The 288,358-nt window shown below is 37.2% G+C and overlaps 1 pseudogene; it reads right to left on the bottom strand.

Moving 5' to 3' along the window:
* Nucleotides 1–114,319: 114,319 nt before the first annotated feature.
* LOC125171650 (uncharacterized) lies at nt 114,320–287,274 on the bottom strand (annotated as a pseudogene).
* Between the last annotated feature and the right edge of the window lie 1,084 nt (nt 287,275–288,358).

The following is a 288,358-nucleotide window of genomic DNA, read 5'->3' as shown; positions in this document are numbered from 1 at the left end:
TCTGTTGATTAGCTGGCTCTGGAATGTTAAATAGCCTTTGGTCTGGTGACAGCTGTCTGCATAAGAGAATGGTTTGGAAAAACAAAAAACCAAAAACCAAAAAAATGTAAACAAACAAAAAAGTGCACTTTACTTGCTTTCAAATTAAGCTTATTGATAGTTTAGATGCTTCACCATGGCTCAAGCATTACCGTTAGGGACTGTTTGCTTCCCCCTTAGTGCCTTCGCAAGCTTCCGCTAAATGGCTTATAGTTCTGTTTCATGTTCTTAGGATGTTAATGTTTCTTTTATTTACATCTCTAATTTGACTTAGTCTTTTTGCAAATTCCTTGTGGGCTCTTCTGTCTCCGCTCTGTAGTGAAGTCTGGTGACTACTGCTGGGTCTTTATGGTGTTGTTTAAAGGCTAACGAATGCTCATATCCCATTTCAGAGCCCAAGTGTAAAAACAATCTTCTGACAGATTCTTGTTTGGTTTTGTTCTGATAAAACATGTCCCTCAAAATGAGAGACGAAAGCTGTCTAGTATTTGAGTAAAAAGGCTTTTGCTCATATTTTCCGAGTTTGCTTGTGTTTCTGCTTTGGGTGATTCTTTTTTGCATTGTCTATAGGCTGACCTAGCTGGCAATCTTTGCCTCCTTCACATTTGGGTCTTTCAAATTAGTTTCACAACATATTGCTTATTCCTAGAGCAGAGACAGGAAAAATGGTTTCACTGTAGATGTTTTCTCTGATCGCTTGATAATGACTGCTCTTTGTATTTTGTTGTAAAACTCCTGAGGCCACAACTGAGATCTCAGTAGAAATGCCCATGGTTCCTTTTTGATGTCTGCCACCAGCAGAGTTTTTGAAAGAGCAGAACTCTTTCCAGGTATTTTTCAGCCCTGTCCAATAAAATATTTAAATGTGTAAGTTCCAGTTATATTCGCTCTGTTTTCTAAAGTTAAAACTCATAGGACATAAGGAATATTTTTCTATTCCTTTGATGTCTTTCTCTTGCTCACAATGGCTCTGCCTGATGGAGAAATTTGAACACTGAATGAATGGAGACCCTCTTTTCTGGGGCGTTAAGTGTGCATCTTAAAAAGCAAGTATTAGGGGCACTTGGATGGCTCAGTCGGTTTAGTGTCCGACTCTTGATCTTGGTTCAGGTCAGCCACCTCAAACTCAGGTGTCTGAGTTTGAGCCCCATGTTGGGCTCTGCACCAGCAGTGCAAAACCTGCTTGGGATTCTGTTTCTCCCTCTCTTTCTACTCCTTCCCCACTCCCTCTCTCTCTCTCTTAAAATAAGTAATTTTTTTAATTTAAAAAAATAAAAAGGAAATATTAATACCGTTTATGCTCACAATTCCAATCAAGACTATTGCAGGCATTCATTCGTTACTTTTCATGTTTTCATAGGAAATGCATTACTCATGGTTCCATCAGGGAAATAGCAATAAGTATTTGAGATATAGCAACTAATCCTGTACATGAATCTGGACTGTGTGAGGTGAAAAGCACTGCTTCAAAGACATTGTTGGAACAACTGACAAATGAAATTTTAATATGAACTATAGATTAATGTTTCAATGCTAAACTTCCTGAATTTAATAACCATACAGTGATTATGTAAGAGGATATGTTTGCCACAAGAAAGACACACTGAAGTATTATGGAGAAATGGCTTATAAAAATTAATTTTATAAATATATATTCATACATATATTTATATGAAGGAGGAATATGATAAAGCAAATGTTATAAGATGATACAATTGGTAAATTTGGATAAAGGAACATAGGATTTTTCTGTATCCATTTTTAAAATTTTCTAAAGTTCTGAAATTCTTTCAAAATAAAGGGTTTAAGAAGAGGTGGGCGCAACCGAACAGAGTGTAAGGCATTGGCAATGCCAACATGTGGCTAACGAAGGTAGTGAAGCATCCCAGGGCCCACACCAGTGGGAAACCTGAACGATGTCCAGGCCTAAAGGCCCAGTAGGAAGGAGCTTTGCCAGAAGAATCCAGAGACACCGAGAGCTGTGGCACACAGGAAGGCTGCCCCACAGGAGTTGTGTGGCCCCATGCAGAGGAAATCTAAGCCAGCTAAGAAGTAGCCGAAGGAACAAATACCATGGTGTTTCTTTTCTTGACCTCCTTTCTCCCGCTGGCATCTCCTCTGGACCAATTCAATAGAAATCTAAACGGCAAAAGAGCCCAGTTGATATATTCCACAGAGGTCTGCCATTTGGAGCACAGAATGGGTTGAAATAAGGTGGAGAGTGGAGTGGAACTGCAGGGCATAAAGAGACTGGCCAGCACATGGAGTGGACTCTTGGCCTCTCCCATTCTTTATTGCTTCATGAGGCTGAAACAATTGAGTCTGTGTGGACCTGCCGACCTGCTGATGGTGTGGGTCCTCATCCACTGTCTTGGCCATGTTGTCACTTGTGTGGTAATCAAAGCGAACAGGCTGGCCCCTGAGGGTGGAGAAGACCTGTACTTCCAGGACGGCTCATGTCAAAGTGAGTAAATCTGCTTAATCTTGGAGTCAAAGATTAGTAAACTCATGTGCCACATTTTATATTTAGCGTCTGTCTGATCTCTACCTTCTGATCCTTTTTTTACCTCTTCCTCAGAATTCAGGTGTTAATTAAGAGATTTTCTTGGTTCTTATCAACTGAAGTGTCTTCCCTATAACTGTAATTGTCATCTGGGGCAATTTTGCTCCCCAAAGGATATTTGGCAAGGTCTGGTGACATTTTAGTTTGTCACCGCTAGACAGTGGATGCTACTGGCATCTCATGGATAGAGTCCAGGGATGAAACAAACCTTCACCACCAAGAAGTATCCAGCCCCAAATGTCAATAGCGCTGAGGTTGAGAAATCCTCCCTAGTGTTTAAGAAAGAAGAGTGTTTGAAATGGCATTGTCAGAAGTCAGTATCTCATATAATTGTGCTGGGAAAAATAAAAATGAGAATCATTAAAATCCAAATCTAGAAAAAGCCCCTGCCCATGGAACTTACAATCTAGTGGAAGGAACTAGAAAACCAAAAGTGAGCAATAAATATGTAATAAAAGTAAAAAGATCTATGGCCAAGAAAAACAAACAAACAAACAAACAAAACCAGTATGGGTTGTGCCCGATGAGGGAGTGGCAGGGATAGGTGGAGGTTTGATACTTTACACAGACAAGTCCCTGACTTATAATGGTTCGACTTAAACATTTTTTGACTTTATGGTGGTGCAAAATCAGTACACACTCAGTAGAAACTGTACTTGGAGTTTTGAATTTGGACTTTTTCCCAGGCCAGCAATATGCAGCAACGTCCTCTCTTGGGATGCTGGGTGGGGTAGCTCCCAATCAGCTAATGTGGTCATCAGGGCAAACAACTAATCAGTACACTTATAATCATTCTACTTTTCACTTTTAACTCAGTATTCAATAATAAATTGCATGAGACATTCAACACTTTAGTATAAAGTGGACTCTGTGTTAGGTAATTTTACTCAGCTGTAGGCTAACATAAAGGCTCTGAGGACATTTAAGGTAGGCTAAGCTATGATCTTAGATTAGATGTCTTAAATGTATTTTTTTTACTTATGAAATTTTCCACTTACGATGGGCTTATTGGGATGGAACTCCATTACAAGGAAATCTGTAGAGTGTAGTTAGGAAAACCTCACATGTTACTTTTCCACTTGTCATAGGTTGGATTGTTTTTGAGTTAGAAATTCCACATTCAACTACTTTCTGTCCCTCCACTGATAAAAATACAGACACCATAGATAATGCACAAAGGGACAATGATTCTGGCCCAGCCAACTTGACATTTCTTAAGCACTTGGTGTTTCATGGGGCATTGTTGGTTTTCCCATTCTCCTGGCCTTAAACTGTAGAGTCTCTGAAACCATATCCCCATCTGTTTTGACATCCTTCCCTATAGACTTCTAGAGATTACACCGGTCTCTAATATCAAACGAATTTAATGTCCCGACTGTACTTTTGTAACTCTAGTTGCAAGTATCCAGTTTTCTTAAGGTGAGATTGGGTGTAAGCTAGACTATTACCAAAAAGGGCATAGTCCTTACTTTCGACCATTTATGATGAAAGTTATTATTATTTCAAAGATGTTAGTATAGACGATTTTTTCCTGAAAGACTGAAAAATATTCTACAATATCATTTAATGCATTTTTACTCATGACACTATAAAATGGCATCGTTTTCATTATGCAGAATGAAAACAAAAAACACAAAGGCTGAGAAAATTCTAACAGAATATTTTTCAAAAACTGAATTGATAAAGCAGATTTGCTGGATTCCACTACAAATGTTCCTTTTATAAATATGGAATTTGTAACATCCACTGTTCAGGCTTTTAAAACTGTCAATAAACACATTATGGGTGGATAAGGAGGGCCCTGTCATCAGTTGAAATTTTATTATAAACAGAAAGGGGTTGAAGTTATATTTCAACTTCAAAATACTATTTAGCAACTCAAAGTGTTTCTTTTTTTAGATTGCATTTATCCTGCATTTCAGTGCTTAGAGTTCTTAGTTGTCAACTCCATTTAGGAAAACTATGTTCTGTGTTTCCGCAGTTGTGGAAGCTGTGGTATGCTGCTCAGATCCCTCTTCAGAATTGAAGAATGGACTTAACCTAGCTCCTGGTAGTACAGCCAGAGTCCTCGGCTAGTAAAATCGACCTTGATCCACCCCTACCTCATATCAGACAAAAATGTTCATTTTCAATCATGTTTATTATTATTCAAACTAGTAACATTTCAAACCACACACTAGCCACCAGGCTAATCAACATGGTAGTTAGCTGAAGAACTCATTCTCAGAAATAAGCAAGAGTTTTGCTTTTTGGTTTTTTTTTTGTGTGTGTGTGTGTGTGTGTGTTTAATTTTTTTTCAACGTTTATTTATTTTTGGGACAGAGAGAGACAGATCATGAACGGGGGAGGGGCAGAGAGAGAGGGAGACACAGAATCGGAAACAGGCTCCAGGCTCCGAGCCATCAGCCCAGAGCCTGACGCGGGGCTCGAACTCACGGACCGCGAGATCGTGACCTGGCTGAAGTCGGACGCTTAACCGACTGCGCCACCCAGGCGCCCCTGTGTGTGTGTGTTTTAACACGCATGGGTTTTTTTTTTAAATATTCTGGAATGCCACACCTATTGTATAGTAGATACACAATACATGGTAGTAGTTTTTCCTTCTCCTTAGAGCAGAAATTGGTAAACTATGGTCTATAGTCCTAATCCACCCCCTGCCTATTTTTTTTAATGAAAGTGTATTTGAACAAAATAATGTCCATTTATTCATGTATATTGTCTACAGCTGCTTTTGTGCTATGACGGCAGCACTAAGGAGTTGCTACAGAACTCTGCAAAGGCCTTTATCTGGCCCTTTACAGGAAGAGTTTGCAACTCCTACCTTAGAGCATTACATAGGGGTTTCCATTAATTAAAGAATAGCAGTCCCAGTCAAGTTTGAATCACCTAACCATACCAAATAAAAACGTTTTGTTTTAGGGACACCTGGGTGGCTCTGATTCTTGATTTCAGCTCAAGTCATGATCTCATGGCTGTGGAATCAAATCCCATATTGGGCTCCACACTGAATGAGGAGCCTGCTTGAGATTCCCTCTTTTTTCCCTCTGCCCCTCTCCTCTGCTCACACTCTCTCCCTAAAAAAACCACAAAAGAACTTTAGAACCTCTGTTTGTCTTTCATCAGACAAAAAAATATGGAAATGTGAAAAAGTGAAAAAAAATTACCAAAAACTGATCATACTTAAGGAAAATGCAGTGGAGAAGAGCAATGGGAATATCTAAACAAAATGTACACAGTCCCCAGTAAAGTTTCTGTGATCCTTCATTCATTACACTGGATCCTAGGCATAGGAAACCCTTTTCTCTGTTTTATATTTTTCAAAAATAAAATAAAGATATGAAAAATGTTATTTGAGATGGACCATACACCTGAACATGAGAGGTTAGAAAACAAAAACCTACAGAAGAGAGCATAGAAAAGTATCTTTAAGACTATAGAGGAGGCTGGGGTGCCTGGGTGGCTCAGTTGGTTGAGTGGCAGACTTGATTTTGGCCAAGGTCATGGTCTCATAGTTTGTGAATTCAAGTCCCACATCCAGCTCTGTTTTCTCAGTGTGGAACCTGCTTGGGATTCTCTGTCTCTCTCTGTCTCTGTCTCTCTCTCTCTCTCTCTCTGTCTCTCTCTCCCCCTCTTTCTCCCTGCCCCTCCAACACTTGTGCATTCTCTGCCTCTCTCTCAAAATAAATAAACTGTAAACAAAATTTTAAAAAGACTATAGAGGAAGCAAAGATTTCTTTAATATGGCAAAAAGCATAGGCATTAAAGAAATACAAATTACTTCTATTAATTTCATTTCATTAAAATTAAGAGTTTCTGCTCATAATAACATTCCATTAAAAGACTGTAGACACAAGTCACACACTAAGCATATCTTTATAACGTGTACATCTAACCATTCCCTCTTTTTCCAGAATATGTAAAGAATTACTGTAATTCAATTCACAACTCAACTCCAACACAGAAATGATAAATACATTTCTAACAATTACCTTCACAATGCTAGAACTGGAAGAAACTTCAGGGATTATATATTTTAGTGGCTTACAATTGTTCTGCTTCAGCCTGGGATGTGGGCCAAATGCCTCAGTGCCCAGGTCAGTTGTGGCAATGAACCTCAAGCATATGAACCTTTTCCTACCCATCATTCCTTCGTTCTTTCATTTTTATCTACTTTATGTATTTGCTTTCTTAATAATATTTTGTTTAACAAACTGTTAAAAGAAGACTGAAAGTTATAGATTCATTTCAATACCCTGGAGGTCTTTAGATGCAGATTTAGACATACTTAAACATACTTACCTTCAATATGGCAGTGTTTCTACAGCTGTTGCTTGGTGAACACTTTCCCCCAGCAAGAAATCCTTATGGAAGGGATCCAACTCAACCAAATAATGTGAGATTGGAATGGAAAGAGAAGCTTTAATATATTATGAATACATGTAGAAAAAGGATAATTATCAAAATTATATCTGAGAGAATGCTTTTTATTCATCCAGGGGATGGAATGAGAGGTAATAGCACAGGAAAAGAGACTTTATATGAATATAAGGATTTGAGATGTGGACCCACGGGGAATCAGGAAGCTTGAACAGTTAGGATAAAAACCAATGGATTAGTTTGGGAGGGTGTTTATGTGACTTTAATAGACCCTTTGTACTTACAGGATTTGTATTATCCCTCCATCTCTTTGTGAATGATTATAAAATTCCATTAGGTGGATAAATTATTTTGTTGAGGCATAGAATGAATTATGTAAAACTCACATATGAGAACAAGTTATTTAGTACTTGAATAAATCCATCTGACCATCAAACAGTACCAATTCTAAGTAAGATTTCTATTTCTCACTTAAGGTATGATCTCATTTGAGTTTAAAGAAAACTATTTTATTGGGAAGGATAAACAGAAAATTGTACATTATAATGCTTGATTTGCAGATTCTTGAAGGTCTTGAAGCATATTTACTGGAAATTCTAAAGATCCAGTAAGGGAACAAAGATTTTAGCTACTATGGTTTATTAAGAGTATGTTTTTGTGTGTATTTGTTGGTGGAGGGGGTTAAACCCACTCTAAGATGGACAGTTGATGATAATGCCTTATCATCTAGCTTTTTTATACTAGTAACAACCAGGAATAGATACAGTTACCATTAGCTGTAACCATCTAGAAATTATTTTCTTTATAACCATGAGTCTAGATTAATATAGGTTGGATCACCAGGTTTTAGAGTTCCAATAAATGGTTGTCTTACCAAGCAATAGCCAAGGCATTTCTGAAGTAGTCGTGACAAATCAAACTATGTATTTTAACAATATGGCAACATCACAGAGTTAAGTTGATTTAAATAAGACAGGACGTCATAGATCATCTTGTCAAATCCTATAATCACAGTAATGCATGAGATTTGGAAACATGAAAACAGCTTTGTGGTTTTATAGCCTGTCCTTTAGAGACAGAAACTAAAATATCTTTAATTAAGTAAAACACTGCAAGCACTTACATGTGTATGACTTGTGTTAGGTTAAAAAAATTCTTTCCACCTGTATGTTTTTGTCTACATGTTGAATACTCGTATCTACTGATAGACTCTGGCTCAGACACAACACTTAGAGGCGTCTCTTTGTGTTGCTTGTCCTTCAGCATGCTGATTCAGCATAGCTGGGAATATTGCTTCGGGAATGCATTATTTCTGGAAATATAGTCGGCATGGTCAGAATGCTGATTCAGCAAACTGATGATGAGCTGTGTGGGGAAATGCGAGGATTTATAGCTGCTTTTAAGATGAGGGCCAAATCTTTGGGATGAGGTAAGGTCGATAGTTTGCTTGCTATTAGTCCATTTGTGCAGCGTCCTGGAGATGTAAGGTATGATAGTTGAGATAAATGTGGTTATAAGCTCTAAAAGAAGCTACCTGGGAAGGAGCTTTCTTATTTTAACTATTAAATACATTTTATGGCTTAGCTCTTTGTTGTTTTCAATTCCATGTTTAAATAAATCAGAAATTATATTATACTTCTTGGAAATGTGCATATTTCATATTTGACAACCATTTACAGTACTAAGTAACCCAAACATACATTTTATGTTTCTGATAAAAGCTTAGGAGGTTATTTTTACCAATGCCATATTCCTGCAGCAGAGTTGTAGCTGTATTTTAACCATTAACAGAAAAAATATCTTAGAGAATATAATTTTGTGTGAATGAGATCTTGGGAATTAAGGAAAAGGCTAGTGTGTTCAGGAGAGATTGAGAAAAGCATAAATAGGATTTGGGTTGGACTTTACACTGTGTCTTCTGCACGGTACGCAATTAATAAGAATTTTAAAATTTAACTTTAAAAAAGAAAAAAAAATCCGGTGTTCCCAAAGTACAATTCACATTATCAAGCATTGCTTAAAAGCAAGTTAAATTAAACTGATATTAGCACTATGAAGAAATACAAACAATAAAAAGATAGATGATATAGCATAAGGCATGGTAACTCAGACTACTGCTAGATTTAGAACATGTTTAGGAGTCAAATTCAAGGACTAGTTTTCCTTGATCAAGAATGAAAATAATGAAGAGTTTGCTAAAAGACCAGATACACCAGAACACACTGGAGATTCCTGTTTGGAAATTAGACAACCTGCCCAAGACTTAGGTGGATGAAATGATGAACCATTAGTAGGAGAAAGGTGAGAAGCTAAATAAGATACATTTTCAAGGATTATTTTATACAGCATTGTAAATTACCCCTAATATGAAGAGCCTGGGGACCTATTTTATCTTTTTGAGTTGAGAAACTCAAATGGTAAGTGGAAAGTTACAAAGCTGATTTGAAGATAAGATAGGAAAATAAACGTTGGAGAAAAATTGAGAATTTTAAATGTCAGGCCAGAAGATTGTTTAGAATCCAGTTTAGAGATGGCCTTCAGTATTTTTGAGAAATAGCCAGAAAGTGAAGGGTAGCAGAATATGCCTTTTTTGCATGAGATTATTCTAAGAAACTGCAGACATAGAAGAAACTCTGAAAAACAGAAGTGACCCTTTTGTAAGGAAACTTTATATTTATAAAGGAAATCTCCATTTGTAAGCTTGTCTCTCTTTCTGTACCAGGAAAAGAAGGATGACTCTAAACCATAAGAAAAGATCATGAATGAGGAAGGCAGGACTTAAATCTGTGTAACAACTTTATCCTTATTTACCGTGCTTTGCCTGGTAACTGCCCATAACCGGCCCCCACCAACATCCTTCTCCTGTCTTTAGTTGGAGGTGGTATTTAAGTTGGTGGCTTGGACCATCCCAGGAAGATGCTCCATTCCCCTGAGTATTTTCCATGTGTACATGAGGTAAATATGTTCATAAATTTCTGTTTTTTTTTTCTCTTGTTAATCTTTTATTACAGGTGGTCAAAGCTAAGAACTCGGAAGGGCAGAGGGAAGATGATTTTCCTTCCCTAGAAAAATTTTTTTTAAAAAAGGGAAAATCCAGGGGTGCCTGGGTGGCTCAGTTGGTGGAGCGTCTGACTTTGACTCAGGTCATGATCTCACGGTTGATGAGTTCAAGCCCCATGTTGGGCTCTTGTGCTGACAGCTCAGGGCCTGGAGCCTGCTTTGGATTCTGTGTCTCCTTCTCTCTCTGCCCCTCCCTTGCTTGCTCTCCATGTCTCTCTCTCTCTCTCTCAAAAATAAATAAACATAAAAAAATTTTTTAAAGGGAAAATCCAATGTGAATAATTGAATAATGATTTAGGGAAAGAATTGCTATAGTAGCTATTTTTGTCCGAAACATATGATCAGTACCTCTATATATCTTCTGTTATATAACTAACAAAGGGAGGGGCATTCCCAATTGATTTCAAGGAGATACAGTTATAAAATGCCTTTTCTTCCTGTTGTCCAACTGTTCAGAGAATCATCTAAAACAAGTTTTTATTTTGTTTTGTTGTGATTATTATCCAACCTAGCACTGAATCTATATAATCAGGTGGATATGCTCATATTAGTCTCTGTAACGACAGGCCCTGATCCTGACTTTCTAGATGATTTTAGGACTTCCACAATCTTGAGATTTAGCTCTCACACTGATTTTTGTCTCTACCTTTCAACTTTCTGGGACTTGGTTCCCTTCTGAATCTTGCATCACATAACTCAATGGAAAGGGCCTCTAGGCCATGTCATCTATGTGTTCTTTCTGTGAGACTTTAGAAGGACCTAACTTCTCTGAATTTCATTTAGAGTTTCTACAAAATGTGGATAGTTAAAAACATCTCCCCCAAGTTGCCACTAAGCAGGCTAATGAGATAACCTCAATCTTATTCAGAGAAAGCACTACGCTTATGGTAATGATTATGTTTAATACTATGTTGATCTTGAATTTGCTAATGGTTTTTAATATTTCCCTCTTTCTGACATATGTGCTTCTTTCACAAGTATTTTCCATTTCAGTCTGCATATAAAACATTTAAGTTTTCCCAAGTCAGTGCCTAATGGGGCCAGTAAAATCAAGCCCTATATCATGAGGAAGATAATTCCTTAAAAATATTTCTCTTCTGTCATGTATCTTTGATCTATCTTATCTATCTATGTATCGACCTATCTCCTATCTATCTATCTTTTATCTATCATCCAATCTTATTTCTTCTTATCTAACTACCTATTAACTCTGACTACTGTACTTCTGAATTATATAACATACTTTATCAATTGTCAGGATCCAGACAAAAAGCGTAGTTGAGAAGGATTAGCTGATATTCAAAGTTTAAGAATGGATTTTTTTCTTTGAGGGTGTCATTTATCATCAAACCAAATGCTATTTTTCTCAAAGGACTGGATAGAATCTGTTTGACCTACCAGTCAGCTGAATAAGGTATATAACATTCATTATTTGTAAGACATGTGTATCAAATTCTATGCCATTTAAAGACAGTTACAATTTATGGTTGTCAAGTGAGGGGGAAATGATTTCAATTGGACATAAATAGTTGCCCTTATGTGTTTACTGAATAAGAAAACAAAATAGTAAAACATCTTCAATTTCGATGTGTTCAATTAACTTATATTTATAAAGAAATGCTTTCAAAATAGTAATCTTCTAATACTCTTTCAATGTCCTCTAAGCATATTAAATATCTATATTTCTTCTTAAGGCTTTGTTATTTGCTTCGTATGGTATAGTCAATAATAAAAGCACTTTATTTTGGTTAAAAGGGTAGAAATATTTTGACAAATGTTTAATTTTATTCAAAATAACAACCTTCTGTGCCCTAGGCCAATATAACCAACCTTAATCAGAGAACAAAAATAATCATAATTATGATCTGCTTAAGTCACAGAGGCCTGCTTATTCAAAAAAAAAAATTTTAGAGGGCACCTGGGTGGCTCAGTTGGTTAAGCATCTGACTTCAGCTCAGGTCATGATCTCATGGTTCATGAGTTTGAGCACCACGTCAGGCTCTGTGCTGACAGCTCAGAGCCTGGAGCCCTTTTCAGATTCTGTGTCTCCCTTTCTTTCTGCCACTCCCTGACTCGTGCTCTGTCTCACTCTCAAAAATAAAATAAACATTAAAAAAAATATTTTTTAAATTAAAAAAATGAATGTTTATTTTATTTTTGAGAGTGAGAGAGAGAGAGAGAGAGACAGAGTATGAGTGGGAGAGGGGCAGAGAGAGAGGGAGACACAGACCGAAGCAGATTCCAGGCTCCAAGTTATCAGCACAGAGCCTGACGCAGGGCTCGAACTCATGACTGTGAGATCATGACCTGAGCCAAAGCCAGTCACTTAACCAAATGAGCCACCTAGAAGCCCCGAGTTCTGTTTATTCAGTGTCTGGCTTGGAATTATTCTTCTAAAGTATTTACACTTTTTCAGCATAATTTTGAATATTGAATCCAGCTTTATTTTGGTAGCTTGAAATTGGAACAAATGCTAGCAGGGAAATGTGGAATTTTACTCTATGGGAAAACAGACTTAGAAGAGGCTCTAGCTCCCCTGGAATAAGAATTGTAGAGGTAGAGAATGGAGGACAAAACAGTGACGTAAGAGAACTCAGGCTCCCTATCCGTCCCTCACCCAACCAAAAAAAAAAAAAAAAAAAAAAGACCCATAATTGGACAACAATCCACAAGCAAAACCAGCCCTGGGAGACCTCTAGAATTTACTCGAGAAGTTTTAGCAACACAGTGGAACAACAACAGCAAGAAATATCTATGAATAATGACACAAGAAGAGTGGGAAGAAAGGTACGTTTCTGCCTGCATTGTCCCAGGCTCCAAGCTGGCATCATTCAGCACCAAGAATGAACTTCTCAGCTAGAGAGTTCTCCTTGCAGGAAAGGAAGAGCAAGGTGAATGGCCAGTTTCTCCAGCCTTTCCGGGCACCACATGAAGATCCCACTTCCATTTTACTTAACCCAGTCTAGTAAGGCTGAGGCAAAGAATGAAGAACAAAGAAGAAATCAAGAGCCATTATTATTTGCAGACGTGCTGTGGGAGTGATCATATTGCATGATCAAGTGAGATTTATACCTGGGATGCAAGGATATTTCAACATATACAAGTCAATAAACATGACACATCATATTAATACAATGAGAGATAAAAATCGTATGATCATCTCAATTGATGCAAAGAAAACATTTGACAAAATACAATATACTCTCCTAATAAAAATACTCAACAAATTGTGTGTAGAAGGACTATACCTCAACATGGTAAAAGCCATATAAGACAATCCCACAGCCAACCTCATACTCCACAATGAAAGATTGAAAAGTTTTCCCTGTCAGATCAGGAAAAAAGACAAGGGTGCCCATTTTCAAAACTCTTATTCAAAAAAAGTACCAGAAGACCTAGCCAGAGCAAGAAAAAGAAATGAAAATGTCCAAGTAGGAAACAAAGAAGTAGAATTGTCTTTGTTTGAAAATGATATAATTTTATATGTAGATAATCCTAAAGCTTATATATAGATAATACATCAAAAAATTGTTAAGACCAATCAGCAAATCCAGTCAAGTTACAGGATACAAAATCAGCATACATAAATCAATTGCATTTCTATACACTAACAATAAAACACATGAAAGAGAAATAAAAAATAATAACCCCATTAACAATAGTATTAAAAACAATGAAATACCTAGGAGTAAATTTTACCAAAGAGGTGATAGATTTTATACTGAAAATCATAAGACTTTGATGAAAGACATTCAAGATGACACAAACCAATGAAAAGATGTTCTATGTTCATGGATCAGAAGAAATACTATTACAATTTCCATAATACAAAAAGACATCTATAGATTCAGTACAATCCCTCCCAAAATTTCAATGACATTTTTCACGTAGAAAAGAAGATCTTAAAATTTTTATGGGTCCGCAAAAGATGCCAAATAAGTAAGCAATTCTAAGAAAGAACTAAGCTGGGGGCATCATACTTCTTAATTTCAAACTATCATATAAAGCTATAGCAATCAAAACAGTGTGATACTTGTCTAAAAGTACATATAGACCAATAGATCAGAGTTGAAAGCCCAGAAATAAACCCTCACCTATATATTCAACTAATATTTGACAAGGAGCCAAGAATACTCAATGGGAAAAGAATAGTCTCTTCAATAAATGCTGCTGGGAAAACTAGGTAGCCAAATGCACAAGAATAAAATTGAACCCCTATCTTACACTTACCACTTACAAAGATTAACCCAAAATAGATCAAGGACTTAAACATAAGACTAAAAGTATAAGCCTCCTAGAAGAAAACAGAGGAAAAGGTCCTTTACATTGGTCTCAACAACAATTTTCTGGATATGACATCAAAACCACAAGCAACAAAACCAAAAATGAATAAAGACAACTAAATCAAACTAAAAATCATCTTCACAGCAAAAGATATAGTCAACAAAATGAAAAGCCAACTTACGGAAAGGGAGAAAATATTTGCAAAGAACATATCTATCTTATAAGGGGTTAATATTCAGAATACATAAAGAATTCCTATAACTCAATAGCAAACAAATGAAGGAACAAACAAAAACTGGATTAAAAAATGGGAAGAGGAATTGAGTAGACATTTTTTACCAAGAAGACGTACAAATAACCAACAGGAGTATGAAAAGGTGCTAGATATCACTAGTCGTCAGGAAAATGCAAATCCAAACCACAAGGAGATATCACCTCACATCTTTTTGTTTATCATCACACAAACAAGAAATAGTAAGTATTGATGAGGATGTGGAAGAAAAGAGAACCCTTGGGCACTATTGATGGGAATGTAAATTGGTATAGCCACTATGGAAAACTGTACGGAGTTTTCTCAAAAATTAAAAATAGAATTGCCTGATCATCTAGCAATTCTACTTAAGGGTACATATCCAGGGGAAATGAAAACAGGATATTGAAGAGATATCCATATTATCATCTTCATTGCAGCTTTATTCACAATAGCCAAGATGTGGAAATAACCTTAGTGTCTGTGGATGAATAAATAAATAAGAGGTGATTATATATATTATTAATATATATAATATATTTATTAATAAATAAATAATATATTTATTTTTATATATTTATATTTATAAATATAGAAATAAATATATATATAATATATATAATATAAATATATAGTAATATATATAGTGAGAGAGAGAGAAATATTACTCAGCCATAAAAAGGAATGAGATCTTGCCATTTGTGACAACATGGATGGACCTAGAGTGTATTATGCTTAATGAAAGAGGTCAGAGAAAGAGAAATACTGTGTCCATATGTGAAATCTAAATAAGCCAACTTGTAGAAACAAAGGGTAAAGTGATTATCAGGTGCCAAAGGGAGGGTGAATGGGAAGATATTGGCCAAAGGGTATAGACTTCCACTTATAAGATCAGTAAGCTCTGGGGATGTAATGCACATGATGATGATTGTAATTAATGATATTGTACTATGTAGTTGAAAGTTACTAAGAGCATAAATCTTAAATGGCCCTCCCACAGAAAAAGAAATAATAGTTATGTGAGGTTGGTGTTAGCTAAAACTATGGCAGTGATTATTTTGCAATATATAAGTGTATCAAATCAACACATTGTTTACCTTAAACTTGCACAGAGTAATGTGTCAATTAGATTTCAATAAAGCTGGAAAAATTAAGACATGTTTTAAATTTTTTAAAAAGTGTTAAGCCTGAGCAAAAGACAGTCAGTTATGGAAGTATGCTGACCCCTTAGATCTCCACAGGAAAACTACTAGGTTAGTGAATTATTGTAAGTTTGAAGTCTTATTCTAAGCCTTTCTGATAATTGTGCCAGAGTTTATTTGATTCAGCAATCCTCCTGCACTAGGAAAGCTACCTACCTACCTGTGCAAAATATATCCATATGATAGAACCCATCATTATGAATTATGTGATGGTGAATTTCTTGTTTGTTTGCTGTTTTTTCCCTCCTCTTTTTCCCAGTCTGGCTTTAAAAGCAGAATAACTCCTGGCAATGTGACCACATATGGATGGGAAGATTTTGGAGACAAGCCCTAATTTTAAGTCCAACCAATGGGAGGGGGAATCCCTGTGGGGCAGAGAGAATGGGAGGAATCCCCACCCCCTTCCTTTCTCTTTCCTGGACCTTCTCCCAAGCAGTTGCCACTCCTGTCGCTGCTATTCTGGTGTGGCAGTGAAGGGAGACTGTGCAAGCACCGGGAATACTGACACAAGAATGCTTCCCTCAGACCAGAAGAACTGTGAGCTCAAAAGTTTGGGGGTGATCCTTGTTGTATTTTTCCTCTCTCCATCCTCCTGTCACCAGACACAGCGGAATCCAGTCTCAGGAACCCACATTGCAGAATGGCAAGAATAAAGCCCTGGCTTACTAGCCAGAAGACCAGGAATCTGAAGAATGTTCGGGAGATCAAAGAAAGGAAGGAGGTTGAAAAAGATCCACCTCGGGGCTCATGGGGAAATAACCAAAAGCAGAAATAAGGTCTATTAAAGAAAAAAAAATTCCTTTCTATGTAAGTCATCAGAGAAATGGGAAAACTGGCTTAAAGGGTCTTTTAAAAAGTTCTGGCTAAAAGATGGTTACTCAAATACAAACGCTCTCAAGAAGAAACTAAATTAATTTTTGTACCATACTTCCATTAAGTAGAAAAGTCTACCCTTTTATATATGAAGACTCAGTGATTTAGGGAAAACGTATTAAGGTGTCAAGTACAGAATCTGAATTCTACTCGCATTATTATTGATAACTAATTATGTGGCCTCTGGCAAGTCAGCTGTCCCCATTAAGTGTTGCTTTATTTACATTAAGAAATATAGGGTTCATATTAAATATAATTGTTAAAAAATATTGAGTCATATTAGGAGAATGCAAAACACAACAATCATCATCCCATATAAATATTCAAACACCTATATACCTCCCAGGAATGGTTACACTGATCCTTAATGATTCTTGATTTTTTATTGTAATTGGATAGCATTTTCATATGTATTAACCCATTTTATTCAAATGTAGCTCCAGGGAGATAGGCAAAAATAATGTCACATTTGCATATTATCTTTGAATTTATGTAGTGCCAATTCAGGATTTCATTATAGTCTCATTACTGCCCAGTAAAATAGACAGGGGAAATATTATTACCATATTTTACAACAGAGAATACTGAGGGTCAAATAGTTTAATTGAATATGTCCAAGGCTACACTTTCTAACATGAAGCAAAACTAAAGACAGAGAATCCTTTGTCAGTTGTCAAGTGCTCTTTCTTCATGCCATGCTACTATATATTGAAAGATAAAATAATCTACTTGAGGTTTTACTAATTCCCAGATATGAATGGGATCCCTGTGCCCTGCCTGCTAGCCAGGCACCCTTCTTGATTTCTAATACAATCGGATTTCTCTGTCATTATTTAATCACACGACTTTAAGCAAATTATAGTATCTTTTAAAGACTTATGTTTTAGTTCTATAGAATAGGAACATTAAGGGCAGTCTGGCAGGATTGTTATTAAAAAAGTATTAATACGAAGACTGTGCTTTGCCTGACACAAAGCACAGTCCTATAATAAATATTATCACTTGATTATTATAGTGGCTATTTCGTATTACTTTCATGGATATAGAGACAGCGTTGCTGACATTCTGCTTCTTGGGCATATTCTGTCAACACCACGCCCTGATCACCTGCCCAGATATACAGGGTCATTTGTGCACACGAATCTATAAACTGAGATCGAATCCTTTGCATCCTATGTTGGTGTGAAGTTCCCACAGATTTCATGTGAGAAATAGTCTTTGTTAGAGAATCAGAGATGTATCAGTGCTCTCAATTGCAATCTGCTCGCTGCCACCATCCAATATGCTGTGCTATTTGCCTTGAATATATAGTACTTGCAGCCTTCCTAATGCGAGCATGCCTGCTATTTCATTTTGGCCTGTGGGAAAAAAAGATTTCAAGTCAGACAGACACACGATCAAATGCTAGCTCTGCAACGCGATAAATATGTAATCTTGGGTATATTACTTAATTTATCTGTTTCCCAGACTCTTTCTCTTTAAAATAAGTTATGTAATAATTCCTTCTTTAAAAGGCATGTTAGGATTAAATTCAAAGAGATGAGACAAGGTGCATAGAACTTCTGTCACATCAGGAGCACTAAGGAAATGTTCATTTCATCACCTTTCTTCTCCCTTTTATGGTGGTTTCTTTTTTTTTTTTTTTTTTTGGTTTTGTTTTTCTGGGTTTCTGTGTGTTCTTCAATCTGATAACTTTGTTGTCCTTAGGTCACAAAGCCTCCCAGGATGCTTCTAATTTCTACTGTTGTGAACAATAACATTTTGTATTCATTGAGAGATTCTTACACATCAGACATGGTAATAATTTCATTACATGAATTAGGTTTTTAAATTCTCATTACAATCAGTTAACTTATAGACTGTCATTTTTTTTTATATCAGGAAATTAAAACTTAGAACGTTAAATAAAATGGTAACATTTACATAGTAAATAAATGGCAGAGCCTGGCTTCAAACCTATCTGTGTCTGAATAAAAACATCTGTGCATTTAAACCACCAAGTGAAATGATTTTCTCTAGTAAATAAGAACATTCCATTGCACTCATCAAATTCTGGAACCTGCACAGGGAACCCTATGACACTTAAGGTATATCCTCAGCACTTCACTTTAAGATACTAGCTAGATGGGGGCAACTGGGTGGCTCAGTAGGTTGAGTGTCCAACTTCAGCTGAGGTCATGATATGCAACTTGTGAGTTCAAACCCCACGTTGGGCTCGCTGCTGTCATTGCAGAGCCCACTTTGGATCCTCTGTCGCCCTCTCTCTCTGACCCTTCCACACACATGTTCTTCCTCAAAACTATAAATAAACATTAAAAAGAAAAAAAAAAGAATTGCCCTTGCCGCAAGGGACCAGCTCTTAAAAAAAAAAAAAGCTAGGCAACACAATGCTAAGGACACAGTCTGCAGACCTCCCTAAAATCTGAAAAGAAACACTCAGGGTGAGCTTGACATGTCCAATTACCATATGAAAATGATTAATGAAAATGAAAATGGAAGGAAGATGAAATAGAAGAAAGATACCTAGTAGTTCTTACCTGGAACTCATCACATCACATATTTTGAGAAGTCATTTCTTAGCTATTTAGAAACGTCAATAGAACAGCATTAGCCAGAAACACAAAGACAATCTCACAACAAATGTGTCATGATGATTTTGTTAGTAGAGACTCCTGAATTGCTTGATTTCATGCATTTGTCACAGGCACTGGGGATGTTTCCTCTTCTGATATGCAAACATCTAATTGTTCTCTAACATCCAATACAATGATAATTTGTTGTTTTTCTGTCATTGTGCCGTGTAATTCCAAAATAAGCCAACAATGAAGCATCATCCCAACTCCCTGCAATTTGAGGCAGCGAAACAGTTGTATTTTAGTATAAGGAAAGCAAGATCAAGCAGGAATTTTTGTATATTGAAAGTAATATAGAACAAAAAGTATGTGTAGGGGGTCTGTAGGGGGTGTTGGGTATTGTTAGAAATTACATAACTCATTTATTTTCCTTTGAAAACTCATCACATTTGATCTGTTCAGTATCCTACATATTATTTTGAAACTCTAGAGTTAATGTCAGGATTAAACTGTGTAGTAGTCAGTGATGTATTAATTAAGACGCTGAATAAAGCTACATAATGTGTATATTGCTTTAAATTTCACAAATTACTGCTTTATTTTATTCACCTGTATATCCTTGGTAACTGGTGCATAATAGTTTCAGAAAATGTTTCTTGATTTAATGTAAGAAACTTTTAACAAATCATTCTACTTATTTTTTATAATAACCCTGCGAAGTGGCCATTCTTACCATTCCCTGGTTGCTCAGAGGAGTTAAGTGGTCTGAGATAATGGAAGATGTTCAGGCTACCGGGCAGCAGATGAGAATTTGATATACTAAGTTCTCCCACGTCAAAAGCCAGATTTTGTCCACCACACTTCCTAGCTTCTTTCTGGAGAGAACATGACCTAATCTGTAATGTGTTAGACTTCATTACGAAAATTCATGTAAAATCAGCCTTCTTTTTCCATTCTAGAATTTCAAAACAAAATATAATTTACAGACATAATTATCTTATTTTATATCGACTATTTACAATATTTAATATGCTTCTTTTTGTTCTTTGACTTTGCTTTTTCCTACTGGCCTTCAGACAAAGACTTAGGAATACCCAAGGGAACAAATATGCTATACACAGGATGGAATATCTTTTGCAGTTATGATCTGGATAAGTAGACTTACCTCTGGGAACTCACTTAGGAGGAAAAGATTAAGTTAAATATTTACATCTAATCTTTCTTTGTGATGCTCAACCAAAAGAAAATGTGAACGTTTGTGCATGTTATTTTAATGTATGCAAAAATCTTTGAAATAACATTCAGTTGGCTCCCCATTATGATTCAGGTGCAGTAAATCCACTCTATTTCATGAAAGTCATATTTTCTGATCCAAGAAATTACTGCAAGTTCCAAACATCATACAGTAAGTTTTTAATAAATACAAGACATTTGTTCAAGGATGCAGGTACCATGAAAATAATCAAATTGTGTGGCTTAGGAAATCACCAACAAGAAAGGCAGGGTCTCTAGTTGCACTAATGCAAGATGCTTGAGGAAATTGAGTGGAAAAAATAATTTCTAGGAATATATCTGCAATTAGGATGGTGGAATTTTTGGTCAGAGTAAAGTGTAGTCAGTGAAAATAATCATTGTGCCTCCATACTACCCTTGAATTTCTACTTACTCAAAATTTCTCCCATCAGGGTTTTTTGTTTTTATGCAAATAAGGACAAGCCAAGTGCCCAGTTATTGCTCTTCTTTTCTTGTTTTAGGTTTTATTATTTTTAAAAAATTGTGCTAACATTTATTTTTTGAGAGACAGAGAAAGACAGAGCATGAGCAAGAAGGGGCAGAGAGGGAGGCAGACACAGATTCTGAAGCAGGCTCCAGGCTCTGAGCCATCAGCACAGAGCCCGATGTGGGGCTCAAATCCACAAACCATGAGATCATGACCTGAGTCGAAGTCGGACAGTTAACTGACTGAGCCACCCAGGGGCCCCTATTTTTCTTTTATTGAGAGAGAGAGAGAGAGAGAGAGAGAGAACACATGTGAGAGGGACTGAGAGAGAGAGGAAGAGGAAGAACCCAAGCAGGATCCACGCTGTCCAATGCAGAACCCAACATGGGTCTTGATCTCACAAACTGTGAGATCATGACCTGATCAAAATCAAGAGTCAGATGCTTAACCCACTGAGCCATCCAGATGCCTCCCTCTCTTCTTTTCTTTTGGTTTATCTTGCCCAAAGTATTTTGCCATGGACTTTAAGGAAAAAGATAGCACAGATATCATTTTTTTACTCTAATATATGCAGCAATTCATCCCATAGAACCCTTGGGGAGTGGTTACACAGCCTTTGCTTAAATATAACTTGGTAGAATATATTGTGAGGATAAAAAGTGGTTCATTGTAAGTTTATTTTCACTGAACATGCTGTCTCTCCAAAATTTTAGTCCATTTGTCTTAAAGAAGGTTAGGGCACAACACTGCAAAAGATTCAGGAAGAGGCTTTCTCTGAACCCTCTTATTCACCTAAAAACATTTCCTCCAAAATAAAGTCAATTGTCATCAATTCCCCTCCCAGGGAGTCTCATCAACTAGATAAGTTTGACTCTTACCACAGTTCAGGAGTTCTTACAGCAGAACAGGAGACCAGAAATCAACACCACACCCAGAAAACCTTTGTCACAAACTGTCACATGTCCCATTTGGTTTTCTAAGGGCACATTCATCTTTCCTAAAACTCATTTATTCTCCCCAAAATTGCTTACATTCCCACTGCCCTTCCTTTTTGAAGTCTACATATAAGCTTTCAAATCTCACTGCTTTTTTTTTTTGTGTAATCGCTTTTTTCCTATGGTGTCCCCATGCATGTAATATTGAAAAATAATGCATTTATAACTTTTCTCCTGTTTGTCTGTTTTTAGTTCATGTCATAGACTCAGCTATTGAACCGTGGAAGGCAAAGGAAAAGTTTTTCCTTCCCTGCTGTCTTAAATCCATTCTTTGAAGAACACAGAAACATTTTGTTTTTTTCTTTCATGGGATGACCAGACAAGGAAAAAATTCACACAAACGACTAATACTGAAAAAGCACTTGGAATATCACTTGGAACATAGGAAGCACCTCATAAAGGTTCACTATTATTATGGTTAGTTGCCTGTTGGGTCAAGATAGAAAATATTCTTAAACCCCAGGTTCTTCCATTGTAAAACAAAGATTCACTTACTATTAATTCCAGAAATAACTTGGAGCCTTATATGGATGAAGCCTTATGTGGGGAATTGGACAATATTAATAGCTACTTTACAATGATTTTAGAAGGATTGAGTGAGATAATGAATATTAGGTGCTTAATACCATGCCTACTTGTTGGCAGGTACACAGTGAATGTTAGCTGGTGATTAGGAAGGTAGTGGGTAGTGGTGGTCATGGAAAAAGTAAGTAATTGCTGGGATATGAATTCTAGAGAAAGAATTACCAAAAACCCCAAGGACAAAGTAGAGATTGGGGGGAATAAATCCAAGCAAGAGCAAAGGACAACTGTGGCACTGCAGAAGAACATGCAAGAAATGACTTTGTCCCGAAGTGGAGGAGGGACATGTTACACTGAAGTACTCAGCTTTTGGCAGCAATTTAGGGCAGAAATATGGGATAGAATGAAGGAGGAGATGGGGATGATAGGACATTCCCTAACATTCCTAAAGAGTAAGAGCAAAATTGGAGACAGGATGTAGTTGGAAACATCCAAGTACACAAGAAAAACAAACAAAACAAACCAACACAAAAACTCATGATGTAAAAAAATCTCACCAAAGTGTTCGTGGGGATTGAGTTACCAACATTGAAAGAATGAAAGGGCTGATGACAAATTTCAAACAGAGACTTTCCTGGGGGGTCAGGATTTATGGAATTAGAAGCAAGAATGAAGACCTATCTTGGACACACCAGGACTGAGGGCAAACACTAAATCAGCGACCGTGTTAGGCGATTACTTTTTAGTAGGAGGAATATAGATGTATCAGAATTTCTGGCAAACACTTGAGTAACAGCAAGGCTTGCATGTTGCAGGTGCAGAATACTATGGAAGTATGCCTTCTTATATTCCTGGTGACCAAAGCCAGAAACAAGGACCAAAACCTATACATAAGAGGTAATTGTTGCAACCTCTGGTGTTAGACAAACGGAAGGGAAGGAATTAGTGAAATAATACAGAGTCAAGGACCAAAACCAGGTTCAAAGTGAGGCAGAAGAAAGGAAATGTGAATTCAGCACCACCTGTGAAATGGACTCAGGCTTTATTCTTGCTGCCACCTCATCTTCGCATCACCTCTTGGTGTAGTCATTATCCGCATCAACCCTGGAACTCTCTTAAGGCATCCATGTCTTCCACAGTGCTTAGGACAAAGCACGCTTGGATGACAGAGAGAGGGATGCATGAGCGAGACATGGGATGGGAGGATATGGAGGGTCTCTCTAGCTTCCTGTACATTTGTTGAATGAATGAATGAATGAAAGAAGCAGGGATAGTGGGGAAGTGATCTCAGAGATAACCCCTTGTCTAATGGCAAGAGCCCAGGATTTGGAAACAAACCACCACGCTGTTTATCTGAGTTTTGGCACAATTATTTAAACTTTTTACCAATTAGAGAGTTGAATTAGATGTTACTTACTCTACAAACATATGCTGTCATATATATGTGAAGTCCTAAAATCTCTCATCTACACAAAAAGTCTCTTAATAGCTAATATTTCAGATGATTTTAATTATAAAACTTTTTTAAATGAAAAGGAAAAACAGAAGTGACTTTCCCATCACAGAAGCACCATTATAATCTCTTCATAATGCTAGTATCTAGGGACAGATGTAACATCTGTGATACAGATTAATTGTGCAATATTTATTAGCTTCCAAAAGGTGGTGATAGATAGTCACATACTCACTTAGAAAATGTCAAATCTTGTCTATCTCAGAAATTAGAAAAGTGTCTATTATTACATCTCAATAATAACCATTCAATATACCCATCAAAAGAAAGTTGGCCACACACACACACACACACACACACATACACCCCCCCCCCACACACACACACACATCTCAAAAAGCTAAAACTTTCTTTTCATTGAAACTCCATTTCCTTTTAACTTTTATACAATACAAACTTGGGGTATGAGACCCATAGACCTAGTTAATTATGTCCTTGAAGAATCTCTTTCTCTTCACTAACATGGAGTGGAAGCCTAAGGCTCCCCTAATCATGGCCTCTCTTATATGCCAAAATGTATACATGCACCTTTATGGACACCATTTTGCGGTACTTCTAGCAGACACATCAGCCACAGTGTTAGGAGATTACTTTTTAGTGGGAGGAATATAGATATATCAGAATTTCTGGAAAACACTTGCATTCTCCTTGATTTTTTAAATTTCTGTTCTCCCTCTGGCTTTGGGCATTTTGAGGCACCTAGTACTATGGTCGGCCTGTGGCTTATGCCCAGGGGAACACAGTGATGTGTACCATGCACACACTCAGCATCACATGAGGAAAAACAGAAGAGAATGCTCTTAACCTCTGTGGTCCAACGTGACACATCAGAATAGTAATGTTCTAGGTCTTCAGAGCTAAACACCAGATAAACTTCATTATGGTGTGCTATGAGAAATATTTATTCCTCTGAAACCTGCAGCAAAGTAATTGGGGATATAGGAGACAACTGAAATCATTGTTTTCATCAAAGGACATCCTTGGAAACACAACTAACTGGCAATATTTTGTTTTATTTTTAACTTTTTTCTCTGAGACTCAAATGGAAATCTTCCCCAGCTTACCCTGATCCTGAAATCATTGCTTGAGACTTTTTACAAAGGGTAACTACCATGACATTACTCAGTCTTCAAGTTTTAGCTCACAAAGTAATAGTCACTTGGTTCCAGAGGTCGAGATAAAACCAAAAAGACAAGGCAATTCCTTTAAAAATAGGATTTTAACTTCATTTGACCATAAAAAGGAAAACTGTTGCCATTGGAGTCAGGAAATAAGGCAGCGGTCTTGAAAACTTTTATTTTTGTTTATTTCAGGTAAAGGAATAAGGGCAGTGAAGTTCGCCCCTGACAATGGCACTGTGATTTGGCTTCATACAGACTCATTCCATGCTGGGTTTCTGACAGTTTGACAGATTCTGCATCTTGTTTGAAAATATGAGCCTGTAGAAAACCTTTTGATGGTATGGTTATATTCCTTCTCTGGGGAACATCATTCCTTTCAAGGCAGCTCCTGCTGGTGACTTAATACAGGTGTTTCTGTATCATAGCTGTTTCTGCAGGGTGACTGAGCTATAGTGGCATATGAGTGAATTCTACAGAGGGCTCCAGAGGGCAGTAGGACACCATGCATTGTGGAACCACGAGCAGAGCTGAGTGACACTCAAAATCAAGGGAATGAAATCCCCATGAAGGCAGATCATAGTTGAGGCCACTGCCTTCATAATTCTACCAGTAGTATCACACAAAACAAGCACAGTGTGCCCCAATGCCTGGTTGGCTAATACATACACATTTTCTGGAATGATCTAGACAATGAAATGTGTGAAAAATTGTTTTAACATGGGATCCCATATAGGACCAGCACGAAGGAGAGAGCACCCAGAGGTGATCCCTTTCACCAGTTCTGATCACATCTTACTGAAATAAACGATTGGCTTATTTCCAAAATACACTAATTCCTTTTGGACAGGATGTATGTTTCGTTACTCTACAGCAATTCTGGTACACAATAGACATCCACAAGATTGTTATTTTACTGATCAAGAAACAGAAAAGAGCAAGAAGATAATTCAAGATGAGAAATACATTATTTACAAGGTAAGTAAATAAATTATTGTTTGATAGATGATATGGAGATAAATAGTTCACCATGGGGAAAAATTGAATTGGATACTTTCCTTATATGAAACTGGATTTTAGCTAAATGAAAGGCTTAGATAAAATATGCTGGCATTAAAAAATAACCAGAAAGAAGGGTGAATATTTGATTTTGGGAACAGAAAAACTTTAAGGGTGTTCCATGCATTGAAAAATTTACAGAAACCATGATGGAAAAAATAATAAATTTGCACAAAAATAAAAATTGTAATAATTAGTAAGTAATAAAGGATAAACTAGAAAAATCATACAATATATACAGAAGATATATTTAAGGTTAACAGTCTTCATTTATAAGGAACTTTAAGGTAAATCAAATATCCCAGTAGAAAAATAGGCAAAGGCAATGTAATGTTTAAAAGAAATACAAATAGCTCATAATCATGTTTTTAAGAATGTAATCTCTGTACTAATCAAACAAATGCAATTGTAAATAAAAAGGTATCATTACCTCTTAAACAAGAAAAAAGTAGTTGAAACACAAAATATCCAGTGGTGCTAAGAGCACAGTGAAACAAGCTATTTAATATGTCTCTGGTGTGAATTGACCTTTCTCAGGGTCATTTTCCTATTTTATCAATTAAGAATTAGGTTGTCCATAACAAAAGCTGAAGTAGTAGTGACTTAAGCAATTTAGATGCCTTATTGTCTCATATAACGAGAAAACTAGAGACAGAAAACTTCGGGGATTGTATGGCAGTCTCATAAAAACACATCCTCAATCTCTCTGTCTTTCTCTCCCCCTGTCTCTGTCTCTCTCTGAATCTGTCTCTCTTTTTGCCCTCATACACATCCAGCCAATACACTTGCTAAAACTGCAGCCCTGTGACAACATTCTAGTGTCACATTCCAATGTCAAAGGGAACTACACCAACAAGGCCAGCCTTCTTTTAAAAGAACTTTTCCAGAAGTCCAAGTACAAATTAGATCTTCCTGCCAGAGCTATGTCACAGGACATTTTGCAGGCAAAATCATGTAGCTAGTCACATGCTAGTAAGAATGCTTTATAAGAAAGAACTTAGGTTGAAAATAAGCAGTCTCTGTTGCAATCTCAGAAGTTCATACATCCCCAACCCATCAATATTTCAATGCCATTTATCAGAATGAACTTTAAAGAACTCCCAGATATATATTTTTTAAAGTTTTTACTAATATGTTTTAAAAGTACTAGAAACAATGTAGTTATTCAATAATAGTGGAATGGTTAATTTAATCATGCTGTTTTCGTATTATTCACATACTAAAATAAGGCTTACAAATATTTCAGCAAATAAAGTTAACAAACTGCACAATGCTGTGGGGGAAAAAACCTTAAATCCCTCTATCTGTAGATATTTATACACACACTAAATGCCTCATATAAAGTGTTAATGGTGCCTATTGCTGATTTGTGAGATTGCTATTTACTTTTTTATTGTTATTTACAGTTTTTACACTAAATGCTTCATATAAAGTGTTAACAGTGCCTATTACTGATTTGTAAGATTATTTACTTTTTTTTGGTTATTTACAGTTTTTATTTGCTTTTTTTCATTATTATTTATGTTTTCTGAATTTTATACAATGGTCGTATTACCTTGGTGTTGAAAATAAATATATTTGATAAATGGTAAATATATGTGTAATAAAAAATAGTCAATGTTTGTAGCACGTAAAGTTCACCGGGGGAATTTTCACACAAGGGGGGGATGTAAATTGGCCGTTTTGTTGTGGAGGCATCTCTGAGAAACTTCTCTGTGTCTTTACATGTCCTCCCTCTTCCCTTCGTGAAGAACTATTATTCTGTTCCCTAGTTGCACAGCGTCCTCTAGTGGCAAGATCAGTTTTGCCCTCTCAGATGAACAGCAGTGGCTTTAGCCCTGCAGCTTCCAATGTCAAATATGCTATATATGGTTTGCTTTTCTATAGTAAAACAATTAAAACTAATGTGGCACAAAGTAGATGTATTTTAATTATTTGCGATAGACAAAATACAATTTGTTGCAAAACTTAAGAATTACAGAAACATATTTTATAGTGAAATTGTACTTTCTCAACTACAGAATCTATTTGAAAATGGTAAATGTGTAAGTCAAAATCGTTAGGTGGGAAGATTATATCGAAATGCTTAAGTTAATTTTTTTTAATAAAAATAACTGACATAGGAATGACAATGGTAATGATCAAGATAATTTTTCATTTTATTTAAGTATAAAGAAATAACCAGCCTAAATAATACATATGGAATATAAAACTTTTTCCAATTTCATTTAGAAATATTTTATATTTTTTGCAAAAATACAAATAAAAAGCATTAAACTTTAAAGAGTACGTCTGGCTTCGTAAGTGATATGTCTTGGTCTGGAAGACAATGTGAGACTCAATAATGATACTAACAAAGATGTTACATGATTTGAACATTTCCAGATTGTTTCTGAAAGAAATCTCTTCAAAGCACAATTACTGAAATTCTATAGGAAAAAATGTGAAGAGCATTAAAAACAAAATGGATCAAGTCTACTTGCTTACAAGAGTCATGGGCTTGATGTCTACCTATCTTTCCTCTTGTTGGCAGAGACTTAACCAGAGTACCTGAATGAAATGTTCGTTAATGCAAATTACCTGCCCTATTCTGCTTATTACCATCCTCAACTAAAAAAAAATAGGGCTCGAGAGTCAATACCCCATAAAACGTACTGGAATGTAGTAATATTTCAGCTGAAAGATAAAGCTGCCTAAACCCACGAAAATTAGATTGCTCTTACTAACTCCCCAGGGACTGGAGGTCTGTGGCACATAGTTGCAAAACAAGCCCAGGCCCTTCCTCCCTCCTTTGAATATTAAATTATCACTCTCAAGTACAACCTCAGGGCCTGTTATAATCCAACAAATTTAGTAACCCAACAAGTAGATTTGGGTTTAGGTGTTAATAGCAACAGGAACCTAAAGTTCTGGGTTCTAGTAGGACCTTGACAGCAGCCAGAGCACAGATCCTATTTCTCCTTCCAAAACTCTGACACAACCAGAGGAATATACGAGAGCCCCACAACTTATACCTTCATTGATACCAGAGGGGAGAGAAATTGAAAAAGTCACAGAAACCCAATAATGTATGAACTGGAGGAAATCCGCCCTCCCCCCCAAAACCAGTAGCACTGGAGCAGGAAACCATAACAATACAGTGGGCTAGTTATGGGGTGACAGATACAGTGGGGACAATCCAGATGTGATGAGGGGGCCTGGAGAAAGCTGGACTTAAGAACACAGCAAACACACACCTTGACCAGGAAGGGGCCTACCCTGGGTAGGCAACACTGTGGGCGTAGCTAAGAAGCAAAGGGATAGACCATAGGTGCTGGAAAAGGTGGAGAAAAAAGAGGAGAAAAAATTTATGAAACACAATGTTGATAGTGTCAGAGCTCAAAGAAACGTCCATTCCATGTAATAATAGAGAGGCAACCCTAGAGGAGAGAAACTAGATTTTAAAGGACATTTTGGGAACATTTTGAGAAATTTGCTCCATAGACCTGAGTGCTATATATGAAAAAATTGAGCTCATTAACTGAAAAACCACATAAAACAGCATGTATAGTGTAATTTCATTTTGGTAAAAATAAATATGTATGCACATATAAGCATAAAAAGTTATCTGAGAGGATATAACAAAAGCCAAGAAAAGTGAGTCTGTTGGCGGTGAAAATATGATGTTTTCTTTTTTTTTTCATGTATGTTTATTTTGAGAGAGAAGAAAAAGAGAGAGAGAGCACTGAGCAGGGAAGGGTCAGAGAGAAAGGGAAAGAGAGAATCCCAAGCAGGATCCACGCTGTCAGCGCAGAGCCTGACTTGGGACTTGATCCCACCAACAGTGAGATCGTGACCTGAGCCAAAATCTAGAGTCGGTCGCTCAACCAACGAGCCACCCAGGTACCCCTGGTATTTTCTTAATTTTTAATGATCTATGTCCTCAAAGTTTATGCAAAGCAGAACTTTTTTTTTCTTAAAAGACTTAATTAAATACAAAATATCCTCAATCCAATGTGATGCATTAGCCTATAAAGAGACCTTCAATTATACAAAGCAGTGACAAATGCCGTGGAAACTATATGAAGATGACTTTGAGATGATTTTGACAGCAGGCATTTAGGTATGTATGAAGTCACAGTTAACAGAGAGTAAAAAATGAAAACAAATTAAAAAACAATATACCTAGAACTGGTTCCAACTCTGGTTCTCCTTACGGATCTTGAAAGCATGAAAACTTTCTAGGACATTTTTGCCGAAGATGACATCAATACTAGAGCTGTGTCCGCACGCTGTGATTATGTCTCTGAACACCGAGCTGCAAGAAAGGTAAATCCTGACACCTTCAAAATGGTGACAAATCATGAAATATTCAGAATGGAGACATCTTACCAGTACCTCCTCAATCTCATTAACACTTTACGTTGGCTTTTATGACTTTGCATCTGGACAGCTTTCTGTTAATGGGAAGGAAATATCTGGACTTTCTGACTTCAGCCAAAGCAATAGAAATGCTTTCGTTGACTTTTCCTCGTTGGGCAGTTTCTGTCCATCTGCTTGTATGATTGTGTTCCTTTATCTATATTAATTTGTTTTTGAAAACTTTATAAACATGCATCTGGAATAAGAAAGTTGATTGCAAGACATAGGTTTATCTGCTCCTACAAATAAAGCACCTCAAAAATGTAATTTCATAAAGTAAGTCAGCACATCTGTTTGCCTATAGAAAAATTGTAAATGTGAATCCTGAAGTTTGTATTTTAAAAACAAATATATGAACCTCTCATAAATAATAAATTTATCTTAATGGTTCCCTCAGACCTCTCTCTTTGAAAAGGGAGATATTTTTCAACTTTCTACTATTTCAGAAACATATATCCTAAACTTCTCTTTTTGGAGAAAAATGCTCTCAAGAGCATTTTCATGGTTCAGTTACGATGCCTGAAAATCAGCAGATAGTACCTTCCAAGTAAAGTGCTTGCTACCAAGTTTGAGACATCCACAAGAATGGCAAAGGTTTCTATTTTTACTTAGGTTTTTAACGTAAAGAATTCCGATAATTTTAGGGATAATGTACTATGTATGTATTCATATGTATTTTTATATTCACATTTGTAACATCACTATAACTTTTACAGTTTAAATTTTAATTTGAAAATCTTAATTGTGCATGCTGTATTGTCTTATTTCCAGGATATGATATGAGACATAGCCAAATATTTGCATACAATAATGTTTACCACAATTTGCCTATAAATTTGAAACCAAGGTCTTCACTGAGCATTTTTATAATATTAAAAATAAGAAATAAATCAAATACCCACCACTCAGGGAGTAATTAAATAATCTTGGAACCTCTGTAGGAAGAAAATATAACCATTGAAGAAAACGAGAAATATACATCAGTGTATCTTAACAAGTGATGATATTTGCCCCTGGAGAACTTTGGTAATGTTTGGGGACATTGTTGGCTATTGTAGTTGGGGAATAGAGATCTTGCTACTGGTGTCTAGTGGGTAGAGCCCAGAGATGACATTAGACACCCTGTATGACACAGGACAGCCTCCAGCAACAAAGAATGATCCCACCTAAACTGCTAGTAACATCGGGGTTGAAAAAACTCTCTCTCTCCTGACAGAGAAAATGTACATCTTTATATATTCGGTTAAGTGAAAGCAAAGAGCAAACCAGCGTATTTAAGAAGATCCCATATCAGAAGTTATATAATCACAATAAACCTATGACCTTTGTGAGGATAAAACTGAAACATTCTGAACACAGTACAAAGCATTTTATAGGTACGATTTTATTAGATCTTCATAACAACCCCATGAGATAGGTGTCATTTCACAAGTTGACCTCTGCACTCAGAGGGCAAAGACAGATGAAAGGCAGAGGCAGACCACTCCAGATGGATAGGTGACCGGTTTAATACGCAAGGGAATTTGCACTATGTGGTTTGCTTTGGGTGGCTGCAAGATGAGTAGATCCCCACACCTGTCTGCCAAATCTTAAAAGTTTTAAGAGGCTTTCACAGGGTTCAGTCATGTATACCATCCAGATGGTCTTAGCCACACATTGCTGTCTCCAGGCGGTGTCCTTGAAATGGCTGCCAGCGTGGAACTAGTAGGTGGGGCATACAATCCAAGGACAGGAGGGGGGTGAGGGGCCTCCTATCACCCCAGGTCCAGCTGGCAGGTCAACCCGTGGTCATGTCCTCTCAATGACCTCCCCCAACAGTGTGTTTACTAGTTAACTTCACATAAGGAAACTGTTTTAAATTGGACTTAGATCTAAGCAGGGTGAAAAATTTACAGCAAATGGTTAAAAAGTGTTACCTCGGAGGGCAGTATTAGAGGAAGTGTTCAGTTTTTAGAAATTTAATTTTTAAGCTACTTTGTTATTTTTTATATCAAGTGAACATATTTTTAAAAGTAAGGTAATATCAAATAGCATCTAACGGAAAAAGGCGATCATTTTCCTCACTCCTCACTCCTCCCATCTCTATGCCCCACTCCTGTAAGCAATCATTTTTAACTTGTGTGGTTACTTCTGCTGTATTTACTTACAAATTCTCAAATAATAAGATCATAGCTTTCCACTGTATAATATTAGGATAGAGCTCCATGCATCCCTCCACAAATAATAAATACCCAACTCTTGGTCTTCTACTATTGCTATATTGCAGCTTTCATTAAATCCATATTACTGTCTTTATCATTGAACTATATTAATATTACAGCTGAAATTTACTTTGGTTGACTTTGTCTTTTTACTCAAGTTAATAATTAAGTAATTATATTGTTGGCTGCGTTTTCTTTTTAATTATCACTAATTTATCTCCAGGCTCTCCGCTAAAATGTTCATCCTAATAACATTAAGTCCATCAGGTAAATTATCTGCACCACTTCTCTGCTTTCCTTGAAATCTTCTGTCCTTAGCTTCTCTCTTCCCTTCTCCTCCTCCAGTGGGTACTGACTGTTTTCTATGCCAGATGAGATGCAGAGCATTTATCCCAGCATATCACCCTCCATCAACCTGGGCACCCACCCCTATTTCTTAGACCCCATGACTTCCTCTTCTTCTCTTTACTCCTTCATTCCATTGATCAGCGTCCCTTCCCCACCCCACCCTTTTTTTGTGTGTGGGGAGAGGGTCTCTGTTCTTTTTAAAGCATTGTTCAAAATATCTGACCAATTCTATCAATTCTAATATGAGAGTGACTAGACACTGTATGTATGGGCAGGGCTTGTCAACTATTGGCCCAGAGTGAGATGATCACATGGGACATGGTTTTGGTTCGAGGAAACTCCAAATATCAAGAAACAAAGGATCTTGTCTATCCTTCAGTCTCCAGCATAAACTCTAAATCTACACTTCTGGAGCTAAGAAGAAGAATCAAAGTACATAGTTGAGTGTAAGTTTTTACACAAACTTCCTGTTTTCAATATGGTGTCTCATTGCTCCTCAGTTGTCCCTGTTGTCCCAGAGTCCAGGACCTCTTGAACCTCCTGTCTCTACTTTCTTTTTGCATTCCAAGGGAGAGACAGTGCTTTTATATCAGCAAATATATGTATCCAGAAAGGAAACCTATAGCCTTTCTCTCCAGGTAGGAAAAGTAGGCTGCCTAACGTAAAGTAGTAAAATCATTAAGTATTGGGAAATATACTTATCTCAGACACACATATATATGTGTATATATGTATATATGTGTGTGTATATATACATATATATATATGTATATATATATATACCTCCCAATACTTAATGACTTTACTACTTTATATATATATATATACATATATATACACACACATATATACACACACACATATGTGTGTGTATATATATATATATATATATATATCTCCCAATACTTAATGGGATTAATACTTAATATGTGTGTGTGTATATATATATATATATATATATATATCTCCCAATACTTAATGACTTTACTACTATATATAAAGTACTATATATACTACTATATATAAAGTAGTAAAGTATATATATATATATACACACACACATATATACATATATATATACCCACACACATATATATGTGTATGTATGTATATATGTGTATATATATGTATATATGTATATGTATGTATATATGTGTGTGTATATATATATATATATATATACCTCCCAATACTTAATGACTTTACTACTTTACATTAGGCAGCCTACTTTTCTTACTTGGAGAGAAAGGCTATAGGTTTCCTTTCTGGATATATGCATTTGCCTATATATATATATATATATATATATATATATATATGCATATTACTCCCAAAGACAGTGTTTCCGATTCCTGGGACTTTCTGATGTTTTATGGCACAAATTTGCCTCTCTCTGCTCCCCTTTCCTTTTTTCAGCCTTTAACATTAATTCTGCTTGACTAGCCACAATGGTTTTAGGTTGCTTTAACAATAAATTTTAGAAGACACAATGGCATTCACCCAAGACCAAATTTGCTTTGTTTAAAAAGAGTACAGGACAAGCAGAAGATCATACATAGCAAGGGCTAGCAGATGTCTCGTGATTCCCAGGAGCAGATTGCAAGTCCTCCAGTCATTCTCCATTGGATCCCAGTAGTCATGTGAGATGAGGCTGGAGAGAGCCGTGCTCTGTGGTGTCTTCCTTTATACCTCATTAGTCAGGCAGCACTCTCTGGGGTACCTGACTGGCTCTCATTCCTCGGTGAAACTACATCTCATCAGCTGCATATTACCTTTTAATTACAGCTTATTTATCAACTTCAGGGTACTCATCAATAATAGGTTACATGATAAATATTGCCACAGGCAAGTACAGGAGCTTAGTAGTCTGGTATAAAGCAAACTCAACAGGGCTTCGGGGACAGAATACTCCTGTACTTTCTTACCTGGATTTATCTCAGGGCCAACTACCCAGGCATCCCTAAAGCTAGAGGAAAGATCACTGATTAGCTGTGAATCCTGACACAGCACTTACCTGAGTGAAAAAGCGAAAGCATACTTTTGATGCTACTTATGTGTCCAGTTTTCATCTCCTGGAACTTTTCTGACATTTTTCACTCTCTTCCTCAGTTCTCATGTCCTCGCTGATTTGATTCCTCCGCTGTCCTTCCATAGGAATGAATGGAGGCAGCATGTGCATATGAACCTTGACACATTGAAATATAAAAACTACATATAAATGCACAGAAAAACATGATAAGAAACTGTTTGTCAGGCATATATGTCAATTTTATAAGGAACTTTAAAACAATTTCATATTGTTTCATCCATCACCCAATGGTGACTTTAAGGTGGTTTTATGAAAAAGACATTTGGTTGGTGTGAAAACCATTTCTCTAAATTAAAATCAGATAGGAGACAGGTTTTGCATATGCATCAAATGTAGAAAATCTGAATATGCTGCAACGGTCTACAGATCCCTCCATAGAGTATGCAACCCTAAACTGAAAAAACTAGCGGCAGTTAATATTGAAACACATACTTTTGAGTAAATTACATACAATATGATACAAGTGGTACTGTATTTGTAAACAGCACTAGAAGCATCTCACTTGTCACAAACACCTATTTAATACTTGCCTGTAGAACACCTTATTGCTAAAATTGAAATGTTATAGAACTTACATACTTTATCCAAGAAAGAAGTGAATGCATGCCCATATTCTCAAAGTAACAATTTAAGAGAATAAAGAGCTTGGAAAAGATTTGAGTAACATTTCAAATACAACCAGGAGAAAGAACATCAGAAACACCTTTAAGGATCTTGAGTTGGATGTCAATAAAAGGACATTGTAGGGGTGTCTGGGTGGCTCAGTCGGTTGGGCATTCAACTCTGGTTCGGGTTGTGATCTCACAGTTCCTGGGTTCAAGCCCCACATCAGGCTCTTGCTGACAGCCCAGATCCTGAAGGCTGCTTTACATTCTGTGTTTCCCTCTTTCTCTGCCCCTCTCCCTCCTGCACTCTGTCTCTGTCTCTCTCCCTCAAAAATAAATAAATATTAAAACAAAATTTAAATATTTAAACAAATATTAAAAAAATGGGCATTGTATTTGGAGATTTATGGTATTAAGAGAGGGATGATAGCATCAGTTTTTATGAAAGGTACTCTGCCATGGTATTTGTCCTGATCTTCTCCTTTCCATGGTGTTTTTAAATTCGTACAGAGCCTTTGATAAGTGCCCAGTGTTCAAATGAATCCCTGAAATATATGTTAAAGTAAATTATAACGACAGAAGTAAAGTAAGCTTTTAAAAAATAAGATTACATACACATACACACATACACACATACACACACAAATATGTTTTCTGTGTTTTCGTACTATTTTAGAAATGTTTAGGAGTTGGGGAGGGTTAACTTTTAATGCACTGTAAGTTTCTCCATTTAAAATAATGGCAAATAGGCTTTTAGTTAGTATTTTCATCCAGAACAAATTGTTCATGTTAAATGGGAAATGTCTTTGTAAAATAAAGTTGAATTAATTCCCAAAGAGTACATGCATTCCAAACAAATAAAGAAAAATGGTACAAGAAAATTTCAATATGTTTGAAAGAACTCCTTTTCATTTAGCAAATACTTATTTCAGTGAAATCTTGTACAAAACATGGAGCAAAGTAATACAATTTGTCTTGTATGAAGTCTGTTCTATCTAGATTGTGCTAGTTTATTACTGTTTGACACTTTTTAATCCTCTTTCATTGCTTTATCTATACACCTTAATTGTAAAAATATATTAAAAATTATCTACTATAATTATGGGATTTTTAAATTTGCCTCAAAAGATTGTTACTGTATATAGTTCAGAACTATGTATTTATATCAGTATGAAGTTTTCATGTCCTTCCTGTAAATTGTTCCCTTAATTGTTTTATAGGGATTATCTTAATAATATATATAAGAATAATAGTAAATGATTCTTGAAAAACAGGCAGAAAGAAAACAAGATGTGGTGGATATAAAGCAAATCATTAGAAATATTGGGAATGAATAATATAAGCATTGAGATAAAAAGTAAAACAGAAGAAGGACACCTGGGTGGTTTAGTTGGTTAAATGTCCAACTCTTGATCTCAGTTCAGGTCATAATCTCACGGTTTTGTGAGATTGAGCCCTGCTTCTGGCTCTGTGCTGGCAAGGCAGAGCCTGCCTGGGATTCGCCCTCTCCCTCTCTCTCTGTCCCTCCCCTGCTCACACTCTTCGTACTCTCTCTCTTTCTCAAAATAAATAAATTATTAAAAAGTAAAAAAGAAAATAAAGATAAAAAACTAAAACAGAAGATATAATCCCTTTACTAAACAGAGTTGAAGTATTGTGCAGTTGTGAGCTCTCACCCAGAACATAGCATGGAGAGTCAATGATATAAAAATATGAAATTAAGGGACAAGAATAGATGGAGAGATACCAACATTTATTTTATAGGATTGTGAAAAGAAGAAAATGGAGGAAATACAGGAGAAAAAATATCTAAATGGCCTATTACTGAGAAATTTCCAGAAATGAAAAAAAGTGAAATCTGAGAAATATGCAGCATTTAAAAAAAAAAAAAAGACCCATCATTGTGAAACTACTGAAGATGATGAATAAAGACAAAGTCCTAATTCTTTCAAAGAAAAAACCAAGATTATTTATGCAGCAGTAACAGTAAGGCCAATAATACATTTTCATTGGCAGCAACAAAAGCCTGATAATATTAGAGCCATACTTGGAAAAGGCTAAAAAGCCACACAATCAACCATGTTATCATGTAAGAATTAATACAAATATGTATACATGTATACAAATACAAGAATATCATCATTGTACATGAAAAAGACAAATACTTCACTACCAATTTCACTTTAGCAAGAAGTAAAGTGATTCCAGACGGAAGAGATGGGTGCTGGAATCATAAGCAGAGAAACTGACAAAACATGATTCAGTTTTAAAAGCCATAAACAATTTTGCAAAATCATCAAAAGGGATAAAACCAAACCCACAAACCCCTCAGATGAAGAGCAGGGAGTGAAGCCTTTCTATGGATAAACTGATAAGATCATCATTATCAACAATGGATACAACAGTGGACTTGTTTGAACAACTTTATTGCTTATGTATCTTAAAAATAAGTGTAATCAAATCAAAACCACACTCAGATATCACCTCACGCCAGTCAGAGTGGCCAAAATGAACAAATCAGGAGACTGTAGATGCTGGAGAGGATGTGGAGAAATGGGAACCCTCTTGCACTGTTGGTGGGAATGCAAATTGGTGCAGCCACTCTGGAAAACAGTGTGGAGGTTCCTCAAAAAATTAAAAATAGACCTACCCTATGACCCAGCAATAGCACTGCTAGGAATTTACCCAAGGGACACAGGAGTACTGATGCATAGGGGCACTTGTACCCCAATGTTTATAGCAACACTCTCAACAATAGCCAAATTATGGAAAGAGCCTAAATGTCCATCAACTGATGAATGGATAAAAAAATTGTGGTTTATATACACAATGGAGTACTACAGGGCAATGAGAAAGAACGAAATATGGCCCTTTGTAGCAACGTGGATGGTACTGGAGAGTGTGATGCTAAGTGAAATAAGCCATACAGAGAAAGACACATACCATATGGTTTCACTCTTATGTGGATCCTAAGAAACTTAACAGAAACCCATGGGGGAGGGGAAGGAAAAAAAAAAGAGGTTAGAGTGGAAGAGAGCCAAAGCATAAGAGACTCTTAAAAACTGAGAACAAACTGAGGGTTGATGGGGTTGGGAGGGAGGGGAGGGTGGGTGATGGGTATTGAGGAGGGCACCTTTTGGGATGAGCACTGGGTGTTGTATGGAAACCAATTTGACAATAAACTTTATATATTGAAAAAAAATAAGTGTAATCACAGAAACTAAAGACATACAACTAATAAATTAGAAATCATAAGGAAAGGGAGGGAATAGAGGAAAAATGTCTCAATAAAAAAGAAGGCAGAGGAAGCACTAAAAAGGTAAACAGAGAATACAAAGTAAATGAGTAGAACATTTATTTCTTTATTATTAAACACATTAAATGCACATACATTATTGAGTTAGGAAAAAAAAGAGCATAAATAAAATAACATTATGTGCTTACCAAATACTCATCTAAAGGAAAACCACACAAAAACATACATCAATAAGAAGGGGGGGAGGAAGGTATATTAACTAAATACCAATTACAAAAACAAAAATTTCGGATTACAATATTAATATCAGAAAGAGTGTAAATTCAGGCAAAAAACGCTAATAAGAAATAAGATAATCCCTATAAAACAATTGAGAGATAGGAAGGACATGAAAACTTCATACCGATATAATATATATATATAGTCCTAAACTATATACAGTAACAATCTTTTGAGGAAAATTTAAAAATCCCATAATTATAGTAGAAAATTTTTATCTACTCATCCATTGATGGATATTTAGGTAGTTTCTATATCTTGGATACTGTACATAATGCTGCAATGAACATGGGAGAGCACTTATCTTTTTGCATTAGTGTTTTTGTTTTCTTCAGATAAATACCCAGAAGTAGAATTGCTGGATCATACAGTAGTTCTATTTTTAGTATTTAAGGACCCTCCATACTGTTTTCCACAGTGGCTAGGCCAATTTATATTCCCACCAATAGTGCACATGAATTTCCTTTTCTACACATCCTCACTAGCATTTGTTATCTTTTGTCTCTTTGATAGTAGCCATTCTAACAGATGAGAGAGAGGTGATATCTCATTGTGGTTTTGATTTGCATTTCCCTGAGGATTACCGATGTTGAGCATTTTCTCATGTGTCTGTTGGCCATATGTATGTCTTCTTTGGAAAAATGTCTATTATTCAGATCCTCTGCCCATTTTTCAAATGGATTGCTTGCTTTTTTGCTATTGAGTTGTCTTTATAGTTTTGAAATCAACCCTTATCAGATATATGATTTGCAAATATTTTTTTTCCCAGTCAGTAGTATGCCTTTTAATATTATTGATGGTTTCCTTTGCTGTGAAGAAGCTTTTTAATTAGATATAGTCCCACTTGTCTTACTTTTGCTTTTGTTGTCAAATCCAGAAAACCATTGCCAAGACCAATGTCAAGGAGCTAAGCACCTATGTTCTCTTTTAGGAATTTTATGGTTTCAGGTCTCACAATTAAGTAACTAGTTATTTTTTTAACCATTTGCAACATATTAAAGATCACTTCTCAGTCAAGATTTTGAACTTACTCTCATTCTCTGTAAGTTTGCAAACACAGCCTATTAAACCATTAAACCAGAGAATTTATTTCCTGGGCCTTAATTTTAGAAACCAGAGAATTAGGCTTTTGGCTGATGGTCTAATTCCATCTGGGATTGGGGTTTTCCTTGCCCTAATGAGACTTTACAAGCATCCCAAGGTGTATGGTGTCAGAATGGGGGAAGGACCTGATCCTTAGTCCACACTTTCAGCTAGACTCACCTCTGTGGCTCCTAAAGTTTTTGGATATCGCTCCCTCCCTCACCTTCACACCCTACAGGGCTCTGAGCATTCTAATACAAAAAAATCCCAAAAGGTTTAGTTCTTCTATAGTGTTAGCCACTGGCAATATTCCTGGCTACTGCCAAGGCATTATGTAATACTTTCAGTGAGTGCCTTGGCATTAAGACCCTCTTCTGAGATCCAACTACATGCTGCTCTCCAAAATTTGAATGGAAACCAAAAGCAGTTCCCACAATTTATCACCTTTTGTCTTCCCAATCTTAGGAAATCCTTCTCTCAGAGTCAACTAGAGTGTAATTCCTAATCCAGTGGTTTTCAAAGACTTTACACTTTAAATTCAGTATTAAAATTTACTGATGCCCATGTTTAATACCAGATTAGTTAAATAGATTTGGGTGTTTTGTTTTGTTTCATTTTGTTTTGTTTAGCAAACTTAGCAAGCCCCCATGCGATTATAATGTGCAGTCAGGATTGGGAAACAAATGTTCTAAACAAAAACCTTCGATGGTTCTCAAATATTAGCACACATCAGAATTACCTGTAGGGCTTGTTAATATGGTGAAAGGTGAAATAAAATGGAGTCACTTCTGTCAGGTGGCTTTAAATGGAGCCAGGAGGTCTCTAAGGAGATAGTCTTAAGCACATCTTCACTAGGTACAACCGTGAACTTTTGAACCGGGCCAAACCACAAATATTCCAAGGACTCTCCACAAACACCTGCAAATTGCAATAGTAATGGATTTTTGCTTAGTGATAGCCTTCGTAACCAATTATGTTTAGCCAAGATCAGTTTTCTTCCACCAACATCAATCAAAATTCTTTGTAAACAATATATATAAGCATTCCCTTCTAGCCCTTAAAAATCCATGGCTTTTGCTCTGTAGTGGGACAGAATTTGGGTTGCTACCCAAACCTGTGCTTTGTGAATTTCAGTCCCAAACCCCAAATAAATGTTTCCATTTTATTTCTGTTCTGCCTATTTTCTATCTTTACAGATAATTGAGCCCCACTCCGGAATGCAAGCCAAACAAAACAAAATAAACCAACAAAAACCACTAAAATGGCCAGCTGATGATAGTCATCCTTTAGATATGTAAATAGAATCCTGTCACCCAGCTGCACTCAAATAATTCAATAGATTCTTGTTGTTCCCCAAACCAATGTCTTTATCATCTACCCACATTCAAATAATTCAGTGAATTCCTTTTGTTCTAAAAACCAAGGTCTTTATCAACAGTGCTTATGAAACCCTTGTGTTTTCAGTCAGTGTGTATCCCTCTGCCTTCACCTCATTTCCAAACACTATGAACTTACTGTCCCTTAAACAAGATCTAGTCCAGTAGAGCCTGAGCTCCCCAGATTGCTCATAGCATCATGTTATATGCTCTCCTGAATCCTTTATGTTTCTTAAATTCATCACACAACACTTTATGTCTCTATCCATACCATTGTATTTATCCTTCTTTATTTGCATATTAAAGGCTCCATGGAAATTCCAACCACTACCACAGTGCCTGGCAAAAAACACATGTTCCTACTACAACTAAGATGGAATGGGCAATGAGAAATGCAAGCAGTTTAAATATGTTACCTTTTGGATCACAGTTAGAATACATTTGTCTAAAAATATTGATAGTTCTAGGCTCCAGCATCTACACGATCATGCCTGGATGTATAGACTTCATAAGTTTTTTAAGTTCTACAAGTCTTAATGTACTTAAATATAAAATAAGAATAATGCATTTTTTTGAATAATGCACATTTTAGAAGATTGTTTTCCAAATGATATCTGGGAACTATTGTACAGAAGAGCCACTAGCTTGTTTTTTTTTTGTTTGTTTGTTTGTTTGTTTGTTTTTTGTGATTCAAAGGGATAAAGGTCAGATGCATGTTTGAATCTGACGGGATGAAAAATTTTTGTTCGAAATTTTAAAGAACTTTCTCGTAATTAGATTTGGCCAACAAGAGAATGCGGTGTCTGAAGGGCTGATGTGACCTCACCGGTGGAACTATGTGAATATAAACTGGTTGACCACTAACAGGAGAGACGTGGCTTAGGTTTAGGTTAGTGCCTTGGGATACTTATGAGATTCTAATTTTTTGTAACCCTGTTAGTTAACTTCATTAAATAAACATAACTCTCATCATTTGTTTATAGTCACAGCACCAGTCCAAATGGCTTTCTTTTGTTAGTTCAACTGATTATTTTGTGTGCCTTAAAACCCTGCTTCTTTTCTTCAATAATCTAACACCTGCATGCTCAGTCTTATTGAAAAGGATGAAAAGAAGGGTCTGACAATTTACACTCTACATTTAAATATTGGTGTCAGGGAATTATTGGTTTTAACCTTAACTCTATTGTTTCAGGATCAAACATTATCTTTCAAGTATTGTTTCTAAGCTGCCCAGAGGGAGATCCTTCTTTTCAAAGAAGACAATGTTGTAGTCAAGCTATTATTATGTGAAACAAAGAAACTGACTAAACCGATTGAGCCCATCTTTGTAATCTGAATGGAGGCCAAGAATTATAGAGCCCTGGGAAAGGATCTCTCAAAATAGGAATCATGATCTCAAGTGCTATTTCTCCATCACTTATTTTGGAGATTTAATTCATTTGTGTAGCAATCTTGGAGGTCATTCATATTTCAGGCAGGACCTGCTGCCTGGCAGAGAGCAGAAAAAGAAGCAAGCTATCTCATGACTCTTGTGAGGGGACTAAACCCATTTTAAGCTTCACCCTCAGGACCTTATCTAATCCTGATTACCTCTCAAAGGTTCCTCCTTCAAATACCATCACTTGGGGGGAAGAGGGTAGGAATTGGGAGTGGTGTGTGATGAGGGAGCATACAGCAAACTGAAACCCTGGAAACCGCACCCTCCAGGTGGGATGTGTGTGATATTCCTCAGGCACTCCTGGCTGCCCAAGAACAAAAGAAAGGAAAAAACCAATGGTTAACTGTTAGAGATCACGGTTATGCAGGACATGAGTCTCCATCAGTTTACAAATGTCTTAGTAAATGACAAGAAAAAGGCAATCTTATCAATAGCCTAACCTCCATAAACCCATGTTACGGAATCAGGCTGGAATGCTGGCGGGAAAACCAACCGGCACTCGGAGACCTTGGTGGATTGGAGATTTATTTAACACCGGCAGGCTCAGAGGAGACCGTTTCTCCAAAGATCTGAGTCCCAAATGTGAGTGGGAAGGGTAATTTATAATTATCAGCCTCCATATTTGGGGCGTGTGTGTGGATTTCGTGCGCAGCAAACAAAGGAAGAAGAACCTGGAGGAGGTGTCTCTAAGCTAGAGACCACAGTTTGTTTTAGTCCAATCAGCCATCTTTGGTGTACTTTATCCACTTCTCCAACACCCATAGACCCAATTTCCTGGAATCCTAACATGACTTTCTCCTCCATTGTGGTGTGGGGAACAAAGGCAAGATGAAAATGTAAATGAACTTAAATTTCTTTATAACTTGCAGCCCATTGACAAATACTTGAGATAGGCAGAGTAAAACCTTCCTCCAATAAACTCCCAACTGTGTTATCTTAATGTTAATACCTTACTAGATGGAAAACAAAGTTAGGTTGACAATAACAAGCCTCCAGTATCTTTTGAGTCCTCTTTAGCATATGGAAAGTCCTTTTGGAAACATCCCTTTTGCCTTTATCTACTCCAACTGCCAGGTGTATAATCAGTCACTCTTCACAACCCCAGTGCATCAATTTCTGCCCAGGGGTCCTGTCCCATGCTTTAATAAAATCACCTTTTTGCACCAAAGACATCTCAAGAATTCTTTCTTGACTGTCAGCTCCAGACCCCCACCACTACTCCAAAACCACATCAGTATGGTTTCAAGGTATGAATTTTGAGGGGACATAAATATTCAGTCCATAGTACTTGGGACAGGATGTAAATGCCTGAGGGCAGCATGGGTAGGAACTAAGTCTACCATACCCTATACCATATGTTCTTTTTATCCGATTGCTATCACACACAGATTGGGGGAGAGAAGCATTCCAGCAAGGATGCTTATTAATTTATATGACAGAAATGATACAAACGAAACATGAACTAACATGACTTGATCAGGGTTCTGGCCTGTTTCTCAGCCATTGTCTCAGTTTTAATCTCCTTTCTGTTCCACTAATGTTGATAAAGGGCTTCCCATCTGATCACACACCAACTAGAAGGTCTTGTCCCTATATCCCCTGAAAGACAATGCTATCTTTCACACTGGCTGGCTGAACTTGATCCAATCACCATGGGCAGGGAATATCTGTCTTCTCAATTATTCAAGCCTGTCATTTTATTTAGCAAAATTTTGTAGTTTTAGTCTTAGGTCATAAACAGTTTTGATAATGTTTATGGTATTGCGTGAATACGTTATGATTTGTTTATATAACTAATATATTTGCTTATAAAATATTTTACGGAAATACAGCACACAAAGATACAAGTGATTTTATCATCATAAGACTGATAACGATCAATAAGTATTAATGAAGTATGCATACCTATGTAGCCAAGTATTGTTACAGCAAATACTCAGCACACAGGAAGAGACAGGCAACACACACTCAGAATCAGAAAAGGCTGATTATCTCACACTGGTGCTGGACCAGCAAAGTCACCTCCAAAAGCTGAGCCCCAAGCCCTGGTGCTGGCTTTCTTTTATGCCTGGCTAGCTTCTGGTACTTGGAAACTTTCTATTGGCTGCACAGGTGGGCGGGATTTCAGGGGCTCAAAGAAAAGTGGGGAGGCACTATCCTTTGTGCCACCTAGATAGTTGGCTGATGCAAGAGGCAAGCAAGATTACAGAAACCAAAATCATGCAAAGGATAGTATCCAGTTTCTGACATCTGGTGTGCTTCTTTATCTGCTCTTACTGGCTTTCCTTCTCAGTACCTAGACAAAACACTAGAATACTTCCTGGAGACAGAAGCACCTGGGTGGTCACTCTAGTGACTGCCCTCCAACATGTTACTGTCATTTTGACTTCTAACACCATCTAACACTATCATGACTGTTTTTGAGTTTTATTGTAAATGGAGCAGACAAAATGATTGTTTTTGTTTTCAGGCTTCTTTGACTCACCATGTTTGATATTTATCCATCATTGTTCCAGTTTTATTTTTGTTTTTTTATTAATTCTAAGAGAAAATGAAGTTTGAGTTTATTTGATGGGTTTCTCTTTGAATTTATTGTTTCATGCATTTTAGGTTTTAGCATTCCAGGCATTCATTTTTTAATGTTAATTAATTAATTAATTGATGTTAATGTTAATTCTTCCTAAAATTTTCAGTTTTTATTTTATTATTGTCTCTCATTTGTACTATTTTACATGGATTTTTTCTATAGTGTCTTGAAAAGTATGAATACTTTAAAAAATTTATTGGCTATTTAAATCTATTTTTTTAATTATCAATGCTGAAAACAGGAAGAGAGTTATGTTAAGACTTATTAAATAATATAAGCAAATGATAATAATGTACTAATTCTCATCAGTAATATGTGTTGGTTCACACTGCAGTTTTATGCCCAGCTTTTTACTTCAAATAAAATATATAGAAATTTTTATCTACATTATCAAGAAACCCATTTAATTACTTATTTTAAATAAAATTAGTCAAATCCACTAACAAATTAGTCAAATATACTAACAGAAATCCTAAACCAAAGACCATAATGGTAAGAATTATCCCAAATTTCTAAAGGATTAAAATTCTTCATTTTTCTTTATTCTCTTAGTGTTGAAACCCACAAAAGGCCAAGGGCTTCTGAGTGAGTAAAGGTCACTCATCAGTCACTTGCAATCAACCATTTGTGAGCCAGAAACAAATTTATATTGTATTAAGCCACTAAAATTTGGGCTCCCCACGGATACCCCACAGGTAGGCTGCTCTGATTAATTACAACAATTATTTAAAATTAAATATATCATTCAGAGGTTTAAGTGCTCATCAACCATTTTCTTACACAATAGTTCCTTTGATTTGGCAATTTTTAACTATGTTTTAATCTGCGTTGACTTGAAAACTTCTTTGAAGAGCATTATTTATTATTAATAAGTGAGCAATATGGTGTTTTTAGTTTTTTATATATCAGATACTTTTATTAGTATAAAATTTGATTGAGGATTTACCTGTTGAACAATAATTGTCATACATCTAAACTATCAAATTATCTTCAGTGTAAGTGCTTCTGCCTTTTTGGAAAATAATCCTTGGGGTTTACCCAGAATAAAATGTATTTAGGAATCGAGCATGAGGTGAGCAGAGACAGTGTAGGTTAGTGTGGGCAAACAGTTGGCACAATGATTATACTGACCAACTTTGAATGAAACTGTACCCCTTCTCACTCCAACCCTCCATCAGGCCTGCAGGGATTCTGCCAAGAATATGGTCCTTGTCAGGCTACTGCTTTAATTCCATGTCATTTACAAGGTTTTTGCTCTCTTCTTTTGTTCTGCTGTAAGTTTATTGAAAATCTTGTATACTCAGGATCCATCTCCTTTAAATATTTTCTTAAAAAAATACACTTAGTTCTTTAATATAATTTCAGTGGAATTTTACCAGAAAAATACTTTTCTGGGACTGGAAGTCTTCTTGCTATTCTTAGCGGGCAGAGGTAATCTGCTCCTCTGCCCCATGCCCACCCCACGCACATTAAACACATTTAAATATTTTTAGAAGCACATTGACTTTGACTTTTTCTTTTCCTTTCCCCCTCTCTTTTTTCTTTAAAAGTCTATCTTATTGAATAAGCCCTTTTAATAAGTGAATTTATAAGTTTTATTAAATTAAGTTAGGTCATAACAATTACTTTAAAATATTTTTTATATTTCTTTGCTTTTTGGCTATTTAAAAACTTTTCTAACTATTCCTATTGTTAACTAAGTGCACTCTGAATTATTATTCTCTTATTTAATACAAAAATTGTATTCAAGAATTGCATTTTGGTTTGTTTAGGTTTATAAAATTTTGTTCATCTTCCAGTAATAAAGTTTGAAGGAGTCCTAACTCAAAATATATCACATTTCCTTCAAATCTCTGCAGCTAATATTCCTTTGTAATGTATCATGGACACAGTTAAGATCATCTTCATTTTTCTCTTCTATAGGCTAGTGAGTCACTATATATAAAATATCTTACATTTTTACTTTAGTATCACTAGATAGCCATCCTTTTATTAGTTTTATCTAAGACTCTGTGAAAATTTATTATTTTGAAAATTCTTATAAGAAATACTTAGTATTAACTGCCCTGAACTCTAATACCTGTTCTCTGTATGTATTATATTCTTCCTCATATTTTGAACTTTTTGTCATTTCATTGGTTGCATAAAATTTTAAATTTGTCCTTTAGTTATTTGGATAGTGTATATAATTTAGCTTTTTCAATCTCTTTTAAAATTCAGTTTTGTTGCTTTTGTGTCTTGGAATTTGTTCCTTTCCAATGATTTCCCCTTCTTCATGTCTATTTAAACTAATTTCATGGAAGCCATATCTTCTTGATTCTATTTCAGGGTATAATATGATATTTTCTAATGTTTTCTCCTGAATCCTCCTGCAAATACCTTTTAAGGAGACAATGAAAACAATTCTTCATATTATCTTTCCTGTGTGAAGAAATTCTTTCCCTTTGTGGAGAAATTGTCCATAATCTTTTCATATTCATTGAAGGAAGTATCTATTTAGAATTTATTTGTAATGCTGTAGGAGGACTAGTGGCTTTAGTAAAATACTATTTTACATTCTTTCTGAAGTGCTTCACAGTGGGTCACAGATCTAGGTTCTGAATATCTGTTGTTTGTGGTCTACAGAAGAATAAGAAAAATCGGAAGTTACGCAAAAAGAGTTTACATTTTTGTCATTGTTTTTCTATCAATCTAATGTTATTGTCATGGCCATTACTGAATTCTTCCAGATTTTGCTATTTTCTTGATTTTTGTATAGATTTTTATGCCAGTTCAAGTTTTCAAATATCTATATATTTTTACATATAAATATATATTAGTATACACTTACATAGGCCAACTCAAGTTCAAAAATATGTATGGGGCACCTGGGTGGCTCAGTCTTTTGAGCATCCAACTTTGGCTCAGGTCATAATCTCATGGTTTGTGGGTTTGAGCCCCACATCTAGTTCACTGCTGTTAGTTCAGAACATGCTTCAGATCCTCTTTCCCCCTCAAAAACGAATAAACATTAAAAAAATTTTAAAAACCCAAAAGTATGTATATATTTTAGTTGTCTATATTAATATATATTTATTTAGTAAATGTGCTAGGACAAATGGAGAAAAACATTTAAATGTCTGTAAACATATCGTCTCACTTGAAAATCACATCTTAAAAATCTTTAATTAAAGGACCCCTCCCCCCCCGAAAACCCTAGAGTTTAAACAGCAAATTTTATACATTACAACAGATTTATCTAAGCAAATAAAGTACCAGTTAATATGAAAAATTTTCAAAAAGTTTTAATTAAAGACATTAGTTTTTTACAGAGAGATAATGAGTAATTACTAGAACATCCCTGAGAAAAGTGATGGAAGACATTTGCCCAAAAACAATACTCTGGGAAAGAAACTGAGTAATTTTTGGTTATATAAGGTGAATGAGAAATTATATTCATTTATGATGTAGCGTTCCACATATTTTTAAAAAATTGTTTTAATCTTTATTTTTGAGAGAGAGAGAGAGAGGTAGAGAGAGAGGGAGACACAGAATTCGAAACAGGCTCCAGGCTCTGAGCTGTCAGCACAGAGCCCAACATGGGGCTTGAACTCATGAACCATGAGATCATGACCTGAGCTGAAGTCGGATACTTACTTAACTGCTTGAGTGGCCAAGGCGCCCCAGGTTCCATATATTTTTGATGTTAAAAAAAGTATCCAAATTTGAAATGTGTTAGAATGATTGGATTGATGTTAATTTATATTGTAGGACACTATGTGAATTATTAGTTTCAGAATAATAGCTAATAAGGGGTATTAGTATTTGGAAATTTAAAAATAAACACATTTAAAATTTTTTAAACATATAGTGAGTATGTTGATTGCTAAGCTCATTGATGGTAGGCTCATTTAATTTGACAGTATAATTAAAGGCCCAATAATAATCTTAGATGCACATATTAATTGTTATTACACTGACTGAGATTGACAGTGAAAAATATGGCAGAAAAATCATGTGCTTTTGTGGCAAGTAGAATTTTGGGTTAGAATTTTGGTGTCATCACTTACCTGCCAGCCATGTGGCCACGGCCAGGAACTCATAGTACCTGTGAGAACAGGTTCCTCATCTGTAAAATATGGAATCAGACCCTACTTCATTCAACTTTCTGAGATTAGAGAAAATGGTACTCAAGTATGGTGGACCAGACCTGAAAATTTGAAGGAAGTCAATAATTGGTAGCCATGAATTTTAACTAATTTGTTTAACAACCTGTCTCTGAAAGCAGAAAAGAAAATGAGTCATTTTCTCTCTGCAATAACACCAATTACAAATTGGAACATAATTTTATTGCAGTTTGAGTTTAAACATGTCAAAACTGCAGAAAAGCAATCCCATGCAAAATATATTGAAAGAAATAGTAATAATAAAAGAAGAAGGCAAATTGGCAGTATCTCCTAGTGATTTGTCCTGACTTTAAAAGTTTCATGTTAGCCTAGGCTGTCACTTTGGAATATAGGATCCACTTTAATATCTGTCACTCTGTCAGTGTTTCGGAATGAATTTACACTCTGAAAATAGGTATCTCATTTCTATTCTACTGAAGTTAGAAATTATATTTTCAAAACCTGTGAACATAAGGTTCTCTCCCAGCATATGCATTACACAACATCTAACTAGTATGTGATATTTCAGTGACAACATACTGGGAAATATTTGCTAGCAATCATTCTGCAGTGTTCAGAATAATGTGATTTTTCAACTTCAGACAGTTCGTATTATTCATAGATCACATACCCATTTAAAAAATGTTGGAAGGATGATAACTATGTGGTGATAAGAGAAGAGCAAAAAAAATGAATAAATAAAACAAGAGTTTGGTTGCTTGGTAGGAGGGTAGGAGGGACACATTTTCTTAAAGGACTTTATTTTTCCCCCAGTATGTTTCTAAATGGAAGAAAAGAAATAAAATGTTAAATCTTAGGACCAATCAATTCTTCAATGTCTCTTTCTCTACACACACACACACACACACACACACACACACATACACACGTATACACACACATTGGTGAAATACGATAGCGTGAATATGATATGCAAATATAAAAAATGCAATTCAGTCTTTCCTATCTCTTTAGTCATGAAGTCAGTTTTGACAGATAATGAAGTTAGGAGGAAAGATGGAGAGACAGCTTTTGAGAAAGAGATGAAGAGAAACAGAAAAAAGAAAGATTGCTTTGGGCATCCTGCATAACTCTAAGACATGTTTAAGGGTCTAGATAGATTCTTGTCCAGAGTTGGACAATAATAAAGAATAATAATAATAAAGAATACATTCTTTATAACAAGGAATCTTCCATGGAATGTGTGTTGAGTCAACGTTTTTGTGTCTTGTCTAACATCATATTAAATCCTGGGGTATTTGGAATTACATTACTCATAGAGTATCCCAGCTCCTCTCTCCACTGACACCTAAAATATGTTATTTCCAAATACGTGGTCAAGTATAAAGCACAGGCCCAGAGAGTAGGAATATTGTTGGAAAGAATGATTTTTATGTTTCATTTACCTGTAACGATAATAAACTAATTGAGATGAACAAACCTTGAGGCTTAATTATTATTAAAATGCTTGCAGGCACTCTAGATGATTAAATAGCAAGATGGAATTGACCATTAAATAAAGTTGTTCTTAATCTGTTCCTTTTTAACTGCCATCCTTCAAGGAGTACGTAAGAGAAAAAGTATTCCTGACAGGTATGATTATAGTAATAAAAAGTAAACAAAAAGTAAACTTGTGAACTTTGTGACAAGGTATCCTTCAACTTGGTTTGTTTTAGTTTCTGGAATAACAACAGGCTAAGTAGCTATTGGACCTTGCCAATGATAGGATAATTACCAGCTGCCCATAATTTCATTCTCGATAATAACTTCATATTTTGCTTGGAGACAAAAAAATAGTTCTGCTACTTCTTTCATTTCCAAATTCTCTCTGTCTCTGTCTCCCTCTCTCTTTAATATACATACCCGAAGAAAGTACAAGCTTGCCAAATTCCATCAAGCTTTCAAAAGTCAGAATAGTGCCAGGTGGAACTTTGAGGAGGAATATATGAAGCAGCATTTGGAGGCTTGCTTGGTAGTTGTTTATTTTTCCTCTCCCGAATGTTTTGAGTCAGGTACTCCTGAACATGAAGCTGTACCATGAACTCAGTAGGTGATGAGCTTACCTGAGCTAACCTCATAGTGATCTCCATAAAAACCCTTCTGCCAAAGGCACAGCATGAAGGGTCCAGTATGGGGAAAACTCAGGATCTGCCCCCATAAAGATACAGAATTCCTCGGGACTGGGTCTTTTCTCATGCTACAAATTACAGAGCCTCAAAAATTTCCCAGACCATAAATCAAGAGAACATCTTTACAGATTTTATAACCCAAATGCTAAACTCTCACTGTTATTCATTCCTCACTTATAAGATTCCTTGAGGTTTACTTTTTCTTTCCCCATCGAATCTTATCCGAGAAGGGAAAGGGCATTAGGGTATGATGGGAATGGAAAACGGAGCCGAATTTCACTTCTTTTCCTTAGCCCCTAAAGGAGTTCTGTGTCTTTAGCTTGCTAGATTACATAATTCAATGTTATTTAGCTTGGTTTAAACCACTTCCTGGATGAAAATGATGGACGCTTGATGCTTCAAAATACAAGGCATCTATGCTGTATTTCCATGCATGTACAGCTCTCTTTTTCACCTTACTTTGTAGCCCTTTAGTGCGGACTTGACCTAGCTGGTAGGATTTATGTAGAACTAGAAAATGGAACTTTAACAATCTCTGAGTTGTGCACGGGAATATGTGTGTACTAGCTGAGAATCTAGTGGAAAAGGCAGTAAACCGGAAAAGGGTATCTTGAAGGGAGGCCCCAGAGTCATTTAAGTTCTGAGTGGGGATCTGAGATTTTGGATACCCGTGGGGGTAATTCAAGCAAAAAACAGAAACAGAAAACAACAACAACAACAACAACAACAACACAAAGAATACCAGTATTAGGGAATCAACTTGGTTAATGCTGGAAAGCTGTCTGGACAGTTGGACAAGACAGGAGATAGTTCTTACTCTTGACTGGTCTTTCATTTGCACTTTGAAGCAAATCTCAAGGCAGTCTAACTGCTTGTAAAGATCACTGTGCAGCAGATATCCCTACCATCCCCACATCCACGAACGCTGGGTTTGACCTTTGCCAAGGCACTGCCGTTCCTTAACAGGCCACGTTGCTCTTACCTCCATGCTTCCCACATCCTATTTCCTTTCCTTCAATGACCTGCCTCCCCTTATTCATATGACAAAGTGCTATATAGTGTTCACAAGACACAGCTCAAATCCTTTCAAGAGCCTCTGTGTTAGATACCTGTCGATTCTGTAATCAGTCATCACAAGCTGCCTGACCTAAAACACACATTCATTTCTCATAGTTTCAGACACTAGAAGTGTAAAATCAAGGTTTTGGCAGGGCCTTCCTTCCTCCGAAGTTCTAGGGGAGAATCCTTCCTCGTTTCTCCCAGGTTTTGGTGTCTTTTTGTGTTCCTTGGCTTGTAGCAGTATGGTGCCAATCTCTGCCTCTGTCTTCACACAGTCTCCTCTTCTCTGTGTGTGGCTCTGTGCTGCTGTGTTTCAGTTTCTTCTTCTTCTTTTTTAAGTTTATTTACTTTGTGAGAGAGAGAGAGAGACAGACAGAGACAGAGACCATGAGCAGGGGAGTTGCAGAGAGAGAAGAATTCCAAGCAGGCTCTGAGCTACATGCTGAGCCTGATCAGAGGCTCAATCTTGTGACCATGATTTCATGATCTAAGGCTGAAATCAAGAGTCAGATACTTAACTGACTGAGCCACCCCGGCACCCCTCAATTTCTTCTTATAAGGCCACCAGCAATTAGATTTAGGCTCACTCAAATACAATAAACCTTAACTTACATATGCAGTAAGGTTTGGGTAGACATGACTTTGGAGGGGAACTATTCAATCCAGTACATCCTCTTATCAGGGTTTACCTGCATCCATGGAAAGAATTATTTACTCTTTGCTTCACAGCAGTGCTTAGTATAAATCTCATGTTGCAATTATTACATTGTATTATAACTTTTTATGTCTTTCCTTTCCTACCAGTTTGACCATTCCTTAAATGCAGAACGTACATATTATCTTTGTACCCCTAACACCTCACACAGAGTCTAGTTCACAGTAGGTGCCAAACACATGTTTAATTGGTTGCCAATAAGTTCTTGAAGACATCAACAAGAGGCAGTTTGCACCTGTGCTCACTCTTACTGAGGATCATTGTTCCTCACAGCTATCTCAACATATCCGGTCAAAATATAAGCACATTGTTTCAGTGATTTTTGAGTGATAATATTTCTTCCTCTATGTCATATGTAACACTGCTAATTCTAACAACCTTAGGTAGTGAGTTATGCTTTCTATGTTTTCTGTTTGTGTTTTTTTGTAAAAGAAGTCAATAGATCTCATGAATGACAAAAGTGCTCTTAGTGCTTCTAGTTTGAGAAGCTATTTCTAAAATAGTTTCTAAAGTAATCACATCTGTCCTAGTATATTAAGCAAGGGGTACAAACCACTGTTCAATATGCTCTTTGTACCGAGGCCTTTATTATGAGCATAAACTATTTTATTGAGCTGAAATAAAATGATACACTCAGAACCTTTCAATGCACTTTCATGTTTAATAGCTTCACATGGGAAAATAAAAATGGGTAGCATTGGTATAGACCTGACTATATGCTGAAGTTTCAGGCATTTTTTTTTTTTATTATTTAGTCTTACAACACAGGAATAAACTTGGCCCCATTAATCCCATTTCACAGATTAGGAAATTGAGGCATAAAAATATTAAGTGATTTGCCCAGTGTCCTACAGCTAGTAAACAATAGAGCAAGCATTCAAACATGTACACACATGCCTTGTTTTATCGTGCTTCACTTTATCACCCTCTGTAGCTAATGCTTTTTTTTTTAACAACTTGAAAGTGTGGCAAGCCTGTGGGTGCCATTTGTCCGACAATATTTGCTCAGCTTGTGTTTCTGTGTCACGTTTTGGTTATTCTCACAATACTTCAACCTCTTTCATTATTATCACATTTGTTATGGTGACCTGTGGTCAGTGATCTTTGATGTTGCTATCCTAATTATTTGGGGGGCACTGTGAGCTGCACTATGTAAGATGGTGAACTTAAAGATGAATGTGTGTGCGGTTTGACTGCGGATGTGGTGGAAATAGCACGCATGAGACGTGGAGCCTGAAAGGGGGCTGATTTGCTGCACCCTCGTGATAAAACCTGAACGGATGAGGGGTTGCTTCATACGGATGAGCGAAGAAAGTGGTTTCTTGAGATGGAAACTACTCCCGGTGACGATGCTGGGAAGATTGTTGAAAGACAACAAAGGACTTAGAATATTACATGAGTTTAGGCGATAAAGCACTGGCAAGGTTTGACAGGATTGACTTCATGAAGTTCGACTGTGGGTAAAATACTACAGCACCACATGCTATACAGAAATCGTTTTTGAGGGAAAGAGTCAATCAATGTGATAAACGTCACTGTTGTCTTATTATAAAAAATTGCCACAGCCATCCCAGCCTTCAGCAACCACCACTCAGTCAGCAGCCATCAGGATCGAGGCCGGACCTTCCACCAGCAAAAAGATTATGACTCACTGAAAGCTCAAATGGTGATTAGCATGTTTTAGCAGTAAAGTATTTCTAATGAAGTTATATATGTTTTTTTTTAAGACATAATGCTATTGCACACTTAATAGACTATCGTATAGTGTAAATATAACCGTCACGAGCATGTAATGTAACACGTGAAAAAATTCATCTGGTTCACCTTGTTTGCTTTATTGGGGTGGTCTGGAACTGAGCTGGTGGTATCTACGAGGTATGCCTGTATTTTGGATGCTAGAATCAGCACTTTCATAATTAAAGAATGTCACCTTTCAGGTGCCTGGGTGTCTCAGTTGGTTAAGTGCGACTTCAGCTGAAGCCATGATCTTGCAGTTCATGAGTTGAAGCCCTGCTTTGGGCTCTGTGCTGACAGTTCAGAGCCTGGAGCCGGCTTGGGATTCTGCGTCTCTTTCTTTCCTGGCCCCTCCCCTGCTCACGCTCTGTCTCTTTCTCTCTGTCAAAAATGAGTAAACATTAAAAAAAATTTAAAAATAAAAAGGAACATCACCTTTGTCTTCTTTCCTGAGTATTTTATCAGCCAACTGGCTCTTACTTTGACTACCATCTTTCACATAGAAACCTCACCTCTTACTTTGACTACCATCTTTCACATAGAAACCTCACCAGAAGTTTGTGGCTTCTGGTTTGTGGTTATTTATGGGGAGAAAATCAGGGTAGCAAAGGCTGGAAAGCCCATAACCGTGGGCCCTTCTCCGGCTCTGGTGAACGTGTAACACGTCACACCACATTTCTCCTGGTCTGGAAGCTACTGTGCTCTCTGGGCACCAGGAGCATTCTTCACTTTCACAGGCAAATAGTCTATCCTCAAATGAGTAAGTTTCCTATAAAATTCCTAAATGTTTCCTTCCTTCAAAGTGTTATAAAGAGAATGAAATTATGTATAGTGATAACTAGTGAGTATAAACTCTAGTAGTGATCAAGAAGCCTGGTTTTAAAGACTGGGGAAGTAAACCCAGAGGGATGGGCAGAAGTAGGTTAGACCTGGGGACTGTAGAGAGTAGCCCCATTGTTGATTGGTGGGAAAACTTTTTAAAGGTATTCCTTTTTACTATTTCTTGGTAGGTTCCACTGTCCCACTTTTACTTTGTCTCCCAATCTCTATTTATCAGCCCTTGTGTTGTCCAGTCAAAAAATGAATTAAAATATTATCCACATGAAATTCTGAAAGGGTAGAAAGAAGAGGAGAGAGGAAGAGAGGGAGAGAGGGTGAGAGAGAGAGAGAAAGAGAGAAGGGGGAAGGTAAAGATGGAGGGAGAGAGAGGGAGAAAAAATTGGAGGGAGAGAGAGGGAATGAGAGACGGGGGGGGGGAGGGAGGGAGAGAAGGAAAGAGGCAAAAGGGTCTCTGAGGAATTGAAGGATTGAGATGGCTAAGTCAGGTTTTAACAAGTTCTGGAATGCCTTTGGCTGCCTTTAATAGGCCATCATGTGGTGAGTTATGGATGGATCAGACAGACTGAACAATACAAGATTGTAATATAACCTAGATTTTGAGTTTATTCCAGCTAATTGAGGCCCCCTGGTAAATTTTTTTAAGCACCACTTCAGGAAAATAAATATGTCACCCTATAAACTCTTTTCCTCACTGTCAGCCTAATTTTTTAATCTTTTAGCATAGAAGTCATTCTTCACACTATTTCTAGTCTTAGTTTCTTAATTATTATTAAAATGGTGTGATTAATGCAGGACAGAGAGAAAATATTTTTGACTGCATATCACATTAATTTTAAAAGGGACATTTCAAGAAAGACTAATTTTCATCTTTTGGACTTTCCCTAGAATAGGGGGTGGGGCAAATTCACACACAGTTTGCCCCATGACTTGGGTACATCAATTGTGGGTGCTCGTGGAATATTTGTTGAGTGGTTGACTAGTCTGAGCTGACATCTGGAACATTAGGCCCTCCTTGTAGGATTCTGCTTTTCAAATTCTGTAACTCATGTCTTCTCCCTGGTAAGTTTCACTGCTACCATCTTTATTTTCAGAAGCTCTAGCCTATTCAGGAACAGTCCCTCCTTCCCTAACCACTAACCACAATGATCTATCTGTACACCTTGGGCATTTTCACCATGAATATGTGCCCTAGAGAAAACTGTTTGAGCTCAGAAACCAGTGCAGAGAGAAAATTGTTTAATCGAGTCTAGGAATGTCCAGGCTTCCAAAGTCACCTCTAAAACTCACCAAGGAGAGACTATGAAATAGCATGGATGTGAAGGGCAGATGGGTGACAGTTATTAATATCAGAATGATTGATTTCATATCCTTGAAACATACCAAACTTCAAGTCCAGGTTCAGCAACTCCATAATTTACATAAGTACAGTCTGTGTCAGTTCATTAACAGGTCGTTAGTAAGTCTGGGAAAGATGTTCTAAAATGTTCTGAGGAAAATCATGAGGGAATATACCAGAAAATAAGATTATGCTAAGAACTTAACTTTAGAGAAACGTGTGTATGTGTGTGTTTTCCTTTCTATTTATCTTTCAGCATTTTTAAGTGGTGGTTTTGGTCACATGTATGAGGGTCAGCATTTATCCTGGAGGCAACATGAAGGTTATGTTCTGAGAACACATTTGGATACCCAATGGGTTTTAATCTTTTTGAGATTAACCTGTGACTTCTTAAGTGTCTATTTCATACAGTTAAGTATTTTTTTCATGATTTGATAGTTGCATGAATGTACCTTATAAGTTTAATATTCCAGTTCAGTTTCCTTTATTTTGGGCAAACATGAAAAGTAGGGGACCTTTTGTGAATGACCTTATGCTCCAATGAGAGGCTTCTCTTGAAGCTCAAATTGCCAGATATGGAAAGGACATCCATTCCCCTGGTCTAGCTCTTTGCATTTAAAACCACCATGCAGACAGGTAATAGACTAGTAGAGAAAGAAAAGTAAAACAGGTACTCTATGACTATTCGAGTTAAATTAGAGTTTAGCTTCAAAAGACCAAGAACAAATTGATGGACTGAGACAATACAGGGAGTGTTGAGGGAAAAGGAAGCAAGACTCCTAACATCTCAATAGCAAAATGCCATAAATAAAGAATGGTGCTTTTTGTTGGCTGGTTTGTTTCCCCCTCAGAGACTGCAAGTGCTTAGACAACACTGTAAAATGAAAATAGATTTCTTTGTTCTTATCATTTGGGGAATGATCATGTGGACTTTTACTGCAGTATTTACTTATGCTGCAACTGAGAAAAGAAAAAGAAGTCCAAAGTACAGTGTAGGAGAGGAAGCCATTTGAGGGCATGTTTAAATAAGAAACTTCCAGATGTCATGGTCAATCGAGGCAGAGCTCTGCTTCTCCAGCCTCCAGCAAATCCTTTGACCCCCAACATACCATGGAGCATCAAAGGTCACAACTTTGTTACTTATCCATTTTTTTTCCCCAGGCTTTTAGTGACTCTACAGGTGTCACTAGTTGCTTTAATCTTATTCCAAAATATTGAAGTCAGATCACAAAATCCATGTTGATTATAGCTTTTACAATATTTTCAAAATTTCTAAGACTATATTCTTAGGATCTGGGTGTTTAGTGATCATACACTTCTCCCTATTCGAACAAAATGGCTGGTTATTTATTTATTACTAGCCACACCTTTGGGCATGAACCTCCATCTGTCCTACTGACTTCTTTGTCTTGCCAAGGTCTTGTGTTCTGTTGGTCCTCAGCCTGAAGAGCCACCACCTCACTCATGTTGGCTGAGTGTTGTCTTCATGCCTTCTTTGAATATCTGTTGTGTGATTATGTAGACCATGATGCAAAGCATTGGGAGGTCTGATTGCCAAATAAAATTTAGATTTTTAGGACACCAAAAAGACATGTCTCCAAGCATTCTTCTAACTACTTCTTTCTTTTAAAAAACTATTTATTTATTTAAGTAATCTGTACACCCAATGTGGGGCTCAAACTCATGACCCCAAGATCAAGAGTCACATGCTCCACTGACTGAGACAGGCAGGTGCCCTAGCACTTTTTTTTTTTTTTTAGTAATTTCCAAAAGCATGTATGCTTTCCTAATTAAATGAATTTAAATTTAATTGTTTGCATACAGATACATGGCATGTATCTTAAGGTCCTCTAGACCAACTTGCTTCCTAAAGCAGAAAGATCTCTTCCGGTTACTCACCCTGAGCCTGGATACCTCCAGTCTCCCAGATCACCTTCCCTCTAATCACACTTTCCAACCTCCCTTTGGCTTTCAAAACTGGCCTCAAATCTGCCCTCCAGTGAAACATAGCTCAGGATTACATAGTCTTCTCCATGGGAGAAACTGGTGGTTGTTTTCCTATAATATTAGAGCTTGGATTCTTAAATTTTTTATTTGAAACTGCCGTTGAGTCTGATGGGCTTGAGCACAGAGTTCTTTTTGGACTTTTCAAATATGATTTTGACTTCTGATGATTGCTACCAAATGGCCTTGTCCTGAAGTGAAGTTTCAGTCTCAGGGATTTGGTATGGCACCTCTCCTCTCACCTCAACCATGAGGGAGCATTTATTAAAAACCCAAACCATGATGTTAAAGTTAAAGAATTAAAAAGAAAATAAGTCACAAAAGGGGATTGAATGGGGGGTAGGAGGAAAAGAAGAGTCCTGAGAAGAGGTGTCTCACCAGGCAGCACAAAGGTCCTGGTAAGGCTGGAAGTGGTAATAAGACTAGGTGAGTAGGTGAGTAATGAAGAACTAAAACTATGCCTGTCTGTCCCCTGGCTTTTGGGCAGGCTAGTCCAACATGAAATCTCAGTTATTAGAGGAAAAAAAATTCAGCTCCATGTGGTATCTTTATTTGTGATGAAGGAACAGGGTTTTATGTGGTGATTCTTCTTTTCCTTCTATAAATATCCCTAAGATAACCACTGTGCCTTCTACTTAGGGATTACTAAATTGCCTTCTTCTTGGCTCTTGCCTTTCATGGGGTATCCCACAAAGTGGATCTAAATGCTGTCTTCCTGTGAATCCCATATATGTTTCTGCCTTAGATCAGGTTTCCAGGGAGACAGTTCAATAAAAGTTTACACCTTCCTAATGTGACCATTTTTATTTTTTTTCTTTATTTCTCTCTCTTTTTTCTTCTAGTGAAAAATTACAGACATTTAAGTTGTCTGCAATTACATGTGAAAGACTCTAACCAAATTGTGTCCACAAGAGTTTTCTTTGTTTGGGCATTAGACCCTATTTCTTTCTTCTTCATGTTGTGGGATAGAAACCACCGGCTAAGAATGCTTAGTGTTTACTTCTTATAAATAGCACAGAAAGAAGATAAACATAACAGTAGGGTCATAGTTCCTGATATTATTTATTGTTCTAATAGAAATATTTTGATATGTTTAATGAGTTAGATATGCACTAATTGAATGAACATCACTTCTAAATAGGTAAGAATGTAATCTGGTGCAAATTGCCAAGGTTAGGCAGCTCCACCTTTTTGCGCAAGAAAACTCCAGGAGGCACCTTAGACTTTATATACTATGTGAAGGTCACCCTTAGGCACCACTCCAGTGGATGGCATTGACAAATGCTCTTTCCCCACGTTGTTCTAAACTGCCAAAGCTTGTATTATGAGTAGGGTTAGGACAACATTGGTTAAGGAACAGGTGATAACTGCTTTTAAAATACTAACTAGTCAACACCTATAGGTTGTATTACCTGGGATAAGTTATCTAATTTCTCTAAACTTTTCTCCTAATCATAAAAAGGTTAATATTATTGTTTTTCTTATAAGTTTTGTGAATATCAAATGACATATTTTTTCTTAAGCATTTAGTGTACTGATTTACATAAAAATATTATCACTCAATTATTAATCTTATAAAAAATCATTCATGGTGACAGTGCAAGCTTAGCTCACTGAAATAAATAACACGGGGTAGCCTTATTAAAACCAACATACTTCACATACATAAACTAAATGTGAACATGGCCGGAAAAAGAAATGTTGAAAATGGGTGCATGCTTTTTGTTGTTGCTGTTAATCCTTGGAAATGTTTTGACATTTTTACAATGGATTGTTTTCTAGCAAGCCAGAACTTCTGTAAATGGAGTACAGTGATTTCCTAATCCAAAACACTGAACTCTGTTTTATCAGGATTTAGTTCAAGTTAGTTGCAATTAGGCAAGGTACTGTCATTCAACATAAATAACAACAAAAATAGATAAGTAAAGTTCTGAATCCAAGCATCTATAACAATCTAACCCTAAATTTGAATCAATTCTATTCAAATTATTGAATTTGCTCTATAATTCAATCATTATTATAGTCATTATAATCATTCAATCATCAATAGGTTTTGATGGTGGCCAATTGATAATATCATAAGCACTGGAGACACATTGGAAATGGACGAAGGTTAAGAAGAAGTAAGGGCCACTAATTTAGCTGGCAAAGGAATCAAAATATGGTGTAGCTCAAGGGAAGAGTTTGGCTGTGTCTTTATAAATACTATATAATAAATATGCTGAGAATGCAATTATAAAATCAATCGCCCATTATTTAAAATGATAATGCCTAAATAGCCCATTATACTAGACAGTATGTGACCATTATATTAGTCAAAGTGACTATGTAGACCAAACAAAAGGAATAGTTCAGAAAAACTTCATTAAAGATAAACATTAATCTAAAAGCTGTTAGAGCTGGTCAACTTGGACACTATACTGAACCACACTGCGTTTGGCTCCAAGTTCTCAGGTTGGGTCTAGGATGCCCAGGTTCCATCCTCCTTGGATCAGTGGGCAACTTCTCATAGCAACAGCAGAGCAAAAGTAGTGAACAGAAACATGCAATGCCACTTAAGGTCCAGGCTCTCAACTGGCTCATTGTCATAGTTACCCCAATTCCATTTTCCAAACAATATCAAAATTAATGGATCAGGGAAAAAGATTCTGCCTCTGGTGATAGGAATTGTTAGATCACATGACAAAGAGTGTTCTATATTGAGGAATGAAGAATTGGAACAAAAATGGAATTTACCACACATACTGTGAGCTGTAAGCTATTCCACTCAACTTTTGAGGTACTTGTTTGTGAAGCAAGATTGGATAAATACCCTGGCAGCCATTCAAATATTAGCAGATAGTTGGTATAATTACCTCAAGTCTTTTCTAAGTTAGACATCACAAACTCTTTAAGTTTTACTTATTTTCTATGTGTGTTCCCTGCTATAATGACTAGATTGCCTCATTGTCATGAACACCGTCCTCTGAATTTGGGAATATAGTCTAGTTTTCCAGCTTTCTCTTAATACATTACCCCTGCTACCAGACAAATTTAATTAATGTGATGCTCTAGAGTTCTTAATGCAATTGAGGATAATGCTGGCCATTTAAAAGCGATCACATGATGCTATTATTTGTTCAGACAAATCTTTTTTTTAAATTTTTTTAACGTTTATTTATTTTTGAGACAGAGAGAGACAGAGCATGAATGGGGGAGGGTCAGAGAGAGGGAGACACAGAATCTGAAACAGGCTCTAGGCTGTCAGCACAGGGCCCAACGCGGGGCTGGAACTCACTGACCGCGAGATCATGACCTGAGCCGAAGTCGGATGCTTAACCAACTGAGCCACCCAGGTGCCTCTGTTCAGACCAATCTTAAGTTGATTGAAAACCTCAAACCTTTTTTCTATAAGATTGTTGCCAAAGCAAGTTTTCTTCAAGCATTATTTGACAGGCTAATACTGTTTTGATGTCTGTTGAAATTCATTTTGTGATTCTTGTGATCATGCCTAGAAAACAAGGGAAAGGAAAATAGAATGGTGTAACAAGGAAAGCCTTCCTCTGTATTTCATTCCAAAGATATTTGTTTTTTATCATCGTAAGATAAAGAAATATCATAACCTATTCATGCTTAGTTCCTGCTGCCTATGATTTAAAGTTTGAATTGTTGCTCTCTAATAAGGTCTGAACTTTTCCTTTTGATATGTTATGAAAGTTACATTTATTATTTAAATTCCAGTTTTCTTTCTTCCTAACACAAATTACATTTAAAAAAATGTTATGTAATTTAGCTTGTATTAGATCTTATTTGATTAGAGCATAAAACACAAAATTTATAATCAATCCATAAGTATTTAGGATTGTGCTACATGTTCTATTTATTCCATACTTTGAGAATATAGAGGCACATCAGTAAAGATATAGAAATTCACTCATTAAATATAGTGATATTAAATCCAAGGCACAGAGCTAGGTAAATTCTCAAGTTCAATAAAAAAATACAAACTCAGGATATACTATAATTATCATTTTGTATGAATTAAAATCTTATTGCATATCAGTAAGAAACATTATCTATACAATTGATGATATGGGGGAAAATCCTGAAAAAAATCAATATGTAACAATGTATTTTAATGGTTTTAGTAATGTTGAATATTAATAAATTTACATCAATGATGTCTCTATTGCCATCTTATATTTTTCAACTAAAAGTGCTATGTATTTTATAGGAAAATATGAGTTAATACATTTCAAAGAATAGCAGCAGTACATTTGTTTAATATCAACCTTGAAGATTGATATAAATTCAGAAGCACCTTCCTTACCTCAGCTCCTTCATGGGAATTGCTTAAAATATAATTTTTTAAAGATTTTGGGTAATTTATATATATATTGAGAACATTTAAACAAGAAAACAAGAAAATGTAAGTATACACCACCATGGGTTCACTATCCACCATAAAGAAAGAAAACAATTTGAGGATGTGTACATACGAAAACTGTGTTGGCTTCCAATCCCTTGCCCTTTCTGCAGAGGAAACACTTCACATTTCTTCATAGTTTTACTTCTCTATCTATCTATCTATCTATCTATCTATCCATCCATCCCTCTTTCCCTTATCTATGTATCATCATCTGTTTCTCTGTCTCTCTCTCTAATCTATAATCAAATATATAATGAAAAAGCAAGGAAGTCACACACATATATATATAGTCTCTACACCCAACATGGGGCTCAAAGGTTCAAACTCATGACCCCCAAGATCAAGAGTCGCATGCACTACCAATTGAGTCAACCAGAAGCCCCCATGTGTGCTTTACTCCATTTATTTCACCTCTGCTTAGTATTCCTTTGTGTGACTATATTGCAACTATCATTTCATCTGCTCATTGCTTCCTACAAAGTTGTTTCTGATTTCCAGCTGTTATAATAGCTCCCTGAACATTTTCATATGTGAGTTCTATTATATAAGATACCTATTTCTTCATAGTATATAAGGAGGAGTAGAATTCCTGGATCATAGGTTATATTTGACACCTTTACAATTCGAAAGCCTTTTAAAGAAGGAATACATTAAGCTGGTATCTAAGGTTTGAATATGTGACTAATATTTGAATAATGATGTGATTGATTTTATCCTCTTTTTTTTGCATCTGGAGTTTAATTGGCTAAAAATTCATAGGTGTATCAGAGACCCGGTTGGTTCAAGGACATGGAATGAACAGATACAAATAAAGAAAAGGACACAGGTTGGACTGGAGTCCCTGAAGTTTTCTGATTCATCATGCTCTGGATTTTCTTATATATTTAGTATGTAAACATATTAAGATATCAATAAATTTGCCAATGAATGTTTATTGCTTATTTCCTATGGTTGTTCATCTGTAGTTTTAGAAACCAATCTCTTTGACCTAACTTTAGCCAACAAAAGGTGCTTCTTGCTATATTAGAACCTGATGCAATTAGCTCACATTATCACGAGGATCACACTAATACATATTTATGACTATAAGACAGTGTTTCTGAGAATTATAGAATGTTAAAACTAAAGAGAAAGCTTTAGAAGTAGCTTAGTTCAATTCCTCATTTTAAAAATGATACAAATTAACGTCCAAGATGATAAAATAATTTGTTCAATGTTTTATAGCTATTTGGCAGCAGAAGAACTAGCACCTGAATGCCCTAGGGTATAATAAATTGATCCTTCCATTCCTCATCCTACTGTGTTGTGTTAAAACTTCCACTATCTACAACATAGTGTCCATTATCACTGGATGCCATTTTTCTTGTTAATATTTTTATATCTACTTAAATCATTTCAAATAACTTGATATATGTGTCTTTAAAAGGAGCTTTTTGATCTTGAAAATTAAATTAAGTTTTAAACCTATAAGGACACTATTTAGAAAACATTTCCAAATGAGCTATCATAATTTGAATGTGTAAGAAGTTAGATAAGGAAAAAAGACTGTTCAATTCATCTTTTATGATGGGGAAATATAATAATAATCAAGAATACTCAAATGCCAAGAATAGGAAAAGTCTTCAGAACCCCTCTGAGGTCTGTCCATCCCCGATGAAAAGGTGCAGGCTGCATTGGCCAATGCTGGGGTGGGGTCTCCAGCAGAAAGGGATGCAGCTTGAAGACAGAAACACTGAGTGCACACTGGGTCCTTGGGAACACTGGGGAGGAAACCAGGGAAATAGGTCTGTTGCCATGTCTAAGGGATAAATGTTGAGGCAAAAGAGAAGACAAACCCAAGAAATTCAGAAGCTAAAAATTAGATGGAGAAAAAACAAAGGCAAGAGTTTGGTTTTTGTCTGTTTTTTTTTTTAATTTTTTTTTTCAACGTTTATTTATTTTTGGGACAGAGAGAGACAGAGCATGAACGGGGGAGGGGCAGAGAGAGAGGGAGACACAGAATCGGAAACAGGCTCCAGGCTCTGAGCCATCAGCCCAGAGCCTGACATGGGGCTCGAATTCACGGACCGCGAGATCGTGACCTGGCTGAAGTCGGATGCTTAACCGACTGCGCCACCCAGGCTCCCCAAGAGTTTGGTTTTTAAAGTGCTGTTGTCTTCCTGATAACTTGGGGACACTTCTGACACTCAGAGAATTATCACTGATGGTTATAGCCAAGACAAAACAAAACTGTCAAAACAACAATGACAACAGTATACCAGCAGCTAGAAAGCTAGAGATCATTTTGCAGGGGCGGGGGGAAGGAGCGGGGGGTCGGGGGGGTTCCTCTGGATGTTTTATAATTTGGTTTGTAGGTTTTGGACATCAGTTCATATTAGGGTCTGCAGGTTTCATTCTGAAAGACTGATGCCATTTTTTTTCCATTTAGTATCCAACATAAATCCTGGAAAAATATAATCAACAAATTTCACATTCCAAAACATTGTGAGGAGAAAATGGATCACTGTCCTTGTAGGGATATTGTTACTATTTCGAGAGAATAAGACTGCAGTGTTGTAATGCACTTGAAAAAAAGAGATCAATAAACTGAGATGTTTGGGTAACCAGAAATCATTGTTTCTGAAGAATTAAACCATATGCCAGATAATAATATTAAGGCTGTGCTCTGGAACTTAATAATAAGTTCTGGGCTCTGGAGCTTAATAGAATGTCCTCTCAAAAACTAAATTTCCCATAAGTCACTGGTTATGTTCCATGAGTATTTTTCTCTGTTAGAGAACATCTGTGATGATTTTAAAAGAGGAAACTTGCCCAAGATGACACCTCTCAAGGTGGTAGCACATTTTATGCCTGAAATCTGGAGCCATCTGGATTTCTTAATTAAAGTAGTGATTCCAGCAACTTCTAGTTAATTAAACTGAAAGTTATGAATTTCCTGCTCCCTATGTCTTGTATTGTTATTAGATATTGAATATTAACAGCATATTCAAACTTGAACCAAGACTTACACTTCTGTGCTTTTAAAAGGGAAGGTTTGGGATTTATGGACTTTTATGATAATAACTAAGGTGATCTCAAAATCTTTTATTTAGTTTTATTTTCTGAAATGATTTTTGCTTGATTAATGAAGATATTAGAAATGCTGTTCAATTAGGTCACCACCAAATTGAGTCGATCGATTCTTATTTTGTTTTGTTTTGATTCTTGTAATTATTATACCACAGTTACTGGCATTATAATAGATTCCAAACACACACATCCACATCATCAAGTAAGTGGTTAAAACACTTAGGTAATCTGAAATTATCTTATATAAATATATTCAGCTGACTTGATCCAATCTTTGTTTATGGATCCGTTCTCTTAGCAACAGAAAAACATATGTTCAGAAAGAACAGAAAATTTTCAGGACAAATCAGCCAATTAGGTAAAAACCTTTGAGTCCTTTCATTTCATCTCTGGGGTTTGTAATTATTCATTAATTTAGAGCAAAGACCCTAAAGGTAATAAAATTGGAGTACTTTCCTTAGTATGATTTTTATTTACATTATATAGCAGAAATTTAGTAAGTGGTAATCAATTCCCTTAAGAATATGTTGACTTCTTCATGTTTACAAAATTTAAAATTTGTTTGAGTTATTGACTGATTATTTAAAAGTAACGACTAACAAAGCGATTTAGAAACGTTTGCATCAGTGATCCTGTCATTACACTTTTGTAGCATCTACAATTCTGGTGTGGGGCCCAAATGAAACTTTAAATGATTTATCCAATATAACTCTAAATGGGTAAAATATCATGTTAGACTAGAATTGCTGAACTCTTTCAACTTTCAGGATAGTTTGAAAGACTACTGAATTACCAAATGAGCATGAAGTAACAGAAAATTTGGAGGCATGTTCTGTATCCTAATGCTGAGAGCTGAGAGAAAGCATCATCAAGGTTGTTTTCATCATTCTGGAAATTAGAGTTTGATATAAAGAAACCGAATTACAGATTCAAAAACAAAGTGGGTGCATTGGTTAGGAACCACTAAAAGTGCAAGACTATTTGGCATTCCAGAACCAGCCCCTTCATTTCTCTTGAATATACAAACCCTTTTCCTCATATTTGCAATACTTTACAATTCTAACACAACTGACATCAAAAAGATAACTTTGATTACTTCATAAACAGACGAGATTAGAAGCTATACTCCTTTCTGCAACCCCTAAAAATATGCATGTATTCTTCTCACTGTGCTTTGAAGCTTACTTTTTTTAAAAATGTTTATTCATTTTTGAGAGAGAGCACGTGGGCAAGGGGCAGAGAAAGAGGGAGACAGAGAATCCAAAGCAGGCTACAGGAGGTCAGTGCTGAGCCAGAGGTGGAGCCTGAACCCACAAACCCCGAGATCATGACCTGAGCTGAAATCAAGAGTTGGATGTTTAACTGACTGAGCCTGAAGTCCTGAAGTCCTGAAGATTATATTTTTATTTTATTTTTTTTGAAGATTATATTTTTAAAATATATAAGTGTACCGTAGAGTTCTCCATAGACTATTTTGTTCCTGGGATTTTTTGGGCATTTGTGATAATTTTGACCAATTGTTTCTGTCAATAGTCATCAGTCTGAAACAGAAGGTAGCCTATGATCAAATTCTTGCCAGAAACAAAAATATTTTCACATATCAGGAAGTAGTTCATAGAACCACTGGAAACATAGCATAATAACAAGAGTTGTATGCTTTGGATTCATAGAATGTATGTTTTGATTCCTAAATGTCTGATAATTCATCCAAATATACTCAATTTTTCCCAATTTTTTGATGCAGACACTGAAACTGAGGATACAGATACAAAAGGTCTATTCTGAAGGATCTCCTGGTTTAGTGGGTTTCAAAAAGGGACATTGATATCAATGGTATCTGTGAGAGATAAATAACAAAATAGCATGACAAGTACTATGACAGAAATTTGCACAGTACTTAGGGGGGTTATATTTGGGTGATTAAGTGAAAGCATATCATAGGAGGTAATATCTGAGCTGTACCTGGTATGACAATATGCAAAGGTCACATTTTAGATTCAAACTGCACTGGAATGAAATCTCAACTGTGTCAACACAATTTGCTATGTGAACTAATTAGCCTTTACCTAGCTGCCTTAGCCTAACTTTTCTTATTTGTAAAATAGAGATAAAATTACCTACTTGATAGTTTTTTAGGGTTTTTTTTTCATATTAAGATGCTGTCAAAGATTAAGTAGCTTGTCTAAATTCACACAGATAGTGAGTGGTAGAACAGTGATTATCCAAGGAAAGTTGGCTCTAAACTTTGCGCCCTTAACCACCATCTAACAATTGATCCCCTCAACATGCTCTGAACTTCCCTCCTTACAGTTTTGAGAGAACCTCTTAATTCTTTCCGGGCTAAATTATATCTACAAACCATTTTAGTTAGAGACAGTTTTAACCAAAATCATGAATGATTTCAATAGTTCAGGTTGAAACTTCTGTAATCTCTGTTTTTATTTGGTGAGGAATGTTCCAGAATGTAGGCTCAGTTAGATAAACCACACTTCAGAAGACTGAGTGGAGGACTGGAGTACTTCATTTAAGCTGAAGGGTAGGAATTATATGTAGTATGACCTTGGGATGGACTACCCAATAAAGACTTCTGGTCTCACCAAACTTACTATTGAGTAATTGTCTATTACTCAAATGGTATGATTGTTTCATATCAGTTGCAGCATCACAGGGGCAAAAAAATTTCTGGAATCAGATAATTAAATCCATTTATCTTTCTTCTTGCCAAGCTGTTTGTTTCTTTTCTTTAGTGAATGACATTTCAAATAAACTATGAGTTCATTTACTAACCTATTATTGAATGAAAACATAAATATACAAACATACAAAAAAGTATACAGTGAGTTATCACAAAGTAAACATATACATACAGTCACCATCCTCGTTCAGAAATGGAACATCAGAAGTCAGTCACCCTTGTGCCATTTCTTAATCATGACATTATATCCTTTTTCATTTGTTAATATAACCACTATCTGGACATTTAACACCATAGATTTATTTGGGCTGTTTTTGAATTTTAAATAAATGAAAATATATAGTACATATTCCCTTGTATTTGGCTTCTTTCACTCATATTTATGGTTGCTTTTGTATATAGCAGAATTTCATTTTGCTGTTGTTGGATAGTATTTTTTGTGAATGTGACATGATATATTTATCTATTTTACTCTTTTTAAATTATTTTTATAAATTTTTTTTAAATTTACATTTTAGCTAGTTAATGTACAGTGCAACATTGGTCTCAGGAGTAGAATTCAGTGATTCATAACTTACATACAACACCCGGTGCTCATCACAAGCGCCCTTCTTAATACCCGTCACCCATCTAGCCCACCTCCCACCCATGTTCCCTCCATCAACTCTCGGTTTGTTCTCTATCAGTTAAGAGTCTCCTGTGGTTTGTTTCCTTCTCTTCTCTTTTTCCTGCCCTTCCCATCTGTTCATCTGTTTTGTTTCTTAAACTCCACACATGAGTGAAATCATATGGTATTTGTCTTTCTCCAATTGACTTATTTCACTTAGCATAATACATTCTTGCTCCATCCATGTTGTTGCAAATGGCAAGATTTCATTCTTTTTTATGGCTGAGTAATATTCCATTATATGTATATATGTATATACACACATATATGTGTGTGTATATGTACACACACACATATATACACATACATATATATATATATACATATATATATATGTATGTGTATATATATATACACATATATATATATATCACATCTTCTTTGTCCATTCATCAGTTGATGGACATTTGGGCTCTCTCCTCCATAGTTTGGCTATTGTTGATAATGTTGCTCTGTATTTGGTTTGCTTCCTCTTTGGGCCTTTAATTAGATTCCAGAACTTCTGTAACAAAGAACCACAAACTAGGTGGTTTAAAATAATGGAAATGCATTGCTCACAGTTCTGCAGTCTAGAAGTCTGAAATCAAGGTGCTAGCAAGGCAATGTTCCTCTGAGACCTGTAGACGAGAAAACTTTCTCACTGCTAGCTTCTGGATTGCCAACAATCTTTGGTTTTTCTTGGCTTGTGAATGCATCACCCAACCTCTGCCTTCATCATCATATGACCGTTTGCTTCCTGTGGGTCTCATCTTATAAGAACACAAGCCACACTGAATTAAGACCCCACTCTATTCTAGTATGATCTCATCCCAACCTAGCTATTTATATATTCAATCATTCTATTTCAAAATGGGGTAGTTTCTGAGGTATTATGGGTTAGGACCTCAACCTTTTGTGGGGACACACAATTCAACCTCTACTAGGGCTATTACAAATAAACAACCTTGGAGGTAACTTAACAGTCAGTTAAGTATCCAACTCTTGATTTTGGCTCAGGTCATGCTCTCACAGTTCGTGAGTTTGAGCCCTACATTGGGCTCTGCATTGACAGTGCTGGGCCTGCTTGGGATTCTCTCTCTCTCCCTCTCTTTGTCCCTCTCCCCCTCTCTCTTTCCACTCAAAATAAAGAAATAAACTTAAAAAATAAATAAAAACAACTATGAACATTTCTCTGAATGTTGTTCAGTATACACATGAATTAATTTCTATTAGGTATATGCCTGAGAGTCATGTTGATGGATGATATGGGATGGAAGGGATATAAATACATCCAGCTTTAGTAGACACTACCAGGTCTTTGTACCAATTTACCCTGTTATCAACAGCACACAAGGATCCTAATTCTCATATCCTTTCCATACTTGAAATTCTCCACCTTTTTTCTTTTTTTTTAAGCCATTCTTGTGGATATATAGTGGTATCTAGTTGTGGTTTTAATTTTCATGTATCTGTGATTAATAAGTTAAAACCCTATCATAAGTTTATTAAACATTTAGATATTCATGTTTATGCTTCCTGTTTTTTTGTATTGGGTTGTCTGATTTTGTTTTTTTACCAATTTGTAAGAGTCCTTAATTTATTATGCAAAAAATCTTGTCTCATATATTTGCAAATGCTTTCAAACCTATATTTTACATTTTCACTTTCTCGATAGTGTTTATAAAACAATGGGACTTTGTTATTTTACTATAGTCCAATTCATCAATCTTTTCATTTATAGTTATTGCTTTTTTGAAGGTCTTGTTGAAGAAATATTTTCCTAATTCAAAGTTATAAAGATATTTTCCTAAATTACCTTGTAGATAATTTAGGAAGATATTTTCCCAATTATTCTTGCTTTATTTTTCATATTTAGATTTACACTCTTTCTGGAATTAATTTTAGGTATGGTATAGTTAGGAATCAATATTTTCTTTCTCATGTGCGTATTCACTGAATCATTATTTATTAAAAATATCACGCTTTTGGGGGCACGTGGATGGCTCAGTGAGGTTAGCATCTGACTCCTGATTTTGGCTTAGGTCTTGAGTCAGGTTTCTTGAGATTGAGCCCTGCCTTGGGCTCTGTGCTGATGGCATGGAGCCTGCTTGGGATCTTCTCTCTCTCTCTGAGCTCTCTCTCTGAACAATCTCTCTCTCTAAATAAATAAATAAGCTTTTAAAAAAAATTATGCTTTACCCACTGTGCTCCAGTGCCATGTTTTTCATAAATCATTTGTTCATACATATGTGAGTCTGTATTCTCTATTCTGTCCTATACTTGTACCAATCTTAATCTAATCAGGAACTGAATGGTCTGAAAATTGGCCCTCAGTTCCTTTAAAAAGCTTGTCAGTTTCTGCTTCACCTTACTCTTAGGAAACAGTCTATTGGTGTCCCCATTAAAATCCTGGTGTATTTCCTTAGGCCATTCTTCCTTTGTCAGCTGAATCCAGATTTTTTTAATTCCAGCCCTACAATTCTTCTGAAAGCTCTGCATAGCTTCTACTGTGTCAGCACTCTTTTCAAACTGAGGGATGAGTGACTCCAAATGTCTAGCTCACTTCTCTGGACTCCTGGCCCTCAGAACCAGAAGTCCTCACTCACTGCCTTGGAAGACTTCCAGTGGCTTCAAACATATTTTAGTATTATTTTATGTTATCTATGTATTTATATTCAGATGGAAGGATGGCCTAAAGCTAGTCCATCATTGCGGGGAACAAAACTACTTCTGTTGCATTTTAGATTATTTAATGTTGGACACTCTCTGTGTAATAGTTACAAAAATACGTGGCATCTCTGTTTACAGAATTATGGTGAAGAAGATTGACTGATTGATTGATTGATTGATTGAAGAATATTTATATGTATATTTATGTTATGTCAACGAACCAAAATTCCCAAAAAGAGGGGGGCACATGACAATAATTACATGGACTATTACCTTAATCCCACTTCTTTTCCTTGGGAATGACAGCCCAACATAATCATTACTTAATATCTAATACTTGACTTCACCATTCTGCTGCCCTGTCTATTGTATTACCTTTGCAAGTCCAGCTTCAATTCCTATGTCTCTGCCATTACCTGTTGTCTTTATCATCCTCTGCCTTTCTTAACTGCCATCTCATTCTAATTGGAAGGGCCCTTTTATCTCCTGGAAGATAAATAATTGAATCATACGATTTAATTGCAGGGATTTCTAAGACCCTGTTTGTTGTCAGTGGTACACTATTAAGCGAGAAGATGAAGCTATTAGGAGCCAAAAATGTTACCTGGAAACAAACAGAACTCCCAGCTCATTAGTCTTATCATTAGTTTAAGTCTCAACATCATCTAATATGTAACACAGCTCAATCACTCAGGGTCTTAACAGAAAACAGAGGACAAAATCAAATTAACAATTGTGACGGGTTTATTTAAAAGGAGTTAATTATAAATGTGTGGGTGGAACACAGACAACAGTGCCGTGGAATTAGAGGAACCATAAACCTAGAAGCAGCAGCACAGCTGTCATTGTCCCTTGGCCCGCGAGGATGGACAGAGTTGCTGGAGGCAAGAAGGAGAGGGAGCCATACATGGTATCTACCTTGAGAAAGAGCAGTCAATGATCATAAACACAGCCAGCTTATGGCACTCTCCTAGGGAAGAACAAGCATCCCAACCTCAGTCGCCTTCCCCTAGTCTCCTGCCTGGGATCCCCACTGGCCAAACACAACTGGAAGTCAGGCTGCACAGGGGTCATTGATAGAATCCATATAGGTCAGGTTTGCAAGGCAACGAGGAGACTAGAGATGGGTAGAGAGTGGATCTGAAGAGACAAATGGAAGACCTATGACCCAGTGTGCATATATCATACCTCAGCCTGCATTTGTCCTGCATCACAAGGGTGAAAGCTCTTGGACCATAACACAGGGGATGTGTAAAGTCTCATCATCATTAGATAATGACAGTTCAGTCACACTCTCACACAAAAGCTAAAATGTTGGGTACATTGTGTTTCCTTCACGTAGAGGGAAATAATGGATAGAGGACACAATTAAGTCATATCAAATATAGCTGCTCTCATTCCTCTCTCTGTCATTGATCACAGGGCTTACGCTGAAAACAAGAGCAATCTTTTCCACCACCAATTTTACCGATTTCCTAAACTTCTGTCAGCACTAGTTTGTGCGTCAGTTAAAGGCTTTTAGGAAGAGGAGGACTTCTTCCATAGGAAGCGGATACTTTGAGATGTGAGGTTTCGTCCCTATCCATAAATGTTTAAATGATCTTGTTCTATAGGCCAGTGTCCTATTCCTTTGTCACAGATATTCTCACCTTAGCATGAGAAACATGGTGTGATTCAGTATTTATACAACATTGCAACTCTGCACACCCTCCAAACAGATTCAGGACCTGGACCTCAGCCGTAGGTGTCCTGCTATTACAGACAATTATTTGAAGCTATCATAGTGGCTTTGCATTTCTTTTTTTTTTTTCTTTTTTTTTTTTAATTTTTTTTTTCAACGTTTATTTATTTTTGGGACAGAGAGAGACAGAGCATGAACGGGGGAGGGGCAGAGAGAGAGGGAGACACAGAATCAGAAACAGGCTCCAGGCTCTGAGCCATCAGCCCAGAGCCCGACGCGGGGCTCGAACTCACGGACGGCGAGATCGTGACCTGGCTGAAGTCGGACGCTTAACTGACTGCGCCACCCAGGCGCCCTGGCATTTCTTTCTCCACATAGGTTCTTAATTTATATTCATGGTTCTTATATTCTTTTCTCATTATGTACATTCTTCAGGTATATTAGGAGAATCCAGGTGGCACCACAACCAAGTGACTCAGGTCTCTGATCTCCCCAAGTTTTACCCTCCATCTATATTCTATCTCATGCCACCACTAGTGATAATTTCAGTAACCACAATGCCGTAGATTACCTGTGTCCCACCTATGTCCCTTACCTCCTCCCTCCCCCAGCAAGATGTTATTCTGCATTACTGAAACATATGACTAACACAACACCAGAATCCAATTTTAAGAGCCTCTTTCCTGAGGTCATTTTCGTACAAATTTCTGCATCAGTCAGGAAGCCAGCAGGTAACAGATGGTATGCTCAAATTAGGATAATTTGAGGAGATTTTATTTACAAAGCGACTAACTTTAAAGCTATGGGTGCAGAGTGGGGACACCACAAGAGACAGGTCAGGAATCTGGAGGTAGAGCTGTCACCATTAGTCACAAAGAGTAAAGGGAGGCAGGGCTCTCCAGGCAGCCTGAGGTTACAGCAATTAGAGAGAGCAGCAGAAGGACAAATCCCTTACCTCCAATCTCATCCAGCCTAGTGGTTTCTTGTTGCCCATTCTCTTGGCATCTTAGCTCTAAACTCATGTCCTTGAAGACTTTTCTTATTGCATCTATACAATGTAGCTCTGTCATCTCCCTCCTCAAATGCTCTGTATCCCATTCTCTGATGGCATGTATCAGAATCTGGCATTCTCTCATGCCCTTCTTCTCCTACCACAATCTGACCTTCTAGTACAATTCCATGATAGCAGGAATCATGTCTATCTTATTCTTTGTTGCTTCCTCAACAGCAAGAAGAGTATCTGACATACAATAAGCAACCAATAAGTAGTTGGCAACTGATAGAAATGAAGAAATGTTTGAAAATATTTAAAACAAAACAAAACAAAACAAAACATGTGCTGACAGATGAGGCTGATAGAGGTCATTGGTTGGAGAAGAAAAGGTGAATTCGAGGAAGTAATTAAGGAGAGAAATTGAATTAGAACTGCAAAAAATGGGGGTGCCTGGGTGGCTCAGTTGGTTAAGTGTCTGACATCGGCTCAGGTCATGCTCTCGTTACTCATGGGTTCGAGCCCCGTGTCGGACTCTGTGCTGACAGATTGGAAGCCTGGAGCCTGCTTTGGATTCTGTCTCCATCTCTCTGCCCCTCCCCTACTCATGCTCTGTCTCTCTCTCTCTCTCTCTCTCTCTCTCTCTTAAATATAAAATAAAACATCTAAAAAAATAAAAAAAAGAACTTGGAAAAAGAGAGGAAGGAGACAGAGGTGGTGCCACCATGTCAAACCTGGGGGAAAGCAACAATTTGTAATGCTTCCATACAAAACTTGGAAGTGGCACCCTTTTGAGGGGATTACTATATATTTAGTCTTGGAAATGTTTTAAAGCCTTCCTTAAAACTTGAAGCTTCCCCAGGAGAACCTTTAGAAGAGACAGCTCCCACTGAGGCCACTGCAACCAAATATGAGGAAGGGCCAAGCTAATGAAGGCCACAAGGCACTGGGCCCCAGTCCCACTACTTCAGAGGGATATGAACATTTTGCAAAATGCCTTTTGGTCATTCTCTGAGAAAGTGTCTTTCCCTCTGTTCTGTGCAGTAGAATGTATAATATAGCTTACAGTAAAACCTTAGTTTGTGAGCATAATTCTTTCTGGAAGCATGCTTGTCATCCAAAGCACTTGTATATCAAAGTGAATTTCACCAAAGTGAACCATTGGCTCAGTTGTGATCATGTGACATCCAGCTTCACATACTACTCATATTGCAAGACGTCATTCATTTATCAAGTTAAAATTTATTAGAGGGGTGCTTGGGTGGCTCAGTCAGTTAGGGTCTGTCTTCAGCTCAGGTCATGATCTCACAACCAGTGAGTTTGAGCCTGGCATTTGGCTCTGTGCTGACAGCTCAGATTCTGGAGCCTGCTTTGGATTCTCTTTCTCTCTATCTCTCTCTCTCTCTGCTCCTCCCCCACTCATTCTCTGTGTCTCAAAAATGAATAAACATTAAATAAAAAAAATATTAGAAATGTTTGCTCGTCTTGAGGAACACTCGCAGAACAAATAACTTGCAATCCAAGGTTTTACTGTATGTTGGTGATCAGGAAACATACACTGGAAAAACTGTATGTGTCTCACATAACCCTATTGGCAAATATAGCTGTTATTTTTAATTCTCTTCTCAGATTATCCTGATTTTTGCCACTTTGAAATAATGTGCTATGCTCAGCGACCCAGAATCATTATCTGGGAGTGTCTTGTGAGCGAGCTGATTTATTCTAATTCATTATATCCCGTTTAGTAGATTTTATACCCCTTTGGGAAATTAAATAGAAACAAAACCATCTTCCTTTAAAAATACTAGAATGAGGCCATTCCCAATACAAGAGGCCAGATGATCAGATACTTATTTGTCAAGAACCATCTTGATCTTGAATGTATTAGGAGGTACTATATTTCATTTCTGATGCATTTTGGTTTTCATTTTCACATTGAGCTCCAGGTTTTCTGTGTTTGGCAATTGGAGCTTTGGACCCTCTGATTCACAATCCCCTTCGAAGTGAAGAGAAAGGCTGGTTTGCTGTTGCTATTCAAAAAGCCCTGTTCTGGGGCCTATGTTCACACTGGCTCTGTGTCAACCTATTCAGATGCAGTGGTCTTGAGAGGTGGGGACCTAACTGTCACCAAAGTAGCAGCCAAGAGCAGAAACTGTGAATTAAGTAGCCAATTAAAAGGAAAACATGATTTTAAAAAAAATCTTGAAACTTCCAAGTGAAATGAATGAAAGATATGTGTAAAGAACAACATGGCTGATAAGGGACTGCTTCAGAAGCCAACAACACAGAAGTTATATGAGTAACAAGCACATAGTCTATATCCTCAAATGTCTGATGCATTCTTTAAACCAAACTGTATCAAAAAACCAAAGAAAACATATTTACTGAAATCCTTCTGTAGGGCCACCTTAACTTCAGAAGGCACCAATTTTTTTCTCATAATATAACCCAAACAATTTTATTTTAGAAAGCTTTAAGATCTAGTACATGCGCTTAGGTAGACAATACATTCATTTACCTGAATGATGTTCAGATATTGAGTTAGCTAACCAACTAACTAAATACATAAATACATATTTCATAAATGGGGTGAGGAAAAACAAAAAGAAAAGAAAGGGGGAAGTGAAGAAAGCAGACAATGTTTGAGTCTGGGACACATGCCAGTGTTGTGTGAGGCTACATTCATATAAGGTGTCATTGAATCCTCACATAGCTTTCAGAGCTAGATGTTACTAATTTCTCAATGTGAAGGTTTTTCCAGTGAGGATGAGAAAAAATAAAGAAATTTCCTAAAGTCATTTTGATATTCGAGGCAGAAATCAAATTCTTGTTTGACTCCAAATCTCAGGGACTTTCCACCACCCACCAGTTCTTCGTGAAAAGAAAGGATATAAGTCATCATTCGTTCTGTTTGCACTACATACAAGGCCAGGAAGCATTTCCTGAAAGAACCTGGAAGAGTGAATATACACCACGTGATCCTATGTGCAAAAATGGCAATTCTTTCTTTCCGTTGCTTTTGCTTATCTCCTAGAGTGCATAATCTAACATTTTAATAGGATTTGATGATGTTTTATTTAGATTTACCTGAAATCATATTGCAGACTTTGTAGGACTTATTTCTCATCCAGAAGTTTTCTCTTCCTGTCACTTTCCTCCCACCCATTTGTCTTATTTCTCTTTCCCAGACCATCCCCTCATCTTCTTGTGTCTTCTGACATACTTATCATCACCTACAGCTTCCCAAGATGAGTGGAGGCTGCAGAGGGCCTGGAGCCAGAACTCCCTCTCCAGTTGGCTAGAAAAAATGGTGGAAGTCAGAGTGATGCCTACAGCCTGGCCAGATCTTGGAGGAGCTCTACCATTCTAACTCAGATTTTTAAAATTCCACCGACTTAATCATTTGGTGGCCCATTTCAAACTGTTAATAATTTTTATTACTAAATAGCTTTTAATTATTAGCATAGTATTTGTCAAAGAGCATGTAGGCATTGGGCTGGTACTGATGAATATGGTCCTTCTGGTCCTTGAAGAGTTATAGTATCGCTGGAGATACAGACAGCAACATGTGCAGGCGACTGGTACAGAAACACAGGGAAGATGATTAACTTATCCTGCAGATGTCAAAGGAAGTTTTGATGCAGGAGATGATACATGAACTAGGTCCTGAAGAATGATTAACATTTGCCAAGCAGTAGAACAGTGTAGGAAAAAGGTGAAGGGATGGCAAGTTATGTAGTAATAGTAGATTAAATGTCTTTGTAGACAGGAGACGTGCCAGAGAAATCCACTGTAAGAATTGTAATTACTGTGTCAAGTGGCCTCATAGATGTGTTTTCTATTACAATATAACATTCCTGTTACTTAATAGACTACGGAGCCCACAGATAACAATCTTTTGGTGGATCTGTGTACTACCTATACTTTGACATGTGAAATGTCTTCTAACTTCCTCTTATGGTAAGATGCATCTTGGCATTTTTCTGAAAAGTTAGAAATTTTATTTAGGCTGGATTTTTCTTTTGTGTCTGGCTCTAAAGTGTAACTTTTGCATCAGGCACTTGAGATGGATAAAGATTCTTTGGTATGGACATATCACTTGGAAATGTAATACAACCTTTGTTGATTTGACCCTACATAACCTTCTTCCATGCATTCGCTCATCAACTGACAGTTCCCATTGCTATGGTAAATTAGCTATCTTATCATACTTCCTCCACTGCAAAACACATTAGGGCATCACGGATATTCTGTCTGAGGTTCTAATACTCTTGCTTGCTATTACTCCCCAAATGTACTACCAATTTGATTACCTCATAGTGCAAACACTCTATTGTGGGGCGATAACAAAATAGTTATCCTTCATGTATACTCTAACTGCCATGCATTACCTTTCACTCTGTAAATACTACTTGGAAATATGACTCCAGTGGCTAGTTACTGGGAAAATTTACAGCAGGCTTTCCAGAACCCTATAAAAAAGACGAATCTCACTATAGAAGACTTTGGTTCTGCTCTTTCTGGCTTGTCTGTATTTTATATTTTCTACTTTGTACTTTGTGATCTAAAGGACGACTCAATATTGCTGCAGATTTCACATGGTTTAAAATGGCGTGGAGCAATGAGGAAATATACTGATGCAGCAACTAAGCTTGTCTGACATACACAGTGAGACTGCAGGGAGCATGTTTGTGCCTGTCAGAACGTGACACCATTTTGTGAAATTTGCCCAAGAGATCTGTTTGTCTAATATCTAGCTTCCTATCACACACATTTTTCAATGCTTACTTTTTTTTCCCTCCAAAAAACAAATGATGAAACTTTTTATAACCCGTTGGGGATTTCTATATAATATATAGTGTAACGCAGTATTGATATTCATCTAAATAATCAAGCTCTCAAGTATTCCAAAAACAAATTTTCAATTATTCACACAAATGTTGACCATTTTCCAATCTAATTATATAAGTATAACTCGTTTACGCATTCAAAATGATGAAGGTACACTGCAGCAGATATCTGTGTTAGACATTTTATAGCTTTTATAAGATTTAATCTTTGTAACAGCCCATTCAGGGAGGTATTATTATCCCTCCTTCATGGATGAGTCAATTAAGACTCAGAAAGTTTAATTAAGTTACTTAAGGTTATATAGTTACTAAATGGCAAGTAAAGAAAAATATTTAATTTGAAGCTCTTACATTTTGTCTAGTATATATTGCCTTTCACAGGTGAGGATCAACTTTATTATCTTAAAGGATTATTTCCACATGTTTAATCTATTTGACAATCTACAGAGGACTCAGTTTTCTTTGAGTCTCAGACTTATCCTTGCTCCAGGTGGAGCATAATTTGGTGGGTTAGGGGAACAGAATGAGGGTTGGTGTCTAATTAGTAAACTGCTCCTAATATTTGATGAAAAATGGCTCTCTCAGCGACAACCTAGCAAACATTCAACAACATATGGAATTATTAACCACTCAGGAAAGTAACTCAACTTAAGAAATGGTTTGCAAATGAATAAATGAATAAGTGATAAGGGTATGGTAAACATAAATTCTAATTCAGGTCATTAAGATATATGAAATGTAGCTAAATAAAGTTGTGAAAAATAAATTGTGTTACTGCCTAAATAAATAATTTATTCAAACAAGAGTGGTCTTTATGCAGTCTAGAAATTGGAAAGTGGGGAGAATGAAATAATTGATCTCTTAAGACCATCCCATTGTCTTTTTTTCTAATACAGTAAAACCTTGGTTTGTTAGCATAGTTAGTTCTGGAAACATGCTTATAATTCAAAACATTTGTAGATCAAAGTGAATTTCCCCATAGGATATAATGGAAACTCGGACGATTTGTTCCACAACCCCAAAATATTCATATAAAAATGACTATAATACTGTAAGTATAACACAAAATAATAAAGAAAATACAAGATATAGAAAAATAAATTAACCTTCACTTAACTTGGAAAACCTTCATGACTGGTGTTGAGGGAGACAAGAGAGAGGAGGGTTATTGTGTAGGACAACTTTCACTATCACTCATGGAATCACTTCTGTGTATTGGCTCAATGGGATCTCTTTCTTTTTGTGCAACTTTAACAAGGAAGCTATCCACTGACACTTGCCTTTGCCGGCTTTGAGGATTTCATGGAACTGTGATATTGCATTGTTGTTAAACAGATTTATCACTCGCACAGCTACAGCCTTATTTTGGTGGCGCTTTTCTACAAAATTTTGCATTGCTGCCCACGTTTTATACACCTCCCTAATCATATTTGAAGTGAGGGATTCTTCTGCCTTGTTCTCCTCCTCCTCTGCAGACGAGATGCAGAGGTAGACTTCTTATAAAATCTTGCAATTTTGGCCACTCACATACCTTGTTCATACTTCTTGATGATTTCCTTCTTAACTTCCACTGTAATCATCTCCTCCTTCTTACCACCTTTCTTTTCAACCTTTTCTGCATGGGGTCCATTGTATACACTTGCAAGGATGTTGACTCCAGGACAATATTAATACATTCTTGTCATATACTGTATTTAATGTAACTGGCAATAAGGCAGCAGAGGAAAGGGTCTATATCTGCAGGCAGCCTGGCCTAGAATGAAGCAAAGCATTCATAAGCTTAATATTGTATGGAAAGGCAAAGGACTGTTCCTAGGTGCTTTGAAGTGACAAAAAATACACTAGTGCCAGTTGTGGGCACCTTCCAGTGTTCTGAAAAATCACTGCCAAATACCCAAATTTCTGGGTATTTCTGACAAATACCCAAATACCGTGGTCTGAGACTGAGAATCCAAGCATGGGAGATGATCACCCACAATCCCACAGCTAGAGAGAGAGAGAGAAGAACCATTGGCTCAGTTGTGATCATGTGATGTTCAGCATCCCGTACTACTTATATTGCAAGACATCACTAGTTTATCAAGTTAAAATTATTCGAAATGTTTGTTCATCTTGCAGAACAGTCGCAGAAAAAGTTACTCACAATCCAAGGTTTTACTGTATTCTCTCAAGCTACAAAGTTCATTTAAATTAGAACTAACATAAAAAGTTAAAATGCAAACAACAGAACTGACTTCTTAAAAATAGAACTGATTTTTATCAGTTTAATAACACTTATGACCATTATTCCTCATAATTGAAGTAAGATGTTAATTTTAATTGGTTTAGGAAATGTGGAGAAGTATACAAACTGATATAAAAATACAGTCACTGGCAACATACACACATATACTCATTTGGGATAATATTTTCTATAATTTTGTACATCAATATGTTCACTCAAATTTATATCATCTTACTTTTTTCATATCACTCAAGATTTCCCTCAAAAAATATTATAATGATATATAAAGTTAACCTCACAGACATACTGATTTATTAAATGGATCTTATAACAATGATTTTCATATTTTTATAACATGATTAAGAATATTGATATAAATATCACTGTCCTTAAATCTTTGTGAACATCTCTAATTATTTCTTCAGGAGAAATTCACAGAGGTAGAATTATTACATGGGAAAGTATAAACATTTTGAAGGCCTTTTGATAAGATTCTGTCAAATCAATTTCATGGAATTAGTACTAGTTTATTCCCATCATAACATATCGGTATATTAATGTGATTTTTAATATATGGGAGACTGAATGTCTCCCATATTAATTAACCATCTGTTTTTTTTATTATATGACTTTTTTGTTTATATTTTTGATTGATTTTCTCTTGTGGTGTTTAGTTTTTTTATTGAACATTTTTAAAGCTTTCTGTGCATCAGAGATATTATCATTTTGTATTTTAATGTGTCAGATATTGATCCCAATTAAGTTGTTTATGGCGATATTTAAAGCATTTTATTCATTTTTTAAAAAAGTGCTCAGATCTATTAGGAATCTCTTTTACTCTGTGTTCCAATGCATTTATACTTAGCAAGACTTCCCAAACTTGAATAGAGTTTTGTTTGTATTTCTTATGGTTTCATTTGCATTTAATTCTTCAATCAGTTCAGAATTTGTATTGATCTGTGTCAGATATGTCACCTGTTTATATAAAATACATTGACAAGTGGATAAATTAAATCATCTATTTGCTCTTTACACCTACTTTTGCTCTTTTTCATTCCAATTTTAAAATTATAACCACAGTAACCTCGTATCTCTAGACATCCATTTTCTCATGGTTAGTGTGCAACCACAAAGAAATAATGAACAAAGACTCCAACTCCTTATATCTTACGATATTGGGAAGCCAGAGCCAATTTATAAGTACAGGTAACCTAAATCATAAGATGACAGTTCAAGAAACACCATCTGGCAATGTTTGGTAAATAGCAAATGAGAGTTATCACCAAACATACAGAGATGATCAGCTGGAATGCCTATTAGAGTACCAAGTAAACCAGGATGAAGTTCAGTTAGATCTTAAGGTATAAGTAGGGTGCACTTAAACCAAATTAAATTGTAACAAAGGAATAGCAAGAAGGAGTGGAGAATAGTGTTAGTGATATTGATCATTTTGGAGGGAACTAGTGTAACAGAACTAATTTTAGCAAATAACTGCTTTGATGCCACATGCTTACAGAATATAATAATAAGAGTTGGTAATCGATGACTTGGTTGTGCTAAAGATGGGCTATATGACCTATACAGATTTACCTCACTTTTCTGGCTCTCCATTTTCTCATTGTTAAAATAACAGAGTTGGATTAATGGACATCTAAGGTCACTGAAAATATACAATTCTCTGAGTCCATGATTCCGAATGCTTAGAATTTTAGTCATTCTGGTGAACTGAAGAGAATTGGAGAAGCCCATTTGTCAACTCTCAAATTATTCCACATGTACGGATGTTTATTCTTTCCCTAGACAAGACAGGCCATTTTTATTCACCTTACACTCTCTCTTTCTACCCCAGCCACATCACATCTCCAATGGACTCTTTTTGACTATTCTACACCATAACAAGTAATAGTTTTTCTTAAGTATTTACTAAGTACTTAAATATCTGTACCACTTAGACACAAAAATAACTTAAAACTATCAAGCAGTACTCTCAAAATGAACTCAAAGTGTGTGTGTGTGTGTGTGTGTGTGTGTGTGTACACACACACACACACACACACTCAGACCCACAAGTTTAAAAAATGATTTGGTGTAGAAAGAAATTGCCATGGAAAACAATTTTCAGTAACCTCTGCTAGTCAGAATAATCTCAGATCTGTGTTTTGCTGAGTCAATTTTGCTTCCTATACATTTCACTGTGTTGCCATGCCAACCTCCCAATTCTTCTTAATGTGAAGATTGCTAGATGTTAACCTGGGCATTTGAAAAGATAAGTTGTTAACTCCCACACAGAAGTGATGATTTAGGACGTAGTGAGCGAGGGGCCAAATGTCTCTTCTAGTCGTTTCAGTCTTCCCAACTTTATAAATCCTCCAGATCACACACTGCTTCCTTCTGAGAAAATAAATTTAGACTTACTATGATGACTGATGAAAGGCTGTCCCGTGTTTTAGTATTTTTTCACCGGTAAAAAGTCGCAATGAATTTTTAAAATTCACTGGTATAAATATTCTGCTAACGTAAGAGCAGATAGTTGAGTCATGTTGCTTATCAAGAAAATAGCATGTAGTTTCAAATTTCAGGCATGTTTTGATTGTCTATAATTATGAAAGGCTGTATGTCACAGTTTTTTCATGAAATCCTCTCAATTTCAGGTTGTAGTTATTCATTTCAGGAAACTCGTTTATTTTGTGCTAAAAATGTAAGTTAATAAATCATATTTCTCTTAGATTATTCAGAGACAAAGAATTTGGTTAGTTCAGAAAATATGACCACTTTGCAAAAGGAATCTATGAAATGGTTCCCTCTCTAGCTCTTCAAAAAGGCATGCTAACTTTGGAATAAAAATTTAATACGCATGATAACCTAAGCCCGTTCAATTAATTGAATCTGGAAGACAATTTTTCTCAATGTTCAGTTAGTTACAAATTGTGTTCTTCTAAATCTGCCTTTTCCACTCATCAATCCACAATCATAACACATGTGCAGTGAACACAAAGCATGCTTCTGCAGCCAAGTTTGTGGATCTTAATTAACCTTGGATTTTCTCACATTGTTCTTGCTTATTCCATTGCCCTCTGCTTGTCTTTGCAGCTAGCCACCTCCATATCTACTGTGCCTAAATCTTATGTTTTACCCCTTCATCCAGAAGAAAGTTTTGCTTTTTCTATTTGGTCCTTCATTACTACTCCCATATTATTTGTTAATAAACTTGTTTTAGTCCTGGAGTCTCCATCTCCCAACTAGAAACAATTCAAATGTCAGGTCAGTCACAGTGACTGAGACTCTGACTTTGCTGTTTCATCCTAGGTAAGCTGTCTGCTCTTTCTATATTTGCAATAGCAAACTGTAGCTTTCGGTGGAAACTGCCACAGTAATTTGATAGAAGCAATTTGGAACCCGATTTCAGTTTGAATCATACCTTTGTTACTTGCCAGATTCATTTTTTAAAAGTACCCTACTTAAACTTTTTATAAGTTGTTTCATATAACATTGGGATTTCAAAGTTTGCTTCTTTGAGTTGTAGCAGTGATTAAATAAGATAACATATCCTAAGTGGCTAGTATTGTATCTGATCCATAGCATGTGCTCAATAAGTGATAGAACAGATCTAGAAACTCTAAATATTGAAACTTGGCTTTTTTAAATGACATAATTAGAGGTTTCCTTAACACTACAGGGCAGTAACACCTCACTGCACATCACTCTGCACTAAAGAACAAAACAGCCACTAACTATAACATAAGGAACCTATATCCCATTCCTTGTAAGCTTGTGAGGAATGTGGTTTTATGCATTAATCCAGACTCAAAGTCGACCTCATTTTTAGGAGTGCAAATACTATAATTTTAGCCTCCTCATCTTCTAGCAACATTAAATCAACCCTAAAAGGAAGAATATTCCACTAAATATAAGAGACACTATTCAAAGGAACTTTGTTCTCAGAGGACCTATTTTGATTAAATTAATACTGATTCTTCATAAATGAACTTCATTTTTCCTGCAGTGATGTTTCAAATATAATTTTATTTTGTAGACATCAAAATCATGATGTAAACTTTAGACCAAAGACTTTTGGCGGTTGAATGTTATTTTTTTTTCTCCATTCAACCCCAGTAAAAGTCACAATCTTAGAGTAGAAAGCTGTGTACTTTTGTCATCAATTAAGCTAATCAAGCCTATTTATTTGTTTTTCAAGCTTCTACTTATCTAACATGTTAAAGAAAATGTAATATTCCTTCTCCAAAATCTGGGGAATGGAGTATTGTGGGTGTGTGTGGGGAGGGGGTGGGGAGGTGTGATTTGGTGGGAAAAGGAATAAAAGGAAAATGGAAAAAAAATTGTCTTGTTTCTAATTCTCTAGTAAAATAAATAGAAACTTAAAATTTTCTAATAAACATAGTATCATAGAATATTTTGGCCAATCTGAAGAGAATTGTCAAAATTCTAAACTCTTTAATGGCTGGTGGAAAGAGGACTCTAGAAACAGAAGAGGAAATAATAACTAACTTTTATGAGGAAAATCACTCAGAGAATCAAAAATAGTGTGGAGGAAGGAGTGACGACAGTGTGTAGTGTGCATGCCAAGGCAATGAGAAAGGCATCCTCGCAGTTCATAAGAAGATGAACAGCTTCGTCATTTGTCAGCTGGATGCAGTCAGCCAGCCAAAATATACTCAGGTGAACATAATTTTCTTGCAACATAAATAATAGCTGGAAAAGTCCACTCTGCGGTCATGATTTAACAAGGCAGCCACTCATTCTATGATCATGTCTGAAACAATATAAAGAGGACTCTCTGTGACCACAAAAACAACTTAATATTCTCTTTTTCACATCTGACATGAGTCACCACCATTTCTTTATCAATGACAATTCTGGTCCCTTAGTCATCTTTCTGCCTTCTACTTATAATTACCATGGTGCGGAATCATTTAATTGGCACAGCTTCCTGACAGCACCCAACGACATCAAAAAAGTGGCTTCTTCTTCTTAAATCCCCAAAAAGGGAGAAACACTCTTGGGATGGGGCAGTAATGAACTTTTAAGATATACCCCTTTGTAAGAGAAAGAATCACACTAGGCAATTTACCATAATTTACATTTTCAGGGATCTGTGAATTTACCAAAAATATACAACATTCCAAGGAGCATTTATTCAACAAAACCGGCTGAATGTCAGTTCTAATAGTGAGCTTTGTGACCTTCTTAACTTGTTCTGTTACCATTCCCCCTTTCTTAGCTCTTAGGTAGCCTCAAAGACCAGGTAGCTATGAAAAACAGCAGCCTTATAGCCATTGGAGACCGAAGAATGGGTTTGGAGCTCACCAGAAGCCCAACATCCACAGAATTGCCATTATTTGACCCCTGTGACAGCTCCCTGAAAACCTCCACTCATAGTGTGTTTCTTGCTACAACCTGGCCTGAAATCCATGACAGTTATTTAACATCACAACCATCTGAGGCAGCAATAACAGTTGTGGCAAATAGGAGGCAGCTCAAAGAGCTTAAAAGGAGTGGCTGCACATGTCTACAGAGAGTTTTGAAACATTACACCACATACCTGGGAACCTACAAGTTCATGCACATGGGAAGTGCTGCAGGCATGCCCAGGGAAGATTTGATAAGACCCAAATCTCTTACCTGTAGAAGACCTTGACTTGATGCTCTGCCCAAGCAGGAAGTCAAGGCTATAGCAGAGTTGTAAACTGTTACAATGGTGAATGTATACAGGCACACAGATTCCCTTAGCAAAGGCTAGGAGACTTAATCAATGATAGTTCAAGGCATTTAAGAAATTCCCTGTCTAATCATTAGGTGACCACTAAGCAAACTAAACAGAGGCTTTAGTGGCCACACATGACAAAGAATAAAGACTTTACAGAATTAATTCAGGAATGTCACTAAGTAAACAAATAGTAGCAGCATTTTAGACCACAGCCAAGCAGCGTTTTCTAGGAATGCAAGATTAGTTCAATATACAAAAAATAACCTATGTAATATACCACAGTAGTAGAATAAAGGACAAAATCCATATGATAATCTCAACAGATTCAGAAAAAAAAACATCCTGCAAAATTTAGTGCCTTTTCTTAATAAAAACCCCCAACAAACTAGAAATAGAAGACAATGGAATCTATGAAAAATCCACAACTAACATTATTTAATAATGAAAGATGGAGAGCCTTACTTCTAAGATTGGGAACAGAAGAAGTATGTCCATGTTTACCACCTGTGTTCAACATGACAGTAGAGATTCTAGACTGGAATAGTAAGCAAAAAAATTAAAGACACCCATATTGCAGGTTAAGTAGTAAAATTTTCCCTATTCTCAAATAACATGACCTTGTGTAGAAAATGGTAAGCGACACACACACACACATACACACCTATGTGCTGGTGCGCACATGGGTGAGCGTGAACCTAATTAGTGAATTCTGCAATGTGGCAGAAGAAACCATAGGAGAAATCTCCGTGACTTTGGATTCAAAAAATGTTTTTTTTTTTTTAGATATAACACCAAAAGCACAAGCAGCCTAAACAAACAAATAAATAGGACCGTGTCAAATTAAAAGCATTTTAATTTTCTTAATGCATTAAGAAAGTAAAAAGATAACAACACACGATTGCACGCTTAAAAATTTGTGAAGGTAGATCTTACATTAAGTGTTCTTAACACACACACACACACACACACACACACACACACACGCACCCCCCCACAAAGAGGCACAGGAAAATTCTAGAGGTGATAGATATGTTTATTATTTTGATTGTGGTGATGGTATCTTGGGTATATACACATGTCCAAACTCATCAAATTGAATACATTAGAAATGTGCAGTTTTCATTTATCAATTATACCTCAGTAAAGCTGTAAAAAAACAAAAACAAAAACAAAACTTCACAGAATAGGAAAAAACAATTGCAAATCATGCATCTATTGAGAAACTTCCACCTAGAATATATAAAGAACTCTAGGGGTGCCTGGGTGGCTCAGTCGGTTAAGTGGCCGACTTCGGCTCAGGTCAGGATTTCGCGGTCTGTGAGTTCGAGCCCTGTGTCGGGCTCTGTGCTGACAGCTCAGAGCCTGCAGCTTGTTTCAGATTCTGTGTCTCCCTCTCTCTGACCCTCCCCCGTTCATGCTCTGTCTCTCTCTGTCTCAAAAATAAACAAAAAAAATTTTTTAAAAAAGAGCTCTAAAAACTCAATAATACAAAAATAAATAATCCAATAATACAAGGGCAAAAGATGACAATAGAAACCACTGCAAGGAAAATCTACAAATGGCCAGTATACACATGAAAATGTTCTCAAAATCACAAACTATAAGCGGAATATAAACCAAAGCTACAATGAGACCCCATTTCACACCAAGTAGGATGACCCCCCCGCCAAAAAAAAAAAAAAAAAAAGAGAAGAAATGTTTTTAAGTAGGTGGAGAAATTGGAATCCTCAAATATTACTGGTGGGATTATAAAATGAGGCAGTCACTGTGGATGAAAACCAACTTGGCAAATCCTCAAAATGTTAAATGTAGTTATCATAGGACTCGGCAATTCTACTTTTAGATATTTACTAAAGGGATTAAAAACCCAGGGGTGGCCTGGGTGGCTCACTTGGTTTCGTGCTTGATGCTTGATTTTGGCTCAGGTCGTGATCTCAAGGTTCACGAGATTGAGCCCTGACTCAGTCGGGCTCTGCACTGACATTGGAGAAGCCTGCTTGGGATTCTCTCTTTCTGCTCCTTCCCCACTCATGCTTTCTCTCACTCTCTCAAAATAAATAAATAAATAACCATTTTTAAAAGAACCTGTATGTTCATAAGAATGTTCATAGCAGCTTTATTTGTAATAGTTAAAAAGTGGAAACAACCCACATTTTCATCAACTGATAAACAGATACACAAAATATCATTTATCCACTCAATAGAATATGACAGAGAATGGAATGAAGTCTGATACCTGCTACAACATATATGAAACTTGAAACTCCTATTAAGTGAAACGAGCTAGTTACAAAAAAACAACCCACCAAAATCCACATGCATGATTCCCATTTATAAGAAAGGAACAGAATATGCAGATCCACAGAGACAGAAGCAAATCTATGGTTGTCATGGCTTGGGTGTAGTGGGAAGTGGGGACTGACTACCACTGGCGATAGTGTTTCATTTTGGAGTAATAAAGACGATCTGAAATCAGATAATAATGATGATTGCACAACCTACTGAATATGCTAAAATACACTGAATTATATGTTTTAAAGGGTTGAATTTATGTTATGTGAATGATATATATCTCCATTACGCGTTATTTGAAAAGATCATTCAGTCTCTCCCAATGTGCTGTCATCAAAATGCCCCAGGGTCCCTCTGGTGTGTACTCTCTACACTATTTTTCTCTCCCTTGTGGCTGCAAGCTAAAGAAACTTGCCTTTTATGGACTCCAGGTGTTTTTCTTGGGTCTTTGGTTCATGAATTTTACCAGTTCTTCAATCCCTGTTATTGACAACAATGATAACAATGATATTCAAAATGGTTAATAATTCGCTAAGATTTATTTTGTTGGTTTTCTTTTAACCATGTATCAAGCAATCTTCACAGAAGCCCACTGAGTGAGGTATTACTATAAAAGACTCTAAGAATTAGAGAGGTTATTTGCCATGACCAAAGTTACAGACCTTTGAGGGGGTTTCAGAAGTTCAGCCCAGGGCCACCTGGGTGGCTCAGTCAGTTGAGCAGTCCACTTTAGCTTGGGTCATGATCTCACAGTTCGTGAGTTGGAGCCCCACATTCGGCTCTCTGTTGTCAGCACAGAGCCTGCTTCAGATCCTCTGTCTCCCTCTCTCTGTCCCTCCCCTGATCGTGCTCTCTCTCTCTAATAATAATAATAATAATAATAATAATAATAATAATGTTAAAAAAAGTTCAACCCAAATCTTCAGATTACAAAATGTTTCATTTCCTTTTCAGCTTGTTCCGAGGAACAAAGGGATACTCACTTTCCTTAGTAGATAAACCTACATTTTCCTGCCAAAATTAATGAAGGTTAAAATTTTTCTCTAAAACTGTTTCATTCTTTAATGTAGAAGTCTAAATTCCTGAGGCTTTCCTTGGTAACGAGTCATCAAGAGGTAATCGATGTGGAAATGCCTTATCTTTTAATAGGAAGTCATCTTACCCTGTAACCAGGAAAAGCAATATATTTATATATTCTTCCCCACACCCTCCTCCAGAACCACTTGGGTACCATGACTATAACTCCAACTTGGTCAGGTAAGAGAGTCTGCGTTATTTTCCCTCCAACATAAATTGCAATAAACATTATAAAAGTAAGATGGTGTTGTTTGTAGCTTGAAACGTCCTTTTCAATTTCATTTTATAGGTTCTCCAAATACAAGTTGCAAGTGGACCCTTTTATTATTGCTCCAAATAGTGCTATTGCCCAGTTATTCATATACCAACTTAGCAGTGCATATATTTACAAAGCAGTACTTTGGTTGTAAAAAGTAAGCTTTTATTTATTTCATTTTAAAAATTTCCTCTTCTAGAAAATAGAACTCCTTATTGATGTAGATTTGCTGTATTTACTTATTTTTCTCTTCAGTCTACTAGTGACACTAGTCATCTCTTTGCTTTGCATATATTTTTTTAATTATGGTTTTGTTTTGCTTTTGATTTTGGCTTCTTTCCAATAAACATGCTAATTAACTTTCCCTTTACATTTCTTTCCAGTAGGAAATTATGATTAGGGTCCAATGTGGTAGTATTGGAGAAATAATTATGAGTACTCACATCTACTTTATTTATTCAATTTCCATGAATGAGTACTGTGTTGGAAAGAGCTTAAAATTAGGAGTGAGAGGGGAGGCTGGGTGGCTCAGTCAGTTGAGCATCTGACTTCAGCTCAGGTCACGATCTTAGGGGTTCGTGAGTTTGAGCCCCACAATGGGCTTTCTGCTGTCAGCATAGACCCTGCTTTGGATCCTCTGTCCCCCTCTCTCTTTGCTCCTCCCCTGCCTGTGCAAATGCCCATGCTCTGTCTCTCTGTCTCCCCAAAATAAACATTAAAACAATTGAAATTAGGAGTGAGATAGTCTACCATTTATAGTTTCATAGTCTACCATTTATTCGTGGTGTGACTCTGAAAAAAATCACTTAACTTTTGTAAAGCCAAGGATTCCTTTATTGTGTGATGGAGATAATAATGCCGGTCTTGAGGGATTAGTGTAAGATGAAAATGAGATCAGGAAAGTGGAGTGAGGCACATAGAGAAACTATATAAATGATAGTATTTATTATTAGCTGTGCTATCATTATCTAATGCTTCTGAAGCAGAGCAAAAATGAAGGTCTAAAGTATGACTGCTGAAATCATAGAGGCGTAGAGCTGGGCATACCTTGGGGGCAATTAGGCCTTTATCTTATGGTCTTTGAGATAGCTTGCTAATTTTCAACTTTTACAGGTAAAATACAGTGTAGAAAAACAGATATTAAATATTTTCCTCTGAATTTCTGTGTTTTTTCTCACAGGAATCTCCCCATATTTCATCAGAATGATTCTGCTTATAATCAATACACTTATTCTTCTAATTATGTCATCATGTAACCTGCTATTGGGATGGAAGTCCCCAGTGGTAAGATACGCGTCAGGAAAGCAACATATTAGCTAATGATGACTATATCCAATTCTGCTTTCTACACATTTATTTATGTTCTTAACAAGAACTGTTAAATTCAAATTTCAGACTTCTATAACAACAGCTGTATTTAAATAGCACCTCTTGGTTTGAAAAAGTCAAGTTTTCTTGTAGTTAGTATTTTATTTGTTTTCCTATGAACCTATGAGTTATTTTAAAAGGAAAAAAACCCCACAATATTATCACTGCATAACACATACAGAGACTGTAAGGAAGAGAAGAAAAAGAGTCAGCATATGAGACTGCATTTGGGAAAGGCAGTCCTGCACAGTCTCTCACCCTTGCATGGTTACATGGAGTGTGGCTTGGGTCTGAAACATTTTCTTACATGGAGATAAAGATCTCCCACAGCCTGTGTCAGGCATTTCGCCTTGTTTGAGAATATCTTCGCCTGTTCCAGATTTTATATGTACTTCATTGTTCTGACTAGCTGTGTGTTATTTGGCATCTGGCTTAATGTCAGTGCTACCTCTGTTCCTGGTGGGAAGTTCTTTGCTTGCAGCACAAGAGGGGCACCTTGTTAGCTGTAGGGTGAAGCCCTCTGGCCATGAGTCACCAAAGCTCACTATAGAGGCCAATCTTGCTCTATTTTCTGGTAAAGAATGTGGGTAGTGTCCTTTCTAGGAACCTTTGAACCTGCACGCCAGTGGGTTGACATCTTGGGACTACTGTCCTCTTGGTGGTAGGCGTTGTTAAGCTCTTTGCTATACTTCACAGAGGGGAACTCCTTCCTTCAAGGTGGTAATAGGTGTCACTTGCTTGGCACTGTTCAAGTGGCTTTGTGAGTGACAGTGGTAGTGGTCATTGTTGTTGCTCTTGGTGCTGCTATTATTAACTTAGGTGTGACTAATAATTTTCCCATTTCTTGTATTGCTGTCAATCCACATAATATTGTTTATTGCAAGAGAAAGGTGGCAGCTTTTCTTGGTTCATGTTAGGAGTTGATCTTTTTTAAGCACCTTTCAGTGTGATTTTCTTTCTTAGGCGTAGTGTCAATACACTATGTCTGAAGATGAGTTTTAACATTCTTACCAACAGGTGTCCTACTCCTTCTTCATTAAAGTGATTTTGATGATTTATTTCTTTATCATTACAGCAATGATTACTATTTCGTATTTCACATATTCTATACGGTAATTTCTTGTACCTGCTAGTTTCTCTGAACTGTATTCATTGTTTCCAACTTGAGAAATGGTACTTGAATCCTGACTACTCCATTTGTCTATTTGTCAATATGCTCAAGAAATTTTGATGCAGTATTGGATTTTAAGCTTTGTGGGCATCTGGCCTGAAGACCTTATTCTTTTTATCACTTGGAAACCAATTTATGAAATTCTATGACATGCCTTTGGAATGTATTAAAGAGCAACATTGGGGATGACATAGAATGAATTCCAGAGAGCATATGGGATGTGCTTACTTTCCCTTTGTGAATATCCTATATTCTAGATCAAGGTTGTGTAATAACATTTCTGTGATGGTAGAAAAATTCTACAACTATGCCAGTCTATATTATAGTCATAAGCCACATGTGGCGACTGGAGCATTTGAAATGTAGCTAGTGCTAATCAGGAAATTAACATTTTTAAATTTTGCCTAATGCTAGTTAACTTAAATTTAAATTTAAATAGCCACTTGTGGCTAGTGTTTATCATATCTAAAAATCAGCTCTAAATCTTATAGTTTATTATGTGTGCTTTATACAATCTTTTGATATTACTTGTCTGGAGAAAGGTTCCTCCAAAGCTAAAAGAGTTATGGAAAACTAGTAAAAAAAATCAATGGTATATAATGGAAGCAACATGGAATTTGAAGTCTTACAGAACTTGGTTCACCTTGAAAAAAGCCACTTAATCTCCCTTAGTGTCTATAAAGAGGATTCAAATATATTCCTTTATAAATGTGTGAAGTTGTGGAGTTAAATCAAATCAAATATGCATGAACTTCAGAAAAATAAGAGACTCAATCAGATTTAGTTTCCTTAAATTTCCTGTGAGTCTCTAGAGGCTTATCACAGGGCATGTTTTATTGGTCATTTTGAGAGTCCTTCTCAAACAGGAATGTGGATACTTGTGTGCTTCTTTGCAAACACATATTAATGATAATATGTTTTTAATGTGTTTAGTATTTTGAATCATATTTCTTTTGTAAATAGAAGCATATGTTTATGTTACAACTTATGATTAATTTTAGTATTCGCCTCTTGCTCAGAGATTTTTAAAATTACAGTAAAACCTTGGTTTGCAAGCATAATTCGTTCTAGAAACGTGCTTGTAATCCGAGGCACTAGTATATAAAAGCAAATTTCAAGAACCATCAGCTCATTTGTGATCATGAGATGTTTGGCGTCACATACTACTCGTATTGCAAGACATGGCTCATTTATCAAGTTAAAATTAGTAATGTTTCCTTGTCTTGCAGAACACTCGCAGAGCAAGTTACTCAGAATCCAACGTTTTACTGTATATATATCTGGATTTAGTTCTAACAACATATAATTGAACAAACAAGAACAGGGAGATACCTTGTACCCTTGTGAGTCTTTCTTCTTCATTAGTTATTGTCCTGTAGGGAAAATGGAAGCTACTGTAAAGGAAACTAGTTGCATGTATTTAAAGTGCAGAGAGAGAGAGAAGGGGAGAAGGGGGGGGCAATAAATTAACTCAGATGTTAGTAATCTGCAATAAGCAGCAGTAATTTGCCCCTACAACCCAGCTGGGTGGATTAAATTGAGGAGGTGTTACAGCCTTCAAAGTCTGAGGAAGGGGCCCATGGCCAGTACTGGAAAGGTAGGAGTGGAGCGACCACTTTGTGGGAACAGAGAAAGTTGAGTCTTATGGTTAAAGCTGGAAAGTTTTTTAACAGATGCACACATCTAGAAATGCTGCCAGACACAGAATGAGAAAAAAAGTGGCTTCTCCCATACCCATGCCAACTGATCTCCTACCAATGCCTCTTATTGGCAGAAACTAACAAGCCAGTTGTCAAGGGGGCCTGGAAAGTATAATCTGCATCCTGTTAGCCACAACATCAAAGGCCAAAGAAGTTGCATGTGAGGCTGCCATAAACAGAGACTGGGATATCTTCTGTCAAAGTGATAAAAACCTACAAAAGTCATTGAATAATTAGTTTGCTTGCTGATCTGGAAGCTTCTTAGATTTGTGATTTGCTGTCTGGCTGTATTCTTTTCAATATTCTCTTCATTTTTTCAAATATTTCTTCTGTCAATTTCTGTCTTCTCATTTCTGGTATTCTAATCATGAATATATTAGACTATTTTATATTGTACTATAGCCCTTGGATGCTCTCTTTTCTTTTTTCTTTTCTTTTCTTTTCTTTTCTTTTCTTTTCTTTTCTTTTCTTTTCTTTTCTTTTCTTGTGTGTGTGTATGTTTCTGTTGGCTTTGTTCCTTTTGACCTTTCTACAAGTTGACTCATTCTTTTTTTGTCTGAACTGAGTTCACTAATGAGCCCATTGAAAGTGTTCTGTTATATACTACTGTTCTCTGTTTTCTCATTTCAATTTTTTCATATAATTTTGATATCATCCTGAAATTTCCCATTTGACCTTGTCTCATGCCTACCTTTCCATTAGTGCCTTTAAACTATTAATCATTTATTTGACATTTCTTGTCAGATAGTCTCAATATTTGTGTAATATGTGAGTCATACTTAATTAATTGATTTGTCTTTTGGCAGTATGTTTTTTTTTTCTTTTTATCTTTTCTTGCCTTGTGCTTTATAATCTTTATTCTTTAAACCCACACCTCTTCTGTGGGATGGTAGTGACTGAGGTAAATAGATTTTAGGACTAAAAGTGGGCAGGCCTTTCTACCTGCCTTGCCTTTGTTAGGGCGGGGGGTTGGTTTAATTTATTTGGGCATTGGGTAGGGTTTGGACCTTGATGTTGCTATGGTTACTCTCAGGGCCCTACACTTTTCAAATTTATCCAATGACATCTCATGTTTAGTGTGGGAGATGTATTGCAAGTTTCCTCAATATTTGCTCCACCTTGATTTTTAGGTCTTCCCTTTGCACTGTATCTCATAGGGGTCTTTTTCACCCTCCTGCAGCTCTTTCAGCTTTTCCTTCCATTCATTCCTTCATTTATTCATTCAATTACAATTTTTTTTTCAACGTTTATTTATTTTTGGGACAGAGAGAGACAGAGCATGAACGGGGGAGGGGCAGAGAGAGGGGGAGACACAGAATCGGAAACAGGCTCCAGGCTCTGAGCCATCAGCCCAGAGCCTGACGCGGGGCTCGAACTCCCGGACCGCGAGATCGTGACCTGGCTGAAGTCGGACGCTTAACCGACTGCGCCACCCAGGCGCCCCTCAATTACAATTTACTAAGAACACGCTCTGTGTATGATAGGGCAAAGCCCTCTCTGTACGCCAACTTGGAGTGTTAATATTTTTATTCTACAAATCTTTAGTAATATTTTGACTAGTTACAAAAATCAGAAAGCACTTTGGGAATTTGATTTCACTTGAATTTCATCCACAAATTAATTTGGTATAAGCACAACAATTTTAAATAGCAAATACTCTAATTCTGAAGAAGAGAGCATTTACTATTTTTGAAAGTCCTCTTTTATGCCCTGAGGTAGCATTTTGTACTATATGAATAGACTTATTATTGAAAGCAATATTGTTCCCTGACTTGCTGAAGCCCTCCTTATGCCAGGAATCATTTGATATGCACACTAACTGAATAAAGGGAAAAAAGTGATTAAAACATCACATACTTTGCCAATACAGCAGGCCCAAAACAATCTGAATGAAACTTGGATCAATAAATCACATGACTGGTGATTTAAAATCTCAACTGCTACTGTTAGGAGAAAATTAGTTTCTGCTTTTATCCCTTCTACTAGCTTTTTGTCTAGATTTGAACAAAATAAACATCAGTTCAAAAAGTAACCAAAATGTGTTTAATTCTACAAGGTTATAACATATTTATATGTTCTTTTTGATATTTTTACTTACACATTTTAAAATACTGATTATTAAAATTAATGCATATATTAAAATAATTATATATTTTATTCTAATTTTATTTTATTTTAACTTATTATAAATTTTATTCTAATTAATTCTATTACTTAGAAATTTTTATTTATGTCTTTAGGTCTAATTATTACTTCTTTCCATATGACTTTTAAACCTTATGGACTATATCTAAATTTATAAAAATCTATATTTACTCTTAAACCAACCTCTAAATCTGAATCTATACTTACAATTCTGTCGACCTATGTATCTTTCTATTATCATTTGTCTACATAGGTGAAATTATAGAAATTTGTGGGTTAAAGCTTAAATATCTCTTCTGGCATTCACCTCTGTATTTTGAACTGTTGACCTGATGGTTTGTCTTGTATGATGTTCTAGATCTCTAAATTCAACAGGTCTTAGGCTTAAATTTTTCTCCTGTGGACTCCAGACAAACTTTCCTCTGACTCCCTGTTTATACTAATGGCACGATATATTTAATTCAATTTCCTATTGCCAAACCTCTAAACTTTCTTTTTTTTTTTAATTTTTTTTTCAACGTTTATTTATTTTTGGGACAGAGAGAGACAGAGCATGAACGGGGAAGGGGCAGAGAGAGAGGGAGACACAGAATCGGAAACAGGCTCCAGGCTCTGAGCCATCAGCCCAGAGCCCGACGCGGGGCTCGAACTCATGGACCGTGAGATCGTGACCTGGCTGAAGTCGGACGCTTAACAGACTGCGCCACCCAGGCGCCCCAAAACTTTCTATGCCACAAATAACAAAGTTTTGGCCAAATTTTGCTTTTGGCAGAATAATTCTTTACTGAATCACTGTCTTAACTTTCGACACAAAAATTCAGTCTGTTGTACTTTATTTATCCATTCAACAGGTATTATTAAACACCTATTCTTTGCCAGGCACTGAGAAAACAGAAGGGGGTAAGTCTGATACTCATCTTGATTGAGCTCAAATATCCTAGAGCCTAGCTGATAAAACCAATATTAAATAATTACATTGTGATTCACTGACACCCATGCATCCTAAAGCTTTTTCATTCTACTTGCCTTGCAAGAAAAACTAAACCATTACTTCCTTCCACAGAATTTTCCTTGTTCCTACTCCTAACTCCCCAGAGCCTGAGAGTTTACACTGTACCTATAATACCCACATTTTAGCCAATCTTAAATTAGCTAATATCATTTAACTGATCATAAGCTGATCGAGGAATATTCAACTCTGAATATCCACAGTTCCCGAAAGCAACAGGAAATTGATAAGTGTGGTGAATTTAAATGTATATAAAACCACAAAGTGCCCCTGTTTTATTAGAAAAAATATTTTCAAATTCTTTTCTGCTCTGTTTTTCTGCTGTTTTCACTGTTTTTATTCTTCATTACCATGAAATTATAGAGTTGTCATGCTGTCTTATAATTATTCACTAACACAAATGTCTGTTGGATTATTTTCGTGCATGTTAGGAGGATACTAATAAAATCAAGCAAGATGCATGGTGCACACATGAGTCTAGAAATTACTCCAAGTAACTCTTCCCATTTTCTTCCTGGATGTATACAGTAGGTGAGCACATAGAATAAGCAGAACCTGCCTAATTAATTTAAGTTCTTGTTTTTCTTTTTGTGTGTGTTTCAACCTAGGGAAGTTAGTGGACTTCTTACCTCTACTCTTACCTTTAAAAAAAAATATATATATTTTATTTATATATATTTTATATTTTATATATATTTTAATTATATATATTTATATATATTAATATTATATATATTATATATATATTTAAAGGTAAGATATATAAATATCCTTTATATATAAATATATATTTAATTTATATATTATATAAATTATATATAAATAAAAATATATTTATATACATATATATTTAAATATATATTTTATATATATAAAAATATATAAAATATATATTTAAATATATATATTTAAAGGTAAGGGTAGAATTTCATTGCTTTATCATTTGCATATTCATCACACTGGCATACAAATTTAAACTATCTTTCCAATGCAAATCCTCCACAAACAATGACAGTGAGGGTTAACCTAAAGTACAGGTCACACCCTAAGTAGAATGGCAGAAGCATGACCTTTTTCTCTTGGGAACTTAATTTTAATGAACTGCTTTTCAAAATTCCCAAGTCTCCAGGATGCAAAAGGGTTAAGATTTATTAGTTTACTGCTAGGTAATGGTGGCATTATTCTTAAAAAAGAGAGGTATACCAGTGTCACAAGTAACCGCATTTGGAAAGCTGCTCAGTCTTAATGGTGGCCCGATTTATTTCCATGGATGAAAATATTCCTAAGTGGACAAAGATAGTATATTTGGAGAGGGACCATTTGCATGTAATCAAGAGGAGACTTTTAACAGTGGTTGCTTGGTATTTGTGGCTAACTGCGATTGTTTTGCTTTCTCAAGTGCATTTAAAGGAAAAGTCATATGGCACACTTAAGTTGACTTCGTTTTCACAGAGGTCTTAAAATGTAAACAAACACATATCTATCAAGAAAACAAAATAAATACCTTTTTATTATCATTTCTTGTACATTCTTCCACAACTTACCTTACATGGCTTATTAAACTCTCCCTCTGATGAAGTTTTAATAATCAAATGTAGCTTTTAGTCAATTTGCTAAATGACAGTTAAGGAAGTTAATCGGATTGGTCACATCTTTGATTGTGTGCCCGTGTCGAAGAAACAGATCAATTAAAAATTAACCAAACCTTGTCATTAAAATAGTGCTTGGGATCTTGTAATTTGTTGCCACTATAATCAGTCTGGCTGGCAACTGTGAACTTGAGAGACACAGGCAATGTCTATAAGAGGATAAGGGAATGTCTCTTTCCAGAGAGTTGTCCTATGTATCCTGAGGACACCAATCTGAAGTGCTTAAGGGCTGTCTTTAAACTGACTTTGACTTGTTTGAATCATTTAATAAGGCCATTTTAGCAGTAAATATTCTTATAATATATCAGAGTGTTTGAATAGATGAACACTTGAGAAATACATACACATCCACACACGAGTTAGGGAGACGGCCCTGAGCCCTCTCAGAAATAACTCAGGCCTTTGTGCTGGGGCTGAGGTCCTGCAGGAATGCACTGGAAGAAGGTTGGAGATTTACAACGTGGGTCTAAAGGGAACAGTGGAGAACTCTGGGGAATAGAAGTTCTAGAAAATGTCTAATTTCAGAGTTTTTCATCATAGAAACCCACTCTGTGGGTAACAGTGTTATTTCACGCACATGCACACACACGCACGCACACACACACAATTATTTGTGTAAAGATTATTTTTTCAAAAGTCAAACACTTAACCGACTGAGCCACCCAGGTGCCCCTCAAAAGTTTTAATAAAACAGAAAGGATAATAATTTTATGACACATGTAGTCTGTTGAGTAAAAATATAACAGCATGTATAGTGCAAAAAAAAATTAAATGCCAATCATTTTGAGGATAGTGAGTTTTATTTTGAATGCAGCATTGATGATACAGAAACATACTTACAGCCTGGATATTATTTCCAGAACCTCTGAATCCTCTGCCATTTGCTCTTATTTCTAATATGCATTTCCATGGGATTCAAATTGTTTCCTTGAGAAAATATTTACGAACTGTTTTTGAACTTGGGACTTACTATTCACATATTGAAGTGCTCTTTTATATTAATAAAAAGGCTGTGGTATGATTTTCTTGTTTGCAGTTCTTTCCTTGATAACTCAATTTGCCAGCATGGCTGAAAATACTAAACATCTTGAATGTAGGCTCCATTAATTTCTCAGTTGGGGAATGTGTGTGTGTGTGTGTGTGTGTGTGTGTGTGTGTGCGTGTGTGTGTGCGTGTGTGTGTGTTGATCAAGTCATTTTGTTAGGGTGAAGATACTTCACCAAAATCCAATGAGCTGGTTGATGTCTAAGAAATCATTTTTTTTAACAGGAGAAAATATACCTCTTTTCATAGGAAAAAAGCGGCACATTTTAGCCATTAGAATGACTTTGCATATATGTGCCATCTGTATATAGTAAGATTGAAAATGGAATATTTTAGGGGCGCCTGGATGGCTCACTCAGTTAAGTGTCCAACTTTAGCTCAGGTCATGATCTTCCGGTTTGTGAGTTCGAGCCCCACGTCGGGCTCTGTGCTGACAGCACAGAGCCTGAAGCCTACTTCAGATTCTGTGTCTCCCTCTCTCTGGGTCCTTCCCCCACTCATGCTCTGTCTCTCTCTCTCTCTCTCTCTCCAGAATAACTAAACATTAGAAAAAAGGAAAATGGAGTATTTTATACTGGAATTTGAAGAAATATCAAGGACACATCATCTTAAGAAACTGAAGCTAATACAATCCGTATAAGAGGGAGCCGAAAAGCTATTCTCAGGTGTAGGTGGCTTCCTAGTATGTGGTCAAAGAAACAGGACTAACTGTAAAGATTCAATGTGATGTGCAAAGCATGGAAAAAGGCTGTAGAGATGGAACAAATATGTGTATGTCTTTGTTTTCTGCATTTTGTATGGATGGGGTATACTGAGAAGGCAAAATAATTTTCAGTTTTCAACTGATGCTTTGATTCTTATCAGTGACCAGGCTAGGGGATGAGGGCAAGCAAACCCAGCATGTTGTCCCAGGCTATAGCCATATTACTGGACTGTATCCTCAGGTTTCCTAAGGTTGGTGAGGTGTTGAGAACATCAGGAGTGATTAGGAACCCAGAGCAAGAGCAAATGAGGGTTAGTCTTGTCTTGGGAGAGTCAGGGTCAAGTTCTGCCATAAAGTGCTGAGCACAGCCAGGAAATGCTACAGACATTAAAGGCATCAATTTGGCAGTTACAGGACTGAAGAAGAGGAGTGGAGAAGGATGGCTGCATGATTTGCAGGGTCTATACAAAATAAAAATACAGGGTCTCCTATTCATAATTATTAAGAATTTCAAGACTAGCACAGAAGAGGGTTAAACCAAGCATGGGCCTTTCTGTGTGTAGGACCCTGGGCAATCAAACACACAGCAAATGGGGGCCATGGGGCAGGGCAGAGTCAAAGGATCCACATCAAGGCGTCATTTCATTCTTTAAAAAAATGACATGCCTTAAGAATCACGTTAATTTACATTATTGTTATATTTCTTTTTAAAAATTTTATCTTTAATCTTTATTTTTGAGAGAGACAGACAGACAGACAGACAGAGTGAGAGCTGGGAAAGGACAGAAAGAGAGAGAGACACAGAATCCGAAGCAGGCTCCAGGCTCTGAGCTGTCAGCACAGAGCACGATCTCAACTGCGAGATCATGACCTGAGCCTAAGTCTGCTGCTTAACTGACTGAGCCACCCAGGCGCCCAACATTATTGTTATATTCCATTGATTCCCCGCCCCCCATTTGGCTTTATAAAAGTTTTAGGTTCCTGTGGCAAGAATATGCACAGACAATATCATGTCACGTATCCAAGTAGAATTAGTTTTACTCTCATTGTTTTCACTTACTTATTGAATGCACAGTGCAAAATAGTGACTTCATAATGCCTCTTACTTTATTTAAGATGAACTAATTATTTTATAATCTTAGCTTGTAGTCTGCTTTAGTCTGTAGGCCAAGTAGTGTAAAGAATAGTTTCATCATTCAAATCCAGGGAGATTGTATGGTGTATTAAAAATTACATCTAGGTTGTATTACTCACATATATGCAGTTGTCAGGGAATCAATGAAATTATTTAAGTCTAAATTACAAGACTAGTATTATGTATGTGTCAGCAAGTGAATAAGGCCGTCTGAAAGAAAAGGCATGTTTCCCTATTTGTAAACCTTTCTATGATAACATTGACATAATGTGTGTATGCGTGTGTGTGTGTGTGCGTGTGTGTGTGTATGTTCATGTGCACCTGTGTGGTAAAGAATGTCACCGGGGATGTAAAGATCAGGAAATGGACCTGAGCCTCTTAGAATTGCTCTTTGTTAACCAAGTGAAGGAGAAAAAGCCAAGAATCATTGAGGAACAAAAGAGGGCAAAAAAACCATAATTTACTCTTTTCTAATTCTAAGGCTATTAAACCATATTTGGCAACTAGACACTTATATTTCCAAAACAAATAAAGGTCTTTGCTGGGGTTAATTACAAAGAAATGAAAGTAGTATCTGTTCTGATCACATCACAGCTGTCATTTCTCCAACAATAACACACTCCAAATTAGAGGGCACAAAACACCTCGACACTCTTGTAGGGGCCAGAACCTTTTCCCATTATACTTTCTGTGCCTAAGAAAGGACTGTTACAGGCAATTTACCCGTGAGTTTTAGGACTTAATATAAACACACCCCTTTTTGCTTCTGGAAAACATTAAAGAAGCTCAGCATTTGCAAGTCTGCAGTTCTACATATGAACCGCAGACAATTCCATGGGCGAGGTTTTCACAAGGGCAGAGATGCAAGGCCCCACTTCCAGAGATTTTGAATAGCTGACAGGGGTTTGTACACACCTGCTAAAGTTGTTGTTTAAGCTCCTAAGATAATCTCAATGCTTAAGGTAGTTTGGGAAATTACTGGTTCTAGTCTAGACTTGTTTAATTTATATTGTCTATTGAGGTAGAGAGGAGGAGAATTTGTGCTTTGGTAGGGTGAGACCAAAGTACCCCAAATTCCTAACCATTGGCATCCCTCTCCTGTGCATTTGATATCTTATGTCTGGAAGCTTTAAAGATGGGGATCCAAGCCTACTGTATTACTTTTCTCCTGTAGAGGCAAAATCCTAGATGGGGGAGGCTTCTGGGGGTAAGTCAAAAGGTGCTGGATATACGGGAGCCTTGGTAACGGGGCATCCAGTGAGCCTGTGGCAAGTAGAAAGAACATTGTTGAGAGGGTTCCCCAAGAGTTGCCTGGAGCTGATGTCCGAGATGAATAATGGCGAGTCCAAAATGCATACTGACGGACTCTGAGTTAACATGTTTATGGAATAAAGAATTAGGCAGATAGTTTCTGTCTCCTGTGTATAGCACTGGTCCTGGTGAGGAGGAAAGTTAGAAGAATGATTCTGTAATCTTAGGATTCACAAAATAACACAGTTTTGTTAGCAGAATCCCAAACTGCTACAATAAACAGCCTCCTACTGCAGAACCCCTGAGGGCTGTTATTATGGCAGGGATGCTGGGAGCCAAAGAGCTTGAATCCAACTTTGGGCCCTACTGCTTACAAGCTGTGCAGCACTGACAAGTCACTTTGTTTTTCTAGGCTCAATTCCCTCACCTATAAAATGGGAATATTAAAATTACCTAATTTGAGAGGTTGTTTGAAGGCTTCATTAAGTTAAAACAAAAATAGCAGTTAGTATGTTGTAAGTATTCACCATATATCAGTGATTAGAATTATTTTCATGTGTTGAAACTCTGATAGTCCAAAAAAGAAAGAGAATATTACCAGTAATTTAGCACTTACTATGCTAAACAGCTTATAACTCAGAGAGAGTGGGATAAACCCACTCTCAGGAGCTGCGAAGGGGATGACCTACAACCAGGCACATTTCCATCTGTTGCTGTTGATTAAACACGCCATTGGAATTAAAGTTGTCACACGCTAATTATAAATCTGGCGATGGCTAATTCATATGCCTTTGAAATACACTCCCAAAGTAGCAGGTAAACAATGTCGGCAATTACAGCATCTCATTAATTTTATAAAATGCGATAATATTAGTTTGAATTAGGTGGTTAATAGTCCCCTTTTCCAGAAAAAGTGAAAATTGCAGGGGTTGGAAAACTTCCAATCTGCTACCAGATGTGAAAGGTAAGTGTAAAGGAGAAGTCCAGAATTCAAAGCAGGAAGGTTTTCCTTGGCAAGCCACACCTATGCTGAGCTTAGTTTGATAACACAAATGCCACTTGGATAACAGAAAAGCTCGGTTTGTTCCAGGTTCCAAAGAAATCGTTCCCTAGAGGGTCAGACAAATGGAGACACATTTTGTACCTCCCCATCACTGTAGCCATCCTGAATTTCACCAGGCTGTTGCAGCAAGCCAACACCAAGTAAGAAAACTCCCAGAGTTCACACAACATCAGGCCAGCTGTTGACCTTGTGTCTATTGTCTGGGTGATTAATGTCCCAACCGAGACTGGAAAGGACAAGAAAAAAGGATCATGAAAGATGCTTTCCTTACTCATTTCTTGTTAAACATGCTTCTCATGGGTCTTTTTACCATTGGGAGCATTTCTAATACCTTTGATCAACAGGCTACTTTTATTACATGTATTCTCTCATATTTACATCAGCAAATTTTAGAATCCGTGAAGTGTGCAAATGCTTTGGAAGGTTCCCTTTTAAAGACTATTTGCAACTGAGGAAAAGAAACATCTCTTGATTCCCTAGAGTACATTTATTTGCCCTAAATACAAATACATGAATTAATAAACTCAAAGGCAAAGCATATTAAAAAATAAATTGAAATGGGGCACCTGGGTGGCTTAGTTGGTGAAGTCTCCAGCTCTTGATTTCAGCTCAGGTCATGATCTCACAATTTGTGAATTTGAACTCCACATCAGGCTCTGTACTGACAATGCAGAGTCTGCTTGGGATTCTCTCTCTCCCCCATTCTCTCTCTGTCCCTCCCTCTCCTCTCTCTCTGTCCCAAAATAAATAAATAAATTAAAAAAAATAAAATAAATCTACTCATTCCTCCTTTTATTTTACAAATAATTTATGATAACATTATGCTTGTATTTAATACAGTCACCAGTGTATCTTTCTTTTCTTTTTTTTAAGAATTTTTTTTTTCAACGTTTATGTATTTTTGGGACAGAGAGAGACAGAGCATGAACGGGGGAGGGGCAGAGAGAGAGGGAGACACAGAATCAGAAACAGGCTCCGGGCTCGGAGCCATCAGCCCAGAGCCTGACGCGGGGCTCGAACTCACAGACCGCGAGATCGTGACCTGGCTGAAGTCAAGACGCTTAACCGACTGCGCCACCCAGGCGCCCCTCTTTTCTTAAGATAATCCATCATCGATTAAAAGAAAGGGAACTAGCATCTATTGCGTACCTACTACCATGCGGTGTCTTTACTTACATTCTTTTATTTAATATTTACCTTTAAAGTGGGTATTTTTATTTCCATTTTAAAGAGGATGAAAGGAAGACCTTTGAAACTAAGTTACCCAAGGTCACTAAACAAGGTTGACTCCAAAATGAGAAAACTTTCCAGTATATCTTGTTACTTCAGGGGTCTGTTATTGACATTGTCAATAAACAAAATAAAAGAAAAAAGAACTATGAGGTTTGGTGTGATATAAGCAGGGGATTCTAAACTTGGTTGGCCCAAAAAATCAGGAACTTTAAACAAATTTTCCTTATTGTTGATTTTGTGGGTATCAGATTTGTTTATTGGGGAATGACAAATATGTTTGCTGAAATTAATACTTTTCTTAGCCTAGGCAACAGGAATGTTAGAATAAAAACCACTGAGATCATTTGAAAACACTATACTGAAATTAAAATATTGTTGAAACAGGAAATCAATCTATGCTTAATTCTTTCTCTATAAGATGAAGAAAGTAATATTTGGGTTTCCATTACAACCCAGGATAGCCCCAGTCCATTATGATTTATATAAACCTGGCCTTGGAGAAGGTATTAAATGTAAGTTTCCAACCCATTAGTACTGAGTAGAGCCTCTTCTCATTGATTTGTTCAAATCTTTTCTTTATCTATATCCTGTTGTCCCTGGATCTTCCATTATTTTAAGATGTAGTATTAATTTCCCTTGAAAATAATCTGTCCTCCTTATTGGCATTGAAGTTTGGTAACAATTCCCTGGCTTTCACCTTGATCACGACTCACTTATTTTCTGGACCTCAAGCAACTTAGGGTGAACATATGACTAGTCTGAGCTGGCTTTTATAGCCCTGTATCTCATACAGTCCCTTTGCATTCCCATTTAAAATTTTACCTGTGATGCAAGGGCCAAACACATCGACTCAGAGTCTATAAAGGAACTCTGGGAAAATATCAACTGGAATATACATGCTAAATGCATAGCATTATCTCAATAGAATTTTGGTTGAGTTTTTAGTAGAAATTAATATACCCAGATTGGAGGAAACTATACAAGATAAGTTACCTTGTTTCTTCTACAAATATATTGTTTGGGAGTGGGAGGGGCAATGAAAGCAGAATTTAAGGATTTAAAGACATTTCGAAAATAAAATTAAACAAAAAAATTAAAAAAAAATTTAACGTTTATTTATTTTTGAGACAGAGAGAGACAGAGCATGAACAGGGGAGGGGCAGAGAGAGAGGGAGACACAGAATCTGAAACAGGCTCCAGGCTCTGAGCCATCAGCACAGAGCCCGACACAGGGCTTGAACTCACCGACCGTGAGATTATGACCTGAACCGAAGTCAGACGCTTAACCGATCAAACCACCCAGGCGCCCCTAAATTAAAAAAAAATTAAAAAGGGGCACGTGGGTGGCTTAATCTCTTAAGGGTCTGACTTTGGCTCAGATCATGATCTCACAGTTCATGCTGACAGCTCAAAGCCTAGAGCTTGCTTCGAATTCTGTGTCTCCTTCTCTCTCTGACCCTCCCCTGTTTGCTCTCTCTCTGTCTCTCTCTCAAAAATAAATAAACAGGGGCGCCTGGGTGGCGCAGTCGGTTAAGCGTCCGACTTCAGCCAGGTCACGATCTCGTGGTCCGTGAGTTCGAGCCCCGCGTCGGGCTCTGGGCTGATGGCTCGGAGCCTGGAGCCTGTTTCCGATGCTGTGTCTCCCTCTCTCTCTGCCCCTCCCCCGTTCATGCTCTGTTTCTCTCTGTCCCAAAAATAAATAAAAAACGTTGAAAAAAAAATAAAATAAATAAATAAACATTAGACAAATTTTAAAAAGTCATTAAAAATATCAGGCAAAACTAATGAGAGATGTTACATATAAAATAGATATTATTGTTTTACCTTTAAATATTGGATGTATAAGGAGTATTTATCTGTATACTACTGATGTTCCTTTTAAAACATATCATGACTGGGGTGCCTGGGTGGCTCAGTCAGTTAAGCATTGACATCGGCCCACGTCTTGATGTCACAGATTCGTGAGTCTGAGCCCTGCATTGGGCTCTTTGCTGTCAGCTCAGATCCTCTGTCTCCCTCTCTCTTTGCTCCTCCCCCACTTGCACTCACTCTGTCTGTCTCTCAAAACTAAATAAACATTAAAAAAAAAAACCAAAAACTTTTCATGACTGAAAACATTAGAAGGATTCTCTATTTGTTTGGTTTGGGCTAACAAAGTCATACAACAGAAAGTGGAAAAGTCTTAGATTAATAATACACCAGAACACTATGATTTAGACAGAATAGTTAGCCTGTCTTATTCCCTTAACTTCCATTTCCAAACAGCTTTTAATGACTGACTCCTTTCATTGTCTGTCTGGAAAGAAAGCTCATGCACACAATAAACTTTATCCATTCTCCAGTCCAGGATTCACATCTGCAGTATCTACCACTTTGAATAGAACAAATACATTTGGTCAATTAAATTCAGCCAGATTTTTTTTTTAGGCAAGAATCTTAGAATCATAGCCCAGGTATTGAAGGACCCTTGGAGATTACAACCCAATTTCCTTAATTCATTTCATTTTTTTTTCTCATTTACCATCCATAATCTCTTGTGCTGGTGTATATGTGTAAATATACTCATGAGTTGGGTTAATTCATTACCACAGCAGAACAGACTCCACACCAGCCATCTCTGCACCGCGTTGTGTTCTGAGAAATCTGCATGACGTGGTAATGACCAGCCAGGGTGATTTGTCTGGTGCAGTGGGATTCTGTCTCACTTAAAAAGCAATGATTTCAGCATCTACACTGATAAATAGACATAATAACATGATGGAAGGTTTTTAATTTCATAATATGACTTCTATTTTGGGAAATCACAGAATGCTGCAGATTAATGTACATGATTGAAAATAAGAGACATCATGAAATCAGGTAAGGCTGATATCAGATGAGCTAAATATTTTTCACATTTCCCTTTGCTCTGTTTTGAATAGGAAAAATGAAACAAAACATAAGATTCTCTTCAAAAAACTTCATTTTTTCCCATGACATCTTTATAAGTGTTCTAAAGATACACAATTTCTAAATACTGTATTAAATATTTTTCAGCCATCCAAATTCCCTGTTAATGGATACAAGGAGGTCCAGGTGATCAAAATCAAAGTGAGATACACACACACACACACACACACACACACACACACACACACACACACACTGTTCAATGTTAGGCCAGAGATAAGGTCCTCTCATCAGTGGCCATGCTTAGGCAGCAAATGGGTAAATCTGTACACCTACTGAAAAGCATAATTAAAAGGTATTTAAAAAGGAACTGTAGGAGAAAAAGACATATTTTACATGGAACTGTAGAAAAGAAGTTAAAAAAAGTATGATATGCAGATCTTGATTCACCCTTTTCCTGTGATGCCATCAGTTTCCTAAACATATTTAAATGTTCAATTGCAATATATTGTACTATATGTAATCAGTTGCTCCTGATAGTGGAATTAAACTGAAAATAGACATGGGGGCTGTTCTTGGATTGATGTGCAATGGGGTGTGTATGTGTGCACATGTATATATATATATATATATATATATATATATATATATATATATTTATATGCACATATGTATGTACACATATTTTTAATGATGACTTTTTATGTGCTTAAATTCATTCAAGAAAGAAAGATTAATGCCAGAAAAGAAGAGACTAAAAACGGAATTTTGTAATTTGTAAGAATATACATATTCATACTTCTTTTTGGAATGAATGAATCATTGGTTTTAGCCAAAGTAGTTTGAAAAACCTAAAGATAGTGAATTGACACTTAAATTTTTTTAAATAATGAATTTAGATTCAGAAAGCAAAATTCACAGTGGCTGGCCAAATTGAAGTTTGGATTTGTCATTTGCTTCTTGCCATTTTTCAATGATTTTCAATAATGCGTAGTGGAGATAGACTCAGTAGTACACAATACAGGCCTCGGGAATTAGATTTTGGAGACACCATGTGGAAAGTGGAGGATCATGAAAGACCCAAGTGGGCACAGAAATCTCTGAGATTTCAACTACTCATGGATATCTCCAGAACTGGTGGAAAACTTTTGCAAATGAAAAGCAACATAGCCCTCTATCACTAAAACACTCTAGGCTCAGGGAGTGGATTGTGATGTCTTGGAAAACTCTACTGTGTTGCACTAGCAGTGTTGTGTTTGTTGCCTTTTAATGTTGGCTTCAGAACTAGGCAAGCAGAAGTGTTATTCAAAAAGACTATAAAAATTCACTCACAGACTCCTTAGTAGAACTCATAAGAACCACCTAAAGACCTCAGTTAATCTTATTGACAAGAGGACCAAATGGAAACTAGACTTCCGTTGGGATTTTCATAGCCCTCTTCAAAGATGAAGGGAAATTATTGACATTTTAGGGCTCATCAAATTCCACAAATGGAGTTATTTGCCCTTCAGCTTCTCAGTTGAATGTGGAAATATTTTCATCTCATATCATTAGAAGATTACTCTCTTTACATTTCTTATTACTAGAATAATGTCGTCTGTAGATTAATTTATTTTCTTTTCCTTCTACAATTGGAATACAGACTACTGCTATATATCATAATTTCATTGGCTTTCTAAATTACTTTTGATGATCTCTTTAGACTTAAAATATCTATGAATAATGACACTTTAGAGAGAACATTAATTATCTTTGAGGACCTATATCAAGGTTCAAATGTCTCCAGTAACTTGTATAATGTTGTTCATATAATTTAAATATTCTCTGCATTAGACTGTAAAGATTGTGATAATTATTTTAGGTTGAAAATGATTAAGAGTAAAGTATTAGGGTTCTCTAGAGAAGCAGAACCAACAGGAGATATATGACAGATAGATGATAGATAGATAGATAGATAGATAGATAGATAGATAGATAATAGGTAGATATAGATATACACAGATGTAGATGTAGATATAGGTATAGGTATATGTATAGGTACAGGTATAGGTATAGTTATAGGTGTAGGTGTAGGTACAGGTGTAGGTGTAGGTATAGGTATATGTTATGTATAGATATGATTTGACAGACAGAGATAGAATTATGAGGAATTGGCTTACACAATGATGGAAGCTGAGACATTCTACAGTTTATTGTCTGGAAACTGGAGACCCAGGAAAGCAGATGGTTTAATTCAGTCCAAGTTTGAGGGCAAGAGAAGATGAAATGAGATGTCCCTGCTTAATAGTGAGGCAGGAAGAAAGGAAAGAATTTGTCCTTCCTCCACCTTTTGTGGACTGAATGGTTCTCACCCACATTAAAGAGGGCTACCTACCTTACAGAATCCACTGATTCAAATGTTAATCTCATCTGGAAACACCTTCACAGGCACACCCAGAAATAATGTTTAATTTGGGTACTCCATGGCCAGTCAAGTTAACACAAGGAATTAACTATCACAAGTATACCCTTTAACAACTTGGTACTCATATGCATCTCCTTAAAGTATACCTAATCTCCAAATGAAGACAAAAACAGGGTCATAATGCTGCTTAACTTGATGAAACTATCCTGTATTCAACAAAAAATGCACAAACCCTTTCCCCATGTGAGAAATAAGCCCACTGAACCAATCAGAGGAGGGATGCAGAGACTCAGAGCACAGTGAAGTGAGGCTTTAACCAAAGTTCTTGGAAGAGAGGGTGTCTGGTGGACAGGCACACTTGGGAAGGTTAGGGCAGGTCATTTATCTCCTAGCACCCAAGTCCCTCCCCTGATTCCTCATTGGCTGAGTGCTACAGAGGTTACAGCCTTACCCTGAAGTCACCTATGCTAAGATAAGCCAAAAAGCAGTCTGATTGCTGGGGGCACCTGGGTGGCTCAGTTGGTTGAGCATCTGACTTTAGCTCAGGTCATGATCTCACAGTTTGTGAGTTTAAGCCCCACATCAGGCTTGCTGTCGTCAGCACAGAGCTCGCTTCCATCTCTCCCTCTCCCGCTTGTGCTCTCCCCTCAAATAGATAAATATTAAGAAAAAAAAATTAGTCTGATTGGAACAAATGTACACTCTTTGAGGCAAAGGCAGCCAAAAATAAGCCAGTGAAATGGAAAGAGGAAGAACCAGGAAGTGAAGTGTCTAAGGGTTTGGGACCCCATTGTTGGGGGAGGGAGGTGTAAACCTGTTGTTAACTAGACAGCACAGCTTTTATTTATTATTATTTTTTGTTATATTATTTTTTATTTTTATTTCTAAAAATGATCATCTTACTTCACAAGAGGAAGTAAAGTCCTTGAGTGTGTTTACTTTTCTTGGTATCCCATAACTTAAATTCTATGATGTAAAATTTACATATATATAAACATACACACATACACATATATACACAAACATATTCACAAAAAAGTAAGGAAATACAATAATTATAGTTCTTATTTCTATAACTGAGGGGTATAATTGGGCTGATTTAGATCATATTTGGCTTTCTGGAAAATCTTATACCAGACCTGCCAAACATTACCACTTATCTGGCACTATAACTAATAAACTTCAAAGGGTCATTTCATTATCCTATCAAGCCGGTTGCTTGAGGACAGTAGGGAACACAGTAAGACCAGTAAATTCCATAAGCAGGAGCCCAGTGCTGCACTTCCTCTGCAGTGAAGTGAGTTCCTTAATCTGCAGCAATGCTGTGTGGAATATCAGAATGGTAGATAATACATACTGTAAGTTCATGAATGGTAGCTTTGGTGGAAGCAATGAGTGCATGGGAGGCAAGTACCTACCCAGAGTAAGTGTCTAGTCCAGTGAGAAGAAAATGATTTCCCTTTCATGATGGAAATGATTCAATGAAATCAATCTGCCCCCAGGTGCCTGGCTCATCACCACAGGGAATAGTACCGCATCAATGGCTCAGCCCTGGTTTCTGTTGGTGGCAGAGTGAGCATGTAGCAGTGCCCATAGCCAAGTTTGGCATTGGTGAGTGGAAGTCCATATTGTTGAGCCCACCCATAATCTCCATCCTTACCACCATGGCTACTTTGTTCATGAGATCATTGGGTGATGACAGGGTTGGCTAGGGAAAGAGGCTGACTTGTATCCACAGAGCTAAGGTTACCCTTTGGTGAGTATTCCCATGAGACACAAATATCTTTAGGATTTTTTCACATTCAGAGATGTCTATCCACTTGTCTCTTTCCCAGGTTTTTGTGTTGCTAATTTTCTAATTATGTTCCTCCAAAATCCCTGATGATTGATCAAACTATTGGTCACAACTCATGCATCAGTATATAATTTCAAGTTGGATCCTTTTTCCCTCCAAGAAAAGTGAACAACCAGGTATACTGCCCAAAGTTCTGCCTACAGAAAGGATTTCCGTTCACCACCGTCCTTCAAGGGTGTCCCAGAGAGGGGCTGTAGTGCTATAGCTATCCAGTTTCAGGTGGTGTCTGTATATCATGCAGAACCATCTGTCAACCAGGCCCAAGTTTTCTCTTCTTCTATCAACTGATCTTAGGACACTCCCCATGAGGCCTTAGGTATGGGCTAGGAGAGAGAAAGCAGGTTGGCAGGAGTGGAGATCATGGACATTTGGGTTATTTTTCCCTTTAACTTACCTGTGCTTCCAAGGGCTGCTCAAGCCTAATCGCATATATACAACTGTTATTTGATGATACAGTGTTTTGTGCCCACCCAACTCTATGGCTTGGTGTGTCAGATAACACCCAGTTCACGATGCATGCTTCGGATTGCTGGGTAACGTGGTGGTTCATCATTAAGCCATTAGTCTTTATGAAGGCCCAGTAGCAGGTCAAGAGCTGTTTCTCAAAAGGTAAATACTTATCTGTGGAAGATGACATGGTCTTGCTCCAAACTTCTAAAGGCCTGTGCTGCAAAACACCTATAGCATCCTGACAAAGGCTCCAAACAGTATCCCTACCTGTCACTGATACTTCAGGGGCATTGAATCTGTTGGATCACATGGCCCAAGTGCAGCGCAGCTTAAAAAGCACTCTGGAAATATTATAGAGCCTTTCATTCTGGATCTCATTCAAAATTATCAGTGTTTTTGGAGTCACTCAATAAATGGATTAGAGTAACACACCAATGAGGAATATATTACCTCCAAAGTCCAGAGGCTTTCTAGGTGTTATGCTTTTTTCTTGGTTGTGGGAAAGGTCAGATACAACGATTTATGCCTGCCTTTAGAAAAGATATCTTGGCATTTCCCACACCATTTGTCCCTAAGAAATTTCACTGAGTTAGAAGGCCCTCCAAATTTAATAGGATTTATTTCCCACCCTTTAACATGCAAATGTCTTACCAATAAGTCTATAGCACTTTGCCATTTCTTACTCGTCAGGTCCAATCCACATAATATCATCAATGTCATGGATCAGTGTAGTATGTTACGGAAGGAAAAGGAGTATCAACATCCCTGCACACTAAATTATGGCAGAAGGTTGGAGAGTTGACATATTCCCACAGTAGGACAATGAAGGTGTGTTGTTGGCTTTGCCAGCTGAAAGCAAACTGCTTCTGGTGGGCCTGTGGACAAGTATGGAGCAAAAGGCATTTGCCAGATTAATAGCTCTGTACTAGGTACCAGGGGATGTGTTAATTTACTCAAGCAATGAAACCACATCTGGTGCAGCAGCTGCAGCTGGAGTCACCACCTGGTTAAATTTACGATAATCCACTGTCATTTTCCAAAATCCATCTGACTTCTGCACAGGCCAAATAGGAGAGTTGAAAGGAAGAGTGGTGGGAATCACCAGCTCTGCATCTTTTGTCTTTGACAGTGGTACTAATCCCTGCAATTCCTCCAGGGATGCAGTATTACTTTTCATTTACTATTTTATTAGGTAAACACAGTTCTAATGGCTTCCAGTTGGTCTTAGTAAAAAGCTCTCACTCCACAGATCAGTAAAGCAATGTGAGGATTCTGATCATTACTAAATATGTCTATACCAATGATGTATTCTGGAACTGGGGAAATAACCACAGGATGGGTTTGGGGACTCACTGGACCCACTGTGAGATAAACCAAGCTAAAACACCATTGATCACCTGACTTCCATAAACCCCTACTCTTGAACAATGGCCCAAAGTGATGTTTTGTGTCTCCTGGAATTACATCAATTCAAAGCCAGTGTCCAGTAGCCCCTGACAGGTCGGGTTGCTTCCTTTTCCTCAATGCATAGTTACCCTGGTAAAAGGCAATAGATTCCTTTGGCTTGAAGGCTGAGAGAAATACTAATAAAATTTCGGTAGTGTCCCAGAGTCCTTCCTTGGCTTCTTTATTCAAGGGACTCTGGGTCCACAAATTGGCTCAAGTCTTGGGATTGATCAAAGGGCCATGACTCTCTGTTTTTATAGTTTAGGCTAGACTTTTGTTCACTTGACCTAGTTTTTTCTGCTTCTACAAATTAAATAAGAATTCTGTAGGCTTTCCATCTACTCCACTTCTAGGAATTCCATCATCAGCTAGCCAATGTCACAGGTTTGCCTGAGCTAGAATATTTTGATTGCTGCTTTGATTCTGCTGTTCATTTCTGTAACCACACTCACCTTGCCTTTGGTGGTTGTGTGCCAACACCTGGCCCCTGCCATCCCAAGATCCACTTACTCCCACTGCATTTAGATTTCCCAATTTAGCAACTGCAGTTCCCACTGTGAAGTTTGGTCTGTAAAGAAAAGTGATCATAGAGCTCGTCAAGGATCCTGGGGCTCCTCTTACATATTTACTTCTCACATTGTTGGTGTAAGGCATGTCTTCTGGACTTTCCCTGTGTGGGTGGGTAGGTCTTAAAAGACAAATCACTCTAATATGCCAATCTCCCTGAGGCTTTTAATCCTTTTACATTAAACCAAAGCCTGTCTGGCATCACCAAATCACTCACATGAACCACCTTTTGGCACATGCTTCAGCCAACAAACAAAACAAACTATTAGAGCCCTTTCTAATGCTCTGAGCTGCAACCTTTTTTTTTTCCTTAATGTTTATTTATTTTTGAGAGAGAGAGCGTGAACGGGGGAGGGGAGGAGAGAGAGGGAGACACAGAATCTGAAGCAGGCTCCAGGCTCAGAGCTGTCAGCACAGAGCCCAAATCGGGGCTAAAACTCACAAACTGTGAGATCATGACCTGAGCCTAAGTCAGAAGCTTAACTGACTGAGCCACTCAGGTGTCCCTCTGAGCTGCAACCTTAATTGCAGAGTCTCTGCTTAGTGAGCTCATGGTCAATAAATTCTGCTTGATCTAAATTTAAGTTCCTTTCACCATTTTCCCACACTCTTATTTTCCATTCCTATCCATGTTCCCCAGAGTTCTGTCTATATAAATTAGAAAGTTTAAATAGTTCTTTAGGAATGTTAACACACCACATCATGGGTGACACACTATACCTCACCTTTAGAAATCTGCCGGGATATGAGTCTAGTTTCAGGTCTAGAAGCAAAGTGGGGGGATGGTGACAGGTCCTGAGATCAATATTGTCTTGCATGGCAACTGTTTCAGGGGAACCGTTACCATTTCCTCAAGCAATGCAAAGTTAATCCCTTCAGCGGAAGTGGAAAGGCCCACACTATGGGTTGTTTATTTGCCTTTCTACGGTTTTCAGGAATGCCAACCACCACTTTTTTGCTCTGTGTTCTTTTGTAGGTGAAACAAAGACAGGCACCTTGTGTCAGTACCTAAGGTGGGTATCAGACAAATTAGAAGAGACAAACACAGTTCTTTGTAAGTGTGCTCTTCTCCATCTGGAACCAGGGACAGTGTGCCAATGTCGGAATACGTACTGAATCTTTAAGATCACCACTGTGCAGGGGGCAGGGATGGAAGAAGGGTAAATAACAATGCTATGGAGTTTTCCAGCCATATTCAAAATGCTTTCTTCTGAGTTCAGTGTTTACATGAATGCTTTAAACTTCCCAGAGTTCTGACCGGGTTGATTCTGACAGTCTTGTTTGGTTTCTTTTTCAATGTTTCTATTGAGAAACAGGCCCTTAGAGCTACCTTTTTCACTGGAATCACTCTCTTTCCTCCTTTTAAAAAGATAATACAGGTTCATCTAACTGATCTTGATACCTTTCTTCTCTCTCAGTTTTGAAGACTCAAACCAACTTTGTATATTTCAAAGGAGATATTAAATAATTTAGTTGGATTTTTTTAAGGTCTAAGTTCAAGGAAAATATCTGTTGATTTCTTGTATTTATGAGGACAGCTTTCTCATCATGGAAAATACTTCTCAAAATATTCAGAGAAAAAGATTATTTTCCTTTATGTTACATAATGTTAGAGTTTTTGTTTTTGTTTTTGTTTTTAAATGTAAACACATCAAAATACATAAGCATACATGGAGTGCAACGTCTCCTGATCTACTCTAAGGATATCATAGTAGGATACTACTACTTACTTAAGATGATAGCAAGACAAATGAAAAAGTAAGCCTTGGATGAATTGTGCTGGAATAAGAGTTGCTCCACAGTTTTGGGGGGTTTGGTGTGGGGTAGATTCTATACAGCTCCTGCCTTATTCTCCATGATATAAGAGACCCAGGCTCCATGGAGTTGCCACAAGTGGGCACTTTGGTTGGCAGACTCAGCTAAGCCTGGACATTGAGTAAACTGTATCCACCTGTGCAGACATTTGAGTGAGGAGGCATCCAGATGATTCCAGCCCCCCAGCACTGGAGTCTTCCCAGCTGAGGCTCAGAAAGAGAAGCAAGTTACCTCTACTGTCCAAATTCCTGGTCCCCAGGATGAAAGAGCATCATCCAGCTTAGTTTCTGACACTAAATTTGGATGATGGCTCCTTACTCAGCAAGAGATAACTGGAGTGGCAGGCTACAGATAAGACCTTCATCTGATAGAATTCTAAGAGTTAAGACAGAAAATGAATATAAACAATCTGGCAGTTTCTAACAAATGGCAAGTACTCAACAATGTTAGGCCTTTACCCATCATGCCCACGGAATTTTGTTCAAATGAATCCTACATGGATAGCTGAGATTCATACCCATTCAGCAAATAAGAAACTCAAGTCTTACCTACTTCCAGTTTCACCTATGTTAGCACACTGTGATTCTGTCTTAAAAAACAAACAAACAAAAAACAAAAAAGCAAAACAAAACAAAAGACTTAGGCTTAATGTACTGAATGGCTTATACTCAAAACTAATTTCCACAGAAACACTTCTAATACATTCACTTCTATGAACAGGTCATGAAAAGGAAAAAAAAAAAGAAAGAAAGACATCTTCAGAGTTAATACATCCATCATGGACTTATATTGGAATAATCATGTTTTGAATTTAAGAGAAATGCTAGCTCACTTTTGGAAAACACCACTGTTTTGTACATTTAACACATTCTTTCAAAGGGAAAAGACTGTGATAGTAATTTTATAACTACTTAAATTTCTCTGAGAATAATTACAATTTAAGAGGTCTACAGAATATTTTTCTGACAGTCCTTAATCACACACTTTATACTATAGTAAGGAAGAATATAATTTTTATAAGGTCTGAGCTTTTATATTCTTGTTACTATTTAATGTGGACATAAGAACTGAGATACAGGTAAGTTTGAAATATATAGTTTTCTTAAAGTTCACTTTGGTATTACCAGTGAAAGCAGCCCTCAAGGAAACCGGAGAATGAATAATTGAGTCAAGAACAGTCACTGGATGCCTGTAATATTCCTCTCATAAACGGAAACGTGGAACAAAAGATATCCCATTATGATATATCCACCCACTATTTATTGAATATTTCCTAGGTACATTATATGTGTTACAATGGAAGCAGATAAAATGAAGTTAATGTATACTTATACTTTCTAGAAACTTTTAATTTCATTGTGGAGAAAAGACAGATCTAGTAGTTAATATAAATTCAAACATAGCATAGAAACTGGAGAGAAAATGTGAGCTAATGCAGTCATGGTGTTAAGGGCTCTAGAAAAAGGAGTTAGCAATGCAGAAGTAAGTAGCCACATAGAGTTCATGATGAAGGTTGAATTGTACCTGCATTTTGAAGGAAGAAGCACACTTATAATCTTGAAGAGTTGAATCCAGATATTGTTAATAGAAAATATATGTACAGAAAATCATTATTCTATGAATTAAGAACTGCCTTTATGTAAAAGTGTCTTATTTTTTTAAGAGAAACTTCTTCCTATCCTCTGTGCCTCTAACGTGTCCTAATATCTACACACACCTTAGAATTTTATGATATTAAAATAATCTATTGTTTTTCTCTTTCCTTGCCTCACGGACCTTTTGAAAGCAAGGGCCATACCGGATTCGTGTTTCTGTTTCTAACATCTTCCATGGAGTAAAATAATTTATAAAAAATAAATTAAACAAATCTCAAGGAGTTAAATAAATCATAAAAAAATTGTACTGATGGTAAAAGGCAGAACTAGGGCTTAAACTTCAAGTGTTTTGGACACTAAAGTCCATGACCTTTTCACTCAAATATGCTGCTACCAAAAACATATACTAAAAAATATACAGATAATTCAAATTCCCTTGTCTAGGCCTCTGTTGCCTATATGACAAAAAGATAACTGACTTGAATTACTGCCTCTGCAGAAAGCCACAGATGACTAAATCAAGTAGTACATGAGTAGACAAGAGAAGAGCCCCCAGAAGTGTTTTGTCTCCATGAAAAACCAGATGACCACAAAGAATGATAGGAATTATTGAAGAGGAAAGCCCATAACTCACTCTGAGTTGCAGAAGGAGAGGACCAACAACACAGAAATCATAGCCTGTGAAACATTTACATTGCTCAACCAGGTACATTCTGCTGTGGCTACGTTGAGAGGCATTTCTGACTTTGAAAAAGGTTTTTTTTTTTTTTTTTTAAGAATAAAATATTTGAGTTGTAATCTTCATCAGTTTTTTTTTCTTCCAGACCAGTAGAACAATAACAATTAGACTGTGTTTCCTACTGTAGGTAATTTCTTCAAATGCCACCCCCCCCTCCAAGGTATCAGCCTCATTTTAGGGCTCTTTCATGCTGCTTTGGGGAGCCAAATAATCAGTGGCATGGAATCAAGCCAGAGGAGGCCATTCAGCCTGTGTCGTATGCTTGGAAATACTGATTTCTAAGGTCCCGTAGTTGAACAGTTGTAAATTAAGATTCACAAGGTGGACACAGAACATAGGTACATCAGAACCCCACTGTCTCAATCGCTTCTTGAAGGAAAAGAAATACGGTATTTTTAAAAAGAAGGTGAATGAACCATCTTTCAGGGATGCTTCTGGATCTCGCAGAGAATTCAGGGACTTGATTCTTCCACCATAACATTAGTGTTCCCAAATCCATTAAGTTATTTATTGGTTGACTTTCAGAATTTGCTCAATACTTTTGGGTGAAGTGGTTTAGCCTGAAAATTCTGTTACACGTGGCTTTGAAAAGAGCTAATTCGGTAACATGTTTTCTTCGTATGAAAATAAAGTAACTTGGCTTTAGAAGTTATCAAGATGAGAAAAGTCTGCTTTACTGTGAAAATCTGCATCATGTCTGTGTAGCAGAGCCTAGAGACACATGGGCCCACATGCCGTTTCCCAATTAATCACAAATACTTGGCTTGGATGCTTAATACTGACGACAAGAGAACTATAGTTTGTTGTTCTTTAATCAATATAGTCAAGCTGTAAGTCTAATTGCCCTTGAGTTAAAACATATGCCACTTTTCAATGGAAAATCACACTTGGATGTGGCTGCTCTTCAAAATGGAATTTTTATATTTGCCCCCTTGACTGCTACTCTATGTAACGTACGACAATTCATAGATACAACTTATTTAAAGGGCCATAGAATTATAGGGTATTTGAGTCATAGAGAAACCTGAAATGATTTTTTTAATGTCCGTGCCATCAGTGCAGAGCCTGATGTGGTGCTCGAACTCACAAACTGCAAGATCATGACCTGAGCGGAAATCAAGAGTCAGACGCTTAACCAACTGAGTCACTTGGGCGCTCCATCAGCTGTTCTATTCTATGCACAATTCTGCTTCTTAGATTCTTTGTCTCCGACTAAACTTCTAGCATGCTCTCTCCAGCTTCCTCTTGAGCCTAGTTGCTCTCCCAGAAGCACATGAAGGAATCCACTTAAAGATGTCAGCCTACTTTTCTTTCATGCCCTCCCATGCCAAATAACACATAATATCATCAGGGAAAATAGCCCCTGTTGCTTACCTCTCATTACAATATTTAAAGCTGTGTCATTCTTGCCAACATCCTCGTAATTAACTCAAGCTTTACAGTGCTCCTTTCAAAGAAAAGGTCTTAAATAATTTAATAGATCAGCTGTGTTCTGAGCATCCCAAAGTCCGCTGGTACAATTGCCTATTGCTGCAAATAATGGTGGGTATTTTAAATGCTAGGTTGTAAGACCTGAAGATTAAATAAAAAATAACAAAAATTAAATAAGTCAATATGCAAATATGATACGATATGACTTGGTATTAGAAATGCACTTATTGGGGCGCCTGGGTGGCTCAGTGGGTTAAGCGTCCGACTTCAGCCAGGTCACGATCTCGCGGTCCGTGAGTTCGAGCCCCGCGTCAGGCTCTGGGCCTGGAGCCTGTTTCCGATTCTGTGTCTCCCTCTCTCTCTGCCCCTGCCCCGTTTATGCTCTGTCTCTCTCTGTCCCAAAAATAAAAATAAAACGTTGAAAAAAATAAAAAGAAATGCACTTATTTATTTATTTAAAACCATTCCATTTCCCTTCTCTATTCTAGGAAACATGGAAATGAAAATGGATTTTGAGACTCAGTAAATTTAGAATCTTCATAGGAATTTACAACACTATAAACACTGTGTGTGTGTGTGTGTCTGTGTGTGTAAAATTTCCTGGTTCTATTTGTCTTGAATCATGACTGACAAAAGATACGGTAAGAATTAGTATAGTACAATTATAGTAGAAAAGGCCAACTCTACCCCCAGAGTGCCCTTCAGCCTAGATAGTATATTAAAAAATATATGTATGCAAATATTATATATATTTATGTATTATATATGTATGTATGTATATCTGTATGTATTATCTATATGCATTATTTTTGGCAGAAGTTGGCATCAGCCTTTATAACATAAAAGATACAGGCATAGTATTCCCAATATTTCCATTTGTATCACCTCTGTAAACATTAAATCATCATGGAGGATTACAGAGGATTACTGAAAACTCAGCCTAGTAGTAGCACCATTTGCAGCTGTTAGGACAAATGTGACACCTTTGTTAGAGTGGATGAATATGACCTAAGAGGAAGACAGTCTATCTGGGATCAAACATGAGCAGGGTAGAAGGTCGCAAGTAAACCATACAAGCTGGAGGCCCAGACACTCCTGCCACCTACCACCCTCGCCCCAGCAGCTCTCCTTCATCTTACACCTGTGGCTGCAAGGGTCATCCCTTTTACAAGCTGATGGAAAAGGAGAAACAGGATTCATGTTTCACTAGCGAGTCAGCTTGAATTTTGGGTGCAAGACAAAGGCTCACTATAGCTACACTAAAGACTAACTTATGGGGCCCCTGGGTGGCTCAGTCGGTTAAGCGCCTGAATCTTGATTTTGGCTGAGATCATGATCTCACGGTTTTGTGAGTTCGAGCCCCACGCCAGGCTCTGCGCTGACAGTGTGAGGCCTGCTTGAGATTCTCCCTCTCTCTCTGTCTTTCTCAAAAATAAGTAATGAACAAAAAACCTAAGGAAAAAAGACTCACTGAGAAGTTATGGAAACACAATAAAGGGGAATTAGAAGGAATTTAGACTGTGTACCTGGTATGCTGTGCCACTTTCTGTATAAAAAGAAGTGGCCTGAAGTTGGTGTGTGTGTGTGGGGGGGGGGGGGTTATTTATGTACGTATATACATAACACACACACACACACACACACACACACACAATCACACACACAGGATTACGGATGGCTGTGAATGGTTTGACTGGTTAGTCATGGGCCTGTAAGGAAGTAGGGGAGAAAGGTTGAAAAATTAGGGTCAAAGAAGTTCGAGAAAGAGGCATGTAACTGGTTGGACTTATGGGGATCTGGTATGAATGTATATCACATATTAACATAAACTAAAGAATATCACAGATGAAGTGCTAAATGACCAAGCAAGTAAACAAAATATTGCAGCGAGAGGGGCCTATAGTTCATCCACCAACCTTCCTTTTATAAAAGTTTTCCTATGAAAGGGGCCAGCAGACTCCTGAAAGAGTTGTTCTTTAAATGTATTATGCAAAGCTTGCATATCCAGTAGAGTGTGGGGTGGGTTATAAAGGATGTTTTTGGTAAGCCACCCAGAGCCTCTCCCTTTGCAGGACTAAAGTTTGCATTTTCCCTGCAGCAGGCATTATCCCTGACTGCCATCTCTCAGCTTGGCTCCTCCCCTGGAAACTACCCTCAGCTGAATGGGGCTACTTATGCTCCCTTTCCAGGCAGGCACAGCCTGGAACTGATGATAAAGCAGGGGAGTAAGGGCCTGGACTCTTTGCCTCAAGGCAGGGTGAGTTTGAGTAGTCACGTGGGCTCTATAGAGTTCCCTGGGCCCAGTTGAATTCTTTGTTGTGACTGCATTGAGATTCACTCCTCTTTCTAATTAATCCTGTTTCCCCTTGAGGACATGTGTTAATCTTGAGAGTACTTTCCAGTAAATCTCTTACGTACTAATCTATATCTCAGAGTTTATTTTCTGACAGCCTGCAACACAGCCCAATGGGAAATGGGAAAAGGGTGGAGAGAGTAAGAACATTATGTTTGAAACAATGGGTCCAGAAGTCAGACTGACAGGTGTTGAATTTTATCTCCAGAGCAGATACTGAGACAGAATTTAACATGCATGATATTTATTAGGGATCCACACCTTGGCCATTCCCATTGGGATGTCTGGAGCCTTGTCCAACTTCTGGGAATGGACAGTCCCTTGAATGCTTGTATCAGTCAGTCATGGGTATAGGTGGCTCCAGAAGGATATGCCTTGGGCAACACAGCTCAGCCCTGAAGAATCTGTCAGCTGAAGCCTGTGTGCTGACGGCACCCCCAGCACTTGGGGAAACAAATCTTTCTCAGAAGAATGGTTTAAGGTGGGAGGCGTGGGGTATCTCCCTGTCTGCTATGTTAGACAGTAAATTAAGTTTCTAAAATTTATGTTTTGACCTTGGGCAAATGTTCAATCTCTTCAATTTTATATCATCTTCTGTAAAATAAAACAGTTAATAATAGTACCTAGGTTTTTGGTTCTTTTGAAAATAAAATTAAGTGACACATGTAAAGTATTTTCTGAAGGTTTGTGTTGGTAGGTGCTTAATAAGGATTAGGCTGTTGTGGTTACGATCACTAAATAATGAGACTATAAAGTCTCATTAGAGAAATAAATAAATTTCTTTCTTTTTTTAACGGAAATGTTAATTTAGCGAGAGTATAAGAGACAATGAGATTGTAGGAACCTTTATTGTTTAAGTTTGGTGGCTTCTAAGTAGACACATACCCACATTAAGCAGAAGGCTCGTTAAAGTTTTCAAGTTCTCTTTATAGAAATTCTAACACTATAGGTGTGGAGAGGAATCTAGAAGATGCCACTTAAAGACATTACCAAGTGGTTTCTGTGTTTAGATACCCCTGCCTTAGTGGAACAAATGTCCTATTAGCAGGTGAGTGAGTGGCTTCTGCCATTTTTGTATGAACTGTGTATTTAATGAGTGGATTGGATCTAATACTCCTCCACTTCTCTTCTCACATTACTATTCTACTAGTCCCATTTGCAAATCTATCTATACTCTGTTATCTTATTTATGAATGGTGGTGATATTAAGCATTTTTAATGATCCCAGTGATATATGTATATATGTGTATTGATCTTTGCCCCCAGCTTCTGACACAGAACTCCTAGAAACCTTGTAAATATGGGTGTTAGGGGAACCTTTTGTTCTAACATCTAGTCTTTGACTCCAGTTCCTAACACAGAACTCTTAAGATCTTTGTTAATTTCCTGAGTGGTAGGAGTGTGTGATACCAAGCTGCCAAATCCTTTGGAATTTTCTGGGTGATAGGAGCACCTTTTGTACTAATGAGGTGACTCTTGGTGGGCTCCCAGATAAGGGTTAGTTACCAGAAAGACCAAGCCATGATTAGAAGCTTGTAACTTTTTACCCTTCATGCTCCAGGAAGGAAAGACAGTATGGAAATGGAGTTAAAAATCAATCATGTCTATATGATGAAGCCTCCACAAAAATCCTAATAGTTGGAGCTCAGAGAGCTTCCAGGTTGCTGGGAGAGTGGAACGGCCTGAAGAGAGCATGGGAGCTCCATGCCCTTTCTCACATACCTTACCTCATATATCTCTTCCATCTGAATGATCATCTGTACCTTTTTGTCATATCCTTTAATAATAAATTGGTAAGTGTGTTTCCCTGAGTTTTGTGAGCCATTCTAAAAAATTACCAAACCCAAGGAGGGGTTTGTGGGAAGACTAATTTATAGCTGGTTGGTCAGAAGTACAGATGACAACCTAGGACTTGTGATTGACATGTGAAGTGAGAAGTGGGGGGAATCTTGTGGGACTGAACCCCTAACTTGTGGGATCTGACACCAGCTCCAGATAGAACGTCAGAATTGAATTGAATTGAATTGAATTGAATTGAATTATTGAACTGAACTGAATTACAGGACACCAAGCTAGTGTGGCCAGAATTTCTTGGTTTGTGGAAAACCCACGCATCTGGTGGCAGATGTGAGTGAAGTATGGTAGTAGTGTGAGAGTTAAATGAGAAACACACAAGAGGAATGTGTTTTCCTGTATAGTGCCACATAATCAGATAATTCCCCCAAGCCCAAGCCAATCTCCTGAAAATATCTACATAATTCTCTAAATTAGTCTGTTATTTTCTTTTTTTAAAATTTTTTAGTTTATTTATTTTTTGAGGGGGGGGTAGAGAGAGAGAGAGAGAGAGAGAGAGAGAGAGAGCAAGCAGGGGAAGTGCAGAGAGAGAGAGAGAGAGAGACAGAATCCCAAGCAGGCTCCATGCTGTCAGTGCAGAGCCCAACATGGGGCTTGAACTCACAAACCGTGAGATCATGACCTGAGCTGAAATCAAGAGTTAGATACTTAACTGGCACCCTTAGTCTGTTATTTTCTACCTGCTATCAATTTCCCACTTTATATCACTGTTTCTTGCCTCTCTCCTCTATGGGAACATTCTTTAAGCAAGGACAGTAATGTCTTCCTCTCAGGGAAGGGGAACCAATACATTTCTTTTTCTCGGGACTGCTTCTGCTGCTCTGATAGCCCAACCTCACCTAACCATAAATAGTTAACTCTGAGGCATCACCTTTCTGTTGTATGAAATATAAGTTATTGAAGAAATCCAGGTGGGATGTAAACTAAGACAAGAGTTAAATTATTAAAGATCACTTTTCCAAACTTCAAATATTTCATGAAAGCACTACTTCCTAATCCAATCAGCCAAACTCAATTCATTTGAATCATTTTGAATACCCCTTTTCGGGGTACAGTCCCTTGAGTATATATTGACATATATATACAGAACAGAAAGTAGGAGTCCTACAAAGAACAGGGTACAAATCATAATCTAAACTTCTCGTGTGAAAAGCTTTCTAAGTACTATCCAGTCTGAAAACAATACACACTCAATTTTCATCTCTATTAGTGAAGGCAGGACTACCGTTTTGTCCACAAACAATCGCATAAATCAAATGTAAGGAGCTGTACATAATTTTACCACTTGTGCGAGACGACACTTTTGAATATGCCAAGTGTATGCAAGCTAGTGAAAATTAGCATTTTCTTAGTTCTTCTACTGAGTGATATGTCCTCTGCTGAATAGCTTGGCACTGTTATATTTACTGTCACAAATTGTAGGATTGATTCTGAAGAGAGTCTTCAATAGTCCTTGATTCCAAAATCCGCAGATATTTTTTAAATAATGATTCTTGCATAGCTTAAATTGGATGCTCTGATTTCATATAAAGTGGTTTAGTGTATGTGGTGATTTCTCAACAATATTATTTAGGTAACAAAGGGAATGTTTAGTTTCTACATTACCTGGTTACTGTTTGTCAGTTTCTCAGGATGTCCTAGACTGAGTCTGCCAATTTTCGGCAAGTTGCTAGCTATGTGGACATACACACACACACACACACACACACACACACACACACAGGCTTTGACAACATTTGGTGATTTTTTTTTCTAGTTTTCAAAGGGAGCATGTGGTTGTTTTATCAGGTGTCTCCTCAAAATCAGCTTTCATGTGAAGGCACAAATGTGACTGATCTAATTTTATGAAGGAAAAAGGTGAAACAATGAAAAGGTAACACTGGCTCCAACATTAAGGGGATGTGTCCACTTTGTGCAGCTGACTTAACCTCTGAGACATATCTTCATCTTTAGATTGGGTGGTTAATACATGTCTAACAAGGGCGTGGTGAGAATTAACTGAGAAACATATAAAGTGTCTAGTATAACTCACGGAAAAATAAATGGAAGCTATTAAACTATTCTGCAGGGTCCCTAGAGGCTCCTTGATGACAAGTATCTGCACACAATAGATTTGATAACAAGTCTCAGTATGAAGTAAGACAAATTAAGAAAAACCTTACCAAAGAAAACACTTTTGTAAATCAAAAGCTCCCAAGGAAAATCATTCTGATGCATCCCCTGGAAGGCTTGGAAGCAAGTGGCATTATATGCTCATTCATACATTAATTCACCCAACAAAAATTATTACTGGCTAGAAAGAGAGTAGATCAAAGTGGATCTGGGAGCAAGACTTAAGGAATGCCACAATTTGATGTCTAGATAGAGGGCATAAGTCTTCAAAGTAAACTGAGAAGAAGCAGTATTTAAAGAGGACAAAAAACCAGGAAAGGTCTTCCTATGGAAGCAGGTGAAGGCACTGCTACAGAAACAGTGTGAGCAATCACGTTGAATGTGCTGAGTGAGGATGGCAGAGGCAGATGATGGCTGAAATGCATTATTTTCTCTGAAACAAAAGGAAACTGGGTGGAGAAAGAGCCTTTATTAGAGTATATCAAAGTGTGAATGTCAGTTGAGGATATGAATACAGTGCTTATGGATGGCATTCAACATGTTTTAATTTTCAAAATATTTGGCCAAGAAAGGAAGAAAAGAAAAGGGAAAGAAACACAGAATTAAACACCAGCTGGGCTTTGAGAGGGATATGTGAGCCCAGGATAAATCCATTCATTGAATGAAGAGATCATTCTGGAGCTTGAGGATGGCAGCAGGGGAAAGGACAATGGTAGGAGAACAGCAGTAGAGAGACAGTAAAGCGGAGCCTTAAACTATGACAGGTAACATTTATAATGTACTTTTATGTGACTATATTATTTTGGACCCTTTATCTGGATGCTTTTTTATTTTCACAATATTTTTATAAAATAGGCATTTTATTTATTTTTTTAAAGTGTTAACTTATTTTTGAGAGAGAGAGAGCAAGGAGCAGAGAGAGAGGGAGACAGAGAATCCTGAGCAGGCTCCCTGCCATCAGCGCAGAGCCCAATGTGGGCTCAAACCCACAAACTGTGAGACAATGCCTTGAGCTGAAACCAAGAGTGAGAGGCTTAACTGATTGAGCCATCCTGGTGTCCCTTAAAGCAGGCATTTCTAAAGAAGACATCCAGATGGCCAACGGACACGTGAAAAGATGCTCAACGTCACTCCTCATCAGGGAAATACAAATCAAAACCACACTGAGATACCACCTCACGCTGGTCAGAGTGGCTAAAATGAACAAATCAGGAGACTATAGGTGCTGGCGAGGATGTGGAGAAACGGGAACCCTCTTGCACTGTTGGTGGGAATGCAAACTGATACGGCCACTCTGAAAATCAGTGTGGAGGTTCCTTAAAAAATTAAAAATAGATCTACCCTATGACCCAGCAATAGCACTGCTAAGGAATTTACCCAAGGGATACAGGAGTATCCTAGGAGTGCCTAGGGGCACTTGTACCCCAATGTTTACAGCAATACTTTCAACAATAGCCAAATTATGGAAAGAGCCTAAATGTCCATCAACTGATGAATGGATAAAGAAACTGTGGTTTATGTATACAAAGGAATACTACTTGGCAATGAGAAAGAATGAAACCTGGCCATTTGTAGAAACATGGATGGAACTGGAGAGTGTTATGCTAAGTGAAATAAGTCATACAGAGAAAGACAGATACCATATGTTTTCACTTTTATGTGGATCCTGAGAAACTTAACAGAAGACCATGAGGGAGGGGAAGGGGGAAAAAAGGTTACAGAGAGGGAAGGAGGCAAACCATAAGAGACTCTTAAATACTGAGAACAAACTGAGGGTTGATGGGGGTTGGGGGAGAGGGGAAAGTGGGTGATGGGCATTGAGGAGGGCACCTGTTGGATGAGCACCGGGTGTTGAATGGAAACCAATTTGACAATAAATTATATTTAATTAAAAAAAAAGAAATGTTGGAAATTGGCACACATGACCAGCATGGATGATGTGAACTTCCTGCCATGAAAATAGTAACTAACAACCAGTAAAATTATTTAAAAAAAAATAAATATCTCCATTGTAGAAAGAGGAAACCATGGCGAGTTTCCTCACATCGCACAGCTAGAAAGTAGAGGAGCCAGAGTTTGAACCTGGGCAGTCTGACCGCAGTAGAATCACTCTAACGAGGCAGAAATGTGGAGGCACCAGCATACTTTCGAATGACAGAAGCAAGGTTGACTTTGTTCGTGTATGAGAAATGGGTAGATGGTCATTGTTTTGAGTCATTAGAAGTGTGACTGTGTATCAAGTTGGACATGAGCCTCATCTTTCCAGTGCTACCTGGGACTTCGGAAAAACAAAAGAGCATGATGTGGGGGGTTCTTAGGACACACAGCAGCAAGGCAGCGAGAGGGATTCTATTCCTTACTTTCTTTCTTCTGTCTTATTTCTAACATCTCACTGAATTTCTGCCTTTAAAAACTGATTGCTTTCAGGGCACCCGGCTGGCTCAGTCGGTTAAGCCTCTGACTTGGGCTCAGGTCATGATCTCATGATCTGTGGGTTCGTGCCCCACGTCGGGCTCTGTGCTGACAGCTCAGAGCCTGGAGCCTGCTTCTGATTCTGTGTCTCCCTCTCTCTCTCTGCCCCTCCCCTGCTCACACTCTGTCTGTCTCTCTCTCTCAAAAATAAATAAACATTAAAAAAAAAATTCAGATTGGTGTCCACCAGGGGCTGGAGGGAGGGGAGAATGGAGAGCAAATGGGAATGGGGTTTCCTTTTAGGGTTGATGAAAATGGTTGGAACCTGATGGAGGTGTTGATTACACAATACTGTGAATGCACTAAACACTTCTGCCTTAAAAACATGCTTTGAATTTGTTATTTCTTTTTTAAACATGGAAATTGGACAGACACAGTATCAGATATCAGCCATTTACAGTGATTTTCCCATTGATATACTCCTCTTCTTATCAGATGCAATGTGTTTTTCTATGTTATGAGTGTTTCAGAAGAGAGGAAAAGAATAAGTTTGTTAGTGTGAAACATGTTTAGGAAGGAATCACACTGAAGGGGCGGTTGATTATCTGAGTAGCTCATTAGCACGATTTGAAATGGCAAAAATTGAGTGAAGAAGATGTGTGGGTAGACAAAAAAAGGGAACAGGACTGAATTAACATTTTTCCATAATTTTAGTGAGCTTCTTCTCATTGTAGGTAAATGAGATTCTTCATTTACATATGAGCTCTCCTTGGTAAAGAGTTTTCTTGGTAATTTATCTGCCAGCTATATTTTCAGGACCTTCCTTCCTTCCTTCCTTCCTCCCTTCCTTCCTTCCTTCCTTCCTCCCTCCCTCCCTCCCTCCCTTCCTTCCTTCCTTCCTTCCTTCCTTCCTTCCTTCCTTCCTTCCGTGTGTGTGTGGGGGGGGGGGGAGGGTATGGGTGTAGAAATCGTTTTGAAAGTGTTATTAGTCTACTTCACATGAAAGTTTGAGGGAAATGTGTCATCAAGATCAGAGTGAGTTAGTGGTTGGTAGATGTTTGTGAGATTTCATTATCCCGCTGTGCAAACTACAGCATGTTTTAGATGGTCTCCATTTGATGACCGTAGTTCCCTAGTGCTAGTCTTTAATTTTCATCTTAAATATCAAACATGACTTTTTAATTGGAATTTTCTGGCAGGTAACTCAATCCAGTTGGGAAAGAGTCTCTTCCCATTTGTTGAAAAGAATGGATTTTTTTTTTTTTTATTAACATAGTTGTGTAGAAATGTGTTACATTTTGCCGTGTATCAATAAAATGAAATCTGGCTTCTAACCAGATGTTTCATACTGACTCTCACAGTGGGACAGGAGGGGAAGGGGGACAATTCCCACTAATACAGAACGGGGACTGGGTCACACCATTTGTCATCTTTGTGACAAAATGAACCTTGGGGCACCAATTATTCTGCATGCCACTTCTACTACACTTATTTGAAGCCAGATATTTCTTCTAGGGTCTGATGGAGAAAGAAAGATTCACATGTCAAAAATCTAAATTTATTATACAATTTGTAGAAGAAACAACAACAACAACAAGAACATCAATCCAGACTCTTGATGAAAATATCCTTTGGTGGACGTGGACATTCTTATTTGGAGCTTAATCACTTTACATTTAATGATATCTTCTATTTTAGTCAATTCTAATACATATATAAGCATAGTAGCCTTATTCCCAAATCTGAAGGACAGTTCTGTGCTGTATTTATCTTGTATTTCTGGAATCTAGAGCAGTACCTAGCTCATTCCTTAGATGCAGCAAATAGATACGTTAACAATCAAACGAACTAAAGATTTTTCCTATTTCCAGAATAGTCTCTTTGATTTTATCTGTGAAATAAAACTTCATTCTTCCTCACACCTACTCATCACCTGTTATTTGAAATCTATATATGTTTTATAAGTTTCTATTTAAATTCTAGTTAGTTAACATACACTATAATACTGGTTTCAGGAGTAGAATTTAGTGAGTCATTAGTGATTCATTACTATGTAAAACACCCAGTGCTCATCACAAGTGCCCTTCTTAATACCCACACTCCATCTATCCCATCCTCACCCATATTCCTCCATCGACCCTCAGTTTGTTCTTTATAGTAAGAGTCTCTTATGGATTGCCTCCTTCTCTTTTTTCTTCCCCTATGTTCATCGGTTTCATTTCTTAAATTCCACATATGAGTGAAATCATATAGTATTTGTCTTTCTTTGACTGACTTAATTTGCTTAGCATAATACACTCTTAGCTCCATCCACATCATTGCAAATGGCAAGATTTCATTTTTCTGATGGCTGAGTAATATTCCATTGGATATATATACCACATCTTCTTTATCCACTCATCAGTCGATTGATGTTTGGGTCCTTTCTATAATTTGGCTATGGTTGATAATGCTGCTTTAAATATCAGGGTGCATATGCCCCTTCAAATCTGTACTTTCGTATCTGTTGAGTAAATACCTAATAGTGCAATTGCTGGGTCATAGGGTAGTTCTATTTTTAACATTTTGAGGAACTTCTATACTATATTACAGAGTGGCTGCACCAGTTTGCATTCACACCAACAGTGTGAGAGTGTTCCTCTTTCTCAGCATCCTTGCCAACACCTGTTATTTCCTGTGTTGTTAATTTTAGCCATTCTGACAGGTGTGAGGTGATTATCTCATTGTGGTTTGATTTGTATTTTTCTGATGATAAGTAATGTTGAGCATCTTTTCACATGTCTGTTCACCATCTGGATGTCTTTGGAAAAATGTCTATTCATGTCTTCTGTCCATTTCTTCACTGCATTAATTGTTTCTTGGGTGTTGAGTTTGATAAGCTCTTTATAGTTTTGGATACTAACCCTTTATCAGATATGCCAGAAGACAGGCAAATATCTTCTCTCATTCTGTAGGCTGCCTTTTATAGTTTTGTTGATTGTTTCCTTCTCTGTGCAGAAGCTTTTTACCTTGATGAAGTCCTAATAGTTCATTTTTGCTTTTGTCTCCCTTGCCTGAAGTGTATTTTTTTGTGCAGACTCTGCTACATCTAGCCATCTGTAATTGGGTGCACTTTACCTATCCAACTTTATTTGCTCCTACTCCCCTACATGAACCCTCTTCATTCTACTCAGGTCTCCTCAGTGCTCCATACCTGGTCTTAAGGTTGTGTCTTTCCCCATTCTACTTATCTACTGAGAACATATGTATGGAACATAGGACCCTCAGGTCAAACAAAATTCAATGCAAAAACTCTGTAGTGGAAACAGCTTACTTGACTGAATGTTCTCCGGGCAATGAACACTTGATTCTAAGAGTTAAGGTCCCTTTCAGTACAGTTGTCACTACATAATCATAATTAACTGGATTACTCTAGCTAGTTTTATGTCGATGCACATGTACTGACTTTGGTATCTGTATATGCTCTGTGAGAACAGTGTTCATCAGTATGTTGTCTAAACATACACATGGGTCTATGCATATAAACGAAGTGGCTTTACCTTCCTTTTGGCTAGATTATTAAAAGCTGAACATGTACTCTTCTAGTATGGATGGATGACAGGCACTTGATATAATGTGCCTTTAATATTTCTTCCTTCTCAATCCCAAGATCTACTGTAGATTTGGAGATTATATTAAATCTTTTATTTTTACTTTGTTATGGATGGTATATTAAAATTACAGAAATGTAATACTAAAAATGTCTGTATCTACTTCCCAACGTAATATATACATATATTAGGGTAAGCTAACTATTTTCAATTTTTTAAAAAAAATCTCAGAATCCCTTTGCATTCTTTAAAAAAAATTTTGTGTGTGTTTATTTGTGTGTGTGTGAGAGAGAGAGAGACAGAGCAGGGGAGGGGCAGAGAGAGAGGGAGACACAGAATCTGAAACAAGCTCCAGGCTCTGAGCTGTCAGCACAGAACCCAACACGGAGCCCAAACCCATGAACCATGAGACCATGACCTGAGCCAAAGTCGGACACTCCACCAACTGAGCCACCGGTTGGCTACTGAGCACTTTACTGAGTGCTCCATAAGTCCCTTTACATTCTTAACAAATTATTAATGACCCCAAAGACTTTCTGTTCAAGACTGGTGGTGGCCAGAGGCTGGGAGTGGAGTGGCAGGTAGAATGGGTGAAGATGGTTAATGGTACAAACTTCCAGTTATAAGATAAGTAAGTCCTGGGGATGTAGTGTATAACATGGTGACTACAGTTAACAATGCTGGATTTTTTTTATTTGGAAGTTGCTGAGAGAGTGATCTCAGAAGTTTTCATCACAAGAATAAAAATTTGTAACTATGTATGGTGATGGATGTTAAACTCATTGTGTCAATCCTTTCTCAATACATACACATATGAAACAAATACAATGTTATATAAGTCAATTATATCTCAGTCAATAGTTTCTGTTCGTGTGTATTATATCTATCAATATGTACTGTATTAAACATTAAAATGTAGGTACACAGGGGCGCCTGGGTGGCTCAGTCGGTTAAGCGTCCGACTTCAGCCCGGGTCACGATCTTGCGGTCCGTGAGTTCGAGCCCAGCGTCAGGCTCTGGGCTGATGGCTCAGAGCCTGGAGCCTGCTTCCGATTCTGTGTCTCCCTCTCTCTCTGCCCCTCCCCCGTTCATTCTCTGTCTCTCTCTGTCCCAAAAATAAATAAATGTAAAAAAAAAAAAACTTTAAAAAAATGTAGGTACACAATACTTATTAACATTGTTACTATTTATTAGTTTTTAACATAATAAACCTGCAACAAATTAAAATATTTTTATAAAAGATAACTTTTCCTCAAGAAGTGAGAGGAATGGCATTTCTTTTTTTATGATAATTGTTTTTCTTTTTTTAAACCCCATATTATTTAGCATAGGTTGTGCTCTTTATTTTTTGTTTTATAATATATTTATTAATAACATAATAAAATTTAGAAAATTTAATAGAATCTTATGTCTGCTTTGGTGTCCAATCTGTTGTGACATCATGCACACATGCCGTGTCACCTCTGGAAAAGCCACTGTAACAAAAAAAAGAGAAAATTGGGAAGTAGCTACTGACAGTATTATGTTATCAACTGTCCTGCCTCACAGGTTTCCTGAAAGTTCTTGAGGGCTATCCGAGATCCCCCTTGGATGAGAGATGCTGGACTAGATACTAACAGATAAAGTGGGCTACAAAATAACCTTGCATTCTCTTGACCCATATGTTACCAGTTGATCTCTTTATCAAGATCTATCTCTTTTGTGAAGAACTCTGTGCCCTGAGGGTAATTTCAGCAGGCCCTCAGCTGACCGGGCCTGTCTTGCTGAAATACCTGCTTGGTCCAGGCATGAAATGCACTAATTAATAGTGATGCTTTGTAACTGAGGCCTGAGAATCTTCTGGGAATATTTTATACAGCTTATTAGCATTGTATATTGATAATTTGCATCTGGTCTTAATGAGACCCCCAGAAGGGTCTACTTTCCAGGCTGATTACATAGCAAGAATAAGCCTGCCGGACCAGCAAGGTGTTAGAAACATCGATCAAGATTTAATTCCTTTCTGGGTGTGAGAGGTTCTAAGCACATGTTGGAGGTCAGTGACCCAGACAGAAAGTGTCTGGTAAGGCCCCATAGAGTCCACTCAAGCCTGGTCTCTCCCACGTCTTGTTATGGGGTAGCCTTTGTGCTACATATTGTTACTATAGTGCTATTGCTACATTGTATCTTTTTCCTGAAAAAAGGTATATTTGTAAGCATTGTTATTTTGATTCCTGTGACTCTTCCTTAGAAAGGGAACACTATCTGATGGCCACTATTAGTGCAACTTCCCTAACGTTTCCATCTCATCCCCATTCCTCACTTCTGTGAGCCTGGCAACATATGTGTTATGTTATATGCTTGATATCTAATTGCATTGTGCATTTTGTTATCTTTAAATTGGTTTCTAAGTGCAGGTCTTATCTTCCCATTAATTGTAAGCTCCTTGAAGTGAAAGGCTGTGGTTTTTCTCTTTTTAAATTCCACATTACCTAGCATAGATTGGGCTCTGAATTTATCAGTTCAGTCTGCCATAACAGAATACTTCAGACTTCATGGCTTAAACAACATACATTTATTTTCTCACAGTTCCGGAGGCTAGAAATCCAAGATAAAGGTATTAGCATTGGTAGGAAAGTTTTCTTCCTGGCTTATAGGTGGGCACCTTCTTTGCTGTGCCTCACATGGCCTTTTTATGTGAAGAGAGAGAGAGAGAGAGAGAGAGACAGAGAGAGAGAGAGACAGAGACAGAGACAGAGAGAGACAAATACGAAAGATAGAGAGACTGAGAGGGCACAAGTCTATCAGATTAGAGCCTCATTCTTTTGACCTGATTGAATCTTAATTATCTCCCTAAAAACTCTAAACACAGTCATATCATAGTTTAGGGCTTCAATTTACACATTTTGAGAGGGGGACACTATAGCAAGCTCAGGCCATGGCAAGCTCCCAGTAAACTCCTGTGGAATACAATTGAGCTTAATTTGCTTTACAAAAATGGATAGTCATTTACATACCCTAAAACAGAGTGATCACAATGACCATGGAGGTTGATAGGTAAATGAACATTACTGCATTTGTTAGCTAGATTCTAATGTCTTCTTTGAAATCATTGAGTCATTGGACCTATTTTGAGAAATAGGCAGCAAAGGAGATGTGTTTAGATAAGCTGTTTTCATTTGTTTTTGGTAACAACTCACCTAGCTTCACCAACCACTTGAATCCTATAGATCACTCATTCTAAGATTGCTGATGTCCATTCTAAGATTGCTGATGTCACAAAATAAATGACTCGTGTGCAGGGTGTATGTAGCACCCTTGCAGATCAGTTGACAAAATTTAACATAGATCCAGAGGGATCTCAATGTGTATCTTTAAAGTAATTCCACCTTATTAACCTCTTTTAAACACTTCATTAAGAATACATTGTAGTTCCCACACAGCTACCCAAGCATACAAACTTCTGCAGCCATAGTTTAACTGAATTAGTCATTCTCAAGATATGGTCCCTGGGGGCACCGGGGTGGCTCAGTCGGTTGGACATCCCACGTTGGCTCAGGTCATAATGTCACGGCTCATGGGTTCGCGCGTGTCAGGCTCTGTGCTGACAGCTCAGAGCCTGGAGCCTGCTTTGGATTCTGTGTCTCCCTCTTTCTCTGCTCCTCCCCTGCTCATGCTCTGTCTCTCTGTCTCTCAAAAGTAAATAAACATTAAAAACAATAAAAAAAGATGTGGTCCCTGGATCAGCAGGACCACTGGGTTTTAACAGCCCTCGTGGTGATTCTGAGGCATTCAAGATTTTGAGGATCACACCTTGATCAATTGTTCCAAATTCTGCCTTAACATTACAATATCAGGAAAGCTTTTTAAAAAATGGTAGTGTCACCCGCAGATACGATTTAGTTATTATAAAGTTGGAACTAGACAGCTTTGGTTTTTACAAGTTCCCCAAGTGATTCTAATGTGTAAACATGGTTGAAACCACCATCCTAGATTAATTTGCATGCTGTTCAAAACTGAAATTATAAGGCTGTTTTGTAACCTCAAGCAGCGTTTATAAAGGAGGCCAGCATTCTTTAAGGTCAGGCTTATTTCTGTTCTTCATCTTCCTTTGACATTTTTTAATATAGTTGCATTGAGATAATATAATACGATAGCTTTTTTCTTTATAGGTGTACACTTCAATGAATTTTGATAAATGTATACTGTCATGTAACCACAATCACGATCAGAGTAGAAAATATTTCCATCATCCTCCAAATAGTCCTTTCTCATCAATGCCCAGCCCCTGGCAACCACTGATCTGATTTCTGTCCTTACAGTTTTGCCTTTTCTAGAAAGGTCATACAAATAGACTCATATAGAACATATAGCCTTATGCATTCTGTCTTCCTTTACTTCTTTTACTTAGAGGAATGATTCTGAGATTCATCCATGAAACTGCATGTAACAATGACTCTTTCTAATGTATCCCTTTACACGGGCATACCCCTATTTGTTTATTCACCAGTTGATGGATATTTGGGATACTTCCCATTTGGCACTATTTAAGAATAGTTGCTATAAACATTTACATGTAGGTCTTTGTGGGACCTATGTTTTCATATCTCTTACATATGTATCTAGAAGTGTGGATAATGAGTTAGTTGTAAGGTATGTAAGTTATGCCTGATTTCATTTATCAAGAAACTGGCACACTGTTTCCAACAAGGCCATATAATTTTTATTCTCATCAGCAACACCTGAGAGTTCCAGTTGTTCTGTATCTCCCATAGTAGTTTGTAGATGGTTCCATCACCTAGTGCATTGACCCTTTTATTAGTACGACATAGCCCTTTTTAACTCTGGTCATTTTCCTTGTATTGAAGTTGGCTTTATCTGACAATAACCGATTTGGCTTTATATTGAATAATGTTTGCTGGGTACATGGGTTTCCATTCTTTAAATTTAACCTGTCTTTATATTTAAAAGGAGTTTCATGCAACGAGGATACAATAGGATCTCCAGTTTCTTTGCCACAGCTGACAATTTCTGTTTTTATTTGGAGTACTTCGATCATTTATACCTATTGTAGTTATTGATATGTTTAGATTCAAAGCTACCATCATGATAGTTCCTGCTTTTTGTCTCATTTGTTCTGGTCTCTTGTTCCTCTATTTTCTGGCCTTTTTGTGTATCAGGAATTTATTATTGACTTTGTTTTATCTCAACTATTCGCTTCTGAAATTTACCTGTTTCATAATTATTTTTAGTGGCTGCCTCTGTGCTTTGTAATATGTATCCTACATTTATAGCATTCTATCTTCTGATAATACATATGTATTTCTTACACTTCAAGTATAGTGTAAGAAACTTAAAAAAATATTCTTCTGGGGCGCCTGGGTGGCTCAGTCCGTTAAGCGGCCGACTTCAGCTCAAGTCACGATCTCGCGGTCGTGAGTTCGAGCCCCGCGTCGGGCTCTGGGCTGACGGCTCAGAGCCTGGAGCCTGTTTCAGATTCTGTGTCTCCCTCTCTCTGACCCTCCCCCGTTCATGCTCTGTCTCTCTCTGTCTCAAAAATAAATAAACGTTAAAAAATTAAAAAAAATATTCTTCTATTTCCTCCCATATTTCTTTTTTGCTATTGTTGCTCACATTTTACTGCTACATACATTTGAAATCCCCAATACATTATTACTATATTAACTTTGTATAGTCTTTAAATTTTTTTAATGTTTATTTTTTGAGAGAGAAAGAGAGAGAGAGAGAGAGAGAGAGAGAGAGAGAGAGAGAGAGAGAATGAATGACCATGAGCATGAGCATGGGAGGGGCAGAGAGAAAGGGAGACACAGAATCAGAAGCAGGCTCCAGGCTCTGAGCTGTCACCAAAGAGCCCGATGTGGGCTAGACCCCATGGACCATGATCAAGAGATCATGACTTAAACTGAAGTCAGACACTTAACCAACCGAGCCAGCCACCCATGCTTTGTATAGTCTTTAAAACCATTAAGCATAATAACAGCAAAACAACATTTAGTTTATTAACCTTCATTTCTTACCATAGTGCTCTTCATTTCTTTGTGTATAGCCAAATTTCCATTTAGTATTGCATTTCTTCTGCATGAAGAATGTTCTGATGAGAATGAATTCTCTCTGCTTTTGTTTGCCTAAAATTCATTATTTCATTTTATTTTGGAAGACATTCTCACTCAATTTAGAATGCTGAATTGATAGACTTTTCTTGACAGAAGTTTTTTCTAAAATTCTATTATTCTAAATAATAATAATAAATAATAAATTCTATTCTAAAATTTCTATTTTCTTCAGACAGAAAGTCTTCTGCAATTCTTAATTTTGTTCTTCTATATACAATCTGTCTCTTTTTTCCCTACCTGAGGCTACATTGCAGATTTTCTCTTCACCTTTGGTTTTTGCCACTTGGCTGTGACATTTCTAGGTACATGTGTGTATGTGTTTGAGTGTGCTTTTGTATTATTTATTCTGATGCCCTCTTTGAACTTCTTAGATATGTATTTTGTTGATTTTGAAAAATTCTTGGCCATTACATCTTCAACTCTTTTTTTTTTTTTTTTTGCCCCATGTATGAGGATGTAAATGATTCATAGGTCCCACATTTTTATTAGTGTCCAAAGTCTATATGAAGCTACAGATAATAATAAAAATACATATTGAAAGTACACAAAAGTAGAAGACAAGTTAAAACTCAGTAAGAAAATATTTTAAAAAATACACCTTTGATACTAGAGAAAAACAACAGATTCTTCCCTCCTTAATTCCAAGTCAATAGTTTTGTGAAGGTTGTCAGACCTAACACTTATTTTTTTCTGCCTAAATTCAAATTTTTCAAATGTTGCCTCTAATGGGGTTCAGGACACACACCCCCAAATTATGGCACCTTTGCATATTGAATATTTTAAGTTGAAGGAGTTTGAGAAAAAAAATCACAAGTGGAAGGTTCTCTGAAATTCCCCCTTACCCTTCACCCCGGAACAGGTCATAAAACACGTGAGGGGTGCCCTCCCTATACCCAGAAGAAAGGAGCTTCTTTATTTCCAAAGACAAAGGGATACCAAGAAAAATCCAAACAAACAGGCCTTGCTAAATTTTCCTAAATCTACTGCATTTACTTATGATCCTCACCCTTTCATGTTCCTTCATGACTATTCACATTTCATCAAACCTAGCATAAAAATACTCAGCTCTCATTGTTTCCTCGTCTTTATTTCATTCTGAAGGCTCTCGCATCATAAAAGACATAAATAAATTTGTAAGTGTTTCTCTGTTAATCTGTCTTTGCCAGTTTAATATTCAGACCCAGCCAGAGACCCCCAGAAGGACAAGTGGAACTTTTTCCTCCCCTGTACCTACAATGCCCTTCCTAATCTAATAATCCAGATAACTGCTCTAATTCTGTCTTCTAGGTACATTTGGCACCTTCCTCATACAAAATTCCAGATTAACTGCAGTAGATTTCGAGTTTTACAAATCCTAGATAGCTTGGCCACACACCGTGGTGATGCTTCTGGACTCTTCTCACCACAAAAGAAGCCTTTATATTGCTAAGAAGCCATTGCCTTGTGTATTGGTCATAGCTTAATTTCCATTTATGTCTTCTGTCTCCAATGGTCATAACCATCAGATAAATTACTTATTTAAATGTGATAAAAAATGCTAAATCACCCACTTTTTACATTTACCACTTTCTTCAACTTGAGCTACAAAATCACTGTATTTATAAAATGAATGTAATCAGTTGAATGAAGAGAGAAGGGGACAGAAAATTCATGCCCCAGTGTGCTTGTCTCTTTTCTTTTCCATTTATTTATTTATTTATTTATTTATTTATTTATTTATTTATTTATTTATTTATTTATTTTGAGAGAGAGAGAGAGCACACAAGCAGTGGAGGAGCAGAGAGAGAGGAAGAGAGAATTCCAAGCAAGCTCCTCACTGTCAGTGCTGAGCCCAACATGGGGTTGATACCATGAATCATAGGATAATGACCCGAGCCAAAACTGAGAAGAGTCAGACACTCAACTGACAGCCACCCAGGCACCCCATGCTTGTCTCTTTTTGACTCCCAGCACTGAACACTAAAGTTTGTGTCTTTTCACCAGTGACATAATTATTTTTTTGCTAATGTTTATTTATTTTTGAGAGAGAGAGAGAGAGAGAGAGAGAGAGAAAGAGAGAGAGAGAGAGAATGAGTGGGGGAAGGGCAGAGAGAGAAAGGGAGACATAGAATTTGAAGCAGGCTCCAGGCTCTGAGCTGTCAGCACAGAGCCGGATGTGGGGGCTCCAACTCAAGAAGTGTGAGATCATGACCTGAGCCGAAGTCGGATACCTAATCCACTGAGCCACCCAGGCGCCCCTCACCAGTAATGTAATTATTATTATTGGGAAAATGATAATTAAAATTAAGAGGATATAATTAAAAATACTTCATATTTTCTAACAGCACTACGTTCATTTGAAAGCAATTTCTTGTCCATTTCTCACTTCTTTCTCACAACAAATCTGTAAGGTAGGCAGGGGAGGTGTTCTTACCCTTGAGGGAAGTGAAAAGAAGAGTAGCTGGGAATTAGGTGTGTGTCAGACATAACACAATGTTCTGCTAAGCAAGCTCAGAGGGCCACGTGAAATCACCACAGATTTGCTTTCTGGTCCCTTAGGAAAAGAAAAATAAATGGAGTGTGGAAAGGGAAAATTATATTTGTGGACTAGGAAACAGGAGACTTAGTATCTGTGCAGCCATTTATGGTATGACTCAAATAAGTCACTTAACTTTTTAATTTGAACATCTGTAATAAGATGATGATAATGATTTATTTTTTATTTTTTATTTTTATTTTCTTTTTTCAACGTTTATTTATTTTTGGGACAGAGAGAGACAGAGCATGAGCAGGGGAGGGGCAGAGAGAGAGGGAGACACAGAATCAGAAACAGGCTCCAGGCTCTGAGCCATCAGCCCAGAGCCCGACGCGGGCCTCGAAATCACGGACCGCAAGATCGTGACCTGGCTGAAGTCGGACACTTAACCGACTGCGCCACCCAGGCGCCCCTTTTCATTTTTTTTTTAAATTTTTTTTCAACGTTTATTTATTTTTGGGACAGAGAGAGACAGAGCATGAGCAGGGGAGGGGCAGAGAGAGAGGGAGACACAGAATCAGAAACAGGATAATGATTATACTGACTGCCTCACATGATCAGTAGAAAGTGCTCTGAAAACCAATACCAGTCTCCCCTTCCTCCTCAAAAAGCCTAGATCTGTAGCATTTGCTAATTCCCACAATGTAAATAATACCAGTTTGTAGATACTATTGAAATATAATAAAATAATAAGGCAGTGACGAGTTTTGAGTATTTGTTGCCTCTGTTTATAATGTATTAAAAAAAAGTCTTTTAAGAGCAGTTTTAGATTTATAACAAAATTGAGAGAAATGTACAAAGATGTTCCCCCTACACATTTACATAGCTTTCCTCGTTATCAGTGTAACTCCCTGGATGGTACATTTGTTACCAAGGATGAAGCTACATTGAAACATCATAGTCACCCAAAGCCCATGGTACCTTAGGGTGCACTCTTGGTGTTGTACATTCTGTGGGTTTGAGAAAATGTATAGACACGTTTCCATCATTGTGGTATCATACAGATGATTTTCACTGCCCTAAAAGTCCTCTATGTTCTACCTTTTCATCCCTCTTTCTCCTCTAACCTTTGGAAACCACTGATCTTTTTATTGTCTACAAAGGTTTTGCCTTTTCCAGAATGTCATATAGTTGGGATCATACAATATATATACCATTTTCAGATTGGCTTCTCTTCTTTCACTCAGTAATATGCACTTAGGATTCCTCTACGTCTTTTCATAGTTTGATAGTTTGTTTATTTGTAGTGCTGTATAACACTGTGTGTGGATATAGCACAGTTTATTTATCCATTCATCTACAGAAGGACACTTTAGTTATTTCCATGTTTTGACAATTAGGAATAAAATGGTCATAAATTTCCATGTACAGATTTTTGTGTGAACATAAGTTTTCAACTCCATTGGGTGAATACTAAGGGGTGTAATTACTGGATTTTATGGTAAGAGTATGTTGGGTTTTGTAGAAAACCATCAAACTATCTTCCACGTGGCTGAACCATTATGTATTTCCACCAGGAAAGAGAATTCCTTCTGTTCCATATCCTCACCAGCATTTGGTGTTGTGGTATAATGTATTTTTATTGTACATTTTTATAACTTAATTTTTAATAATGGCAGCTTTAACAACCAGCTAGCACAATTCCTGAAAACTTAACAATTGGCTCTCATAGGCCAGTAGTAGCAGCCCTCTCCCACCCCTTCCAGAAAACCAGGGCAGCCTCTGCTTTTCTCTGGTACTGGTAGGAGAACCATTCTGTCTTGAGTATGAGTTCTTTGCCTTTCCAGAAATTCCTTTCCCAAGCCTGTTTCAAGTGAAGCTAAAGTCTTTACATTTTCATTTTGACTTGCTTGGTATATGAGTGTCTTCTGTCATTAACTCTTAAGATCTTGTATTTCTGTCAACTTCTCAGAGGATACAAAGAGTGCCAGCAGGGCTCAGTCAGTCTCCCCAGATCATCGGTACCCCGTATCTTGGATTAGATCATAAATAAACCTGAGCTTAAGTGACCTGTTGAAATTCACATGACTTTTTAGTGAGAGATCTGGGGTCACATTAATTCTGGCTGATTCCTACAACCTCAGGCCTGAAGTCAGAACCTTTCGCTGGGGTGACGAGCCAGGGCTCTGGGGGGGAATGAGACATCGCTTCTTCTGTCACCCCTTTTCAATTTGTGGCCTTGCTTTCCTCAAGGTGTGTACTTTAACACCACTTTGGAGTTTTTCCCAGCCTCCTGATATCTTCCAGGGTCAAGAGTGTCCCTTTTTGAGATGAATAATCTATGGTAATGAATATTGATTTTCAGTAAGTTAGACCAAGATGGAAGTATGTTGCTCTAGATTAGCCATATGTGTCTCTTAATAGCTTGAGAAAAGGCTTCAGAGTATCTAATAAATAAGCACCAGAGAGAATAAAAAAGGTGTTGTGTTGCTAGGATACCTGGCTGGGCACTTGTTTTATTATCAAGTCAGTAAGTGTAAAACAAACAATGACAATTGCTACCTCAAAGAAATACAAAATGCTTGCTAGAAAGTGACAGAAAGAAAAAAAAAATAGACGATCCCTGGAGAAGGGAGACCTTGCTTTTTGTCACACAATAAGTTTGAAGAAATGTTTATTCTTTTTCTCCAGTCTCTCAGAGGCTTGAAAAACCAGCCGCAGCAGTCCCGACAAGGTGTAATTATAGCAGTAAATACAACATCGTGTAAATTGTTCTATTGTTGCTTCAAGGTTCTTTGTGTCTAATCAAGAGACAAAAGAAGGCTTTCCCACAGCACTGATCCACTGAGTACCACCAGGGTTCATTCAGGTTGTGGCTACCCAAGGCCACGGCCACTGATAGATTCAGTCAACTCAACTGAAGAACAAGAATCATTAAAGCTCTTCTGGAGCCTAGTAAACAAAAGCATTTATTTGGCTTCCCCGTCTATTTCACTGAATTTTTATCACCTAACTAAATGAAAATATTTTATAATTGGCTTTCCATGCCCAGAATTATGGCTGGCAAAAGAAAGGTTACCAATGTCATACAAGTAAAGCCCTCTTGACCCAAATCAAAGTGTTTTCCGCAGACAGACTAGTCAGTTAGCCCAATCTGGGCACTGACATCTAGGGACCAGAGTCAGATAAGTCTGAGTTAGATGGTAGCTAAAAACAAACAACAAAAAAATGAACAAACACAGTATAGAGAAAGACTCCTAGAAAAACCCCATGAGAGTAGTCAGAGTAAAATTAAAACTGGAAAGCCAAATATGTTATTGAGTTAGAGTTGATTCCAGGGGCCTAGAACATGCGATTAAGCTGAAAGGCCAAAACCTGGTTAATAGAGACATTGAGGTAGAGGAGAAATGCAACCAGATAAGGAACACTGGAGTGCCACCTTTTTTCTCTACACACTAATGGGCACACACATTTTCCTCTCACAAAATTCTAGGGCTTTGATCTGAACCTCAGTGAACTAGGTTTAAAAACAAAAGGGAAATTCTCTTACAGTGGAAAACAGAAAGGCTGACAAGGCATCATTAGCACAGGATATACATCAAATGGCCGGTAGTTCACACAGATACTAAATTGAGAGAAAGGGAAGATCAGTGAAGGCTAGTACTGATAGGCTTTGCAGGAAGTCACATCCTAGCTCCCCACCCCCCCTACCCCAGATAAGAATTTAGATCCATGAAGAGAGAAATGGAGTACTTTCCAGAAATGTCTGTGTTAAAACTACTGTTTCGTTGTGATAGAGGTAAGTTTTTTTATTTGTAAGAGTAGCTGTGATCCTTTTTCTCACGAACGCAAATGCTGACCGAACCCTAAACATTCCCCATTTGTCTCACTACTGTCCCCCCTGAGACATCAATCTTGATTTGAAGGCAATAATAAACGATGAGAGGAAGATTGGACTGCCAAACTCCTTCGGGTTTGCTCTTGCCAGCTGTATTATTAGCTTGGAGAAGGCCACAGAAGTTGGTTTTTTTTCTTCTTCATTAATTCATAGAGAGCAATATTCTACATTCCTGTCAGCCATGATTTTTTTTTTCCTGGATTGACCTAATAATGTCACTGTTTAACTATTCTTTCTATCTTTGCAAAACATCAGGCACTTGGAAGATGCGTGTTTTTACAAAAGAGTAGGTGACAAGCTATGAGATCATGATGCAAATGAAAGGTTGGAGTCAAGGTTTCTTCCAGCTTCTAAATCCTGATCTCTCTCAAGTGTGCCTCTGAATGTAGTTCTTATATAAAAGGGGTTCTGGCCAAAGTCCCATCCTGGTAATTTTGAAGTTTCCTCTAGCCCAGAAATATAGGATCATTCCTTGGCTCCTGCTGTAGGAGGAGGCATTGATATCTTCTTTAATTCAAGGTAACCCCTCTCCATAAACTGATTGAAGGCACATTACTGTAATGGTCTCCAGTCTTCTTTTTCCTTATGCCTTCTTTCCTCTTTTCCTCTGTGCTCCCAGTTCCACCACTCCCACAATGTGCAAAGTGGTAGTTGAGGATGGGAGATTTAGGTACTCTGTATATCCTGTAGTATTCCTTTAAGATTCCTTCGTTCTCAGTAAAAATGTGACTTTTCAGGAGCGAATATTGCCACTTTGATTGTGTCCTGCCCAATCTTTTGCCTATACAGCCCAGTCATCATACCATCCTGTGAAGGCTGGAATTATGTGCGTGCCTGAGAGACCAGGACTAGAGACGTTTGCAAATGTGAGACATCCTAATTTATGTTCAGTAGGATGAAAACAGATGTAGCTAAGCCTCTCTCTGCCTTGATCACAGGCTCATGAGCCCCAAGAACACCCACTGGGGGAAGCTGTGCTCCAAGGCCTTCCTGATCAGAACCCTATGGTATTAAGTATATTAAAACCCTGTGAAAGAATTTTAGAAGCTCAAGTATGTCTATATATTGGTAATAGTTTTATTGAAATATAATTCCCACAACATATAGTTCACCCAACTGAAGTGCCCAATTCAATAATTTTGAGTGTATTCAGAGTTGTGCAGCTTATCTCTAGATGCAGGAAGAGTTCTCCATCCTTCCTCCATGTGCCGAAAGCAAGACACAAGTTTCCTTTTATGAAGGTGGCATCAATTTCCCCTGTGAAGGTATCCCCTTCTCTCACAGCAGGACGAGGAGAGTGCCTTGTCACCAGAGACAGTGATTCAGCATCAAGAGGAATCTGCATAACTGAACCTTACTGAAATAACCAGTGTCTTTCATTTGTTTTCTCCCATGTGTTTACTAATCACTTCTCCATAATTTATCCCACCTCCAACCCCAAACCATTTTTCCTTTGTTAAAATGGCATATAAGCCCCCAGGCCTAACTACATCTTTGAGCTTCACTTCTTTTCTGTGACCATCCAGGCACATAAAATGTTAGTAGAAATTGTATGCCTTTTCTTCTGTTTATCTGTATCTCATTAGTTTATCTCACAGGCCCCCAGACACTAAACCTAAAGGTGTAGAGGAAAAGAATTCCCACCCTCAATAGCTGGAAGTGGAATTGCTGAATGATAAGGTAATTCTATTTTTCAGTTTTTGAGGAGCAGCCGTACTGTTTTCCAGAGTGGCTACTCCATTTTATATTTTCACCAGCAAGGCACAAGAATTACAACTTCTCCATATCCTCACCAACAATTGTTATTTTCTGTTTCATTTTATTTTGTTTTCTGGTAGCCATCCTAATGGCTGTGAGATAGTATCTCAAAGTAATTTTGATTTTTATTGATTTTGTCTTGGCAACTTTTCAAGTACTTATTGGCCATTTGTGTATATTCTTTGGAGAAGAATCTATCCAAATCATGTCCATTTTTAAAATTTTACTTTTTGTTGAGTTGGGGAGTTCTTTATATATTCTGATCAGGTATATGCTTATGATTTTTATCAGGTATATGATTTGCAAACATTATCTCCCATTCTGTGGTTGGCTTTTCATTCTGTTGTGTCCTTTGATGCAGAAATCAAATTTATTTTTTAAAAATTGTTTTGGTAATGTGGATAAACACTGTAATTTCATGATAACTATCATTCAACCATACCCACCGGGGAGTTTGGGCACTTCCCCTAATTTTAGTACTTCAGGCTGTAACCCCTGGAGAAATGGGCCTTTGTCATCACCTGCCCCACATCCTACCTTTGCCCAATTTATAATGTGGGAAGAAAAATCCTGCTGATTGACTCCTACTTCAAGACTTTTTTTTTTTTTTTTGAGATATCGGTTAGGGCAACCTGTCAGAGGAAACTAGATGCCAAGGCCTTCAGTCTTTCATTAGCACTGACTCTAGTCACTCTGCTTTTTCTGGTGCTCCTTTCTCAGCTTGGCTTGACGGCCACTTCTGCTCACTGCTACTTACTGACTTCTGCTTTAACTCTGGTTATGCATTGCTTAATTTATGTGTCCTGACCATACAACAGATTATACCTGACACTGTATCTGTCACTTGTCTCACAACTGTCTGATATATTAAAGTCTACTTTAGACTTCAAAGTTCTGCTTAGGAATATTTCCTCATGTATAAGTGAGGACCATCATAATAATGCTTTTTTTCTTGGAGTTTTGTTGCTGTTATTAAGATTCATGGATTTAATGTATGTAAAGCCTTTAGAAACTTGCTATTGAAGAGCATGAATGTTTACTACTGCTGATGCTTCTAAAACACAATCCATGTTATATCCTCCCAAATTAGCTGCCTCTTTGGAGGGCTGCATCACTAATTAGTTAGCTATTGTGTTCCTAGTATGATTATTTAGCATCTTCATTGGCCTTGGGCTGCTTAGCTCTGGTACTAGTCTTCTTATTACTTAAAAAAAATGCATGAAAATCCCAACCAAGAAATCCCACTTGATTCACTTTTTGTTATACGTATAATTTATTTCTGGTTGGATACTATCTTAACTGATATAAGAAACAAAGTGAAACTTCAATAATAGGTGTCTACACCGAATGTGGAACTTTTGTGACAAATGCATATAGAAAGCAGCTTAGTCTACAAGATCCGGGCAGTCTCTTACTTCCAACTTCTGCCCATGATCAAAGAGACTTGAATGTATGGTGATGTTTCTGGATCGATTTATCCACCCAGAGGAAAGTGAACATATGGGACAGACTAAACCAATGCCTAGACTCTACTAATAGGGGATTAGTGGCTTATTCTCCTTAAAAGTAAGAAGCAGCCTGGGTCAGCCCAAGTGTGCTTAGCTAAGAGAAGGCAAGAGGTAGAAGGGGATTCCCCACACCTGGAATCGGAGCTTACTCACTGACTGCTTACATAATATCCTGAGGTTTGACAAATATGATTGACAACCCCTCCGTCTTTAGAGAGGCCCTAACCCCGAAGGCAGCCCAAACTGCAGAACTTTGGACAGAAATTTCTTTCCTCCACGGACAGAATTAAACTCCCCCCACCCAAGCAACAACAACAACAACAACAACAACAACAAAATCAATTGAAAAGGTAGCTCTCCCCTTCAAAAAACAACAGTGAAAAAGCAAACAATGGAGAAAAAAATTAGTGAATACCATAGTTCTTCAGAGTCCAGTTAGCATCATAATAGCACCTCATATCACATTTAATCTTTTTCTGTTTTTTAAATATAAAGGTTCCCTAACATTTTTCAACTCAAAGTGGTTTCTTGTATAAATCCATTTTTTTTTCATATTGTACTTATCTGTCAAGGTTAACACAATGTAGAGAAACTATACTTTCCTATATATTACATTCAGCTTCAGTACAAAAAACGGGGCAGAGATGAATTTGAAATGATCCCGGTGGTGTATGATTCACATTTAAAAGTCAGACCAAGAACAATGCAAATTTCTCATCATACATACAAGTGAGTTAATTGGAAAAGTGTGTTTCATTATTCTCTCTATGGTAAGCAGCTTTAATGTTATGATCATACTCAATGCCAGGATTTTGGGCTCTGACAGGAATTAATAATTTTTTTCTGTTGGATCAACACTTATGAAGTATATCTAAGTAATTGGTATTTTTTATAATTTGATGAGGCAGTCAGGGAAAAAAGGGAAGTAAGGGAGGAGATGGCTACTAGCTACCAAAGCTTCTAGAACATATCTGAGTTCTCAAGCTGTTTTCTTTGTGGTTGTGATGAGGGAGCATGTGGCAGGTTGAGGACACAGTGCAAGCTAGCACACCCCACCCCCAGGCACTCCTGGCTGCCCAAAAACAAAGGAAAGGAAAGAAACAAATGGCCAACTGATAGAGATCACAGTCATCAGGACATGGGTCTCCATCAGTTTGCAAATATCTTAGTAAATTACAAGAAAAAGGCAATCTTATCCATAGCCTAATCTGCAGAAACCTGTAGACTCAGTTTCCTGGAGCCCCAAATCACCCCTCCATAGTGATATGGGGAAGGAAGGCAAAAAGGAAATGGCAGGTAAAATTAAATTTCCTCATAACCTGAAGCCCACTGACAAATACTTGAGGCAAATGCAGAGTATAACATTTCTTCAGGAACCCCCTGCCTTCATAATGTCGATGCTTTACTAGAGGGAAAACAACCTTAGCTTGACAAAAGCGAGGCCTCAGGTATCTTAGGAGTCCTCTTTAGCATATTGACGTCCCTCTGGATGCCTCCCTTTTGACTTTACCTTCCCAAACTCATAGTATAAAACCGGCCATTCTTCACAGCCCCAGCACTGCTCTTTCTGCCCACAGGCTTTAATAAAATCACCTGTTTGCACCAAAGATGTCTTCAAGAATTCTTTCTTGGCCGTTGGCCCTGAACCACACCACTATCACCCCAAAACCTCATCAGTTGTGAAACTGAAAGCATAGTTCACTTCCTACCCCACATTCACTTGTCTTCCCATATGCCATTCATACCATCTGGCTTCAACATATAATCAGAGGGTGTTTCAGCCTTTTTTTCCCTCTAATGACATTACACAGTAGAGCAGTCAATCATTTTGTAATGGAAAATAGATCACAGTATGTCAGTCATCAAGACCTCTAAAATCCCAGTGCTAAATACATTCCTGGTAACTATGTCCTTCCCATGGGCTGAGCACCACTCCCTATCCTCCTTATAATTGAGGTAATGGAAAAAATCCCAGTTTTTTGAAAAGGCCTTGTTGGGACTGATACTTGGAAAAATCATGTTGGAAGAGCTGGTATTATTAAAGAAAATGATGAACCCCAGAGATTCCCTAAAACCCTGAGAGCTGCTGAGGCAAGCAAATAAACTCATGCAGTGGACTTTTGTTTGCCAACTATTTTCCCTAAATTAATCAAGGAGCACAGACTTCAGCCTTGAGAAAGCTTGAATAGACGGCACGACACTTACTTTGCTTAAATAATCACTACAGCTTCTTTGGAATTTGGAGGTATGTTCATGGCAACTTTTCTTGCAAACAGGTAATAAATACCAAAAAAGAAGTGATTAACAAAAGAATAAATACAAATGGCCAATATAATAACATGCTTTTTTTCAATCTCACTAGTAATAAAAAACAATGGCAAGTAACCAAGGATGTCAGTGTTTGACTATTAAGCTGCAAAGATTTTAAAATAAGAATACCTGTTAATTGAGGTATAGAGAAAGAAATACTCTCAGATACCACTGGATTAGTTAACATTTACAAACTCTTTTGACAACCGCTAACAACCACTCTTAAAGAATTTGTAATATTGATACAGTAATTCTACATATATTTATTTATCCCAAGGAGCTCAATGAATGCACAAAATCTGTATATAATCATTTTTAAGAGTATAAAAGTCAGTTTTACATGTCCTAATATATAGTACCAGTTATATAAGCTATGGTACTCCCCATACAATGAACCACAATGTATTTGTTTTAGTCTGCTCAGGCTGCCACAGCAAAATACCAGACTGGGTGTCTTAAACAATGGAAATTTACTTCTTCACAGTTATGAAGGCTTGAAAATCCAAAACCAAGGTGCCGAAAATTTTGTTTCCTGGCAAGGGCTCTCTTCTTGGCTTATAGATGGCTGGCTTCTCACTCTGTTCTCAAATGGCCTTTCCACAGTGAGTATACTTGTAGAGAGAGATACATTACTTTTTTTTCTTCCTAAAAGACTATCAGCCCGATAGTATCAGAACCCCACCATATGACCTTATTTAATTTTAATTATCTATTAAAGACCTTATCTCAAAATATAGACATACTGGAGGTTAAGGCTTCAACATATGAATGTGGGGGCTGGGGGCACAATTCAGTTCATAGCAGAACTCATGGGAAACAGACACAAATTGATAAATGAAAAACTGATGGGAACTAGGCATGTCCAAGGGGAAGAAAATTGTGTATCAGGGAGTGAGGAGAATGAAAATAAATCTTAGATATTGTAAAGGTTGGTGGCTCTCTAAAGATCAACTCTGCCCAATATAAAATCTTATTCCTTAGTATTTCATTTCTATTATTATTATTATTATTATTATTATTATTATTATTATTCTTTTGTGGTTTGGGATAAGACTGTTAAAGACAAACACTGATGGGACTTTATCAGCAGCTGGATGACCTGGAAACTTCTTTGATGTAGGAACTGGGGATAGAAGAGATTCACCTGAGAAATTCAGATTCCATACTGGCTGTGAGAAATTGCTTCAAAAAATCATTCTGTACATGAAAAGGAAGAAAAACAGCCCTTTTGCATACATGGTAGGCAGAGGAAAAATCATGAGATCTTTCTCTTCATCTTGAAATGTGCAAGAAACATTGAGAAGTAAGGAAGGAGTTACAGTCTCATATAGAAATGATTATCATTGATTAATACAGTATATCACACTTCCATGTGTTCAGTCATTTCAAAGATTCTCATTTTTGGGGTGCTTCAGTGCCTCAGTTGGTTGACTTTGGCTCAGGTCATGATCTTTCATTTGTGGGTTTGAGCCCTGCATTGGGGTCTGTGATGACAGCTCACAGCCTGGAGCCTGTTTTGGATTCTGTGTCTCCCTCTCTCCCTGCCCCTCTCCTGCTTGTGTTCTGTCTCTTTCTGTCTCTCAAAAAATAATATAAAATGCCAGAGATTCTCATTTTTGCTATAGTCATGACTTAATTGACTACAATTTGTCAAATGGCTCTTCAGGAGTATAATAAGTCAACATTATGTTCATTCCGTGGACATTAGTACTTTATAGATGACCATGCTACTAAATTGGTGTATCTAATCTATCTATCTATCTATCTATCTATGTATCCATCTATCATCTATCTATCCATCTTCTATTATCTATATCTATTTACCCAGTTAACTTTATAATATTTAAATTATTTGCTATATAATATAATGCATACCTTTATATTGTGCTTAATATATAAAAATTGGCTGACCTTTATATTCAGTTTATTATTATTTTTGTATGGTTCATTAAATTTTCACTAGAGTGAAATTTTTGTAATTGTTTATTCTCAAAAAAAAAAGAAAGAAATGTTAAGCTTGATTGAGCAAATGGATTAAAGAATCGGTGCTACAACTAAAATAAAATTATTCAAATCATCATGTCTTTTTGTCAAAAGCACACATAAATTACAAATATATATAGAAAATGACTGGAAGAACATCACAAAAATATTAACAGTATTCATCTCTGTGCATCTTCTTTTGTATTTATTTTTGTTTTTTACAGTTTATTTTAAACTCACTAGAAATTGTATGTTTCATTCCCTCTTTCAAAAGAGCAAAAGAATTAATTTGGTTTTTTTTTCCTATACCTGTTCTTTATACATGTTCAACCTCAACCTCATCCATGTCTGAAGGCTTCAAGAGGTAGACGTGTCAACTATCCTATATTTTTTTCTATGTCACCAGTGGTTTTGTGTGAACCCCTTAAATAAAGCTATCAGTTACTCTGTGCTCTACCTTTGGTCACTTTATAACCATAATAACAATGTTATAATTTGGCCCTTGCAAACCACCCAAGATTGATGTCTTGCCACTCAGATATCTGTTTCAAAACAGATTACTTTCCAAATAATTGCACACTTCTTTTGCTTCTGGGTCTTTGGAAATAATGTCTCTCTGCCCAGAATTTGCACTTTTCTCTTGCATTCTGTTACATATCTTTACTCCACAAGAGTAAAGTCAATAGTCATCTACTTTCTGTTTCTAGGAGTTTGACATTTTTTTAAAGATTCTACATATAAATAATATCATACAGTATTTGCCTTTCTCTGGCTTATTCCACTTAGCATAATGCAGGTTGATGAGGGGTGGGAGGTGGAGGAAATGCAGAGATGTTGGTCAAAGGGTACAGACTTGCTAATATACTAGTTATGAGATAGGTAAGTTCTTTTTTTTTTTTAAGTTTACTTATTTACTTTGGGAGAGAAAGAGTGAGAGAGAGAGAGCAAGCAGGGGAGGGGCAGAGAAAGAGGGAGAGAGAGAATCCAAAGCAGGGTCTGTACCTTCAGTGCAGAGCCTGATGCAGGGCTTGAACTCATGAGCCATGAGATCATGACCTGAGCAGAAATCAAGAGTCAGATGCTTATCCAACTGAGCCACCCAGGCACTCTTGAGATAGGTTAAGTTCTAAGGATCTGATGTGCAGCATGGTGACCATAGTTCATAATACTCTACTGTACACTTCTAATTTAATGAAAGAGTAAATACTAAACATACACACACACAAAGGTAATTATGTGAAATAATGGATGTGTTAATTAACTTGATGGTGGTGATCACTTCACAAAGTATACTTACAGCAAATTGTCACATTGTATGCATTAAATATATACAGATTTATCAGTGAATTATGTCTCAATAAAGCTGTCAGAAAAAGTAGATAATCATCTTTTTGGGGAAGCTTTCAATATATCTTCCTCAACCTTTATTCCCACCAAAAAGCCTAGGAATTACACGCCTTTTTATTCCTATAGCGCAAGAATATGCCACCATTCCAGCTCATGACATATTATTTTGGAATTATTTTGTTTATTTACTTGCTCATGTGCTATGCTGGAAAATGAACCACCTGAGTGAGGCATTTTGTCTTCAGAATTTGTGTCTTGTGTCCTGCTACAGTTCTTGCCATGTGAGTATATATAGAATAATAATTGATCCAGGGGCGCCTGGGTGGCTCAGTGGGTTAAGCAGCCGACTTCGGCTCAGGTCATGATCTCCCGTGAGTTCGAGCCCCGTGTTGGGCTCTGTGCTGACAGTTCAGAGCCTGGAGCCTGTTTCAGATTCTGTGTCTCCCTCTCTCTGACCCTCCCTCATTCATGCTCTGTCTCTCTCTGTCTCAAAAATAAATAAACATAAAAAAATTTTTTTTTAAAAATAATTGATCCAAAGAATGAATTACTGAATCATTCCTGAATAAATATATAAATGTACACATACACATTTAGTATAATTTTTTCACTTAAGAAAATATGTTAACACAAATTATTCCATTATATTATGAGAAAATTGGTAGAGACAATACTGAATATACAGTTATAGATACTAGGTTTGGAGTTTCACTTCCCCTTCATCAAGCCTTGAGAATGCCTACAAACTTTACTATTTCCAGGATGTATTCTAAGGATATTCACTTAATTTTATGTTAGAGAGAAATCGTCCAACTTAAATCGTCTTCACTTGAGTCATGTTTAAAATAGATCCAATATTTCTGAATTCTGTTATGTTTCTAAATATTCACTTAATCCTCAACAATACTCTAACACTGTTATTATCAAGTCTAGAATAATTTTGAAGGTTACATAAACTCTCTTAGAGCACCTACCACACTAAAATAGGAAAGACATATTTTTTCTGAATAGAATTAAGATAAAATTCAAGTGAAACCATTTATTTGAATTTCCTCTTTTCCATAGACAAATGTAAGAACTAAGGCACAGGTAAATTATTTAACTTGCCAGATTTCTCACAGCTACTTATCTGACTTCCAGTTTAATATCATCCTTTTTTTATTAATTTTTTTGAGTTTATATATTTATTTTGAGAGAGAGAGAGAGAGAGAGAGAGAGAGAGAGAGAGAGAGAGAGAGAGAATATGAATCTGATGGTGCAGAGACCGATGCAGGGCTTGAACTCACAAACCAAGAGATAATGAGCTGAGCCGAAGTCCAATGCTTAACCGACTGGGACACTCAAGCGCCCGGTTTAATGTCCTTCTTACTCAGCTACAAAATTATATGAATGAACTATAATGCGTAATACGGCAAAAGTGAAAACGAGTGTCCCTTTATTTTTCCTTTATGTGTTTTCATTGTAACACCATCCGTCTGAGAAATGCTTAGGTGGCATTTCCAATATCTGTTCCCAAAATGCCTCCTTCCTTTTGTCTTCATTTTCTTAATTGTTCATCTATACCTCTCTGACCCAAATTTCAAGAACAATAAGCCTGAAAAAGTTATTCCCATTTTCTCTATATCACTCCAACATCAAATTAAATAGAAAGTCGGTTGGAAAAAATATACCATGAAACCTACACACATTCCTTACACAGGATACCAGTTTCAACTCTTCTCTTCTGGCATCCAGGGTAATTTTATTTCAAGACAACTGTCCTGATGTCTTGGTCTCCATTCTTTCTCTCTCTCTCTCTCTCTCTCTCTCTACTTCTCTTTCTCTCTCTCTCTTTTTTTAAATTGAAAATACTCTGAGACCTTTTATTAAATGAGCTAAAATAAGTCCCCTTAGAGACCTGTTTTGCAGCTTTATAAAAGTATGCACTTTCCCCTGAAGTGTCACAAATGTTATCAGTGGTAGCTGTGAAAAGCATATAGTGCTGTTATGTCCTGTAAAAATTATGTTCCCCAAACAATTTCCTTGCTGCAAACAAATCTCAGCAAGCGCTGTGGTTGCTGAACATGGAAATTGGAAAGCAGCTTCCCAAACCGTAACACCCATTTCTGTTCTTCCCTGTGCCAGGGAAACTCACTGCAGAGAACTAAATAAAAGAGGGAGAAGCGGGGGAAAAGAACCACCATGCATCTCCCAGTTTCTGGTTTCTGGTGACCTAATCCATCCAAGTCACATAAACAGCTGGTGGGATCTATCATGAATAATAATGATATATGTATTCTTTTCATGAAATGTACGACGGACTAGGTGTTCCTTTGGTGTCCACGATCAGGTATTATTCCTGTTATACCAAATACCTACTTAACTCTATGGCAGATAGTGGGCTAAACCGAATGGATATTTTAATATCAAAAAGATGATATGAGTTAATTTTACAGATTTTGTTTAAGCTAATTTTAAGCATGCTAATTCTTTTTCAGTTTATTTTTTTATTTATTTTCAGAGCGAGACATAGAGAACAAGTGGGGCAGGGGCAGAGAAAGAGGGAGGCAGAGTCCCAAACAGGCTCTCTGGTGCCCATGCAAAGCCTGATGCAGGGCTCAAACTCATGAACCATGACATCATGCCATGAGCCAAAGTCAAGAATCGGGCGCTTAACTGACTGAGCCACCCAGGTGCTCCTAAGTGTGCTCACTTCTTATTGCTACGTTCTTATTGTTCTTATTGTTATGTTTTGTTATGTGCTCATTTCTTACGTTATATTATGTTCTTATTGTTATGTTGTAGTGAAAGCAGCAACATCTATTTCAACATCTTAGACAAACAACAGACCATATTATAAGGTTGTATGGACATTGAACCAGACCTAGAGGTGTAGAGATCCAGCAATTATTAGAAACTGAAACCAAAAGAGCTATAGCTTTGTGTACTTTCCCTGGGTTTGGCAGCTTGTCATTTCCACTCTTCTCCTGATGATGTCTCTTTTACATTCTTTCCCTAGACATCTTTGGTCTTTCTTCTTGAGACACATGGTAGAAGATACCAAAAGTTCACATATACCTCAGCTCAAACTATGAACTCAGACTCAGTAGGATCTCTAAATCCCAACTACTAATAATTGAGACAAATTACTTTGCAAAAACCAAACGGTCCAGTCAACCTGTCGCTGGCAAATCAAGGCATGGGAGCCCCAGAATGGCTGCCAGGGCTTATTCCAAAGGAGTGTGATATTGATCCAACACGTGTACCATGAAGATATGCCCCTGACATCATGCAAATGTTGTGAGTTTAAAGTAAAAATTAATGAAACGACTTGCATTGACACATCTCTAAGAGGTGCCACTTCCTGTGCATCTCACTTTTCTTTAAGGGCCGCTTATGTACTAGAAATGTTGATTCCACCACTCCCTGAGCTTCTTGATACTTGAGCCGCTCAAGTTGAAAGTGAGACACCTTTCCTAGTAAGCAAGATTCATTCACGTTTCCTAGGCCATCTCTGCCAAAGGCCCAGGGAAACACATACATCAGCCTTGTTACTTTGCCCCATTAAGCACTTTAAAGCCTGTTGGTCTTTGGCTTTTAATCTCAAGTAATTATCACTTGGGAGTGCTGGGTACCTCAGGACACCAGTCTTAATTAGTCATTTAGAGGGCAATTCCCTGCAGCTAATGAAAAATGAGAAGGGAGCCAACTGAGGAATAGAAATATTTAAGGCAGTGCCTTTATTTTCACATATCACAGTTGTGAAAGACCAAGTGACAGATTTTTGGTCTTCTTTGAAATACCTAGCATTTGATTTACTCAAATTGAAATTGAACAGCCAATCAACTCAATAATGAGTGGATGTGTTAATATCAAAGCCTAGAAAATGAGCAAGGATTGAAAAATTCCATTTATATCTACACTAACTATTCTTAACAATATTCTTAAAACTGGTAAGTGGTCAGTCTGATAGCTGACATCAAGAAATATCAGCATTGGAGGCAACGTGGCCAACAAGTTGTATTGGGTATAGGAATAAGCAGGTAAATAAAAATCCAATTTTTCTGAGCTGTCAGGCTAGCCGAGTTCTGTTGCAGTAACAATAAACTCCCTATAGCTCAAAGCCTTAACACGGCAGATTTTTATTTCTTGTTCAGTGGCAGTCATTCAAGTGGTTCTTCTCCAAAGGGTAATGCATTGGCCCAGTGAGCTTGTATTTTATCATGAACTCATCTGAATTGCACAGCTCTAAGATTACGATGGAAGGGGAAGAGTTTTTCATGTATAATTTGTAAGGCCAGGAGTAGGAGTGGTTTACAGTTACTCCTTCTGCCTATAACTGATCAGAACCTAGTCATATGCCTTATGACCTAAGTGCAGGGAAGGAGTCTCACACACCCAGAAAGAGGGAAACAGTGTCATCTTGGCCTCACCAATCAATTGAAGAGACACAAATAATATTTTTCAGGAAGCTAGGCAGGGTATTAATTTTTAACATTTACACACGGGTTCTTAAGCTGGTAGATTTTGGAATTTAATATCCACTTTTGAAAAAGAAAAGAAGCATATATTAGAAAGATAGCTGGAATGTCAGCTCCATGAGATCAAGATTCATATCTCTCTTTTTCATCACAGAAACCCTAGTATTTAAAATACTGTCTGGTACATGATGCCTAACAAATATTTCCTAAGTGGATGAAGATATAAGATAGACACCAAGTTCTTCTTATATGGTATTTTGTTATTTGATTTTTACAGTTGACTTTCAGTATTTTGGAGGAATGTGATTTTATAAAGTTAATTTTTTAACTTTTTTTCATTCACTGCAAAAAAATAAATACAATTTTGCTCATTGAATACCTACTTTACTAAGAAAGAAATAATTAATGCACACACCCTCACACACTGAGTGTTTTATATATGCTATTACACTGTTCTGGGTAGTGAACAATACAGACAGAGTATTTTCTGTCATGGTGAATATACTGTAATGTCAACACAGATAAATAAAATAAATTGTAAATATGCTAGTAAATGTATTGTTTTTTAAATTTTTTTAAATGTTTATTTATTTTTGACAGAGAGAGAGAGAGAGAGAGAGAGAGAGAGAGAGACAGAGCATGAGTGGGGGAGGGGCAGAGAGAGAGGGAGACAGAATCTGACGCAGGCTCCAGGCTCTGAGCTGTCAGCACAGAGCCTGACACAGGGCTCGAACTCACAGACTGTGAGATCATGACCTGAGCTGAAGTCGGACGCCCAACCGACTGAGCCACCCAGGCTCCCCAAATGTATTTTGTTTTAAATGTGTTAGCGGATGTATTGTATGGTCATCCTACAAAATCTGGAGGAATCTCCCCTCAAAGTGTGGTTGAGATGTTGAGACTGGTGTTGCCACACATATATGAAAAAGGGTATGAAAAGGTCTGTCACATGACTGAGGTCTCTGTGGGGAGGTGAGCACAGCAGGACTCTCAAGCAGGTCTGCAATGGCTAGAGAGAGTAAGGAAAGGATCCTGGTCCGGGCTTTTACTAGGGTTAGTGGACCAGGCCAGGTGAGAGTTTCCATTATGCGGGCAGGGACTTGCAGGGTTTGAATTTCCTGCCACTGTCAACAAAGAGGACTTAGGCTTTTAGATCAGCTTGGCTGGATGGGGGGGGGGTGGGGGGGTGGGGGGAGCAGAAGGGAAAAAGGGAGGTGGTGAGGTTTTCAAGCTGTCAACAGTCAAGCCTCCAAAGATGAGGTCAGACTTCTCATTACATTTGTGCTATATTGTGGCATGTGCTAAGGAGAAAAATGTAGGAAGGCAGGGTACTCAGTCGTTTTGACAAGGCTGCCATTTAGATAGACCAGAGAAGTTCTCACTAGTTTCTCGTAAGTGCCAGTTCCTAGCTTCCTGCCCACCACAGCCCTGCGTTCTCCACATGAAGGCATCAGAAATTACTGAAGTGGTTTTTCAGGGACCAATTAAATGTTGTTATGGACTGTAAAGTAATTGGGAATGATTGTGGAGCTCTTTCACTGCAACTATGGAATTCACTTTTTCAAGACACTGGATTTCTTAAGAAGTGCAATTTTTTTAAGCTTATGTATTTAATTTGAAAAAAAAAAAAGAGTCAACATGAGTGTGGGAGGAGCAGAGGGAGAGAGAGAATCCCAAGGAGGCTCTGTGCTGTCAGTGCAGAGCCCGATGTGGGGGTTTGATCTCACGAACTGTGAGATCATGACCGAGCCTAAATCAATATAGTCAGATGCTTAGCCAACTAAGCCACCCAGGTGCCCCAAGAAATCCTATTTTTGAGAACCTTCTAGAGTTTTCTAAAAGAAACAGTCTTGATGGCTTTCCCTAAGTTGACCTACAGTTGTTTCTGACTAGGCACTGAAGTTACCCAAATCCCCAGAATACTGACTTGCTCCAAGGTTAATTCCTATCTCCTTCTGCATATCTTCTCAAAGAAATACACCTTTTCATAGTTCTGTGAGTACCCAACACAAGCATATGGAGCAGAGCTCAGCTATCAGTCTGCAGGGATGGGCTGCATATGTAAACTGAGGACCAACAATCTTCCTAGGTATTATGATTCTACTAAATTAGTTCGTAATCATTAATCAGCAAACTAATAAAAATAAGAAACACATAGTTCACATTGTATGTCAACTGTATCCATTTTCTATCATTGCTGCAATAAATTGTCACACATTTTAAAGCTAAAAAACCCATAAATTTATTATATTATAGTGCTGGAGGTCAGATGTTCCAAGTGGGCTGGCAAGATTGTACCGCCTTTTGAAAACTTTAGGAGAGAATCCATATCCTTACTCCCTTGCCGTTACAGGGATGAAGACTTTGATCCCTCACTAGTTGTCAGCTAAGGAATACTCTCAGTTTCTAGAGCCTGCCCACATTCCTTGGTTGATGGCCCCTTTCCTCCACCATGAAGCCAGCAAAGGTGAATTGAATCCCTCTTGACCTTGGGTCTCTCCTGCCTTTCCTTCATTGTCACATCTTCACTGTCCTTCACTTTCCTTCACTGTCACGGCAGGGAAAGGGTCTCTGTTTTTAAGAGCTTTTGTGGTCACACTGGGCCCATTTGGAAAAGATTATCCATGATAATCTTCCCATCTCAAGTCTATAAATTAATCACATCTTAAGAGTCCCCTTTGCTTTGGGAGGCATGGGTGGCTCAGTTAGTTAAGCCTCTGACTCTTGATTTTAGCTCAGGTCATGATCCCACGGGTTTGGGAGTTTAAGCCCCACATCAGGCTCTGCACTGATAGTGCTTGGGATTCTCTCTCTCTCTCTCTCTCTCTCTCCCTTTTTCTTTGCCCCTCCCCTGCTCACTCTCTATCCCTCTCTCTCTCTAAATAAATAAACATTGGAAAAAAAAAATTAAACAAAAAAAAATGTCACCTTTGCTACGCAAGGTATTCACAGATTGGGGGATTAGTGTGTGTGACGATTTTGTGGAGCATCATCCTGTCTTACCACCTCAGCCCAACTGTACAGATGCTGTAAAGTCTTCCTCTACAATAACTTATCAAGCACTTTGCGATTTATTATTATTGTTATTTGGAACATTCATAACTAACTTTTGAAACAAAAATGATGATTTCTAGAAGCTATACTAGGAAAGAAACTGAGATGGAATCTGTGGTGATATATTTGATAACATACCAGATTTCTGGATGGAAACTGATTAAATAATCATGATTTACCAAATGTGCTATATTTAGATAATTCAAAATCATATCTGTAAGTAAAGTTTTTTTTTTTTTTTGCATATGCAGAAGTTGAGCTTAAGAAGTGAGTGAGCCCTTTCCATCATGACATCTTTGACTTTAAAACGGTTTTTCACAGGTGAGGCGCTTATAAGGATAGTAGTTTTCACTTACATTTATATTATTATTTATGCTTCAAAACCTGGACACATATATTCCCTCCCTCTATAAAAAGGAGATGTATGTTAGGGAAGAACAATTATCTTCTTAAAGCATGTCAAAGATTCTAAATAATTCTCTGAGAATGCAGAACGACTTAATGACTGAGTGAACTTCACAGCAGTAAGAGCTAAACTTACACAGTGCTTCACCGCACACCAGGCCCTGCGTTAATGGTTTTAACTATATAAGCTGATTTTAATTCAAAGCAGGTGTCATTTTATTTATCCACTCTATCTGTGAAAGACCTGAGGCAGGCAGATATTAAATAACTTTCCTCAGACAGTGCTGCTAGGAGGAAGCACAGCTAGAATTTGAACTCTGGCAGTCTGATCTCTTCACTGGTTTGCTGTATGCCTATTCCTAGTCAGATTTTTATTCCAGAGAGCTTCTGGCAACACCCTTGCATGATTTCTTTTATCCTCCTGTAGACACATAACAAGGGAAAATGTATGTATCACTCAACCAATAGCCTTCAGCTTCTCTCCAGATTGCTGTTGTATGGGGGCGGGGGGAACTTGTGAGACTCTATCTTATCACACTGGTTACATCTCTTACCTTTCTCCTAGCACTTAACATCTTCATTTGAGTTTCTCAGAATGGAGATGTGAAGTACTTGTAAGAACAATATACATGGGACTCTGTAACCACTGTGGATTGACTGACAACAAATCTTTAAGGGCCATATGGTGGTAAAATCCTTCCAAGTATACACAAACTGTAAAAACAGATTTAGGAGTATATTCCTCCATCAATATGCCAGCCTTGACATGAATAACTGCCATTAGCATTGAAAAGAATTTCCAGGTTAAATCTCCCAGGAGAAAAGATCCAAACCCTGTCATCTATCTCACAGACATACTAAATTATTTCTTATGGAGCATGTGGAATTGCCCAAATCAAACACCCAAATGGAGGCAGTAGAGTTTTAGTGGTGATGTTTCTTAAGGGGGGTGGAAGCTCTTCATAACCATTTAATAAATTAATGGTCCAATATAACCAGAATCTATTCCTTCCCTATAAACTAGGATAGTGTCAATTATTCCCTCAGTTGCATGCAAAGTAGCTGGAGGACATCCGAGTACAAAATCCGGATCATCGTGGTGATGTTTTAAGACTTATCAGATGCCACAAGTGGGAAGCCTCTTATTTTGTAGAATATGTGGTTTTATTGTTCATACCTTTCCCAAATAAAGAATGGTAAACCTGGCATTAGTCCTTGTCTCTGCTATTTCTCTTGTAGTCTGCTTGACATGAATAAGATCCTGTTAAAACCAGACAGGCTGCTGACATATTTGCAGTACAGATGCAGTCCCCATGAAAATAGGGTGGCTTTCAGAATTCTTTTCATGAATTTGATGTTTTCCATGAAAGAGCAGTTGCTAAAAATATGGAAGCTTTATAAAAAATAAATCCATAAAATTGACAGAATGCAATTCAAGCAGGATTGGTGAATATGAGAGAAAATTATTTGTTTCTGAGATCCCTGTTGCCTTCTAATCTGATTATATAGTTTTAATTTTTTCTTATTTCCTCTTTTTTCTATTCATTGTGATGTTGGTAATTATATCCTCCCAACTGTGTGACTTGGGCTTGCCCCATGATCTCTGCATTTGACAGAGGTCTTGCATCCGCGTACAAGAATGATATTTCATGATTCATGTATTCACTGTGATTAGGAACCAGGCTCCCCTCCCATTCATATCTCCAGCATGAATTCAATTTCTAAATATTTTTATAAAGCTAAAAGTACTACTCGTATTTCACTGACTTTGTTAATTAGAAATATATCAAGATTGCACCCAAAGAATCAATTTGTAGAGGCTTCAGTGATGGGCAGTTACCGTTGGCTTCATGGTATAAGGGCCAGCACCTCCTCATTCTGCTTACTGGACATTAGGGTAACAAGACAACTGCCTCAGTGCTAAGTGTCATTTTCCCAGCTAAGGCAAGAAGACGGGGAGATGGTAGGGTAATAGTCAAGAAAGCAAAGTGTTGGGGATCCAAGGTGTCTCAGTCAGTTAAGCGTCCAACTCTTGATTTCAGCTCAAGTCATGATCTCACGGTTCATGAGTTTGGGCCCCGCATCAGGCTCTGTGCTGACAGTGCAGAGCCTGCTTGGGATGATCTCTCTCTTTCTCTCTATGCCCTTCCTCTTTCTCTCTCTCTCAAAAATAAATAAATAAATAAACATAAAAGAAAGAAAGCAAAGTGTTACCCACTTGAATCTTACAGACGACTTAAACTTTTCTTATAGGCCCAAACCAGGTGTCCTGACTACGCAGAGCTGTAAGGTAGAGTAAGAGACAGAGTTTTAGATTTCAGACCTCTCTAGGTAAAGGCGACAGGGGAAAAATATGTTGGAAATGGCTTTTGGGAAGCCAATCATGGTGGCTTTGTTTCTTTCAACGCTTAAGAACCCATTTAATTATGATGAGAATTTTGATGAAATAACTTCAAATTTCACTATCCATACTTTCCTTAGAAAGCCTTTGAGCAGATCTCATTTCCTTCTTCCAACTTCCTGAATTATTAATCTTAATTTTGTTAGCATGATTTTGTATAAAGATACACTACTTTTGTGACTGACCTCTCCACTCTGACACCGCTTGAAACACATCTACACGTGGAGGATAGATTAGATTAGACAGATTCTAGATCTCTTTCCCTTTGCAATCAGCTTTTTAAAAACGTCCTTGGAACTTTGTTCAATTCTCTATAGCACCTGAATTTGTCAATGAGCTGGGAAATACCAGTTTAAGAATTCATGTGTATCTCTTTATTCTAAATTAATTATTTCTTCAACCAAGATATCTCCAGGTTTGTCTTACTTCCTTATCCACTAAATAAGGAAATTCAGTATTCTCAGCTGTCTTACCTGATTTATCACAAACAGGGTATTTTCTCCACTTCTCTGATTAACTTCTAATTTTATTGTGGTATAGTGAGTTCCATAGCTTGGTGGTCATAACAATACTTCTTTCTTCCCCTCCTACCCCCCTGCCCCCCAAAGGGAAAAAGCTGTCAGTGTCCTGACGCTTGGAACCTAAATACATTGTTTTACATGGCAAAAGGGACTTTGCAGATGTAATTAAGGACTGTGGGATGAGGAAATGATTGCGGATTATCTCAGTGAGCTCAACCTAATAATGTGTACTCTTAAAAGTGGATAAAGTTTCTCAGCTGTAGTTGGAGATATGAGGACTAAGAGGATTCACGAGATTGCAATATTGCTGGCCATGAAGATGGTGGCAGAAGGGGGCCATGAGTCAAGGAGTGTCAGTTGCATCTAGAAGCTGGAAAAGACAAGGAAATAGCTTGTACCCTAGATGCGCCAGACGAGAATGCTGCCCTGCTGACACCTCGATTTTTACCTTGGTGGAACCCATATTGGATATCTGACTTATTTTGTTGTTTTAAAACTTTAAGTTTGTGAAAATATGTCATAGCAGCAATAGAAAACTTATTTGGTACCTGAAAATGGAGTCTTGCTGTAATGCATACCTACATATATGCAGAAATGGCTTGGGAATGGGGCATTGGGCAGAGCCTGGAAGAATTTTGGGAAGCATGACAGATTCCCTTGAACAGATTACTAACAGCAATGTGGATGTTAAAGGTTTTGGCAGTGAGGGCTCAGAGGAAGTGGGAAGCATGGTGGAACATAAGTCGTCTTAGAGAATTCCCGAATTCCTGGGAACAGACTCTTAATAGAACTACAGGCCTTTACAATCGTGCTGTTGACAGCTCAGAAGGAAATGAGGGAACTATTACTGGAAGGTGAAGGAAAGAAATCCTTGTTAGAGAGTGGCAATGAGCCTCGTGCAATTGTGTCCTGCAGTTCGGTGGAAAGCAGAACTTGTAAATGATGAGGCTGGACATTAGCTGAGGTGGTTTCCAAGTAAAAATGTTAGAGATGTGGTTTGATTTCCTCTCACTGATTATAGTGAGGTAAAAGAGGAAAGAGGTAAATTAGGGAAGAACTGTTAAAGAAAGAGGAACTAGGATTTGATGATTTTGGAAATGGCAAGAGCTGCTAAAATTAAGACATATCCCATCAGAAAAGCACATTCTCAAGAAAATACTGCAGTGTGGTTACACAACCTTTTGCTAACATCTCAGAAAGAGAAGACCAGACTATTCCATCACACAGACTCTGGGGAGAGGTTATGGCTGTGCCTCTCAGATCTGACCAGTCATATCAGAGAGCATCTCAGAAACATAAAGGCATGTTCCTTCAGCCATCTCAGTAAAAACCAAACATAGAGAAAGGATTTTCTAGGAAAGATCTGGAGATAAGCTTCTTGTTAGTGGAGTGAATCCCCATGAGCACACACAGGAAACCCACATGGTTCGTGAAAATTTTATATAGCAGGACCTCTGCCAGCTTGGACTGAAAGGGGCAGAAAGAGTACAAAATAAAAGACCCCCAAAAATTCTTGGCAGGAAACAGACTGATAAAACTATGCACTGCAAACACACATATGCTATATTCCCTGAGAAAGGAAGGATGATGCTGAGGGCAGAGCTGCTGTGAAGCCAGAGGGTAGAGTCATGAGCCAGACAGGATTATTTCCACACACTGAAAGCAAATGGAGTTCATCTGGCTGGATTTCCAAATTACTTGATACAGGAGATTTCTTTTTCCCTTTCATATTCTTCATTCTGATGCCAAATTGTCTATGACTGTTTTCCTACATGCCTGTTTCACTATTATATTTTGGAAGCCAATGACTTGTTTCCTAAGTTTTGCATGTCCACAGATGGAGAGAAATTGTGTCCCAGAATGAATTAATTGTGTCCCACAATGAAGAAGTTGTGTCCCAGTATCTCATCTATACTTAATTTAGATGATATTTGGGACTTCTGATCTGATATAAATGACAATTTGGATTTAGAGTTGAAGACTTTTGGGGACCTTGGGATACGGTGAAAGTCTTTTGTGTGTGAGACGGATGTAAACTTTAGAGGTCAGGAGGTAGACTGTAGTTGGTCAGAATAACCTCTCCCCCAAAGATGTTCATGCCCTAATCACTGGAACCAGTTTCCTTACGTGGTAAAGAGTATTCAACCTGTGCAGGACATAATCCCAAATTACTCAGTATACAAAGAACCATGACAATTTTAACTTTCATGAGAAAAGATAATAAACACCATTGCCAACACCAAGATGACTCAGGGATTGGAATTATCTAATAAAGTCTTTAAGACAGTTATTGTAAAAATGCTCTATGAATCATGCATATCCTTGAAAAAGAAGTGTTGAAATAGAAAGTCTCAGAAAAAAGAATATAAAAAGAAATAAATGAAACTGTAGAAATTGAAATTATGTAATATGAACAAGAGAGGGAAAAATACAGGGCACCTGAGTGACTCGGTTGAGCATCTGACTCTTGATTTCAGCTCAGGTCATGATCCCAGGGTTGTGGGACTGAGCCCTGTCAGGCTCCATGCTGAGCATACACTCTGCTTAAGATTTTCTTTTCCTCTCTCTGTCCCTCCCACTCTCGTGGGCTCTTTCACTCTATTTCTCTCTCTCTCTCTCTCTCTCTCTCTCTCTCTCTCTCTCTCTGTCTCTTGAGAGGAAAAATATAAAAACAAAAAATTAAAGAAAAAAAACAAATGAACACACTGAGGAATGTGTAGGAATGCAATAAGATTTCCCACAAAAATGTTTAACATTTGTGCTATCAGAATTCCAGAAAGAAGACAAAGAGAGCAGGGCTGAAGAACACATTTGAAGAAATGATGACTGGAAACTTCCCACATTTTTCACAAGACATAAACCTACAAATTCAAGAATCTAACCCAGAAGACACATTTCAAAAAACCAGTGAGAACAAAAGACAAAGTATCTCAAAAGCAGCCTGAGAAAATGATGCATGCCTGTAGAGAAACAAGTAGGCAAATAACTATGGAATTTTCATGACTAATCACTGGGTTCAGAAGGAAATGGTAAAATATGTTTTAAAGTGCTAAAAGAAAGTTGGAGTCCATGTCTAATAACCATATTCTTTAGGAATAAAGGTAAAATAAAGACACTTAATTAAAGGGAGATTAACAGAATTGGTTGATTACTGAGGGAAAAATGAAAGAAACTCAGAACATTGGGAATAAAGAAAGAGAAAACCAATTTGTAAATATCTGGGTAAATACCATTCTATTCTTTTCTTAATGTTATTTAAAATGCGTTTGGCAGGGGGCACCTGGGTGGCTCAGTCGGTTAAGCATCTAAGCATCAGAATTCGGCTCAGGTCATGATCTCACGGTTTGTGAGTTTGAGCCCCTGTTGGGCTCTGTGCTGACAGTTTGAAGCCTGGAGCCTGCTTTGGATTCTGTGTCTCCCTCTCTCTCTGCCCCTCCCCTGCTCATGCTCTGTCTCTCTCTGTCTCAAAAAACAAAAAACAAAAACATTTTAAAAAAATTAAAAAAAAAAAAATAAAAAATAAAATACGTTTGGCAGTTTAAAATACATTTGGGAGTATAACCTTGTCAGATGAGGTTTTCACTATGTTTAGGTATAACATATAAGACAACTACTATTAGCATAAGGGGGGGGGTGAAGCAAGGAGACTCTGTGATGGCAGTATCTCTACATTCCAAAAGACATCACAAATCACTGATTCTGAATAAACAGGAAAAAGTTATGTATGGATAAATATTTTACCTAGTTACAAACATAAATAATCACATTTAATGTAAACAGTCTAGGGGAGCCTCGGTGGCTCAGTCGGTTAAGTGCCAGATCTTGGTCTCTGCTCAGGTCATGATCTCACAGTTCATGAGTTTGAGCCCCACATGGGGCCTCCGTGCTGACAGCGTGGAGCCTGCTTGGGATTCTCTTTCTCTCCCTCTCTCTCTCTGCCCCTCCCCCACTCATGCTCGCTCTTTCTTTTTGTTCTCTCTCAAAATAAATAATAAATACAACTTAAAAATGTAAATAGTTTAAACTTACTAATTGAAAGAGATTTTCAGATTGCATACAAAAACGTGATCCAACTGTATGACGTATACAAGAAATTCACTTCAAAAATGTTATATGTAATACAAAAATAAGAGTGCAGAAAAAGATATGTGAGGCAAAGATGAAACAAAAGAAGTTGGAGTGGCTATATTAATACCAAACAAAACAAATTACCAGGGAAAACAGATGTTACCTATTGATTAAAGTGATGATTCACCAAGAAAACTTAAAAAATCAAGATTTGTATGTACCTTAGAGCAGAGCTTCAAACTGCATGAACGAACAACTAACAGAACTGATAGGAGATAGAAAAATCAACAATCATGGTGGATATTGTTCAGTGTTCCTTTCTCAGTGATACTTAGAACTAGTAGACAGAATATCAGCAGGAACATAGGAGAACTAAAGAATGCCACAAACCAACTAGATCTAATTGATATTTATAGGCACTTCACCCAAACGCACTTGGAAGTGCTGACCAAGATTGATTACACCCTGTGCCATAAATCAAACCTTAACAAATCAGAAGATTTGAAATCATACCAAGTATGTTTTCACACTATATGGAATTAAACTAGCAACTTATAAGAAAAGGATAAGAGGGCAATTTTTCAATACTGGGAAATTGAACAATACACATCTAAGTAATCTATGGGTCGAAGAGGAAGTCTTGGTACAATTTAGACAATGTTTTGAACTGGATGAAATTGAAAAATTTGGGGATTCAGCTAAAACAGTGCTTAGAGGGAAATTTATAGCTTTTTATGCTTATATCAGCAGAGAAGGAGATTTTACAGGATTCATCTAAGCTTCCATCTAAACAAACCAGAAAGGGAAGAGGAATACAAACTCAGATTAAGCAAGGAAAGGAAATAAGGATAAGGTCAGAAATCAACACAATTGAAAGCAGAAAAACACTAGAGAAAAGTCCCAACAAAAACCATGATCTTTGAAAAGCTGAAAGAGTTGGTAAAACCCTAGAAAATTAATAAAATAAGAAGAAACTGCCAATATTAGGAATGACAGGAAGGGTCATCAAGGCCAACCTCACAGGAATTGACAGGATGTTAAGAGGATACCATAAACAACCCTACACACCCACACTTAAATGTTACAACTCAGAAGAAGCATCACAGCCCTGGTGCAGATTCTTGTCAAATAAGTCAGTGGTTTTATTACTGGGCACTTTGACTCTAGAGACACCTGAGTGCTACCACTTTCTAGTATATAATGGGCATAGCCCAAATCTCTCCTTTCTAAATCTGATCACGTAACCCCTCTGTTCCATATTCTTGAATTCTTTTCAATCATTTATTAGAAAAAAAATCTTAACATAAAGCATCTATCATGATTATTATCCCTTCTAAATGGTCAGCATCTTTCTGTTTTGACTCCTTCCTTGTTTGGACAAGCTACAGTTATTTGCTTGTACATTAATACACAATTATTTCTCATGTATGCCTACAATGCCCTTCAAGATTCGAACTGCAAACTGGAAATCCAATTCACTTTATCTTTGAATACTTACCTTATTCCTCCAAGTTAATGTATGTTCCTTCCCATGTGCACCTATTGCATTTTGTTTATGCTTTCATTACTGCATATATCTTATGTTTTTGTCATTATTTGCAGGTCTGCCTTCCACTAGGATATTAAAATTTAAAAGGGGGAGTTGTGTCTCTTGAGATCTGTATCTTCACTGCCTCCCACACTGCAGCCATTCACATGCTTCAGGCAAACAGGCATATAAATGAGGAGATAGTCAAAACCTAACACATTTTTGGAAGAGCCCAAGAGCTGGTGGTCAGTTTTCAAAGTGGAAAATTAGTAAGAATTAAATATATGGATCTCTCACTCCTTAAATTTGCCAAAGTGATTGCTTGAATTTCATTTCAGAAAAAAACGTTATTTGTGTAATGTTGATCTGCTGCATTTGACCCCTAAGCTATCAACCTGACACAGAATATCATCTCCTACCACAGGTGTAATAAAATGTAGCTTCACTTGTAAAAGTATTTTGACATTATCTCCCACACATGCAATTAAGTCTTCTCCCTTCCCATTTGCTATGCCTGAGTGCACACAACATATGCTCACATGGCATTATTTTTATGGAACAGTAGATACAAAATATCATTATCACATTATTAAGCATGAAATGTCATTAAAGACAATCAGATGAAGGTAACAAAGGATTAATACCATGCAATATTGCATTTTCATTATTTCAGAGGTTGCAGCTCTCCCAGTGAGGCTGCTGTGATTCATAATTTGCTTCCAACAACCTGTTTTAACAGTAACTTGCTCCACTGGTAACATCTTCCAAAAGAGACCCTCCCTGTTGACATTTGGCAGGTCTCTAGTCCTGCATCTTGTGCCATTTTTGTTCTATATCCTTATGCTCAGGGATGAACACGTTAGGTACTGGCAGCCACCTCCTTACGTTGTAAATGGGTTTATGTCACAATTGGTTTTAAAGAGGAGACATAACTTTCTGAATTAGGGGCTTTAGTCTGTTCCATTAGGTAATGCAATGTGACAAAGTGACTCATCTGGATGACAGACTATCCATTTTGAAGAAGGGAAAATCAGAAGTGACATTACATTCTGGTATTCATTTTTTCCTTTGCTTACTCACCTAGAAATTAAACTAGTTAAATTAGCTCAAATGATGGGAATGTGTCTGCTCTGTAAACGCATCTCTTTTGAAATAGAAAAAACAATAGGTGTCTTGGGCAGACTTTCATTTCTCCAAAGGGCAGTGGAGTCATTCCCTTTGTGTGATTTTCCTACAGAGAACCAGCTCTTCTCTGCAGGAACGTGCCTCTCTCTGTTAAAAGGTTGGCCTGCCTTGAATCAGGTCATTCTGGGAGACCCCAGACATGCTTTCACTGACCTATCTCCATGCAGAGGGAACCACGTTAGTCAGCCTGCTGTCCCCAGGGCTTTCAGCAGAGTGACAGCTCGTGGAGAGAGGTCACAGAGAGTAAAGGTGGCTGCTTGCTCACAGGCTGAGGAGATTGCTGCTCAAGTTGAGGCACACTGCAAGGAAAGTATCCGTGGGTTTCAGAATTGCAAATGTATCAGGCTTACAAAGGAATAGGTGGAGTCCAGGGTCCGGAGTGAAGAATGTCTTCAGGGAATGGAAAAGGCACCCAGAGGTCATCTTATCCAGGTAGGTCCACACTGCTGTCACTGTCAACATGCAAGGGCCTGACATTCCTGATGAGGGCAGATAGTGAGGAAGCAAGGTACCAGTTCCGTGAGTCAATCACCCAGGCTTCTCTGGTCAGCCACATCTGTGGCCATCTGGACGCTGTTCAAGAGCTTCAGTTCATTATTCCGCTTTTTCAGTAGCCTTCCAAGTCGGGCCAGAATTTACACAAGACTACAAATTGCTTATTGGCTAATGTTTCTACATTTGACTCACATATGAAAACGTGGCTTTTTAATCATTACTTATCATGTTTCATCTGCGCTCTGCTGACAGGTTCCATTCTTATTCCTGTCCAGCCAGGCATGGAGTTGAGAAAACAAAGGTTCTCTATGATTATCTTTCTGCCTTATTTAGATTCTTCTTTCTCCAGACTGCCACAGCACAGCTCTTCTCCTCACAGATGCCCAGAGCCTTTCCAGAGGGACACTGGGTCCAGTCTTCCTACAGAGCTACACACACAGGCTTTAACCAGTGGCTCAATCCAGCACACATGATTTTCCCCACACCTTTCCCTGAGGAAGACGGAAGCCCATTCCTTTCCTGTTTCCCTCTCTTACAAAGTCAGCATCAATGGAAGTGGTATCAAGTCACTTGGCTGTATTTTTCAAGTTAAAGGGAGTGTTTCTGAGAACTTTCCTGAAGGGGGAACCTACATAAGTTCCTTGAATTTAATTGCAGCAAAAGTCAAAACTAAAGCAATAGTGTGAAACAACATTGTCTTATAAAATTGGGGAAAAAAAAGAGAAATATGTAATACGGGCAAAGATAGTACAAAATGGGTACTTACTCCCAGGGAAAATATTAACTTTTATTAAAAAAAACTAATTTGGAAAAGCCTGTTAAAAGCGAAAACCTATTATGCCCTTTGACCTGCATTAAAAAAGAAAACAACTAAATAATAGAAAATCAAACATAGGTCTTTAAAAGTATATGTGAACAAAAATGAACTATTGGGACCCCATCAAGACCAAAAGCTTCTGCACAGTGAAGAAAACATGAGAAAAACAAAAAGGCAACAAACGGAATGGGAGAAGATATTTGCAAATGACATATCACATAAAGGGTTAGTATCCAAAATCCATAAAGAACTTATCACACTCAACACCCAAAAAATAAATAATCCAGTGAAGAAATGGGCAAAAAACATGAATAGACACTTTTCCAAAGAAGACATCTAGATGGATAGCAGACACGTTAAAAAAAATGCTCAACATCACTCATCATCAAGGAAATATAAATTAAAACCACAATGAGATACCACCTTACACCAGTCAGAATGGCTAACATTAACAACTCAGGCAACAACAGATGTAGGCGAGGATGCAGAGAAAGGGGATCTCTTTTGCATTGCTGGTGGGAATGCAAACTGGCACAGCCACTCTGGAAAACAGTGTGGAGGTTCCTCAAAAAATTAAAAATAGGAGTACCTTATGACCCAGAAATTGCACTACTAGGTATATATCCAAGGAATAAAGGTGTGCTGTTTTGAAGGGGCACATGCACCCCAATGTTTATAGCAGTGCTGTCAACAATAGCCGAAGTATGGAAAGAGCCCAAATGTCCATCGACAGATGAATGGATAAAGAAGATGTGGTATATATATACAATGGAGTATTACTTGGCAATCAAAAAGAATGAAATCTTGCCATTTGCGACTATGTGAATGGAATTAGAAGGTATTATGATAAGAGAAATAAGTCAGTCAGAGTAAGACAAATATCATATGATTTCACTCATATGGAGAACTTAAAATCCAAAACACATGAATACAAGGGAAGGCAAGCAAAAATAATATAAAAACAGGGAGGGGGACAAAACATAAGAGACAAATACAGAGAACAAATTGAGTATTGCTGGAGGGATGGGCTAAATGGGTAAGGGGCATTAAGGAAGACACTTGGGATGAACCCTGGGTGTTACACATAGGAGATGAATCACTGGAATCTACTCATGAAAACACTATTGCACTGTATGCTAACTAACTTGGATGTACATTAAAAATAAACACATACATAAATAAATGCATAAATAAATGTGAACAAATTTTCACTGTAGCCTGATTTATATTGGCAAAGCACTGGAGTAAACCTGAATATCTATTTATAGTAAAAGAGTAAAATAAGTTGTATTAAATCCAGATCCTAAAATATTAAAAAGTATGTGATAAAGCATCATTGGAAAATCTGATAACCTGGAAGGATTTCCATAGGTGATGCTAATTTAGAAAAGCAAGTCGCAATACAATGTGTATAAAACTTTCCCAATTAAAACAAAACAAAACAAAACAAAACAAAACAAAACACCCTTCTCTGTGTGTATACATATTATATATCAGGCTGTATGCTTTTCTTTTCATTTTAGGAGATAGACAAGTGATGGATGGAATAAGTCATACTTTCTGCATTATTTCACTGGTTTTACTGATCATGTGCAACTTAAAATTTAAACATGTATTTAACTTTTTTAAAAAATGGAGGAGTTTGGGCAAGATAGTCAAGATTCTTAATATCTCACATTGTATCCTCATGATAGTAGCTGATTTCTTAAGGTTCCATCTCATACGGACAGATATTTGCTATTATCCTTTGACTAGAGAAGAGAAACTTAGATAAGTGTTATTTTACTGAACAAATTTATTCAAGTTACTGGGACTTACAAACTAAAAACAAAAGAAACTCATGATGAAGGGTGTCTTGCAGTGAAAAGAGCATGAATTTGGGGTGGAAGCTGGGACCCTGGTTCATTGTAAGTGATGAAGGTTAAGGAGAAGGGTACATAAAGAGAACGTATGAGATGAATATGGGTTAACAATGAACACACGGCTTCATTTACCATCTGGCATCATCATGACTCTTAGACCAAAAGTAATTGTTATTCTTATGTGCCATTATCTCGTATATTATTTTGCTACCAGGCAATATACGTAAGAACATTAAGTAATTTAACAAATGCAACTAATATTTACTGAGTGCCTACTACATGCCAGTCACCACTATTAGTGCTGGGATGCATTAGTGAACAAATCTGACAAAATTATATCCCTGCAAATTTCACATTAGCTTCAATTCAAATAGTCTCATCCCGCCAGATTATATAATCTACATCCTACATTTAGTAAGAAAAGTCCATTTCCAGAGCTAAAAAGGAACTCCGAGCATATCAAAAGTATTATTATTTTCAATTTATAAATAAAAGACATAGAGTTCTGGGTCTCAATCTTTATTGTACACATAACAGTGCTAGGAACTGTTATGAAAATGCCAATGGCTGAATCCCACCATAAGAAATCTGGAGTAAGACCACACACCCACATTTTATAGAGCCTCTCTGACAACTCTGTGACAAGGTATTTCAGTGTCACAATTTCATAAACAGTAGACTAGAAAGCAGCTAGAATGGTGATAGGTCATCGCTTGACTCCCTTACCCTTACCCTTCTGTAGAGGGTGGCAGACGGGGAAGGTATATTTAAAATTATTCCTATGTCCACACATAGCTTATTTGCCCAAAGATGAGTACCTGCTCAACGCGGATCAGTCTAGTTGCCATCCTTCTGATTAATTTATTGATCTTCATGGAGGCATCTGACACATTCCAATAAAGAAGCTGACCTGGGCACAGAGTATTTTGTCCAAATTCTAGCCCCTTGTTTCAGCTCTTCCATGAACCCAGCTTTTTGTTTGTTTGTTTTAGGCCCCAAAGACATACAGTATTATTTTATTAAACTCACTTTTATGCCAAGTTACTTCAGTTGATTTTCTGTCTCTTGATCCAAGAGTCCTGATTAATCACCAAACAAAAGCCTCGGGCCTTGCCTAACAACTCCCAATAATACATAGCAAACATAGCAGTGACTCCAAATTCAGCATCCTTTCCCCTTTAGAGCCCTCACCCACATGTCTTAATTTGATGCCAAATAACCACCAACTCTGTGGGTCTTTGTATCTGTTCTCCACTAATCCATCCTCTTTAGTCAATGTGGTTCATTAGTTATAAAGAACCAAAGTAAATTCTATCGCAGTTCCTGTGAGGATAGCCATCAAGTTCCCACTTAAAATCAGCACAAATTTGTTAGCAACACAGAAGATGAGGTTGTTTTCTAATTATGCTGGGGTAAGGACTGCCAGGGTCACTGGTGTGAATAGCTGGAAGAGTGTTAGTATTTCAGTTTGGACTCTCAAATCCAAATGATGGTTAAATCGTGGAGAAGAGATTTGCTATCGCTCCTCAGGGAATGCCTTTATATTGGGAGTGAGTGGTTATTCTGCTTGTTGCAAGAGGTTTAAATTTCTTTGTGTGGCTTTCTTTCTCTACGGGAGAGAAGAGGCAAGATAAATGTCCATCTCACTAAAGAAAAGTAATCTGTATGGTGCCACATGTCTGCTTTGAGTGTCTTCAAAGCTGACCTGCTAGCTTGTCTAATTTACCATCCCTGGGGAGAAAGTTTATAGGAAGAAACAAAACTAGCCTATTCTTAGATTCTCCAAGAGCAGGTCCCTTACAGTAGTTTAGCAGGAGGTTTGTTGGGGTATTTTTTAAGCATTTATTTTTTGGGGGAAAAGAATAGCAATAGAATACAGATACAAAATACAAAACTTCAATTGATGGTCAATTATCCCAGGCAAGTTTGCACCCTTTTCTAAGAATGAGAAAAAATAACATGAAAGTGTGACACCTTGGATATTTTTTATGGCAAAGCTATTTAATGGAAAAGCCACCATGGGGTGTTTTTAAAGTATCAAACAACTTAGGTTCAGAGAAACACACCTCAGTACCGTAATGTCTGACAGAAAGAACACCTAGTTAGGAATCAGGAATCCTGGAATTGATCCTGGTGTGTGTGTGTGTGTGTGTGTGTGTGTGTGTGTGTGTGTGTGTGTGTGTTTATACTTTTGAAATAGGGACAAGAATAATATATACTAGGAGTTGCGGCAAGATGGCGGCTTAGGAGGACGCTGGGCTCACCACATGTCCTGCTGATCACTTAGATTCCATCTACACCTGCCTAAATAACCCAGAAAACCGCCAGAGGATTAGCAGAACGGAGTCGCCGGAGCCAAACGCAGACGAGAGGCCCAGGGAAGAGGGTAGGAAGGGCGGCGAGGCGGTGCGCGCTCCACGGACTGGCGGGAGGGAGCCGGGGCGGAGGGGCGGCTCGCCGGCCAAGCAGAGCCCCAGAGTCTGGCTGGCAAAAGCGGAGGGGCCTGACGGACTGTGTTCCCACAACAAGCGCGACTTAGCGTCTGGGAGGTCATAAGTTAACAGCTCTGCTCGGAAAGCGGGAAGGCTGGAGGACAAAGGGAGGGAGAGCTGCTGAGCCCCCTGACAACAGAGCTCAGTTTGGTGGGGAACAAAGGCGCTCGCCAGCGCCATCTCCCCCGCCCACCCCCCAGCCGAAATCCCAAAGGGAACCGGTTCCTGCCAGGGAACTTGCTCGCTCCGCGCAAACACCCAACTCTGCGCTTCTGCGGAGCCAAACCTCCGGCAGCGGATCTGACTCCCTCCCGCTGCCACAGGGCCCCTCCTGAAGTGGATCACCTAAGGAGAAGCGATCTAAGCCTGCCCCTCCTGCCCCCGTGCACCTTGCCTACCCACCCCAGCTAATACTCGAGATCCCCAGCATCACAAGCCTGGCAGGGTGCAAGTAGCCCAGATGAGCCACACCACCCCACAGTGAATCCCACCCCTAGGAGAGGGGAAGAGAAGGCACACACCAGTCTGACTGTGGCCCCAGCGGTGGGCTGGTGGCAGACATCAGGTCCGATTGCGGCCCCGCCCACCAACTCCAGTTATACACCACAGCACAGGGGAAGTGCCCTGCAGGTCCTCACCATGCCAGGGACTATCCAAAATGACCAAGCGGAAGAATTCCCCTCAGAAGAATCTCCAGGAAATAACAACAGCTAATGAGCTGATCAAAAAGGACTTAAATATCATAACAGAAAGTGAATTTAGAATAATAGTCATAAAATTAATCGCTGGGCTTGAAAACAGTATACAGGACAGCAGAGAATCTCTTGCTACAGAGATCAAGGGACTAAGGAACAGTCACGAGGAGCTGAAAAACGCTTTAAACGAAATGCATAACAAAATGGAAACCACCACAGCTCGGCTTGAAGAGGCAGAGGAGAGAATAGGTGAACTAGATGATAAAGTTATGGAAAAAGAGGAAGCTGAGAAAAAGAGAGATAAAAAAATCCAGGAATATGAGGGGAAAATTAGAGAACTAAGTGATACACTAAAAAGAAATAATATACGCATAATTGGTATCCCAGAGGAGGAAGAGAGAGGGAAAGGGGCTGAAGGGGTACTTGAAGAAATAATAGCTGAGAACTTCCCTGAACTGGGGAAGGAAAAAGGCATTGAAATCCAAGAGGCACAGAGAACTCCCTTCAGACGTAACTTGAATCGATCTTCTGCACGACATATCATAGTGAAACTGGCAAAATACAAGGATAAAGAGAAAATTCTGAAAGCAGCGAGGGGTAAATGTGCCCTCACATATAAAGGGAGACCTATAAGACTTGTGACTGATCTCTCTTTTGAAACTTGGCAGGCCATGAAGAATTGGCACGAGATTTTCAGGGTGCTAGACAGAAAAAATATGCAGCCAAGAATCCTCTATCCAGCAAGTCTGTCATTTAGAATAGAAGGAGAGATTAAGGTCTTCCCAAACAAACAAAAACTGAAGGAATTTGTCACCACTAAACCAGCCCTACAAGAGATCCTAAGGGGGACCCTGTGAGACAAAGTCCCAGAGACATCACTACAAGCATAAAACATACAGACATCACAATGACTCTAAACCCATATCTTTCTATAATAACACTGAATGTAAATGGATTAAATGCACCAACCAAAAGACATAGGGTATCAGAATGGATAAAAAAACAAGACCCATCTATTTGCTGTCTACAAGAGACTCATTTTAGACCTGAGGACACCTTTAGATTGAGAGTGAGGGGATGGAAAACTATTTATCATGTGACTGGAAGCCAAAAGAAAGCTGGAGTAGCCATACTTATATCAGACAAACTAGACTTTAAATTAAAGGCTGTAACAAGAGATGAAGAAGGACATTATATAATAGTTACAGGGTCTATCCATCAGGAAGAGCTAACAATTATAAATGTCTATGCACCAAATACCGGAGCCCCCAAATATATAAAACAATTACTCATAAACATAAGCAACCTTATTGATAAGAATGTGGTAATTGCAGGGTACTTTAATACACCACTTACAGAAATGTATAGATCATCTAGACACACGGTCAATAAAGAAACAAGGGCCCTGAATGAGACATTGGATCAGATGGACTTGACAGATCTATTTAGAACTCTGCATCCCAAAGCAACAGAATATACTTTCTTCTCGAGTGCACATGGAACATTCTCCAAGATAGATCATATACTGGGTCACAAAACAGCCCTTCATAAGTTTACAAGAATTGAAATTATACCATGCTTACTTTCAGACCACAATGCTATGAAGCTGGAAATCAACCACAGAAAAAAGTCTGGAAAACCTCCAAAAGCATGGAGGTTAAAGAACACCCTACTAACGAATGAGTGGGTCAACCAGACAATTAGAGAACAAATTAAAAAATATATGGAAACAAACGAAAATGAAAATACAACAATCCAAACGCTTTGGGACGCAGCAAAGGCAGTCCTGAGAGGAAAATACATTGCAATCCAGGCCTATCTCAAGAAACAAGAAAAATCCCAAATACAAAATCTAACAGCACACCTAAAGGAACTAGAAGCAGAACAGCAAAGGCAGCCTAAGCCCAGCAGAAGAAGAGAAATAATAAAGATCAGAGCAGAAATAAACAATATAGAAACTAAAAAAACTGTAGAGCAGATCAACGAAACCAAGAGTTGGTTTTTTGAAAAAATAAACAAAATTGACAAACCTCTAGCCAGGCTTCTCAAAAAGAAAAGGGAGATGACCCAAATAGATAAAATCATGAATGAAAATGGAATGATTACAACCAATACCTCAGAGATACAAACAATTATTAGGGAATACTATGAAAAATTATATGCCAACAAATTGGACAACCTGGAAGAAATGGACAAATTCCTGAACACCCACACTCTTCCAAAACTCAAGCAGGAGGAAATAGAAAGCTTGAACAGACCCATAACCAGCGAAGAAATTGAATCGGTTATCAAAAATCTCCCAACAAATAAGAGTCCAGGACCAGATGGCTTCCCAGGGGAGTTCTACCAGACGTTTAAAGCAGAGATAATACCTATCCGTCTCAAGCTATTCCAAGAAATAGAAAGGGAAGGAAAACTGCCAGACTCATTCTATGAAACCAGTATTACTTTGATTCCTAAACCAGACAGAGACCCAGTAAAAAAAGAGAACTACAGGCCAATATCCCTGATGAATATGGATGCAAAAATTCTCAATAAGATACTAGCAAATCGAATTCAACAGCATATAAAAAGAATTATTCACCATGATCAAGTGGGATTCATTCCTGGGATGCAGGGCTGGTTCAACATTCGCAAATCAATCAATGTGATACATCACATTAACAAAAAAAAAGAGAAGAACCATATGATCCTGTCAATCGATGCAGAAAAGGCCTTCGACAAAATCCAGCACCCTTTCTTAATAAAAACCCTTGAGAAAGTCGGGATAGAAGGAACATACTTAAAGATCATAAAAGCCATTTATGAAAAGCCCACAGCTAACATCATCCTCAACGGGGAAAAACTGAGAGCTTTTTCCCTGAGATCAGGAACACGACAAGGATGCCCACTCTACCGCTGCTGTTTAACATAGTGCTGGAAGTTCTAGCATCAGCAATCAGACAACAAAAGGAAATCAAAGGCATCAAAATTGGCAAAGATGAAGTCAAGCTTTCGCTTTTTGCAGATGACATGATATTATACATGGAAAATCCAATAGACTCCACCAAAAGTCTGCTAGAACTGATCCATGAATTCAGCAAAGTTGCAGGATACAAAATCAATGTACAGAAATCAGTTGCATTCTTATACACTAACAATGAAGCAACAGAAAGACAAATAAAGAAACTGATCCCATTCACAATTGCACCAAGAAGCATAAAATACCTAGGAATAAATCTAACCAAAGATGTAAAGGATCTGTATGCTGAAAACTATAGAAAGCTTATGAAGGAAATTGAAGAAGATTTAAAGAAATGGAAAGACATTCCCTGCTCATGGACTGGAAAAATAAATATTGTCAAAATGTCAATACTACCCAAAGCTATCTACACATTCAATGCAATCCCAATCAAAATTGCACCAGCATTCTTCTCGAAACAAGAACAAGCAATCCTAAAATTCATATGGAACCACAAAAGGCCCCGAATAGCCAAAGGAATTTTGAAGAAGAAGACCAAAGCAGGAGGCATCACAATCCCAGACTTTAGCCTCTACTACAAAGCTGTCATCATCAAGACAGCATGGTATTGGCACCAAAACAGACACATAGACCAATGGAATAGAATAGAAACCCCAGAACTAGACCCACAAACGTATGGCCAACTCTTCTTTGACAAAGCAGGAAAGAACATCCAATGGAAAAAAGACAGCCTCTTTAACAAATGGTGCTGGGAGAACTGGACAGCATCATGCAGAAGGTTGAAACTAGACCACTTTCTCACACCATTCACAAAAATAAACTCAAAATGGATAAAGGACCTAAATGTGAGACAGGAAACTATCAAAACCTTAGAGGAGAAAGCAGGAAAAGACCTCTCTGACCTCAGCCGTAGCAATCTCTTACTCGACACATCCCCAAAGGCAAGGGAATTAAAAGCAAAAGTGAATTACTGGGACCTTATGAAGATCAAAAGCTTCTGCACAGCAAAGGAAACAACCAACAAAACTAAAAGGCAACCAACGGAATGGGAAAAGATATTCGCAAATGACATATCGGACAAAGGGCTAGTATCCAAAATCTATAAAGAGCTCACCAAACTCCACACCCGAAAAACAAATAACCCAGTGAAGAAATTGGCAGAAAACATGAATAGACACTTCTCTAAAGAAGACATCCGGATGGCCAACAGCCACATGAAAAGATGTTCAGCGTCGCTCCTTATCAGGGAAATACAAATCAAAACCACACTCAGGTATCACCTCACGCCAGTCAGAGTGGCCAAAATGAACAAATCAGGAGACTATAGATGCTGGAGAGGATGTGGAGAAACGGGAACCCTCTTGCACTGTTGGTGGGAATGCAAATTGGTGCAGCCGCTCTGGAAAGCAGTGTGGAGGTTCCTCAGAAAATTAAAAATAGACCTACCCTATGACCCAGCAATAGCACTGCTAGGAATTTATCCAAGGGATACAGGAGCACTGATGCATAGGGCCACTTGTACCCCAATGTTCATAGCAGCACTCTCAACAATAGCCAAATTATGGAAAGAGCCTAAATGTCCATCAACTGATGAATGGATAAAGAAATTGTGGTTTATATACACAATGGAATATTACGTGGCAATGAGAAAAAATGAAATATGGCCTTTTGTAGCAACGTGGATGGAACTGGAGAGTGTGATGCTAAGTGAAATAAGCCATACAGAGAAAGACAGATACCATATGGTTTCACTCTTATGTGGATCCTGAGAAACTGAACAGGAACCCATGGGGGAGGGGAAGGAAAAAAAAAAAAAGAGGTTAGAATGGGAGAGAGCCAAAGCATAAGAGACTGTTAAAAACTGAGAACAAACTGAGGGTTGATGGGGGGTGGGAGGGAGGAGAGGGTGGGTGATGGGTATTGAGGAGGGCACCTTTTGGGATGAGCACTGGGTGTTGTATGGAAACCAATTTGTCAATAAATTTCATAAAAAAAAAGAATAATATATACTAGCTAAACTGAAGATCAAATAGAGGATACACAAAATGTGCCCTGTAAATTACAGAAGGGCTGAATATGAGATTATCTTTCTACTGGGATATCATTTACATCGAGTAAAATTTACTCCTTCAGTGTGCATTCTTTTAGTGTTGCCACAATCATTCTTTAATGTAGCTAACAACACAATCAAGATCTACAATGATTCCATCATCCCCATAGTTTTGCCTTGAGTCTGTCTTCTTTCACTTCGCAGAACATCACTGAGATCACCCACACTGTTGGATGAGTCATTGATGCCCTTTTATTGCAGGATAGCATTCCCTTGTATGGATTTATGACAGTCTGTCCATTTACCAGGTGACGAACATTGGGATCTTTTTCCTTTTTGGCGATTATGAATAAATCTGCTATAAACAGAAGCATTCAAGTGAATATAATTTTTAACTTCTCTTAAGTGATTCTGAGTCATATATGCGTATATTTTACTTTCTGTGCACTCTTTTCCAAAGTAACTATATAATGTTTGATTTCAATCACCAATGTACAAGAGTCCTAGTTGCTCTATGTGCTCACTAGCACTTAGTGTTGTTGGGTTTGTTTGCTGTTTTGCTTTGTTTTTGGCCATGATAATAGGTGTGTGGTGATGGCTCATTGTGATTTTAATTTATATTTCCCTAATAACAAAGGAAGTGAAGCATATGCTCAGGGCTTATTGGCCATCTACACGTATTTTTTTGGTGAATCTCTGACCCATATTTCATGAACTATCTTTTTTTGTATTGTTTCATTTTAATGTTCACAGTATTTCAGTAGCGGGACGTACCATTCTTGTATAGCAAATGACAAAACTGATTCTCAGTGTGGTTTAAAACATGTACAAAGATGCACAGATAGTAGGTGTCTGGATCTGGAGTGGAAGAAGAGGTCCATCTGATTACAAAACTCATAGTCAGATTCTAGTTCCACAGAAGCCAGTGAGCTCTTCTAATATTTAAAAGTCTATCAATTTCCAGTTGGCCTTAGGGACATTACGTGTATTGAGAATTATCAGTGGAAATATTTTAAAATATAAAGTCAATTTGCTACTTTTTTCAATTACCCTTCAGAACTAACCCAGTTTTCTGCACTAATCCTATTTATTAACAATGTGCAAAACAAGTTCACTGTTTTCAATTAGGAAACAAATCTGCTGGAGAAACTGCATGTGATTCACAGTGGAATTTTAGATAAATATAATCTTAGGTTACCTACCTCTTTGGCTTATTCATGGCTCTACCCTCTTCAGCTAGTCTGGTGAATCAAAATTACGATTTGTTTCCTGATTATTATTCTATAAGAATAAAATAAGATTTTCTTATGACAAATATTGATGTTTGTACAGACATTCAGTCTATAGGGAAGAGGGCCTGATCCTCAATCATCTTGTGCAGAAAATGAAGGTTATAAAAACTGCTATATCACTGCTGTGATTAACAGTGGTGTATCTAATGTGTTTAGTACACTTAGTAAATGGTATTCACTTAATATTACCAACTATGTGCCAGAGATTTTGTTAAATGAACCAAATAATTCCAGCTACTTTATGAAATATTGTTATCTCAATTTTCCATGTGAAAAACTGACATTTTGAGATATTAAATAATTATACAAAATTGCCTATATGGTAAATAAAGAAGATGGGATTCATATACACCAGGGCTATTTGATTCTAGAGTCATACTCTTGACCCTCTACTCAACTTCTTGTTTTAATGTAAAATATTTGGAATACTCTTAATAACAACCTAATGTTTAACATTCCACTAATACCAATAAAATGTGTTTTTTAATGTTCAATGTTTATAGATATTACATAAAGCTATTATCATTGGAATCAGAAATAAACAGCTATTAGCTATAACTGTAAATAGGAAACTAAAAAAACAATGCTGTTTCAGTCAGAATTTGATCAGGGAAGTAGAACCATTATGACTACCATAGAATAAGGACCTATGATAAGAACTAGGCATATCACAATTGAGAACATGTTTGGGAAGTAAATGCCACAAGGGGAGTTGGAGGACCAGAGAAAAGTCCCTAGCCAGCTCTGCTAAACATTGGAGAAAGTGGAAAAGTCAGGACTCTCAGGGAAGTCTGGTAAGGTAGGCATAGCCAGCTGCTAGGGTGTGACCGTGGTTGGGTACTGATGGGGAGGTCTGCCAAAGGCCATTGCCCCTACTTCTGGTGTTGTGCTTGGGATGACTGCTGGTCAACGGAGCCAGAAGTCAGGAAGAAGAGTTGGGCAGGAAGTGGCGCGAGCCAGGGCAAGGTGGAACTCTCCAGCACCTCTGCCATCTCTCATTCAACTTAACCTGATGAGAGTAATGCCTGCCACTTCATTTCTACCTTCCAAAACTCAAGCAAATGTCTTTTTGGTCATCTCTAATCCAAAAGCGGGTACTGAAGAAATTAGAACCATCTCAGTAAAGTCATCATTTGAAAAAAATAAAGCACCAATTGCCTACATTTATATTGCTTTTGAACTGTGTAAAATCCACTGATTCCCCAAATTCTTATAAAGAAAGTCAAGTTTGTTTTAAGATTTTTCTCCCATCTTTAAAGGTTACTCCTCTAGCCACTATGCATGTTGTTGGTGTCTAGAAGGGGCATTTACTTGGCCCTGCTATTGGGAGTGCTTATTCCCAGAATGCACCACTACTTATCGAAAACACAGCATGCTGGATATCAAAGGGGAGACAACTAGGTAGGGAAAGGGATGGAGAACTTCCTGGAGTGAATAGTAACATTGGCAGTTGGGACTGGTAAAGAAAGGTTGAGAGTGAGGCTCAGTTCACAGACCAAATACAAAGCAGGACATTCCCTTCCAACGTCAAGGTCAGCTAAGACAAAACTATAAACACAGTGGAGACTGTGTACGTAAGTTAGATAGGGACAAAGGTAATAAGACATAAGTAGGTTTTAAATATACAGAGCAGAGAAGGTGTTAATATCGGACATATAGAGTTCTCTCTGGAAATTTCATCTGACAACATACCAAGAGAGAAGAAAAAAATGTGGTTGGTATGAATAAACAAATACTAGTTCAGGGACCACTGGGCACAGGGCAGGATTCTTAATCATGCTCTGTTGTGCTGAGGAAAATGAGAAGTGTCAAGCACCCAAAAGACCTAGGCAGAAGGGATTTAGGAAGACATTTTGGCAATTCCATTGGGCTATTCTGAACGTGTATCTTCCCTGTGATTTTGTGTACAACCATAATACTTGTGTCCATCGAACCCATCCTGTGTATATGGCATTTTTCTTAAATTAGTGCTAGTCCTTCCTCCAAAATGGAGGAAAATATTCCCCATTTTATAGTCAGGGAAACTGAAGCTTGATAATCTTGCAAAATGCCACAAAGCTTATAGAAAGTAGATCTTAAAAAAAAACAGGTGTTGGGGCGCCTGGGTGGCGCAGTCGGTTAAGTGTACGACTTCAGCCAGGTCACGATCTCGCGGTCCGTGAGTTCGAGCCCCGCGTCAGGCTCTGGGCGGATGGCTCGGAGCCTGGAGCCTGTTTCCGATTCTGTGTCTCCCTCTCTCTCTGCCCCTCCCCTGTTCATGCTCTGTCTCTCTCTGTCCCCCCCCCCCCAAAAAAAAAGGTGTTTTTTGTTTGTTTTTTACCTTCAAAGCTAAGGTTCTTTCCACTACACCATTTTCTCCCTAAATGGAATGTGTTAGACAACTCCAATGTTGTGCATAGAGCATCAAAAATGCTGTTTCCAAATGTTTTCATATTATGCACAGCAGATCACTTTCTGACCTTGGGCAAGGGAAGTGTGGAGAAAGACTGGAGTTTGCTGAAGGCTTCATCTGAAAGCCAGATAAGGAGTATGGAAGAGACAAGCCCTGAATATTGTATTCATTTACTCATTCTGCAGAGATATTTCATTAAAAATATATTTTTAGTGTTTATTTATTTGAGAGAGAGACAGAGAGAGACCAAGTGAAGGAGGGGCAGAGAGAGAGGGAGACACAGAATCCAAAGCAGGCTCCAGGCTCTGAGCTGTTAGCACAGAGCCCAACACAAGGCTTGAACTCAAGAATCGTGACACCAGGACCTGAGCCAAAGTCGGACACTTAACCAACTGAGCCACCCAGTGCTCCTATGTCCATATTCTTAAAGGTAAATTAAAAAACAAAAACATGATTTTATTACATCTATCTATCTATATGTATATATTTTACATCTATAAATGAAGCAAGTGTTTATATGACATATACTACTGTATATGTGAGAAAATGTGCTAGTATTTAAGATGGGCATAAGAAAAAGTATAGGATATATATATATACATATATGTATATATACACACACATACACATATACATATATATGGAAATTGGTTCATATCACCTTGTAACAGACAAGAGGACTCTTGTGATACAGGTTCCTATATATATATATATATATATATATATATATATATATATATAGGCTCTTGTCTGTTACAAGGTGACATGAACCAATTTCCACTGTTCTTTCACACTAAACACAACTATAAACTAGAAAAAATTTGTGAGGCAACCAAGAACTTTTGAAGAGGGAAAGTGAAAGGCAGACTGGTTAGTGACCTGGGACTGGGGTAAGAACATCAGCAGCAGGTGTCTTACAACCCACCACTGAGCAGCAAAAGTAATCAGAGCCCACTGTTTCCTGACTACCAACATTAACATGGAAGGTGGCCCATGTAGAATTATTCCTCCTCCTGATCAACTAGAGTCCTGTTATCTGACAATATTATTATTTAGACCTTTTGTGTTTTTGTTTTATTTTAATATTTTATTTTTTAAGTAATCTCTATACTCAACATGGGGCTCAAACTCACAACCCTGAGATCAAGGGTCATACCTCTACTGATTGAGCCAGCTAGGTGACCCTAAACTTGCAATGTGAATCAAATTCTAGGTAACTGTTCCACTTCTGGGAATTTATTAACTAAAAATTATCATAGATACATAAGAATTTTGTAGGGGTGCCTGGGTGACTCAGTTGGTTAAGCATCTGACTTCGGCTCAGGTCATGATCTCACAGTTTGTGGGTTCTAGCCCCGCGTCGGGCTCTGTGCTGACAGCTCAGAGCCTGGAGCTTGTTTCAGATTCTGTGCCTCCCTCTCTCTCTGCCTCTCCCCTGTTCACACTCTGTCTCTGTCTCAAGAATAAATAAACATTAAAAAAATTTGTATACGAATTTGTTCATCACAGTGTTATTTGAAACTGTGAAAATCTAAGTTTCTATCTTCAATAACAAGGAGAAAATAAACGATGATATGTATGTAAGTAAAATGGAAGTAAAATAATTATAGATCATGATTTTAAAATATATATTCTTTCATGAAAAATGTGCCCAGTGTAATATCAAGTGGAAATTGGACTTTTTTTTAAAAAAAGTACCACTTTAGTATTGCCCTAATTTTGGTTTTCAAAAAGTGACTGGGTAGAAATATATAAAATCGTTGAAAATAGCAATATTTCCATGACATTTATTTCTGGGCAGTAGGGTTCTGGCTAATTTGAATGATTTTCTTTAATTTTACTATATTTTTCAAAGGTTATATAATAACAAAGACAACTATGTTTTGTAAGAAAACATTATGCTTTAAATATGGAAACTAAATATGCTGACATCTTGATCCCAAACTTCTAGCCTCCAAAAGTGTAAGAAGGTTCATATCTGTTGTTTAAGCCACAGGATATGTAGGACTTTGTTATGGTAGCCCTTGGTGGGTGGGTGAAGAGTTAAAAGGAATAAAAAGGTACAAATTTCCAGTTATAAAATAAAAAAAAAAGTCACAGGGTTAGAAAGTGCAGAATAGGGAATACAGTCAACAGTACTCTCATAATGTTGCTGGTGACAGATGGTGAGTACATGTGGAGAGCACTGAGTAATATATAGAATGGTTGAATCAATATGCTGCTCACCTGAAACTATTATAATACTTTGTGTTAAATTATACTTCAATAGAAGGATAAAAGAATAAAGATCCTCTAAACTTGTAATTCCAAACTGATCTTTAACAAGATGCATTAAATATACAACAAAGAAGAAGAGGAAGAGGGAGAATGAAATTAAAATCATTCCTGCTACCATCTTAAAGAAAAAAATACTTTAAAATAGCAAAATGGTTCAAAAACACAAAGCATTAGAAAGAAAAAATAAAGAAAAAAAGAATGAAAAAGGAAAAGAAAAAAGAAAGAATAAATTATAAGGTATCCAAGAGAGAACAGATTTAAATTAAAATAGGAAAGATTTAAGAAAGCTGGCAATGAGTCAAAAGAACAAAAATGTAATAAAGACAAATAAATTTAAGTGTCAGAAGGAAAGTGGATGAAAGGGGAGATGAGCAAGAAAGCATGACAAGAAAAGATCTCTCACGGATGTAATTGGAATCCCTGGAAAGTGAAATAATGGAAGAGAGCTTCTATTTAACCCTATGTCCAAAGAAACAGAGCTCACATATCAGTTATAACATAACATAAAATAACACAGCAAAATAGGATCTAAAATAGAATAGCAATAGTTGTGTAAAGGCTTAACTCTCCTACAAAAACAAACAAAAAACAACAACAAAAAAAGCTGTTCAGCTCAAAAAGCAAGATTGAATTATATGCTGTATAGAAGAAAAACATCTAAAACAAAGCTAATTTAAAAAGTTAAAATGGGGGTGCCTGGGCGGCTCAGTCAGTTAAGTGTCAGACTCTTGATTTCAGGTCAGGTCATGATCTTAGGGCCGTGAGATCGAGCCTTGCCTGCGGCTCTGAACTAGGTGTGGAGCCTGCTTAAAATTCTCTCTCTGTCCTTCTACCCTCATGCTCTCTCTCCCTCTCTCTCTGGGAAAAAAAAGAAAGAAAGAAAGAAAGAAAGAAAGAAAGAAAGAAAGAAAGAGAAAGAAAGAAAGAAAGAGAAAGAAAAAGAAAGAAAGGAAGGAAGGAAGGAAGAAGAAAGAAGGAAAGAAAAGCTAAAATGAACAGATGGGTAAAGATATGTGAGGCAAATAGAAAGAATTAAAAGCACAGAGGGTGGTAAGCTGATATGAGACAAAGTGGAATTTAAGCCAAAAAACAATAAATATAGCAAATAAGAATATTTTGTAATCTAAGGAGACTTAATTCACAATAATTGAGTTATAAATGTATATAAATACATATGAATCAAACAGAAAAATTCATGTTTATAAAGCAAAAACTAGAGGGGACGTAATGAGACACAGAAAGAAATTTATAATAGGAGACTGTAACATACCATTCTGAGTACAAAAGAAATCAAGACAGCAAAAAAAAAATAGGTAAGGTTATATATAGAGGCTCTAAAAACCATGATTAGCTAATTAGGTTCAATGGATACATATTGTAATAGAAAATACATCTCTTCTCAAGCATGGGAGTATTCACAAAAATGGAACATTTGCTAGGTCTCACACACATACCCACACACTACACACACAAAAATGCTTCGGTACATTTCATAAGAAATGAATATTTCAAAACACACTCTGATCACAATGTAAGAAAAATAAAAAAACTGAATAAAAATTTCAAAAGACCTAGTATAAATGGAAGTTAACAAAAACCAAAACAAATACAAAGCATAATTTAAATGACTCGAGGGAAAAGGGAAATATGAACTGAGATTACGGATGTGAAAAAGTTAAAATAATAACATACCATATACACAACCACATTTACAATAGTCATAGGAAGAAACATCATACCTTCAGATATATTTCTCAATAAAAGCAAGAGACTAAAAATAAAAGAATTCAATTCTCGACTCAAAAATCTACAAAAAAAAGAGCAAAAAAGTAAACCAAATAAAAGCATTGGAAATATTAAAGATAAAAAATAAGATATGGAAGAAGAAAATAGGAAACTATTAAGTTTCAGTTAATATATTCAGTTAATATATTTTAAAAACACAAAAATAAATCAACACATTAGAATATTTAATCAAAAAGAAGATAGCAAATACTATCTAATACAAAGAATGACCAGCATGAAATATACATGAAAGTAGAAAAAAATTCAAAATGGAATAATTTGAAGATCTCTGTAAAAGTAAATTTAAAACCCTAGATGACTTGAGTATTTACTGGGACAATGTAGTTTGCCAGAATTAGTCCAATGAAGAAAATACACTTTTGAAATCCATGAAATAGAAAAAAAAATAATGAAGAAATTATCCCATTAAAAGGTGCTAGACTGAGATGTTTTCACATGGGGACTCTCCCAAAACTTGAGCAGATTTTTTTTTTTTTAGAGGGAGAGAGAGAGTATGTGAGCAGGAGACAGGAGAAGAGGGAGAGAAAATCCTAAGCAGGCTCCACACTCAGCGTGGAGCCCAACCCGATGCTCAATCCTATGACCCTGAGATCATGACCTGAGCTGAAATCAAGAGTTGGATGCTCAACCAACTGAGCCACCTGGGAGACCCTCTCCCAAACCTTCAAAAGGAATACATATTCCAAGTCTATGAAAAATTTTTAGTCTTAAAAATTAATAAAACTTTTATATTCTTTTATAAATCAAATATCCCATTGAGAGTTAAATGGATAATGACAGCAAAAAATTCAAAATGCAGAACAAGACCTTTCATAAATATTAATGAAAAAACTAAATAAAATATTAGCAAAAATCCAAACCTGTATTAATAAAATAATATGTAATGAACAGATGGAAGTTATTTCAGAAAGTCACAGTTAGTTTGCTATTAGGAAACCCATTAATGTAATACACATATTAAAAAATAATAAGATAATTACACATATATGGACAACTGATATTTTAAAAGCTGAAATGTGATTCAATACAGAAAAGATTTTTTTTTTCAAAAATTGATGCTGGGACAACTGGATACACATATACAAAATGAGAACTTGGAGCCATACTTCACATAATATACAAAAATAATCTCAAAATAGGCTCCCAGACCTAAATGTAAAACTTCAAACCATAAAATCTCAAGTAGAAGACATTTCTTTTTTACATTTATAATTGATTTATTTCCAGTTTTTTTGAGATATAATTGAGTTTAAAACATTGTGTAATTTTAAAGTATACAACATGATGATCATATCTAACACAGTATCTTCCTGGTCTATGTTAGGGTTAACAAAACAAAAAACAAAACAAAACAAAACAAAACAAAACAACTGTTCTAAAGATACTAATAGGTATGAAGAAAAATTGTGCCTTGTAAAATGAAGTTTAATCATTAAACACATTAAACAGATTTCTTATTTATTTTCCAAGCTAATGTTTAGTTGTAACTCTAAGAAAGATTTTGTGTGTGACATTTCATAAGCTTGTTTGACAGCTTACTTTGTTTTGGAATATCAGTTAAATATATCCCTCACTTGTTTCTCAGATCAAAGTTTGGGGAAAATGGCCTTATGACAGTAGCTGACAAAGTTGACAGCCGCTCAGAATTATCTAAGGATTTTATTGAAAAGTCCCTAGATTACAGTCCCAAAACTTTTCATCCAATGAGTCTGGAGAAAAGATTTTCAGAAAGCTGTATGTTTAACTTGTGTCCCAAGTAAAGTAAAAATTATAAAGTAAATTTCCTTATAGTGCTGTATATTATAAAATGTTATGCCGATATGCTTATGTCACTGCTTACTCTTGGACCAATACTAGACATTCTTCTAAACCATGCCATAAGAACCAGGCTACAATTCTATTTAGAACTGGAAAAATCCTGCTGCTTATCTACTGTTTATTTGGACGTCCTACGGATTCATTGCATTCAACATGTGTAATCTGTTCCTGTGGCCCATCTTTAGTTTAGTGTAGTCCCATTTGTTTGTTTTAGTTTTTGTTACCTGTGATTTTTATGACTTATTCAATAAATTACCAACTAGGCCAACATCAAGGATCTTCTTCTCTGTGTTTTCTTCTAAGGGTTTTATGGTTTTAGGTTTTACATTTAAATCTTTGATCAATTTCGAGTTATAAAATTGCCAAAAATAATCCCATATGCTAGGGGGACAATGGAGGAAAAATATGTGTATTTTAGAGAATATACCATCATCATCTGTTATCCACTAAAAGTAAGTAACAACTACGAAACAATTAGAGTGTGATTTTTAAATGTTTTTCTAATAAATGTACAGAATTTAATATGAGATATGGTTGAGGGCTAATATGGAGCCCAGATAAATTATATGTAGAAATAAACAAGGAAATACCTGAATACCAATTCAGCTAAAGGTCCAAAATGCAGAACATATTAAGAATAATACTATAGATGGGTACATCAATCAGAACCTCAAACTGTAGCTATTGCATTTGAAGGGATAGAAGTCTCATGTGTGACAATCCGTCAGAAGATATTTCCAAGGCCCATTGTATAACAAGCCTTTCTTTTTTTTTTTAAATTTTTTTAACGTTTATTTATTTTTGAGACAGAGAGAGACAGAGCATGAATGGGGGAGGGACAGAGAGAGAGGGAGACACAGAATAGGCAGCAGGCTCCAGGCTCCGAGCCATCAGCCCAGAGCCTGACGCAGGGCTCGAACTCACAGACCGTGAGATTGTGACCTGAGCTGAAGTCGGACGCTCAACCGACTGAGCCACCCAGGCACCCCTAACAAGCCTTTCAAAATGCTCTCCTGTTGGATGTTCCTCACGAGCATCCCAAACTCTACCCAGGTGTTCTGTATAACTATATATGGTGGCATTTAGTTTTGCTCTTTCTCCCTCTTACACTTTCATACAGATTTAATTCATTATATGTTTATGTTGATTACAGACATAGAAACTTTCAGGATATCAGTCTTAACAAGGAAGGGAGGGATTAAGCTCCAATCTTAGGTGTACAGCAGAGAAGGCCAGCTGACTACCAAAATTCTTTATGCATAGTATAGTCTCTATCCTAGAGCTCATTCTGGGAAGCTGCTGTCAAACTACAGGATGCATTTCTCAGTCACCTTGCACGTGAATATTTCTGGCCAGGGGAAGACAAGCGAATGATGTATATATATCCAGGGTGGCTCCCTCATCTCATATCTTTCTATAATGACTACAGCGGGTTGAATTGTGGCTGCCAAAAGACACATCTGCCCAGAATCTCAGAATGTGAGCTTTTTTTGGAATAAGCATCTTCGTACTTGTAAGTAAGGTAAGGATCTCCAGATGTGATCACCCTGAATTAGGATTGGCCTTAATTCCAATAAGTCAAGGATAAATTGTAATTGAAAAGAAGGGGAAACAGACACAGGGGAACACAGAAGGAAAGGCCATGAGAAGACAGTGAAGGTAGAAGCAGAGATTGGAATGATGTAGTCATGTGTCAAAAGGCAAGGATTGCCAGCTGCGATCAAAAGCTAAGAGAGAAGCAAAGAAAGACTTCTCTGGAACACTGCATTGATTTTGAACTTTTGAGCTCCAGAACTGGGAAAGAATACATTTCTGCTATTTTAAGTTACCAAGTTCATGGTAATTTTTCACAGCAACCCTAGAAAACCCTAAAACAAGGACTTGAGGTTTTGGGGTACATTTGGTGATAAGATATGGATCTGGCGTCCCTTAGTAGAGAACAAGTGCCCAGTCCAGCCAGTAGTTGGACTCACAAGAAACATGAATCATATTAAGCTACTGAAATTTGGAGCTTCTTTTCTCTATTTTTTCCCTAAACAGTGGTTGGTATATTCGTTGTCTTGTGCCAGTGTCATAGCCTATGCCTTTTGTATGGAATGTTGAGGGTTAATTTGAGAGTTAAGTTTTTGGCCACACTGTGGGCCAAAGTTCTGAAGGGTTAAACAGCCTTAGAAGAATCACTTTGCAAATGTATTCCAAAGTGACATTTTGTTTAGAGGATGATTAATTTGGAAAAGAGAGGGCTTATTTTGTAGTTGGCTAGGAATTTCAAATACTAGCAGATGATGTGTATAAGGGTTCCCTTGCCTTTAGTTTGGGTGATTTTAATTGTCAGTAACAGGGGCGCCTGGGTGGCGCAGTCGGTTAAGCGCCTGACTTCAGCCAGGTCACGATCTCTCGGTCCGTGAGTTCGAGCCCCGCGTCAGGCTCTGGGCTGATGGCTCAGAGCCTGGAGCCTGTTTCCGATTCTGTGTCTCCCTCTCTCTCTGCCCCTCCCCCGTTCATGCTCTGTCTCTCTCTGTCCCAAAAATAAATAAACGTTGAAAAAAAAAAATTAAAAAAAAAAAATTGTCAGTAACAATAACAAAAACCTGAAATTGGCTTTAACAATAAAGGAAGTGTTATTGATTGAGCTGTGCCCCTCTCCCTCTCCCACCCCCCAAGGCTCACCAAGTGAAGAAGAAGAGATCAGGATGATGTCTACAAATTAAGGATCATGTAGGACTGTCAGCGAGCCACCAGAAGCTAGGTTAGAGACATGGAACAGATTCTTCCTCACAGCCTCAGAAGGGACCCAGCCTGTTAACACCTTAATTCAGATTTCTTAGCGTCTAGACTGTACAAGTATCAATTTCTGTCATTTAAACCACCCATTTTGTTTCAGTAGCCATAGCAAATTAACACTGGAAGTTTACTGATTCACATAACAATGACAACAACAACAACAACAGTCCAGAGCAGAGTAGAATTCAGCTATCATTTTATCAGATCTCTGCCTTAATTCTCAGATGTTCTGTCTTTTATGGGTCATATTTGTGCTCTGGTGGGCTTCCCTCATCATAGTAAATGGTTGAAGGAGCTCCAGGCATGACATCAACCTCCATGCTATCCAGAGAAAGGGAGAGCATCTTTCTCCTAGTGTTGTAAATGAAAGACATGAACCTAGTTTTGACTGGCTTAGGTCACTCCTAGTAACTGTGGTGGCTAAACAATGACTACATAAATCAGGGTGCACACTTAAGTTTAAAGGTAAAATCAACTTCTCTCAATGCGAATGAGCTCTGTGGGGGAGAGGGGTACACCTGAACAAAAAGAAGAAACCAGGGAAAATTGGGAAGGAGGGAACGGAAGCCAAGTAAGTAGCAAATGCATTTGGCTTTTGACCAGAGAAACATATTTTAAAATTGTTTTTGCCTTACAGATATTTTAAGTTTTTACAGTCTAACATACTGGCTTCATCCTTTATAATTTCTGATTTAATGTTTCTTCACAAAGAAAATTTACATTTCTTGAAATTGTTAATTTTATGTACATGATTTATAATTTGTTTTTGATGCAGTTGAGAAGAGACAGATTGTTATGGTTTATTGCATAATATTTATTCATGGCTATGACTAGTAAAGAAAAGAACACTGACATGTAAAAATGCAGATGTACATAAGAAGTAGATGAGAGTCTTGGTGATTTTTTTAACTTCTAAAAATAGATATTTAGTTTTTAATATGAATATTCATTTTTTATAATAATGGAAGGCAAATTTAATTGAAATAGCATGTAAATTCAGGTATATATTACTAACCACATTGCTACTTATTTAAAAAAGAATGACATTTAAAATTCTTTTAAATGACTACCTGAATTAACAAGATGACACTCAATATCTTCCAAGAGGCACCCTATATTTTCTTATGTTGCTCAAAAAGTCATCTGTTTTATTCTTATGGGAGTAGAAAGTAAAAGTGATTATTTTAAGATCTCGGTGACTGAATTTACTTTTGGAAATGAGAACATTTCAAAGGTCAGCCTTAGAGACTGTTATTCTGCCTGCTTTTTATTCCATTGACCCAGGCTGATCTTGGTGACTTAAAAATAGCTTCCGATTAGGAAGGAAGTCACCTCGTCTCAAGCACTCATAGTTCCCACTTTCACAAAATGTATATTTTGCAAGGAATACTGCATGCAAGAAGCATCTGGTAAGCAAGTTTTGAAAGTAATGTCAGGGCACGATCTATAGTGAAATGTAATGAGAAAATATCATATTACTGTGATGTGATCAAACATTGAAATGAAAACTCCAACAGTATTTATCTAGAATGATTACATTTTAAAGAGCATCTGAACTTGAATGCTGTTTGCAGATTGATAAACTATTCAATTAACCAATATCCCATTTACTAGAGTAGCAAGTCAGGCAATCAGATGAGACTGGGTCAGAAATACGTAATCGTTTCCTATTTATGGGTTTTAAATGTATTTCAGAGATTAAACCAGAGTCTTTCCATTACTTGAAATAAAAAAAAACACTTTTCATTCTTCTATTTATTATTTGCTTTTAAAAAATGTAGTCTGTATTTCTTTGATTCTTTCCATTCCCAGTTGCAAGCAGCAGATTTTTGTGTGTGTGTGGGAATCTGAATTTATTTATTTGACACTCTGATTTAATTAATGGGAAGTAATATCTCAAAATACCCCAAACCTGAAGAATGCCCATGTAAGGGCTGCTACATTTATATTTCACATTTGATTCTTCATTGCTTCAGATTAGACACTTGTTAAAAAAAAATACAATGATTGCCATTAATTCCACAATGATTAACCTGTGTGTAATAAGTTAATATTTTTTGCAAAAATTTTTAGTTTTGCTTGTGGACTTTGCATGGTCAAGATATCTTTTCTTTAGTAGTCTTGTATCTTATGTTAAAAAAATATTGAGTTTCTATAACGTGCCATTTATTGTGCTAAATACCAAGAATGCAAAATGAGTAAGTCCTATATTCTTGTCCTCAAGGCAAATTGAGAGCAATGGGAAAGATGGAAGGAAAAGAGTAATTTTCAGAAGGATGATTCACATTGCAATGATAAAGATGAGTCTAGGGACCATACAGAGGAGACATATCTATTCTTGAAACAGGTGATTTATGAAATGTGTTGTAGGGGGCAAGTCAGAGTGGACAAAATCAAGAAAGGGGACAGTGTGGGGAAGCTGAGGACATATGCAGAAGGAAGAAACAAAATGAGGAAAGTCATATGGAATTAAGTCTAAAATTAATTTACAAAAGCTCATTTTATTGAGGGTTTTCTTTGAGGCAAGTGCTAAGTTCTTCGTACACATCATTTTGCAATAGTCCTGAGAAGCAGGTACTATTTTTCACTCTGTGTTATGTGTGAGGAATAAAAACAGCTCAGTATTTGGTAGACTGTTAAGTGTAAGGCATACAATGATAAGAACATGAATCTAGAGCTATAAAGGGAACAGTTTAAAGAGGAACTAATCTTTTGAGTTAAGGAATTTAAGTTTTGTTTCCTGGATGATAACATATTTATGCTATGTTATCACAGAGAATTGGCATATTTCCTGAACACGTGAGATAGGTTACTCTGGCCACTCTGTGGAGAGTGGATTAAAAAGACACATAGTGAAGGGAGAGACCATGCTTGGAAGGTAAACTGCAAGGCAAGGGATATTAGGATCAGGAACCCAGATGAGTGGGAGCTGGGCAGAGAGAAGCCATCATTAATTCTGTTGCTGGTTTGAGAGTAAACTGCTTCCTTCACAGCTACAACATTTTTATTTAGGTGAAATATTTACCATAAGAAATTCTCTTAAAAAGCACACAAAAAAATCCATGACTGGCCATTTTGTGTGGAGGCCAGGAGATAACCATTTTTAAAAGTGACATTTCCCTCTTCAACTGCCTGAGAAATCAAATAACGAAATGCAAACAGAGTACAAGGCATCTGACACTAGCGACACCGAGAAAATATGAGAGATTTTAAATTTATAATGTCAGTGGCCACCATGCCTCGCTATTTAAAGGTATTCCCTCTACTATTAGATCTGGGTGTCTCGGTTCATGAAAATACTGAAAATAGGAAACCTAAAGTCTCAGTGGCAAATACATCATTTCTAATTGTGCTATTTCAATACCTGGGTTCCTGTCACAGAAGCTGTTGTGAACCTGTCATCAGTGCAAATCTGAAGGCATGTGTGACAGCAAAATGGACAGAAGGACACATCTTTGGGTAGCAGAAAGAGCTGGAGGGCATGAGCATGAACTATAGGCTAAGGAAACAAAAGGACAAAAGTACAAAAGGGAAATAGCAAAAGCTCTTGACAGGGAATCAGTAAAAATGTGGGTACAACTACCAACACCGCCAAGTCTTAATAAACCAGTAAAACTGGTCCCAACTCAGTTTCTTCATTGATATAATGAGGTTTGGCTTGATGATTTCTCAAGTTTTTGCGTGATTATGGCTATTAATAGGGGGGCTCCTGTTTTTGGTGGTTACCTAGGAAGGTTTGTTGAAAGACAGAAATCAGGAGAGAGCAAGGTAAAGATTCTTTAAAATCCACGTGGGAGTACTACCTGTCCTCTTCTCAGTCATCCTTGAAAGAATCCTTGTGTTCTAGCAATAGTAGAATATTTTAAGTGACTACTGTATCAATCACCTTCCAAAGACCAAAACTATTTTTTAGTAGAGAACACGTTTTAGAAAATCATAGGAAAATTTGAGAACTGGTGTTAAGGAATTTAAAATTAATCAAAACAATTTTTTAATGTTTATTTATTTTTGAGAGAGAGACAGAGAAAGAGAGAGAGAGAGAGAGAGAGAGAGAGCAGAGAGGGGGAGACACAGAACTTGAAGCAGGCTCCAGGCTCTGCTCTGTCAGCACAGAGACCAACACAGGGCTCGAACCCACAAAATGTGAGTTCATGGCCTGAGCCAAAGTCGGACACTTAACTGACTGAGTCACCCGGGCACCCAGGAATTTAAAATTAATTTAATGAAAAGCATAAAGAAATTTTATATACGAAATTTCCCAACTTCAAATTATTTTTCTTAGGCATTTAGACACTGCCTTTAAGCTTAATGAAATCAATCTCCATACATAATTTAAACTAAAATTCAAACTGAGTATTAAGATTCTTTTGAACATTTAACTACCTTGAATAAGAGACAGCAAATATAAATATGTTGATTACAAAACTACTAGATGGATACTTAAAGCTATTTTAAAACTTCAGGACCATATCATCATCATTTCTATTCTTGTTTTATACCTCCCAATGCTTATAGTAGTTCTTAATTGATACCCTACTGGGATTAAACTATTTACAGAGCCAGTAGATGTACAATGCAAAAGTGATTATAATTTCTGCATTATCAACCAAATGGTGCTTGTGTTGGGTCATTAGAACTGGTTGATTCTCCAAAGGCAACTTCACTGGTCCCTGGTCATTAGTTCAAGTTTTGTTTTCAAGCATAAACTTCCTTTGTTACTTCAATAATTTATAGCATCCATTCTTTCCATGTAAGCCTTTTTTTAGCCTAGTTTTTCTGTCCTTAGATAGTATTAAAAACATATGGATGTCTATACACCATGTTCATAACAGTATAGTACACAATAGCTGGAATGTGAAAGTAACCCAAGTATTCACTGGTGGATGGGCGGACAAGCACATTGTGGTATATACATACAATGGAATATTATTCAGCCTTTAAAAATAAGGAGATTCTGATTCATCTGCTATAACACAGGTGAAACTTGAGGACAGTACACTAAATGAAACAAGCCAATCTCAAAAGAGACACATACAGTATGTCCTATATAGGAAACATAAATGTCTCATTTATATGAGATACGTAGAGTGGTCAAAATTATCGAGACAGAAAGTAGAATGGTGGTGGCCAGATGCTGGGAGAAGACAGGGGGATGGGGAGTTGTTGTTTGATGGATATAGCTTAAGTTGCACAAGATCAAAAGAGTGGTGATGGTAGTACATTATCATGAATATATTTTGATGCCACTGAACTGTACACTGAAATGGTTACAACGATAAATTTTTATGTTATGTGTATTTTACTGTAATAAAAGATACTGGGAAGAAAACAAACAAACAAGACAAGCAAACATAAGATCTACTATCTGGCAAAAGATATTTGAAAATGACATATCAGACAAAGGGCTAGTGTCCAAAATCTATAAAGAACTCACCAAACTCCACTCCTGAAAAACAAATAACCCAGTGAAGAAATGGGCAGAAAACATAAATAGACACTTCTCTAAAGAAGACATCCGGATGGCCAACAGGCACATGAAAAGATGCTCAACGTCGCTCCTCATCAGGGAAATACAAATCAAAACCACACTGAGATACCACCTCACACCAGTCAGAGTGGCTAAAATGAACAAATCAGGAGACTACAGATGCTGGAGAGGATGTAGAGAAATCGGAACCCTCTTGCACTGTTGGTGGGAATGCAAACTGGTGCAGCCGCTCTGGAAAACAGTGTGGAGGTTCCTCAAAAAATTAAAAATAGATCTACCCTATGACCCAGCAATAGCACTGCTAGGAATTTACCCAAGGGATACAGGAGTGCTGATGCATAGGGGCACTTGTACCCCAATGTTTATAGAAGCACTTTCAACAATAGCCAAATTATGGAAAGAGCCTAAATGTCCATCAACTGATGAATGGATAATGAAATTGTGGTTTATATACACATTGGAATACTACATGGCAATGAGAAAGAATGAAATAGCAACGTGGATGGAACTGGGGAGTGTTATCCTAAGTGAAATAAGTCATGCAGAGAAAGACAGATACCATATGTTTTCACTCATATGTGGATCCTGAGAAACTTAACAGAAGACCATGGGGGAGGGGAAGGAAAAAAAAGTTAGAGAGGAAGGGAGCCAAACCATAAGAGACTCTTAAAAACTGAGAAAAAACTGAGGTTGATGGGGGGTGGGAGGGAGGGGAGGGTGGGTGATGGGTATTGAGGAGGGCACCTGTTGGGATGAGCACTGGGTGTTGTATGGAAACCAATTTGACAATAAATTTCATATTAAAAAAAAAAAGATCTTCTATCTGTATCTAATTCTACTGAATGAGTCCTTCAAACACTTTCCTTCATACTAGATGAAGGATCAAGTCTACATGGTCGGGTCTGTATAAAACATTTAGCTATTATACCAAACTTAAAACATTGTAGAAGCCTGTTTGTGCTTATATATTTCATGTGGCACTGGAAGTAATTGTTTCATCCTATTTTTTGTGTAGCCATTAATTTCCCCATGATTATTTACATAATTAACAGCCCCGTCTCCATATTTGTCATCCTCTATTACTCTGAGAGAAGCAAGCACACCTTTACAGTTTATAAGCAAACTTATACTTAATAGAAGAAACAGTTTATGCATATAATTAATTCTTCCTATTTTTGTATTGCAATCAATATAGTACACTTTATGCTAATTTCTTACATTTAAATTTCACTATGAAATTACAGCTTTTCAAGAACAGAATTTGTTTCCATTAATTATGAGGGCTTTTTCTATAATTAAAAATTGAAAATTGTCACAGTCAGCCATTATAAGCCCCTTTAATATGGTTCCTTTGTTCTTTTAATAATACCTACCTCCAAGCAGGCACCCCTGAAAGAATCCTTCCTTGCAGTAATAATAGTATATTTGAAGCCCAAATTGGATTTTTTCTACCCCAAAACATGGAGTCAGTCATATTCAAGGAGCATACCAATTTTTTAGTGAATAATACATTGGAAAACAAAATCATAAGAACAGGTAAGTACTGGTGTTAAGGAAAATTGTTGGGTTTGTTATTGGACTTCTTTCACTGAACACGTGGGAAATGGTATTTATTTTTGTTAATTTATTTTCATTGGTATTTCTAATTTAACATATTACAATGCTAACTTGTTGTCAGATGAAGTTTTATTAATTACTAATATTTTTTATGAGACTGAAAAGCAAGAGTGAGTGTTGCAGATAGAATTAGTAAACTGATTTTGGGTTTCTTTTTGTAGCTTTGTATTGCCTACTGGGTAAATATATTCCAAAGCCAAGAGCCATTAGTCATTACCAGAAGAAATATAAACATTTGTTTCTTGAATCATACTTCTGTGAAGGAGACAAGTGGTGTTGGGGGTGTGGTAATAGGATAATGTAACTGGATTACAGTGACATGAACCCAAGAGTAATGACAGAATTGAATAAGGGATAGGACTCTGGCTCCAAAGGTGATACATGTTAGATAGATAGATAGATAGATAGATAGATAGATAGATAGATAGATAGATAGATCTGGCTCCAAAGGTGATACATGTTAGATAGATAGATAGATAGATAGATAGATAGATAGATAGATAGATAGATAATAGATAGGTGACACATTACTTGCTCTTACTTAGCGTAATAGGATGTGATTAACATTCAGATCACTAGACTGAATAAAACATATTGTCCTCTCCAATACAGGTGGGCTTCATCCAAAGACTGAAATCTTGCCTAGAATAAAAGAGATGACTAAGAACAAATTTTCCCTCTCTGTCTGTCTTTGGGATGAACATTGGTCTTCTGTCTTCAAACTCGGACTTGGACAGAAATTACACCATCATTTCTTTTGGGTCATCATTTCTTTTCTTTTCAGCTTTCCAGTCACAGATCTTAAGACTTCTCAGCTTCCATAATCATATCATCCAACCCCTTATAATAAATTTATATGTATATAATAGAATAATATATAGCAACATGATATAAAATATATATAATAATTGTGCATAATAAAATAATACAAATAATGTGAATAGCAATATATATCTCAAAGGATACTGTTTGTCTGGATAACCCTAACAGAGACTGCAATGCTTATTACGTAAAACTGAAAAGTCAGGAAATAAAAATTGAGTCATTTAGTAGTATGAAATAAAAACAAGAAGAAAAAGCTAAGATAGTTGTAAGTGATTGTGCCAGAGGAGGGAGAATTAAGATAGGAAATGAATGAGGCAGGGGACTATGGTTTTCAATATAAATCTTCATAAATCATTTGGTATTTTAAACTACTAACAAGTATTTCTATGAAAATGAAACAAATAACAATACTACTGACCCCAGCATAAAGGATATTGGGGAAATTGAGGTAAAACACTTTATGACTCTAGGTAAAGGAAGGAAAGCTTTGGATATTTCTTAGAACCCACAATAAGAGATGGGTCCTCTTTGAAACCAGAGAAGAAGACCATACAGAAAATTTTTTTAAAAAGCTAAAATGAGAAACTCTGACAACAAGCTGTGACAAATATAATAACAGACTACCTTCATTGAGTACAGAACATGTAAGAGGCACTTTCAAACTATGTTGCATGAATTAACTAATTTAATATTAACAATTTTATGTGGTAGGTATTATCATTATCCTAAATTTACAGAGGGAATAAAATGCACACAAAAACTAAGAAGCTTCTCTGAGTTCACCCAGCAAAAAGTGATTAAAGGCATTTATATTTGAATCAAAAGACAATTCATTCCATTTTCAGTCCCTATGCTCACTGCCACTTAAGGAATTGATGTATATGATACAGAACAAAATGAAGGAATATGGAGTAGGAAGAAGAGTGTAAATAATGATGTGGAAGGAAGAAAGTATAACTGACAAGAGTAGACACAGAGAAGTCTTGAGACAACGTGGTTCCCTACCTAGCAATGATGCTGCTTCACTGTGTACCTTAGAGAGGCCACCTCTGACTCAGGCTCTCCATCTAAAATTGAAAAAGTTTTCTAGATTAGCTCTAATGACTTCTTTTTTAAAAAAATTAATTTAAATTCCAGTTAGTTAACATACAGTGAAATAGTAGTTTCAGATGTACAATTTAGTGATTAAACTCTTACAGAACCTGGTGCTCATTACAAGTGCCTTCCTTAATCTTCATCACTTATTTAACTCACCCCCCTACCCACTTCCCCTCTGGTAGGTTACAAACTAGGTAACCATTAGTTTGTTCTCTATAATTAAGAATCCTCTAATTAAAACAAAACAAACAACAACAACAAAGAAAAACATAGAGACACAATTTTACTGGATAGATCACTTAAGCTATAGAAGTACTATCTCAAACTCACTATCCTTTTATTTCCATGGAGCAGAGAAGTTTCAAAACTACAGATTTCTCTGGCATCCTTTATGGAATATTTCTCATTTTCATCTTAAGTGGGAAAACTTAAGGCTACCTTCTCCATTCATTTTTCTCATTGTTCCACTCATGACCTTATCCCATGTTTATTTTTCTCGTTAATCAAGTTTCTTATCACTCAATGTCATAAACTGTGTACAATAAAAAAACAATGTGATATCTCTCATAACCATAGCATTAAATTAATATTTCTCATCCCTGCATGCTCATTAGAACTGCAGAGTTAAAGATAAAACAAAAAAAGCAACAACAAAACACGTGTCTGATCCTCACGAAAAAGAGTCTGAATTAATTGGCAACTAACATGGTTTTAAAGGTCAGAGACTCTAATATGAAGCCAGTTTTTGGAAACACTGCAGTAGATAAATTTAGCATATGCAGACAAGCCATGAACTAAAGACTTACAAGTAAACCTTGGCAAACAGATCATTATTTATCATTCCATATGCTTTCTGTATGAAAATCACTAGGTGGTTAAGCACTTTTGTATAGAAAACGATTCTGATGAACTCAAATTAAAAAGGGGCAACATTACTCAAAGGATGTAGTATGGCTCAAATAAAGTATAACTAAGCAATACAAAGGACAGGACTCAAAGCATCTTCTGGGACCAAGGTAGCAGAACTGATGTGCTTTTCAGGTCCCCCTCTTTGGGACAAACCAGCTTCAATAATTTTGTTATTCTTACACCTGCTCAAGATTCAAATACCCAAAGGAAGCGTGGATCATATTCCCCATTAAAAGAAGAGATTAGAGTCAAGACAGCACAACGAGCAAAGGGTAGTTCTCCAAAGGGAAATCAGGATTTCATTACCCCTGATGAGGAGATAGATGATGGACAGTCAAAACCAGTAGATATCCAATCAGATTACATTTCCTTATATACAACCCCTTACTACCATGAGCAATACTGCTTTTAAAACCAGCCAGTACATCTGCACTGACAGTGCAGAGCCTGCTTGGGTTTCTCTCTCACCCTCTCTCTCTGCTCCTCCCCTGATTGTGCATGTGCTTGTTCTCTCTCTCTCTCTCGCTCTCAAAATAAATAAATAAACCTAAAAAAAATAAAAACAGCCAATATATGAAAGTTTAAACTTACACGTCATTACACAATGATTATACCCATTAACAAAAGCTTTCTTGCATTAAAGCATTCCCTTCATGAAAAATCTCAGTTCCATTAAAGTATGATTCTATTAATAAATATGACTCACAACATGTTTCAGTTGTCCATCAGTTTTGTAGAATAGGATATATAACTCTAGTGCTTGGGACCTTCAGCACCCTTTGTTTTCTTAATGTTTATTTATTTTTGAGAGTTACAGAGCATGAGCAAGGGAGGGACAGAGAGAGGGAGACAGAATCTGAAGCGGTCTTCAGGCTCTGAGCTGTCAGCACTCACAAACCATGAGATCATGACCTGAGCCTAAGGAGGACACCTAACCGACTGAGCCACCCAGGCGCCCCACGCACCTTTTTTATCTTCAATAGTATTTTTTAAATTTGCTGAATACAATTGAGTGGACACTTAAGTTGCCAATGAACAATGAGACTGGTTATCCAGAAGAGTTGATAGGGCATGAAAGAAACTTATGCTAGCTAAGGAGAGGTCTAGAGCTCTTGTCTCCTCAGTGCTTACTACTGGTAATAGAGGTCCTTTTGGAAATGCATTATTTCAAAATTGTATACCTTGTCTCCCCTATGTTTCCTTCAAAGAAGTTTCTTAGCACTGCTGTGGACACTTTGTATATTTTTAACTTTCCATTTCTAACACATTTAAGAATATTTTAAAATAAGTTGGATGCAAAAGTTGTATGGACATGTCCTTCACATAGCAGCTTCCACAGTCTTCTATATATAAATGCTATGGTTTCTTGTTAAATTATTATAGAATTTAAGTATGTTTGCATGCAGTATTTCATAAAAGATGTATTAGAAGGTTTAGGGTGATATTTATTAAGAGAGAAACAGATTATAGTCATCTTCCAGAAAGACAAAAAGCTTGAATTAATCTTCCAAGAAAACATAGATCTCAGATCAAATGAGAAGTATTTTAGTAAATCAGGCTAAAATGGCTTTTTCTAACAGCACAGTGTCCATGTGGGAGATAAATGTATTATTTACTCAAAAGAAGAGTTACTACAAAAATGGCTTTTCCCAAAAGATTTACTTCTTTGATCTGGCTAGATCAAATGAAGAAAACAAAGGAGTGCAAAGGTGTAGAGCTAAAGCCAAGAGAATTCTCAAAGGGCTTTCTCAAATACCTAATTTGACCATCATCATGAATCTTAAAAGTAAGTAGAGGAATAGTGATATTTGATAAACAAGAAATGACAGCTAGAGAGGACCTTCTCTTTCATACTGGTTAGTTTGTATTAATCTATCCACTGATCAGAGGTGCTTGATAAGATATAAAAGCATATCCTGAGAGCTTACAAGACTGTGAAGCACGCTTAGAACAAATCCAAGAAAAAAATGTAAATTCAGAGAAATAAAACTGAGAAGCTGTTTCTCTGGGGGATTTTTTTTTTAATTGAGTAAAGGAAGTTAAATGCCTGAGAAATACGCTAGAGATATTGACAGCCTTGTAGGGCTTGGATGACAAATATACATTGCATTCTTGAAAGGTACCCTCTAGAATTAAGGATTAATTAGAAGTAATTCAGTCCTCAGTGACTGCATAGCAATTTTAATCATTTGGAACCTTTGAATTGGATTGTTTTAGGTTACTAGTATCTCCAGGTATCTTGCAGGAGAAAGAGTAAATTCTCTTTTCTACAAAGAATTGCTACAAATAAATTTTTAACTACATCCTTAATACACAATGCAAAAAAAAATAAAATAAAAATAACAGGACACAGAGAGGAAATAAAATGTGAAAGAAAACCAGCAGAAACAAATTAAAATGAAGGAATAAAAAGGGATTCCAGAAAATAGTTACTATGAAAACATGATCAACAAATTATGACATTTACATATAAGGAACATTACACTCAAAAATTAGGGTATACTTTTTCTTCATACCAAGCATAGATAGAACATTTACAATAAATGACTAGAGAGAGGTTTTGTTGAGAGCCCCCCACACCATCACCAGGTTTAATAATTCACTATGAGGACTCACAGGACTCAGGACTCAATTGTCATGACTATGACTTATTACAGCAAAATAATACTATTATGGGCTAAACTATGTTCTCCCACCCCCAAATTCATATATTGAAGTCCTACACCCCTATACCTCATTCTATGTACATGGAGATAGGGTCTTGAAAGGTGATTAAGTTACAAGGAGCCCATTAGAATGAATCTTAATCACTGTTATCTTTACAGGAAGAGGAAGTCTGTACACACAGAAAGAGACAAAAAGCAGGTGCATAGAGGGACAACCACATAAACGGCAGCCGGTGGGTAGCTATCTGCAATCCAAGGAGAGAGGCCTCAGGAGAAACCAACTGTGTCAATATATTGATCTTGGACTTTTAGAATCCAAAACTGTGAGAAAATAGATTTTTGTGGCTTAAGCCACCCTGTATGTGGTATTTTGTTATGGCAGCTCTGAAAAAACAAACTCATATATAAGAAAGGTAGTAAAGGGAAAAGGCATATACAATAAAGTACCAAGGAAACCAGGCACAAGCTTCCAAGGGCCCTCTCCCTGTGGAGTCACACAGGCCACGTGATTTCTCCAGCACCAAGTGAGGACCACATGTATAAAATGTCACTGGTCCCATTAGAGACTCAGTGGCCAAGGGTTTTACTGGAAGTTTGTCAGCTAGGCACTCTCTGGCTATGTCATATCAAAGTTCCAGACTCCCAGAAGGAAAGCAGGTGTCCACCATAAACCATATTGTTTGTGCAAACAATGTAGGTACAGTGAACCACTCTTATCGGCCAGGAATCCCCCTGAATCTAAGTGAACAGATCCCAGCCCAGGGCTAATTTTGCAAGTAGGCTCTTCCAAGGATAGTTTCAGTTCTGCTATTTTCAACTCTTCTGCACAGTCTACTGCTTGCCCTCTGCCCAAGGCATAGTCACAGCAAAATTATGATCAAGAAGCTGACCAAACTGCAGTGTTATCTTGGTTATAACTTTTAGGGGGTCATGGATATATTTATTCAGTTACAACAAATCCCATTTACCATGAAAGTCTATCTTAAAAAGCCAGCGGCTTCCTCCGAAAGTTTGTGCATTTACCTTTTGTACCCAGCCCATGGCATCAATTTGGGCACAGAAGAACCCTGGCCAGTAAATTGGAGTTGACCTGAATGCCTTCCAGAGCTGAGGCAACGTCAAGATAGTCAAGATATGCATGAAGATGTTCAGTCCACTTAGTTCAGTTCAGTCCTTGGTTTCAAAAGGACAGCCTGGATCTGTCAGTTCCAAATAGTTTTGCTTGTCCCTGACACTAGTTCGTCCTCTTCACAAATGTGGACGGCAACTGGAGGTGCTCTGTGTGGAAAGCATGAGGGCCAACCCCTGCTGTCTCCTAGACATGTGTGATCATGGGCTCAGCAATGAGATTGATTCAAAAGGCTCGGAGCAGCTTGGAAGATCAACACTGGGGATGTTTCTCTCTTCTCTGTGGGAGGAAGGCTAAGCTTCTGGAACAGTTTTGAAAAAAAAAAGATTATTAATCCCTTCTCCATTCCCTTTGCCTGCCCAGGTATCAGCGTTTTGCCTTTTCTGTGTTGTTTTATCTAAGTGTATCTCATCCAACAATTGTGCCTTTCCAATCTTTACTTTATCTCCTACTCTCACCCATACGATTCATCTAGAAACGTTGTATGCAAGAAGGTCCAAGCACTTTTCTCAGAAAAAAAACAGAACAAAACAACACTTTATACAACTTAATCAGAAAGGCACATCACATTTAGAAATTAAGTCAAAGTCCTGAATTTTCAAACATTTTAAAAATGAGTTTACACAACCTCCCATCCCTTTTATTCTGATCATTTACTGGGTGAACCACCTACCAAAAACTCAAAGCTTTCTGAAGATAGCTGCATTTAATAATAAAATTGCTTTACTGGGGCACCTGGGTAGCTCAGTCAGTTAAGCATCTGACTCTTGGTTTCAGCTTAGGTTATGATCTCATGGTTCGTGGGTTTGAGCCCTGCATCAGGCTCTGCACTGATGGCATGGAGCCTGCTTGGGGTTCTCTCTCTCTCTCCTTTTCTCTGCCCCTTCCCTGCTCTCTCTCCCTCTCTCTCTCCCAAAATGAATAACTAAACATTAAAAAAATAATAATAAAATTTCCTTACTGAGGTGTGTGTATGAGGAGAAAGATGCAGGAATTGGACTCAAGCTACCAGTTCATTGCTGCAAACCACAACTAATCAGAAAAGCCAAACACAACTAATCAACAGCAATGAGACATCCTCCAGCGGGTCAGGAGTCTCATCTGTCAGGAGTGGGTGGAGGGTTCACAAGCCCCATGATGTGTCCTCCTTCCAAGTTGCAGCTCTTGGCAGAGATCACAGTTTGGGAATGCCATCAGTCTCAGCAATATGAAGTTGACCAGGAGCTTAATTTCAGATAGTTCTATCAGAGAATAAGCCCTTTTCTGTGGACATTTGTATGTGATACAGATGGTCCAGTCAGCATCAAGGATATTTTCATAGTTTATGGCCCCACACAGGGGGATCCTCAATCTGTAGTAGTCTTGGAATCTGAGTTCTGCTCATTAAGCCTATGGTGGCCTTCAGTTCAGTATAATCCATGCTGAGACCAAAACAGCCCATAACAGGAAATACTAGGTTTCAGCCTGGAGTAAGGTTCAGGCAATTAGTATCTGAATTCATATATATTTTTTTTAAAAGCCACTGGCTTTTCTTCAGCAGCAGCAAAGGCAAGATTGTATAGAGGCAGACAGCTGGGTTCCAAGTCTAGGCGACAAGCAAGGATTTCCTGAGCCTCTTTTGTCTTGTCAGTGTTAGAGTCCAAATTGATCTACTAAAAACTATGCACATTAAGCTCGAAAATTATCTGCCTCTAAGGGTCAGATATCTGATTTCAGAGGAGCTCATTAGCAACTAAAAACTGTTTTCACAACATCAAAAGTGTATCTCTATTTGGAGACTGACTCTCTGTTCATGTATCTCCCTTTATTCAGAGACTCTAAAAATGGGCAAAATTCAGAGCCAAAAACATCAGTTTATAAAGACATGTTTTGTTTTAAATTCTTAAAGAATTTAACTTGCAACAAAACCACCACTGACAAAAATCAAGGAATCAGTGTCCCACTAGCACCTTACTTTGTAGCATCCCCAGATTGTGATGATCTCTTTAGAATTTATGAAATTACAAGTATTTACTGCAATTTTTATTATATATGCAGATACAATAACTGCAAAATACAAAGGCAGTTAAAATCTCCTTTTTATGCTGTTGCAAATTTATTAAAACTTCTCTCAGTAAATTCCACATTTACAGGTTCAAGATTATAATTGTCAGGAGAAATCCAGCTGGAATGCAAGACAGGGGCAGGGGGCCTGCTGCACCGCAAGCAGTTAGGCTGAAGAAATGACAAGAGTGTTCCTTATATCCCCACTTTGGCTCACCTAAAGCTTTGCTCCAGCTCTAGGAACTGTGTGAACCTTTTTTATCCCACTTGAAGGAGAGAAAATACACATTTTAACACATCTGGCTCATCCAATGCTCATGTTCATGAATGTTTCTCCTTGTCAAGGGAGAAGAGCTAAAACAATGAAAGACACTATCCAGGCTACACTGTTTCTCCTTCCCATTTTAGCTAGGATGGCCAGGAACAGCTAGAGAATACAGCAAGCCAATCTCTTAAAGTGGATCCATCATCTTCACATCCACATGCAACTTTAACCTTTCGCAACAGACAAAAGTTCAGCTGCTGCTTTATACCGTGGATGACCTCAGACACCCAGAAAGTGAGGGCTCATCTTTCTCTGCTTTTGAAACATTCCTTTTGCAAACAATGTTTTCACCATGTTTCACTGTGTCAGGGTCAGACTAGCACATCCCAATTCCGACACCAACTCTGTCAGGGTCACACGAGAGGGTCAGACACACGAGAATCAGCGCTTACACACACACACACACACACACACACACACACACACACACACATATATACACACACATATATATAAATAAAATTGTTCAATTATATAGATAATATAATATATATAGATATGTATTATCATCTGTGCATGTGTGTATGTATATATATTTATATAAATATATCTATCTATAAATATAAATATAAATATAAATATAAATATAAACACACCATTGGTCAAAGTAAAACATCAGTACAGCCCCATTAGGGTGGCTAAAACAGAAAACACTAAAACTACCAATATTTGGTGAGAATGTGGAGCAAATAGATAACTTAATCACTGTTCTTGTGAGTGTAAGTTGGTACAACAAAACTATAAATAATCTATGCCATGAATGGAATTCATGAAATTGTAGGTAAATGGAGAGCTGAGATGGCAGAAATGGCACAAAGGGAGGCTTTGGGGGTACTATCAATGTTCTCTTTATGAGAACATGCAGATTAAATAGATAATTGCTTTTTGGCATTTTTTGAGCAGTATATTTTAGTTTTTGTATATTTTTATGAAAGTGTGTGCTATTTCACATTACAACGGGTTTAAGAGAAAAGCGGAAATGTTGCTCAGTAAATAAATTATTTAAGAACATCCACATGTTTCTATTTTAGAAGCCAACCTTGTTGAGTGTCTCGAACACACTGTACAACAAAGCTTATAGTATGTTGGTTCTTCATAACGTGGCCACATGCCCCTGTGATGTCACTGAAGCTAACAGTACTGAATTCACATAAAATTAATATTCAGACATTGTCCATAATCTAAATTTACTACACATTTTAAGGCATCATTCCTAATCCTACAACCCATAATCTAACAATATTTTCAATTTTCAAGATATCCAAGTTAGATTTCATATTCTTTCATTTATTTAGTCATGTCTTCACAAAATATTTTCAAGCACATGGACATTTTGAGGACTTCCATATTATGTTGGAAGGGATTTGGAACTCCTTGCAAAATATAACAATGCCATGTATACATACTTATACACACGTATATAGCTATATCTATATATACTTACATATACGTATTAACTACATATTTACATATATATATATATATATATGACAAACTGAAAATAACAATGAGGTCAACATCTCTCTAGATATGAAATAAAATGTAAATAAATACACAGCCTTGAGTGGGGGTTAAAATGATTTAAAAAACAAAACAAAACTGGAATCCTGGATGAGAAACTGGCAGAGAAGGTAATTTTATTTCATTTATTTATTTTTTAACTGTTTATTTATTTATTTATTTATTTATTTATTTATTTATTTATTGAGAGAGATCAAGCATGAGTGGTGGAGGGGCAGAGAGAGAGTGAGAACAGAGGATCCAAAGCAGACTCTGTGAGGAGAGCAGAGAGCCCGATGTGGGGCTTGAACTCACGAACAGTGAAATCATGACCTCAGCCGAAGTAGGACACTTAACTGACTGAGCCACCCAGGTGCCCCAACTTTCTATGTAATTTTAGAGGAGACAGTCACATGCACTGGGGCCCTGAGCACAGACTGAATTTCTCAGCCCACGTATAAAGACTAAAAACAATGACATACTGCTATTAGGGCTGTAAGCATAATGAAAAATGAAGCTCACAATGATAGAAGAAACAGAGAGAACCATGTATCCTGATCCAGACAAGTTATTCACTAACTTGGGAATTTATTTATTTTCCTTTAAGAAAATAGTCCTTAAATGTCAATATGAAACCTTATTGTCAAGAGGATCCTCACTACACTAATTGAAGGCATCTAGAAAACCACTAGGTACAGTGAGGTGCATTTGGGACGAGAAAGAATTATCTGGAGAAAGACAAAGTACACATTGTAGGCAGTGGCAAAAATAATGAACGGAACAGAAAAAACAAAACAAAACAAAACAAAACAAAACAAAACACTTAGAATTTTAAGAGGCTGATATTCCATTTGCCTGAGATGTACTGAGCAGAAGGTAAAGTGACTGAAAAAGAAGTTAGAGGTGTAGGTAGGGCCACTAAGTCATGTATACTTTTGACTGTTATTTCAAAGCATTTGAGTTTTATATAAACCACAATGGGAAATCATTGGAAGACTGTAAGTAGTAGAGCATCTTAATATGATTTGTTTTAAACTTATTATTCTGACTTCTCTAAGGACAAAAGATCTGATGGGAGAAGCATGAAAGAGAAATGTCAATAATGAGGCTATTTCAGCAGTTAAGGCAAAAAAATAATGATGACTTGAAATTGGCTAGTCCTCTAAAAATGGAAAGTAGACAGATTTTGAGAGGGAAAAACGACACTGATTGATATTATATATAAAAAGAGAAAAAATGAAAAGGATGACCGGACAATTTTGTTTGGAGAAACCGTAAGGAGAGCTTTAAGTTGGAAATCATTAGCATATACATGTTATATATTGCTGCTGGAATAGATGAGATTACCTATAAAGAATATTTAGCAATGAATGGATAAATATAGTTAACATTTATTGACTATTAACTGGATTCCAGGAAGGTGCTAAGCACTTTACATGACTTATCTTGTTTAATCTTTCCAAGAACTCTGAGAAATAGGTAATGTTATTATACCCCATTTAAAGAACAAAAATCATGATTTTGAAGGGTTATGTAATTATTCCATGGCTACACAGTTAGTAAATGGTGGAGGCTATTTTTAAACCCACACAGTCTGAATCTAGAACCTGTAAACTTAATGGCTATTATTACTGTCTTGGGAAAAAGAAGCACGCCTTGAATCAAGACTAAAAGAGGTAAGTTTAAAAAGCAAGCAGTGGGGGAGCAGTCTACAAAAGAGACTGGAGAAAAAGAAAGTGTCCTTTTATTAGTAACATAAAGGGAACTAAGAAGGGAGTATGTTCCAAGATGAAAGATCTGGTCACTTTTGAATATTTCTGAGACAAAACCACAGATAACAACTAAATTTTACATTCACTAAAGTTATCGCTAATCTTAAGTACAGTTTTACTAGAGTGTTGAGTGCATGACTTAAACTGGAGGTCTATGTGGCATCAAAGGGAAAAAAATAGAATATGATACCCTGAGAATGACTGAGGAGAGAGTGGAGAGATGAGAAAATGAGAGAAGAAAGAGAGAAATCCATGATGTAGGAATGGGAAGAGAAGAAATTAAAAGAAAAGCCTGGATAGGTAAAGAGAAAAAAAAGTGTTGTCCTCTCATGACAGAAGTCGTCCCGTGTGACCAATCTACCTCCAGGTGGTTGGTTGATTGTGCTGAGAAATAGTGTCAGGGGCTTGTCATTGGTCTTGGCTTTTGGCAAGTTAAGTGCTCAGCAATGAAAGTTACCAGATTATTTCCTGAGTCACTTAGTCACATGAAACTCCCTATGAGGACATAGATGTGGTTGAGATAAAGAAACCAAAGGGAAAGGAGTAGGTAGAGGTCATGGGCATCTGGGCCATTGGGTCATGTAACTTACTTATGACTTTAGAATTTGTTTGAACCATTTTATATACTGCTTTCACTTGATGATTATGTACTGCTGTGATCAACCAAATATAGTTTAGTCTATTACAGAACATCTAGATAATGATGGTAATTTGATGGCCAGTGGTTGAGCATTCAGCCTCTATCAGGGACCACAAAAAACCAGAAACTAAGTGAAGCAGTTAAATGTCAACAATAGGAGAGCTTTATTCTAAAACTTAAAAAGATTGTGCTACATTCACCTATAAGTGTCTATCAGGGTTTTATACAGCATTTTGTATCTGCCACACATACTACACCACCATTGGATCTATTTAGCCACATAGGCTAAGCATTAGGGCAGTCTACAAAGCATTCTGGACCTGTTCCAGAACCTGTCCTTTTCTGAGCCTGATATAGTTCATTTGGGCTGCTATAATAAAAATACCAGAGACTGATGGCTTGTAAACAATGGAAACTAATTTCTCACAGTTCGGGAGGCCACAAGTCCAAGATCACAGTGCCAGCATGCCCAGGTTCTGGTGAAGGCCCTCTTTTGGGTTGTAGACTGCTGACTTCTTATTGTGACCTCACATGGTAAAGGGGGCTAAGAAGCTCTATGGGGTCTTTCATAAAGACACCAATCCCATTCATGAGGCTTCCACCGTCACGACCTAACCATCTATCAAAAGGGCTCATTTTTAATACTATCACATTGGACATTAGGATTTCAACATATGAATTTTGAGAAGATACAAATATTCAGAAACCCACTCAAAGCTGGAAGACTTTGGGGGCATGGTAAATAGTATACCCCTCTGAAGAGTTCCACCAGACAACATGTTTCTTAGTTGTGGAATTGTCAGATGAAGAAACTTATCCTTCACCTTGGAAGGGATAACTCAACATGCCCCAGATCACAGAAGAGGCAGATCTTTGAATTCTTATAGGATTTATTCCCCGCCCTCTTCCATGTATGTGCTGGACCAAAATGTCTAGTAGTGAACCTCTTGTTCACTAATTCCATTCAGCATCATGTCCCCACTGTAATAGATCAGGGTGATATACTGTATAATGAGTTGGTGATGAAGGCAGGAAAGTTGATTTTGACATGATTGGGATGATTGGAATGCATTGTAGACCTCCCAGCAGACAGCAAACTGCTTTTGATGGTCTTTATTTTTTTTTAACTGTTTATTGATTTATTTTGAGAGAGACAGAACACAAGCCAGGAAAGGAGGGGCAGAGAGTGAGGTAGAATTCCAAGGAGGCTCCAATGCTGTCAGCACAGAGCCAGATGCAGGGCTCAAACTCCCAAACGGTGAGATCATGACCTTAGTCGAAATCACTAGTCAGCTGCTTAACTGACTGAGTCACCAGGGTACTCCTTTCATGGTCTTTATTAATCAGTAGAGAGAAAACAGCATTTGCCAGACCCATAGCTACCTACTGGAGAGTAGGGAATGTGAAAAGTTGCTTCCAAATGTAGTGCAATAAAACTAAACTTTTATTATACTAATGAATTCAAACAGAACAGAAATGGCTTTTTTTTTCACTGTGTGTTGCACTAGCTTTTGGCGATTTTGAATAAATGGGGTTGACTCACTATTTGGGGAGGGTTTCTCAGCCACGTCTGGTTCCTGGGCTAGGATGACTGGATGGCTGGGTTTAGCTTTGACTGAGTACCTGCCTGTATGAAGTCTGGGTTTCCTCATAGCACAATCAGAATTTTATTCAGATTCAGAACGATCAGAATTTTAACATGGTGACTCAGAATTCTAAAAGCAATGTTTTTTTGTGTGTGTGTGAGGAAGGCAAAAGCGACATGAGTTCATTTGATTGAGACTTTGGGTGTCACAGTCCCACTTCTTTCGCATTCCATTTGCTAAAAACAAGCCATACATTGTACTATTTACCTGTTGAGGTTTAAAAAGTGAACCCAGAATTCAGTAGCTTAAAAAAAAAGATTTTTTATCTCAGTTTCTGTGCATCAAGAATTTGGGTGACTCTGCCTCAAGATAGTTCACATATCTGTAATCAAAGTATCAGCCAGAGCTGCTGTCTCATCCAAAGTCTTGACTAAGGGAGGATTTACTTCCAAGATCACTTATATGGTTGACAGCAGGATTCAGTTCCTTACTGCTGTTGACCGGAGGGTCGCACTTCGTCCTTGGCTGTTGGCCAGAAATCTCCTTCCATTGGTTGCCATATGTCCCCTCCATTGGGCAACACACACACCAGCTGTGTGTTCATTAGAATAAGAGAGAGAGAAAGCAAGACAGGCCAGGAGGAGAAAAGACAGTTTTCTTGAGAGCCAATCTCAGAAGGGACATTCCAACATTTTTGCCATATTTTATTCATTTAGAAGAAAGTCATTAACGGGTACCTGGGTGGTTCAGTTAGTTAAGCATCTGACTTTGGCTCAGGTCATGATCTCATGAGTCATGAGTTCGAGCCCCACATCAGGCTGTCTGCCGTCACTGCAGAGCCTGCTTTGGATCCTCTGTCCCCCCTCTCTCTGTCCCTCCCATGTCCTCTCTCTCTCTCTCTCAAAAAAAAAAATAAACATTAAAGAATTTTAAATAAATTAAAAAAAAAGAAAGTCATTAAGCCAGCCTAAAATGAAGGGAAGGGGATTCTACAGGGTGTGAACACCATAGCAGGTGTGTGTGTGGGTGCTTATTGGGATATATCTTAGAGGATGCCTTCTACAATCCACCCTCTGACCCCCCAATAATTTATATCCCTTCCATATTAAGTATACATTTATGTGTTCTCAAGTTCCCGAAAAATTGTATCACATTATGTCACCAGCTTAAAGTCCAGAATCTCACTATCTGACCTGTATGGAGATATGATGAAGCTCCTCAGATACAGTGCCATAAGTTCAAGACCTCAAGGAAAATTCTTTTCATTCTGTTGCTTTATAAAATTAGAGACAAATTTTGTCACACAAGCACTCACACAGTAGTGGGACAGGCATAGGATAATCCATAGACATTCCAATTCAAAAATTAAAGATCTAAGAAGCAAAAAGTAGTCACTGATAAAAATTTTGAAATCCAGCCAAGGAAAATGTTGGCAACTATCTGATTAGGTTTCAAAGCCTGAGAGTAATTCTCCATGGCTCTCTTCTTCTCTGTCTGTGCTTTCTGTTGTGCCTTTTGATTCATACCTCATTTTTCATTAAAGGCAGTACATGTTTGTGGCTAAATAGTATTCTCAGACTGTTTTTTTTGCCTGTAGGATTTTAAAGGTCCAAACAAGCCTTGTCATTTTGTCCCATTTCTGTCCCATGCCACCATGATGTTAGTGTTTTGCTGATATACTTCACTCAAAAACTTCCTGTGGATACCATTTGAGTTTACGAGACAGAAGTCAAAAAACACAAATTTCATTGTCATAAAACTTTCTCTAATTTTGCCTCCTATAGAGACAGCTGAGGGACAAGTCCCTTTAACTTCTTTATTGGTCAGCTAGGGGTGCCATAACAAAATACCACAGAGGAGGTTGCTTAAACAACACAGATTTATTTTCCCATAGTTCTGGAGGCTGGAAGTCCAAGATGAAGGTGTCAGCAAGTTTGGTTTCTCTTGAAGCCTCTCTCTTTGGCTTGCAGACAGCCATCTTGCCTGTGTCCTCACATGGTCTTTTGTCTATGTACATGCGTAACCATGTGTCCTATTCTCCTCTTCTGGTAAGGACACCAATTATATTGGATCAGAACCCACCCTATGGCCTCATTTAAACTTGGTCACCTCTTTAAAGGCCCTATCTCCGCAAATAGCCACATTCTGATATACTGGGGGTTAGAACTTCAAGACAGGAGTTTTGAAGGGGACACTATACAGCCCATAACAGCTTCCTATAGACAGATTAGTTTTGTTTGAGAGGACTTATGAGGTGTACCCCATTCTTACACTTTTCCAAGGGCATTTTTGTGATTAAATTTTACTCTGAAGTATCACCCCTGATACATCTGTAGTTTAGGCAGTTTTTCCTTCATCATTAGGTAATATTTTTTTTTTTTTTTCTGGCTGTGACCTGGGTTTGAACTTTGCTTAAAAGTTATTTCTTAATTTTAGCATCTTTTGTCATCTAGAAAGATGGAGAATTTTCTAAACCGTCAAGTCCTGGGTCCTCTTTATTTAACTATCCTTCCCTCAATTTATGTCTCTCCTGTCTCATTTTACCATAAGCAGTGAGAAAAAGCTAGGCAGCATCTTCAACATTTTTCTACGAAGTATCCATTTTTCTTTGTGTTCTCTACAATGACTTCAGATGAGAATGTTGCTAACCTTTCAACCATAAAGTTATAAGGATCATCCTTCCTCCAGTTTCTAATAATCGGCTCAGCACTTCCTTTTCATCTTTAACTGGCTGTATACTCTAAGTCTGATGTCAATTTATTCACTGCAGTATAGACCTTTTCTAACATGCTCCTCAAAATCCTTGTAGCCACCATCACCGAACCAGTTCTAAGCCATTTTCTCCATTTAAAAAATCATTGTGGGGGCGCCTGGGTGGCGCAGTCGGTTAAGCGTCCGACTTCAGCCAGGTCACGATCTCGCGGTCCGTGAGTTTGAGCCCCGCGTCGGGCTCTGGGCTGATGGCTCAGAGCCTGGAGCCTGTTTCCGATTCTGTGTCTCCCTCTCTCTCTGCCTCCCCCCTCCCCCCCCCACCCCCGTTCATGCTGTGTCTCTCTCTGTCCCAAAAATAAATAAACGTTGAAAAAAAAAATTGAAAAAAAAAAAATCATTGTGGCCTAACTGGCTGGAGTGGTAGAGAAGTGAGGTCAGGGCTGGAAGAGCAGCTGGAAATTTGCAGGTTATATTATGAAAGCAAGAGGGCCACATAAAGGGCTAGATCCCCAGATTTGGATATAACATCTGCCTGTGTCCATGGATGATTCCTAACTGTACATGCACGGGGAAGATTCCTGGTAGCCTAGTGAAAAAGCAGACAGAAAACAGCAAGACTAACTTTTAGAGAAAATACTGCAGTGGGTGAGATGTGTGTTCATTTTTCACCATGTAATTCCTGAGTCTATGAACAACTCAGGCAATAGAAAACTCAAGCGATATCAGCTTAAAGACCAGACCTTAGAACTGCCAGAACAGATGGAAATTTAGAAGGGAGGACTTGGAAATAAGGAAGCCACAAAGAAAATGAGTTTCTAAGAGTGAATATCAACTGCCCAAATCCTTGACTAACCACTAAACTATGCAAGTTTAGGGGAGATCCACAGTGGGGCAAGCAAGAGGGTGGGATGGGGGAGGGCAGGAAGCAGTAGCTAGAAGTTCAAGGAAATGAGCAAGGTTGTTAGCTGCTGAAAAATGCAGGAAACAATGAGTTTGCTATTTGAGTGCAGGTAAGTTAAATTACTGCCAGAAGAAAATTCCTCAGAAGGCGACAATTTAAATCAAATAACTATTCTGTATTATATATTATCCACAAATTATATCATTTTCAACAAAAAATTGTAATACTTATCAAAAAAATTAAAAGAAAAATTTGCAGCTTGGAGGCTGGCAGGGTAGAGATGGAATGATACAAAAGGTGATGAGGAAGTTTGTAGAAGGTGATTGAATTGTTGACTATCATGATTATGGTAGTAGCTAGGTGGGTGTAAAATTTGTCAAAACTCATCAAAGTGTATACATAATATGAGTGCAGAAACTATACTTAAAGGACACTGATAAAGGCAAACCAAAAAACAAATAAACAAAAAATAAGTATTAAGAGCAGAAAGTTTTCCCCAAGTTCTACAGATAAGCAAACAAGATCCATTGAAGAAGTAGAAGAGGGAAGTGGTGGTTGGACTTCATTATAATTCATTAACATATACACCTTAACACTTAATCTGTTTTAATTTGTAATGCTCTGAGTATCTGACACTTGGAAACAAAAGCTGATGTTTTCTTATCCTCTCACTTTCTCCATCCTCTGTATGGAAACATTTCCATTTCCTTCCATTCAACTCTGATTTCTTTGATGACTTTTTTTTAATAATTGCTTTTGTATTCTTTAGAACAATGCATGGGCATAGTAATGGCTTGATAAATGTACTTGTGTTGTTTTGCTTGCTTGCATATTGAAAGAATTACGAATGAATAACTAAAGACAACAACTGCTTTCCTTCTGCTTGGGACATGCTCCCCTCAGTAACACCACAGTGGCTCTTTCCATCATTTAGGTATTTTTCTTTTCTTTTCTGTTTTACTTACTTACTTATTTACTTATTTATTATTTTTTAGAGAGATAGAGAATGCACATGGGAAAGAAGGACAGAGGGAGAGAGAGAGAGAGAGAGAGAGAGAGAGAGAGAGAGAGAGAGAATTGTAAGCAGGCTCCACACTCGGCACAGAGCTTGATACGGGGCTCAATCCCACAACCCTGGGATCATGACCTGAGCTGAAATCAAGTCTGGCACTCAACAGCTTGAGCCACCCAGGCGCTCCCCATCATTTAGGTCTTAACACAAATGTAACTTCATCAGAGAGGACTTTTTCTACTCAGTCTTCTTAAGACAGCTCTCCAGTCACTCTTTACAATACCTCTATATTCTGCGTTCTTAATGCTTAGTAGTTTTTACTCTGAATTTTTCTTTTTCTGTCTGGATTTGTTTATAGGTTGTTTCTTCCATTAAAATGTATGCTCTCTGAGGGAAGGGCCTCTTATTTATTCACAACAGCATATCCAATACCTAGTATAGTATGTGACATATAATAGGTCTCTACATAATCTATTTGAGGTGCAGAAGTTTGTCCAGCTTTCCTAAAAGCATACTTTTCTCTTTACCATTCTCTTATTGCCATGCATGTTTTCCTTTATATGGTTGAAGAGACTTGGCTTTCTGTCACTCCACAAAATGATGAAATGTAGCTGGGATCAGAGCCTCTCATGGAACCAATGACACATGTTACGTAATTGTTCACCGAGGGGTCTCTACCATTAACTGCGTGAACCTTGCTGTTTGTACATCATTGTTTAAGCAAATGCACTGAGTGTAACGCCTGACTTTCTGTTGTTGTTCTTTTTCCTTTTGCAGCACATGGCCCTTAAGGGAAGCTAATCTAATTATTCAAGGCAAAATAATTCTTTTAAAAATTTTTTTTTACATTTATTTTTGAGAGGCAGAGAGACAGAGCACAAGTGGGGAGGGGAGAGAGAGAGAAGGAGACAGAATCCAAAGCAGGTTCCAGGCTCTGAGCTGTCAGCACAGAGCCTGATGTGGGGTTCGAACTCACAAACTGTGAGATTATGACCTGAGCCAAAGTTGGACACTCAACCAACTGAGCCACCCAGGCACCCCAAGGCAAAATAATTCTTTACAATAAATGAAAACCAGAGTTCCTCCTCCTCCAGTCATTGTTCCAAAATATCAGCTTAGCGTTTTAAGCAAATATCTTTAATTGCTGCTGATCAATAAAATATGATTTCTCTGAATATTTTCTGAGCATCTTGGCATCTTTTTTTTTAAGCTTATGTATTTATTTTGAGTGGGAGAGAGAGAAAGCTTATGCACATGTGTGAGTTGGGGAGGGGCAGAAAGACAGGAAGAGAGAATCCCAAGCAGGCCCTGCACACTGTCAGCATGGAGTCCAATGTGGGGGTTGAACCCACAAACTGTGAGATCATGACCTGAGCTGAAACCAAGAGTCAGATGCTTAACCAACTGAGACACCCAGGTGCCCCCTTAGTATCATTAAATCAGGATTATTTCTCTGCTTGATCTCAACAGGTCAGAAGTGCTTTTTTTCATATAGAACACGGGTTTTATACGAAATCCCATCTGCTATGGCCTGATTATTTGTATTCCCCTAGAATCCATATGTTCAAGATCTAATTCCCAGTGTGATGGTACTTAGAGGCTGGACCTTTGTGAAGTGACTGAGTCATGAGGATGAAGCCTTCATGAATGGGGTTAGTGCCCTTATCAAAGAGGCCAGAAAGCTGCCTTGCCCCCTCACCATGTAAGGTTACAGCAAAAAGAGGCCTCACCAGAAAGCTAATCTTCCAGCACTTTGATCTTGGATGTCCCAGTATCCAGAACTGTGAGAAATAAATGTTTGTTGTTTATGAGCCAGGCAGTCAATGGTATTTCTATATAGCAGCCAGGAAGGTCTACAACATTCTCTCTACCATATACATTCTTAATTATTTTGAACTTACAACTATTCTTCCTTAGTCTGACAGCTCTTACTCTACTCTGTGCATTTTCATATTTGGTTTTATCCTGTTCTGTGTTAGTCTGTAACCTTTGTCTCCACAAATTTCAAAATAAAAGAGAGAATACTAACGCATTTCTCTTGAATCCTACACAGCAACTAGCACAATTAGTCATGGATACATCGCTAATGGATACATGTGTTTTTTAATGCAAAATTGCTATAACATTAATTCGTTCCAGGGGTACAATATAACGATTAGATATGTATATATTGTGAAATCATCATCACGGTAAGTCTAGTTAATACCCATCACCATAAATAGTTATAAATTCTCTTTTTCTTGTGACTGTGAACTTTTAAGATCTACCATATGCAACTTTCATATGCAACACTGTATTATTAACTATAGTCACCATGCTGTACATTACAGCCCATGACTTATTTTATAACTGAAGTTTTGTATCCTTTGACCCTCTTCATCTATGTCAACCCTGCAACCCTCACCCATCTTGAAACTTCCATCTTAAGCAAACACCAGTCTGTTCTCTGTATCTATGAGCTTTTTGTTTGTTTGTTCTTTTGTTTCATTTTGTGTATATTCCACATATAAATGAGATCATACAATATTTGTCTTTCTCTGTCTGGCTTATTTCACTTAGCATAATGTCCTCAAGGTCTATTCATGTTACAAATGGTAAGGTTTCATTCCTTTTTACGGCTAATAGTATTATTCCATTGTATATGTATACCATACTGTCTTTATCCATTCATCCATTAATGGACATTTAGGTTGTTTTCATATCTTTCCTATTGTAAATTATGCTACATGAAATAAGGGGGTGCATATATCTTTTCAATATATATATTTTTAAATTTTTAATGTTTATTTTTGAGAGAGAGAGAGACAGAGTGTGCTCCAGTGGGTAAGCGGCAGAGAGAGATGGAGACACAGAATCCGAAGCAGGCTCCAGGCTCTGTGCTGTCAACACAGAGCCCAATAGGGGCTCAAACTCACGAACTGTGAGATCATGAACTGAGCCAGTCAGATACTTAACCAACTGAGCCACACAGGCGCCCCTGCATATATGTTTTCAAATTAGTACTTTTGTTTTCTTCAGATAAAAACACAGTAGTGGAATTGCTGGATCAATGTAGTTTTTATTTTTTGAGGAACCTCCATACTGTTTTCCATGGTGGCTGCACCAATTTACATTCCCACCAACTGTGCACAAGGGTTCCCTTTTCTGCACATCCTCACCAAACACTTGTTATTTCTTGTCTTATTGATAGTAGCCCCTCTAGTGGGTGTGAGGTAATATCTCATTGTGGTTTTGATTTGCATTTTCCTGATAATTAGTGATGCTGACCATCTTTGTATGTGCCTGTTGGCCACCTGTATGTCTTCTTTGGAAAAATATCTATTCAGATATTCTTCCCATTTCTAAATCAGATTTTTGTCCTATAGAGTTGTATGAGTTCTTTATTTATTTTAGTAGGATTCCTTTATCAGATATATGTTTTGCAAATATTTTCTACTGTTCAGTAGGTTGCCTTTTCATTTCTTTGTTTTCTTTGCTGTGCAGAAGCTTGTTTATTTTTACTTTTGAAGTCAGACCCCAAAAATTATAGATAAAGCCAATGTCAAGGAAGTTACTGCCTATGTTTTCTTCTGTGAGTTTTATAATTTCAGGTATTATATTCAAGTCTTTAATCCATTTTGAATTAATTTTTGTGTATAGTTTAAGATAGTGGTCCAGTTTTCATTCATTTGCATGTGGCTGTCCAGTTTTCCCAACATGATTTATTGAAAAGACTCTTTCCCCATTGTGTATTCTTGTCTCCTTTGTCATAAATTATTTGATCATATATTTGGGGGTGTAGTTCTGAGCTCTCTATTCTGTTCTACTGACCTATGTGTCTGTTTGTATGCCAATACCATATTGTTTTGATTACTATGGCTTTGTAGTATAGTTTTAAATTAGGCAATGTGATTCCTCTAGCTCTTTCTCCTTACTCAAGAGTACCTTGGCTATTTGGGGTCTTTTGTGATTCCACACAAATTTTAGAATTGTTTGTTCTGCAGTGTGGAGGTTCCTCAAAAAATTAAAAAATAGAGCTACCCTATGACCCAGCAATAGCACTGCTAGGAATTTACCCAAGGGATACAGGAGTGCTGATGTATAGGGGCACGTGTACCCCAATGTTTATAGCAGCACTTTCAACAATAGCCAAATTATGGAAAGAGACTAAATGTCCATCAGCTAATGAATGGATTAAGAAGATGTGGTTTATATATTCAATGAAATACTACCGGGCAATGAGAAACAATGAAATCATGCCATTCGCAGCAACATGGATGGAACTGGAAGATATTATGTGGAGGGAAATAAGTCAGTCAAGAAGGACAGATATCATATGTTTCACTCATAAGTGGATCTTGAGAAACTTAACAGAAGACCATGGGGGGAAGGAAAGGGGAAAAGTAGTTAAAAACAGAGAGGGAGGGAGGCAAACCACAAGAGACTCTTATATACAGAGAACAAACTGAGGAAGTTGGGGAGGTGGGAGAGAAGGGAAAATGGGAGATGGGCATTGAGGAGGGTACTTGTTGGGATGAGCACTGGGTGTTGGTATGTAAGCCAATTTGACAATATTATATTCATAAAAAAAAGAATTGTTTGCTCTGTTTCTGTGAAAAATGCCATTGGAATTTTGATAGGGATTGCACTGTATCTGTAGATTTCCTTGGGTGGTATAGGCATTCTGGCAATAGTAATTATTCAATCATCGAGCACAGAATATCTTTTCATTTATTTGTGTCTTTTTCATTTTCTTTCATTAATGTCATGATTTTCACTGTACAGGCTTTCACCTTCTTGGTTAAATTTATTCTTAGGTACTTTCATTTTTGATAAACTTGTAAATAGGATTGTTTTATTTTCTCTTTCTGAGAGTTTATTATAGTTCTGATATAGTTTTGATAGTTCTGATCATTCTGTTTCTGATAGTTTTGGATGTATGCTTATTGATTGATTGATTGATTATGACTTTTTTAGAACTTTCATTCTGTCATGGTGATGGAGGAAAAAGTTCACAAAATGTTTTCAGTCAGGGAATGTGAACATTTTAGTTGTTAATATGTATTTGGTTGTTTCCTAAAATGTGAGTGCAGGTTTGAAAATCTCTGCTGAGTATATGTGTGTCACAACATATTATATTCATGCCTTGTGATTAGAGAAGGTCAAAGTCTATGGTAACCGCATGCTAATAACTCCAGGACCTCACTTCACTCAGACTGGATGTTCTCTTCCTCAGCAGCAAGCCATCTCACACACCTGAGTAGTGAGAATGATCTGGATGCAAAAATTGCTCAACGCTTGGCTTTGTAGGGTTGATTCAATTGATTACCATATGTGGGTGATTAATTCATGAGTTTTTAAATATATGCTCACTTTCTCCCAGGCTCTGTGCCAAATATTTGGATAGGAGTTTTTCTCATGAAACATGATTTTTTTATGGTGTTCCTTGTGCTGGGAATATACTCCCTCAAATGTTTCTCTAACTTATCCTTACCTTCTACACTCAACACTCAGCCCAAGAGTCCCTTTATCACTATAACCTTTCTGATCCTTTGGTCTGAATTATATGTTTTCTATTTTCTCCTCTTCTCTGTCCCGTTCTTCCTGTGATTATGCTAATATATATTTGCCACATTAACTTGTCTATTTTCCTTCATAAAAGTGAAAACTAAATTAAGTATTAACTGAGGAAGAAGGATAATTGGTAAATTGCATTTTTGCTCTGAACCAATTGGAAGGTGAAAGAAATAGGTAAGCTTCTATGTATTGCTCTTTGGCTCAATTCTACCCATTTGCTATGTAGCCATCATGAATTAAGGGGGAAAAATAAATTAAATGGGTTTTTTTCAGGCAATATTTTAAAAGTAGATTTTTTTTTCAGGCAACATTTTAAAAGCTGTTATTTGTTGCTTGGTGCAAATATTACCTTCATGTTGGTGTTTCAACTACTGCTTATTGTGATTCTTGCCACTTTTTGGGGTTTGATATGTACACAAACATCACAGAAATGAGATCTACTGAGATATTTTGGGAATTAGATTCTTCTCATTTTTTTCTAGCCTCAACATGTTGGGGCTAGAAATATTCAAGAATGCGTAAGTCTCATATTAATTGAGAATGAGATGAGCGTCTAGGAGGCTATTTAATAGATGAGGAAATGTAGGCTGACAAGCTGGGGACCTAATCCAGGGCAGCTCTATGCCCACATCTCATTGCTTAACTGAGAGCTGTCTACCCTCCCCACATTCACTAGAGGTGTTCTAACAGGGTAAACAAACAAGAGAGAAGACCTATTCCTGCAGGAACAGTGATTGTGTTAATAGGAACCATCATGTCTAATTACCTCATTACAGTGTCCTAGCCTCTTTTCAAACATTGGCTTCAGCAGTGGGCGATGGTGAAGTTCAGAAATCAGTGATTGAAGTTGACTCCACCACCTGATATAAAAACATTTCCTTCACTGAAATGCATCTTCCTCTGCCTTGTAATACTGGAGTTGATTCATGGCAATACACTTCTGTTCTTATTCATTACTGCTGAAGAACGCAATCACTTTTCCTTTTAACTTTGCCATTTTTGCCAAAAGTGGGAATAAAATACAAACATGAGACTGGGGATAAAACCTTAGGGACAGATATGCGTCTTTACATTCTTTAAGACAGATCCAGTCATCTGGTGTATATTCATATTTGGGGATGTTATGGAAAACAAATAATGCAACGACTATTTTGAAATAGGAAGGCACTCCTCCATGGGCTCCTTTGGACTTCGTCCTTCTTTTCGGTTTATAAATGCGTTTATTGTCTTTTACACTGACTTTGCAAGTAGTAAGTGACAGTGTCCTGTGCCAAGTGCCACCAGGGGAATTATTAGCTGCTCAGTGAAGCTTTGCAGCTTAGTTTTTTGTGTCATCCTGAGAATGTTCAATTGCAACTTAAAAATAAAAGTGATATAGCCTTTTTGGAGAACAGTGTGTCAAAAATCGGCAAAATACTTTCATGAAAAATTGCTGCACTCAATATGTGCTTATTGCTGCAATCACAATCAAAATTTTCACTGAAAATCCATTGTAGGCAATAAATACGCCTGGTGGTGTCATGAATGAGCACTCATAGCTTTACACGAAGCACTGATTTTTTCTCACACTATGTCACCAAGGAGATTTAAAGGGCAATGATTGTATATGTGTATTTTGTGGGGTGTGTGTGTGTGTGTGTGTGTGTGTGTGTGTGTGTGTGTTGGAGGATTATTTTGGGAAGTTTTATGCACTTCCACAAGCTAGCATTTCCACATATGGGAAAACTACATAGAACTGACTGGTAAAAGCTCTGGGAGGCTCTGCTAGGGTGAAATGCCTTTCTTTGTCTTCCTAGTTTCTCCATTTAAATTCCATTTCACTAGGTTTCAGCGGCTACTGAGTAATTGCAGTAAAATTTGGTGATGTAAGAATCTCTCTGAATGTGGGCCATATATCTTATTCATCTTTCAGTCACATCTAGCTCAGTAGATCATCAATAACTCAACTATGAGTAAGCTAGACCAGTAAGATTATTGTAAAGAGGCAAGTATGGCCTAGAGGTAGCAATAATTTCTTTGCATTGTTCACCGTTGAATATTTGATATAACTCAGTCAACCAAGCACTGACGAGAAGAAAAAAAAAATTCTTTTTTTAATAGAACACTTATATTCACGTATGAATCCTCTGAAGCCTGAGAGTAAAGAAAACACTGTACAGAAATTCAGTCAAACTCCTTCCCTCTCCTCTAGCTGCCAGTCAGCAAGGGGGACTGTTGGATGGTTATGTTTCTGCAGGATGTGGTAGTTTACTCATCATATCATTATAAATAAATATATCATGAACACTTTAGATGTGCATACTCAACAAATCTGTTGATAAAGTTACTTGTATTTTTTTTATTTAAAAAAATTTTTGAAAGGCAGAGACAGAGCGCGAATGGGGGAGAGGCAGAGAGAGAGGGAGACACAGAAACAGAAGTAGGCTCCAGGCTCTGAGCTCCGAGCTATCAGCACAGAGCCCGACGCGGGGCTCGAACTCACAGACCGCAAGATAATGACCTGAGCTGAAGTTGGCCATTTAACCGACTGAGCCACCCAGGCGCCCCAAGTTACTTGTATTTTTAACCAACTGATAGGCTTAGCAATGTTTCGTTATTTTCTTCATTAGTAATTAGACTATGGTGGTGCCTGGGTGGTTCAGTCAGTTAAGCGTCAGATTTTGGCTGAGGTCATGATCTCAAGGTTAGTGGGTTCAAGCCCCATATTGGGCTCTTGGCTGTCAGCACAGAGCCTGCTTCAGATCCTGTGTCTCCCTCGCTCTCTGCCTCTCCCCCACTTACTCTTTCTCTCTCGCTCTCTCTCTCTCTCTCTCAAAAATAAACATTAAAAAAAATCATTAGACTATGAACACAAGTGTGCTCCCAAAGGTTTTCTGTCTTCACCAAAATTTATTCTAATTTTCACTGTCTAACTTCTCTGATGGTGTGTATAGCTATATAATTCTATCTTTTAATAACTGAGATAATGTGTTCAAATTGATCTTCATTAAGGGGCACTTCGACTATGTAACTGGTGCCTTTAAAAATTAGGGTCCTCAGCTTTCTTTGAGGATTCTTTAACATTCTGTTTGGCCAAATGTAGTCTTTCTCTCCAATCCGTATGAGAAGTTTGCACATCTCATCTTAATTTTTATTCTAAGAACCTGGAAACTTACAACAGATATCAACTGAATCCCAGTAGCGCAAGCGTTGTGTTTTAATAATGTCACAAACAGTTCCACGAGCCAGGGCTTGAGTGTAGCACGTGTAAAATACAGCCCTTGCAATGTGCCTCCCTCTCGCTCCCATTCCTATAAGTACATTCATTTTGCCAGTTGTCTGCCTCACCCCACTAGTTGATAAAGCCTGAAAATTAAAAATTGCACTTGTTTCCTCCATTTCCGTCACTCCTTGGAGCCCATCAATAAGGCCCACAATTTTATCTTCAAAATATTTGCAAATAAGTCCATCTTCCGTATCTCACTTTCTAATATGCTCTTGTCCCAGCCACTATCTGCATGTATTCCTACTATAGAAATCACTTCCTTATCTGGTCTCTCTGCTGCGATTATTACATTACTTCTTCCTCGTTTTGTAGACAGCTGCTGAAATGATATAGTTTTAAATAGAAATCATTACCGTATTGAAACCACACTTGAAACCCTTTAATAGTTTTCTACTTCATTTAAAAGACACATATTTTAATTTTGCCTGGGAGGTATTTACACGATGATGCTTGATCTTCAGAAAATTCTCAAATATTTGTTCAATGAATGAAAACATTTTGTTGACTAACTTTATGAAAGAAAACAAAAAAAGTTAAATTATTTGACAGAAGAAACTAAATCCATGCCAAGTAAAACACAGCCTGGTGTTAATTTAAACTCAACGCATATTGCAAATTTAAAAAACAAACCTAAGGACTGATAGTTAAATCATTTGGATTGAACATATGAATTAATTTTTTCCCCTTAAATGATATTGAATGAAAAGAAAAGCTATAAACAAGAAAGGAAAAAATAACAGTTGTAAAAGAAATACAGGAAAAGGATATGACAATAATGATTTGGAAGGCAAAAAAGCAAATGGATGAGTAATAATGGACTTGGATGTCCCAGAACACTGATATGGAAGCCTGCAAGGGGTGAAACTACAAGAAGCAAGTTATTTTTGTCACAAATTCTCAGAAATTACAACTTTTAGTGTGTAAAGGCAGGGTTCAGAGTGAAGCTAAAATCAGAAGGGCTAATTAAAAGTGCATGTAAAAAGCAGTTTGATAATGTCAGATTCTTTCTCCTGGACCTAGGAATGGCCCAGGTACCAAGGCCGGAAAAGACTGATGTTTAACTCCTGGACAGGAGAACCTGAAAAGTTTCAGGGAAACAAAGCAAAGCTGAGGAAATCCTGACTTGTTCTACTAGCAAATGAATGTGAATAAATAGAAACCTGCACACTTAATAGCAAGGCTTCCAAATCCCTACTTCCACTCTGCTTCCTGAAAGCTGGCACTCAGGGTATAGCTTTCCTGTTCCCAATCTGCCAATCTCAGAACACTACTGTAAAATTATTTCCTGGTAAAACAAAATAGCCCAAGGGAAGGAATAATTATTGTTACTATTATTATTATTATTATTATTATTATTATTATTTTCTTTATTTCCTTATCTTTCTTTTTTTTAAATTTTCTTTTTTTTTTTGAACGTTTATTTATTTTTGGGACAGAGAGAGACAGAGCATGAACGGGGGAGGGGCAGAGAGAGAGGGAGACACAGAATCGGAAACAGGCTCCAGGCTCCGAGCCATCAGCCCAGAGCCCGACGGGGGGCTCGAACTCAAGGACCGTGAGATCGTGACCTGGCTGAAGTCGGACGCTTAACCAACTGCGCCACCCAGGCGCCCCTCCTTATCTTTCTTTTAATTTTTTAACATTTATTTATTTTTGAGAGACAGAGAGAGACAGAGCATGAGCAGGGGAGGGGGAGACAGAGAGAGAGGGAGACACAGAATCTGAAGCAGCCTCCAGGCTCTGAGCTGTCAGCACAGAGCCCGAAGAGGGGTTCTAAGTCACAAACTGCAAGACCATGACCTGAGCTGAAGTTGGACGTTCAACTGAGCCACCCAGGCACCCCTCCTTATCTTTCTTATACAAGATCTAGCATATTAGATACACTCTTTTGCACTGTGTTCTTTTCACTCCCTGTTACTTCATAGAGATCTTCATTCAGTCTCATAAATTCATAGTATTCTGTGTATTGTGCATTTACTCAATCATTGTCTTATGTATGGGCATTTAGTTTTTTTCTCCCCAATAACTTAAGTGACACTACAGTGAAAGTCTTTGTAGAAATGTAGTTTTTGTTGTTGTTGTCGTTGTCTTTTCATTGGTGCTGTCTCTCAGTGAATCCCCAGGAGTGGGGTTGAGGGATCAAAAGGTAAAAGCGTATGTTGCGCGAATTTATACGTCCACACAGTATTTTTAAAGAAAGATTTTATTTTAGAATAGCTTTAGTTTTCAGAAAAATTGTGAAGTTAGTGCAGAGATTCCCATGTAGCCAGCATGGTTTCCTCTTTCATTCTTATGCTGGTATGACACTTTTGTTACAATGCATGAACAAATATTGATATGTTGCTACTAACTAAAGCCTGTACTTCATTCAGATTTCTTCATTTTCACTTAATGTCTTTTTTTCCATTTCAAGATTCCATCCAGGATACTACCTGTGCTTAGTCAACATGTGTCCTTAACTCCTCCTGCCCATGACTGCTTCTCAGGTTTTGTTTGTTTTTGATAAGTTGGGCAGGTTTGATGAGTACTTGTCAAAAGTTCTGTAGAATGTCCCTCAGCTGGGCCTTGTCTAACATGCTTCTCCAAAGTAGAGCAGGCATACGGTTTTTGGAGGAAGACCACAAAAATGAAGTGCCATTTTCATCACAATGTACCAAGTGTATATACTACCAACACGAGTTGTAACTTTGGTCACCTCCCTGAGACAGTAACTGTCGGCTCTCTCCAGTGTAAAGATACTCTTTTTTCATCTTTCCATACTTTAGCCCCTTGGAAGGAAGTCACTGTGTGCACGCAGCCCACATTTAAGGAGTGAGGAGGTATGTTCCACCTCCTTGAAATTAGAGTCAAGGTAAATTATTTCAAATTGTTCTGCATGGGAGATTTACCTATTTTTCCCATTTATTTTATTGAGTCATTTATTTCTATCAATATGGATTCATGGATTTTTTTTGTACTTTGGCTTACAATCCAATAGTACTTTAATTATTTTGTCACTCAAGTAGTTGGAATTTTGGCCACTGGGAGCTCTTTCACTTGGCTCCTGTGTCCCTCTCACATATATCTGTCACTGTGCAGTACATGTATGTATTTTAAATACTTCACTTTTCAGCACTACAAGATGCTCCTGGTTCGTCCTCTTTATATCCTGCTGGAAGCCGAGCTATCCCATCCTGAGTGGCAAAGCCCGGGTTGTGGACGGATTGGTGACTGCAAGGCGGCCCGCCGACAGTGAAGCTTCTTGTACTCCCACTTTTAGGTAATTTGGCCTTAAAACTACCTGGGGTATTGTCTGTTGGGGAATCGCCCTTGACAGGCCCTCTGGGAAAAGAACCATTAAGAAAGAAAATAAGGTTGTGCAAGAAATTGTGCGGCCTTACATTTAGCCCTTGCCATCCTCTATGGAGACTCCTCTACTTACAGGAAGGATAGCCTCATACCTTTGCCAGCAAAGAGGGCCTGTAAAGAAGAGACCTATGGATTTGAAAGCCCCACTCCGGCAACTAAGGAGTGTATCTCTGGGCACAGGTGACTTCAACCCCTAGGCCCACCCGGCCCCCCGGAGGCATTCCAGATGATGACTGAACCTAGTCAGTTAAGGTACAGAATGGTTCACTGGTTCCTAGGTGCACTGTCTCTCTGAGAATGTATGAGGCATAGGTTTCTAAGGCCTTTTCAGCCCCTTTCTGGCACCTCGGACCGAGGCAAACACATTGTTCTTCTGGCCTCATGTGGTTAGGAGGTCATGTCCCTGTAACTGTTCCACTTGAGGTGTTGAGAAATGGAGGGTCTTTCACGAGAACAGCAAAGCAAATGCTCTGTAGATTATAGATAAACGCAGATGCATGATGGAATAATGTAAGAAATTAATCTATAATCAAAGGGTATGTGGGAAAGTTAGGGGAAAATCACCATGTTATTTCTTAAAGGTCGTTTATACGTAGGAACATTTTCAAAATTAGATAGTTAGAAAAACATAGATGACATATGCTACAAGGAAATCACTAGCATATATAATGCCACGTTTACTGCAATAAATTGGCCAGTTCAACACACTGCTGTTGTCTGTGTCCATTTTTATTTTAGTTTTAGTTTGTTATTTTAGTTTTTTATTTTCCAGTTTTTTATTTTAGTTTTATTTTATTTTCACCGACGCCGTTCTTCCTTCGGGAACCCCTGGACCTGCTGGAGCTGGACTCTGGCAATATCCTGCTTCAGACATAGACTCAGCCATTTCTGTTAGGACTCAGTTCCCTTTTTCCAGATAACAGTATTAAAAACAAAATCTGGGCTCTAGGTATACTTGTTTCTAATGGAATACTTCCATCAATTTCTTCTCAGCCCTCTCAGCTGACAGAACAAGGATATATATGTGTGTGTACTAATATATATATATATATATATATATATATATCCATCTATGTTCATATTAAGCTAAACATGAGTTCATATTAATTTCTCTAAATCTAACCCATTACCACTGGATCATTCTAGCCTACTCAGCAGCAAGAAAGCTGGCTCCCCCCATCCACCATTAATTTATTTAATGTTACATTCATTCATACACACACACACACACACACACACACACACACACAAACACACACACACACTTCTGGTTTTAGAATTGTTAACCCATATTCCTGTTCAAACCAGTATATCAGCTACTGTACAGAACTTATGTTCATTCATTTTGCCTTTATTCTTAGAGATTCTGCTCATTTCCAAAGACGCTTAGGTCTGCACTTCAACCCCTAGGTCCTTCAGTGAGTTGTTTCACACACAAATAATCCAATGAGATTCTTTTGTCTCATTCTGCATTCTATCCTGTGATAAATTAAATCTCCAAATATTTTTTTTTAATTTGAACACATTAAAGTTCACTCCTTGTGTAAATTCTGTAGGTTTTGAACAAATGCATAATGTCAAGTATCCACCAACACAGTATCATAAAAAAATTAGTTTCATTGTCCTAAAAATCTCATGTGCTTCTCCTATTCAAGCCCTCCCCACTTTGACTCCTGGCAGCCACCAATATATCTTCTCAATAGGTTGGTCTTTTCTAGGATGACATTTAATGGAATCATTAAATTTATACACTGTTTTTTTCACTTAGGAATGAGAGTCATCCAACCATTTTCACTTTCGTTACTCATTATTTTTACTTCTTTTTACAATTTTTTAAACATTTGTTCATTTTTGAGACACAGAGTGTGAGTGGGGATGGGGTGGGGGGAGAGGGCAGAGAGAGAGAAGGAGACACAGAATCTGAAGCAGACTCCAGGCTCAGAGTTGTCAGCAACAGAGCCTGACACAGGGCTCAAACTCATGAACCACAAGATCTTGACTCAAGCTGAAGTCAGACACTAACCAACTGAGCCACCCAGGTGCCCCTCATTATTTTTACTTCTAAATAATATTCCATTATAGGGATGTTCCGCAGTTTTTTCATCCATACACCCATTGAAAGACACCTTGGTTTCTGCTACTTTTTGTTAATTATGAAGAAATCTGCTTTAAGCATTCATGTATATGCTTTTGTGTATGTAAGTGTTATAATTAGTTGGAAGGAGCAGGATTGCTGGATAATGTGGCAAGATTTTGTCAAGCTGTGTTAAGAAACTGTCAAACTACCTTCAAAATTGATTGCATCATTTTATGCTTACACCAGCAATGAAAAAGTTCCTGTGCTCCTTATCCTCTCCAGCAAGTGGTATTGTCAGTTAGTTTTGCATTTTAGCCATTCTATAGGAATGGCTACAAAACAGAAAGCAGAGCAATGTGGAGGAAACAGAAATAGAACAAAAGAGCATTTTAAAATTTGAATAAATATTCTTAGAGAAAATGAGAGATGTTGAGACCATGAAATAGAAACAGAATCCATAAAAAGCACATTCATAAAACAAGGAAGTGCTTTGAAATTTAAAATGTGATAGCAAAGGTATAAAATTTATACAGAAAAGTTAGAAATGAGTGTACTTATGAAAAAATGAGGGGGGAGGGAGTCAAGATATAACCAAGAAATAAAAGATAAGGAAATTAAGTAGTCAATTCAAGATGCCCACCATCTTGGGCAGAATGAACAAGGAATGAACAAAGTAAGGGGAAGGAAACATTTTTCTCAGAAATTATAAACTAAAAAGCCTAGATTTGAAAAACATCAGTTTTCCAGAAAAAACAAAACAAAACAAAACAAAACATAGGGCAACTCTAATAAATTAAAGAGACTCATATTGTTGTGAAATTTCAGAGCACCAGGGATAAAGAGGAACTGTATAATATTAAATTCTTATAGAGAGAAAAATGGGACTATAAAAATATAAGAATCAGTGGGGCACCTGGGTGGCTCAATTGGTTAAGCGTTCGCCTCTTAGATTTTGGCTCAGGTCATGATTTCAAGGTTTGCCAGTTTGAGTCCCATGTCAGGCTCTGCACTGACAAAATGGAGCCTGCTTGGGATTCTGTCTCCTGCTCTCTTTGCCTCTTCCCTGCTCATGCCCATGCATGCTCTCTGTCTCTCTCCCTTTCAAAAATAAATAAATACGTGGTTAAAAATATATTTGGGAATCAAAACATATGGTGCTGGTCTCCCTAAGGGTAGTACCAGAGTATACCACCGTTTTGAGGGAAATACTATTTTTTTTAAATTTTTTTCAACGTTTTTTATTTATTTTTGGGACAGAGAGAGACAGAGCATGAACGGGGGAGGGGAAGAGAGAGAGGGAGACAGAGAATCGGAAACAGGCTCCAGGCTCCGAGCCATCAGCCCAGAGCCCGATGCGGGGCTCCAAACTCACGGACCGCGAGATCGTGACCTGGCTGAAGTCGGACGCTTAACAGACTGCGCCACCCAGGCGCCCCGGGAAATACTATTTTAAAGCTAGAATACGATGCCCAATTAAACTATCCTTATTCTGTACCATTGAACCACATTATCACTTCAGATTTGTTACTTATCTCCGGTGTAGTACTGTCAATTTCTCTTTCCACAGTTACAGGATCGATCCAAATTTATTCTTTTGTTACTATAGACCGTGCCTTTTGTGCATGGAGTTCGTTATTTCTATTTGTGTTTTCATGTCCTTTGATTTATATTTCTATCTGTGTCCAAAATTCTGTTGCACAAATTTACTCAGTTCTATGCTTCTGGTGCCTGGAATAGTGCCCCACTTAACACATACTTAATGGATTAGTAAATATCTTACTGAATGCAGAGCTACAGCTCTCCTGTGTGTTTCTCCTCCAGTGGGATCAGATGTTTGAATCTCCTTTTTCTGAAACCAGGCTATAAATTTCTAAGAAGGGAAGGAAAAATATCTTCTAGCCTCAGCATTCCATCACTGCTCTTTTAAAGATGTTGCCTTTATGTTTACTTCATGATGATTACTACCCATACCCACACTACCAAGGGCCTGTTTGAAACACAGGGCTGAGTTTTGTTCTCTAACTGCTCATGCCTGTCACAGGTAGCTTACTCATTTCTCCCAATTTCTTGTTACTCCCTGTTTTGTGCTTGGATCACAGACTCCAGACACCTAAAATCAGTAAGCAAAACACTTATTCTCAGAAATACTGTGAATATTGGGGCGCCTGTGTGGCTCAGTCAGTTAAGCATCCAACTTCGGCCCAGGTCAGAATCTCGCAGTCTGTGTGGGTTTGAGCCCTGCGTTGGGCTTTGTGCTGACAGCTCAGAGCCTGGAGCCTGCTTCGGATTCCGTGTCTCCTCTCTCTCTGCTCCCCCCACCCCCCCAACCCCCTCTCATGCTCTCTCTCTTTGTCTCTCTCTCTCAAAAATAATAAGCATTTATAAATAAAGAAATATCCTGAATATTGCTGTCTTATTTGTTCAGAATACGTCTGCGCATGCACCAATGTGTCGCATTCTCATGGAAAATCTGGCTAAGGAAGGGGTTCCTTGGGGACAGGCATGGAAGGGAGGGAATTTTTGCTGGAAGTCATCACAGAGCAATAGTATCCCTTTATGTTTGCATACAAAATGAGATAACATTTGGGCCCCAGTGTATCATTTCCCAACTGAAAGTAAAAGTTATGAAGAGGTGAGAAATTGTGAGGTGGGTGGGACGGTACAGACTGATTTCCTTCACAGTCCTTTACTTGGAATATGTACATTGTTTCCTTGGTGGTGGTAATACCTAAGGAGATGGCCACGTCACCCTCTTTCCAACCTTATTTTAGTACCTGAATACACAGAGCACACTCTGCGTCCGGGCATTTCTCTGGGCTTTGTAGCCATTTTCTCTCCTCCAGTTGGGGGTGGCCCCTTCACACAAAGCTCTGGCCTTAAATTCTTCTTTCATTTCAGTTTCTCTCTTGGACCTTAGCCCTTCTAGGTACTAGGAAAGTGAGAGATTGTTACCTCTTACTTTTGATTTCTTTTTTTCTAGTAGGGAGAAAAAAAGGAATAGCAATGATATTTTTGTCAAGGCTTTCGGTGAAAAGTTTTTTAAAGCAAAAATATTCTTCTTTAAAGACGTTAGAAAATATGGAAAATTGTCACCATTTAGGAAAAAAAACCCTACCAGTAATTTCTGTAAGATACAAACTTTAGTGCTTAAAGAGATAAACTAAAGATGGCACCAACAATTTATTCCACCTCCAGGGGAAGCAAAACAGTATTTTCTGTTAGAATAGAAATACTTCTGGCATAATCCCAGCAACATCTCCAAATCTAAAGCGGGTAAAGAAGACATGGGAAGTCCATGGATCTATTATGGACTGAACTGTGTTGTCTCAAACTTATGTTTTGAAGCCCTAACCCCCAACGGTACTGTATTTGCCAATGAACCCTTTAAAGAGGTAACTATGTTTAAATGATAGAAATTTAGGAGCTCCAATGTGATAGGACTGGTGTCCTCATATGAGGAGGAAAGGACACCAGGGATCTGTGCACACAGAGAAAAGGCCATGTGAAGACACAGCAAGAAGGTAGCTACCTGCAAGTCAAGGAGACAGGCTTTAGGAGAAACTAAATGTTCTGACACTTTCATCTTGGGCTTCTAGCCTTCAGAAATTATGAGAAATATAAGTTTCTTATTAAAGATTATTACATAATGAGAGAGAAAGAAAAGAGGGGTGAGAGAGGAAGGAAGAATTTAAGAAATAAAAGAGAGAGAGACAGAGGAAGGAAGGAAGGAAAGAAGGAAGGAAGGAAGGAAGGAAGGAAAGAAAGAAAGAAAGAAAGAAAGAAAGAAAGAAAGAAAGAAAGAAAATGGAAGGAAGAACTCACACCCCCTCATTAAAATATAAATAAAATAAACGGTCACAGACTCTTAACCACCACAGCAAGGATCCTATGATTTATCTATTTACATGTTCGTTACCTTTGTTTTATTCCTTTACTTTCACTATCCCTACTCTTCATTTCATTAAGATCTTTAAGACAGTTATTACAGTTACTGTTTGCAAATTTGTGGTTTTCCATTGTCCCATTCCTATGGGACTTCTTTTTTTTTTTTTAATTTTTTTTTTCAACGTTTATTTATTTTTGGGACAGAGAGAGACAGAGCATGAACAGGGGAGGGGCAGAGAGAGAGGGAGACACAGAATCGGAAACAGGCTCCAGGCTCTGAGCCATCAGCCCAGAGCCTGACGCGGGGCTCGAACTCCAGGACCGCGAGATCGTGACCTGGCTGAAGTCGGACGCTTAACCGACTGCGCCACCCAGGCGCCCCATATTCCTATGGGACTTCTTATCCCAGTACATCCCTGGATCTGTTCTGGCCAAAGTCACCCAACTTCTAACACACCAATCCAATGTCCCTTGTCTTTTCTTAGCCTGCTCTCCCCGTCAATACACTTGACTCTGTAGCAACCTCTTTTTTTTTTATAAATTCTATTAATTTTAGACATTTTATAAAATATGTATCTCTTATCTATGCCTTAGGATCTCTTGAGGAGGCAATATCCAAACTTTATGAGTCACCATGCTCCTCTTATCCACTTTTTCACTTCATCAATGCTATTGAGCACCTATTCTATGAAAGTCCTAGGCATTGAGATATGTTTGTGATGACAAGTAAACAGACTCCAACTCTATGGAGTTACATTCTAGCGGAGTGTATCTCAACATAAGCTCATTTTCTTCTCTCCAATTCACAACAGAACTAAATCTAATGGTAACAGCCTAATTTAAATAAGAAAATCTCCAATAAAGTCATATGTGACAAATTTCATAACTATGATTCCTAGGAAATAGTGCAGAATAACAATGAAAATGTTTTATATATTGTTATCTGAAAGTATCCTCAAAGTGAAGATTATGCAAAAGGGTTAAAATTTATACTTCTATATTAAGCTTTTAAAATGGTTTGTGTGTAGATTTATGACAGTTTCTTTTATTCTCTTCTTTCAAATTCACAGCCCAGTAAAATGGCAATTCAAAAAATGTGTAATTTTAAGATATGCCAATCATTCTAAAATAAGATTCTAGTTCAGGAAAAAGGGCTTTTTCCGATGAAGTCTAGGTCAACATTCTGCCAGAATTTCTAGTTGAAAAATTAAAATGTCAGTCAATCATCATATGTTTCCAAATATCTGGATACTTGACACTATATAGACAAACATTATGTGTGAGGAGCTGACTTTTATACTTATATATATTTTTTAACCAGGATATATATCGAAGTAATGACATCACAGAAATAGCTCAGCTCAGATTAGTTCCATCAAATTAAAAAAAATGTTGGGGGGGATACCTGGATAGCTCAAGTGGTTAAGGTCCAACTCTTGATTTGAGCTCAGGTAATGATCTCATACTTAGTGACATTGAGCCCCACGTTGGGCTCCGTGCAGACAGCATGGAGCTTTTGCTTGGGATTCTCTCTCTCCCTCTCTCTCTCATTCTCCTCTCCCATGCTCATTCTCTCGAAAGAAAGAAAGGAGAAAGAAAGAAAGAAAGAAAGAAAGAAAGAAAGAAAGAAAGAAAGAAAGAAAGAAAGAAAAGAAAGAAAGAGAAAGTTTTGGAGTGAGAGGTTTTTGGTTATGTAGTGTGTTCTGATGAAGTTCCATGGATCCTGTACAATTATCCTTTTAACCCTTCATCATTTTCCCTTCAACCTCAATGTTAAAAAAAGAAAAAAAGATGAACTCATCATATCTATCAATGAACCTTTATGTCACCTTAGACTAAAATAATTTTACTCTCCTCAGAACTGATTGTATCACAAGGAGCTGACTGCCTTTAAAATGATCTTATATGTAAATCAATTTCAACTAAATTTAGGAAAAATTTCCAAGGAATTCACCTTCAAATCTAAAAATAATGTATTATATATAGTTAGTTGTGATAGTTTTATATATATATGTATATATATATATAGTTATATGTGATATATATAATCTTGTATATAATATATAATTTTTTTCATACATATATGAGAACTTTGGGGGGGGGGATAAGAGAAATATAGGCAGGTAAGCATTAGGTATATTGCAAGTGGCTATTGTTTTTGACATATTTGATTTGGAGGATTTTACTGAAATAATGCACCTTTTAATAGCTTTGTGTGATATTAGGTGTGATCTTTACTAAATTCTTACAAGGCTCAAATTAAAGATACAAAAGTGCTTCTGGATAGAACTTAAAAGAGTTCTGCCACAAATCTGCTCTCTCTCTCTCTCTCTCTCTCTCTCTCTCTCTCTCTTAGAGTACTTGTATTTTTTCACTTCATGTCACATTTATTTATACAGTATTGTCATCCAATGTAGTATTTGGGTCTCTAAGAGATATTTACACTCCCACCCCCTTTAAATGAAGACATCTGAGGCAAGAGATGCATTGGCCACAAAGCAGTTAGAAGCCCCAGTGTGCAGCATCTCTGTTAGGCTCCAGAACATACCGAAGTAGAGGTCATCCCCTAGGTCACTAAAAATGTCATCATTTATTCCCTGGAGAAATTGAAAGTTGGCCAAAGACACCTTACAAGTTTGAAAATGCCTGTCTGTGATCTGCATCCTTTCTGTCCTACTCCTCACTGTTGCCATGCTGATTAATTTGGGCTTTGAAAAGTTCAACACATACCTATTAACACTTTGATGAAAAGGTTTTTCCTTTCTTCTCCTTCTTCTATTCTCTTGACATTATAGTAATAAATTACTATGTCTTAGAAGAGCTCTTGAATTTAATCTTCTATGAAAAAGTTTTAATTAATTTTCTTTACCTTGCAATTTCTTCTGTTTATATGCCCTTGGAACAGCTTAATAAATATTTCTGTGTTATTCCTTGATTTAAAGTGATATTAGAGTAATATTTAGGGGATTCTATTTATCCTTTACTTTTTCACATTGAGCCCTTAATATAAAGAGAAAGTGGACCTCTTAGCTGACAATTTAAGTGATTAATTTTATTTTTAGAAATTTCCTTGCCACCATATCCATAACCATTTTTATTAATTTATTTTCCTAACACATCTATGTTATCTTGCATACCAAATACCATTAGTTGGAAAAAATAATACAGGATAGTGTTTATTTTATTTTTATATAAAGCTTCCCAAATCAGTGACTCAACCAAGTCAAAATAGTATTTAAAAATAATTAGGGGGGTGGGGTGCTTGGGTGGCTCAATTGGTTAAGCATCTGACTCTTGATCTCAGCTCACTGATAAAAACAGAGGATTGGATATGATAATTTTGAAGACTTCTTTCACATTTATAATGACCTGTTATTCTAAATAATAGTCAAGTGTAGCTAAATAGATGCCCATATTTTATTCTACATTTTGGCTAGGTATTCTTTAAAAGTATTCACAATGACAAAGTTCACCTTTTAAAATTTACCTATATTGAAATTCACTTTTGGTGATTTTGGTGACAAGACCTAACTATATAACCTAGAATTACAAGGAAGGAAACAACAAATTCTCCAATTAGGTCATATTCAGAATATGAGATTGTGTCTCATCTTTGTAGGGTATCAGTTTGAAACCAATGCTTCACTGTACATTGATTAGGTTATTCCAACACTGTTATCAGGCCATCATCAACTTCCTGGTGTGCTGTACATGATAGAAGATCTGTACTCTAGAGTGGGTCCATTGATTATGCAGGATCCAGTGTTCATGGATCAAATATTCGGTGAGCTCTTGAATACTGAGTAGTCCTGGTTTAGGTCTTGTGATAAGGTAATGAGAACTCATACCAAAAACATATTTTTATTTCACTCAAAATGAATTGCTATATCTTCTATGGTGGAAGGGTGTTTAATGCAGTCAACTTGATGCCAAAGGCTGGTTGGTCTATTTGAGGAATGATGCCATGTGATGGTGCCATCAGGGTTAACTTCCATTTCTTACAGTAACAGAATTAGTTAATTCAATTTGGGGAATAGGGGTGCCTTGCTTTGGAGTTTGTGCCTAATCTCCATCTCAACCAACACAGTTACTTCTTAATCACACAGTTTTCCCAGCACAGGTATGAGTGTCAGAGGCTGTCTGCTCTGTAATAGCAGAGTTATTTTGTTATTTGCTTTTCTAAAACTTTGTCTGTGGTACATCTCTGTGGTGAACATTAACATGTGATACAGAAGAGTCTTCAGACCTTGTGCCCATTCTGATAGGTCAATCTATGTGCCTCTTCTGTAGACGTTTTTCTCCCAATCTTCCAATAGATCTCCTTCCAGTGAGATCATCACTGGAGCAACCAGCCCATGAATCTATGTAAATTTTAACCTAAAGGCCTATCTCCTTCTGGAAAATGTAGATGACGAGATGAACCACTAGGGATTCTGCATTTTCTACCCCTTGTCACTGTCTTTCCAGGTTGTGTTTATAGTACAAGTGCCATCCATTTTCAGCTTACATGAATTACTGACTTCTTCATCCATATGCTATCTTGGATTTTTTCCTTCTTTGTCCATGAATCCAAAGGGATCTTCCACACAGTTGCTTATGTGATCTGAGGGAGAGGATCTGGTGCAAAACTGGTAGATATCATGGGGACCTAGGCCACTTCCTGTGTAGGCTTTTTGAGTCCAATGGTCTAGTTCAGTAATCGATATATTACTTACATCTAATAAAACTGATTGCTGCTGGGCCTGCCTAGAGTATGACGTGGTGGGTCTGCAAAAACCAGCTCCTGGCAGTTCTGTTTACACAGTAAGTTTGTGACGCATCATGCAGCAATCTGTTTCCACCAGTGCCAATCAGCACACCAAGAGCAGTTTTCTAAAAAGGGTATAATTCTCTGTTTCAAATGGAATAGACTTTCTCTAGACAATGAGGTCTACATTGTGATTCTCCTTTCGTACTTGCCATACACTCTACATGGTTTCTTTTCCAAACACAGATATCTCTAATATCAGGGGGTCCACTGCCCAAATGGTAAGACCTTTTGGACTCAACCCAGACTTGCTTCAAAGCCCTTACTTCCTCTGGGCCCTACACAAAGCTAGAGCTTTATATGGCACTAAATATTCCCAGGTGTGGAATATGCTGTCTCTGGGACCAAGAAAGACCTAAGTGATCCTATGCTTTTGTGTTAGTAATTAAGAGGTAGAAGATGGAATCACTTGTTTTCAGCTTTGAGGGGAAAACCATGTACTATGAACTCTATGTCAGATTCCTGACTTCCTCTTTGACTTCCTTTTTTTTTTTTTTCACAACAACAAGCAATTGTGCCCAACTTTATTTTAGCCTCTATCCTTTCGTGAGCCTATCATTCCCATTGCTGTACTGTAGCCTAGATTCATGTAAATACATCCCTTACTATCAGCTATGGACTTCAGAGGGGCTTCTCAGTGATGCTGGGGTCTCTCCTACCAATACATTCTTTATTGTTTTGGTAAATGGACTGCTTACAAGGAGCATAGTCATATTCTGGGTATCCCACCCTTGCATAATATACCCACTCTAGCATAACTAATTCTCTGAGCCTTCTGATCCCTTCTTGTAGTATCTGTCACAGTGTTTGGGGTATTTCTATTTCACTTACTATGTTCCACTGGTTTCCACTTGTTAGTGCTATCTCCAAGGGTCCTTTGCAGAGTGTAAAATCTCATATACTGGAAAAGGGATCCACATGAACAAACTCAGTCATATCCAATTTTGTGTTTTACTTCCTTGATCTAGAAGTCTCAAAATTCATTCTCATATACTCCCAATTTTGCCTGTACATATTGGCTAGTTCTACAGGTTACTCAGTATACAGTTATACAGTGCTTTTTCTCCTTTCAAGGCCAAGCATTTATATTACTCCATTATGTTGCTTCAATGTAGTGGCAAAAAGGTAGTTGGGACAGATTGAGAAAGATCTCTAATCACCTTCAAGTCTGGGGATAGCACAGTGGTTCATCACTGATGGCCTTGGGAACTCAAGACTTTTAAGTGCATGACCCAGATGTCCCTACATTTACACTCTAGGGTTCTCTTTCTTCCCAACTAGAGTCTTGATTTTGGGGTAGCAGACCTACTGGGGCTAAAATCAACCTTCTCTAGAGTTTCACGGCTATTTTGTTTATGACCTGGGACTGGTTCTGAGGTTTTCCTGCCTTCTCATTGCAGGGGGTGATAGTCTCCTTACATACTGCCAAGAAACATTTCTGTTTTTTCCATGTAACATTTAATGTTGATTTATTACCCTCAGCCCCTTATTAATTTTATCTACAGCATTAATTGTTCTCATCAACATCCACCCACTAACATTGCCTTATAATTACTATTTTTCTCCATTAACCATAAATGTCTAAAGCATCAAACCCCAGTGAATTTCCCTGTTACTGGTATACACCTAGGACTGGAGAAGACTTGTGAAGGCTACATGACATGCTTTTATATTTGAGAATTAGGGGGATTGGTGCCACTATGCTGGTCTCAATTCTGCTGAACTGTTGACACTATGTGCGTTTGGATACAGAAACTTGGAACTAAGTTTTCTGTTCTTACCTAAAATGCCCTCAGTCTTCAATTATCCTCAGTAGCCTGACAGTAATATGACTATGTGAATGCATATTCCCTTACATCACTACTAAGTTCACTTCAGTGAAAACCTAAACCTTCTGAAACTCTTTGGATATAAAAACTTTAAAACACAGATACCTATGCTGAGACTCGTTATATATTTAGCTTAATGGTTCCTATTGTCACTTAAATAAGATTTGAAATGGAAGGGGGGCACAAGAAACAAGAGACTAAATACATGAGTTTATTTGCCTGTATTATCCTAGAAAGTACTTTAAGACATTTTCCAATGATTAAACTAAAGATAAATTGTAATGTGGGGGATATTTGTCATTAGCTGTTTCCTATCTTGCTTTAAGAATCTTCCCTACTGGGGCACCTGGGTTGTTCAGTTGGTTGAGCGTCCGACTTCAGCTCAGGTCATGATCTCACAGTCTGTGAGTTCGACCCCTGCGTTGGACTTTGTGCTGACAGCTCAGAGCCTGCTTCAGATTCTGTGTCTCCCTCTCTCTCTGCTCCTCCCCTGCTCATGCTCTCTGTCTCAAAAATAAATAAAAACATTAAGAAAAAAAAAGAATCTTCCCTACTCCCTGGGTTATTAGACATTCTTGGGTCCTTTATTTTGGTGCATGGAATAATGCCATTAATTTATTCTCTGTGTTAAACAAAACTCAATGGTAACTTTTTGGATGATTATTTTTACTAATTTTTTTAAACCAAAAACTTAACAAATTAAAAATAAGCCAATAAAAATAACCAAAACCAAAGAAAGACCCATATTTTTATTTGTCAGCTACTGTTGCATAATAAAGCGCCCCCCAAAACAGCGACATACAATAATATAGAGTTATTATCATGCTGACAGGTGTCAGGTCAACTGGGACATATCTGCCTCAGAATGCATGTCTGTGAACCAAGGAAAATGGCTTGGCCTCAAATGTCTTTCTTCTAAGACTAGCAGACTTCCAGGGAAGAACGTAGGAAACAGGAAACAAGATACATAGAGTACAACTTAACTGATAATTTGGGATATACATTGGATACACAGTTACCTTATCATTTAAGGCATTTGAGAAAGTCAAAATAGTAAAAGCTAATTTTTATGAATTTATTCATAAAATTTATTTTTATTAATTTATTCTTTTAACAATATTTAACATTATTTATTTAGTACTTATATGTCACATGCCTGGCATGGTGCTAAATCCCAGTGATTCAAACTTGGGACATGTTCTTGGGACATGAAAAAGACATGTTCTTTTTCATTGGGGAGCTTACATTATGATCAGTTTAAGATGAGCTAAAAACCTAGATGCTCAATAGGCTTAACTTTTTACATGTGGTTACATTTAAATTTGGGTAAATTTACATTAGTAAAACTGTAGTTCTTATGAAAAAGAGAGTTAAAGATTTTTCACACTTTAATTATAAGATTAGGTAATCCACAATTAATTTGATATGTCACTAACTTGTGTAATTTTGAGCCATTCACTTCCTTTACCCTGGCCAGTTTCCTTGTATGTAATATAAATGTGATGGGAAATCTTGAATCCCCTATCTGAAAATATTCTCTCATTCCTCAGGGGTTCCATTCAAAGATTAACCTCTTACATTTCCATCCTTATCCTTTTCTCTATTTCTTTCATCAGCATCAGGATAAAAGAAAGGCAGAAAGTAATACGATTTCCTATTTGCCTTGGTCGGTGATTTTAAACCTCAGTATTTATACCAACTCACTTGTCTGTTCAGGTTTACCAGTGTTGAAAGTCTAGAGTGCTCTACAAATCTCTTTGGTAGGATTCTATCTGCTTGGCAGAGGTGGACTGGAGATAGCTACAGATTCTGTCATGTTCCCCACATTGGGAGATGGAGTTCATTTCCCTTTTCTTTAATCTAGACTTGCCTGGTGACTGCTTACCCAGCAGAACGCAGCAGAAGCAATACTCTGCAACTCTGGGAAACTCTTTGAAAGGATTGGCAAAATCTGCTCCATCCTTATTGGAAAGCTGTGTCTTGTGATACAACACCTCTGGTCCCAGCTGCCATACAATGAGAAGCACAAGCCACATGCAGCCCCAGATAAGATCATGGCCAACAGCCCCAGCTAAACACTGAGTAGACAGTCAGCTAGCCTGAACTGCCAGTTATGTGAATGAGTCACCTTGGCTGCTTAGCTAATCAAGTGCCTGGATGCCTCCAGCCTCGCCTGGCACCTAATTCTAACTACATAAGGAATGCTAAGTAAGTACTTCCTAGCCAACCCTATGATACCCCAGAAATGCAAAAGATAATAGTAATTAATTTAGGCAACTAAATATTTGCAGTGTTTTAGCAGGCAACAATACTTCGAACAGGAATCTTCAGAGCTACTTATTTTCATGGGTGCCTTCTCCAGGCCCCACATTTAATTTACCGTTCATAATTTCGTATTGTTTTCCATAAGAAAGTCCCATCCAGTTGTATAAGCTTTCTGTATCCTTTCTTCTGACCTACTGGAGACCTTGGTATCTTCGAAAGTGCTGGTATTCTGGAGTTGTACAAATGTGCATTCAAATGCAGCTATTTTAACTTTAGCCTGTCACCTTCTCTAAGTTACTTTGAGTTCAAGTTAGCCATCTTTAGGGAAAATGTGTCCCTATATCAGTGAGGAGATGCTTATAAAAGAGATGTCAGGTATTTCATCTAGTGCACGGCCTTACTTGTAATTTGCAGCATATACTGGGTAAACATTTACTTCTCTTTCCTCAGCTCTGTCTTCAGCGTTATCTCCACTGATGACCGTCTTGTAGAGTGGCACTGACAACTGCAATTGACCTCCGGCCTCATCTCTGCCCCACAGTGGGTCCTGGTCACTGGAAACTTAAAATCTTCACTTGATGATAGTGCCTAGAGCTCATTAGGCTCAAGTCTTCCAAGCACTAGAATCTGATTACTGTGGAGAAAACCAAATCTCTCGTGGTTGTTTTTAGAAGATACTGCTTCAAACAATAGTGTGTTTAATTAACACAATTTATATCAAGTCACACAGAGACTTTTACATATTCTCACACTGTAGCATATTTACCCAAAATAGACAACCTAATTACTTAAGAAAATTGGCTGTATTCGCAGAACTGGAGTGTTACAAGAAAAAGTGAACTGCAATTATAAAACAGAGAAGGATGGGAAAATGCCAAATTCATATTATTTTTGTTTTTAAAATGTTAATTAAGATATAGAGTCCACAACTCTTGTGATGTGGAGTACAAGTGAATGAGTAAATCTCTTCAAGATGGATCAAAGGGGAAATACATCTTTTATGGCTTACTTATCTAGAATTCATAAATCCTGAGGAACTTTGCCGAGTATCTGGTACCTGGTGACAAAGAGGGACGGCACTCATTCTGTCTCACCCCCATGGTGAAGTTGGGTGCTCAGTAAAGGAAGACATTTTGCTGGGAAGTGGTTTAATCAAATTAAGAAGGATAGGATAAATTGAATCATTACCAACAACAATATCTTAGATTTCAATAAGGGGAAGGTATTAATTTTAACTTCACTCTCTGGTGGCCTTTTGTGATTTCTACTTTTCTAAAGCAAGTTCCTCAGGAAGAAAAACAAAGGGATAGAGGGGAAGGTAAGAATAGACTTTGCAAATATCGAGGAAACCATAACTTCTCACAGAGTTCATCTATTTAAATTATGTTTACTATTTTTTAATTTTTATTAGTTTTTTAATTTTTATTTTTTTATTATGTTTATTTATTTTTGAGAGGCAGAGAGCGACAGAGCATGAGCAGGGGAGGGGCAGAGAAAGAGGGAGATACAGAATCCAAAACAGGCTCCAGGCTCTGAGCTGTCAGCACAGAGCCCAATGCAGAGCTCAAACTCACAAACCTTGAGATCATGACCTGAGCCGAAGTTGGATGCTCAACTGACTGAGCCACTCAGGCACCCCTAATTTTTATTAATTTTAACTAAATAGTGACCAACAGGGCTGGTCACAGCAATATAAGAAACAAAAAAGTATCTTTTATTCTTATTGAATAGTTACTATGTTCAGTGCATTGTGCTTGGTATTTCGGCTCAGGTCATGATCTCATGGTTCGTGAGATTGAGCCCCACATCTGGCTCTGCACTGTTGTCACAGAATCTGCTTGGGATTCTCTCTCTCTCTCTCTCTCTCTCTCTCTCTCTCTCTCCCTTCCCTTCCCCTGCTATTGCTAAAAAAAAAAAAAATCAATAAATAAACTTTAAAAACGCCCAGTGCTCATCCCACCAAATGCCCTCCTTAATGCCCATCACCCATTTAGCCCATCTCCCAACCCACTTCCCCTCCGGCAATCTTTAGTTTGTTCTCTGTATTTAGGAGTCTCTTATAATATGCCTCCCTCTGTGTAAGTATTCTTAATATCTTGGTATCTACAGCTAAAGTATTTTTCTTGCTTCTTTGCAGGTATATTTTCTCATGTTTTCAAGTGAATTTTGAGAAAGACTATTGAAGCAAACATAGTTCCCTTGGTCATCATTCCCACATTTGGCAGATAATGATTAGGTACTACTATATATTGGTATTATTAATTACCATGATTTGCATTTATTGATATATTTATTATTTATTGACTTTTAAACATACAGTGTTTACATTTGAAATATTTGTTAATATTATATATTTTGACATTCATAACAATTATTTTATTGATTTATAGGTCTTCATTATATCTTAGAGGATACTAAGACTCAATCTAAGTTATTAAGTGTATTTTGCCTCACTCAGAGAATAATAGGGTCTGGATCCAGATTTCTTGGTTTTTATTGCAGTCAATATTCCACTGATCAATACCCTACTTGTTCAGTTACCTAGGCAGGCAGAGGATTCAGGTAAGGGAAGTTATGAGATTGCTAAAAAACATGATACTCGCCACAGCTCTAGCTACAAGTATACCCTCTTTGTTTTACTTACTTACTTACTTACTTACTTTATTTAAGTAGTCTTCATGCCCAGTGAAGAGCATGTTCAGGGCTTAAACCACAACTCTGAGATCAAGACCCGAGCTGAGATCAAGAGTTGGATACTCTGACTGAGCCATCCAGGTGCCCCCCAAGTTTAGCGTCTTTGACTAATTATTATCATTGATGTTACAGAATTGCATAATCTTGCATTTACTCTTTAGATAAAAGTAATACCTTATTAATAATATAGGGACAAAAATACCAAAAGTTTATAAACCTATTTTTTCTTTTATAATCAGCTTCAGTAGCATCACAGAAACGTATTTGAAGAAAGTTCTATTTTCCAGTGTTTTTAGAGATATCTCAGGGGATAGGAAGATTATCAGGATTACCAGTAGGGCCGTGATAATTTTTAAATGATAGTTTTCCCTTTAATTCAAGAGATGGTTGAGATACAAAATTCAATTATATTAGTCAGATGCAAATCGTTATCATAAAAATGCTATTCTATCTCTTTGGAGATAATTAACACTTTATCTTAGACTGCCTTTTGCCGCAGTGATGTTGCCTAATTTACTGTAAATGTTTAAACTTTACAGCATGTCTAATTGCCATTAATTTCCAAAAATAATCGAGAATATAGGCTTTGGAGTATGCTAATTGTTTTTAATAGAAAAGGAATTTAGTTTTATTTTTAATTAAATTAATTTAAATAATTGGAATTAATAATGGATTCCAGGTTATGGGGGAAACATTTACAAGCTAAATCCTCATGAACACTATGGGTTTGTCCCCATAAAAATAGCATTTAAAGAGTCAATGGTCTCATAAAATGTGAGTAAAAATTAAAATGCAAAATCTAACAGAAAACAGGATCATAAAATAAAAATGGAGATTACTACGTAAACCCACTGTACAAAAATTATATGAGATATTTATAGAGGAAAGTAAGAAGTTCAAATGGATAACATTAGAAAGGATAAATGCCCGAACAGAAATCATCTGACAGGAAAATGAACATGTATGTGAAAAAAATCCAACCAGTGGAACAGAACTGGGGTCCTGAAGCAGACCTACACAGGAGAGGGAACTTGATACATGACAGAGGTGGTGTTGCAATTACTCTAGAAATGATAGTCTCTATGACAAATGATCCTGGAATAATTGGATATTCACATAGGAAAAAAAAAACTATATTGAGTCTTCCCCCTTCACACTACCTCACAGTATCATACAAATCAATTTTGTGTGCATGAAAACCTCAAATATGAAAAGCAATACTTTAAAACATTTTAGATATAATCATTATCTTTTGATATAGCCTTTTTAAAACAGATGCAAAAGAACATATGCTATAGAAGAACTGACTGATATAATTTTATTAAAACTGAAAAAAATGCATTATCAAAATAACAATAACAAGAAAACTATTTATCTAAAACCACCATGGAGAGATGAAAAGACAAGTCTTAGCCCAAAGGAAAGATCTGCAGTATATACAGTAACAATGACTAAAATATAAATAATTTTTTAAAAGATTTCTATAAAAACAGTTTTAAAATTTACATTAGAAAATATCAGAAATATGAATAGACAATTGAGATGAGGAGAAACAAGTATGGTTAGTAAAAACAAAAAAGATGCAGGAGTCCACTAATAAACAGTGAAAGTTAAAATCTTCACTAGGTCTTGTTTTAGATTATTCGTATTGACAAAAGAATCTTTAATATAAGTTCCAGCAGAGAGGGTAGTACATAGGTGCTCATAGACACTGTGATGAGAAGATTCATTTAGTAGAACAAATGTGGACAATTTTATAGATTGTATTGAGACACACACAACATAAAAGTGTATATTAATTCATGGTCCTAGTAACCACAAAATGTGGGACAAAACTGAATCCAGAGGAAGGGGAATATGTGAGATAGGAGAGAAATGCCCAGGACTAGTTTCAACTCTATTGCTAATGCTGTGTTCTAAGCTACGTGGTAGATCCAAGTATTTTTTTATATGTTTATTTTTCATTTTTTGTATACTGTAAATATTGTGTGCTATTTTTTTTCAGAGGGAAAATGGATGTGGAAAATGAAATGTTTTCTGGGGAAAACATTTTACACGTTAAGAAAATAAGGGGTGCCTGGGTGGCTCAGCCGGTTAAGTGTCCGACTTCGGCTCAGGTCATGATCTCGCAGTTTGTGAGTTTGAGCCCCGAACTGAGCTCTGTGCTAACAGCTCAGAGCCTGGAGCCTGCTTTGGATTCTGTGTCTCCTCCTTTCTCTGCCCCTCCCATGCTCATGCTCTGTCTCTCTCTGTCTCTCAATAATAAATAAAAAAAAAAAAAAAAAAGAAAAGAAAAAAAGAGTTTTTTCAGACAGGTCATCAGGAAGTGGAAGGGAAACAATGATTTCCTTACCTAATTCAGAATACATAAAATTATAATGGTATGATACTAAATTAAAAACTTGATAACAGATGTTTATGATTCTACCCTCTTTTATGTCACAATTTTTCTGCCACGCAACCCACTGACATTCCAAAACTGTAAAAAAGAAAGTGGCAAACACACACAATCACATAAAGAATAGCTGAACAACAATCGAATACTCTAGAAAGAAATAAAAGAAAGCCAAATTAGAAAGAGAACACTAATCAATTAGGTTTAAACATACTTCCTTTCAATTACTTTGAATAGGTTTTTTTTAACATCAATTTTTTTTCTTAAATGTTTATTTAAAAGAGAGCGAGAGTGGGGGAGAGAGAGAGAGAGGGAGTAGGAGAAGGTCAGAGAGAGAGGGTGAGAGAGAGAATCCCAAGCAGGCTCTGCACTGACAGCGTAGATCGACATAGGGTTTGATCTCACCAACTGCGAGATCAGCCAGATTCTTAACTGACTTAGCCACTCAGGAGTTCCTAACATCAATTAAATATTTAAGATCAAATGCAAAATGGTCTACTAGTTATTGGCAAGTCATTTCTCATTCTAACAAGATTTTTTTTTTTTTGCTTAAGATAGCTAAAGTCAGTTTCTCTTTCCAGATAGTAACAATAATAGAGACACCAAACCCATGGATCCTGTATTCAAATCTGTTCTCAAGTCTTCCATGATAGCAAATCATCTGATCAAAGCATTGAGCTTGGCTCTGTCCCTCATTACGGGCATGTGATTGAACATCCTGGGTTCTAGGTGTAACTTCTTTGGAAAATGAGTTAGCTGAAGAAGGTTCAAATCACTGTTCTACCACCCACCAGCTGTGTGATGCCAAGCAAATCACTTCTCTTCTCGGGATCCATTTCTCTACCTATAAATCAGAATTACTCATTTCACACTCTCAGAATTATAGGTGAGAATTACATGAGTTAATGTATGTCAATATGTACATTACTTGACAAGTGACAAATGACCAGTTCTTCAAATTGTACTGATCTCTATCTGCACAATATGCCAACCTTGTCTTAGAAGATATTTCCATCTTAGAAAGGAAGGATTATCCAATAGTCATGAATTCATCACTTTTGTATGCTAAAATGTTCTAGAATTGAGTGTTTAAAGCTTTATCTTGTCTAACAATGGACAAGCTTTTATAATACATTATGGAAAGAATACAAGAGGAGCTAATTAAAGATGCTATCAGCTTTTTATCTTTTTAAAAAATTTGTTTCTTTACTATTTCCTCCACAACTGGTAGTAGTTCAAGACCAAATAAAAGAGGACTTTAGCAATACATCAAGAAACTAGTACCCAAACCAACTTTAATTTGAGCATTTTCAGATTTGTATCACTAGCAATAAAGAAACTTCAACAATTCTCATTAGATATGACTATTTGTTATGTTTCAGAGAGTGGAACTAAGTGTCCCACACTGCTGTTTCAATATGTCAAGCTAAATGGTTTCAAAATCTCCTACGATTCAGCTTTTGTTCAACCAAGCACAGTGGGCTGAGAGCTATGCTAGATGTGATTCTTCAGAAGGAAATGGACCCCTTTTCAGTTCATGCTGTACTAGGGCTATTCTCCCATTTACACAGTTGCTTCTGGCATAATAAAAAAATAATAAATACTTTCTTACTTGTGCTTCCCTTTATCATTCATTGTGTCCTTGGTGGAAATGTACGCTTGGTAGAAATGTCCCACCTTCCTCTTCAGCCCTATGAAACCTATTCATTTGTTAAGATTCTTCTCCAGCTTAAACCCTCCCCAGGCTTTCTCTAAAACAAGTGGGATTATTTCTGTCTTTTTTTTTCTCCTGCCATATTTATTACATACATCTATTTTAGATTTTAGTAGTTACCATGCTTGACATGTACTAAAATTACTTTTGAACATCTATCTGCTTTTTAGATTATAATTTGAAGTAATGCTGGACAAAATATCTTTTAAAAATAACACAATTTTAAAAACTTGCAAATATCAGCAGAATAGGTAAAGACTTGATTGAGACTGGTAATGAACTGGAAATTATGAGTGTACATACTTGATAGATTTGAAATGTATAAATTTGACTTCAATCTTCACAGTAATGGGAGCCAGGTGGAAAAGGCCATCAGAATAGGCTCTGTATAAATATGATGAAACCAAATCAAATTTTTGAGATTCAAAAAATGTCCTGATAAAAATAATTTCTCATCTGGCCCTCAGGAAGAAGATATTAGGCAACATAATGGTCATCCTCAAAAGCATCATTTTAGGACCACAGCCATGTGATTTGTTGTATTATTTCTGGTCACTAACCCCCAACACAGTTGATGAGATCTTACCAAAATACAAAACAGTGAAAGAAGTTCTCCTGGATACCTATATAACATTGTTTACATATTGCACTCATGATAGTTTGGGTTAAGCAAGAGATCAATGTTACAGATATGGAGACAAAAAGATGAATTGATACTCTTTAGAAAATCCTTCATAAATTTTGTTTCTTTCAGCTGAGCTTTTGTACACTATTCAAGACAATGTGAGACTACATTGCCTTCAAATGTAGAGCTATGTTTAGCAATTGATCAAACTGAAGATACATTTGACATTCTCTTGTGAAATTAGGGAGTCAAAATAAAGCAGAGCTGTAAAACTAAGAAGTGAAATAGAAGACAAGGAGCCAACAGGGAAGAAATCTCTCCTTCATTATTTGATTTATTACCACACACATGTATATGTTTGGTTTTAAAATTAAAATATTAAGATATTTATCAGAATACTATTTTAAGGACGTGATTTTAGATTTTCTCTAATGAACAGAAAAGTGAATTTCTGAGTAATAAGCCTTAAAACATGGCTACTTGTATCTGATTGTATTTAATTCCAAGATCAATTGCCCATTAAGACCATTTTCAGTTCATAATTATTAAGTAGTATCATCTCCTTGTAGGAGGATACATTTCTTTCTAGTTTCTATATTGACAGGTCATACACTGTGTTCCTACAAATATGGTATTAACAAAATAATTAACAGGTTAAATAATTAATAATTAACAGGTTAATTAATAACAGGTTAATAATTAATAGGTTAAAACTGAATAGAAGGAGCTACAACATGTAAAAGAGCTTTGAATCTGTCACTCCCATCCTTACAAGAAAACTGCTGATTGAAAACAATCAATGACTTTTCTTTGATGAGTCAAAAAACTGAGATCTCATGGTAAATTGTCACTGGGAAATCTGGAAGCAGGCGAATCCAGAGTTACAGTCAAGATATGCTTACTTGGAGCCATGAACTAGAGGGATGCATACCTTAATCTGAGTGAATTGCTAGAGGACTATGGACCAACATGAGGCTAAAAACCTCCTGGGGGCTGCAGCCATAGTCAACCCTCACAATTTCGTGGATTTTACCCCTAAGAACTCTACTAGGTTCTGATGATAAAGAGTCGAGAAAGATTCCCTCATGGCTCTGGAACAGAGAGAGGAAAGATAACCACTGCAAAATACATCCAAAGTGTTCTCCATAAAAAAAGCCTTTTGTTAGCATTCCTTTTTTTCTTTTTCAAATTTCTATTTAACTTTGAGTTAGTTAACATATATTGTAATATTGGTTTCAGGTGTATAATTTAGTAATTCATCACTTACATATAACAGCCAGTGCTCATCACAAGTGCCCTCCTTAACACCCATCACCCATTTAGCCCATCTCCCAACCACCTCCATCTATCAACCCTTAGTTTCTTCTCTATGGTTAAATGTTCTTATGGTTTGTCTCCCTCTTTTTCTCTCCCTACAGTATGTTCATCTGTTTTATTTCTTAAATTCCACATAAAAATGAAATCACATGGTATTTGTCTTTCTCTGATTTATTTCCCTTGGCTCCATCCACATCATTGCAAATGGCAAAATTTCATTCTTTTTGATGGCTGAGTCATATTCTACACACACACATATGCGCGCGCACACACACATCTTCTTTATGCATTCATCAGCCTGATGGACATCTGGTTTGGCTATTGTTGATAATGCTGCTATAAACATCAGGGTGCATATACCCCTTTGTATTTTGTATCCTTTGGGTAAATACCTAGTAGTACAAATGCTGGATCATAGGGTAGTTCTGTTTTTAACTTTTTGGGGAACTTTCATACTGTTCTCCAAAGTGGCTGCACAAGTTTGCATTCCCACCAATGGTGTAAGAGGGTTACCATTTCTCCTCATTCTTGCCAACATCTGTTGTTTCCTATACTGTTAATTTTAGCCATTTTGACATGGGTGAGGTGGTATCTCACTGTGGTTTTGATATGTATTTCCCTGATGATGAGTGATGCTGAACATCTTTTTCATATGCCTATTAGCCATTTGTATGTTTCTTTGGAAAACGTCTATTCATGTTTTTTGCCCATTTCTTAACCGGATTATTTATGTTTTGGGTGCTGAGTTTGACAAGTTCTTCATAAATTTTGGATAGTAACCCCTTATCAGATATGCCATTTGCAAATATCTTCTCCCATTCTGTAGGCTTCCTTTTATTTTTGTTGATTGGTTCCTTCACTGTGTAGAAGCTTTTTATATTGATGAGGTCCAAATACTTCATTTTTGCTTTTGCTTTCTTTGTCTCCAGAGACATGTGTAATAAGAAGTTACTATGGCTGAGGTCAAAGAGGTTGCTTCATGTATTCTCCTCTAGGATTTTGATGGCTTCCTGCCTCATATTTAGAACTTTCATCCATTTGAATGTAAGGGAGTAGTCCAGTTTCATTCTTCTGCATGTTGCTGTCCAGTTTTCCCAACACCATTTGTTGAAAAGACTGTCTTTTTTCCATTGGATAGTCTTTCCTCCTTTGTCAAAGATTAGTTGACCATATAGTTGTGGGGATATTTCTGGGTTTTCTACTCTGTTCCATTGATCTATGTATCTGTTCTTGTGGGAGTACAATACTATCTTGATGACTATCGCTTTGTAATATAGCTTGAAGTCCAGAATCATGATGCCTCCAGCTTTGCTTTTCTTTTTCAGGATTTCTTTGGCTACTCAGGGTCTTTTGTGGTTCCATACAAATTTTAGAATTGTTTGCTCTCACTCTGTGAAAAATGCTGGTGGTATTTTGATAGGGATTTCAGCAAATGTGTCAATTGCTTTGGGTAGTATAGATATTTTAACAATTTTTGTTTCTTCCAATCCATGAGAATGGAATGCTTTTCCACTCATTTTTGTGTTCCTCTTCAATTTCTTTCATAACTTTTCTATAGTTTTCAAAGAACAGACTTTTCATCTCTTTTGTAAGGTTTATTCCTAGCTATCTCACAGTTTTTGGTGCAATCGTAAATGGAATTGATTCTTTGATATATTTTTCTGTTGATTCACTATTTGTGTATAGAAATGCAACAGATTTCATACATTGATCTTATATTCTGCGAGTCTGCAGAATTCATGTATTCTAGAAATTTTTTTGGCAGAGTCTTTTGGGTTTTCTACAGAGAGTATCGTATCATCTGTAAATAGTGAAAGTTAGACTTGTTTGTTGCTGAGCTGGATGCCTTTTATTTCTTTTTGTTGTCTGACTGCTGAGACTAAGACTTTCAGGACTATGTTAAATAGTAATGGTGAGAGTGGACATCCCTGTTTTGTTCCTGACCATAGGGGAATAGCTCTCATTCTTTCCCCATTGAGGATGATACTAGCTGTGGGTCTTTTGTATACGGCCTTTATGATGTTGCGGTATATTCCATCTATTCCTACTTTGTTGATGGTTTTTATTAAGAATGGATGCTGTATTTTGTCAAATGCTTTTTCTGCATCTATTGAGAGGATCATATGATTCTTATCCTTTCTTTTATTAATGTAGTGTATCATGTTGATTGATTTGTGAATATTAAACCACCCCTACAGCCCGGAAAATCCCACTTGATCATGGTGAATAATTCTTTTAATGTACTGTGGACTGACTTTCTAGTATCTTGTTGAGATATTTTGCATCCATCTACCAGGGATGTTGGCCCGTAATTCTCCTTTTTAGTGGGGTCTGTGTCTTGGGAATAGAGGTAATGCTGGCATTGTGGAATGAATTTGGCAATTCTCCTTCCATTTCTATTTTTTTTGGGGGGGGACAGTTTGAGAAGAATAGGTATTAACTTTTCCTTAAATGTCTGGTAGAATTCCCCTGGGAAGCCATCTGGCCTTGTACTTGTGTTTTTGGGATATTTTTGATAACTATTTCAATTTTGTTTGTTTTTGTATCATTTATTTCTGCTCTAATCTTTATTATTTCCCATCTTCTGCTGTCTTTTGACTTTATTTTCTGTTCCTTTTATAGCTCCTTTACATGCAAAGTTAGGTTGTGTATTTAAGACTTGCTTCTTGCTTCTTGAGGTAGCCTGTATTGCAATATACTTCCCTCTTAGGACCGATTTTGCTGCATCCCAAAGATTTTGGACTGTCAGGTTTTCATTTTCATTTGCTTCCACATTTTTTTCTTCTTCAATTTACTAATTAACCTATCCATTTTTCAGTAGGATGTTCTTAACCTCCATGTATTTGTGATCTTTCCAATTTTTTTCTTGTTGTTGACTTCAAGTTTCACAGTGTTGTGGTCAGAAAATATGCATTTTCTGATTTCAATCTTTTTGTACTTGTTGAGGGTTGATTTGTGACACAATTTGTGGTTTATTCTGGAGAATTCTCCATGTGCACTTGAAAAGAATGTATGTTCTACTGCTTTAGGATGAAATGTTCTGAATACGTCTGTTAAGTCCATCCAGTCCAGTGTGTCATTCAAAGCCATTGTTTCCTTGTTGATTTTCTGCTTAAATGATATACCCATTGATGTAAGTGGGGTATTAATATCCCCTACTATTACTGTATTATTATCAATAAGTTTCTTTGTATTTGTTATTAATTGGTTTATATATTTGGGTGCTCCCTCCATCATAGCATTCAATTCATATACTGGAAAAGAAAAACACTCTAAAATTAATAAAAACACTCTATGCTTTTACCTTAAGGAACTAGAAGGAAAAAAACACAATTTAATCCTGAAGCTAGAATACTAAAAGAAATAATTAAAATTAGAGCCCAAATCAATGAGATTGAAAAGCAGGAAATAGAAAAAAAAATCAATAAAATCAAAGGCTGATTCTTTGAAAACATCAATAAAATTAATAAAAATCTAGCCAGAGTAACCAAGATAAAAAAGGGAAGACACAAATTGCCAATTTCAGAAATGAAAGACAGAAAATCACTACTGAGTCCATGGGTATTATCATGATAATAAGAGAATAAGATGAACAGTTTCAGGCCCTCAAATCTGAATTTGATAACTGAGATGAATAAGACTTATTCCTTGAAGACACAAACTACCAAAACCCAAACAATGTCAACTATCAAAGGACACAGAAGTCACCCTTTCTAATTCTGAAGGAAGATTATATATGTTTATGTGTATGTGTGTGTGTGTGTGTGTGTGTATTTATCTATATATCTATCTATATCCATATCTATCTATATCTACCTACCTATATCAATATATTTCCAATGCCTATCACAGTGTTTAATGATTGGGATGAAGTAAACTATGTTGAAAAAAATAATAACCAATTTTAGCTGTTCCACTTAAAGCCCAAAGACTTTAGCCTTATATTTCAGAAGACTTCTCAGACTAATCATCTAAAGAAAGGGCTATATTCTCTCCTATTTTTCAGTCTCAAAAGTAGGCGCAGATTACCCTACAATTTTATATATACCATCTCATTCATGACAACTAATTCTTTCCCACAAGGAAATTCCCAGAACGAAAGAATGATTAAAGTTGGGGTAATTATGATAAGATAATACATTACTTTTTCACGTGTTTTAAGGGAGTGATATCTAGAGCCAAGAAACACAGTAAGATGCGATGATTAGTGGAGGGCCTCTAGTAAACTGATGTAGGAATTATGAATATTATAATCTACTCACTCTATCATTTCAACCCCAGTAAATCTATTAGCAAACAAAAAAGGGAAGGAGAAATAATTACAAGCAATTTTAGGTGCACTATACACCATTCAGTAGGTTACAGTCTACTTACTTCAGTGAAATGCCTAGATATCTTCTGTATATTTTTTGGACCTTTATTTATTTTATGAAAAAAATATTTTAGTGGTAAAAAATAAGTATAAGAATAAAACTTTAATTATGGGATTCTATACTTGTTATATAAGCTAAGGTATAAAACAGTTTTCAAGGAAACTCTCACACAGAATGGTCCATAACATGGTCCCATGTCATTTTGCTATAAGCACATGGTGAGTGAAATGAAAATACTTTTACTTCACGTTATGATGTATAAGTGCAAATGCCATTTGTAATGGGCATATTGAACATGCTAATTTATTAGAGAATGGTTTTAACAGGCAGGTACAGCCCTAATTAAAAATATAATTTACCCTATTAGTTCCTACATTTTTTACCCTATTATAGTTCTTGTAATTCCAGTATGATATATTCCACTCACCAATAGGCAAGGGTGAATTAAGAGTCTTTACAATCTATAAACACAAATATTCTGATAAATTTTGTTGATTTTATAATTGCCCTCAGGTTTTGGAATAATATTCCATCTTTTATTTTCCATTGCTATTCCTGCTGATGAAGATAAAGTGAATTTGTGGAAACCTATATTGGCTAGCTGCCTGTGTCCACTTTAGTCTTAGAATATGAGCTAGAAACTTGATGTGAAAATAATATTTAAGAAGATATATATTGATATAGTAGTAGAAATGTAAAATTGAAATACTTTATGCTATATATCTTAATTACAGTTTGAGATAGGTAACATAATATATGGTGGAGTAGGGATGGGAAAAATAGTTTGCGATCACCATGAAATCTGAATGGCTGTATACAGTTATTATCCCCAGAGACCTCTGCAAGTGAGAAACATGCTGAAAATGTAACATAAACTAAATTAAGATATAGGGAACACAGTGCCTTCTTGAAGATGATGTATATAAATACAGTTTACAGTTTGAGAGTTCTTAGAGAGACCATCTGTGCAGATTTATATAGTATTTCTTTACAATATATGCGTCTGTACTTTAGCCTAGAGTTCATTTATAATTAATGTTTTTTTTCATTTAAAATTTCATTAAAAAAGAAACTCAAGGAGCTCCTGTCTTCACTACTTTTCTCTATTTCAAAGAAGCTTTTCCCGAGTCATAATTTATGAGGTATTATAATAATGCTTATTAGCCCAACAGAATTCTTAAAATTACAGCAAAAATAATTTGCGTCCTTTGGCCACTCAGAGAGGAATCACAGAACTGGAGACCATGGAAGGGAGTACTTAAACATCTAATGTCTGTTACCAGCATTGTGGCTGCATGGTCTTTGAGTTTCTGAGAGTGTAGAACAATCACATCATGCACGAGATGTTCTTTGTGTGAGACTGATCATTTGAAATAATTTAGGTAAACACTGGAAGGGCTGTACTGCAATAAAAATGATTAGCCACGACCTACACATTAAGGGAAATTAGTCTGAGAATAGATATTACTGGAAGTACTAATTCTTAAGCAACACTGAGAGAAGAAAGCTCCTATAGCAAAATCCAAACTATGGAAGAGAGCTGACGTGGTCCCAGATCAGTGCTACCTGCCACCTGCTACTTTTTGAAAGAAGCAAAAGCAAATCCAGTCTGTAGGAATGCTTTTCAAATTTTCCATTTAGGCATCAGAACTACAACAGTTCTAACAGTTACAAAGAGATAATGCTAACACAAAAACTAAAACAACAGCAAAAAAAAAAAAATGAAGGCACAATTAAAGATCAGGAGTACACACACACACACACACACACACACACAAAAAAAAAAAAAAAACAAGCCACAATGACTAGGTGTTAACATTAATAATAATAATAAAATAATAATAATAATAACAATAATAAAACTTAGATTACCAAAGACTTAAGGTATAATAATTGTTGGATAAGGAATGTAAAACAGCATTTATGAAATGTTTAAAAACATAAGGGGTAAAGGCACAAAAGCAGACAATTTAAAAAGAGATCTTAATATATGAATCAGAAATATAAGAGCAAATAGGGACACCTCGGTGGCTCAGTTGGTTAAGCATCAGCTTAAGGTTCAGCTCAGGTCATGATCTCACGGTTCATGGTTTCAAGCCTGTGTCGGGCTCCGCACTGACAGCTTGGAGCCTAGGGCCTGCTTCAGGTTCTGGGTCTCCTGGTCTCTCTCTGCCCTTCCCTTGCTTGTGCATGCTCTGTCTCTCTCTCTCTCTCTCTCTTAAAAATAAACAAACATTTTTTTTAAAAAAGTAAATGGAACTACTAAACAGTAAGCCTATAAATTTACACAAATTTATTTTAAAAAGGAAGTACGAGATTAAACACTGCTCAAGAGAAAAATAAAATACAGAAAGATAAAGAAAAATAAATTGCCTAAAATAAAGTAGCAAGGCAAAGGCGGTGGAAAACAGAAAGGAGACAGAAAGAGATGAAAAGAATAGAATTAGAAAGTCTATAATTTGGAGTCCCAGAAGAAGTGAATGGAAACAATGTGGTATAGTCAGTATAGAAACAGCATTTTTGAATTTTCAAGAACTAGAGAAAGCAAAATCTCTCTCTGCTTTTTCCCCTGCACAAAATGTCAAGAGTTCTTCCAAGTCATTATGACATCTGAAACTCCAAGATAGATTTCAAAATGCATCCTAATAGGGTTGTATGCCCCTTGCTGAAAAACCACTGTTCTAGACTTTTAAGATGAGGACATAAGCATTTGACATAATGTAATCAGAAGCCCACAATTCAGAAGTGGATATATGAGTACTCAAAGTAATGGAAACTGAATATTTGATTGTGAAACTTAATTTTAAATCTTAAAAGTAATGGTAGTCAAGAGATACAGAGCTAATGCACTCCACAAGAATCATGTGGTTCTTTCTACATTTAAGCATCAGGGTTTACAGACAGATGTTTACCAAAAGAATCTAATAATTGCTGAACAAAGATATTGGCATAGGTCATCTTAAACACACACAAATATATATAATTATATATAATTGTGCCTATATAAAAGGTAAAGTATTAATCCCGAATTTCAAATATTTAGGATGAAGAGTCATTGGAATTACCATGGAGAAGGACTGTTAGCAAATAATCATTTTCAAAATAATAAAAATAATATACCGATGAATTCTGGCTTCTTACTCAACATCAGCAAATATAGGTTCTTACTTTCCAATTAGAAAAATAAATATTTAAACATATCTGTATGAATGCTTGCAATGAAACGATTGTGTCTGACATGATAAAGTTCAATAGTTAGTGACTAAACATTTTGGAAACATTTTAGCTTTGTTATGATACATAGATAAAAAATATTTTACACATTAAATGTAAAAATCAGTCTTATGTCTTCCTTTATTTAACTCTTAAATTCCAAAACCATTAGCCAAATTGATAACTTTCATTTTCCATTGAAATGTCATCTAAATATATTTTAGCTAATTTCCCAGTTTACATCCTCTCTTCCTGAATAGAAATTACTCCTTATCAAAGACAATCACATCAGTACACCCAGGCGCAAAATAAACTCATCAAACACACAAATGAACAAACAAAAAACAACAAAAATTTCTAATGATATCAATGGTAAGACTGTTGGAATAACTGGCTTCTTTAAAAGGACATACTTCAATTGGATATATAAACAGAATAAATAAGTATAGTTGCATTTTTAACATCTCAAAATAGCATATTCTTTTGATTTAAGGTGATACAACTTTTGCTTTAGATAACTTGCCTCCTTATTAATTACTCGAATATAGATCTACCCTCCCTTCTTAAAACACTTGGGATAGGATATGGTTCAAATTTCAAAGTTTCTCAGAATTAGAAAGATACATAATATACAAGTAACACTGACAGTAGGGGCAAGGGTATATTTGACCTTTCCTCAACAGAACATGTGAATGACCATGCTAGAAAGTGACATACATAACGATTTTAGATTGCCTTTCTCTGTTTAGGTCAGGCTTCCCTGCCAAGCAGGTTATAAAACAGACAAACAAAAACAAAACAAACAGAATGAAAAAAAAATTTTCTCAGACATTGAAATTCAGAATTACAGATAAGAGAATGTGTATATATTCCTTGTGTAAGCTTTCTTCCATTTTATAATACCTACATAAAAGTTCAAGAGAATACTAAGTATCATCCTTAAGAGTTTCTAATTCACTATACTTGCTATCCATTGTTATACACCTTCACCTTTGATTATAGCTAATGACACAGGAACACTATTGTAATTTCACTTTTGTCTCTTTGATACCAGCACTAAATCTTAAGCTGTTTGACATCTTCTACCATGTTTTACATTCCAGATCCATAAGCTTCTTTCTAAAAATAAATGGTTACTTCAAAGGAGTAAAACTGAATTTGTATTTTATAATTAATTGTGAATCTCATACTTGAACAATGTTTCAGTTAATTTGGCAAAGATAAAGTCATTGCATAACAATAATTGAAAATGCATTTTAACTGTTTTTTAAAACTTTATAAAAATTTTTAAGGTGCTATTTTTTAAAGGGAGAAATTGCACACATTTCTATAATGGCTATTCTCTGTAATTTATTTTTCTTTTTGTTGTAACCTATTTTTAGCTTTTCATACTTAAAATCTTCACTTAGGAATGATTAGTTCAACCATTAGATTTAAATTGGCTGTTGGGACTGTGCTTGACCATTTGATAGACATACAATAATCTTGCAAAATCAAATATCTCTGTCAGAGCTCTAACTTCTCCTTGCATACAAATGTTTAATAATTGCAACATAAACGGGTAAATTCAGGTTCTTTTTATCATCCTTTGTGGGTCCGGCAGTCTCTTTGACATCCTACCAAAATGGATTCTATCTGAATGACATTCTTTTGAATGTCCATATTTAAAATTATTGCTCATTAGGGGTTCCTGGTTGGTTGTCAGTAGAGCATGCAACTCTTGATCTTGAGGTTGTAAGTTCAAACCCCATATTGGGTTAGAGAATACTTAAATATAATATATATATTATATTATATTATATTATATTATATTATATTATATTATATTATATTATATTAATATATTTATTATATATTTATATATATATATAAAACAAAAAGTTATTGCTCATCATCTGGTTCTGTTTAGTTCACAATGGTATTTCAATGATATAAATTGCTATACTCATTATTGTTAGAGCAATTTATATGAATAAGTCATATGCTACCTCGACAGTTTTTAAAATATAAACAAAATAACTGAGTAACAGAGATGTTTCCTTAGAGACTATAAGCTCTGTATTTTCTCCCAAGATAATGATTCTGACTTGTGTTATAACCCTGTTCTTCCTGGAAAATAGTGTTGCTGTCAATGTATGACTGTGAGTGAAAATTAAATCCTATTTGGACAAGTGAGGCTTTGAGTTTACTGAGCACTATTTCTTGTGCTGAATGTTATTTGTAATCAATCTTTCCAATTCTTTCAAATTATGTGAATGATGCTGGAAAACTCAGGCCAAAACAGACAAGACAGACCTCCGGAGGTTTAGGAGCTCAGAGGGGAGGACAAAAATAAGAGATTCATGTGATTCTAGGATGGGGAAGGAAGGTTTATGTTCAGGAGCACAAATAGAGGACCCAAGGAAGCAAATAGAGGAGGAGGCTCCTGCTTTTGAAGAAATGAATCCTTATGTATATCTTGTATTAAAGTAAGAAGAACTAAGAAAGTGAAAACGAAAAGAACAAAATTATATTAAGTGTCTCTGAATGATTTATAAGCTGACTGAACAAACAGGATATGTATACATGAAACAGAGAATAAAATTAATTGTATATAATCAACTTTGTGTTGTTAAGATCAAAACATGAGGTCAGACAAAAAGTACTATGGAAATATTGATACAGATATTGATATGAAAGGATCTGAGAGAACATCTTTGAAGTGAAAAATATGAAAGTCATAAAATAAAAATCAAAATTGGGTAAGGGGGAGTGGTACAACAGAAGATAAGCTAAAAAGGACCCTGCTAAATAGAGTCAGTTGATGAGCTGGGAGATTATACAAGGAATCCCACGTGTGTGTGTGTGTGTGTGTGTGTGTGTGTGTGTACGTGTAAGAGAAAGAAAGAAAAAGAATAAAATTAAATTTAACACACACAGAGGATACATTTCCATCATCCAGCAGTACCTATTATATACAAATGGGACAGCAGACAATAGGGAGAGTAGGTAGGAAGATATACAAGAAATACTTTAAAAAATTCTCTTGAATTAGGGATGCCTGGGTGGCGCAGGTGGTTGTGTGTCAGACTCTTGATTTCTACTCAGATCATGATCCCAGGGTCATGGGATCAAGTCCAGCATCGAGATCTGCACTGAGCATGGAAGCTGCTGCAGATATACTCTCTCCTTCTTCCTCTCTACTCCGCTCTGATGTTCGTTCTCTCTCTCTCTCTCTCTCTCTCTCTCTCTCTCAAAGGAAAAAATAATCTCTAGAATGGAAGAGGAAACATAAGTCCTTACATTTTCATTGCCAAGCCGAGATAAGAAAAGTACATTTAAAATAATCCATGCCTTTCGTATACGAATGAAATTTTAGAATTTAAAAGTTTTTTCACTGGAAGTTCCATGGGATGGTATGGGATTAGAAACCACTATTAAATTGATAACCAACAGAGAGCCAACTGCATCCTCATTAATAACTTTTGATATAAGATTCTGAAGGAATGTCTTTATATTTCTGAAGTAAAAAGATTTAACTATAACTTTGTATTAAATCAAACTAACATTGAACTATGGGAGCTAAAAAAAATAAATAAATAAAGCATGCCCAAATACAAAACATTTCTTACCCATCACCAATCTGGACAATTTACTAGAGGATGTTTTGAAAAAAAGGAACAATGACTCTAAATAAAATATTTTACAAGAAATAGTGAAGAACAATAAAAACAGTGTAATTTATACTTAGGCTTAAATAAGAGTCATTTTAAAAAATGACAACTTTAAAGTAAATTTAATTTATTGATGATCTCAATGTAGAATAGGTTTTCAGCCTACTGGTGTAAGAGATGGCAAGAGGTAGGAGGAAGAAAAAAATAAAATAAATGCTAGGATTCTTGATTTATATGATAAAAATACAAAGAAAATGATTAACATAAAGCATTACATAGAAATAGCAAATGTTAAATACAGATGTTAAATTTCAAGTGCAAACACTTCAAAGTATTGAGATGTTAAACTTTTAAAACACTAAAGAAAAAAATGGAACTAAGAAAACTGCATGAGTTAATCAAAATATAAGAATACCATTTTTTTTAAAGCAGAGAAAGTAGAAAACATAAAATATATTGTTAGGAAATACCTTCAACATCTCAGTAATCACAATGAAATAAATATCTAAAAATTAATGATTGAAGTGCTTAGTCTCAGATGGGGCTTTACAAATGTGATCTTGTTTCCTATTTAAAAGAGTTATACCTAAAAATGACTCATAAATATTGGTAGTAAAGAAGGAAAAAAGTGTATAAGAGATTCATGTAAACACACACACACACACACACACACACACACACACACACAAGCAGGTATGTTAGTATCATTGGTAGAGCAGAGGGAACATCAGTTAAATACATTTAAGAGGACAAGGACAGAGAGGGGCATTTATACTTAATAAGATCTATAATCCTTCGAAAGATCCATTCATTCATTCAATCTCTCATATTGAGAACTTATGTTGTATCAGGCATATTTTGGCTTCTAAAAAGAAAGGAGGTAACAGATCCAATTCCACAGAATTGTGAAATAAGGAATGGAGTTTCTTTAAACTGAGATGGCAAAGACTATAAGAAGAAAGGATGTAGCAGTGACATGTTAGAGTCTGAAAGCTCAGCTTGGGGCATGTTTCTTTTGAGTTGCCTGGTAGAAGACCAGGTACTGATGTCAAGTAGAAAGTGGATTTTATAAGTCTTTGGGTCAGGATGAAATCCACTTTAGAGATACACATATTAACATCTTTACAGTAGAAACTGCACTTAACAAAATGTGATTGAATGATATTTGGTAAGTGTGTATATATAAAAAAAAGAAAACAAAATGAAATAAACAAACAGCAAAAAAAAAAAAAAAATCACAAGAAATCCAAGGACAAGACAGCGCTGGTTAACTGAGCCCAGGAAATGAGAAAACTGAATATGAGTGGTCAGAATACACAAGGAAATCCAGGAGAGTCTGGAATACAAGTTAAAAATGTGTTCTAGGGTGGAGAGGAAAGTGCTACAGATAGATTAAGCAAGATGAAGAATAAAAGGTGACTGGTGTATTTAGTAAATAAGAATTCACTGTTGATCTTGAAGAAGCAATTTGAGTACAATGACAGGAGCAATAGGTCTGAGTAGAATGGGCTCAAAGAACAATATGAAGAGAAGAATTAGAATCAACGAGTTTAGATGAGTATTCCAAGGAGTTTTGTTGTAAAGGGGGAAAAAAGATGTTTTGTATATAAAGAGGAGAAACATGATATGGATATTTGGTTACTTTTGTTGCTTTAAGATTGGACAAAAGCAGCAGTTTTGAATACAAAGATCACACACATGCCTAAAAATGAAAGAAAGGCAAAACTTGATGGAGTGATACACTTCAGGAACCTAGTGGGAGTAGGATCCACTGCACAACCGAAGGTGTTGCCTTTGGGTGGAAGTGTGGACCATCTATGTGTTGTGAACCAGAAAGTTTTAGATCACCACAAATACGATTACGTGGGTTGAAATAATGCATTCTGTGGAAGGTCCCTTTTAACTGCTACAATTTCTTCAGCTGAACAGGATGCAAGATCTTCAGCTAAGGTGTAGTTGCTGGAGATCCGACAAGAGTGGGTAAGATCTCAGATGATCATCTAGAAGGATGGCAAGAGTGAACAGAGAATGGACAAATATAACACAGATGCTGAGCAGCAGCAGAGGTACACAAAAGCCAGTAAATATTTGGGGCACCTGGGTGACTCAGTCTGTTAAGCATCTGACTCTTGGTTTCAGTTCAGGTCATGATCTCCTGGTTTGTGGGTTAGAGCCCCACAGATGGCTCTGCACTGACAGCATAGAGCCTGCTTGGGATTCTCTCTCCTTCTCTCTCTGCCCCTCCCCTGCCCATGCATGCACATGCACACACATGTGCTTTCTCTCTGTGTTTTCTCTCTCTCTCTCTCTCTCTCTCTCCCAAAATAAATAAATAAAACTTAAAAAAAGGAAATGCTTTGAAGTGATTTGGGTGATTGAATCAATTGTTTCTGCTGAAGAAATGAAATCTTTTTTTTTTTCTTCAATTTATTTATTTTGAGATCAAGAGAGAGCAGGAGTGTGGGAGGGACAGAGAGAGGGAGGGAGGGAGAGAGAATCCCAAGCAGGCTCTGCGCTCTCAGTGCAGAGCCTGATGTGGGGCTCTCACCCACAAACCAGGAGATCATGACCTGAGTTGAGGTCAGACACTTAACAGACTGAGCCACCCAGGTGCCCCTGAAGAAACTAAATCTTAGAGTTTAAAGTAATAACCATTTGCTCCATGTGTTTCTAACAGTACTCCAGCTGTCACTCCCTGGTTCTCACTGTAATGGCAGAACATTTGCATTAATTCAAGAAAAAGCATAAAAGGCTAATAAACATATTGTAAGTTTACTCTCATTAGTAATGCAGTGAAACACAAATTCACATAGGGAAAGGATAATGTTCTTTGTAACATATAAACCTTAGTGACAGTAATGAGGTAGAAAAATACATACTTTCATTTACCTTTGGAGAAAGAATACATTGGTGTTCCCTTTCTGGAGGGAGTTTCAAAAATATGTATCAATATTTAAATCCCCCAATAAATCTTTTTCTTATGTCTATATATATCCTCGTTTCTATTTTTCTATTAAATTTTAGAATAAACATGTATTTAGGCATCAAATTTATTTAATTAAAATTTTAAAATTTTAAGTGAATAAAATAAGTTCTAAAAGTCTATTGAGAAATTGATCAAGGGAGGAGTAGGAGCAAGATATTTATTTGATATACATTAATTTATCTTCTATAATACACAGCATATAGAATCACATCTGACTCTTGATTTCAGTTCAGGTCATGATCGTAGGGTAATGGGACTGAGTCCTATGTTGGGCTCCATACTCAGCATGGAGCCTGCTTGAGATTCTCCCTCTCTCCCTCTCCCTCTCCCTCTCCCTCCCCCCTCGCCCTCCCCCTCCCCCTCTCCCTCTCCTCTGTCTCTCTCTCTCCCCCTGCCCCTCTCTCCTGCTTGTACTCTCTCTCTAGCATAAAAACAAAAACAAAAACAAAAAAGAAACAAAAAAAAAAACCCAAAACAAAAACATTAAGAAATGACACTTTCTGGTGGTAAGCAGAACTAACTTTCTCTGTCTTAGCAATGGAAGACAAAAATTGAGCTATAGAAGCACCAACAATTTTCCCCAATATTTCTCCAAATATTTACAGTTAAGTTATTAACAGGACATAAAATAGAACACATTTTCCCCAAGTTCTTGCCTAGCAAACTTTATATCACCTGACAATTAGGGTGTTTTTCTATATGGAAAAGTTATGCATAGATTCCATATTCATGGCTTTATTACTTTAGAATATAATCCTAACCTCTAGATAAGAAAAAAAATGAAAAACAAACAAACAAAAACCCAAATTGGTTTTGTTTCTATAGGAAATTCTGCAATAAATGATAAATTCTACAATAATCCAAGTTTAGAGTTTCCAAGATACGTGACAAGTTTCCCTAGGATAACATGGTGAACTCAGAGGGATGCTAAAGGATGCTAAAATGTTAAATTTGCATGGAAAGCATAGTGATACTAGACATTTGACAGCACCCACTAAACTACTAATTTTAAATAATGAAGGGTTTATATTAGATAGTATTGCATACATTTCAATTATGTCATAGTTTTCAAAGCCAAGTTTTGTTGGTGACTGTGATAATAAGCAAGTACTGCATGAGAAATTAACCAGGAACAGGAAATGGGGGTGACTTTAGCTAATCTGATTCTGAGGCTTGAGAGGTTGTGCAGTGATAAACAGGCACATATATGCCTTTAGTTAGCTAATAGTATTTATTATATGTGGTTAATGTCTTCTATTTTATTTGTATTATTTTTTTCAAAAGTCTGCTAATTTCTTAGGGCATAAATACTTATTAAGTTGTTTGGCCTAAGTGCTCTTAGTATTTCTTTTGGCCTAGGGATTCTATGAAAAATTACTGAGATACTAAAGTTACCTTGAACGGAGGAAGTTTGGAAACCTCTAAAGTATTAAAATTATACCTGAGAGAGCCATATTACTAAGGTTCCAAACACAAAATTTCTAAGTACAGGTCTTATACTACTCTCCTAACTCTAAATTTATCCTTCATCTATTCCAGATTACCAAGTAACATTTCACTCTTTTACTATATTTTGTTATTGGGGGGGGTAATTTACAGTTCCCTCTTTCATGAATGTGTACTAGATGGAATGTTCCAGGACTTATCATTGAATGTAAATAGGGAGAACTAATGCTTTGTTCCCTTCATTTATGAAGATTATCATCATCTTAATCACTTGTGACTCATATGGCAGGGAAAATATGCTAACGTGCATCATCTAGCAGAAAGCAGGTGTTAAGCATTGTACTGTGAAATTATACTAGTTGATGATACCATGGGCCCAAACATGGATAGAGAACAGAGACAGGAAGAGCATGGGGAAACCACATCGTATTGTAACACAGGAATGAGAGCATGATTTCTACCACCATCTAGCTATGTTAGCATGGACAACCCATTTAGTCTTCAGGGTTTCAGTTTTGTTTTCACATGGAAAATGTTTCGCATCTTTATCAATCTAACAGTAATATATCAGTATACAGAATATTTTGAGAAACGTAAGAATGAAGACAAACAACATATAGTCTCTGTTGCTACAGAATCCATTAGGTCAAATTAGCACATGCAGTTACTTTTTATTTTAGAGACACTTAAGATTGCAGAAAAAAAATCTAAACTCTTTGGCTTTGTATGTCTATCATGGCCTTTTGTTAATAGGCCATTATTAATTTTTGTGATTTTCGTCTTCTACCACAAACTATGCCAAATTTTTATCAATTGATATTAATGTTTTATGTGGTTTCACTTTTCCATGCCTTGACTTCAATTATTGATTTCTTAATATATTCATGAATGAAGAAAACCACACATAAAATCCAATAATATCTAGTGGAATGTATTGGAATGTACATGAGAGAATCAAAGTATGCTTTGGAAATTCAGAAAAATAAGAGAGTAATTTCTATTAGAAATAATTCTTAGAGCAAAAAAAAAATAGTATCTCAAAGAAACCACAAAGCATGGGGAAAAGGTAGCACAGGAGATACTATATGAAGGCACTGTAAGGAGAGGAACAACTACAAGCACAAATCCCCTGCAAATGGAAGAACTCAACCATGTTCCTGCTCGCAAGGGTTTGGTGTTGGAATCTATCTCCCAGATTTGTCTTTCTTCTCCAATCTAGTTATCATCTCTTCACTTCTTCAAAACTCTGAACATTTCCTGGACACGAACAAGGTAGTCTTCAGCATACAGAGATTCCCCTCTTCTGAGAATTCCCCGCCATGGCCAGGGTTTTCCTCCTGAAGACTGTTCCCGTCATCATCACCTTGCTATAGATGATTACTGCCACTATTACCAAATGGGGTTGGTAATAATGATAACACGCTGGATACCTTCCATTTCCTAGACCATTCTTTGTCTTTCTCCAGTTTGCTGTCTGACAATAAAAAGTAGCTAATGGGAAACTACAGCGAATGAGAGTTTTTATTTACCTAACTTTCTTACTGGGTTGTATCACTTGGGCTTCGCCCTCCATGGAAAATCATGGCTCTTATTAAAAAGCTTCACTATAAAACTTTGTAGGATCTTCTTCCTTTCATCCCTTCAAGTAGATGGGTGGCAATCCTTCTGCTCTTATCAGTTTTAAATGTTTATACTTTATGATAGAAAACGTACTGTTGAATTACTGATAGAAAATGAGGAGTCTTTCAATCTTAGCTCTGATAGGTAAAGACTTTAGAAGTTGTTACTACCATTTTTCTCAGAAAACAGCAGACAAATTTGAAGCATAAGGAGCTTTCCTGGATCAATCAGAGAACTGAATTTGCAGAGCAAACTTCCACTCTGAAATCTAGAGAGAGATAGGTGAATCCAGTCATACCCAAGATCTGCTTAACTGGAACAGGAGCTGCTAGAGAGAAAAACTTGTAAAAAACCTTGTAATTTTGAATGACTGCTGGAGGTTGAGAGTGGTCTAGTGGGAGTGAGAAACTCCAGAGGTGCTATCTTATGGGCCCCTATACTTCCTTGGTCCTCATCCATGGATCCCACCAGGTTTTTATGATGCAGATGGTAGAAAGATACCTTCTTGGCTCTGGCTGAGGGAGAGCCAGAACTTTTAAAATGCCCAGAGCATTCTCCATAACAAAGCCTTTATCAGAGTCTTCTCCTAGGTGAGAAAGAACCACCCCCACCTCCCTGTACCCAACCCTGCCAGTCCCTCTAGCTTTCCTTTCTAATTAAGGGAGTGGAGGAAGCTATACTACTGGTGGAGGTCACAGTCCTGATACAGACCTGAAAAACTAAGAGTTCATTAAGAGTAGAGAACACTCAGCCTGACATGCGCGTGCATGCATACACATTACCTCCAAACCAACATGACTCCAGTATAACACTACTTTATAGCCAAAAGAGCTGCAAGACACAGACTATCTGAGGAGGCATTCTTAGAAATCCCAAAGTCAATGGCAGACATAAAAACCAAGATATCAGAAGAATTTGAAACTTCTGGCACCTATAACTACGTAAAATATTAAACGCAGCCCAATATTTACCCAGATTAATGTAGCCTCACCCTAAAGCCTGTTTATCTCAGTTCCTATTGCTCCATACAAGATGTCTGACTTACAACAAAAAATTACAAAGCATGCCAAATAATAATAATTTAAAAAAGGGGAAAAAATACTATGGAATGAAAGATAAAGTCAACATCAGAACTACACTCAGATATGATTCTGATTTTTAAATTATGAGACAGAAAATTTTAAATAACTATGACTAACCCATTGAGAACTATAAAGGAAACAAAAAGTAGACAACTTCAAAAATATAAGCATACATTTAGAAATTATAAAGAATCAAAATGTTAGGGAAAAATGTGAAACATAACTGAAGAATGGCTTTGAGGGCTCACCAGTATATTGGCTCCACTGGAAACAAGTATGAGATATCTTAAAGATAGTTCAATAGACAGAAACTTCCCAAGAACTGTGAGAGAATTTCAAAAGGTGCAATATACACATAATTGAAATATGAGGAGGGAAGAAGAAAGAATCAAGCAGTGGCAATACTTGAAGGAATAATGAATGGCCAAGAGCTTTCCAAAATTAATTACAGGCACTAACCACAGGACTAGTATTCTCAGAAAACAAGAAACAGCATAAATACAAAACAAAACAAAACAAAACAAAACAAAAACCTGGACTTCTATATTTAGCAAAATTATCCTTCAAAAGTGAAGGAAACATAGTCATTATCTGATGTGAGTGCATGTGTGTGCATCCCACATACACACACCCACACACTGGAAGGATTAATCAACACCAGAACTTCCTTGCAAGAAATGTTAAAAAGTAATGCTTTAGGCAGAAAAAAAAAAGATATAGAACAGGAACTGAGATCTGCATTTAAAAAAAAAAAAAGAGGGTGCCTGGGTGACTCAGTGGGTTAAGCGTCCTACTTCAGCTCAGGTCATGATCTCACAGTCAGTGAGTTCGAGTCCCACATCAGGCTCTGTGCTGACACAGCTCAGAGCCTGGAGCCTGCTTCAGATTCTATGTCTCCCTTTCTCTCTGCTCCTCCCCCACTCACACTGTCTCTCTCTGTCTCTCAAAGATGAATAATTGTTAATTTTTTTTTAAAAAGAAAGAAAAGTGTCAAAGAAAAAATAAAGGCCAAATAAAATATTTTAGTTTTCTTATTCTTAATGGACTTAAAAGATAACTGTATAAAGTAGTAACAGTATTGATGTATTGCTGGGTGATTACAGCATGTGAATAAGTAGAAAGAATGACAGCAAAGGTCATAAGGAAGGAGGATTTGGGACAATGTGCTATGAAGTACCCACACCACAAGTGAAGCAGCATGGTGTTATTTGAAGGTGGATTTAGATGAGTTAAAAACGTTGTTGGAAACTCTAGGGCAACCAGTAAAACAAGTTTTAAAAATATATAGTTGATATGCTAGGAAAGGAAATAAAGTGTAGCCATATAAAATGATCAATTATAACCAGACAAAGCATAAAAGGATGGGAGTGTAAGGAGAAGGAGAAACAAAGAACTGATGCAATAAACAGGTATGAACATGGTAGATACTAATCTAATTATATAGTTAACTACAAGGCCCACACAAGGAGAAATAGATAATCTAAATAGTCCTATATTTTTTAATCAATAACTAATAACATTTCAAAACAAAATCACCAAGACAGATGATTCCACTGGCATATTATGCAAAATACTTAGGACAGAAGTGGCATCAATGTTCTGCAATATACCAGTACACAGAAGCAAGGGGAGTACTTTCTAACTCATTCATGTGGCCAGCATTACCTTATTGCCAGAACCATACAAGAACATTACAAGGTTATAAAATTATAGGTCAATATCTGTCATGAACAGAACTGCAAACATCCTCAACAAAATATTAGCAAATTGACAGCCTAAGAATAATTCAAAGCATGCAAGCCTGGTTCAACATTTGAAAATCAATTAATCAATTAATTAATCAATTAAGGCTAAAGAAAAAAAGTGATCATATCAATTGAGGAAGGAAATACATCTGAAAAAAATGAACTTCCATTCATGATAAAAAAAATACTCACAAAACTACAAGTAAAGGGGCAACTTTCTCAACTTGATAATGAACATCTACAGAAATCCTACAGGCAACATAATTTTTAATGGGTAAAAACTGAATGCTTTCCCCTGAGATTTGGGGAAGAGTGGTGTCTCTCAGCACCCCTATTCACCACTGGAAATCCGAGATAATTCAATAAAACTAGAAAAGGAATTATAAGTTATTTGCATTAGGAAAGAAAATATAAAGTTGTCGTTACTCACAGATAACGTTTGCCTATGTCGAAAATCCCAATGAATCAAAAAACAAAACAAAACTCTTTAAACCAAGAGTGATTATAGTCAGATCATACAATACAAGGTTAATACAGAGAAGATGAGCACAAGGTGTTGTATAGAAGTGTTAAATCACTAAATTGTACATCTGAAACTAACATTGCACTGTATGTTAACTAACTGGAATTTAAATAAAAACTTATTTTAAAAAGTCAATTGCTTCCCTATATACCAGTAATGAACAACTGAAATTTGAAAAAAAATCTTTAAAAAATAATAAAATGTAATAAAATGCTTAGACATAAGTCTAACAAAATGTGTATATGATCTATATTTGGACAATTAAAAAAATAGATGAAGATCTTAAGAAATGAAGAAAATATACAAAAAAATTTTTATTCCCCCCAAACTGACATACAGGTTTAGCACAATTCCTATCAAAACCTTAGTAAGATTTTTTTTTAAGTTTATTTATTTATTTTTAGAGAGAGAGAGAGAGAGAGAGAATGCATGTGCATGAGTGGGGGGGGGGCACACGGAGGGCAGAAAGAGAGGAGAGAGAGAATCCCAAGGAGGCTCCACTCTGTCAGCCTAGAGCCCCACGTGGGGCTTGATCCCATGAACCATGAGATTGTGACCTGAGCTGAAATCAAGAGTTGGGTGCTCAACCAAGTGAGCACCCCAAGATCTCAGGAAGATTTTTATAGTTATAAGCATAATTATTCTAAGATTTATATGGAAAGGCAAAGGAACTAAAACAACTAAAACAATTTGTAAAAAGAATAAAGCAGGAGAAATTAGTCCAACTTATTTCAAGACTTATGAAGAAAAAGCTAAAGTAATCAAGAGTGCACAGAATCAGTGGAGAGATAGACATATAGATTGTTGGAACAAGTATCTTTACGTTTTCTGCTCGTTCAGAAACATGTATAACCACATAATCCTCTTCCCCCACCAGGCTTCCTTGTCAGAATTTTCTAATTGTGTTCAAGTATCTGACCATCCAGTGAGATCATTTCTCACAGCCCTCGATGTCATATAGAACCATCTGGAAACCAAGCCTAAGTTTTTCATCTTCAGTCAACTGAGTGTAGATATTAGCCACATCTAAACACACCTTCACAAACAGACCTGCAATGGTGTTTGATTAAATACCTGGGTATTAACAGCCCAACCACGTGGACACATAACACTAACCATCACACCATCTGAGAAAATACTTAAAGGCATGTGAGTGATTCTATAAAAAACTATCTATGAGAGGAGAGGTTTGAAAAAGAAGGGGAGGTTAATGAAGCTGGAAACAATTTGACCCTTTTTTTACTTTAAGACTTAATTTCTGGCTAGGGCTAAAGCTTCCTCTTCTTCTTCAGATCTGAAGCAACTCAGACCTCTGCCATTGATAGTGTCTTTCCATTGCTGTAAGTTTATTCCACATCCACACCATGGACTACAATAATACAACTTGTATTATCATCTCATTTTAGGCACAGAGGTGTAATTACGGCAAAGTCACACAGGTGGTTGGTGGCAGCGGTGGGATGCAAACTCAGTCTGGCTCTGGAGTCTGGTTTCTTTAACGTTTATTTATTTTTGAGACAGAGAGAGACAGAGCATGAACAGGGGAGGGGCAGAGAGAGAGGGAGACACAGAATCTGAAACAGGCTCCAGGCTCTGAGCTGTCAGCACAGAGCCCGACGCAGGGCCTGAACTCACGGACTGTGAGGTCATGACCTGAGCCGAAGTCAGATGCTTAACCGACCAAGCCACCCAGGCGCCCCCGGAGTCTGGTTTCTTAACCATAAGCAATCTTGCCCCTCAGAACAAAAGAACACGTATGAGTTTTCAGTACTCAGGCTGCCAGCCTCCACTTTTAAGTGCTTTGTTTTATCCGCCTCCCCCTTTCTAGCTCTACTAGCTCAGTTTCCATTTTCTTGGCAAGTCTACGCCATTGGTGTTCACAGCATAGAGGTGTGTTGCAGTCTCTGACCTCCGTGAAGCATAACTGTATCATCAGTGGACAGTATCTTTCATGAATGAGAGAGAGAAAACAGAATTACGAAATGCAAAACAAGTTTAATTCCTGTTCTAAATCCTAACATTTGATAGACCAACTGACTACTTAGCAATCGGTTTCCGACCTCAGCTTCATTTTCAAGCTCATGAGTACTTTCATTTGTTCACCCTCTCCTCCTGGGTTTCCACCCCACAGCCTTCTGAGAAAGGTTGCTTCACAACTTTCTTTGTCCTGTGTTCAGCCTCTAGTTTGAAAAACAAGCAAACCAACAGACAACACAACAATAACAAAAAAACCCTTGAACCTGTGCTCCACCATTAACACTCCTGACCCACTCTTGCCCAGTCTCTAGTCCTCGCTTGTCAACTGTGGGTGTACAAACCCCACAGAGAAGTGGGTTCAGTATGAGTAACGGAGGGCTCTAAATAGAGTCCTTTTCCTTGCAGGCCGTGCAGAGTAATCAAATGTTTCTCCGCAAAGAGGTGCTATGGCTTCTTTCTGTTCTTTAATGGATCCGTTTATCCAACATATACCAAAATGAAAACCTGGTCATTGGAATCCTTCACTAACTTTTAATTATTATTTCCGCTACATTTTATTTTAGGTCATTTGGGTACAAGCAGTTCTCCTAGGTAACCCGATCCATTGCTGATGAAAGCGAAGCAGGAGTGTGCTCTACAGTGGTTACTAGAGAGGAAAAGAATTCTAGGTAAATGCACTATGCATTACAAGTGAGGCAATGGAGCTGTTGAGAAATTAAAATTACTCAAAAACATCTTGACAAGGAAAATCTCTAGAGAGTTTCTTTCCTCTTATTGCCTTTGTGTTCGACCCTTTGAAAACTTTTTTTTTTTTTAATTTTCACATTGGCATTGCTTCCTGGCAGGAAACATGATGGCAGGGGGGAAGGAGTATAGAGAAGAGGTACCTGGTTAAAAATGGAAACTTCTAAATGATTTTTTTAAAAAAATGACTAGCCTGATATTCAAAGACAGAACTCTAAAGCTGTGTTTATTGCTTCAGCTCTGAAGTGAGAAGTTATTTTTTCATTCTGAATTGACTTAAGGCCAATGAGATTGAATTCTTTAATTTCCCGTTTCAGCATTAAATGTGAAATTGTGCATACATGTACTCTAATTAAAATCAGTAACATTTGTTTTACAGAACAAGTTTCCAGAGAATAACTTTATGGGCTACTGTGATTAGCCTTTACTTCAAATGTAAAATTAAATTGTATAGTATTTCTTCATTGTTTTTCTGTTGGAGGAAAACATAATGGCATTCGCCATTTTTATGCAGCGACTGTTAACATTTCAATAAGCACACTCGCTAAATGTGAAATAATATACATTTTTCTAAGCTATATTTAACAATTTGTTGCAGGAGTATTAACACACACCACTCCATTCCAAACTACTGTACGTGATAGCAAAGGGAGCTGGAGAGAAGGTCCCACAGAACATCCTTTGCTGAGGGCTCAGCTTCTTTTTAGTTCCATGAAATTCAAACAGCCACTTCATGTCTTTACCAAGCTCCACCTTAGGTAAAACGAGGGAATAAAGCTTATAACTCTTAACTGTGTTACAGGAGCAAAATGACAATGTTTATATGATGTGCTTTACACAGGATCCAATATATAATAATGATCAATATTTTTACTTTCTGCTTACCCAGGATAAAGATTTCTCAACTTTGCTTAGCTTTCATCATTAATGGACTAAGAATACAGTTTTTGTTACTATGGCTTTTAGGGCGTTGTAATAAAATCTATGTCCTCATTAAGGACGACACTAAAGTATGCCACTGATTTTTCAGTTCTCCCTAGGCTCAGATAGGTTTTCATTTCGTTAAAGCCCTGCCCCTGCCCCTGCCCCACCCCAGATCACCCTATTATGCCTCCTCTCCAGGAAGTTATAACAGGACCCGGCTGTCTCTCACAGATGAATTCCAGCACTGCTTCATCTATCTTCAAAACCTAATGTTTCCACTTTATATGACAAGATTTAAAAATGGGCAAGTGTTTTCCATGTGGAAGAGCACTGAGGTACCCTTTTGAGACAGAAGCATCTGTGGCTATGCCTAATTTTCGTATCGGCCTGTGTTGGGAACAGAGTAAATACTTGTGGGATTGAGTTAACCAGACTAGAAGCAGTAAGTCCTCGTCTTTGCACTTGGCTACCACCACTGTGTCACAGGCACACAGAAGAACTGTAAGCCTATCTCTGCCCACAGAGAGCTTGCAGTGGAGACATAGGTGAATGTCTCACAAGCATGAAACAGACAACCAAGTTCCACTTGGCTTCACAGGCTTTACACAAGTAATGCTCTGTTTGGAGAAAAACAGTAACTCTCCCAACTGAGGCCAAAAGTATTCTCAAAAGGCAGGATGGCTAGAATACTAAGGCTTAGAAAGGGAAAAAAGGCAATGCTTATCTGAGGTGTAGCACCTATGCGAATACTTTTGGTCAATGGTTTCTATTCGGGTCAATGGTCAATGGTTCTATTCGGGATAATTTACTCACATCTGATTTGTCACTTCTAAGTTCTCTTTTTTCTTTCTCTTTTTTTTCTGTCATTAATTAGTTCTCAAAGTAAAAGGGTACAATACCACCAAATATGCCTAGACTGCTTCATCTTAAACTTTCCTTACACTCCCACAGTAAAGAGAATCTGCGGACTGTATGCATCTCTTTAGAGGCATTCCAAATGCACTAAATGTGTTCCTCGCATCCTACAATTTTCCTGCTTCCCCCCCCCAAACCAGCTGTGTTTTCAACTAAGCCATCACAGTTTGGCATATACTTTCCCAAATCTTGACATATTATATTGTTTCATGTCTTGACACAAAATCTCTGAGATGCGTTACAAGGAGAGAAAGTCTGCAATTTACAAGGCTCAACTAATTACCGGTGTGTATAAATTCCCAGGCTCAATTTGAACTGTATCTCCTTGCAAAATGAAATGGCAGAGGCTGCTAGACAACCATCTATATTAAGATATAATTCTGACTTGGTATATGACTTTTTAAAAATAATTTTAACTAGTAATAAATAAAGAATTGTACAAACAAAAGTGTAACTCCCAATAGAATTGAAATCTGGTCTGGTGGCTCATGCTGAAATTTATTTTTATGGAAGTGGCAGAATGAAATAGAGTGAATGACAACCAGTCAGCAGATCTGGATAAGGAATTTCTGTATGAAAAAGTCTTCATAGTGGAACTCAAAGAGGCTGTAACATTCAGTTTCACCCAGTCTTTGCTTTGAAGAGATGAAAACAGTGAGTCACAGAAAGACTAAGGCATCTGCCACACACCTAGAAAGTGGCTGATAGTGATTATGGTACATTTATCTTTACATTTATCCATTTTTACAATTAGACAAATTATCACTAGTCTAACTGTAAATTAGTCTAATTGTCAAAATAGCAAAATTGAAATTTACTTTGTCTCCATAATTTAAGTAATTCCAAAGCTTGGCCATGTGGAACTTGATTCAGATTGAAAATAGACTGATTATATGTATGATTATATATAATACATAGTGAATATGTATATAGAATAAAATTTTCAAATATTAAGGCAACTAAACTAAAAGTATATTACTCTTAAATTTTTTTTCAACGTTTATTTATTTTTGGGACAGAGAGAGACAGAGCATGAATGGGCGAGGGGCAGAGAGAGAGGGAGACACAGAATCGGAAACAGGCTCCAGGCTCTGAGCCATCAGCCCAGAGCCCGATGCGGGGCTCGAACTCACGGACCACGAGATCGTGACCTGAGCTGAAGTCGGATGCTTAACCGACTGCGCCACCCAGGCGCCCCATAAAAGTATATTACTCTTTAGATAAGAAATCCTTTACATTTAAGAATCTAAGAGACTCAGCTTACATTTCAATGTTAATGTATTCACTCATTCATCTATTCAAAAAAATTGCTGCAGTTGCATATGGATCAGGCAGAATAAGAATTCTCCACATAAGGGTCTCCAGTGCCTTTATTCAGAGGATCTATAGAAATGTGAACTTCCAATGTAGACCACTGAGAGACATGCATTAATAATTTAATATTTGTTCAATACAAGTTTTCCAAGCACTGATTATGTGCCAGACACTGTCGGGGGTAGCAATGGGCTTACACTCTAGTGGGGGTAGCAACGGATGTTAAACGTGTAAACAAATAAATCAGTTGTTACAAATTGGGAATGAAGTATAAAAGCGATGAACTAGGAGTCAGGATAGAAAACACTGAATGACTGTGAGTACAGAAGGCAGAACCTGAGGGCTACTTGTATAGGGCACGGGGAAGTCTGTCTATGGAAATAAGATTTAAAGTAAAGCTTAAAGGATGAGAATTCAGCAATGGGGGAGAATAAGAGGACGGTATTCCATGCAGAGTGAATGGCAAATACAAAGGGCCTGAGTTAAGGAAACAATGGTGTGCTTTAGGAACTAAAAGAAGATACAAATGGCTAAATGTTACTTAATTTGAAGAGAATGGCTCCATATGACAATGACAGCTCAAAAGGAATCAGATTATCCAAGAGGAGAAATTTGGAAGTTGGTTGGAGTAAAATGCATATTACATGACAGGCTTCATTGGTTCGCAAGCTCCTTGGGGGCATTGCGGGTGCAATCTGAAACCAGTCCCCATACATGGAGGGCAAGGAGAGACTGAAGAAAGAGGCAGATCACTCTACATTGGTAGATGGCAGGCTTAAAAAGCACTGGAACTTACTTACAGGACTTGTCTTGTGCAACTGCAAGACAAGAAGATCTCTACACTTGCCCACTAAACCGTAAAAATTCATATAGAGGCCTCAACTGGGTTCAGTTATGTATTCAGTCCAGATGGTCTTAGCACCGCATCACCATCTCCAGGCTGTGTCCTTGGAGCAGCCTCGGGGAGTGGGAAAAGCAAGTAGAGGCCACATTCCAAGGACAAGTGAGGAGCCTCTGATTGCCAGGGTCCAACTCACAAGTCAACTGGCAGTCACGGCCTCTCCTATTATTTTAAAGTGTTATTGAGATATAATTGACACATTATAAACTCCATGCATTTAAAGTGCACAGTTCAATGGTTTTCAGTACAATTATGGAGTTCTTCAACCGCACTATAACTGAATTCATTGTGGAAAAATGTATGTAACATGAAATCCACCATTTTTTAAACTATTTTAAAGTGTATAATTCAGTAGTTTATGTGCATTCCCTATGTTGTGCAGCAACTATCCCACTACCTAGTTTCAGAATTTTTCATCACCCGGAATGAGTGATTCCGAGTCACACATTAAGTGATTCCGAGTCACACATTAGGCAGTCACTCTCTGTTCCTCATCCTCCAGGCCCCTGGAACCTATTAACCTACTTTCCTTCTCAATAGGTTTAAGTATTCTGGATATCTTATATAAATGGAATCATACAGTGCATGGTCTTTTGTGTCTGGCTTCTTTCACTTAGCATAATGAACACAAATGTTCATAACCACCTCTATTTATAATATCCAAAATATGTAAACCTAAATGCCCATCAACAGATGAATGGATGAACAAAATCTGGTATATCTATACAATGGAACATTATTGAGTCATAAAAAGGAATTGTGTTCTAAAGAATGAATCTTGAAAACATTATAATTATAGAATATTTTACACGAAGAGTTTTTAAACAGAGATATAAAAGAATCCCATTTACTTTAGAGAACATCTC

The sequence above is a fragment of the Prionailurus viverrinus genome, chromosome C1 (genome assembly GCF_022837055.1).
Source record: "Prionailurus viverrinus isolate Anna chromosome C1, UM_Priviv_1.0, whole genome shotgun sequence".
In the NCBI taxonomy this organism is placed as follows: Eukaryota; Metazoa; Chordata; class Mammalia; order Carnivora; family Felidae; genus Prionailurus; species Prionailurus viverrinus.
This window is presented reverse-complemented; position numbering and strand designations above follow the sequence as displayed.